A 288,358-nucleotide genomic window follows, 5' to 3' on the forward strand; every position below is an offset into this window, starting at 1 on the left:
AATGTTCAGGACTTTTAGATAAGGTGCGTGTTATTACGGAAATGCCCTAGAACATGCCAGCTAAAGAAGAAAATCTAATTGCTTCTCTTTTAATAACGATGAACTAATTAAATTCATCCATCAAAATCCATTACTGCTGGCAGTTTCTGCAAAGACAGCTTGCATGAGGACTGGGCTGTGAAAGAAGCTTCTCAGCCTTGGCCTTTGCCAAGGAGTAGCTCAGGTTTGGAGGCCTTGAAGGACTCCGTCCTTTCTGCAGTACAAATCAGGGACATGGAGCCAAACTCCCTGTAGTTTATGACTTTAGAGCAAGTGCACAGACCCCATGTCCTCGTACTGGAGGAAGGGGCATGTGGGCATCTTCCCCTGGGAAGTTTTCCCCAAAAGGCATTTCTGTTCTGATCCCATCAGCAGCTCTCCTGTGCTCCTGCTTTACACCAGCTGCATTGCTTCTGGCTGCTGTTCTTTGCCCATTCCTTGAAGAGCCTCCCAGCCCCAGCCTGCTTTCCGAGTCCATGTAGCCAAGGCAGGTGACTGGTGCTATTTCTAGGGCTTCTGAAATGCTGGAGAACTATGTATGACATTCTTTTCAGTGGAGGGGTGTTTCACATGTGTTTCTATTGTGCAGACTTGTGAGTTTATTTGGAATATGATCCAGAGCTACACAAGTCAATGAAGACTTCTGTATTCAGTGCACAGGGAAACCTTCACTTTCCAGTGGCTTTGCAGGCCTGCAGGTACAGTGGCAGAAAGGTTTTTGCCCAGAAATGGTGTCCACCTGGTGATGTTACCTTCCCTATAGATTGAAGATACTGTCTGTATTAACGCTGACCAACTCAATATTGCACTAGTGAAGTGCTGGGGATGAGTGATCTGTCCCTGAGCTTACAGGAGACATTAATTCAGCCCCAGAACTTGGTGATCTACAGGTCCTGCTAGTCTACCCTCAGCTCTCAAAACAGTAAAGCTACATGTCAGTTTCAGTGCCTTCTGTTCATCTGCTGAGTGTTGTGATGGGATTTCTGCCTTTCACAGCTATTTTCTGAAGACTACTGATATGAATACAACCATCCTAGACAGAAGAACAGGAGACTTTTTTCAAAATAAGCCCAGCTCTGACTCATGTGCTGATGAAAGGCTCCTGCAGTCACTGTGGAGAGCTGGAATAAAAGATTATGATAAAGGTAGCAGCGGGAGACAACTACAGACAACAGGCTAAGGAGAAAGATGTGTACGGGAGGGGGAGAACTGCAGTTCCTTCCCATGGATTCCTCACCGCTGTATTGAGCGGCAGCAAAAGCTGGCAGCTGCAATGGGGTCTGGTGATGCTATTTATTTTCCTGAGATTTTTTTTTTTCAGCTTGCTGTTTTAACAGCCCCAGTGGATCATTACTGGTTTCCCCCTTTGCTGGAGGAGCCAAGACACTTTGTGAGGGCTAAGTTGGGGCAGAAAGCTGAGGATCCAGGTCAGTCCTTGAACAAGGGTTGGCTGGTGGCTGGCAATGCTCTGCATGGGCAGGAGCCACACAGCAGTGATGCAGGAGACCAGCTTCAAAGATACCAGGCAGCAAGGTCTGATGCTGCAGGGACCTGTAATTCTGCCTCTGGAGGAGGTTTGAAGTGGCCAAGAGTGGGTTAAAAGTGCTGGTTCGAGGCTTGTGGTGCTCTCTTCTGCAGAGAAGGTACAGCCCTGCAGAGCTGTGTGGGGTCCATACAGGCCAGCAGTGGGTCTGACTCGCAGGGTGCTGCAGAGACTGCTCACACTGCTTTGGCCTGCGAGGGCAAGCAGGGGAGCCTGCCATGATCCAGCCTTCACCTCCAAGGCACTGAAATTGTCATGGGAATCCTGTAACAGTCCAGGATCAGGAGGGTTCAATCTTACCCTCACCTGAAGGGTGGCCCAGTTACATCTAATGCCTTCTCAGAAAGGTTTGCCCTCTGCCTTGTCCTTCTGATGGGAGCCAATGACTCCAGTTCCTTTCATTCCTCAGCTTCAGATCCATGAAGCTTTGGCACTTTTAGATGCACACACGTACCAATCTGGACATGCTGCTTTCTTGACATTCTCCTAGTCACATCCTGGGCTTCCCTGTCTGGAAGGTTTTGTTAAGCAGCTGCTCGCTGTCAAGTCAGGTGTTTATCTTTAAAGCAAGACGTTGCCTGAAGAAATGTAGGTCACTTCATCTGATTAACTTGTCTATGTGTAGCTTAGAATTGCTTAACATGGGTAAATCTAGTTTGCTCAGCTCCTATTCAGGAGAGAGATTGTAATACATTGCTGCTTGAAATCCCATTCCTTGTGTGTGTTTAGCTTGTTCTCGGGAAGGATGAGCCAACAGAAGCAATGACAGTTGCATCTGGTAAGTCATGGAGTTTTACATAAATTCCCCCCCCAATCCATACTGAAGGTTAAAAAACCTGCTGCCGTTTTAGTAATAAACACACATTAGCTGCAGTTTTTAAAGTGGCATTTAGAGCCTTTTGGATACCTACCAGACTGCATCAAACACGCAGGAAAGTGGAGTGCAGCAATGACAGAAGATGTCACTTGCTGGGACTATGGAAAATGGAAGGACTGTTTGTACATTATTCTCCGGCCTTGCCTCAGAGAGGGGCCTTGGGGAGGGGTCTGGGGTACTTTGAGGATGACAAAACCATATGCCCGAAGATGGAGTAAACTCTAAGCCAGGAGGTTTGAGATCAAGTCTGTGTGTGCCCTTCAAACCAGTTACTAGAGCCGTACCTGTGCTCCTGCCCTGTGCCTTACCCTCCTCTGCTTCCCAAAGAAAAAGACTTAAAAATTCAGGTGTGTAACCCTGGAAGGGACAGTGGTTGCAAGCAGCTTCCCACAGTCTCAGATTTTTGCTTGTGTGTGTAAGCTCTGTTATCAAGTCTCTAGTGTCTGTTTGGCCATGAAGAGACATGTAGGGAATGACATACAGCCTGGACTAGGGCCTAATTATTAATGTACAAACTCATGTCCCATCCATAGCCCTTAAACACCTGTTAGCATGAACACGTATGGCTGCTCACCGATGGTTTCAAAGGAAGGTCTGCTTCTCCCAGATACGTGTTTCTTGACTGATGCCTAACATCAGCTTTCCCAATGGATTTGTCCAGGAAGCCTGGAGCAGACTTTGCCGTCGAGGAGAGGCTGGCAAGCAGGGCATCAGTTCTGGCCTTGATTGCTTTGATGATCGTGTCTCTTCCTTCTGATCACTTTGGCCAAAGACTACCCGCAGTAAAACTGGAATAAAGGTGCAGTCAAGAGAAGGAAACAGCATTGACCAAGGGTGAGTTTAAAATTTTTTATTATTTAGCTTTGCCAAACAGATAATGGAATCTGAAGTTGATTTGCTAAAATGTTTTAAAGTGGATGCCACCCCTGCCTGAGACAAAGAGGGCCTCAGTGGCAGCAGGGACTCTTAGGCTATGGCAGCAGTTCAAAAGAACACTTTTCATTTTGTATGCAACAATGTAAACTTCAAAAATAGTAAACTATAACCTTTCCCCCCCACTTTTTACATAGCATGTGATCTATCACAGATAGAAATTTAATGGCGAACCAAAATCGCGTAAGTAAACATCCTGGTGCTTACAAGTTTCATAAAAAGTGTTACATTTGATGTAAATATCTTACATTTTTAACTCTTTAACACTCACAATTATGGAGTAAAAGCAACTGGTGATTCACCCCCTTAGTCCGTGCTCTCAGACTGTACCTCAGCAACCACGCTCTTGCCAGCCCCTTTGACCATTTTTCAGTCGGATTGTCCCACACATGACCAAGACTTCCCCTTCCTCACACTGGTGTTAGTCAAGCGCAGCTCCACACAGGGGTAAAACCTGTGCACGTGAGAAGAGAACCAGGTCTCCTGCACGCAAACTTGCAGTCCCCTGGGCCCCACATTCCCACAGAAGCCATGATGCGTATGGGGGGGGGGGCATGTCCTGATGTCGGTGGGAATTTGGGGTCCCCCGGGGCCGCAAGCCCGAGCCCTGCCATCGCAAGGGCCTTGCAGTGGGACCTGGTTCTGCGTGGATAAAGACAAGAGTTGTGTAGAAGGCACTGGATTTCTCTTGCATGATTTTAAACGTGGACTACAGTCATGTGCAGAATAAGGAGATCTGGGCTCTATACTGCTTTCTCTCTAGTGCTTTAGTGCAAGCGTTTTTAGCGCTTGAATTTTCTTCTGGTTGCAGCGCAAGGTGTGCTCATCTACGTAGAGTGATTTCCAAACCTCCTTCCTTCCACTCTTCCCCCCATCTTCCTGTCCCCAAAAAGATTCCCTTTTGGTTCCTTGAAAACTTCTAGAGTACAGCTCTGGTCAAAAATAAACGTGTGATGTAGCATAGCATTTGTTTCTTTTAAATCACAGTGTGCAATGCATCATTCGGTACCTAATGTTCAAAATGTCTGCCCTGCTTTTCATGAAAATCATTCTTTAAAATAACCTATGCAAATAATATATTTTGACTATATATTACATTCATTTAAAAAGAGAAGAGAGGTTCTTGGTTTGCAGTTTGTTTTTTTTTCAGTGTACTACTTAAGTGAAAGGTCTGATGTGAAAAAAGTACAAGCAAACTGGACATGCCAAGACTCGATGCCTTAGATGGTGATCATATCAAAACTGTACAGGTATGTACACCGTGTTGGACAGGTGTGCTTCTTCCCAAGAAAAGACCTTTGCATCATCATATATAAGGTTAACCACAAAGTTTTGGTAAAAAGAGCATTTAATGAGCAAAGGATGACATGGAGGGGCGAGTTCTCCGGCTTTTGTTAGGCAGTCCTGAAGCAATGTCTCCATTCCCTTCAGGGATTTCTTCCTTCTTCCGGACTTTGAGACGTGTGAGGAGCTTTATTACCCAGACGTCCCATTCCTCTGGCAAGAGCAACAGGAGGAAGCCCAGACCAATAATGATGATGGCGATTACTCGGACACTGTTGAAGACAATTTCACTCGTGTAGTGATCAACAACTGTGTGGGACATTGAACGGGTATTATTATGTGGGACAAAGCATTAGGGCAGTATCCCCTTCCCTCCCCCTCGCCTCCCTGGCTCTGAAGGCTGACTGGGGCAGGAGAACATGACCATGGAGGAGATGGTGGCAGGGAGACTACCCTTCCTGCTGGTTTAGCACACAGCAGGGTACGGCCCCTTCAGAGCAGGCAGAGCTGGTCTGTGGGCTCGGGGCACAAAAGGGGATGATGCCTGGAGCTGCAGTTGATGTCTCCAGCAGCATCGTCTCCTTTGCTCGCCAACAGCACAGGGACTCCCGCTGAGGTCCAGGTGTGCAGAGAAAAGGGCATTCCCCTTCCCCGGCACAGCAGCTCCTCCATGAAAATTTTTCTTCTCACCCTGACTGCCCTGCTGAGTAAGACACCCTGGACAGGCCGAGCCATGCGTGCACCCTGGTGGGGAGCACACCGTCGGGTACCGAAGTCTGCCGGGGCAGCCAGCGGAGCCCGGCTCTGCCTGCGTGTAGCCAGCACAAAGCTGGGGGCTGCCTCCTGCGCCAGGGCACCAGTTCAGCACGCTGGGTTTTAGGAGCCTGGCTGGGGAGAGGTGGCTCTGGTTTGGGCCAGGTTTGCCCCTGCGCTCCCCTGCCCAGCCCTCTCGGGCTCTGCAGGCTCTTGGCCTGCACTAAAGTTCAGAAAACTGACAATGTACCAGGCTGTGCCCACAACTGAATTGTCCAGTGTACTTGATAAACACCTGCAGTGTTATTTACCAAGGCAAGCAGAACTACCAATATATATTTGCTCTAAAATGTAAGCACTTTTATTTGTTCCAATTTAGTGTTAAGCCTGCCTTGAAGAAATCATTAAGAATTGATTTCTACTCCTCCATGAGTTTTCATCCCAGCCCAGAGAAGGATGACTTCAAATCTAGTTTGTTTTTCAGCACGCTGGCTTCTTCAGACAGTAATTTAAAAGGAAATTCTAGAGATTATGAACATTCATGTAATGTTATACAATACATATTTAACACATAAAGTATACATTTTTAATCAGTGTGATCTTCGTAAGTCTTTAAGAGAAGATGCAAAACATGTTTAATAAAGCTGTTTGCTTTTATCCCTGTTGTGTATTTGAGAGGCCACAGATTTAATGTATTCATTAAGATGCAAGGCAGAAATTCTTACCCGCATTCACTGGGACGCTCAGTACAATTCCAAGAGAAATCAAAGTGGGGTAGGTGATAGCAATCCCAAAATTTAGTAGAATATTGAATGCTGAAGAAGGAAAGAAAAACATCTTTTACCACAGTGAAACGAGGCAGAGGGAATGTCACTTGAAACATTTATACTTTATTACTCCCTCTGTATATTGTTCATATAAAAGGCATGTTAACTTCTGTTGTTACTCCTGGAAGATACCTGTGGACAGAATCTGCCTGCTGCATGTCCGTCTGCCCGAGACATTGCTGTTCCCAGGGAATTCTACATCCTGCTGGCGTCTAGTGGCAGGATCGGGTGGGTACAGCCTGTCTCAGTGTAACGTGCGGTGACTCCCACTCTCCACCGCAATCCTCTTGGCCCTGCTGAAAGACTCAACACTTTTCACCTGGGAGATTTCAGCCCAACAGTCGCTTCTGGCTGGATCCTTTTTTTTGTAGAAAAGCTGCCTCCAGCTGCAGGTGGAAGGTGCTGTAAATCTAACCCTCTTCCAGACAGGAACTTGCTAAATATAATTTCATACAATGAAATTATAATATCATTATAATATCATTACAACTGAATGATTATATCATCTCCATTGTAATACCATACACTGTTCAGGGAGTGTCTTATGACAAATTAATAATTGATTTGGACCAAATTCACCCTCGTTTTAAGGTGATTAGCTTTCACAAAGCCAGGAGAGCCTTGCCAATATTGAACTTGTCATCAGCTGGGGCTCTGACTGTTTTCTAGCAGTACCTGTACCTTGTGCACCCCAGCGATCGCTTGACAAGTTCTGCACTGCTTCCTTACAGAAAAGTTCCGTTGAGCCCACTGATAAGTACGCTGGAGGTGCTTCTAGAGCCAAGCGTTGTGACTGTTCAGGGTTAAAGGAGCTGGGACTCAAAATGGGGCTGGAGAAGGGCTATTTCCCGCAGAAATAAAAGTTTTAGGAGGTGTGATGCTGTCATCCAGCTTAGGGACCAACTGTGGCAACAGAGTCAACACATCTAGTTTAACAAGGAACAGCATCCCATTTCTGCTGACCGTGAATCACTAAAGCTTGGATTTGGCATCTCTCCCAAGCTGGGTTCCCTTGGTGGCACAGCAGCGGCAGCAGGAGAGGAGTGCCACCTACCAAAGCCCCGTCAGCGCTACGCAATGCTACATTTTCAGAAGTTTCCTGCTCTTTAGGAATAGCAATTAGCTATTACTGAAGTCAGCAGAGGTGCTGGAGGCTGGCCTTGACTGGCCCGGCCTAACCTGCTTGCTCGGGGGATGCTGATGAGCCCAAGGCAATGCCCCGCCGTCAGGGCTGCTGCCCGTCACAGCCTGGGCAAGTGCCACTTGTCTCTGTGAGGCAGAATTCACGAGTAGGAGTTAGGACAAGCTTTAGAATTTAGTCGCACAGCACCTTCTAATGAGGGCCACGATATTTTGGCTTGGCAATAACAGCAGAAGTGGGCTTTACATTGCCACCTAGGAAAGGACTCTCTGCATGGTTTCTCAAGCTAATAATTAGGTTGAAAAGAAGAGAAAACAGCTCCAGCATGGCAGAGGTCTGCAGCTTCCACCAGCAGTCAATTTCTGGCACCCTCCTCCACCCCGACCAGTGCGAGAGCCCCTGTCTACTCACTCAATAAGAGAATCGAAAATCCACAGAGGTTTCCCCAAGGAACGATGTCGAAAGAGCTCCAGTACTCCACTTTGGTAAAATAAAGGATGACGGGAATACAGGTAATGAAGAGGACGTTGAAGACAGCTAAGACGGACAGGAATAAGGCAGCTTCTCCAAATTTAGCACTGCCCAAAAGAAGTTTGAATAAAACCTACAAGAGGAAAACACGTGGGTTTAAAACTCTCTTGCACCGCTCCTCTGGATGCTGGTGTCCTGGCTCCAGTGGCTCCCGGCCCCCTGGCCCACTGGCCAGTGCCTGGGGCTGAGGGGCTGGGTGCTGAGCGGTGTCAGCCAGCACCTATGTGGTGATGCTTGCTGGACACTTGAGATGGCTGCCCGTGAAGCTGCGGAGAGCAGCTTGTGTGCCCCAGCCTTCTCTCTCCTGGCACCCCTGGGAGCACGGGCAGGGGCAGCTGCCAAATGAGCCCATGCGGGAAGGGGACTCAGCACCTTTGGCCACGCACCTCCTGAAAGGGAAGGGCGCTCACCCCAGCCTAGACCCTTCGGTCTTTGTTCTGCATGCTCCCTTCGGGAAAAGTTCTGGAATATTTGACATTAAACAAATGACTTGGTGGAGCAGGGCAGGGGGGAGGAGAGGAAGCAATGTTTGTGGTCTCCCTACGTGGGACATCGCTTGTCCAGGCCTTGAGCTGCCACCTGAGGAGCGCTGCGGTGGTGAGCAAGCACAGTCCGTGCTGCCTGGATGTCCTCCCTCCTTGTCCCCCTGTGCACCACGGCCTGCCTGCGAGCACCACTCTCCCTGCCTGACAACGTGTGCTCACAGCGCTTTCTCCCCAGGAACTCATCCCCAGAAGGCAGCACTGAGATCCCTGTCCCCCCAAGAAGCAGCGGTGCCGTGGGAGAGGGGCAGAGCTAGGCTCTAGCCTTGAATAACTCCCCCTGCCTGCAGGTGACTCCACAGCCATGGTGTTTCCTTGGGTCTGGAGAGCCACGGCTCTGGTCTGGCAAGGAAATGCTCTTTTACAGGAAAGAGCTGTATGAAACTTCATGACCTCCCTTATGTAAGAGACAGGGCGATCTGAAAAAGTGAGCACAAAGCATTGCAGCACAGCGCTGAGGGACCCAGCCAGATGCTTCTCAGTTTGGCGAGCCTCCCTGCATTGCTTGTGTTAAGGCTGCAGTGCTTGCCTGGCCAATGCGTGTTGGAGGACTGGTACGGTGCAATTAATTAGATCAGATGGAGACGTCTACACCTCATCCCAGTCTCCGCGACTGAGCCAGGGTGGGTGAACTGCACCCTACAGGTGTTTATTCCTCTCTGTGGACTGTGAATCTCAGCGCCATGAGTAGCAGAGAGGCAAATGCACATTCGTGTCTCAGGCTAAGAAGTGAAACGTCTCTCTGCCCAGCAGAGAAGCCTGCATGTCTATCTTACACGGTGCTGTGTGCCCGGCTGCTCAGGATGAGACCTTGATTCATAGGCACGTGCTTTGGAATTTAAGCACATGATTATTTCCATGATAAGCAATATTTTAAGCCCAGCATAAGCTACGTATGCCACTGAAGGAGGACTGGCAAGGGGAGGTAACACAGTGACTTGGAAAAGAAGCTAAATCTCTGCAGGGCACTTTCAGAGTGAGTAATTAAATCCAGCACCTACAGAAAAGCAGCCTAATTTTTCAAGAAAGTGGGGCATTTGTAAGTCCTGCTGCGGGCACTGGAGACTTCCCAGGAAGTAGGAGTTTTTATCCTAAGTGAGGGCAGGCATCAAAGCAAGCGAATACCCGAGTGCAGTGTTGCAGAGTCAGTGTGTTTATGGCAGAGCCCCTCAAAGAAAGGCATGTGGCACTGAACTGCATGGAGGTTTGCAATTAAGACAGGAGCAGTTAATGCCAGTGACGGGGGTAATTGGCATCTCTCTGGGGGGAAAGACCCAGGTGTGCTTACCTTGTAGAGAGCAGACATTGAGGCAGAGCCCACCACCAGGGCTATCCCAATAACGGAGTGGCTGTGAAACCCATCGGCGTACGTCATCATAACTATCCCTGCAATAGCAAATATAGCAGCCACAATCTGGTTGGAGACAAAGAAAGAAAGCAAGTATTACTGGACAACCCCCAACATGGAAAAAAAAAACCCATGTGAGCAGCTTTAAATGAGAAGGCAGTACTTCTGCATCATTGGCTTCTGTAGAAAATGAGTAGCAAGCCCAGGCCGGTAGCCGGAGAGCCGATGCTGCCTTCCCTCGCAGCTGCGGGGAAGCCCCAGGCAGAGCTGCGGGGGAGCAGCTGCCCCGGGGGGGTGTGCGGCAGCCCAGGGTCTTGGACCGAGCTGAAGGGGAGGATTTCATCTCCGTCACTGAGTCTTCCCATCAGCCTTCACCCCTGCAGCCTGTGCGTGACAATAATACACAAGTAATAACTCCCTGCCGCTTGCAGGAAAGGCTTTGAGTCCTGTGGAGGTTTTGGAGGAAAAAGGTTTTTGAAATAAACAGGAGAATTAAGCTCATGCAACTACTTTCCAGTTCAAACATGTCATTTCAGAGAGCAGAGGGAGGTTTAGTCAGCCAGCCAGGCCCACGGCACTGCCTGGAGGGGCTCGCCCAAAAGAAGGCAGGAGACGGCTGTCCCCGATTCAGCAGGGTCAGCAGGAGACCCCTGGCTTCTCTGGGATTGTCCTGCCAGATGCCTCAAGCCTGCCCGGGTGGTAATTCTGGGGTAAAAAGGGCTTTCTGCATGCTCCCTGCTTCCTGGCTCTGAAGTGCTGCGAGGGATGCCCTGCTTAGACAACATCCCCTTTGGCTGTACAGCCGTGGTGACGCTTCTAAAGTGATTGGGATAAACGAGCTTATTTTCACCCGTAGCTGGATTAGTGACAGCCAACTGTCCCCTCTCCCAGTGTCCCATCGACAGGCTGCGGCTGCCTACACATCCAAGAGCAATGGCCTCCTCTCACCTTTCCCGGTCACCACCAGAGATGCTGGGGCTGCTGTGAAGATGCAGGGGGAAAGCCTGTGTCCCCAGGCTCTGCTGCCGCCTGATGAGCAAGCTGTGGCAGGGGGACCCCTTTTCCAGCTGCAGGCCCCCATCCCGGCAGCACCAGCAGCCTCTTCCCTGGGTTGAGCTGGGGCTGGTACCGGGGCGGGGGGGTCCCCTATAAAGCTTCCACAGACAATCACCCAGCAGATCCCTCCTGCACCCTGACATCAACACCTCCAAACTCCCCTAAAAGAAAAATGCCCCGTTTTTGCAAGCAGAAGGGGATCAATTTCTCCAAAGGTGTTACTGTAGAATGACAGGGTAAAGGCAGAAAAAAGCCCAAATCAGCAGAAACTGACACTGCCTGGAAAATACAGCTGCTAATGGCATCTCAGCAAGAAGGGGCCTGAGTCTAGAAATGGCTGTACTGCTGTTCAAGACGCTGCATGAGCACAGCTTCGGCAGGCTACAGAGGGGCAGGGTTTCCCCCAGCTGCTCAGCCCCTGCACGGCCCCCGCCGGGGGGCAGCAGGTTCTGAAGATGCTGATTTATGACCTGATCAGAGCAGTGCCCGGTGCAAGCTGCAAAGGCTGGGGGTGCACGCTGCAAATTCGGAGAGGTTCAGATAGGGCATCTTGGCTTGCAGCCCCCTCAGCATCAGATCCCTCCACGCACAGCTGTGGGGCATCATTTCTAAAGCACAGCTCGGCGGCGGTGTAACTGGGCCCTACAGTCCTGGACGGGCTTCTTTTTAAGGAAAGGAGAGAAAAAATCCCGATGCATGGCTCTACAGCAACGTGGGGCTGTTTCAGATAGGCAGGACTGAAGAAGCTCAGCAGCCCTCAGCAGTTCTCTCATGTCAGCGTGCTGGTGCTTGTCAAATAAAAAGTCAGACGCTCTGTGTGGCTTCAGAGGCACAAGAAAAAAGGTCACTGAATGAGACTCGCATGGGGCAGGTGCAGAACAACGAAAAAGAGATCTGTCTTCGCACAACATATAATTCCGCCAAGGACAGCTTTGCTGTTGCACACTGTGGATGCGAAAAGTTTGCAAGGATAAACTCATGGAAGAAAAAAATCCATCAAGGACTATTAACTATAGGAACATCACTTCCATCCCAGGAAGTCCTTGAGCCTGAAATTGCTGGAGGCTGGAAAGTCTCATGAGGAAATATCATTATAGGCTTTTCCTGTTTAGACAGATTTTTCTAGGTGTCCACTACAGGCAGCTGCTGGAGCCACGCTCCTGGGGCAGAGACACCTTTGCTCTGACTCAGTATGGCTCTTCGTAGAGCTGCAAGATACATGGCTCGGGCTTATCTGAAAGATGGCAACTCCAGCCCTTCCGCAGCCCCTGTGCTACAGCCCAGGTGACAAAGAGTGGCGGATGCAGTGCTTTCTGTAGCACCTGCTCCAGGTGTGGCCGTCTCCCAGACAGGCTTGTCCAGCCCGAGACCAGGAGGTGACCACAGCCACACGCCGGCTGTAGCAACCAGCTGGTTCCTCCGTGCGTGTCAGGGAAGGGAGCCTGCCTGAGTCCCTGTTGGCGGCTGCAACTTGGAGGGCGCATCAATGAACTGCAGAATGAAAAGTATCCGGTTTTGCTTTTAATGTCAGGGCATGGCTGACTTCAGAGCACCTCCCGGGATGCTGGGTCTCTGCCCGGTTGGAAAGGAAGACTACGATTTGGGATTTGATAGTACAGTTATTTCCAAGTCCCAGTGGCAGGTGTGCTTGTCTATATGTTACGTACACAGGAGGTACTTACAAGCAATGGCTCTCTTGGATCCTGAGCTGTTTCATTTACTGGAGCATGGAGGGAAACACCAAAATCAAAGATCAAAGCAAATAAATGCTGTCTGCAAACAGTTTTGCTGGGGCAGAGGTCCTTGCCTTTCTTATCTATCTAGTGTATCAATCACGAGTGTCAGATGAGTCTTGGCCTCACCTCTCAGCCCGCCTGAGACACGCCAGGCGTGTCACATACACTTTCTCTGGAAGACTTCCAGCCTGTCTATCAAGCACATCATTAGCGGCAATGACAGGCTGCTTGCACCGCGCCGCGCCACGGCTACCGGCCCGCAGCAAATGCCTCAGCACCGCAGGGCTCGCAGAGACAGCGCTTCAGGCGCTCACAGCTTCACTACATGTGTGTCGTCTCTGAAAGCAATACGGCAGCTCGCAGCCCAGTTGGACCATTGCTCTGGGCACAGTGAAGGGAAACAGGGAGAAATGCAACTTCATCACAGGAGATGTAGGCACTTACAAGGGCCTGAGCGGTGAGGATGGGATTTTGTATCTTGCTCTTACATTTAAATTCCAGCCAAATTGTAATTTAAGTGCTTGTAGAGCTATCAGTTGCACTTCTGAAGGCCAAGTAGGATACTTGTACACCCTTAAACTCCACTGAGATGCTGCCTGTCTCACCTAGTCTCTCCTGCAGCAGGTGTGAACAAGGACAACCAAACGTGTGGTCAGGGCTTTGCTGTGGCACTATCCATCCTGCTGCACTGCCGGGGGCATGGAATGGGAGCGTGGGAGGGCTCCTGCTCGACACAGGGTGAGGCACTGTCCCCCCTGTAGCCCCATCTGCGCTGACACAGCGTGGCCCCAAGGGCCCCGAGCTTTGGGGCAGGGCTGTGTGCTGGCTCGCAGTCCCTAGGCTGCTCCTGGAGAAGCCCCAGCAGCTGTCCCTCCTCCTGGTTGCCAGCCCCAGGAAGAAGGCTTTGTTTTGGGGTTCATCCTGAGGCTATCCCCTGGAACGCCAGGCAGCGCCACCCTCCACATCTGCTGCTTTTCATACGAGCTGTACAGAAAAGGGAAGTGTGAGGGAAGAAAATGCATCTCACCAGGAGACTCCACATTACATCCCTCTGCAGACAGAAGCGTCCCCAGTGCTCCCACAGTGCCAAACGAAGCTGGGCAGCAGGAATTCTGTGCTGCCCCATGCCCTGCCAGTCTCTAGGGACAAACACCACGTCACTCACATTTTGTCACCGGTCAGGATCCATGTCTGCCTCAGAGCAAATAGCCCAGTCCTCCTGCAAGCCCCTTCCCCCTGCGTCCAGACCCCTTGCTGGCCCATCACTGGGGTGAGAGATGGCCATTTTCCTGCTTGGGATGGAGGTGGCTACTCAGGAAGCAACCCCTGCCACCTCTTCCCAGTGCCAGGTGCCACAGTGAGGGGCTGGGACGTGTGGCAGGAGCATCACACAGCCTCCATCACCCTGGCACCTGCTCTCCTTAATTGCTGCTGGGTTTTGAGGGAGTCAGTCTTTCCCAGGGCAGTGCTAATAAGAAATGAGGGACAGCTGGACATGGCTGAGACCACCACTGAGGTCTGCTTTCCTTCTCCCTCCACTCCTTCTGCACCTTTGGGAAGGTGGGGATCCAGAGCAGGATTTGTCCCCCAGCCCATGTCACCTGCCATGACACAAGACCTAGCCTGGCCAGGAAGCTACTGAAGAGCCTCTCATCACCCTGGCTCTTCACGCACGGCCATGTACCCAGGAGAGGATGAGAAGCACCTCTATTCCAGGGCGTGTGTGCCAGTGTGGGTATCCCTACACGCAGGTCGGCTTCTCTCCCCTCAGCCCACAGCCGTACCCAGTGGTGGGAGATGGCACTTGCAGATCAAGCAGCAAGCTGCACAGGCAGGAGACCAGCGGTCAGCCCTCTACACACCTCCTCTCCTGGCCTCCCACCAGCACTGCAGCCGACAGTGCCACCAGATGGCTGAAGACCACAAAAATACGGTGGTTTTTTTTACCTTTATCAAAATGGCCAGCACGTCCAGCTATGACAACAGTGACACTTCCCTGCCTCCAGGATCATTTCAAGATACCCTGACTTCTGTACTCAAAAACCCCAGTTAATTTGTTTGCAGGGTACGGCTACCTGGGCAGATGGGTGGGCAAGCGCAGACACCAGCTGGCCAGGCCGGGCTTTTGGCAGGTACATTTTGCAACGATTCCCTGATTCCCTGAGCAGCCTCTTGGCTGCCACCACTGCAAGGCTGGCCAAGCTCTCCTGCCGGAGAGGAACACTTCCCAAAAAGTTAACCCTCAGTTGCTCCATGCAGCGAGGAGTAACAACCCTCTTCTGAGCACTAAAAGCATTGCCCAGGTGGGTGAGCAGAGAGCTTCTCAAATGGTGGGTGGAAAATAGGTATTATTACCATTATTGCTGTTAGTAAGTGCCTGCTGGTGCAGCGAGGCAGGAGGGACCTTCTGGCGCTTTTTCCTTGCAGTTATTCCTGACCCTGGCAGGATGCCCTTGGCCCCAGGGTGGTGGGTTCCCACCTGCCCAGCTCTGCTGCCAGAGGACACTGCATGCTGAGGGCCACCAAAATGGCAGCAGGGTCAGCAGGAAGCTGCGGGGGTTTCTGATACCCCACCCCGCGTACAGCTCTGTTGCCACTTTGGAGAGGGTTGTTCACGTGGGGTATCGGACTAAGGGTGTAAGCAAACATTTGGGATGCCACCAGGAGAGCAGCCCTGGGGGAGCAGGCCTGCCTGCCCTGCTGCCTGGCCCCGTGCCCATGGCTGCTGGCCAGACGCAAGTCCCCATAGCTGGCATCACGCCGATCGTCCACCAGCAACGCGCGCACAGGCTTCAGCCACGAGTGGGCAAGGGCAGCCCAGCTCTCCTCTCTGCAGCTGCTGCTGACTGTCATGGGGGCAAAGGACAACCGTGCCACCCTGCAAGCCTGCCGTTGGGCATAAGAAAGGCGAGGATCCATTAAATTCACAGGTTGGGACCAGAAACGCATTGTGCGCAGCTGGGGCTTGCAGGAATGTGCAGTTGGAAACAACTAGTTCTGGTGCCACAGCCTGGGAATTGTCACTCGGAAGGGGCAGGCAAGGGCTGATGTACGTCCACGGCAACATGGAGATAGCACCTATCCTTCCTGCCATGCTCTGGAGCAAGTTACCTCTTTTCTGAAGGAAAATGCATAAAGGTAGCAGGCTGGGGGAGACCGGGGGCTCTGGGAGCTGGTGGGTGCCTGGGCAGGCTGCAGGGAAGGATGCATCCCTGCTCCACAAGGATTTCTACGCCCGCTTGGCCGCCCGTGTCGGTTGCTGCTCGACTTGGACAGCAGGAGGGAAGGGGAAAAGAAAAGACAGAAGGGTGAGGGGGAAGAAGGGAGACAGAGATAAGGAGTCACTTACCCTCACTCCCATGAACCTGTCCCTCAGAACGATCCATGAAAGCAAGAACACAAAAGCTTTGTTGCAGCAGAACAACACGGAGACATCCGTAGTGTTTATTTTCTTTATTGCATGTAAGTAAAGGTAGTTTGTGAGTGTCCAAAGAACACCAAAGGGTGCTGCCTTGGTAAAAAATACCTTCAAGGTCAAGCCATTGTCTCCAAAAAATCGGCAGCACTCCCTAAAACAAGGAGAGAAAGGCAGCATTACTACACAAACCAGTCAGAGTCTGCAGCAAATATATGCGTTTTTTTTCTTTCTTGCTCCTCTTCTTTTCCTTTGGGGAAAGAGGGGCACACACACCTTATAAAGAGGAGAAGGAAAACAAGTTTCAGCATGTTGCAACAGCCGTACAAACACGTGGGGCCTGCAAACACGGGAGCAAGGAGACAGTAAGGAAAGAGCAAGGGGGGAGGTGAAGCCAGGAGGTAAAATTTCACCCTTGCCATGAGCGCCTTCACAGTGGACATCTTGAAACAGCGTGGGGTCATCCTCCTCCTTTCACCCCTCTGGGCACTGGGATGCTGAGGGGCCAGGGCTGGCAGCGAAGCCCCTTGCTCCCTGCTCCTGCTGCAGCCATGGGACACCCTACTGCCCATCCGTCATCTGCTCCGCAGGGCTTGGAAGGAGCCTCAGAGGAGACCGATTTGGGGTTTTTCTACCTAAGGGGTGGGACCTGGCTCAAGCCCAGCCGGCAGCAACAGGGACAGGAGCAGGAGCTGGGCTGGCAGCTGCCCACTCCTGCTGGGGCCAGGACATGGGATGGTGGCACCCGGGGACACGCTGGGTCAGTTGGAGCAGCAGCTTGGAGTCAGGAGTGTACAGCAAGGGCCGGGGATGCCGCAAATCCCCAAGCGGGAGGCAGCCGCAGCCACAGCATGCATGGCCCTGGCACGGGAAGAGGAAACACCAGCGGTTTATTTGTGTCCCAGGGGCACTGGCGGGCAAAAGGGGACAGGAGGTGACAGGAGCAGCCTGGCCCTACTGGCAGGGGCTGTGGGGGGCCGGGATGGGGCTGCCGGGGGTCACCTCTCTGGAGGAGCTGCCAGGGGAAGCCTGTGTGCAACCCACTTCTGCCAGCTCTGGGAGAGCTGGGAGCTGCAGTGACGCCGCTGTAGGGGACGTGCAATAGCGCACCGAAGCGATGCAGCCGCTGCCAGGCGCAGGGCGCAGCCCGCTGAAGGGGGCAGCCAGCGGTGGTGCCGTGGCCTGGGCTGGCTTGGGTTGCTTTCAATCCTGCAAAACCCCATAGGCCCTGAAGTACTTTACTGAGGCGCTTTGACAAAAAAAATATGAGCAAAATTAATTTTTCCTCTGAAAATGAATGCCAAATAGCTTGTCACTGCTGCCTTGAATTTCAAGCTGTTTGTTTCCTGAGTCTGGGCATGTTAAGTCTCATTATTTGCAGTCTGATGAAAGTGTGATTTTGATCCACTTTCTCAGAAGATGGATCTGTATCAGATGATGACCTAAAGAAACCCAGACACGCTCTGAGCCTCTTCAGATTTCCCCCATCACTAAGTCTATGTCTGTCTACCCCCCCCTCCGCTGCAGCAGGTACAAGGCTGCAGGGCAAAGGAAACACATTTTTTATGTTTCTTGGATTTTCTCGCCTGCCAGTCTCTTGTACTGAGTCATGGCTGAGCAGACCTTGCCCACCTCTGGATGTGATGGCCCTGGGCTTTGGCTGCTGTAGACAGACACTTTCATCTGAGCCACTGGTTCTGCATCGTGTCACTCGTGTCACAGCAAGCACATCAGTGTCCCTTGTCCTTCAGTGTCCCTTGTCCTCTATGAAATTACCTGCTGGCAGCAGCCTATTCCCTGCCAAACCTGTTAACTGCCTCTCTGTGACAGTAAAAGAGCTACCCCTCTGCACCAGAAACCGCAGCTTGACTTCCCACCTGCCAGTGCCATGCAGGGCCATTCTGGGATGCGCACGGCACTGACAGACACTGCCTGTGCTCAGCACGTGGCCTGGATCCACTCTCCCCTTCCACAGACACTACACCCACTTCAAGTCTGGCCTTCAGCCCTGCGAAGCACTGCCTGTACCAGCCGCTTGCCACAGGGGATGCAGGGAGCGCAGGGGCATCCAGAGAGACATTGAAAAACCCAGTCCTGAACTTCATGAGAGGCTTAAACCTGCTTCCCGAGACACCGGGGAGGGTTTGACTTCCAGGGTGTCACAGGCAGCCAGTCCAATGCTCTGAAGACAAAAAAAATTAAATGATATTAAGTAAGATTAGTATGAGAAGGACAGGAAGGCCGTAGACAAATGGAAGGATTAAAATGGAATTTATGTTGGGATCCATTCTGGGGGGAAAAAGTTCCTCCTGCCAAAAATCTGTGCCCTGCATATAGAATTGGGTATCACTATTTCATATACCGTAGAAACATGTGCTTTTACTGTACTGTGGGCCTGATTCTTGTTCAGCAGATACCACTAGATACGTACAGCAGCACAGCCTGGCGCCTGCCCCCACCCTGAAGCACCCAGCGTAGTGCCGTGATGCCCCAAAGGGCAGCCTTGCCCTGGCGCGGATCAGGACCCTGAGCTGCATTTCTCCCTTTGGGAGTCTCACTGGCCTACACAATAAAGCTTCCTTTTAGCTCTTTTGGCTGGTTTCACCAAGTCTGAATTGCTTCTTTAGACCAGCTCTTTATGGCAGAGGTTTCCCCATCGAGCCCGGGTTGTAAGGGAGCTTCTCCCCGAGGACACGCGGGGCTGTGGAGGGTGCTACCAGATGCGCACCCACATGCACAGTGAGTGCTGTCGTCCAAACCAGGCGCACTGCTGAGCCACGGGCTATTTGTGGGGGGTAACAGATGGGTTAGTTGGCTTGCTTGGACCTGGCATCTTCAGCAAAGTCTGAGGAGCATTAGGGGAAATGTGGTATGTTTCGTGCACCAGGATGACTATATAGGGTACAATAGCCCCCTCCCAATTGTCTCCCCAGGTTTGCTACTGCTTATCAGGGAAACTGATTTTTCCCTGGTGCCATAACCCAGCTTGTGAAGCCGTACTAGGAAGCGTTCGATGAAGAGAGCTGTCAGTGAGAAACAGTAAATAAATAGTTATAGGAAGCGAGACAGGGCTGCGATATAACCTACACTGTAATCCCAAAACAGTCGGGGGACAAAATCACTTCAGAAAAAACAACCTTCAACTTTAAATATTTTGACAGAACATTTTGGACGCAGTTGCTCCTGCTGTCCAGTAATTTCAGTTTTGCCCACAAGGGTACATTGCATCCAATGAGTATCCTGATGCTTTATGGATACTTTTTGGCAAAAACAGAGCTGGTGTCCTGTGTCCCTTCAGGCACGCCTGACTGCGCCGGGAGAGCCTGCCTGTGAATATTTTAACAATCTCATCTGCTAACGAAAATGTTACTTTTTAAGACAGACAAAATCCGCCCTATGTGGAAGGCAGCCTGAAAGCATTCGGTGCCCTTTGAAGACCAACTCAGCAGTGTGGACCCTCATGTAAGGTCTGATCCCAGGTCTCCCAAAGCCACGGTACAGGCGGGGAGCTGGAGTCAGTTCCTTGAGGTTTTTATAGCACACAGACTTTTGCAGGTCTACCTGCCCAGGGCAGGCCACAGAGGGAGTCCTGTGCTTGCATCAGAGCAAGCTGGCTGCCTCTGGGTCAGCAGGGAGGTGGCGTTGGGTATCTCCTCCTGGGACAAGTGTGCAGTGGCGGTGGAAGAGCTGCTGGGGAAGCACATCTCTCTGGCAGGGACACCACCAGCCAAGGGCCAGCAGCCAAGTCCTCTCATTTCCAGGATAAAGTACAATTTCTACCTCAGTTTATTCCGGCTTCTGTGAGCCAGCCCTCCTGCACAGCTAGCTCTAGCTCATCTGGGGTGAAGAGGGAGGGTTACCAGATGCTTGGAGGCTGCAGACTCTTCTCTTTGTTGGGTTCATCTCTGGGACTAAGTCCCTGCTGTTTGCTAAGGTGGGCAGAGGTGCCAGAGGTGTGTTTGCAAAGCAAGCAAGCAGGGATTCTGTAAACAGGTGCTTCCCTTTGCTCCTGGTACTTGCCCTCTGAGTGAGTTTTCCAGCAAGTGGAGCCAAGCAGGGTTGTTGTGGTGTGCACACACAACCTGCCCCTGCTGGTCATGGTCGTCTGGAGGCTCCCTCTCCCTGCTCACACTGAGTATGCACTGTTGCCCATCATCCCTTAGACTCACTGGGCAGCTTTCAAAGACCTCCTGGGCCATACACCTACAAGAGTGAGAGCCCCTGGACTATCTTAAATAACAGCAGAGTTAACAGCAAGCAGCCTTATTTACTTTTTGAGTGTATATTTTCCATGTACCTCCAAGACATCCAGCTGGAGGAGGCCTTGAAGATGCTCTGGTAGTTCTCTGTGAGATGAATGTGGGTGTGTGTGGCTCTAACAGCTGACCACTGAGTCCCAGGAACACAGTGTGGTAGTCGGGAGCTCCTGCCCACTGACCCTTAGGTACGTACAAGCAACATTTTATATTTGAGCCAGGAGCCCAAGCTCTGTTCAGAGTCACCGGAGATGGACGTCCTGGAGCTGCCTTTGCTGCCCACCTCAGGAAGCACTGAGCCCAGGGAGACGCTGCTTCTATTTCCCTCCTTCAGCTCTAAAAGGGACGCTAGGGCGAGGAGCACAGACACGGGCACCTCCAGCGCACATCTGGAAGGAGAAACCCCACTTTCTGTGTTAAAAGAGAAATTGTCATCAAAGACTGACCAAACCTCCTCCTGCCTGCATTACCAGAGGTCCTGCGCCGGCTGGTCTCACCTACCACCTCAACACGAAGCTGCCTTGTTGCTCTCTTGCTAATACAGTTTTGTTTGCTGGGCTCACCCTGCTTTGCCCATGGAGGAGTGGGATTTTTGGTATGGACAACGGCCAGAGAGGCCATAGGGAAATGCTGATGCAGAGCTCAGGCGTGCCGTCGCCCTGTGCATCCCCAGGTCATGCTGAGCCTGGCTCTTCCTGGGCAAGGAAGCCACCCTGCAGCTGCCCTGCAGAGCCACCCTGCTGAGATGATCTCTCCTTAACTGTGTAATCCTCCATGTGAGGAGTAAATCCCTAAAACTGCTGGCTGTTTCCAGATAAGGCGGCAGCAGACAGCAAGGAGCTTTGGCATTGCAGGGCGTAATGCCGTATTTTGGAGATAATCTAGCTTCTTGCATTGTTTTCCTTGATTCTGTCGTCATGAGCTAGAGCTCCATTGCAATCACAGCAGTTGGTTTAAAATATAAATGCATGGCATTAGCCATGGCAACAGCAAAGGCCTGTGTAAGACTGGAATGGAAATGTCAAAGGAAGGATACTGGAAGGGAAACGTACCGGCTTAATTGCGGCAGCAGCAATAAAGAAAAGCTTGCTCCCACTCAGAAGTGTCATATCCATGTTCACAGACAATCTGAAGGCTCATGACTGAACTAAAAGGCAGGATTACACTGCTGGGAGGAGGTCTGCATGTGAAGTGAGAGAGCTGCAGCCTGGTGACACGTGGCCCTTGCAAAGTGTTTCCAGAGAGATGTCACACAGTGGACGTGCTGGCCGCGGGGTGTTGCCGAGGGGGCTGCCGCAGCCAGCATCTTCGCTGTATGTTGGGGTGACGGGATGATGGTGCAGGTGAAAAGGAGGAGCACGCGCTCAGCCTGGTTGCTCTCCTCCTCAGGGTGCAAACCCGGGTGGTTGGCATAAAGCCCACAGAGCCCAGGCGGGAGCAGAAGCTGCCGCCTGGCTTTCAGGTCATCCTCTGCACAGAAAGGCAGCGGTGGGGACAGATGGAAACCTGCTTGTAGGTATAAAACAAAGCAATGGGCACCACACGGCATGACTCAACCCACCTTGGTGCCGCTGGTGGGACAAGCCCCCCGCAATAACAGCCCCCGAGCAGGCGTCCATAAGTCCTGACCGGGACAAGCCCCCCGCAATAACAGCCCCCGAGCAGGGGTCCATAAGTCCTGACCGGCACCAGCCAGGCTAGATGTACCAATGGTCCCCTCTCCTAAATGGGGATTCTGGTCCCCCGCTGCTTGTCACAGGTTGTCCTGATGGAAATGTGTAATGTCACTTGGGAATGGCATGTAGCTGCTACGGCACTACAGGAACTGTGCTGGGATGAAAGATACTACAGAAAAGTCTAAGGCGTAGAGATGTTACTGTTTGTATTTTTACTCAGAATTATTTGCTGGTTTCTTAATCTTTTCGTTTTAGTGTGTATCTTCATTAACCCAGCAAATGGCAAATTAGCTCTGCCCCATTAGGCATGTCTCCATCACAAGACGACTAGCAAAAATACCTCTGACACTGGAACTGAGCAATCCCAGTGAAGTAAATCAGAAGTAGTTAGCGCCAAAATTGCATGCAAAGTAAGTGTTAATCATATTGGATGCAAGTGTTGCAGTCAAATAAAACACGACAGTAAAGCTCCATTTCTTTCCCCACTGAGCTCACAATCGTATGTTTAACACTATTCACCTTCCACTGCCTGTTTTGTCTTTAACTGTTGCTAGGTAATCGGGATGTTTCCCCACTGCTTTGAACCTCGTGCAAATGGAATGCTTTTTGCTCCCATTTTGAAAAAAAACCCCACCTACAAAGAGGAAAGGTAGACAAGAACTAGAAAAAGCACACACCGTGTGTTCCCCCAGGCTGAGGGTTTGGGCTCTTGATACTCGCTGCAGGACAAACCAATGCCAGAAAGGTTAATAAGCCATTGAAGCTACCATTACATCTTTGGGAAAGATGCAGCAAAGTAGAAAACATCTGGGAGGAATACACATCCTAAGGGAATACTTCAGACAAGCTGGTTATTTCTCCTTTCCAGACTGTTAACTTTTGTTACAATTTTCTCATTGTCGCAGTCTTCATACTAAGCCTTCTCCTCCGAAACAGGTTTGGATCTGCTGTTGCTCCTAGCGGGTGATATTTTTTCTTTGTAGACTGCGCTTCTTACTTTGACCTTGCAAGGTCTCTACCTGCAAATTGAATTTGGCTAAATTGCTCCTGATTTTCAGCAGAGTGAGCAGCGCCTCCCTGGAGCACAGCAAAGCCACCGCTGCGCCAATGAATCTGGCCTCTTGATTAGAGATTGGCAGGCAAAACATGTTTTGCTAATCCCCGCACTGGTTAGGCCTGCACAGATAAATAATCTGCAGATGCGCTGTTAACAGTAGTACATTTTCCACTCAACGTATGAAAAAAAGAGACACGGACTAAAATGTCATGCCATGTCTTCTGGGGGGACTCGCAAGCCAGCTGCAGTAAGCAAAAGCAAAGAAGAGAGACGAAGTGACCTGGCTGTTAAAAGGAGGGGAGGAAACTAAAACCAAGTTTAATTTCTCGCAATGAAAAAAAAAAATCCTAGGACATTTTTTCATAATTAATCCTGTTAGGACCACAGCATCCCTCATGCATTACGCTCACAAGTGGAGGTCGGTAGAAGACTGCTGTGCAAATAAGAGACACAAGTGAAAACAAAATATTCCTCAAAAATGCTCTGCAGGAACATACACGATGTGTTTCCCAGAAAACAGGATCATGCCTCTAGCTCCGTTTCCCTCCCCCTTGAGCCAATGCTGACCTGAAGGGCAATCATGACAAAATCAGCCTCTCAGGTGGGTGGATTTCAAAGCACGGCAAGTGAAGGGTGAGCTCACGAAACCCATTTTACAGGTGTTCACACTAGGGCATGGAGAGGCGAAGTCCCTGGGTGCTTGAAAGAGGCAGGATGAGGGCTGCCTGTAGGCTGCACCTTTGGAGAGCTGGGAATTTGCTTTTCCTGCATGTTTATTTTATAGCCAACTCCTGTTACTTATCAAGACAGCCCCCGAGCGCCTTTTTCCTGAGTCACCGCAGGTTCACATGCCAGCAGAACAGTTGCACAGAGGCTCCTGTAGCGTGCCCCAGATCATAAAATGCTGCGAATAAACCCGCTAGCCTCAGCACTTTGCAGAGAGGTGCCCAGGATTCCTGCTGTGGCTTTTATTGCCCCGCTGGTCCGAGGCTCCTACAACATAAGCCGTATACCCCTGCCTCCAGCTTTCATAGAATCATAGAATCATAGAATCATAGGGTTGGAAGGGACCTCTGGAGATCATCTAGTCCAACCCCCCTGCCAGAGCAGGGTCACCTAGAGCAGGTTACACAGGAACATGTCCAGGTGGGTTTTGAATGTCTCCAGAGTTGGAGACTCCACCACCTCTCTGGGCAGCCTGTTCCAGTGCTCTGCCACCCTCAGGGTAAAGAAGTTCCTCCTCATGTTTAGGTGGAACTTCCTATGTTCCAGTTTGTGCCCATTGCCTCTTGTCCTGTCCCCGGGCACCACTGAAAAGAGCCTCGCCCCATCGTCCTGACACCCACCCTTTAAGTATTTATAAGCGTTGATAAGGTCACCCCTCAGACGTCTTTTTTCCAGACTGAAGAGACCCAAATCCCTCAGTCTTTCCTCATAAGAGAGGTGTTCCAGTCCCCTAATCATCCTCGTAGCCCTCCGCTGCACCCTTTCCAGCAGTTCCCTGTCCCTCTTGAACCGGGGAGCCCAGAACTGGACACAGTACTCCAGGTGCGGCCTCACCAAGGCAGAGTAGAGGGGGAGGATGACCTCCCTTGACCTGCTGGCCACGCTCCTCTTGATGCACCCCAGGATGCCATTGGCCTTCTTGGCCACAAGGGCACATTGCTGGCTCATGGTCATCCTGTTGTCCACCAGGACTCCCAGGTCTCTTTCCACAGAGCTGCTCTCCAGCAGGTCAGCACCCAACCTGTACTGGTGCATGGGGTTGTTCCTCCCCAGGTGCAGCACCCTACACTTTCCCTTGTTGAACTTCATAAGGTTTCTCTCTGCCCAGATCTCCAACCTGTCCAGGTCTCTCTGTATGGTGGCACAGCCTTCCGGTGTGTCAGCCACCCCACCCAGCTTGGTGTCATCAGCAAACTTGCTGAGGGTGCACTCTATCCCCTCATCCAGGTCATTGATGAATATGTTGAACAGGACTGGACCCAGTACTGACCCCTGGGGAACACCACTCGTCACTGGTCTCCAACTAGACTCTGTGCCCCTAATCACAACCCTCTGAGCTCTATCTTTCAACCAGTTTTCTATCCACCCCACTGTCCATTCATCTAACCCACACTTCCTAAGCTTCCCTATGAGGATGCTGTGGGAGACCGTGTCAAACGCCTTGCTTAAGTCAAGGTAGACCACATCTACCGCCCTCCCCTCATCTATCCATCTAGTCATGCCATCGTAGAAGGCTATCAGGTTAGTCAGACATGATTTCCCCTTGGTGAATCCATGCTGAGTGCTTCTGATAGCTTTCCTTTCCTCCACCTGCCTTGAGATGACACCCAGAACGAGCTGTTCCATCATCTTTCCAGGGATGGAGGTGAGGCTGACCGGCCTGTAGTTCCCCGGCTCCTCCTTCTTGCCTTTCTTGAAGACTGGAGTGACATTGGCTTTCCTCCAGTCCGCAGGCACCTCGCCTGTTCTCCAGGACTTTTCAAAGATGATGGAGAGCGGCCCAGCAATGACTTCCGCCAGCTCCCTCAGCACTCTCGGGTGCATCCCATCAGGGCCCATGGACTTGTGAATATCTAGATGATCTAATTGGTCCCTCACTCGCTCCTCCTCAACCCAAGGGAAGTCGTCTTCTTTCCCTGTTACTTTATTCAATGCCTGGGACTCCTGAGGGCTGGGCCGAGCAGAAAAGACCGAAGCAAAGAAGGCATTCAGTAACTCTGCCTTCTCCACATCCTCCGTCACCATGACTCCTGCCTCATTCAGCAGTGGGCCTACAACTTCCCTGGTCTTCCTTTTGCTTCCAATATACTTGTAGAAGCTCTTTTTGTTGTGCTTGATGTCCCTAGCCAGGTCTAATTCCAAGGCGGCCTTGGCTTTCCTTGTTTCATCCCTGCACGCTCTGGTGGCATTCTTGTAATCCTCCCAAGGGAGTCTTTCCTCCTGTGCACCCGGAGCAGCTCAGGAAAGCTGATTCCCAGTGCTGGGAGGGCACAAGCTCCTTCTCAGCTTCCACGGGGCAGAGGTCTGAGACCTGCTCTGGGTGTGCTGGTGCACTTGCCCGCCCCGCTGCCTGCACTGCCTGCTGAAGGACACCTCAGTGTGGCCATTTAAGCCAGAGAACAGAGGCAGGGGACCGGCTGTGTCGCTCTGCAAAGACACCCTGTACTTATCCGGTCCAGTCTGTCCGTGCTGCGGACTGACCCAGGGCTGCAGAGCCTGGCCCTTTGGTCTCTAATTATACTATGAGCCTAATGGGAGACTGGGGCCCGGCAGGTAACATCAGCCCTGGTGATGGCACTGGTTTCTGGGCTCAGAGGCAAGGGATGCCCCTTTTTTCCTGGAAAAGCTGAGCTGTTCAACTAATACTGCCTGTGGTAATGGCTGGTGATGGGGCACCATTAAGCTGTTTAGTGAGTGATGCACCACGATCGGGCATTTTTCCTTTACTAGATCTGTGGCTGAGAAGAGCTGAAGAAAATCTCAAGTTTGGAGCATCCTATCCTTAGAAAGGACAGGCTGTGATAAAAGCACCATTTTTGCAGCTGATTTCACAGGGAAAAGGTTCTTTAACTCATTGCTCCTGTCTTCAGGGTCAGGTCAATTTGAGAGCATGTCTACAAATCTTACACAGCAGGAAATTCAAGCAGCGGGTCACTCACGGACCACGCTGTGCTGTCACGCCAGCGTGCTGCTCCCAGCCAAGGTCCATGCCAAGTGCATCTGCTCACAGCCACCACGGTAAGGATTTCACCCCTCCCCATCGTGCCCCAGCAGAGATCCCTCCTCCCGTGCTGTCCCTCCTTGGGACCCACGCTGGAGGGGGGTGGTCTCCAGATGAAAAGCGGAGTGGGTTGCAGGGCTGTGCTCTAGCCCCAAGCCCAGCTGTGGGAAGGTGGCAGAGGGGACTTGCCATGGCGTATGGGTGCTGCTCGCATGGGAGGTTTAGGGCTGGATATGGCACCATGGTCACTGGCATCGGACCACCTGCAAGGGAGCAACACTGTTGGTGGGGCTTTCCGCTGCAAGTGGTAATGGCTTTTACGTTCCCTTCCTCTAGGACATTAAGTGGCACAACACGATGCTCTGCCACAATGTATAATTCAAAACATTTATTTTCAGCCTCATTTATTTCCAGATACAGAGGTGGGAGATGGAGCAGCACTGCCCACTTCCAGCTCCAAGTAACTGGGGGCTTCCTTCAGAGGGGCTGCAGGGTGGCAGGTCCTGCCATGACCCCCAGCAGCTCTGTCCCACCCCTGCTGAGAGCTGGGAGCTGCAGCTGATGGTGCCCGCAAGGCGCTCTGTGCTTCTTCTGACCTTCCAGGTGTGGCTGGCAGCAACCCCAGGGAGGGAGTTTGGAGGCTTGGGGTGGGGGCAAGCCTGCAAATCGCACCCTCTTCCCACTGCCTGTGCCCCCCAAGAGCCCTTTGCAGACCTCCTTCCTGTCCCTTCCTGAACTTGCAGGGGGCAGATATGCAACTCCGTGCAATTCCCTAGCCAGGGACTGACAAACCTTGAAACTAAGAAAGGATGAAAAATTGAAGAATCTCCTGGTGTCAGGTACCCCACGCCTGCTTTCCTCAGCTCTGGGGGTGAATCCGTGCAGAGCCAGTACAGAGAAAAAGGCCTGAATTGAAGCTTATAGCAACAGGTAGATCTGGGGGTTGTCACCAAACCTCCCTGGTTACATGAGCTGAAAAATAACTCTCCACGGTATTAAGCAGTTTCTTAGAAATGGGCATTATCTAAAATAGTCCTATGGTTTGTTAATGCCCATCAGCCCATGCATATTTTTCTGTAAGCCTTCTGTCAAATGCAAGAAATGACCACAGAAGCCAATGCAGTGCACAGTGCCACTTTTAAACATCTTTGTCTGCTGTTGAACATTTCTTGTTTCTACACACGACTTGGGGCTGATGATCTGCCTTTAAACTTCTATCTATTCCAGGAGTTTCCAGCTCATTTGCAGAAAACTCATTCTGAAATAAGAACATTATCTTCTCTTAAATGAAACCAAAAATCTCCAGGCTGATCTTTCTTCTCTGAACTGGAGAGAGAGAAGCAATTGGTTTTGCTCAGCACTGTACACGTGCCAAACTAGGCATCTGCACAATAAATGGTCCCAGGAAATGCTTAGCTATGGATTTACATAATACACCAGAATGGCTCCAAAAGAAGCAAATAATACAAATCTTACAAACCACCTGAATACACATTTCCAAGACAAGCCTTAGCACATGCTCAGAAGCCTTAATGAGACACTGTTTAAACGAATATTAAAAAAAAAAAGCTTAAAAGAACGAGACCAAACCACAGGGAAAATTCACATACTGTAAACTGCCTTAGCAAAACTCCCCCAGGGTGGGAGTCTCGGGCTGCAGAAGCACAGGGAGAAGTCTGCAGCTTCCCCTGGGGCATGGTCCTCCATCCCTACAATTTAGCGTGCCTGGGGCACTAAACCTGTTCCATTTGCTCTGTCCCTTTCCAGTGAAAAGCAGCAGTTCTAGGATAGGCTCTACAGCTTTTACATACCTAACTGCAGCAAAGGCTGGAGTAAGTGGATAGCATTAGGATTAATATTTCATTCAATTTTTGCACCCGAACATGCAGCGGAATTTTGCATCTAGGTTGTTTTGTCATGGGAGCAGGACCACCTGCCCTCTCTGACAGGACATGAAGGAAAGCGTTAAGGAAAAGGTAAAGTTGTGCAGCAGCACTACTGCGCTGCTGATACTTTAGAGGAGGAGCGTCGGCTGTAGCAGTGTGAGCAGACATTGCAACAGATTTCCCGCAGAGTCACATCTGTCCACGAGCACCAAAGCGAGCTGAGCTCTCTCCAGCGTGTGTCATCACAGCGACAAGATGGTCCCTCTGAAGTCCCCCTTCAGCATGCTGTGTGGGGCAGGCTGGCGTCTGTGGGTATTCCATCAGGCCAGAGGGGATGTGCCATTTTGGAAAATGCAGCAAATATTGCTGGCAAGAAGCAGCTTTTAATGTGACAACATGCATTCAGCAATGAGACAGCTGAAGCTATCACATAGTGCATTGTCCAGCATTTTCTGCCTTTACACCTTTGAGGTACCCAGAGCATGCAACACTTTATACTCTTCTGGATAATCATAGGATCATAGAATGGTTAGAGTTGGAAGGAACCTTAGGAAGAAGTTCTTTACAATGTGGGTGGTGAAACACTGGAACAGGTTGCCCAAGAGAAGTGGTGGGGGCCCCATCCCTGGAGACATTCAAAGCCAGGCTTGACGAGGCTCTGAGCAACCTGATCTGGTTGAAGATGTCCCTGCTTACTGCAGGGGGGTTGGACTAGATGACCTTTAAAGGTCCCTTCCAACCCAACACGATTCTCTGATTCTATGACCTTAAAGATCATCTAGTTCCACCCCCCCTGCCATAGGCAGGGACATGTCCCACTAGACCAAGTTTCTCAAAGCCCCATCCAACTTCACCTTGAACACTTTGAGAGATGGAGCATCCACAGCTTCCCCGGGCAACCTGTTCTAGTGTCTCACCACCCTCAGAGTAAAGAATTTCTTCCTTATATCTAATCTAAATCTACCCTCTTTCTGTTTAAAACCACTACCCCTTGTCCTGCTGCTACACTTCCTGATGAAAGAGTCCCTCTCTGTTTTTGCTGTAGGCCCCCTTTAGGTACTGGAAGGCTGCTATAAGGTCTCCCTGGAGCCTTCTCTTCTCCATGCTGAACAACCCTAAATAATTGGCATTATACAAATAAAATGTAATACTCTGGCTATATGCAAGCCCCAAATACCCACAGACCAGGCAGACATCACACTGGGACACAGGGATGAGCTTTTTAGTTATGCTCAAAGACTGCTTCATGGAGCAGGTAATTATTGAGCCCATGAGGAGATGCAACCCTTGACTTAGTCTGGTGTAGCATGCAGGATCGGCCTTAAGTCTTAGTCAGAGCCCACCAGAGCAGTGGCCAGGAGGCACTCAGACCAGATATTTTCCCTCTGCAGCAGCAGTGGCCGAAGCTGGAACGGCCAGTTAGGGGAACGAAAGCTTCACAGGAGGCTGGGGATTACTGGTGTGCCTATGGTGGGAGCAGAGGGCTGGTTCCTGCTACTTTTGGGGCAAGGCTGGACGACGAACGAGAGGGGACTGGCCTATTTGCACAGCAGGGTGTGAGGGAGGGAGGTTACGTCAGGACCTGACGTCCTGCCCAAACGGAGTAAAGAGAAAGACGCACCAGCTCCAACAGCGCCAGGTAAAGCCAGGCGCGGGCAGAGTGTGCAGAGCACTGAGCGAGCTGTATCGGAGCTAACGATGATCCTTACGGAGTCATGGAACAAACTGACAAAACGAGCAGCAGCAAGTTGCCAGACAGTACTTACCCAAGAGCTCAAAAAAGCCCAACAGTGAAATGCGGAATTCCTAACAGGGATCTGTACCTTTGCCCTTAAAACTGCCTTCCTGCCCAAAGCAAATACCACATCAATTCTTTAGATCTAATAAGCGTAGCGATTGTGGCTGGCCATCCATTTTGAAGGTGACCATTGCTTGGTTAAAGACTGCACCACATCACCTCGTCCTCCTGGATTCACCAAGCAGCGATGAGGACAGGGAAGGCCCCATTCAAGGAGCACGTGGACACAGCTGGGATGTTCCTGCCCCTTGCAAGTACTTCCAGCCCAGCAGACTGTAGTGAGCCCGACTCCAGCAGGACCATTCCTGCTTAAACCACACACCTAATGGCTGCCATCTTCAAAAGCAGGACACCGACTGAGTGCTAATGAGTTCAGGCGTTCCTGAGCATTTCCCAGTGCACCAGTCAGGCAGAAGTGGCCTAGGGTGGCTGGGTCTCCAGAGGGATTGCTCCTCTGGAGGCTCTTGCTCCTCACTTTTATGGTGTGCAGACAAAATTCAAACCCCACAGGACTCGGCTCCGCAGCTGCTGCCAGGTGCCAGCACCTGAAGGAAAGCCTCTGGCCTCTGCAGGCCCAGCTCTCCCCTGGGCAGGGATCAGCACAGCGCAGCCCCGCTCCGGCATGCCCCAGCATCCCTAGCGCATCCCGGTTTTTGGGAAGGGCACCCCAGCTGTCAGAGGAGGTGCCTCAGGGCCTCTTCCCTCACACAACAGGGCTGAGGAGCAGGGGATGTGTCCGGGGTGGCCCGGGGGATCCACTGGCACCAAAGTCACACCTAACTTGTGTTCTACATGGCCCAGGCTGTCACATGAACGTGTTTTTAATGTTACCCAAGCAGATTTAGGCAATTCCCCGTAAGTGCCAGCAGTTTGGAGAGGCACTCAAGTCATGTTACAACTCCTCAGTTACTGCACAGATGAAAAGTCTCCCAGGGAAAGCGCTGGAAAGGGCCTTGGGAGGATGAATTCATGGTCCATGGTGACGGTCTATCACAATTTCCCCATGTGAGCGTGGCTGAGCCACCCAGCCAGCCTGTCCCCCCTTGTCTCGGCCGCGGGGCCAGGGGGTACAGGCTCCCTGTTATTTCCCAGGGCTGTGCTGAGGTAAATGCAGGCGAGCATTTGTGCGGCACTCAGCGTGTGGTGAGGGACAGCATATACAAACTAAGGCAGAGAAAACCTAAACATCAGGCTCTCAAGGCTTTCACTGCCGGAGTCAACATCGTCACTGTTCTCCGTCATCATCCAAAATTTCCATTGACGTCAGTGGATGTTCTGGGTGCGAAAGGCCTGCAGAGTCTGAAACTGTGCAGCGATCGCTTGCGGATACCTTAAGCTTGGCCTGATGTGATTTATATCCGGCTTGCACTCTTCAGCTGTGACCTGAACCACTTACTACTTTTTGGAATAGTCAAAATGAAACTTTCAGGAGAAGCTGGCCAGCTGGCCTCTTGTGAATTGGATTTTTGTAGCGGTTGGTATAGGCAGACAAAAAAGCATGTAAGAATAAAATGCTTTTATAATAGTTGATGTCTTGGCTTCTGGAAATAGAGGGGTTTCAGATCTGCTGATTTAGAAGCACAGTGCTGACAGGAGGGGGAACAGTGATGTTGTGTCTTAGGAGAGGGAAGGCGCAAGACAAGAGGCAACACAAGGAGAAGGAATGTCTCAGTGGTAACACTGGCTACACAAACACCCTGAGACAGCTATTACTGAAACCCATATACATGTTGGAACACACATATATATATATATGTAGAATACACATACACACATAGACTCACATGCGCATTTACTTTGGACCTTTATGCCTATGGATTCTCACAAAGGCTCCGCATGGAGATACGGTTCCAGCTGGGCAAAGCCCTGCCAGCCCTTCTCACTGGTGATGCCAGCCTTAGGATGTGTGCATAAACTATTGGCTCAGGAAATCCTCACTCTGTAGCAGCATCAAGCTGTAATACAGAAAACGAGGGAAATAAATCAACCTCACAGCCTAAATACTAATTGTTCAGCACCGTGACAGGATGCTGGGACAGCTGGGAACAGGAAGGCATGTGAGTCAGGAGATAGCGAAAGGGACACCATCAACTTGGCAGCTAGTCAACGAAAAGAAAGTAAGTTATACAAAAAAGAAAGCCAAATCTCGCTGACATAACAGAGAAGCTGATATTTACGACACACAAATTGCCCCTAGGTGCATTAAATAAACCCGGATATAGAAAGGAAATAATCTTTTCTAAATACTTGTATTTGTGGTCATTTTTAGAGTACCTTGTATCAAGAACAGGTGAATCTTTTCTGTTTGAAGCTTGTTTGCCTTTTTAATCGCTCTGCTGATGTCCATTTAACACAAAACCAGAGCACTCTGCCCCGTACTCCCTTACTCTCTGGCCTTCAGCAATGTCATCCCAAGCACGCGCGCAGCAGCACAGCAGGGAGGGGAGCGAGTCCTGAACAACCCGTGGAAGTGGAGTGAGGAGGTCTCAAGACACTGTGATGGGGGTAGATGCTACCCTCATCCCAGAGCCTGATTTAACAGCACCCTTCAGAGCGCAGCGATCTTTGAAAAGCAGCGTGTGAGAGATTGACTCGGCAGTCTTACGTCACTTGAAGCGAAGGAGTACAGCCGATGAGTTTGGTGCCAAAAGGGTGGTGTTATAAAATATCATGTACAGCACTTCTGAGATTCGTACTTCCAAACAGTTTTACTTGTTTTGACCTTTCCCCCAATAGGCTAGTCCTTCAGAAAACATGTTCTACAATATGTTGCTGTTGCCGTCTGCATTAATTTTGTGCAAGCCCTTAGTATAAATTGTAAAAACAGAGTGATATGTCACACAAATTGAATGGCTTCTCTCTGCGTTACTGCAACATTTAGGTCTCTCAAGTGGCATACAATAACTGAAAATGGCTTGGAAATCAACTACCTGTTCTCCAAGAGAAATATGTGATTTTTGGCTCCCCCTATAAGCACTTTCTTGTTTGAAAAGTAAATAGGCAAAGTCAAAAATACTGACACCCACTGTGTTTTTAGAGAGGGATTGGATAGCACAGAAATGGAGCCATAGCAGCTGAAACTACAAGAGACTGTGCTCATGAAGAGTTAGGTAGATATAGCTCCAGTGAAGAGCTGTGGGAACTCGTGTGGTTGGGATCTTTGAGGACGTGCTCTACAAATGTTGGTCAAAAAGTTGTAAATTTTTATTTTCATTCAATTTTCAGTGAAACAAAACGCTTATCCGCTGAAACAGAAGCTTCTGAAGAAGGGTACAGGTTAAAAAACCTTATAAAAATACTGAAAGAGGTTTTGAATTTGTTTCATTTGATTATTTTAAGTGAAATCTGTCTTTTTATTTAAAAATGAGCATTCCCTAAATCTATAGTGGAAAATAATGGAAGTGAACCAAATCAGCAGCAAATATTAAAATAGAATAGCCAAGAACATATTTTCGTTTCCCATGTGTGGATGGATGCTCTTGGATTTCACCTTTCATCCATTTGGAACAAGATTTCTTTTAAAATTTGAAAATGCCTCCTGGAAAAAGAAAATAATTGCCTCCCCAGTCTATTAATGACCCTTGATATTATCCCTTAACAACTCTTCAACGTGACTGCATAAAAGGCACTGCTGACCCAAGTTTCATAGCCAAGAAAGAACTATGTCTTGAGGTAAGGGAGTTTTCCCTCCATAGCCTTAAAATATAGTTTATAGTTATCTTCATAAATAAGACCCATAGGAGGAAATATTAAAAGACACCACAAACCTGACTCTGCTAGAGAGATCATGCACATGCCAGTTCAGGAGCCTTGTCTCTAAGGAATTTTCTCCTCCTTGCTTTTCAGAGTTACAAAGTCATCTGTAAAATTACAGGCAGTATTACATGAGGATCCTATGTAAAAGCAAAACTTTCTCTGAAGATTTGGAGTCTCTGAAGACATGGAGTACAGAGCATCAACTTAATTTCCCTTCTGAGCACCAGAGGCAGGTCCAGAGGATGGACGCAAGCCACATTTGTCTTTCAGTCTTGCACTCTAAGGGGTGTGCATCCTCATAGTTCTTCTCTCAACCTTTGCCTCTCCTCTGCTGAAGCCAGCAGCCTCCGTTTCCAAAGGAGCTACGGCCCCTTCTCTCCCTGAAAGCTGTCATTTGCATGGGAGAAAGTGCTGCCTATGGGCTGGATATGTGTAGGGAGTAAAAAGGTGTCTCCAGAGATCTGCCATTTGCAGCCACATATCCGTACGCATCTTCTCTGGGATGGGGGCTGTGAGAGAGGAGAGCTACAAAGCAGTCCATTAGAGAGCAACAGATGCAGATGTCCCCCAGCTGTGGCAGGAATGACAAACTCCAGCAGAGCCTTGCCTGCTGATGTGAACTTGGAATCCAGAAATGGGAGAAGCAGTGAACAAGTACCCCAAATTCAAAGAGTTGCAGTGACCCGGTATGCATATTGTTGCATGGGACAGATCAGGTCTTTAAAACCAGTGTCAGCTACCAAGGCTATTAAATCTTACGCTCATCTGAATTCCAGACTGGTGTACCTTTACTTGCCTCCCCAGTTCCTACTGGAAGTGTGGAGTGGCACATATGTGGGTCACCCTTGTGGCCCCACTGTTGGCTATTAGAGCAGCCACATTTGGTGCTGACTTTTCTTCCAGCTGCTCTCAATGTCCTACTCTGGACTTTTCAGCCAACATCCTCGTTAGAGACAAAACAAGAACACAAATACCTAATGGGATTATTAGCCCTCAATTGCTTCATTCAGAATGAAGTAAAGCAAGCGTGATATTAAAAAGAAGAGAGAAGAAATATAAGGGGGGAGAGAGAGATCAGATAGAAACCTATTCATTCTACAAGTAAACAAAGAGATTATAGCACTGAGGTGATTATGCTGCTTAGAGGTTCTGAGAAAATGAGATCTATTTGAAGTCCCTGAAAAGAGCAGAAATGAGAAGACTGGTGAGAGATACTCAGGAACTGAAGGAAGCAGAACTTAAGGAGGTTTCAGATTTGCCGAATTTAAAAAACAGAGTCAAAGTTGAGATGGTGAAGCAAAACAGTGCTTGTGACTAAAAATTGCTGGAAGCCGTGAGCGCCCCTCTGAATGGGACGCTAGCTATTATTTATGTGTTTGGGTGGGATACGTAGCTGTTCTTTGGAGACCAGAAAGAAATTTGCTTTGAATCTGAAGCATTCCACTGATACTGTGCTTCAGAGTGCTGATCTGTGGGTTTTAAATTATTTATAGGAAATATTTCATATTTTTAAGGTTTTACTCTTACATGATAAGAGATGGTGGAGCATCTAAAATCTCTGGCCAGAGTCTGGTGCCACAGAATTCAGAAAATACAAAGCAGTAGGGTCTTGTCATTACCATGCATGTGTGTGTGTGGGGGAATGTCAGTGTGGTTTGGATCATGCTGTTACAGCACACACTGCTCTCCTTCCTAGTGACATTTTTTATGTACTTGTTCTTTCTCTTTTATATTTTTATTGCCTACTAAATGGTTTCTTTTGGCTCTGCTTTGTGTGATCCTCAGTGCAAAGAAAACAGTTGTTCTGTTCAGAGAAGCATTTTGAAAACTGCCCTGATGAGGAGTGAGCCGGTGCCTCGCTAGCATCTCATGTGCCATCCCCATCTTGGCTGTGAATCCACAAATCAGGCCTTCAACCCAGTCATCACTGAAGGTACTGATCTCCTGTGAAAGACTGGCAACCAGTCACAGTTCACTTATCTGCAACAGTAATAACACAGGAACTTTTCGGAACAAGATGCATAACTCCTGAGTTAATGAACTGGAGAACCCATCTGCCGGTCCAAATGCTGTACTCCTGTCTTCAGCATCAAAACTATTGAAATAATAATACAGCATCAGCCTTCCCCTCTGCCCGGTCTGTGTCAGTGATGCATTCACTCAGAGGTGCCTGCGAAGGGATGGACCCGGACCACACAGGAATTACCAGCCTGGGTCCAGCCAAGCCCTGTCCTGTCTCCACAGCTGCCAGCGGTGGAGGCACTGGGGACATGGCACACATGAAGAAATCCTTCCCCTGGGACACCCTGCCACTTTCTTGTCTTTCTCTCCCTGCCCTTCTGCTTCACCCACCTTGGATGCATTAGCAGTGCACCCTCACTCAGCCTGTAAGACAAGTGTAGCTCCCTGCAGTTCATGAGCAGTAAGAATTAATTACCATGTCATTAATTAAAGCTCTCTGAACCACTTAGGTGTAAGTGCAGAACCAAAGTACAACTCTATTGTAATTGACAGAACGATACAAACCACTGTGATAAGCTCCTGATCAGCTGCTCAGCTCAGCTTGGTTTTTGCCAGCCTTGGGGAGCGTGCTGCTTGTGCCTGCTCTGCCAGCCGGCCCCGTCGAGTTGGGGACCTCTTCCTGTGGCAAGGAATCACCCATATGGCGTGCCATGATGGGATTCACTAGGATGACATGTTTGGAGAGAAAACAGTACCACTACTTTCTGGGAATTAGCATAGCAGACAGAGGAAGAGTCAGGATTAATCCAGAGTGGAGATACACTGTCTAGTGAGAGCACCTGGAGGACTTGCGAGATGTTTAAGTGGCAGAGACTGACTGCTGACAGTAAACTTGAGGTGACTCAGGAACACGGTATCTGGATTTGTCTCAGAAATCTGACTGTGACATTTTAAACTGCCAAATGAAAATGACAGCTTTTACCCTGGATTTCCCTTAATCGGACTAGATCATGCATTTCATGCTAGAAATGTTCTGACCATTATCTGCTTCTGTGTTTATTACATTTTGATGTGCCTCTGGTAATGGCTTTAATAAAGTGCCTGGAACAGAGCCTGCTAAAGAGTTTTCTTACATTTAGATGCTCAGATACCATGTGATTGACTGTAGCACAGATGAACATCCTTTTACGATAGAAGATTTCTAAAATAAAACATAAGAATTTCAGGAAAGACCCTCACCTGCCATAACCTGCTTTAGAGTCTTTACAAAAGTAATTTCTGTTCTTTGACTATTTTTGGCTATAGGAATCAAGCTCCTTTTAAGCTACATCAGCAAAGCGTGCGGCACATCCATTTTTACAGCACCCACTTTTGGCTGAAATCAAATAGCTCTGTGACATGCAGCTGCAGTTTACGGCATCTTCCTGGATTTAATGGGTAGAGGGAGTGTGGGACTGTGATCTTCTGAGCGAGACGGTAAGGGCTGTGCAATGAGCCTTGCTCCTGCTTTCTGGTTCTGAAATCCGAGCTGCAGTGAGGAGAGCCAAGTATTTGCCAGATACGAAATTAGCGGGTTCATTTGTCTTCCACCTTCCACTCCTGTGACATGCTTATTCCTTCCTTCATTTTGGAAAATGACCTTGTGATCCGTACTTCCAGGATCACACTCTGCTTCCAGAGCAGCTGCACCGACAGCAGTGAAAAATCTGCTCCCTGCTATTACAGGGAAAATGCGCCGTTAGGGCAAAAAGCGTGGGGTGTCCTTGCAGCAGGAGTGAGCTCCTGCTGAAACCTTGCAGTTTGCCACCTCGGACAGAAGTGGACTTTATCTAGCCATGATTAATGCCTGCCTTGCGGGCAAGCCTGCTCTGTATTTTTTTTTTTTTTTTTAATAACGGATTTATAAAGCCCGTGACTTAGACTATAATTGTAAAATGGCTTTTCTGGCCCTCTCCCAGATCTGTGGCTCCAGAGGCCAATATCAGAATGTGCTACATAATTTGGATCGGATACCCTTTGGTTGCAGTTATGGTCAGTGCAATTGCAGCCACGCACAATGGATTGCCTGGGAAATGAAAATGGTTGGGTTTATAGCAGACAGCATGCAAGGAGGAGGCACAGCGTTGCTCTGAGAATGGTTAAAAGCAGAGGAGATGAGCATAGTTAGTTGGCCTGTTTCAGTGTGCCTGTGAATCCTTACACATGCATAGCAGGGGGTGTTGAAAAATTTAACAGAATTACTGCTGGGGATGTATCACAGCCTACATATTCTGTAAGCACTTAGCTCAGTTCAGACACAGATTAATTTAACCAGATAACTTGTTGGCGTTATCTCAAAAGCAGGTTTACATCTTTCTAAGACTCTTAAGATTTCTTTCAAGCTTGGATTTCATAAATGTCTTCTGGTTAAGCCAGCCCAGCCATGCTGGGCTCAGTGCTGCAAGCCTTCTGGGGGAGCTTCTCGGTGAGACTTGTCATTTGCCTGCTTCTCACATACGGCTTCCTCTTCCACTGCCATTAATGGGCTTTGGACATCTTATGTTCTGACATGAACAGGGTGAAATTGCAGCATTATGTTGGTAGAAAGCTGATCTTAGGCAGAAGAGGAAACAGACCATTAGAAAATCCTGGGTTTATCCTCATCTATAAGGACATCTGTAGTTATTTCCCTTCCTCTTCGTCTGCCAGGTTGTGCTACTTCATCACACACTGCGTTCCTTAGGTTCATGGTGAGGTCCATGAAGGGGTGAGAAAATCATCCCCCCGATGTCCTCATGCTTCTTCCCAACTTTCCCTCGCAAGATACTGTGGGACCAGAGCCCTCCTCTACAGGGCCCAGAACAGCAGCTGCAGAAGTCAGCGCTCATCACCAGTTAAATGAAAAATAGCCGATTTTAGCAGATATGTGCCTCAAACGCAACTGCGGGCTCTGCGGCACAGGCGTTGGGTTTGTTTCCCTTTTGGAAAAGCACCTAGCACAAGCTGCTGGTGTGGATCAGGATTTGCTGGATGCTCATTTCATACAAATATTAAGCGATAATGATACTTACATGGCTGTGTGAGCTAGGCAAAGAAGACACAGGCTTAGATAATGGAGATTTAATCTAGCATGCACGCTAGGAGAGGAAGGGAATTATAAGTCAATAAATAGAGAACGAAAATACATGAATGAAAAGTTCATCAAGGAAAATGAGTATGGACTTGAGTTAAGCCAGTGCCGAGCATGGGAGAAAGAATGAGACAAAGATGATGACTGAAGTTAAGTCTTCTTAGTGCTCATGGCCTCTGAAGAATGTGTAAGATGATGGGAGCATTAATTAGTTCACTGCATCTCAGTAGCTGAAATAGTTGGTAGGTGGGCTGAGCCATAAACCAAAATATTCCCAGCATGTGAGAGAGGAGCTTCAAGCAGCTTCAAGATTATAGGGGAGAAGAGAGCAAACAATGTAAGTTGCCGAACAGGAAAACATGGAATACCACTACCCTGAAGATACATAGTGGAAAAAAATCCACCTAATCATTCTTGCCGTTTGGTTTTGATGCGAATTTTATTTTATTGCTATGCTCATCCAGTAACAATATATTTAACCTTTTCTCTTCAGGATCAATAGCACACATAGCAACAAGGATGAATATACCAAATTTAGTGTGCACGGTCAATGCATTCTTAAAAGAGAGTTTTCCCTAATTATAATGCGTGAAATCACAAATAAACTATTATTGTACTAACTCCCCATATCCATGTTTACTCATGTTCACTGCCAGAATGGAGTAATTGTGTTTTATGTGAGGCTGTTATTAAAACTTAGCGCATCCCCAGAGATCTTTGAAAACTGAGGTTTACATGCGTTAGGAAATGGCTTGCAATCACATTTAATGTATACGTAAATCATCCTAGGAAGTAAACCAACAGAAACAAATTACTTGGTGTTGATGAGATTCATTAAATTTCTCATGAAGATAATATAAAAAGAATTTGACAAATAATATATAGACGGTACAAATGAGCAAGCTGCAAGGAATTACTGCATTTCTCCACCTTCACACCGAAATCCTAGGAGGATCATATCAAATTAAAAACATAAATTCATATTCAAGTACCTAATGCACTGACTTTTCCAGTGGGCTGAAGACTGTCACCACCCACTGGTTTCAAAAGGAATTATGGGTGATCAAATTTGGATTTAAAAATAGAGGTAGGAAGGTTAAGCACGGTGTCTCTTGCACAGGGCATGAGCCACGGTGGGATTCCAGCCCAGGAGAGTTGAAAAGCCTTGCTCAAGGGGAGTTGTGCATTTTGGAAGTGAGGATAGTATCCGCACACAGCCCTAGAGGAAGGAGCATTTACCACAAGCTAAGGATTTTTTTAAATTTGTAGGTGTATGAAGAAAGAAGAGGGCTGTCAAGGGCAATTGTTTTATACCGAACATGAGTGGGATGCAAAACTGTGCAAATGGAGGCAAGAGCCGCCCGTCCTGCAGCCCGACCCCCCGGCACAGCCGGGGTCTGCCTGGGGTGAGGGCAGCCTGGGGTGGCAGTGGGGGGGCCGATGACAAGCCAGCTGGGGCAACCTGAGCTGCAGGCACCACCGCGCTTGTGGGCAGGCGAGTGATGGGGGTGCCTCAGACCCCCCCTTCCGGGGCTCCAGCTTTGTTTGTCGGGGAAGAAGGGATTTTCGGAGCAGCACCAGGCAGCGCTTGCAGACAGATGCTTGAGAATAAGCAGCCTTCCTGCTGCAGGGAGGCAGGTGTGTGCTCCCCCAGCAAACAAGCTGGGGCCTGATCCTGGAGACTGTGCTTTCCCACTGAGATCCACAGGGTCTCAGTGATACAGGTTGTGCAAGGGGCTTTTTCCACCCCAGTCGAGGGCATGACCCCACATTTACCCTAGAGCTAGCGAGCGCAAAATCTGTGGCTTCATTTTCCTTTCTTTTTCTACAGTTTGTATTTTACAGGAGAGGTCCTGATCTGCAGGACACCGTATGAAGGCTGTCAAAAGTAAACCAGCCTGTTGCCCCTCTGGGATATCCCTGCTCTTGCAGGGTAAAGGGGCTCAGCACGCGTATTCAAGTGGTGCATATATACACATATATACACATGCATACATACATGCGTATGTACACACACCTCCATAGGTACAAAACCATAAGGAGACATTTCCAACAGCTTTCACTACTGGTTCACCACTCCTTCCAACAAAGTCATTATAGTTTCACTACAGTCTTCAGTAAGACTAGAGAATCCAGCAGCAGGACCTCAAAAATGCTACCCAAAATATCCTGACACCTCACGGAGTCTTAGTAACAGAGTCATTCAGAGTCACAGTGTCCTGCGATATCCCTATCCAACCCACTCCCCGATGCACACAGCGCAAAATCTGGCCCATTTTACTGTAACTATGCACTGGGTAAACTGTGTTAAATTTGGCTCTCTCAATACCCCACCTACACAACCAGAATAAAGAGCTTCAGTGGCTGGGCTCAGCCCTTCCTCAAAACTTAAGGCTCTGTGATGAAACTGAGAGAGATGCTACTCAATAAGCTTAAACCCTTGAGAGAGAAAAAAAACTGTACTGAACAGCAGTTCATATTGTTACTAATTTTAGTGTCGCGTCTGAATTTCTTTTCAGATTGTTTCCCGGGAAGAGTGACAAGAGCAACAATGTGGTTTCAGCCTCTGACATGAAACTATTTATTCAGAAACCTGGCGAAGGTGGTGCCTGTTTCGCTACCCTACCGCCTCCTGGATCCCTAGCAGCGAGAGTGCCGCTCCTCCGGCAGGGCACTGTTAGCGCAGTGAAGGGATGCGAAGAACCTCACTGATGCAGGTGGGCAAAGCACCTCCGAGGTGCGCAGGGCTCTGGGTGGCTGGGGATGCCGGCTTAGTTATCTCCTAGGGTTGCTGGCTACTATCCAAGTGCTAGAGAGCTAGTCAGCTTTGCCATGCCCATGCTGGGGCTACCCAAGAGGTACAGCCTGCCAAAATCTCACTGAAGCACCAAGGATTTATGGGCTGAAGAGCTACAGGGTGAGCTGACCATGGGGGAGGGCGGGCGGCTCTTTTGCTGAAGGGATCCCACAGCAGGAACAGCAGCTCCTCCGTTCACGCAGAAAAACCAGTGGCCTGCAGTGGCAGAAAGCAGGTGATCCTGTCATCTAGCTGGAAACATTTTCCATCCCACTGTAAATCATTCGTGCTTGTTTATTCAGTAGTGCTGGGCTAGAATGAGCAGCGCTAGTTGCTGCTCGAGAGCATGGGAGAGGCACGAGACGCGTTGCGAGGACTGTAAGGCAGCTATTAGGAATAGTCCGGCATACTGAGGATGATGGGGACATCAGCATGACTTGTATCAAGTCTAATGGAAAAATCAATTAATTCATTCTCGGAGAAGCGTAAGATAACAAAGTTGCATCAACAAATCTTGTCTGGTCAGTGCTGTTTGCATCTTTAATTGCCAGGAAAAGGGAGTGCACCAGAACATGGGAGCGGCTACAAACCGCATCCCTGTGGACGAGGGACTGACCAGGTAAGCGTGGACTTAAACCAGGACAGGTCTTTCAGCTGTCTGCATTTTGTCAAGCATGGAGGGACCGTGTTCAAACCCTTAGGCGAGCTGAGTCCGTGCTAATGAGCTTATCTGCAGGAGCATGTTAGATCAGCCATGATAAACCTAATTAGGATGGGCTTGCATCTCACCTGCTGCTGCCAGTCCTGCAATATCCTCGGTGTTTTTGTGAGGATGGATCTGCTCATGCTTTACCTCTGAGGGAGAAGAGAGGCTCCTGAGGAGGGGAAGTGTCTGCTGGAAACCACACATAGATGCTTATGCCTGTTTGCAGGATGGGGCACGTGTCTCAGCCCTTTTGTGGATCTGACCCCGTGACAAGCCCTGCCCCTCAGGAAGAAGTGCCATTCAGCATCACTCAAAATCAGTACCGGAACGCCCAAACTCCAGTAATTTAGTTAAGTTCATTATTAAAGACACAGAAAATAACACAAGCAAGGAATCAGTGGGGTTTGCCGATTACTCTCTTTCAGCTTGGTTCATAAATGCTGCTGGGGATCTGGGAGCCAGTTTCAGGTGACTTAACGCTAGTCCAGATTCTCACCGTCACCGACCCCAGAGCTGCGCATACGTGAGGTATTTTTGGTTTGAAAACAGTGTAAATGAATTGAGAGTTTGGCTCGTGGGGTGAGGACTGGATAACATGATGACAGAAGGGCTTTATAAACATTTATTATTCAAAAATCTCTTCTGCAAATGCGAATACGCCTAGGCAATTATCTCACTTTAGCTGCAGATGGGCAATTTTGATGCAATTATTATGCACCTTCAGTACTACAAAGCTTTCAGTGCCATTCCTTTTGAAAACATCTGAATTCAACAGAATGACAAAACTAATGAACTATTGCATCTTTTTCCTGTCAGCTGCGCAACATCTAGTAGGTGCCATCAGCACGCTCCACGCAGAGGACCCGCCTGGTCACGGCTGTTAGCCCAAAGGCATGCTAACGCCCAACGCCTGCTGAAGGCAAACCCATCTGTAGCCTTCAGTAGCCAAGTTACTTGAGGAAGGATGATTTGCTATTGCACATTCGGATCATGACATTAGATTGATTCCAGGATGTTATTTGTCATCTCTCTTTCAAATTTCCCGAATGAGATGTTTCTTACATGTGCCTAAAATCCATGGTTATTTACTGTTCTGCGCTAGACAAAGGCTTTTTGCCTAATGAGACTCCAGATACCAGCAGCATAATAGTGGAAAGTGTCTGAAGCCACACTGACGAAGAGAACAGTTTGTTTTTAGCACAATTGCTATGGAGGAAACACACTTGTCTGCAGTTTCTCGAAAATACTTGTCTCTGGTTTCTTGCAGCAAACATATCCGGGAAGCCAGCTGTTATTTTTTTTTTAAATCCTTAAAACAAAACAAAGTTCGAGAAATATAAAGCAGCAGACAACATTTTGCAACTTGCCAGCCAAAAGTAAGGTCCACAATTAACTATACATATAACTGGTAAGATTTTCAAGAGGAATGTCTTCATTATGACTCCTGTTTACCTAAAAATAAAGCCAATTTGATGCTCACTTTTGAAAAGGTCCCAAGCAAGTATCTTTAGCAGTTTGGTAAATTTTATTTGTACATTCATTCATGTTAAGAAACAAATCTGTTAGCTGTTGCTGGTATGTTCAAATCTTCCCTGGATACTCCCGAGTGACTTGTCTGGACGCCTGTAGTTTGGATGGGTCTGTGGCTGCTGAGCTCTGGAACATCCCACGCTAAGAACCTGCAGCCCACCACAGCAGTCAACACATGAGCAATACTACGCTAAGCACACTGTACGTTAAAATCAAGTAGGATTTACTGATTTAGCTTAGCTCGTAGTACAGCTAAAAGAACTATCTAGTTCATGTGAGTGTTACGTTTTGGCAGAACAGCCCAGAACAGGCCACATTTTCCCCACCAACTGCCATTCCCAAGGACGCACCAACCACTCTTTCAGGCTCCTTTTGTTTTTCAGGCTCCTGACGGCTCAGCTGCACACTGTTAGAAAGCTTTTCCCGTATTTCAATCACCTCACTCACCCTGATGCCACTTAGCTCTTTCCTTACCTTCTCCAAGCCATACATGATTTAGCTGACCTTTATCATATCCCCCTACAGTTATCCTTTTTACGTAATGAAGAGTAAAAGCCACATGGAACTTGGTAAGGCAGAAAATAATGGCATTATAGGAATTACCTGGAACTACAGAAAAGCACGGGTGTGTAAGTTGTTTCCAAAATCTATGAAATCAATAGAGCTCTCTGTTAAATGTTGTAAGACTTTCAGAGGGTTGGCCTTAATTGCTAAAAATTTCATGAGCAAGTGCAGGTCTTCAGGTACGTTAATGGAAGGCACCTGATCATTTGGCCGTATGTCACTGTATCCTCTCTGGGATACTATTTTTCAACATTCAGTTTTTCTACTTCAGTTCTTCAGAATCAAAAGACACTTTCAAAAAACTAACGTGTGGAAGCAGGGTGAATTTCAGCTTGGTCAGAGCCTGAGTTCCCCTCTGAAAGAAGGAAAGATAAAACACATCTAAATAGTTATTAACTTCATACTTTTAATATTCACTAAGCCAGACCCTTCTCCGATAAAAATCAGCATGCTGTCATGGGACTCAGTGGAGCTGTGCCATCTAAGGTCAAGTGCTGACTGGACCCATCGCATTTAATATAGAGAACTTCATGAAATACTGAAAATGATAGGGGAAAACTTGTTTGATTATTAAAAATAAGCTAAGCAGAAACACTGTGTAGTGGGCTAACACAATTATTTTTTTTAAATGTCAAGCTTAATAGAAAATAAATCAAATCCTCAGAGTTTGAATCAACATGTTCTCGCCTGAGGACAGACAAATATTTAAGGTGGCTCTGGCAAAAAAGGGCAAACAGCAGCAGAATGGGTATCATTCATGCCAATGCATTCTGGTACGGGTAATTTTGGGGTATCTAGAGACAGCATAGTAAGAGATGCAATAAAGTACACATACATTTCAATAATAATAGTTATGTCTCATTCGGTGTCTGCAGATCACTAACCACTAAGAAAATAAAAAAGTAGGTATGATGTGGCTCTGCGCTGAGCAGGTTGGACTAGAGACCTCCCTCCCCAGGTCCCCAGCAGCCAGAATTACTCCATGTTTCTATGAGCTAGTGTTCAGGATATCATGGTGAGATGGTCTAACAGCAGCACCATTTGTTAGATGGTGAAAATATCAGACAGCACTAGAGAGCTGTAGTTTCATTTTTATTCTAGGTACTTTTAAGAGGTACTGAAGTAGTGGTGCAATTCTTGCTATTTTCTAGTGTGCTATTTAATAAGAGAACTTTTCACAGCTGAAGAATTATCGTTCCACACTTGGAAATCTATATGTACCCCAGCTGAAAGCATAATAAGCCAGACTAGTGAAGAAAGCTGTAGTTTCAGTGCAGAAAAAGCAAGATACGATTTTCAGCTGGCCTCTACAGTAGATACAGTGAAAGAATTAAGTTTAAAAAATACCCCATAGAATTTTGGTGAAGCAAAACATTTTTTAGATGCAATGCAAGCGCAAATGCCAGATGACATAGAGGAACAGAGTCCTCCTGTAGCGAATGGACCTGGGCTCACAGCATCCAAGGGTGCCCTGTGTTAGCAATGTATTACATGAAGGTTAATACTGCTCTGTCACGGAAGGGATGGTTAATATTTGCATCTGCTGCAAGAGATGGGAGATGCCATCCTCCATGTGAGGCTTCCAGAGGCCCATTCCTGCTGTAGGAGTCTGAACGCTTCACTGAGGCAGTGGAAAGTTTTCAAAGATATGAAGGAAACGTTGCAGCACTCTCTTAAGTGCTCATGAAATAAGCAGCTTCAGTAAATGAGTAAACAGCCCTCCAGCCCCAAAGAGAAGGAACATGATTTATAAATTAAGAAACTACGAGCAACCGACACCAGCTCCACGTGGGGAAGTGCTCAGTTGGAGATACGAGGAACAGGGACCAGATGAGGCGGCCACAGTGGACTTGTTAGTGTAGGCTTGCTGAAGACAAGAGGCCTGAATGATATGGCAATGACTGTACAGCCATAAAGCAAATGAGGTTCTTTCCTTTAAACTTGCTGAGTTTTATCCCTGACCCCAAGGACTGACAGAGACCAAGAAGAAGGTTGTTTCTTTTCTACAGCTAGGCTGAAAAGAAGTGGTCTTCACTAACTGCTACCTAAAGCAGGCAAACAAGACTAAAAAAACAGATTTTGTTTGTCTTCTCCATTTTGGATCGGATTCTCTGGAAGAAAGCTACCATTTGGAAAGGTGTTTTAGCACTGGAAAACAGAAAAATGGTTGTACGTGGGTGTGCAAGTACCTGTCTGCCCATCAGCTCATATCTTACCATTGTTTCCCTCCAAAAAACCGTATGGGTGTTCACAGACAACATTATGTAGCTACTTGACAGGGTTTTCCAATTTATGACGCCCTGCTCGTATACCTATGTTGCTGCCAACCTTCACCTTTGACTATTTCTCTTTTTACCAGCTCTATCTCCGACTAACAAGCAAGGGTGGCCAGGTCCTGGAGACCCAGACTGAAGAGGATCTTCAGCTAGGTACTCGTGCATTTACGTGAGGCTGCCTTTTCATACAAACACAAACCAACCTGGGAAATCTGGACACGGTCCATAACCACTAGGCAGCTGGACAAAAAGGTTTTTTCCACTTCTGTAGCACTGCCAGCCTCTGACACTTCTCACTGTATCATCCGTCTTTATTGAGAGCTGTTAATTATAGCTACGAAGTCTGTTACCATACAGGCACTTTCCTTTTTTAAGCAGCTTTAAAGGTAGCTGCCTTCAAGATATTTTGACACAGATCTGGGCTGAAAAAAAAAAATGCAAAATTCCTTATCACTCCCTCCTGAGGTTTGTTGCTGTTTATGTTGCTGTTGTAAACAACATGGGAGAACCTGTCTAGGATAGTCCACATTTAATGAGTTTGTGCACTGGGTGTCAAGATACGCTTCCTGCCAAAGGACCAGCTACAAACTTTGTCTTCTTTCATGTTATGATGACTGGAAAAACAGCATATCCACGCTCACCTCAGCTTTCTGCTTCTTTCCCCACAGAGTAAACATGACCACACACTCTTTTCCCAGTCCTTTTTCCTCTGCCAGCCATAAAATGCAGTTACTTTTCTGTTTGTGCATGCAGGTCGTGCCTGGAGGCAGGGAAAGGAGGAGGTGACCCCTGAGGTCCCTTCAACCTGACTTCTTCGTTTGCACAGTCTCAGCCAGCGCAGAGGGGTCAGCATAGATAGGATCAGTATAGGTGGATTTGCTCTTGAGATCTCCCGGGAAAAGCCTTTGCAGCGTGGAAGCTTGGCAGCTACTAACCAGAGGAAGAGCCAGTTAATGAAGTGCAGTTTAACTACTGACCAGAGATCGTTCAGTGCTGCAAGACATGACATTTTTCCCAAGCAAAAGCCATCCGTAAACACATTGTTCCATAGCACATGCCCTGTCTGCAGGTAACAAGAACAATTACTTCTCTCTCTAGTCCTTGCCTCAAGCAGCGTTACCTCATAGGAGGCATATAATGTAATTATTTTAGAGCATCTGTTCAAGCCACAGCAGAGAAGACAAAAGTAATGGAACAACAAGACAAAATTACAGGACACCACTTAATTCAATCATCCTTGGAATGATTTTGCAAACCAGGCTCAAGATTAAAGAACATGTCTTTCTCCTGATCAGGCAGGGTAGTGCCCAATTTTTATTCTTGATTAGCATTCCACAAAGGTCCAAAAGCCCAGAAGAGGTGATCCTCAACAGATGAAGGATCTTCAGATTAAGGGAAAGTTTTTCACCGGGCATGAATGTTAAAGCTGTTTCAGAACACCATGGTCTAAATACAAATGCAATCCCCAAGTGTAAACTGGGAGGCTAAATTAGAAAGGAGTGGTTTACTAAAGAAGGAACCACAACTGTTTTCTCACAAAAGCTAAGGCATGAGCTCTCAAAGGCAGTGTTAGCTACCTGAATTGAAAGAATTCTAGCTAGAATAGCTACTTCTATTGAAAGAATTATCAAACTAGTTGAACATAAGTTTAAAGCCATTCTTTTAAAGGTGTTTTCAGGAGATGTAAAAGCTGGGGCAGGTTTAAAAAGGGAGGTAAGCATACAATTGCCACCTTATGTGCCCAAAACCCACATGCAGCTTTGCATTGTGAGAGCTGCCTCCAGAGAAGCTGGGACTCAGGCATTAATAATAGAATCACAGAATCTTCATGGTTGGAAAGGATCTTTGAGATCATCGAGTCTAACCAAACAACCTACAATCTCAGCCACTAGAGCATGCCCTGAAGTGCCACATCTACACGTTTCTTAAACACCTCTAGGGATGGTGACTCAACCACCTCCCTGGGCAGGCTGTTCCAGTGCCTGACCACTCTTTCAGTAAAGTAATTCTTCCTAATATCCAATCTAAACCTCCCCTGCCACAACTTCAGACCATTTCCTCTGGTCCTGTCATTATTCACCTGGGAGAAGAGGCCAACACCCACCTCTCTACAACCTCCTTTCAGGTAGTTGTAGAGGGCAATGAGGTCTCCCCTCAGCCTCCTCTTCTCCAAGCTAAACATGCCCAGCTCCCTCAGCCTCTCCTCATATGACCTGGTCTCCAGCCCCCTCACCAGCCTGGTAGCTCTCCTCTGGACATGCTCCAGCTCTTCAATGTCCCTCTTGTACAGAGGGGCCCAGAACTGAACACAGTACTCGAGGTGAGGCCTCACCAGTGCCGAGTACAGAGGCACGATCACTTCCCTACTCCTGCTGGCCACGCTGTTCCTGATACAAGCCAGAATGCTGTTGGCCTTCTTGGCCACCTGGGCACACTGCTGGCTCATGCTAAGCTGGCCGGCCACTGGCATCCCCAGGTCCTTTTCTGCTGGGCAGCTTTCCAGCCACTCTTCCCCAAGCCTGTGGCATTGCTTGGGGTTGTTGTGACCAAAATGCAGGACCCGGCACTCGGCCTTATTAAACCTCACACAGCTGGCCTTGGCCCATCAATCCAGCCTGTCCAGGTCCCTCTGTAGAGCCTTCCTACCCTCAAGCAGATCAACACTCTCACCTAGTTTGGTGTTGTCTGCAAACTTACTGAGGGTGCACTCAATCCCCTCATCCAGATCATTGATAAAGATATTAAACAAAACCAGCCCCAAAACTGAGCCAAACTAATTTGGGGTCATTCTGCCAGCCACTCACATCATCAGCCCAATGTAGGAACCAAACTCCCATACCATGCTACAAAGAGGAGGAAACCATGATACTAATCTTTAATCACCTAAGAAAACAAGTCTCCCCAAGGAAGCAGCTGAAATGATAATTTATGTGATAATCTGGCAATAATGCAGCACAGCTGTATTATGTCAAGGCAGCAGCAAGAAGCCACTTCCAGAACTCCCATGGGGTAACGCACCCTTAGCCCATGTCCCACAGGGACACGCTTTCCTTTTCAAAAGGAAAGAGACAGCAGCTACCATAGGCTTCATCAGGAAGAGGTAATTATTTAACTTTGAGAAACAGAACTTAACAGCAGCATCACCCTGTGCTCTGAGGCTTGGGCTTCAGCTGAGCTAAGCCCAAATGAATGCTCCATGCCCTAGCTTGATGCTGTACACGCAGCAGGTTGGACATCGGACAGATGCTCACCAGTACTGCCCCTATCACAAACGCCATGTTGTTTCAGCAGAAGGCTTCACTATTACTGCTACATGCTAATAGTACAATTTGGCCTTGTCTTCAGCTAGAACCCCTGGAAGAAAAGCGCAGATTCAGTGAAAACAGTCTGAGAAGTGATACCATGGCCCACCAATGACACACCACCACCAACAGTTCAGACATCTGCAGGAGTGATGTAGATGACCACAAGTATGATAAAGCTCTTGCACAGTATCCACATCTTCTTTTAATTAATTGCTTTGATACCAAGCACAAAGGTAAGTCCTGAAAGACTGCTGCAGAGATCAAACTGATTTAATTTGGAGTTACTCCTGGCTTGTATCTATCTAACTCTGGTAAGAATCAGATGATGTATCTTTTAATTTCAAGGGTCCTTTTTGTTCTTTGGTTGTTGTGGTTTTTTCCCCCCAACAAGCTAATGGGAACTTGAACTGTGAAGTGACTTTATTTTGAGGAACACAAAGTAAATAGATATTATTTTAAGGCTAATGTACTGAATTAGACAAATAGTGTTTATAAACTGAAGTTTTTTGAAAGAAAACATGCTTCATTGGGTGACATTTGCTAAAAACACTTGTATTCATCATGTCCTGATGCCTTCTCGTAGCTTATTTATGACTCCATCAATGCTGTCTGCTCTGGTGGTGAAGCTCCCACCTAAGTAGTAATATAAATCAGGAGGATGCAAAAAGTCGACCACACTGCAACGTTTTAATGCTGCTGGGTAAGAGAGACTCATGAATACAAAATGCTGAAAATCAATAGTAAAAAAGCATTCAGTCATGCCAAATCAGGCTCTGACCTTCTTCCCCCTCAGAGTTCCATCGTGGCCAGGCAGCTGGTTACCAGCCCTGCGTGTCCTGGTTCTCTGCCTGCTGCAGAAGAGGAGGGCAGTGCCCATGGGGCAGGGAGTTGCACTTTCGTATGAGTCAGGATCAAACTAATGGACCAGGCTCTTGGAATTACTGGAGATGCCAGGCTAGAGCCTCGTCTCCTCCATGCTAGCAGAAAATACGTGTGAAACACATTTAGAAACTGGCCTACATTCTCCTGGACATCATGTGAAGCTATGGCACTGGTAATTTCCAGCTACTGAAAAGCTAAGTGTCAATTCTGAGCCCATATGCATATAAAGCAAAAGTGACTCTTGTGAAGTTAATATGTTGGTAAATCAGAGTAAGTGAGATCTATACATTAGTCCTCTACCATCGTTGCCCCCAGTATTTTGGTTCCATTTCAATTAGACTTTGGTGTTACCTGCAACTTTTTCTTTCTTTTCGAAGTAAAATCTTCAAATTCTGAAAGATTAGTGGCAGCTAATTTGGGGGCAGTATAGAGACAAAACTCTGATTCCGTGAAAAAGAACATGTTAAAACATGCTGAAATGTGGTTGTAGATTGGTGTAGATATATGCAACGATTCTTTCCATTCACCCAACACATCAGCTCTAGTCAAGGTTATGGAAGAGATTTAGTTTTAGCTTCTGGTGTTTTCTTTAGCCCTAATGCTTTATGAAATAAAAATCAAGATCTAAATGATAAATAAATAAACAATCACACGAACCATTCTGGAAAGTCCTGCCCTTTCCTTCTCAAAAAGTCATTAGATAAGACTTTACCATGAAAATAAGCAACCTTTCTGAGGTATTCTCCTGCTAAAATGTGAATGCAATCCTCCATTATTCCCCCAGTTGGCACACAGAAAGTAAATCTTTATAAAAGGTGTATTTTGTCCTGCGTATAGATACACAAAGCTAAGCAATATCTTACAGAGATTTTAATTTAATCTTTCATGTAGCCAGGGAGCTTTAAGCTCTAGTGCTTTTAATTTATGTTACCTCATAAATTAATAATGTAGGTATGACGAAGGGTAGCTCATCAGATTAAATGTGTCATTTTATAAAGCCGTTTGGAAGCAAAAAGTATGAAGCCAACATTAAGTAGTCTTAAATGATCCATTAGGTGCATAAATCATTACATGTGTTATTTCTGGACTGGACAGTGGTTGAAATGAATGATAATTTAGTTACAGTAATTTTATTTTAAGCTAGTGAGCACTTGCACAAGAAGTAAGAGAGCGGCGCTGACCCTGGCGTGCTCTTCAGTGGCCTGCCAGAGCTCTCTGCATCACTCCCACGCACGCAGGCCTGTGCCAAGGGTGGGGGGCACCCTCGGGACCAAGCGTGGGACAAGTTCTCCCTGAGCGGTCCACAATTGGGCACAACTCTGGCATTTGATGGAGCTACACAGCGAGCCTAGAGCAGTTTGGATGTGAATGCCTAAGTTTTGGGTTGCTTTGAAGAATGACTCTCTCCCCATGCTGAGGACACAACTGATAGTCTCCTTCAGTTTAAATAGAAAATTCCTTACCATGCAATATGGGTCAATCAGAAATACTTAATACTTTACATTATGGCCTAATACTCAGAATCTTATATAGAAACTGAATAAACCTGCTCTTAAATTTAATGTGCTACTATAAAGCTTTGGTGGCAAATTCATTACAATTATAAGCGCTATAAAACGGGGAAAAAAATCTGTGCAGCTTTAAACTGGTTAGTATCCACAACGGGTATGCTCTTCTGTGAAACTAGAAACATACAATTCATATATATACAGCATAGTGTGTGTATATATATACATACTGTATATGTGTATACATATGCTGTATATGTGCGTATATATATACACTTCTATAATACAATAGGAATTTAAACCCATACTAAACCATATAATCTGTATAGGAGAGACTATATATCTATTCACTGTTTCTACATGTTATGACCCCTCTTTTGTATATTTTTTCCTAATGGTTGCTGTTACATGCTCTCTAGCTGTATGGCGAGGTACCCCAAAGCACTCCCGCTGGCCGAGGCCCCTCGAAGCCGCCCACTGAGGAAGGGGCGGTGGGAAGGCACTGCCTGTGCCGTGGTGAGGGGACGCTGAGCTGCCCAGCCCTGCTGAGGAGGAGGCGGCTGCGCAGGTGTCCTCGGGAAGCGTTGCTGCCAAAAAAATCGTGTGCCTGTGGATTTCAGCAACCTGTGTAGGCAAGATCTGAGAATCCCTTCCTTTACTACCTCACTGCTAAGGTGACTTAGATGTCATATTTCCACCTTCTTCCACTACCACCTTTTCATTTATCTCATCGCAATGCCTGTCAGAGAGCTTACATAGTATATAAAATATAAATGAAGGTGACAGATAAAAGAAGAAGCGAATGATTAAACAAGTTGCTTTTTAGTTTCAGGTCAGAATTATCTTATTTTAACCACCCAGAAGCCTGTGCAATGCCTCCCTTATATGTCCAACTGTGCCTGGCGTGCAAGCTTTCCTGAAGGTGGTAATACCTCAGATAGAGCTGCAAAGGCTCTGTATATGTCTGTCTGTCTCTTTGTCTCTGCGTGTACACGTGATATGCAAAAAACGGGAATAATTAAGAGCCTGGAACTCAACACTTGGATTTTCAGAATCTCAGCCATAATGGAGCAGGCAGATGAACAGTAATTCTTTTTATAGTAATTCTTAGTGCAGGAGCACTGAAAGGTCTCAGTGCAGATAGTGGACATGCTGAAGCAGACACATGGTAAGGGACAGTCCCCCCTCTGAAGGACTGTCTCATCCAAACAAACAGAGAGTACAAGGAAACCAGATGTCTGTAGTGATTTGCTCAAAACCCCAAAACAAATCTGCAGCAAAGCTAGGAATCGAAGCCGTACCTCCAAATGCCCAAGTCTACCCTGACACCAGGAAAAAACTGTAAATTAACCCTATGTGACCTGCTGGTCAGACACACAAACGCATGTTCTTTACTAAGCCTGCAGCAAGCTGACTTGTAATGATGTCCCCCTGCATCCCAAACAGGCTGCAGGGCTTGCACCTGCTCTTCAGCTCAGCCATCATTTAATTAAATGGAAGACATAAAACTACCAACCATATCAATTAACTGCAGCAACAAAGAGTATAATGCTCTGGTTTTAACCCCAGGGACCTGGCGAACCACAACCGCTCACCCCAGAATTCAGCAGTATTTAAAACTATCTGAGAGCAGCTGGAAAGAAAAATACTTAAAAAACAAAGAAACGAAAAGGTAGTTGTTTTGGGCTAGCATTTGTTATTGTTTGTAGATTAAACTGTTGCTTTCTCTAACCTCCATACTTCTGTCATCCCTGAAGCAACCATGAACACTGCAGTGAACACTGAAATTTCTTTATCTGAAGCCCCTAAATGATTTAGAAGATGAAGAGACTGCAACAATGGCTAAGCAGCACAATTTCAGCATTTATAATTTTAACCCTAGTCATCTGAGGTAGAGCATTGCCAGTACCTTGGTTTCTTAGATTTTTTCCTGTAGTGAGTTTCCACCTCGCTGCTGCACAGCTGGAAGCTGAGAAATGTGTACTTCTTACTGTTTACTTTCTCAGCTACTTCATTAAAATGCTGCGAGCCCCACTGTGTAACAGAAGGGGAAAACGTTGTTCACATCCTTCCATGTATTGGGGAAGCTCTCTGACACGGGACATCTTGATGGCTGAGTCATCCCATCTGTCCCAGACACCTCTCAGGCCAAAACGAGATGAGATGAAGGAGCGCTCACCCAGAGGCAGTCCGAGCAGCCAGAGCATCCTCAGCCCCTCAGCGAGGACGGGCACTCAGGGTTTTCCATGAGCGCTTCAGGCTCCGTGGGTTTGGCTTGCCATAAAGACAAGGTGTGCTGAAGACAAAGAGCTGCCTTTGGTTATGACTGTGCTTCCTCCCGGAAATAAACACAACAGCTCGAGTTTAACTGGGATCAGAGCTTGGCCTTTGATGTCAGGGGCATAATGCCAGGAAAATACCGCAATACTTTTTACTCAGCTATTCAAGGCACTGCACTAGTCCTGAGTTTGGACAAGAAAAGCTTACTTAGCTTACTCAGGGATTGCCATAAAAGTCGACTGTGGGTAGAGGAAGAAGGTATTAGTGAAAAAATGATGTTCACTGAGATTTGAACGGAAAACTCTTGAGAAGCAATTGCAGAAAACGTGGACTTTCATTACGTGACTTGTATGTATTGGAAATAAACCCGGATTTCTTATTATTGGAGTGAAATAGTATTAAGAATAATAACATACCACCTAGCACAGGACACAGAGTGAATTCAGAACATCTTTAACAAACCTGAAGAGGAAAGCAAATGCAAGCTTAATTTAACTGGCTGATCTGAGTGAAACGTCCACTAGAAGTAGAGCCACAGGAGAAAAAACAAAAGCTCCCATACCTGTATCTTTGCTTTGGAGACTGCTTTTCAGCTGACTTAAAAACATGTCCAAGATAATACAAAGGAAAGAATAAAAAGTTCCAGTTTGTTGCAAACCACGTTAGAGTGAAGGGTGCATCGAATTTCTTAAAGGTCAGTTTTGCTAGCTGGGTTGAACCCGACCAGGAGGAGCAGACGCCCAGGACCACAGCCACACCCCAGAAAATCTTCTTGACTTGCGTCACGGAGCATTTCCAGCAACAGCGGTTCACCCTTCCACCGCCTTCCGCCCCGGCTTGCATCTGTGCTTCGGCGGGGGCTGGAGACTCCCGGGAGCGCTCATCCCCTGGGGAGAAGAAAAACACAAGGCTTACTAAGGAAATCCAGCCTGCGCTTTAGTTTTCAAATTCTAGGCCCTTCTGAAGTTACGTGGACCTTTGACAGTAAAAAAAAACAACACCCCCACCAGATCTTGCCGCAAAATGTCCTTCGTTTTTAGATCATTGCAAAACCTCTGGTTCAACTGAGGCATAATTACAATGCAAATAATAATTATCACCTCTAGATTTAGGAGCCACTGCGTAAAATGGAAATGAAAATTACATGTTGCTCTGATATATGTAGAAAGGCTTAACACACCACTTAAACTGTTAGGACGCGTAAATGAATGAAAAATATGGCATTGAGTTTAATAAAGCAGCCACGGTGATTACGACAACACTTGGAATTATTATTGTCTCGGAAAGGGCAGAATTGGGCTGCTTATGGAATATGGTGTTTCTCAAAGGAGAGAGGGGACAATGTATTTAATCCTGCAGTTAAGCACGATCACTGCAATGCAAGTAGCACAATTAATACTGAACTTGGATCACCAAGTATTTCAGTGATCCCTAGCAAAACAGCTCTCCTGAGGCTGTAGCCAGATGGCAAAAACGAGACCAACCCACAGGCACTCTGAAGAGCGTTTCAGACTTGGCAACCCTAACTTTTTTTAGCTCGAGTCCTGCACCAAATGAGACCGGACTGGAACTTTGCCCAGGCATAACTGAGCCTAGCGTGCTGCTGGAAATTCCTCTACTAAAAAACCTTGCCCCTTACGTCCTTAAATATGAACTGTTATAGCCCTGCTATCATACCACTGTCGGCAGATACTGTATGCAGCTTGCAAGGGACTGAGCAAAGCGAGGTTAGGTGGTTCAATTCCTACGGAGATCAAAACGTGCTGGCAGACCTCAGCAGCAGGCCACTGCCTTGTAGGGCTTTCACCTGCCTTTCTTAAATTCACCCCAACCAACATCCGGTAAAGCCATCAGTCACCCACATGCAACACGCAGCAGTGATTTCTGTTAACGGCTGACTTCAGTTTAGTTGGTCCATTCACTTGAAGGAGGATGTAATAGTAATACATGTTGAAAGCCAGGAACCTACAACTTCAAAAGCATCCAGAGGTCACTGCATGCATTGAAAGGTGAAAAGATAAATATAAGTACAGCCAGGACAATGAGAGACTGCATTATTTCCAAATATTTATATATGTTCAAGGCAGACTAAGCGAGATCCACACACAAAACATCCTCCCTTATTCTGGTCAGAATCAGTATTTGGAATAGAAAATCTCTTAAAACCTCTTATTTCAGGTTAACTTAAATTTGTATTTACATGAGCTAATACATTATTAACGAAAAGGTTTATTCCAAAGGAGGGAACTATTCAATTATTTCTTTACAGATAAGAAATGCATGATCTGAGATAGAAGTACCATTAGTTCGCTTAGTAAAGGTGTATTTTGTAACAGCAAAAACTGTGGCTTCTGTTTGGTATCTTGAAATCTAAAAAGAGTGTACAGCAGTGAAGGTATAAACATCTAGTCTTTTTGAGCAGCTTTAAGAGAGATGGCGATGTTGCTGATCTCTCCACTTATTTCAGTTTTCAATAGAAGATCGTGTGGGCAGCTTCCCACATAATGGGAGACGCACCAGCAGGCCAATGAATTATCCAAAGTTAATGTGGCTTTGTATTAAACAAGTAATGAAAGGTTACAAGCTACCTGCTAAATGTTAGAAGAAGCTGAAATTGAAAAAAAGGCTGCCTCCCAACCTTAGCTGATTCAAAATCGTTTTAACACATTTTCTTTGTAATACATTGTTTGTAACTAACGCTTCTTGCCTCACTCTTTGCACAGACCTGTCAGGGTTCAGTTTACTGAACAATGGAACATTCATTTCTTTTAACTTACTTACTCTTTTAATACTATTTAATACTTATTCTTACTTATTCTTTTAATACTGCCCACGTAATGGGCAGCTGCCACCACACAAGTCCCGCAACGATTACTGAACTTTTCCTTCCCTCTCAAACTTTTCTACTGGGCATTGTCACTGCAACAGCAAACACGTCACACACCTGCACAAACTCCAGCATCCTTCCCATGGACCATATGGAGAGCTGGGCACAGAAAAAACGAATCTAGGCAGTCAGGGTGCCAAGCAAGAGCTTAGGAGGGGTTTGTGCCACTGTGTCAATGCTCCACTCACAGTTTGCATCTCTGCAACTACTTGGAGAGGTAGGCAAAAATGTTCCTCCTCCTAGAGGATAGCTAGCAGGGTATCTGTCGTCCCTGTCTTCTCTGCAGTTATTCCCCCAGGAAGCAAGAAACCAGGATTTAAACCCCTCCTGCTGAAGGTATTTAACACTAGGGAACACACCGTAAGCCACTAGGGTATATGATATCCCAAGATGACTAGGTGCTCTGAATCACAACCCTGAAGCTGTGTCTTGCTGAACCACCGAGACAGCAAGATAACATGTCTGGCCCTCTGGGCCAGTAGTCTTGGCAATCACTGAAAAGAGGGAAAATCACAACTATACCATCTGATCCACCAGACACTCAACATAAAATAATGCAGTGTTTGGTGGACATCCCACAACAGACACTGGTGAGGATCTTCTCCCCCCCAAGGGCTGAAGCCGCCCACTGCACTGTGCACATACACATGAGTCAGCAGCTCATGTGGACAACTTGCATGAATATCACTGCCTTTTAACTCTATTCCATGGCAATCACTTCCTACGAAATAAAGCTAAACTTTAATGATGTTTTCTCTGCTCCATAAGCAAAATGTCCAGGTACATTTCATTTTGTATTAAATACAACAACAGAAACATTCACTTTCAGCAAAAGACAATACTGCACGTATCACTTCTAAAGTGATCTTGCAGCTCGAGGCTTACATTTCCAGGGGTGCTCATTCTTTGGATGCACTTATGTGCTGGATGGAGTAAAAACTTACCCTAGGCATGATGGGTTTGAAGATGATAGATGATTTAACTACCCATCAGTGAAACTGCATTGTGCCCTCATGATTTCCTGTGCTGCCGGAGGGCTAGATGGCAAATGGACACAGCCTTTTCCAGTGGATGCAGCAGTGTCCTGGAGGATACCTGGGACATAATCTGCCCCCAAAAGCCAGACTGTCTTTGGAAATGGCGGATGCTACAGATGATACACACCACGTAGTGCCATTTACTGCTTTGTGGACTTGCCTGCTAGTTGGCATGCCTAACACCCAGAGCTGTACCTTTCCCTACCCAGACCCTGTGTCCCCATGGGGACAGTTTTTGTCACCCGAGTCACAGGTGCACAGATGGGGTGACATCAAACCCACACATGGATGAGAAGCTCCTCCCTCTCTTTCTAACACTGCTCAGGGGCCAGCTGGCAACAGAATGCACATGAATTTAAAGATGGCAAAATGGCTTTTCAGAATGGATGAGGCAGGACATTAAAGACTTTTATTTCTGGACATCCTCCTCTGGACTTTTAATGGGTTTCTTCCTTTACCCTTTGCAGCAGACTGCTCTGTATGCTACTGTATCCCCCAAAAGAGTAAATCAAGATGCTGAGATAGAGAAAAAATGCCTATCTTGCTTTTACTAAATTTGGCTTTTCATTCTCCCATTTTTTCATTCATTTTCCTGTTTCATAAATCCCAACTGGAACCACTCCTCTTCCCTCCCTTTCAGCTTTCCTCTTTCAGTCAACCTCTCTCCCATGGCATTCAGAAGCAATGGAAGGAAATCACCTCCAGTGCTACTGCCAGTGACATTACCCACGAGGATCCTCAACCCCAGAAAACAGCTGTCCTTCTGTTTCCTCCATTACAGGTGAGACCCCTCTCAGGTGACTTCAGATACCTGTGGTAGGGACATCTCTACCTGAGCTACTCACTCCATGTGCCCAGCTGAGGCCACGGAGAAGAACAGGCACTGGAAGGTGCTGCTTACCCCACGTAAGGTAGATGCCTTAGATGATGTGCTCTTTCTCACTGACTACAGATGCTTGCACTGGGTTAGAGAAAATCCACCCCAGCAGAGGTTACACCTTGAAATAGCCTGTCCAGGCCGCTTCAAAAGTGCTTTAAGGCTTAAGACTCCTGTGCACAGCTAGCACAGGCTTACCATAGGAGCACACTGTATCTCAGTGTATATGTTAAAAATGTGATACTGATAAAAACCAAGGGTGGCATTCATCTTCTCAGTTTGAGACATCTGCTGTGCAGACTTGTGTATCTGAGACAGTCATTTACACTTTCTGCATAGTTAGTAGACAGAAAAAAGACATTTCCATAGCACAATTTATCTCCACCTAAAACAAGCCAGATGAATCACCCTCTCCAAGTGCTTATTTCTCTCTACCAGCTCTAAACAGTCTGGGACGACAGGTTCAGAAGTAGGTGTCTCTAGTGTAGGTGTCTGAAGCTGGGTGAGGTGCGTCCCACCTCTCCACCGCTGCTGTCAGAAACAGGCAGCAAAGCCGCTGCAGACAGCGCTGGTGGGCTCAGAGCTGGGCCCGGCCACACAAACATGTATAGCTGTCACCCGGGAACTGCTACAGCTGCTGCCAACCAGTCACCAAACGAGCAAAAGAAGCATTATGAAAGTGCTGGGTGCCCTCAGAGTGAGACAGTGACCCTCGCAGGCTAAGGCCCTGTCTGTTAGGGGCTGAAACACGTGCCTAATGATAATGCACAACTCCACCAGCTTCCCCAGGCTAAGAACGTGCTTCAATGTAAGTATATTCTTAAACAGCTCTGTAAGTCAGGCTTCTGGAAAAAATTATGACATAAGGAAGAATTCTCCGAGGTCTCTCTGACAATTACAAATGAGCCATCCTCAAGGCACTTCCATTTTGCCAGCCTCTCAAACGTTTTGTAGCTGCCTGGGCATTGCACAGAACAGGTTTGTAAAGCTTGCAAAAATATTATATGCTTATCATAAATAGGGGAGAAGGAGCTGAGGCAAGTCCTGTAAGACAGTACCTGACCCTCAGTGTGGTTACTCTAGAAACCTGTGACATGCAGGGGGATCCAAGCTGGACGCTACACAAGGTATATTCTCACAACCTTGAATGCTGTGTGACTTCCTCTTCACCCAATAATGACTACACTGAGAGATCACTGGGAGGCCCTTAGTTCCAACACGATTACTTACGGGTTACAAACATATCTAAGAACACACATGAGGACTTCTAGTGGTGGTTTTCTGGACACACAATACTATTTGTCTCAGTAGCAGACTCCCAAACTCCTCAAAGTGATTTTATCCCATTCCTGTCTACCATACTAGCTATGCATTATTTAGCTGTCCAGGATTTTTGATCTAAGCTGTTAAAAAACAGCTGAGGCATCATCCTGTGAAGAGAAGATGAAGTGCCACAAAGTGATTTACATCTCTAATTGCCACTGTAGCTGTCTAAATCTGAAATTATATTTATTCAGATACGTTCCCCAGGCATTTTCTTCACAGTTGGTCAGGTTAATGAGTGAGGTCTTAGGGACTCATCTGCCGCCTGGCAGATCACAGAGTAGCTAGTGCAGCTTTCTCATGCCGTCGTCCACGAAGATCTCTCCTTTCGCAGGTCATCTTGATAGCAGGTTTTAAGGAACTGTTAATATTTCCTTTTGGAAGCCAGTAATCTCCATGTATCAACCTTTACAAAGGCCTCTGTCTCTGCTGCACAGAACAGTAATGAGAGCACGCACAGCCTAACTTCTGCATCAACGGACATTCCCTCCTTCTCCAAATTAGCTTTAGCTTTGCCAAGGCTGCTTGCACCAGCTGTATCCTCCTCCCAACCTCACTAGAGCTCCTCAGACGCCAAAGAATCTGTTCCTGGGCATGCCTAAGCATCATGACTCATAAGCAGGTTTGTGCCTCTCTTACACCCAGACCCTGTCAGTATTCAAAGACACATTTGTTTCCATCTCTCATCTTAAGGATCATCTCCAATAAACATTTCTGTTCTGTATTTGTCACTGGAACAAGGCCTAGAGCCTCACTTTTTCTCCTCCAGGCAAATGACCTCCTCACTTCATGCTTTCCCAATAAATAAGCACATATTCTATTCTGAGCCGTCCAGCTTTGCTGGTATCTGTGTTCCCCTGGCCTTGGAGAGGTTGCAGATTAGGGCACCCTCTTGGGCAGATGGGATCCCTGCTCCTTCAGCACAGGGGGGTGGGAGGCAGCTCAACGTACTGAGCTACTGAAGAGAAGCACGCACTCCACCTCCACTTTTTGAAGGAAAGGGTTCAGCCCCTTAGCTGCCAATGCAACTCTGAAACAGAGTGGTAAGTGCTAGAGTGAGCAATAGTGAGCAACGGGCATCCTAGCACGGCATAAAGCACAGGTCTCTGCTTGGCATTGCCTACCGGGCAAGCCAGACAATTCATCCTGGAGCCTCACCAGTGTCCTCCGATGGGGGTCAACAGGCACATTGATAAAGGAGATGTGGTTTCCCTTTCTAGATTTTTAAGAGGCTTCTGACAAAATCCCACTCCAAAGGGCATTACAGAAAACAAGCAGCCAGGGAAGGTGCCGGAATGGATAAAAGGCTCAGTACAAGATAGGAAAACAGTGGGGAGTAAAAACAGCAATGGGGGAAGTAGCTGAAGCTCTGCAGAGATCTTCTATGGGACCTGCACTCTTCACCATAACCATAGATAACGTGAACAAGGGTGCAAGCGGTGAGGTGACAAAATTTCCTAACAACATGACATTAGGCAGGTCAGCAGGGGTAAGGGCCAGCTCGCAGGGATGACAGACTACGTGACTGGGTCATAAATCGGCAGATGGAGAAGTTTGCTGATAATGAGGTGCAGGTGGGAGTAAACAATCCATATGCTCCACACACAGCGATGGGCTCTCGCCATTGCCGCTAGAGATCCTGAGCCCTTCACAGGTTGCTCCACAAAAAGGGCAACCCAGTGTTCAGGAGCAGCCAGAAAAGCAAAATAATTGCCAAAAATTACTGGCAATAAAGCAGAAAACAGAGAAAAATGTTGTCTCCTACATCTGGGGAAACTGCAGCTGACAGCACACCCACACTACAAGAGAAGCATCTCAGGCTAGAAAATGCACCTTCCCCATCGATTCCATTGAGCTGGAGACAGGACCAGATGGACCTTTAGTCGGGCCCCTATGGTGTCTGCGCGCGTGATTTTTGAGGAAATTGCTCTTGGGTTCCTACGGAGAAGCTGTGGGTGGCTGGTGGGTGGGACTGCAACACTTAGTGCAACTTTGGGTTGGTTTGTGCACATTTCTCCAACTTTCCAGCCATGGTCAGTGCTGAAGGTCCAACAGACCAGTATTATACTTTTTTAATGAATACCAATTAATATATTGTAATGGACAAAGGACAAAAATCCCATAAACCCTTATTAAATCAGTTTTTAAATGAGAATATTTGAAAATGGCATTGCACTTATGGATATTTAGATGCTATTTGGGAAATTGTAAAAGTTTAAAGCACTTTCTTTAAATACCTTGCTTTTACAGTAACAGATAAAAATAATTTTACTTAATTTGATCATGGAGTGGCATGACTAAATTAAGAATAAATCAATACAGCAGATAGTTTTAAAATCCACAGTAGAGGTTATTTTAAAGAACAAAACCAGGGTATTAACATAATAGGTCAGAAGGTCTGAATTTACGTGAGGCTACAGAATAAGGGATGTAGGTATCTGGGAATGGAAAAACTGCATGAACACAGATTCAAAGGAAGACGAATGCAGTCTGAGTTCAGATCCTCTTTTGCTATTGTTATTCATAATATAAATTAACTAATTATACAAAATAAAGTGTTACAATAATCTATTCAGAATATTCAAACTTATCTCATCATCTCACCTTAATTTCAACAGGTCTATTGGCTTACAGGCAATGAAGATGATTCTCCTGTCCTCTTCTCTGTGGGAATCTGTCCCCCTATCACTGATACCACCAGATCATCCACAGAGGTTAACTTGTACAAAATAGGCATGCATTCCTTGTAACAGGTACTCCCAAATTTCAAAGTATTACTCAAAGATACAGCATTTTCTATCACTAATGGTTATCATATATAAATTCCCATTTTATCTTCTGCTAAATATTATACTTAAGCTTACTAAGAGTTGGAATTAAATAATCTGCACATATTTGTTGAAGGAACGCTAAATTCTCCTCCTTAGCACACATATTTCTTTCTTCCTCTGTCAAATACTCCAGCAAGGCTTCCTGCAAAACATATATTCTAATTCCTGTTCCTGATACAGAAAGAACTGAAAAATTATCAACTCCATACTGCAGCAATTTGGACTTTAATCCATTTAATTTATCTTCAGAGGCAACTGCTTAGAAATTCTGTTAAAAGTGCTGCACTTGAATAGGCCTCATTAAAATATGATATCCCATATTGTTTGGTGGGGAGTTCCCCTAAATACCGTCCTTTTTATTATTAATCAGAATGCATGACTGGAGTCCAGAGTGAAAATGGAAGATCCTGGGTTTTTATTACAATATCAGCACTGGAATACTGGTACTGGAAAGTAGCAGCCATAAAAGCATGTAAAGAACAAACCTGATTATAAGATACATATTCTTGATAGTATGGAAAAAGAGGGGTTTTTTTTCTCATTATTCTGCATTCCTTTCTTGAATAAAAATTGGACTGAAGCTTACAGTGCGCTGCCTGGCGAGGTCACTGGGAGTTTTTCCATTGACTTTGAGGAGACCAGCAACTCTGTGGAAGCAGAACTTCCACTAGAATAAAAATAAGCTATGACCAAAACTATATTCTGGGCAAATTTTAATCAGAGTCTGTGCAAATCTCACTCTGAACAAAGGTTTGAGAGACGATTGTCTGCTCTGATGAAAAAAACAAACTGGATCCTCTGCAGGCAACTACTGTATTAATTAGCCAAGCATCTGAGTGCCACGTGTCTTTTGAGTAATAGATTTATCTCCAAGGGAATTCAACTAATTATACTAACATAAACAGCACATTCATATCAGTACCTATATACAGGTATTTATATTAAGAAGTAAGTGAATTCATGCTAACTGTGGAGGCTCTGCTGTCTGCATTTTATCAAAAACAAGACAATGTTCTTTCTCCCTTATGGAGCTTTCCAAAATTTAGAGCTGCTTGGCTTTCAAGTAAACACAGTTTTAGACACAAGAATTTGCTATAGCTCAGTGGTTTCTTGCATACTGCATTCTAACTCCAGTTGATTGTTCTCTTAGAACATAAAGGGTTAACCTGCTATTGAACCTCAAATGCAAGGCTTTTTTGAGGTCCTTGGTTCAGAACAAGATAGTTGGAGCATCTATTCTCTGTCTACCAGTAACTGTATATTAGAGTGAGCTTGACGTGGACTTGAGCGTGCTCACAGTGGTTGGAGTAATGTAGATATATCCAGAGAAGTCCCCACACGATTTGCTGCTCAAGGACCTACCAGAAGAAAGAAGAGGATGCCTCCTCACCTCTCACCAGCAAGCTCAGGAAAAGCAGAGTCTCCTTTGATAGCAAAGTTAGGTTTGGCTAGACCCATGTCGGCACTAAGGCACTCAGTATAACTCCGATCAAAAATACATTACGTGCAAAAATTCTGATTTCTATTTTCTCTCTGATACTTGCCTCGTGCTCTTTTCAGTGAGAAAGGCTTTTGCAGCCTGCTACTCCTCACTTGTTTCCATCAGCTACAGAAGACAGACTCATGCCTTTTTCAGCCATAAATACAATACTATCCCTGCCGAGACTTGCATTGGGGTATTCGAGGTGATTGTGGAACTGGCAGTTCTAGATCATACTTTCTCACTTCTGTATTCTCCATGACTGAATTACAAGGCTTATGGGGCTCACAGCTTTTTGGCCAGAAGTAGTGATACTGAGCAAAATGTATACATATTACTTCAAGAAGAGTCAACATCTAACTTCTGTATAACCAAGGGGTGCTAGATCCCATGGAGAAATTAATGCCTTGAGTAGGACTCAAAATTTCCAGGCTCGGTACCCCTGTATTATGTCCAGGTAGAGTGGATCCAAGTTCCTGCAACTGGGCAGGTAACATCAGAGGTGGTACCTGGCTTCTACAATACATGGTGCCAACACATTTGGTGGGCAGCTCTGCCTAAAAGCAAGCCATCTCAGCACTGCTAAAAACGCCCTGTTTCCTGTTGCCTTTGATCTTATACTGCAGTGTCTGTCAGCAAAACTCAGTGAAGATTACAAAGTAAAGCTACTCTTTTATTGGCCAAATTCCTGCTTCTGCAGGATGCTATCCAGGTCTGCAGTGGCATCTCACGGTTTATAATTAACAAAGATTAACTGGGCTGTGGACTAAAGGTTGGCGATGGTACTCCAGCCAAGTGGAGGGAGCCGCTTCGTATTTAAGTGAATGTGCTGCGCTGAGTATAACATGCTAGGAAAGCTACAACATAAATAATGCTATACATGAGGCTTATAACTAGGAAATTGCTGGGGAATACGTGTGGAGCTATCATAGACTTTTATGTTGAACTACTAGTCTTTCCTGAACTCTGGCTCTTACACTGAACTGCTTCTATACTACAAATCCTACTGCCTACAATTGTCAGCCATTAGGAAAGAGGAACAAAATTTCTGGCAGCCAAGAGGACAAACGGCATCCTGGGGTGCATCAAACACAGCACAACCAGCCAGTCAAAAGAGGTGATTGTCCCACTGTATTCAGCATTAGGGCAGCCTCACCGTGAGTACTGTGTACAGTTCTGGGCCCCACAACTTAAGAAGGATGTGAAGGTCCTTGAATGCATGCAGAGGACGGCAACAAAGCTGGCAAAAGGGCTGGAAGGAATGTCTCTTCTCCCTGGGATCCAGTGACAGGATGGGTGGGAATGGTTCAAAGCTGTGCTGGGGAAGGTTTAGACTCAACATTAGGAAGCATTTTTTTACCAAAAGGGTGGTCAAACACTGGAACAGGCTTCCTAGACAGGTGGTCGATGCCCCAGGTCTGTCAGTGTTTAAAAGGCATTTGGACAATGCCCTTAATAGCATGCTTTAAATTTTGATCAACCCTGAATTGGTCAGGCAGTTGGACTAGATGATTGTTGCAGGTCCCTTCCAACTGAAATAGTCTATGATCTATGATGACCTACTCTTTTACAAGAATAGGAGATAATGAATGACACATTCTGGTGACTTAATATTTATTTGTTACTAGTTCTTGTTCCAACTTCTCATGGGAGAAATCTATAAATACATAGATGGATTAGTAATCTGCTTATTTTTTGAGAGCAAATGCCTAAATTGATTTAAGATGACTAGAAAATGCACCTTACTTCATTCAGGGATAAATGGGTGAAATGTAATGGCCTGTGACCTACAGAAGGTCTGAGAAGATGATCCAATGGTCGCTGTTATTCTTAATTCTGTCACTGGAAATGAAACTATTGTTTGTCCATAGTGTGTACATATTGGCTCATTTCAGCCACTAAAGTAAGGAAGCTTGGATAAATCTTTAATAACTTATCTTTCTGCTTCGTGATGCATTAAAGCTCCTGCTCTGGCATTAGTTTAGTAACATCAAAATAGTTGCATTTTATTTTTGTATCATTTGGGGAAGGGACATACAGTGCAGAAGTAATGAGTCACCTCCAAACCTATAGTTTATGGGTTTCTACAGGCGAGATGATATACGAAATATCCAGTGGGACACGATCAAAGATGAGCTGGTGGGAATCCCCAGTGAGTAAGCCTAGCACAGCTAAGAGTGGCTCATTTTGAGGCTGTTTAAAGCCTAAGAAAGCACGGTGCCATTTGGGAAGGGAGCCAGGTATTATGCAACAAGAAACTCCTCACGCCTTTGGAACAAGATCTTGGATATCTGCTCAAATACACTGGTGTGTTAACTGAAAATACTGCAAGGAATAGGGAGATTGGGCAAAAGTTGCCCTGGGGCAAAGCCAGAGTGTAATTACTGCCTATGTGCACTTAACACTCAGTACCCACAGTAAACATGGAAGAGGGTACCGCTTTTCCATCAGGGAAGTAAGTCATATTGACTTTATCCTGTAATAACAGAGCGCATGCTGGCAGGTACCATGGAGAAGCAGACACACATAAAGTTGTTGCCATTGCCTTCACCCCCAGATCATTCACTGCATCCCAGCTCCGGACCGGAGCGAGCCGAAGCGCTACCACAACTATGGAGCAAGCACAAGGTGGGTTTGATGGTCTCTGCCCTGATCATGAATGTTCACATCTAAAACCGTCTTCTGTGCAGGAAGACAGGCTGATCAAAAGAGAACATTTTGCCAATTACTTCCGGCAGAAACCAGCACGCATTCCTCATGAAGGTCACTTCAGTGGGGAAGCACACACAAAACCACAGCCCTGGCTGAGCCACCAAACCACTGGCCTTTCCTGCTCTCCAGCTGCTTCCGTTTTCTAGAATGCGCCAGTACCGCATATTTCTATAATGTACACTTCCCACACAAAAAAAAAAGACCAGTGGGCACAATGCTAACTCCTGGGTGATATTTTCACAGGGTCTGTCCTAGTGCTCAGTCAAAGTACAAACAGGCACTGCCTGACTACCAAAACCTTTAGATGCCACCAGAAGAACACTGCTAATACTTAGACAGTATTTATCCAGAGATATATTTATGCAGCATTTCAGCTGATTCCACAAAAAGGAAGTTTTAGTAGGAACCTGAAGTCATTGACTTCAGTAAAAGAAGTCCTCTCACACCTCTATTGCATCCATTCATGGCAGTGCCATCCCGTGGTCAGAAAACACGTGTGGGAAGTTTGGGGGTCCATTCCTATCTACTGCAGGCTTTTTCTTGCCTGCTCTGTGAAAGGATGTGCTGCTTGTTTTTAGACAAGTTGCTTCATTCTGCAGTTTCTCGACTGCTCCATCTGCAAAATGAGGATAATAAGAATGGCATCCCTTAAGGAAGCAGATTGCCACTCATGGAAGTTTTTGCTGTGCTCGAGATCTTCAGTTTGTGCTTGCTAAAGGAGGGAAAAAGATTTATTATTAAAGTGATTACAGTGTTGATACGCTTGTAATGAATTCCCTCCAGGCATGCAAATATATTAAAGGCCAAATTCATTTCTCATTTGGTACTTGTACAAATTCCCTGCAACTCCAGTGGTGCCGACAAGGTTACCCAGCTGAGCATGTGGCAGAATCTGGTTCCACAGCAAGTCAGTCGAGACAGTTATGTGTAATCATTGAAAGCAGAGAGGTATCATTTGCCTTATAGCAACATTGACTCTCACCAGTCACTCTTCCTGACAGAACAGCACAGAGGAAATGTGCTATATGGGGAGGCTGCAATACCATTTCCTTGGTGCTGGAAGCCTGGGAATAAGTAGCTCTAAGTAGGGGCTAATTAAGTGGAGGATGGGTTTTCTCTGGCAAAGTGACTGTCCTGCAGCTCCCCATGACACCTGATATTACCTGTCTCTGGAAGATCCCAAGATGCAGAGCAGGAACGGAAATATTTACCTTCCCAAGGGAGGGAAGTCAATCCTCAAAGTACGGTGTGTTTTCACGTACAAATAGAGTGAAACCAGTCAATTGGCTGGACAGAGAGGAATGGTCACTGTGGTATGGATGGAAACTGATGAGAAAAACAACAGAACAAGTACAAACCAGGCACCGAGCCTACATTTCACAAAATATGAAGCGTGTGCAATGGTACCAGGCACAGAAAACACATGGTATGGTTACTGCCTGCCTAACTGATGCACATAGATACAGTTGTCTTGAAAAGTGCTGGTACAGCAGGCTGAGAGCATACTGATGATTCAATCTCTGAAATAATTTCAAATGGCAGTCACGCTTCTGAAGGCGCACAAAGTCCTTATCTCCCTTTTCAAGCAAAGAAGCTACTGCACCGACAAGAAAATAGAGGGAATGCTGGAAGGCTTTACAGCAATGCATATCAATGAAAGGCTCCTCTTGGCTAACTATCCTAGAGTGAAACATATTCCTAGTGGTTCTGCCAAAGATCCTTGAAATGCTTTGATGGTGGTCGATTGGGGAGAAAATAATCATAACGAGGAAGCAGAGGAAAGTTTTTGCTGTCTTGCTCTTGCAGCATTGGCTGCACCTCAGCAAGGGATTTGTGCTACCAGAGAACTTTAGGAAGGCAGATCTTTGCTAGAGGTAAGGCAGCTGGACGAAGGGGGAAGCAAGCTGTCCACAGTATACCCACTGCTTCACTTTATTTTTGCCTATAACTACATCTTGGCTTTTTCATATGGCTCTAAACGCCAGCTGGCAAAGTTAGTCAATATTAGTCCGAAAGGAAATGTTGTCAATTGATTTGGAAAGAGAAGCTCTCAAACAAAGCCAGTCTGTTTCATTAAAAAGGAAGCAAACAGCAAACGAAACTCTTACCTGCCTCTGTACAACCTCTGCGCCCTATCACACACCATCAAGGCAATTTAGATTTTGCCACTGATGATAAGGGAAAGAAGAATCTGAAGTAAAGAAGGAAAAGTCCAACTAGGTCAGCAAAGTCCCTGGTGGGTGGCGATAGGGTATCTGAGAGCTAGTATGCACAGCAGACATGGAAATGCTTGAAAGGATTGAATTTTATGGCACAGGGAAAGATTGCACTGCCTCTCTTTCTATATAAGGTAGGTAATAAACTATATTTGAACTGGTAGAAGAGGAATGAGATGACCCACATTTCAAAGCTGAAACCTGGTGGGTTATTATTATTTATGATTCGAAAAGCATGTGCAATGCACCAAAAAGAAAGGGAGACATGTTCCCTGCCCAGAGGAGTCTCCAACAGGAACCTTGAGAGAAACACTCTACTGTGCACAGGGCTAACTCCAAGGGCTTCTATTTATTGTAATTATAGTGTAATGAAGATCAGGCTTGCTCTTCTTGCATTCAGAAAACTGAGATCCCCTTTCCTGTCTGTACAGCAGGTGTTTTTTATATCGGGGAAATGCATCAGCTCTATTCTCCATGAACTGAAATAACAAGCTTCAGGTACTCCTGATTTTCCACTTATACTTGCTGATTTTAGTTCCTTTCCACCTCTTGGGCATTTCTGCATTTTCGCACTCTCTCATCCATACAGCTGTTGCTACCATTTTTTCTTTTCCTTTCTTTGTTCCTCAGTTTTTCAATATAACTTTTTTTCTTCTTTGTGAGCTTTCTGTGGAGTCTCACATTTATATTTTACCTCTTACTGTTCAATCATTCCCTTTTTTGAGTTGTTGTTCTTTGCCTCATCATGCTCATCCCTTTCTGCCTCTCCTCCCTCCATTTCTCTCAGCCAACCTTCTTCCTCTCACCAATCCCATTCTCTCAACCAACTACCACATCCCCCAGTGGATCCCCCAAACCAGTGGCTTCTTCTTTGCCCTTCCTTCAGGAACTGAGTTCTAAATCCACCCCTCGGATGGGCTCCTCTTCCTTACTTGCACCCTCTTTCTGTTCCTCCTGCCTCCCCATCACCACCTCCAATCTCACCTGCTCTACTTCTCTAGGACATGGCCTACAGGTTTCTACCCAAGATTGCATCTCCTTGCCCCAGACCTCCCCGCTGGCTACACCCAGAGCTTCAGAGCTCTCTGGGAAACCCTCCTGAGCACATTGCTGCCCTTTTCAAGGTCCCCAGAAGCCTCCAAAGGTCTGCCAGTCCTCCACTGCTGTTGGGCTCCTAACGTCCCCCCTAGCCACAGAGCCCTGACCCCACTGCTACTGTGCAGCTGGATTAGCAACCAGAGGTGAGGACAGATGGTTGGGACGTGGGGCAGTGTCCCTCCCATCGGGGGTCAAATCTGTCCGGCATCCTCCCTCCCTCCCGCCAGGGGTACCGGCTGGCTTGTACTTGCCCAGGGGCTTGGGGGTCGCTCCTGGTCCCCGAGAGGAGCTCCTACCTCTGGAGCGTGGGGGGATGAAAGAGACAGAGCGGAGCGGGACGGGGGTGGGCGCCGGCAATGCCCGGCGGCGGGGAGCTGCGCGACCCGTGGGCGGGCAGCGGGGTCCCCCGCTGCCCGCCCACGGGTCGCGCAGCTCCCCGCCGCCGGGCATCGCCCGGGCACGGCACCCAGTTTCCCCGGAGCATCCCCCGTCGCGGTACCCCGTCTCCCTGGAGCATCCCCCGTCGCGGTACCCGGTGGCCCCGGAGCATCCCCGGTGGCGGTACCCGGTCTCCCCGGGATACCCCCGTGGCGGTACCCCCCCACGTCCCGCTCCCAGCGTCGTCTTTTACCTTCCACTTTGGTGAGGGTGAGGACGGGGCTGTTGCAGGCGCTGAGGGGGGCCACCCTGGCCGAGTGCTTCTTCATGGCGAGCCCGTCGCCGGCGGCAGCTCCCCGCCGCCCCGCGCCTACATCCTGGCGCCGCCGGAGCCCTCCCCCGGTACGGCTCCCGGCCCGCCGCCCTCTGCCGCAGCACCGGGCGGCGGCGGGGGCTGGGGCTCGGGCTCGCCCGCTGCCGCTCGGGGCTGCTGCAAACCCGACGTCACCGGCACGGCCCCCCCCCGCCCGCCCCCAAGGGCTCCCGGGGCCGCCCCCCCGGGTCGAGGAGGCGGGAGGGGGGTGGGTGGGATGGCGCCCGGACGCCGCGGCGAGGGGCGCTGCCGAGCCCCCCGGCCTCGGAGCGGCGGTCGGCGCGGCGTGCCTTGCTCCGGGGAGCCTTCCCGGGCAGAGCAGGAGGGGAGCCCGGACCGTAATGCGGCTGCGGACACCGCTCCTGCGCCCCGCTGCTCTGCCAGGGCTTCCCGGAGCGGGCTGGGCTACCGGCCCCCGCGATGTCTGCTTGCGCCCGGCTGCTGCACCGCACGGAAAGGGCTCCTGGCTTTTCGTGGTCTGCTTCGGTTCCTCCTTACTGTCTTATGGGAAAAGATAATTTACACCCTCCAAACCATTTTTTTTTATTATTATTTGCCCATATTATATCCCTTCTTTATTCTCCTTCAAGTCCAGCCACTATTCTGGGTCGGTTTTTGCCTTTAGTAATTCCTACCATTCTTTCCACAGCCTTTCTCTTCCTGCTGTGTCCTTTCTAAGAGGGAGACCAAAATTAGACACAGCATTCAAGAGGAGGATACACCATTGATTTATCAATAATATCCCAATACTCGCAGTAGCATACTCTACAGCTTTCTTAACACAGCTAACCAACTTCTTTTTGAGGCATGAAACACAATACCTCCATACCTACACACAAGTTAGGTACGACGTGGTATTTCACCACTGGATGCTGCTCATATGTAGCAACTTTTTATGGTGTTTTTTTTTCCTCCCAACAAATAATTTTAAGACCTCCGGTCACAACATACCAACAACGTGTGGTAGATTTACCCTTCTGTTGATATGCAAAAGTCTAACTGTTACTAATTAGCAAGACTTAATGCAAGTGGATCCAGGAGAGAACAGGTTCTAATGAATGAATATGAAACACATAAAAGAGATTATATCGCTATAAGCAAAGAATCATGTTGCACAAGATGTTGAGCATGGTGAGTTCCATACCCTTTACTCCTCGTGATTTCTTCCATGGATATGAAAATACTTGTCACATTTACCAGGTTCAGATACGAGATGCGTCAGCACAGATGCAAATACTCAACATTTCTTAAGATTTGGTCAAATTAAAATGAGTGTATACTTTGCAAACAAGACCGGGCAGCCATCAATACTCCACAAACATTCCAAAGTATTTGTTAATTATATAAATACTAGCTATTGAAATGCAGCGCCGGCAGACTGTTTAGCAAACCGTGGGAAAGCACCACCTTACTTGTGCTGTCTGGACAGCTCTCATATATTTAAGAGGCGAGATTTCTTAGTGGGTCAGATCCGGACTGTTAAGTTTGCACAGGTCTCATTTGGTGATCTGCAGTCTGATGAAGCTCAGGGGTGATTTGCATTTCCTATGCCTCTTCCACGTCAGCCTTTGGGATGAGCTTTATCAAAAAAGTCATTCATCTCCTTTCAAAGTGACTGTTCTAGAGAATATATTCATGTGCTCAGTGCTAAGACCGAAAAAGCTCGGCTTGGTCAAATGAAGAAAACTGGCTTTCACAGTTATTACCAAGCCTTCTTAGTAGAATTATCTGATCCTTTCAGCTTCCTGTGGCGTTACAGGTCATAGGCATGTTGGGAACTGTAGGTCCATCTTGTTTCGCTGCACTATTTCATCTTGGAGTCCAATTAGTTTCTGATCTTTGAAAGAAGCTACATAAAAAGAGGCAGATCTCACCTTGGATGGTTCTGTCCATGAAATATTTTGCAATGTTGCAGTGCCTTTTATCTGAGGATTTCAAAGCACATTATAAAATATGAATTCATTTTACACTGCCTCTGTGAAGAAACTTCAGGATCACAGGTGGGTAAAAATACAGCCACAGAATGTCAGTGACTCCCTCAGATTCAGATGACCACGTAACATCAGTGAGGAACAGGACTCAGATAACCCTGGCTGGCTTCTGCTCTGAGCTTAGCTTACAGGATCATCTGAGCCTCTGCTATGTAAGCAGGAAACTACTAAATCAGCATTTTACATCCAAATTTAACCTACTTTTCCTAAAGGTAAATGGCTGTGCAAGGCCGGACAATCAGACTTCACTGCTGGTTATACCCTGTAATTAATGGGGCATTCATAAGAAATAAAAGGATATTTATTAAAAAGTCTTTGTTGCTGGGCACTTACAGTCTTTCCTTTCTGCAAGGTTTATGCTCTCCTATTTTTTAAAGGAAAGACACAGCAAGTACATTATTTTATTTGAAGGATGGTGCTGCTCACCTAGAGAATCACATTGGAAACAAGACTTTTTTTTTGATGGCATGCTATTTTATCTCTGCATGTATTTAATATTGCAGGACTTGGAGAGTTGTTAACGTATTTCAGGCTTGCAATGTTTTATTTAAGCCTAGAATGCCAAACGTCAAAGACTTGTATGGCAGTAACTATCTCCTGTGGCCGGCTGGACCTCTGCTTGCCTAGATGAGGTGTCCAAGTGCTAGGAGGCACCTAAGCCTTCAAACCTCCTGTCCTCCTCCTTCCTCTGATGATGCCTTGCATGACCACAGCACACAAGACTCTTCGCCTCAGTGTTCAGTTTACTCACCCCAGAGAAGCTTTCGAAGGCACTGAGGACAATTAGTATCCAACTAAGACTGGTTTCAAATCGGGGATAGGACATCCAACCACTGTGGTCTTTTGGAAATCTTTTGCCTAATACTGTGTGCAGTATAGCTAATCGGGGCTGATGCAGTCTGATACGGCTCTGCCCGATCCTGATCCCGGAGCATTTTAACTCCGTCAGTCTCTGATTTCTCTTGCTGCCCTTACAGGCACACGCACTTACACCAGAGATCCACACTTAGGCCACTGTGCATAAAAATATCAGCCACGTATCACAGTAACAAAAAGTCGTGTTTATTTAATGAAGATTAGAGTTCCTGAGGACTGTATTCCAAGGGCTCTACAGTGAGAGCTGTGTTTGGCAGCAGCCTCCTTACTTTCTGTAACTTGTACCATGCTGCAGCCTCCCCACCTCCCTAAACCTTAACACCTTTGCTGCTGGATGACATTTAATTTAATTTACAGTAAGCATCTTACAGTATAAGCAATGCAAAACTGATGCACTCAGGGTAAAATTTCTAGTCAAATTTATGGCTTTTTTCCTTTACAACAACACTCCCGTGTTCAAGAGGCAACAGAGAAGCTGGCGGATGTTTGGGCTGCAGACAGTTTACAAATGTGGAGAGGAAACTCTCAAAGCTTGAAAACCGGAGAAAGCAGACTTTCATTTCCGGTCAAGAGCAAGGATGCTTCATGTGAAAAAGGCAAGGTCGGATTAAAAATCCATGATGAGATAGTTAGAATTTGCCCAGTTTGAAGAATTTGTAGAATTTGTAGTTTGATGGAACTGGTTTTGTTACAGTCAATTACCCTTCTTCATTTTAGGTTAAGAAAGTATAGTCATTGTGTTGGGGTTTTTTACACATAAAAGATATATACGAGTGGGCTAACACACAGCTTCATACTGCTTTTAAGGTCCTGTATCATCATCACTTCTCTGAAAGATTTCTTATTGACATAGAAAGGCAGATTCAAGACGAAACTAAATTCTCATAGTTATGCGTGCTACAACCCTCAACTTTTATCCTATTAGCTGGTTTGTTTAACCAACACGAAACACGCGCCCAGTTGGTAACATGCACAGTTGGTATTTTTCCAGTTCAGACATTTTCATGTTTAGTGTACTCATTAATAGGACATTTATTAATTTAAGTGCTTGCCTTACCACTGAGGGCAATAATTGCTGTGCTTAGCAACCCTAAAGGAAATGGAGTGTAGACTTTTACTTGTCTAGCCAATTTCCTAACAGGCTCCATCTCATGCCAGAATGAATTCATCTGCCAGGAGTCAGATACATGCATGAAACCTACACTGCCCACAATCTGTCAGGAACAGATCATCCTTTCTTCTAGTTTATTTGAAGTTGTTTGGTGAATATTCTCCACAAACAATTATTAGTCTGTTTGTGAGGAGCTTGTTCTACTCGAATGCTGTGTTGGTTTTGTTTGGCTACTGTCTAATGACTTTCTAATCTGTTTTTAATTCCCAACTAAAAAACCATAGATGTCAAAAGCACACTTCCAACACAAATAATAGCTATTTTGGAAGTGATGTTTGCTGTCCTGCAATCATTCTGAAATCTGCATTTAGATGCGCTGTCTGGTGACCATCCACCACTGTTCTGTTTGCATGCCTCCTACATTCACATCCTCCACTCAGAACAAATTCACATTTTCGTCAAATTTACATACAGTCTTTCTCTGCAATATTAACCTAGCTTTAAGGATGATGTCTTTCCAATCTTCCCTGTTCCAGAACAGTTCTGTTACCTCCAGTATTATGTCTTGAATTCACAGACCCAGGCAGTGAAGGGAAGAGGAAGGATTAAAATCTGTTTGGCTAGAGGTGTTCACCAGACTGCACCAAACAGAGACTGCTATAGAATTACTGCTATACCTGAATGCCTTCTCTTCAAATTTCATCAGATACACAGTGCTACAGATAATAGTCAAATCCAAGGTGTCTGTAAAGGCTGCAGATTGTATATATGACCATATATCCAACAGTTCCTAGGCACAGATGCAAAGTACCGGTGAGAATATCTTCCTCACGTTTTTTTTAACCTTCTGTTTATAACTGCTGTAAGCATTACAGGAGGAGACAGCACTGATGAATTTTATTTCCAAATCTCATAAAATATTAACTGTTTCCAATATTTTCCAAGAAGCCCTCCTGGTTTTGTGCATAAAGAACAGCTGCATTTCAAATAGTACTGGTGAATTCCACAAAATGTAGGAAAAAAGCTAGTTTAAGTCTCAGAGTTTCACCACTGGGCTATATAACTTTAATTTTCAGACTTGTGCTTTAGGATTTCGACAAGAAACATTCATGTTTAACAATGTTTTGGAAGGGAAACAATTTGTCAATTTTTGTGCTACTTTGAATTTTAATGAAAAGTGAATTCAGTGCCCATGGGCACGTATGGGATTGTGAAGTTCTGTCAACGAAGCCTTACACTTACAAGGGACTCAGATATTTGCTGAGCTGCTTCAAACCTGTCTGACACTGCCAGGGGTCAAGGGCATCCCAAAGCCCCTCAGCCTCAGTCTTCATTGTCTTTGGCAACACAGGGGAAATGTGCGCTGGTATTAGCCCAGGGCAATGCTTCCTCACAAATGGACACGCAGAAAAAATATGACAGAGACTATTAAATTTCTGAAGACCATTTGGTCTCCTACGACTGACAGCAGACTCAGAACGGGTGTTTAAAGGTGAACAGCCCGTGAATACAATGCGAATTTCCATGGCTCTTGTCACAATTACATGATGCCCACATAGCTCCTTCAGTGGACTGGCTCTACACCTTTGCCTCTCTACAGGTGCAGTTTAAGGGAACTGCCCAATTTTAGACCAGGTGGCTCAGGAACCACCTATCATCTGTCGACTGTGATTGTTCAGTGAGGCCACCTGCAAGGTTTGCTTTTAGGAGCTGTGACCTATCACAAAATGCAGCAATCAGACTACCTAAATATATAGCATTTCTTGATATTAGTGGTGGGAACACAGGAGAAACGGAAAATGAATAAACCAGTATAACACTTCAGATGCCCATTTGTCTTCCTGCAGTTTGTCATTCCCTGGGAACCCCAGCCAGCTCAACAGTTTTGCCTGATGGAAGCTGCTCTTCGCTAGCTGCTCCTGACAACTCCACCAACCCTCCTTCTGTCTCTTGTCACTTTTTAGCCATTTCAAATGTCAACTCCCAAAGCTAGCAGACTCCCTGTGCAGTTGTGGCTGGAGATGAGAAAGTAGTGTTCTCAGATCCTAACAGCCTGGCATTTTTTGTAATGACCCTCCTGGCTTTATCGGGCAATTGCTTTTCCTTGCATATTTGCATATGGGATGCTGTCTAACTACAAGACCTTAATGACCCCAAATCATACAAAATACATCATTATGCCATCAATATCAACAGTTCAGTAACAACTACTTCGTAACCCTCTCATTATCTAGGATACATACAGCATTAAAAATAACTGGGCATCACCTCCATATTCCTCACCACTAGTCCACTCCTGGCCAGATGTCTTTGTAAAGCACTGGCTGTGAACTGCATCTAAATGTAGTTGCACATGTTTTCCACCATCAGAAACAGGATGTAAACTGCATTAAACTTCTACTGCTGTAATGTCCCAGCTTAGGAGGACCTGACTCTTCTAGTAAAGTCGCAAAGCTCAGGAGACCATGTACGGTAGTAGCTCACACTTCTAGCACTGTAAAACAATAGGTGAACAAAATCTGAAGTTGGAACATACGAAAACAGAATTAAAAAATCGAAAACCTAAAAACAGGATTAAAAAAATCTATTGTTCAGACTCTGGATCAGGAAGAAAAGAAATAAGTTCAATCTGTGAGACAAGCTTTTGTCCTCAAAGAAAAGGTTCTTTCAGAATTGACTGAGCAAATAAGCATACGCTCCCGGCCTCAAGAACACAATCAGAGACCACGAGAACCGAAGACAGAAACACTTTTTTTTTTTTTTCTCCTTCTCACCTGAGTATTTACAGAACCCTGCACTGCCCTCCCAAGTAGTATCAGGCAGGAAAAGAACAAAAAATGAGACAAAAAAGGGACAGCCAAAGATCTTTCAGAAAATAACAGTAGAGACACTTCCAAGCAAATACATTCTGTATTTCAAGTCACCCTTTTTATGGACAGTGCTCTGGGATGAAAATCACGATGTTTATTGAATTTAAGTTTTACTGCCCGCTGCTTGAACCAAAGATTAGGTAGGATGTAAGCACTCCCAGTGGCCTGAAGGACTGGAGACCGTTTCAACCCACATAAATAACTTGCCAGATATTTACCAGGAAGAAAATTTCTGCCTATCTAAAATGCAAAGACGCATAAGAGCCAGCAGGTCCAGACTGATTCCTGTGTTGCCCTTTTACCAGGAAGACTGATTTTAAACACTTTAAATAATTACATTTTTCCTGTTCTCCTCTGTATACTCTGCACTTTGTCTTTCTTCTTACTTTTTATGTCAGTATTTCTTTTGTTCTTTTTTCTTTGTGTTGTCTTTTCCTTTCCTCTTTCATGTCTCTCCTTTGTCAAATTTTTCCCAGTGCTAATACTAAAACGCTTGCAATAGGAACTCAATGCCACATTCACTTACAAAGTTACACAGACAAACAGAAAAAAACATTCAACTGTGGGTTCTTTTTTTTATTGTTCATGCCCATCACAACCCTTAATAGCTAGTACTGGGACTTTTGGAGGTGTCGTAGACATCATAATTTGCAGCTTCAAAGTAAATTTGCTGTAGGTGTCCAGAAGCTGTGCACCTCTCAAGCTCTCTTACCCTTTGCTCTGTGATTTTAAGTTTCTGCCTGTGCACACTATCGGTGCTGTGTCCAGAAGAATTCAAGATGAGGATGAAAAATAATGCCCTAGGCGCAGCCTCTCCCTATATTTTCCAAGCCTGCCTTGCTTCCTTACAGGAGCTCCAAGCGAGGTCCTGCAGAGCAGGCTTCTGGGTTAATTCTCAGGAAGCAGCAAGTCAGATTTCTGGAAGTAACAGGTTAATTTTCCTGGGACCTCTCACTGAAATGCTTAAAGTAAGTAGCTGTGCTGATTGCCCCCAGAGAGACCATTCGGTTTGGCACACTGAGTTCCACCTTCAAGCGTAGATTTTATTTAAAAGGAATTATACAGGATGAACCTTTTAGCACCAAGTGCTTTGTAATTATATCCTCTCTACCCTGCAATCCTAATCACTCCAGTCTCCTAGTCTGGGAGAGGCTAATTGCTTCTTCTTGAGCCCACTGGCTACTTCACGCTCTTTTGGGTGCTTCTCTTGCTTCTTTCGACTGCTATTAAGGGAGATACCAATACAGTTGGGCCCCAGCTATTTTATTATTATATGAGACAGCAATGTAAGCCTGCTTCCTAGAAGAATATCTGCCTTTAGATACTGGGAAAAGGGAGAGAATGCTGGGGTGGGAATGCCTATTATAAAATTTAAAAGTACCTACTGGTGTGTGCTAGGAGCAGTGGCAGTGCAATCCTCCCACTCCATTTCAGGCTCTGCCATTACCGTGACACAGGGCGTGAGTTAAGTTTCTGCCACAAGTTACTCATGAGTACCCTGGAACTAACTTAGCTATTCCCTTAATGTGCTTTTGAGTTCCTATGCTGAAAAGCCGTGAAAACAGCCAAGCGTTACTGTTATTAAACACTCGGAGTATATCTAACAAGCTTACTATTTATAATTTATCACCCTTTCTTAATAAAGAGGATGGATTTATTACTAGTGCAGAGGGTGAACATATTGTTACTGCCGTTTGTCACTACTGCAAGAATAATTAAAATCTTTCGGTCATATGCTAAATCTGAGTTTTTGAAATGACAGCAAAACAGCATTTTGTAGACCAAGAAGTACCTCTCTTAATATTATACATGTTCATAACTTGATTCATAATCTTATATGTCTTTATAGAATGAAAGATTTTAACCTCACAAGTGCATTGCTGAAGAATACAATGTCAGATGAAAACCTACATCAGAGGTATATTGCCTTGTAGTCATGGGAAACACCATGGAGAAAGTCTGAAGTCCTCTCAGCTGCTTCAAGGCCGTGGGAGTTTTGATTAGAGAGCAGGGTTAAAGATGCGAAACAAGCCTGAGGCTGTGGCTGAAAAGTTAGGAGGGCTGCTCTGTCCCCTTGGAAAGGAGGTGCTTTATATGAAGGACCATGGATACAGTCAGGACATTCATAACAACGTAAAACTAGAATAATTCCGCAGATTTTAGTGCAACCACGTCAGATGAACACACAGGCAGCAAAGAGTATAATCTACCCCAAATATCTTGCATGGAATTCAGTCTTGTACATAAACTGTAACATTATGTTTGTAGTAGCCCTCAAAAAACAGTCCTGAGACTAAGGAAAACTGGATTTTTTTTCCAACGGAATACTTTGAATAAACAAGGCAGGATTGCAATATTAGGTTCTCTATTTTATGAATTTATTTAATCTAAAATAAGCAATAACCTTGTGGCACATTTTAATTCTTCAGATTGGAAATTAATTTAATATCAGCTGAGCTCTAAAATATTTCATACATACTGACCAGATATTGATGAGATGGTCTAAAAGATTGCCTTTGATTTCAGAAGATATAGGGGAACCACAGCCTGAGGGTCTGCGAAGGAGGTCAGGAAAGGGCCAGGGAGAAAGCGATGGTTTCTCCTAGTCACTCTCGTGCTTCTCTCTATACTATGGCACACAAATTTACTACAGATATCTTCTTTTCCCCCTACCCACTCCAGCAGAAGGTATGTCTGCTTTTTGTGGAGGTTCTGTATGATACACAACTTTTATCTTTGTCAGCTTGATTCCTGCCAACTTTTATGAGTTTTCAGTTTACGTATTGTTGCAAAAAGCAGAGATTTCTACAATCTTTCTTGGAAAGTGAATGTCTATTGGTGGATCTTGTCTGTTTTTCTCTTGCAGTACGAGAAGAAAACAGGTATAGTGGGTTCTTGTTGTCTCTTGCTAGCCAGTAGTTGCTAAATCTGTACAGATTTTGTTAAAATAGGCATGACGATCTTTTTAAACGCTGGAGTAGAAATTTCAAGTTTCATGCTTATGTGACAATGACTGTGAGCATTGAAAAATGTGTCATTCTATGCTATAAGCCCTGTACTTTACACAATAACAAGACAGCTCTTTATAAAGACCTTCTGCTGCTTATCATTAATCCCTCAACTTCTAGACTGGATTTGGTTAATGCTTTTGGGGAATAAATCTGGATCATTAATTAACAGTACCAGGGATATCTGTAATAAGATTACTCACATGGTTTTACATTCCCATGACTCAGTCGATTTTCTTTGCCATTGCACTCAATGCACTCAACACTGGAACTGTTGTTGCTGATAAAACAGTAATAATAAAGCAGCTAAAAAGGAAACTAAATTTTAAAAGTAGACAAATTAAAAATATTAGCTTTTAGAGTAGAAGGATGGAGGGTCACGATATGCTATGAATCCACAGGAAAGCTAAAAGAGGGCAAAGCGTTAGGCAAAAATATCCAAGACAGAGAAGGAAACAGAGGAACACCAGACAGGATAAGCCAAAGACAGATGGACAACAGATCAGGCACGCGTCAGAACACAAATGCAAAACAGACCTGGAATCAGAAATAAGAAGAATATTGGGTTAATTCAGAAAAACTGAAGCACCTGCCTATTGTGAGGTAAGTCCATGTTTGCTTTGGATAGAGTGTGGGAATTCAGCAGATCCTGTTCCTTTCAGCTGGAGTTAAAAATAGGTTACTAAAAGCAGTCTTCTACTACAAGAAGGCTCCTTGTCCTATAATGTGTTGTTCGGAGTTAACATGTATCCTTGCGCAAAGAGACTTTCAACTTGTTCTTTAGCTACAGTTTGATCCTTTCACCATGGCCACCAGGACAAATTCTGTGGAGAATCCAGCCAATTTGTATCCCTCCCATCATGCAAAGTAAACCTGTCAGATACAGGAGTGTGCATGGGATGGCATGTGGATATGAAGCAGGAGTAGTGGGGAGAAGACTGGCACTTCATCCGAGGCTCCCGTTGCTGGTACCCCATGGTCTTAGCACGACCCTGGGGCAACATCAGCTTCTGGTGTCACTTACAGCAGGATGAGGCATGCTCTGATCTTTGCTAGGAGCTGGACAGATGCCTGGATGATGGTAGGGTAAGGGACCTGAGGGCAAGAGACGGCCTATCCAGCTCCCTCCCGACTGTACTGAACCTCCATTCGGCAGGCTCCAGCCTCTGCACTGATGGCAGAATGCTCGTCACAAGATCCGGAACAATGAAACTTCCCCCATGGGGTGACTGTTTGTGCTTCTCTTCCTTCTCCTACTCCCAGCAGATGCAGGTCTGGATCTCAGGTTAAATTTCCACTGAACTGTGAAGCAGCGGGAAGGCAGATTTATATCGTGCATATTATTTCCACCAGTGTTCCCCCAAGTGTATATAAAACATTACTATAATTCTGTCCTAGGGTTCTGTTGATATTAACAAATCACTTGAATTTTGCTCTAAGTAATTAAAATTACAAGTACCTTTTATTGCAGTTACAGGCAGGAGGCAAATGTGGCTGGGGCCTTGCTATTCAGGTATGTGTAATAATTCAGGCAGCAGCACATATTTCTTCAACTGCTTTTCTTTCATAGAACAGTCTAAAGCCTTCAGCAATGCAACATGCAGTTCTTCAAAGCTTCAAAACATAAATCTAAGTCCCATACCACCTAATGCAAATAAATAGCACAAACACCAAGCAATTTTTTTCTGATTAACTACGTCTAAAACACCTTGCAAATAACTTACAGCTTTTTCATATAGTAATTCACTGAAAAGAAATAACTCTTCAGTGTCAATTTAGACCTGGCTCGGATATTAGCATTTCCAGTGCAAAATGTAAAACAAACTGAGTATTGCTCATGGAGACTTAAAAAATAAAGCTTTAAACTGAGTCCAGGCTCTCTGGCTCTTTCAGACATCTCTAGGAATAAACCAGCACTTCATCAGAAATAAATATAAGACTTGCTGTTTGCTCAGTCTTTCCCCCACTAATGGCATTTCTCCAGGATTAACTTTCTAGAGAGGATTAAAACAAAAAGAACAACAACAGATGCACAAAGAAAAGAAGGGCAAATCAGTAAGCAAATACATTTATAGGAGACTGGAAGGTTATTAGGCCTCTCAGGCCCCATTCGCTGAAGCCTTTAATCACTCTATAGGACATAGCTAGTACATTTAAAGGAACTTTAGAAACTCTAATGGAAATGACTTATATACTCCTCAGGGCACAAGATTGTATATGGGAATTGACAAGCTTTTTCTTGGTTTCTTTTTCCCAGCAAAAAGCTTATCTTGTGCTCTTTTCCAGATTGTTTGGATGAACAAGGAAGGTTGCGAGTAGAGAGGCAGCACCATGCCTGCAAGGCTTGCATGAGATGGATGAAAGAATCAAAACACAGCTTTTAATCTACAAGGAGCTAAGGCCACTGCATGACTAAGCCTGAGATAAATTCTTGCCAGTCAAACAGGAGGAAAGACGCCTGGTTATGTTAACCAGGAACTCAGAATAGTTTTTGTGATCCCAACATTTAAAAGCTACTCATATAATCACTGTGTAAAATGAGGTCATTGAAGGCGTATCTGTGGGAGACATTTTTTTGAATGATACTTTTGTGTCTGACAAAGCAAAGAGGGCATCAGCAGAAGATAACAATCCAAAGGCAGAAGACAGGCAGAAGCATACTGAACTTATTAGTGCAATTAAGGCTACAGAAAGGGAGGACATGAAATACTAACATGGCAAAAGTTGGGACTGCAAGTTGGCTGTTGGCTTTGCTAAGATAAATGAAACAGAGCACAGTCCAAAACAGCATCCAAACAGATATTCACAGATAGCCTGCATCCATTTCATTATTTTATGAGTGTAAAGATTTACTTGAAAACTACTTTAAAAAATAAGAATGTTTTTGCTGTCTGGACAGGATCCAGACGTGGATCCCTTAGGCCAGTCTGCTCCCATTAACTGCAGAAGCACTACAGAGAAATCCCCGGATCTACAAGTCTAGCTCTTAGAAGGACACATTTAGATGAAAGGGGACCCTTAATTTCTATGTTTCAGTATATGTAAACCAATAATAATAAGAGTACTTACTGCTTCAACTAAGTTAATGCTATGCATTTTAAAGAGTTCTGACCCTACTCTCCCTCCTCTGGCAGGGTATAATATACATAAAAATACGAAAATATGCCATTCGCACTTTAGTCAATCTATACCACCCACGTTAAGCTTCACCCAATTTACCTGCCAGTTAATGTCTTACTGCTGTCTAAATCCCTTAGCGGCAAGATTGGTTTAAGTCATTTTGCTTAAAAAGCAGTCGTCTTTATCTTGTAAAAGTATCTTATCATACAATCTTTATATTATACAACCTCTCCACCAGATACTATGTCTCAGTGAAGTCAACACCTAGATAATGACATTCTATCTGATCATTGTATGTACGTTAGCATTGAGCCAAGCTATATGTTTTTATCTCACTACTTATCTCCCCTATACCATATCAAACATAACTTTGTCATATTTTATTGCTAATCAGGGAGAATCTTAAACTATTCACCCTTTAACAGTAGTATCTGTTCATCACATACTCTAATCATTGAATACCACCAGAATTAGTGTTCAGCAGCTTGCATTCATTGAAAAGCCTATACCTGTGGTGTGGATATTCTATTTCCACCTGTCACTCCCTTCTTGGGTCATTGCATGCAAAGTAAAAAACCCTGTATATTTTACTTCACAGCGATTGTTACCCCTCCTACTATTTACTGGGGGTTTTTTTGGTTGTTTTTGTATTCATTTTGGACAGAATATCCTGAAAAGAGTCTTTAACTGAAAAGATACCACGTCCTATTGCATTATCAGCAAAATGACTGCAATTCAGTGTGCAGAGCTGCATAATAAGCTCAGGCAGTCTCGTCTCACTTCCAGATAGTTTGTAGTTTCGAAATTGTTTTCTCTGCTTCAGGGGAAGTCACTCAAAGTCACCGAAGACCTCATTGTAAATGTTCATGTGGATGTCACTATATACTGTCAACAACCAGGGTCATTATGTTCTGCCTTTCCTATCCGTCTGCCATTCTTTTCATCCCATTCAGCAGGAGGTTTAGGAAAGTATTTAAATCTCCTGTGTTTTTTGTGTTTCAACTGGAGAAATTATGCTTTCTTTTTTATTTCCAACCCAAAGTAAGTACAATGCATGTGGTGTGATGAAATCGCTACCCAAAATGACTACCAATGACTGCCTGATCAGTGCTGAGGGACTGGTTTTCTGGGTTGGTTGTTTTGTTTTTTTTAATATTTGGAAAACTTTGAGGTGAAAGGCACTGAAGAACAAATAGAAATCATTACTGCTTGTCTTGCCACTTAGATACTAACATTCTGATATTTTCCTGCCTGCTTGTATACTGTACACAAGCGTGAACAAACTACATTTTAAAAAGAGATTAATAGAAAAGTGGTACCCATGAATGTACCAAAATGGGGGAAGGGAGGTTCTTTGCAACTCCACTGGGTGCAGAATGCCAAAAACTTAACAATTTGCCAGTAATAGGGGGAACCATGAGACTATCTGCTGCTACAATAGGACCATCTCAAGAAGAAACAAGATCATTTATAAAATGTTAATGACTACAGAAATTCCATAATTAGAATCATTGCTACTTCTGCTGCATATAATACAGATGGATGAAAGGGAACAGAGAAGATCCTCCAGGCTTACAGGAATTCTTTTTGTTGTTTAGCTCTAAGGAAAATTATAAGAATCCAAAGCCTAAGTAACAGAGAAGCTGAATAAGAGGGAGTAAAAATACACCTGGATGTGAAAAGCAAAACAACCATGGATAATACATAAGACTGTGTCAGAATTGTTTATTATTAATCTCAACCAAGGGCCTATTTTATTGTGGTTTTCATTTTTCTTTTCAGACTTTCCCTCCTCAGCAACATGAAGGAGGCTTAGGGAATGTCTTGAACTGAGCCTCAGATTCACAAGAAAGAAGTAAAGTGACCATGGAACAAAATTGTTTATATTATGATCACATAAATTAGCATGTTGTAAGTCATGCATTTTTATCTCCCATGTCAGTAACGTGCCCTGATTGCTGATGATAACTGTATATATTAGCAAGCTAAACATTTTACCAGCTGAAGCCAGGGCAATGGCAATGGAAGGATTGCTTTCAAATGTTATGTCTTTTGATGTATATGCTTAATGTGTTTTTCTGCTGTGTTTTATGGTTTATAATTTCATGGATCATAATATGCTTGCTACTGACACTACCCCTCGGCATGTTTCATTTCCAGGCCTGCATCAAAAGAACCATGGCCAGCAGATGGAGAGAGGTGATTCTGCCCCTCTACTCTGCTCTCGTGAGACCCCACCTGGAGTACTGTGTCCAGCTCTGGAGCCCTCAGCTCAAGAAGGACATGGACCTGTTCGAGAGGGTCCAGAGGAGGGCCACAAAGATGATCAGAGGGCTGGAGCACCTCTCCTACGAAGACAGGCTGAGAGAGTTGGGGTTGTTCAGCCTGGAGAAGAGAAGGCTCCAAGGAGACCTTATAGCGGCCTTCCAGTACCTGAAGGGGGCCTACAGGAAAGCTGGGGAGGGGCTGTTTGCAAGGGCATGTAGCGATAGGACGAGGGGCAATGGTTTTAAGCTAGAGCAGGGCAGGTTTAGATTAGACATTAGGAAGAAGTTCTTTACAATGAGGGTGGTGAGACACTGGAACAGGTTGCCCAGAGAGGTGGTGGAGGGCCCACCCCTGGAGACACTCAAGGCCAGGCTGGATGAGGCTCTGAGCAACCTGATCTAGTTGAAGATGTTCCTGCTTACTGCAGGGGGGTTGGACTAGATGACCTTTAAAGGCCCCTTCCAACCCAACACATTCTATACTAAGGAGAATCGCCCAGGCACATAATCAAAACGCCAAATAATGAAGCTTCAACTTCAACTGATTTGAACATACCTTCAGAGCTCTATATCTTCTTACAAAGTGATTTCCTGAGTGGGGTTAAGTAGATATTTGAAAGTGAAAATGTGCATTGGTGCTTTACTGATGCCGATTAGCCTCACTCTCTCCACATCACCTATTTGATTTAATCCTAGAGCACACACGTTTCCCATTCTTTCAGCTGATATTGTTAGGAGTACGGTGTAACTCCAGCCATAAAGTTCCATCCTCTCCTGAGTCCTACTGCACTCATGGTCTCAGGATATTTTTTATCACAGGAGTCGCAGAGGCTAGTTTTGCCCCATGTGAAAAATACTCCTCTCGGTTTCACAGCAGCCGCCTATCTGTTTTCCCTCGGTAAGTAATCAAGAACAATTCCCTTTTTTCTTGTTTTATGATGAAATTCAAAGAGGAGAAGTCTGAAACATGGTCACTAAACCATTTTTTATTTTGCCTGCACCCACCTTGCTCTCTCCTATTTAACACTTCTCTAAATGAAACAACTCTGACTTTCCATCCTCTCTTTGTTCTGAAACATCTTTATGACTCTAGTCTTTTCTCCATCTCATGTTTCTCTTATTCCTGCTGAAGTTGGTCTGTGAAAGGTTGGCTAAAACTGGACACAACAGCTAAATTTGAGGTAATAAATTATGGATTTATAGTTATGGGGAATTATGCTACTTCAGTGTGGAACCCAGAAAGACCCTGTGAGAAGAGTGTTTCTTTAAATTTCGTGGTCTGATTTAATGTGATTAGTCCTGCCAATAACTCTGACAAAAATCAGAGAAAGAAAAGAAGGAACTCAAAATACTAAGTCATATTTTAATGTTTTTAATGTTAAGGGAGACAGAGAGCTGGCTATGTGTCTTTCTTGTAAACGTATTTGTGAGACCAAAATGCTGTGCAGGTATTGCCTTTCATAATATGTAAAATCCGATTTTCCTACAAAAAGGAGGAAATGTTCACATTACAAATCGTTCTGTCTAGGACAGAAAGTGACTGCAATGTAATTAGCAGGAGGATATAGCTGTTGTAAAAAGTCATATCTCCTATGAAGAGAGGCTTTGCAGAGTCCAACCTAGACAGGCTTGAACAATATTACAAGCACATTGATTACATCCATTCTAATGTCTCAAGCACATTTGCAGCCAATCCAGGCTGCAAATAAAATACATTTCCCTAAATGGATTAATAAGGAAGTGGAGGTCCTAGAATTGCTCTGACATATCATTTGTACACATTGTCACCCTGACAACTCTTAAGTATTAGAGAAACTCCAACAAAGAGACTGTGTGCGGAGAGCCCACAATTTATTATAATCTACAATGCAGCATCCTGGATCTGTTGATTAGCCCTGGGCTATAACAGCTAAGAGATATCTCAGAAAAAGTTTAGAAGACAGCTTAGTTAAGAGAATATTTCACATCTATCTTTAGTTTTATCTCATGTCTTACTTTTTTAACATTCTTATTTATAACTATGCTTTCAGGTCTACGATGAAGAATGTAGCCTATTGCTTTGCTAGACGACACTTGTTTTAATTTACTTTACGCCTGCCCACCCTTTAAATTTCTTGAGACAGATGCATTACTTTCTCAGAAGCAAAAGATTCAAATAAAGCAGTACTACAGTCAGAATCTGGATGCCTGCAAACTGAGACATGGCTTGGGCTTCTAAACAACAGCAGGTGAGGAAAGTGTGCACTGCTCTGGATGAACTGCTATATGTGGAAAACCACATGGAAATAAATTACAAAAAATCTGCATGGGCAACTTGCACTCTTTAGAAACCCCATTTGTGACAGAGCACAGGAGTCCCTCGGCTCCCCAGGCCAAGCAGGGGTACCTGGCACAGGCGCAAGCCTCTCGCAGGCATTTGGGGAGTGAGGAGAAGGAGACGTGTGTGCTTGGGCACCTGGGAGCTCTGTAAGCTCTGTAACAATGCCTTGCTCAGCCATCCTGGATGAAGACCTCAAGACTCCTACAGCATTTGACAGCGATTTTAGGCAGAATTTGTGAGCGAGTACTTTTATCTCTGTTGCTTCTGTGGATGTGTTCAAAGAATATCAGCGAAGCAGAAAGGCTCCGTTCTCCTCTTTGGAAGCTCAGTTTGTTACTTGCACGAGGAGATGTCCCACCTTCCCTGAGCATACCTGCACAAGCCTACTGCGTGAACTATATCCGCTGACCCACAGGGGTAAGGTATCTGCAGTCTGGTCTTAAGGGTGAGATCCAGATTCCACAGCAGCCATCAGAAAGGCTATTGCTGATATCTGTGGAAATACCACTCCTGGCTTAGGCGACTTTGGGTAACTCACCAAATGCTGAGTTGTTCCATTCCCACTGAAGTCCATGGAATTGTAGCAGAAGAGAAAATGTCCCAGAGCAGGAAGCAATTGATAAAGTCACTATTTTTTTCAGCAGTGAAATGGAACATTGGGAGTGTTGGAAAGTGCAGGAGGTTTTTAGTAGAGGTTGAACGAACCAGAGCAAGGGATTAAAGAGCCCAAGCTAGTCTCATCTGTGAACAGCTACCTGACACCTTGATCTTCAGATAAAATAATGATATAGGAACTTTATGAAAAATGTGTAGGTATTCAGAACACCATATTTATAACCTGTATATATGACATCTTAAAATGTATTGTAAAAAAATATTCACATAGGCCCATTATTGCCAATGACATACTATATAGTGACTTATTTTGCACTTAAGATATGGCCTATCTCAAATACTTTGATTTGATCCTTACCATAGGATCTAAAGGCAATAGAAAATGCTGCTCTGCCTTTTGTAAAATGTCTTTGTCAAAGCACTAGAATTGTACTCTAAGTCACCAAAATGTGTTCGACTTTCACAAAAAGCATGATAGGGCTTTTGCTCCCCACTCAGCTATTTTGGCTGGTTGTTCCTTTGAGATTGTTCTGATTTGTCTCTCTCAGTTAAGCCTTTTAGAGCTCAGACAAGACATTGTACTCGCAGTATTACTAGGTGTATTTGTCATTTGTTACAGTCAAGCAGGGCTGTTGTTAGCGCGGAGCCACATAAGCAGAGACTTATCATAGAAAGAGCTACGATGCTGTGATGGGAGAAAGTCCCTGACCAAAAGTGGAAGGAAGATGGTGCAGAGAAAGAGTACCGGTAAGAGCATCATCTGTATTGCTGTACACTGTGCATGCTATCTTTGAATAATCCAAAACAAACAGAAAGCTGTGTTGTTAGGATATGCATAGTGAATACTTCAGATATTTATAAATATGATACAGTCACCGTCAGTAACTAGCACAGTTCTTATTTCACAAAACGCAATAACCATTCAAACTTGAAGGAATGTGCTAATTAAGAAACAGAGCAGAATTATAAAATAGAGAAGCCTGGGGAGAAAGGAAGGTCCCACTAGCTATATTTGCATTTTTTAATTTTAATTTCAGAGCTTTGTGCCAGAGAAGAAGGTAAAAGGCTGTCTCACCACAGCCATTTGCTCAAAAGCACAAAATTTCCCTGCTGGTGGGTGGCAGGACTGAGATGACAGATCAGAAGAGGAGAATCCATCCTAAAAAGAGGAACAGGGTAACTCAAACTGTAGGACATCTCCCAAAGCAAATCAGAGTGGCAAAATAAGTTGCCTGTTCTGCTAGGTAGTTCTGGAGACCCACTCCATGGGCAGGGGATTGCTGCCAAAAGGGCACCTTGGCTATCACTGCCAAGTGCACACTCAGAGCCCCAGCACCATGCTACTCTGACACTGCAGGCTGCTGTTTTCTGCTTCTCTTGTTGGTTTTGTTTTCCATTAACCAAACACGTTGTTTGTATTTTAGGCTAATATTTGGAACGGGTCTGGGACAACCTAATGCCCCTTGGTTTTCCTACTTCCTGCGTAGTCAGGAACCCAAACCAAGAGGGGCGCGCAGAAGCCTCCCCATGCCTGCAGCCTGCTATCCATGAAGGGACCTGCAGGCACTGGAGGTGCTTATTGCCAAGTGTCAGGGAGAAATCAGCCCTGCCATTTATTATCTGCTGCCTCACAGGCAAAGTATGAAAGGAAGAGATCATTTAGCACCTTGGGTGACCCTCAGGTTAACAAAAATATCTTTGCATAGAAAGATATGTGTATTCCAGAAACGTAGAAAAAGGGACAAACCTGTAAGGATGGAATACAAATGAGTAATCTCTCCTTACAAAAGTAGAGAGAAGCAGAGTTTTGTTACCATGAGCTGTTACAGAGTACATCAATTAGTTTGCAAGTAGTGTACATGGCAGCAAAGGGTAGAAACACTTCCGCTGCTGACAGTATTAGAAACAGATCAAAAGATCATACTACAAACACTGTAAAGTGGGATTTGAGTTTTAGCTGTTCTGAAGAGCTGTTAGCAGAGGAAATTACCTCTCTGCTGTCTCCCAAGACAATTTTTTCATGCAGTGAGTATGATCCAAAGCTAATTAGCATCAGGGGAAGAAACTCTTGGGTGACATTTGTGTCTGCACTGAAGTGAAGATTAAATGCTTTAGTCGTGGGGGAAAGGATTTCATCCAATGAGCATCCAGTGAAAGGATTATAACCAGTAAGAAATTCAGACAGGAATAACACATCTCCCTTCTCCTCCCCACTGCTTCCTTAGTTGTCTCTCAGACACCATCAGGAGCTTTTCCTGAAGATCTTGGGAATAAAGAATTTTCTTAAGAGCGATAGTAGGTGGACACCTGCAGTATGCTTCTGGGAAGCTTTCTCTTACAGGTACAATCAATCCATGCTTGCGTGAGCTATAGAACTGATAACGTTTACATTAAGAAAACTATCTGAGGAAATGGTCTGAAAAGTGTAATACTGATCATGCTGCTCATCCTTCCACACCTTAAACTAAGGACTAGTCATCCTTCTTCATATTTTTTTAAAATAAGGTATTTTTAGAAGCGATATGAAGCAGAAGTAATTTTTAGCAGCACCATTCATGAGTTTGACAGTTTTTATAGGAAAAATAAGTAATGTGAAACAAATGCATAGGATAGAAATGAAACTCCAGAAATGCCTAATGACCAGCTAAAAATATATTTTGACTCATACTTTTCAGGGCCTAAGAAAATGAGAAAGATTTCAAGAAGAAGGTATTTCAACTGGGCTATGAACTCTGTAAGATAAAAGTTAGCAACTAGTGCACTGGATTATGTTTGTGATATTTTGAATACACTGTGGTATCCTCTTCTGTCATCATTTGATTAATTCTATAGTCAGCCCCAAAAATACATGTGTTCATAAACCAAGTTCTGCTTTTAGGAATGAGTACACTTGACTTTTAATCTTTGTCCTCTGTCTTGCACATCAACAACAATCCTTTCCAGGTAAGTTCCACTTAAAAATATCTTTATAATGTGTAACTGTATTACAGGTAATTGTGTCAAAATATTTACAGCATAAGATCCCCAGTGACTTTATATTTGAGAAAGAAAACAACAACATATTTTTCTTGTAAACTTACTAAGTATGAACTTATTAAGGAGTTTATCTCTCCTATGTGTTTTGGGTAGGTTAAAGGTTGGACTCGATGATCTTAAAGGTCCCTTCCAACCTCAGCAATTCTATGATTCTATGACCTTGCAGGGAAGACACATGGACTGATTACCAAAAGCTGGTTCCCTTTTAGGCTTTCTATACTTTCGGGAGGAGGGAGAAGGGGAAACTTTCACTGGGAAAGTGAATCATTTGTCCTGACACATTAAAATTCATTAACGAACAAAAAGTTATCCTAAGTTAAAGCTTTGCCCAACAGCATCAATCTTGCTCTTATTTTAAAATGTCCTTAAACAATTAACCTACATCGACCTGGATTTTTAAAGATTGCCAATGAATCCTTGTGCAGAATCAATGGCGTGTCTCTTGGACATGCTGTATGATGTTACCATGTACAGGATCTGAGTCAGTAGGTCTCTCTCTCTCATCCTGTAAGGATGATGCAAAAGTTGCCTTACTACCCAAGGAAGGAGTTTCTTTTCCAGATGAAGCAGCTCACACATGAGAAATGCTGCTACACGTATCAGTCCTTCTGCTGCATCCAACTTACTGAAATGTCACAAGACTCCCTGTCAAAAATACAAAGCTTATTTGCCAGTGATACCCTCCTACTCTGCTGCAGCCCACAAAATGCTTAAAATAACCAACCAAAGGTAAGCTTCGAAGCCTTCTGCCTTGACCTTCAGTTTCAAACAAAGCAACTGAAATTTAAACAGAGGAAGTAAATGTTGTTCTTTTCATGATTTCACCCTTCAACCAGAAATAAATATAAATCCCCTTATTCCTTAACCGTTTCATGAAACTGTGAATCAGGTGAGTGTTCATAAAAGTGTGAAGTATTATTAAAAGTTACTATGCTGGTATAATCTTCAGCATGAAAACAGAGCACTTGGATGATCCTGCCACCTTCGGTCACCTTGTGAATATGGGAAAGGTGTCAGAAAGTTCTCCAGTGCATCTCTGTATTTTCTCTGTAATACTGCTAGGCGAGTACTTAAAAGTGGAGGTGGTGAATTCCTGAACAATCTTCTACCATAAGCTGCTGCCTTCAGTTATAGTTGGCCGAGCAGGCTTTACCTTCAGATCCCTAGACTGAGTAAAGAGAGAGACAAAGAAGAGCCTAGGTGGCTGTCCGTAACATTTAACTGTACCACACCTGCAGATTTATGTGTTGTGGTTCCCTGTGTCCTTTCATTGCCTGCCCTTTCTAGCTTTTATCCCTGCTTTTTGATCCACATGTAGTGGAAACGGAGCTCCTGCTTAACTTTCCTCTGGACTGTCCCATAGCGGCTCATGGTTTGTGCTACGTTCCTGCTGGGTGACCTCTTTGTGCCTCAGCCTATGACAAACGTGATTCTCCTTCATTTCTGTCCCATTCTTCTATCACATCACTGTCCTTTAATTTCAAGTCAATGATTTTGCAGCTTGACCCTCTCCTCCTCCAATCCTTCCCAGGTGACAAGGGCTAAAAAGCTGCGTTTCCTTATACCTGAGCTGTAATGTGCTGGGAAGCACCCTGGGGTAGCAGATGTTAAAACTGAGATTATTAAATGTTCTGGATATGGAGCAGCATGAATGAATTTGAAGAGATGAGCTTCTAGCTGTTCTGTTAGTGACATGAGAAGAGTTAACTGCACTTTGGGTAGCACAGAGGACAAATTCAAAGCAAGAAAGCCTGAAATGTCAAAGAACAGAGTTATCAAAACAGATCATTGTTAACAAATGGCTGTTTATTGCTAACACAAAGCAAGTGTATGATTTGAAGCTGGATTCTTTCCGTAAGTGTTTACTAGAGGAAGAGACAAAAAAAGACATTTGTATCCTATCAGTTGTTCAGAAAACTCACAACTGTTTCCACATGGCCCACTACTATACTGTTTTACTTCAGGATATAGGACTTCCAATTCTCGGTCTTTAACAACCAAGTGAAACACTCTCTCAGTATTAGTGAAGGTACCTCTTATTCGCAAGATGAATTTTTTAGAGAAAAATGCATTTGAGAGAGTGACTGGAATAAACCTCATGCACTTGAAGTTCTCAGACTATCATGCCTGGACAAAATTTGCCATACCAGAGTTGACAGACAAACACAATAGATTTGCACATCTATCAGTGATAGCTTAGTCTGGGTTTGCCCCCTCAATTTTCCTGTCTAAATTCATCTGAGTATGCGTGTGTCTTTCGAAACTCCTTGGCAACTCTTTTGTGCTAGGAATTAATCAGTAGTACAGATGTAGCACAGTAGCAAAACCAGACTGCAGAACATGATCTTGTGAAAACACCGCAGAGAAGAGGGATTGAAGTTATTCATTCAGTTCAAGGAAAATACCTGGAGACTGTTTTCAGGAAACACTCTCCAGGACAAGTTTCACCATAACTAATTTCTGTTACTCTGGCATTTTTTCTGCATGTTTTCAAGCCGCTAAAAAATGGGCAACAAGCACACACGCCAGCTGAAAGCCTCATTCCTTTGCTTCTATGCAGTACAAAGGGTGATCGCTTTAGTATTCCTGAGCGCTAGGCTGTCTGCTCCCCTCCGCCGAACAGCGGGAGAGTCAAAGGTAGGAAGAAACCTCACCTCGGCTTTCACTGGCGGTCATGCAGATACATTATGAAGCCACATATGCCAACATCCATTAAGCGTCTTTATTGTAAATAACGTTTTTTTTTCCTCTGGCAAGCAATCTCACCCCACTGCAAGTGCCACTAACGCATTAGTGTGTAATTGAAATAACATTTGCAATGCCATCTGAGAAGAGGCTTCATCTTGAAACTTATTAACAACCTAAGGATGAAACAAAACACTTAAACTATAATTTGAGGAGTGGGTAAATATCTAGCAGACTTTGATGGCAAAAGAGGCGTGAAGGAGCTTATCACCATTTGGCCCGCTTTGTGAGAAAAGAGAAAGCAAACTAGAGCAACCTGCCCGGCTACGGTGAAATGCATAAGGAAAAAATCAGCTACCCAGGGGGACAGTGGGAGCTTGCAAATCTTTAAAACGCACGGACTCAGAAGTTACAAATGGTGGCATTGCACAGGAGGAGCAGAAGGCTGTTTGTCCCTCCTGGCAGGGTCCCAAGGGCTTACCAGCACCTCGGAGCAAGGGCAGGCTCGGCTGGTGCCGGGGACAGGTCAGCTGGGCTACCCCGGGTAATGGTGGCAAGGAAGGGACAGAGGCTGTGGTATCAGAAATATCTGGAGCTTGTTCCTTCCCTTGCCTTCCAAAAGGAACGGGAGGCATCGCCTGCCTCTCCTCCTTCAAGGCCCAGTGGAGCAGGGAGGCTGCTGCTACGCGGTACTGCCCCGGCGTCAGTGAGACCCGACCTACACGCCAGAGGCTCCACTGGAACAATTGCACCAGTCAGGACTGTGGAAAAATATCTTGTCCACAAAGTATGCAACTGTACCAGAAACAGGCGCAGTACAGCTGTCATACTGGCAGGAAACCTTTTTGCTACCTTATTTTGTAGGATTAAGCTGTACAGGCAAAAACCCCCTTCTGGTAAGAAGTAAATTTAGGAGGGTTGCACTCTGCCAGTGCAGCCACATCTGCAAAACCTTCTTTAGTAGAGACTAAGGCTGAGTTTGTCAACACTTGCAAAAGCAAGACAGATCAAGACCTGGTTTTAAATTCCAACCAAAAGAAGTCCATTCAACCCACTGGTCACAGAATTGTGAACTGCCAAAGATGTAAATCTCCTAAAGCAGAGACAGTGGCAGGCATGACTGCTTGGGGACAGGATTTAGTCTCTGGATTATATAAACAACTGAGGACTCCAGGTAAAATCAGTCTGACATGACAGTGGGGTGGGGGCAAATATATTGAGGCTGGTGTCAAGACAACCAGACAAAAGCTTTCTGAGGTGAAATGTTTTCTGTATCTCAATATTCCAGGTGTCTCATGTAACCACAAACTAAATGCACTCAAAATTTGCAACTCATACAGCAGTTTCAGAATTTGCTTCAAGCTGAAAAAACAGTTTGCCATGATCTCAGGCATTAGAGCCTCTTCTCAGCTGTTCTTTGAAAACTATGAGCACCAGTGAAATTACACAGCATGTGACATCAAATGTTTGAGATCTTACACAGTTTTCCACATTATTAATTTTCTACCTGATGGCAGCGTGCTCCTATTATTTTTGCCTCCCACTCATGTTCTGTGATGAAAACCCTGCAGTAAAAAATCAGGTTAATTCCTTTTATTTTTCTACCTCCTGCTGCTGTTCTATCTGTCAGAGCTGCTGCAGGAAAGAAAAACTGTAGCAGAACAGCCTAATAAAAACATTGCTCTATCCCTTGTGAAATTAATATTGACAGAATTTCACAGCTCTCTGTCTCAGACAGTAAAGAAAACAGCTCTTAATTTTCATGTTCCAACTATTATTTTCCCATCATCACGGGGCAGCAGAAAATCAAAACCACCCACCACCTCCTGCACAAAAGCCACCCCTGGAGCTGCACAAAGAACACTGCCGTCTTCCAGTGGCTTCAGTGATCCAGTTTTTCTGACTTGGTGGGGTTTGGTTTTTTTTTTGCTTTCTACATAGCTATTACTATCCAGCGCATGGCTAGAGACAAAGCAAAATACCAGCTTCCAGAAGGTAGGGCCTTCTGTGGCCGGAAGGGAAAGGTGCAGTCGCCTCTGTGCAAATTCTCCTCCACCGCCTGATCTGGAAGCACAGTGCAGAAGGGGATGGGGCCAGAACCAGCCGCAACGTGAAAAGAACAAACAAATCTGTGATCCCTTCTTTTTGCCTTGTCCAAACACAATAATGTTACTTAGTCATGTATTTTATAACATAGAGCCAAGAGTGAGCGTCCTTTGTAGCTAACACCTGAGATTTGTATGATTAGCAATGGATGGATTGATAACAATTCAGTTAGGCACCTAAAAATGTCAATCCCTATTACAACCTTCGAGCTGCAAGTGCTACTGTTGAGATTTAGGGGACTACATTACGACATTGCCCTCTAGAGTCCACAAACATGAGAGGAGAATATCTTACTATTGCTTCATCTCAGCACTTCTCTTTCAGCAGGGAAGTTCACAAGCAGGTTTGCTGCCGAAGAGTATGCAGGGGTTCACAGTACTATGTACTAGACATGCCCTGCTCAGCCATCACAAGCGCACAGCCTCTGCAACTGCCGCATCACGGCTTCACTTTCATTAGATCGAATAAAAACTAACAGAAACACAGTTGGTTTAGACCAGGCTGGCAGACCCAGCTTATTCCCATCGTTCCCCTGCATGGGGAGAACAGCCAAGGCCCCTCCGAAGCTGGCCAGGGTCATGCAGGTTGCTGAGACCTGAGGCTTTGCAGCAAAGTCCCTTAGGAGTCTAGGCGTGCCTGGACATCTGCATGGGGACCTACAAGTGGATGTGAGAGCATCAACATCTGCCTCGGAGCAGCTAGACCATGAGGAATGTCCAATATAAAATCACCCAGCCCCATAAGCAGCATTGCTTGTGCAACCTGTTGAGATCAGAAACAGGTTTACAAGCCACCCCTCCACATCCTCCTCCTGCACAGAGATGCCTTGGGGAAACATTAGGCTCAAGCAGGAGCCTTTGGTGATGTGTCCTGGCTGATGGGTCTGGATGAAGGACCAAAAAGATGCTACATGAAGGGGGAGGAGTGGTATTTTGTCACAGACCCTAAGCTTTGGGGTGATGTGGTGGGAAGGGGGTCTTGATCCGTCTGCATGCAGAGTGATACTCCTTGGAGGAAAGACATATATAACACTAAACTTGAGCACATGTGAACTTGGAGAGTTTACTAACACTGACTTCACACAAAAAAACCCCTAAACTTTCTCCTGCTCATCCTCCTAGCATTCCCATTGCCTTCAAAGCAAAGATGCCCTCAAAAAAGAAGTGTAGTGACTACAATAGTAACACTTTGCAAGGCTTTTATCTAAGCATAGATATAAGACCAGATGTACAGAAGCCCAGAGAGGTTAACCTGACTTGTTCAAGGTCACAGCACATGGCCACAAATAGATCCAGACCTCCTGGCTCCCAGGCCTGTGGTTAAACCACAACAGAGAGCCTTCCCTTCAGCAAATGTGCTGAGAAGTTGCACAACCTGAACCTACTGGTTAAATTTCTTTCTGAAGTTCATGACAGCAATCCATAACTGGATACTTCAAACTCAGCATTACAACTGCAATCTGCTGGTAGCGACACATGCACTGTCTTTGAATTTTGTAAGTAAGTCTGATGCTGTATCAGGTCTCTTTTAGACAAAAATCCAATGCATGATTAACAGCTGAGGTGCACTATATCCTCAGAAATCTTTAAGGATACACAGTGACTTTCAGTATTACCCATGAGACTTAAAATGTATTACTTCAAGATCATTTTATTGCCACGAACAGTTTAGGTTAGGTACTACTATTTATTGTAACTTCTGAGTTGACAGAATTCTGTTCGCTTAACTACTTTTGGTTTTCATCTTAAAAGATGACAGCCAAAATCTCATGGCTTTTGTTGTTGTTTTTTTAATGGGGTCCTCCCTTTGACACAGGCTGCTGAAGGAACGATTCTCCCTCCCTTTACTGCTTTTTCATTCACTCCAATTACACAGAGACACCCAAGAACTGAGCTGCAGCAGCATCACCTCTTAGTTGTCATGAGAAGACTGTTTTGAACCTTGAAATCTATTATTTCAAATGGCCTCTTACTCCGAGTTTTTTTTTCTGATTCCACAGAACTGTGTGAAAGGAATAATTCAAATCCCCTCCCTTTTCCTTTTCTGTATGGAGCTGGGGAAGACCACATATAACGTGGGTTATCATCTACTGAACTGCTGAAAGTGGCTTGCTGTTAAGTTAGTAATAGGAAATGACCAAACCCCAGCAGAGAAACGAAAGAAAGCAGACTATAGATGGGAAGGTCTAACCAAAGCATCACTAGACTTGGCTTCCAAACTGGTACCAGGGCCAGAATTTTGGGGATAATTCAAAAGAAATGAGTCACTGACTGAAATTCAGTTTTACAGTAGAAAACATAAAAATCTGTTTTACTTCTTGGCATACGAGTGTGCCAACAATATAAGCAGAAATGCTCTGCAGCTGCAGTGAAGAGAGATGGATGGCTACTAAAATTGCCTCTGCACGGTAGGCACTGGGCTGAGGCATGCCAGTACGTGCTCTGTATAGAATACAAATGGTCTTTAGAAGGAAAACGTATTTCACCTTTTTTTATTAATTTCTCCACCACTTATGCTGTCTTCTTTTCCTCTCACTTCAGGGATTCTAACCCGTGAACCCCAATCACCCCCCCAAGACAGGGGCAGATGGCCTCCCAAGGACAGGAGCTGCTTAGACTGCAGTATGAACGTTGCTTCTGCAGGACCTTCACACCCAAGAGCTGCTTGTTCCGGGCACAGCATCCTTGTGGAACAGAAATCAGCGCTGTAGCATGCGGGACCGAGAAGGGCATGCAGAGGAAAATCTTAGTATTGGTGTCTTAGTATTACACCTTCCTGTTGGAAAATGCTGTAAGATCAAGTAATTGCAACCCTAATGCTGATCTTGCCAAAAAGAATTTAGAATGGCTAAGTTCAAGGAACAAATTACAAAGGTTAGTTAACTAAACACAAAGTACTTAGAGGGTCAGACACTTAAAAGTCAGAAACCTGAAGGTACTGGTATGCATAGATTAGGAACTTCAGAAGCTGGTAATATGCCCGATTTCTACTGAAATTAATGGAAATCAAGAGTCTTAAAACCCCAAAACTCTATCAATAAGTCTCTCTGCACTTTCAGGTGCTTCACTATCTTTAAATGTCTGGCCTAAAATCCTGCTTTCAGCAGTTAGTTCCATGTATTAGATGGATCAGGCACACAAAAGCTTTTCAAAATATTTTTACAAAAATCATTCAAAAAGTTACAAAGAAACACATTGTCAAATGTTCCTTGAATAATTCAGGAGCCAAAGATTCTTTTAAAGTAGTAATAACTGAAGGGCAAGGTTTTCAAGGGTACATAGATACAAGGGATAGACAAATTATCAAATTAATAGAATTGTATTTAATCCTATTAAAAAGGAAAATATCAACACAATTTGATTAATTTCTTATAAGCACACACACTCCTCAAGCAGAAGGGACCATCGTAGGGCTAGTTATTCTAATAATATTTGCCAGCAATATTCCTCTTTAAAGTGCTTTGTAGGCAAATAGCCCATTGCCTCAATACACTTGATATACCTGCTAAATGTATTCTAGAATCAGCTTTATTAGACACTGGTAATAGTCTAAATATTGACTTTTGTAATCCTCTTTAACAGTTGCTGCTTTCTGCACTTGAATTGGCATTCATCTTAGAACAGAGTATACCAATGACTACCCTATTTAGAAATGATTGGGTTGTTTAAATCCTAGGATGTGTTGCAAAAGATATAAAAACTGAAATGAAATGTAAAAGAGGGAACACTAGGCTTACTGGCAACATTTAATGTGAAACAACCATAATTTATAAATGTCTACATAGCTTCTCAGCTTCTTTCCCAATAAACATTTCAAATCAATAGTTTTACGCTTCGTATGTATCATCTTAACTGAGTTGCTATAGATCTGATGCACATTTCCATAGACTTAAAATGCTTACTGCAAAATCATACTTAACTCGTGGAAAAAGCTCCAAACACAGAAAACTTAAAACAAAAGAAATATAGAATTATTGAAGTAAAAGACATGCTGGATTTTGCCTTGTAAGTGGATTAAAAGTTAAATACTTTTTACCCGAAAGCAACATGAAATTGCAATGTGGATGACATTCTCTGCTCTTCAGCAAAGCAGGAATAGTAAAAGCAGTGTAAGTTCCCTGCAGTGTTCTCTACAAGACTGTGGTCTATATGCTCATGCATTTGTCATCCTTGCCACTTCTCGCCAACATGGATGCCCCTGCCAGCCTGGGGAAGAGGCAAGCAGGGAAAGGAGCAAACTGGGCTGGGAGGGGATGTTCTTGCTCCCTCATCTCTGAACTGGAAGGCTTCTGGACAGACATGAGACAGCAATACATTTCTGGCCCATATCAACCTCTGCTATATGTAACTCAGTCAAGTACTTTTTCATTTCAAACTGAAGGCACAAAGAGAAAGACAGAAACAAGCTCTGCAGTGCCAAAGAAAGCAATTCCTACGCTCTTCCCAAGCTGCTACCAAAGTAGTTCAGACAGTTTATAGTGCCAAGCAGCCAGCTGGCCGTGGCCCAAGGGGGCTTGGCCGCCCTTAACACTGGGCTCTGCCCATGTAGGACTGGTCATGGCACAGTCTTTCATCTTCTGTTTTGGTCGTGGACTTCATTATGACAGCAATCTTTTTTTAAAATTAAGAACTACTGTAGAAAAATTGTATATCAAAACCTGTTCAAAGTAACAGGAACGTATCAGTCTAATTGTGGGTATTCTTTTATTATTAATTTTAAAACTCAAGTTTGTTCTTTGGACTCAAGCTTTTTCAGACCCATGAAGTTGAAAATGTTAACCCATGTCAAGTGAAGTCTATGCAAAATAATTGGCTTAGAGAGCGATGTTATCCATCACCTTTGGAAAAACAGATTTGCCTCATACCACCAAAATGCGAATTTCTATTAAGATTTACATTTTTATTTTAAAAGTTCATCTATTTTTTGCTTGTCAGTTGTTGAGCATGGACTCGCATATCTCTAACTGAAACTATTGCTGAAAAGTTAATTTTAAATTACCAAGATCATAACACCAACAAGAGCCTTACATCTTCTTTCTGTCAATCAGAAACTATTGTACAAATGGAGCTTTGATTGCTGACAGTGTTCCCTTTGGACCACTATAAAAAACCTCCACATCTTTAAGGTGAAGGTCACATGCACAGGTATTGCCGCTGAACTAGCATAAAAACCATAATTCATTTGTTATAAATAATACTTTAAAAAATATACCTACCCTTTAAAGTGAGGCAGGTGTGTTTTCTAAGGAGAAATTCTCTCAGCTTATCTGGTTTCCAGGTAAAGCAAGTTTTCTCAAATAACGATTTTTGAACTGCCTATGCCAGTAATGGCATAGGATAAAACATCCTTGATAACGTTTCTAGGTGGAATTATGGACAGATCACATCCTAACTTCTCTTCTACACATGCCAGTAATGTGACTGCTACATAAGTAGATATTTATTTGCTCATTTCTTTTTTGCACCCGGTGAGAGATTACCTATTCAATTACTAAAGTAAAATTTACCTTTTGAATTCAAGCACTGAGCTGAGGGATAAATACCTACTTAGATGTTTGAATTCAAGCAGACAGGATTCCCCTCTGGAGGACTTTAGAGATTTCCATTCATTTGACAGGGAATGCAAGTGCTTACTTTAGGAGGTTGTCTTCACTAGACATCTAAAATTCAGATCGAAGCCAGATAGTCAGATGCAGAGTTGCAATACCTAGATGCAAGCTGGTTAGGCAGACTGGATCTTATCCCATGTGATTAACATTTTATGAAAGCAGGATAGCCTTAAAGTAAAATCTCTTTCCCAGTGGTCTTTCTGCCTTCAAATACGGCCATTAAAATCCTGAACTGTTTTTAGCCTTTCTACATGATTTATTAAATAATAAAAATTTAAGTAGGTAAGGAAAATTACTGTGCATTGCTGTCAATGTGAAAAATAGCTTGATACAAAAAGTTTTGGAGTCTGGAATTCAGAGCTCTATTTGGATCATCACAAGCAAAGTAACGAGGCAACCTCATCCTGGAACTACAGACAGTAAAAGGAGGTCAAGAAATATGAATGCCCAAGTGAATGAAGGAGAAGACACTCTGAAGCTCAGGAAAAGTGAATGAAACAATTGCAAAACAAGAATTTTAAGCTGAAATTTTGGATCACTCAAGCATAAAATACCATGACTGCAGTAAAAGATATACTACACTTAAAGGCTAAAATGGCTAAATCAAAGGAAACTCTTCACAATTAGTAAAAACGATCTTTTCACTCAAGATAAAAGCACATATATTCAGCATGTTGCACGATGCGTTTTGGTTTTGCAACAAGAAATTATTGTATCAGAGGTTTGCAGTTGACTAGCTAGTATTAAGATGGTAGCAGATGAGCAGCTTGCTGTCCAGACCCCTGCCCTACCCCAGGTAGCCCTTGTTCTGCAGAGGGTCCTCACAGCATTGTTCTAACATGCTCCACAATCACAAGAGGTTGCACTTCCCGTGCGTTCCCATTTCTTTTAGATGTTACACTGAATACTTATGCTGAACTTATGCTCATGGGGTCACAGAGAGAAGGGCCATGCATCTTTAAAATGGGCAATTAAATGGTAGCATTGGTATCTGTATCTTATATCGTTACAAAGTCCTTAAGATTTCAAATAAAATGAAGCTATGGAGTGCTGAAACATCCTCCAAAGCAATGGAAACAAGTATCTGAAAGTCTCATTAATAACAATTGATTAGAGTCAATCAGAGGTGTACAATGCAGATAGTTTTGTCAAGCAAAAGCTGCTATGCTATGAATACATCTGAATATGCTTGGCATTTGGTGATGAGTTTAATCATGATGAATTGTGGAAGATGTAAAAATAAGACTAATCACTCTGCGAGTATGAAACATTACTCTCCAGAAATTAATGCATATTCTGGGAAGTAAATTAATTCGTGATGTCCTTTCTGAAATACATATTATTAGATTTACTAATTTTGAAAGTGACCTTTCCAAGGTACACTATTCAAACACATAAAGTATTTTGGTAGTTCTCTCATAAAAACAGATTAAATATTTAAATATATGACACAAATTGTATCACTGAAATAATCTCCTATTGATGGTAAAATTTTAAAACTTAAACTACACGGGAAGGGCTTTATAGAAAGGAATTAGTTTTGTGGAAATAAGTAATCAAAATCTAAATTCCAAAGAGTAATTCTACATTTGTATGTAATTTTATTTTTACATTAGTCATCCTTTGGTTTGAGTGAAGTTCCCCTCTCCCAGCTGTGCTTTTCAAGGACAGCACTTGCTCTGGAAGCTCCATTGGCTGTCGGCTGCCTAACACTTCATGCATGTCCGGCAGCCCTTCACGTGTCTGCAGTGGAGACCACAGAACAAGAGCACAGATGTTGCCTCGGTTTTTGAGATGCTTCAGAGGTCCTCCACTTCTGCATCTCCTAGTGCCCTGACACAGCTGAAGCCCCACCAGCAAAACGCTGAGTAGTCCACAGCACTTAAGCTGTTAACAACACAAACTCATCGCTAGGTATGCAACAGGGTATAAAACCTGTCTTTGCACATGTGAACACACAAACACACACGGCCGAGGGCAGAACAGAGCGGGTGCACAAGATGCCCACACTCGGCGGGTAAAACTGGCTAGCGTAGCGGTTACCTGAGTCTGCTTTGTGAATACACCCAGCTGGTTTATCCTTCGGAGATCCTGATCCCTGGAGAATGAGCTCTTTAAGAGCTGTGAAAGACAGCTCCACTGGTGCCAGAAGTAAAGGAATAATGAGAACAGTTCGACCTAAGGCAAGCCTTCTAAATTTGATGTGATGTGGGGAAGGAAGTGTCTATATATTTGGGGGAATCAGTATTAACAAAAATATTGAAACTGTGAAAATTAAGTTATTCAGAAAGGTTAATGACTCATAAGAGCAAGAGTAGTACTGTGCTAAAAAGGTCAACGACTTACCTAATTAACGAAATGGCTTCTAAAGAAGACTGTGAAAGAAAAGAAACAAATCCAAGAAACTCAAAGAAAGAATTCTAGGGTACAGAAATTCAAATATATCTTGTAAACCTCTTCAAAAGACGTCTTAAGAGCTGCTAATTCACATTCTTTTACTCTGCCACACCTCAATATTTTGAAGATTAAAGCAAATATACTGGAACAAGCACCAACAGGATCCTGCTCTTTAAAATGAGCAACCAAAAAGCATAAGTTGCACTCAGCTGCTGAAGCTGCAGACTTTTTAGCCACTCTAATATTTTTCCCTTTCTCTCTTTTCTTTACTATTTTACCCTCTCAGTTGCCTATTATGGGCAAATTCCTCAAAACAAGTCTTCGGCTCCATGTCAATAACAGTAAAGACATCGTAGTATTGCTCTCTGCGTACTTTGGAAAACCTGAATGGACTTCTATGACAAGCACATTTTGAGAACTATTCCCTGCCAACTGAGATGGAAAAATCAGATCCATGTACTTGCTCCTCTTTCATTACAATTCAGTTGAGCCCAGACAACTAGTATACAAACACAACAATTTGTGTGCTTATACCGGCGGGAATGGTGAAAAAACATTTATACTTGAAAGTGAAAATAAAGTAGGATGTCAATGTCTTGGGAGCAAAAAAGAGTTGGATGGTTACAATATAATCTTATAACACAGGGATGCTGAAATGCTCTAAGTCTGCAAAATCTAACTCATTAATAATAAAACATTCTTGCATGTAAGCCACTATATCAATATCAAGAAAATTAAAAAGTTTCTACCTGTATCCATAGGGATTTCTTTGGGTGACTAGAAAAAGGAGACATTGCTAGCAGGAACAAATAGCTGTCACACCTTCACGAAGAGCTCTTTACTGTAGTTACTAAACAAAAATAGATGTTTCTAATATAATTTTGCCTGGCTCTGGTTGATCCTTGCTCATTCACTTTACCCATCTGTGGGTGATCTTCCTGTGATAAGATGTCATATTTTGTAGGTTTTACTAGCCAGATACAATAGATACCTATCTGATACACATACTTTAGTTGCCACCAAGAGGGAAGAATTTTCCTTTTGTAAACAGAGCTTGCTTAAAACGTTGCTTCTGTTGTTGCTCATAAGATATGCACAACGTGACAGTTGCTACTGAAGCGGTTTCCTAACTCTATCAACACCTTCTATGCTCTTCCAGCTCTTAAGAAAGAAGTTGAACAGGCATTGATAAATGCTGACACTGTCAGAGCAGCAAAGTCAAAGGCTACTTACTACCAAAAAATTATTAGTAAAGCAGAAAACTAAGTTTCTAAGACCTTAGAAGGGAAAGGAAGTGGCGTGCAGTGTTCTAAGGAACGCAAGGCACTGAATGGGAGCATTATTGTCTTTTTTTAGAAGTGATCTACCCTCACTTTCCTGAGAGGTGAGTGACTAGGAAGGAAATAGGAAGAGATGATTCTCCTCACTGTTCAGAACCTGATGAGTGTCTGACTAGTTCAAAATCAAATCAGCTGTAACATTATTATAGCTTGTCAAATGCGAGCATTTTTTATACTATTAATTTTTATGGATGACAAATTTGCTGTAAAGGCCTACAGACTGCCCAAACACTGCAGCTCCAATTACTTTCTATGATTCAAAGCCTCCCCAAATTGATTGTGGATTCAAGATATACAGTTCAGTAGACATCTCAGCAAAAATGGGCTAACGGTTATTGCTCTAGGAGTTAGGTCTGAATACTCCCTTGCTTTGCTAAATAGTTCCCACTTCTGTCGTGAGATTCCTTCAGATAATTTAGCTTAGTCTGCTCTCCCAGGGATAAAAACACAGCCCTGTCTCACTCATTCTGCTCTGTTCCCCTCTTAAAGACCAATAAGCATTTGCTACGTTCATTCAAGAAATGACCCCATTTTGCAGTGCAGATGCTGTGCTTCACTGTGCTGACAGGCAACATGAGACCTGGATACTGAGCCTCACTGACAATAAAGCAAGGCAGAGTCCTTACTCTGTACTGTCACTCCTAAATAAGTGGTCTCCTTTTCAGCAGTGCTTGCTGTAACAAGTTCTTGGCTGGAATTCTGTTACTCTCTTCCTGAATTTTTGACCAAAAAGTCCGTAAGGAGTTGAGATGACTGAATGCAGCTCTAAGATGCCAGCTATAGCCAACAGGGTTTGAAATATTTTGTTTCAATACAGGGAAAGAGTGATACACTGGCTGCAAATTATCATAGAATCATGGAATACCAGGCTGGAAGGGACCTCAAGGGTCATCTGATCCAACATTCCTTGTCAAAAGGTTGGACCATATGATTCTTGAGGTCCCTTCCAAAAAAAAATTGTATTGCTTTGGAGCTAGTCTCATGCTTTGAAATTGGCACTGTCCAAAAATACATTTAGATTTTATTAACACAAAACTTTCAAAGTCTCTGACAGTAATTTACCTGAAAGTGTGAGCTCAGGCCCCAAGAACCACCTCCTTCATTTGCCTAAACTGAGATTAACTTGGAGGTGGATGGGAGAGCTGGTTTAGAAGAGCTGACTTTGCACCTTCCCTCTTCTCAAGTTGTCTGAGTGCATTTGTGGGCTCTTTTAACTGGGTTAGCCATTGTGGGACATTTGACAACTGTGTAAAGATGCATGATGTAGTTTGAATCTACAGGGCAGGATGCTTGGAAAAAAAGGTCTGTGTGGCCACAAGGGTACATCTATCTCCTGTGTCCCAATGCATGTGTGGTGTCCAGCTGATGCTGATGAGGTGAAAAGTTTAGAGCCTTTAGCCTCTTCCCTCTGTAAATTCACATTTGCTCTCTCTTTGGCTTGCAAGGGGCAAAAGTTATAAAAACACTGATGGAAGTCGACAGCATCAGTGATGATAATCAGAAGAGCTCCTACTAACATAAATCAGTTTTTCAGGATTGCAAGTTCTGTCAATGTCTGCTTATGTCAAATTGCTCGCAAAATGGCTCTGTATTAGCTTCTTGGAAGATAACTTCCTATGAGACTTTTTAGAAATATCTTTATTCCTCAGTCCCTTTTCTTTACCGTAAGACTGTAAATGCCCAGAGACTTTACTAATAAGAAGTTCAACAAATGATGGGAATACATTAGCAGGTTGTGATCCTGTGTGTCACTCCAGTGAAAACAATTCCTTCAGTATGAAAATCAACCCGTAGTCTTGTCTTTATTAAGAAGTACGAAGTATTCAGACCTTCTGTCTCATGTTAGAAGAGTGAAGCATCATCACTGTATATTACTCATCGGAGGCAAGGTGCTAATTAGAAATCACAACTGCAATGCTATTACTGAGAAATGACTCGTGTTTTTTACCATAACAGAAATAAAACACCTTGAGCAAATTTTGCAATAATTTAACCATTTAAAGTTGGAATCTCATTTGTTTTTTTTTAAATTCCATTTAAAGGCTTTCCACTTCGAACTTAAAATAAGAATGTGCCATGACTTTAGGAAGCTGCTTGGCAAAACATGGTTTAAAAACTGTTACACGTATTACTATTTGTACAATTCAAAAAACCCCACCACGCAACAACCCCCAAAACTCCATCTGATTTTTTTTTTCCCAGTGCAACAGAGAATAAATTATATTCTGGCTCCATAAGAACATACACTTTTTTTTTTCTGAGATCCAGAGGCAGGGCCCCAGGATATGGGGTTGAGTTGGGAAGGCTCAAGTCACACGACTGGCTCTGGGCCTCAGTACTGTTCCCTGCACACTGGTGAGATTCCCAGCTGTGTGCCCGGTGGGAAACAGCACCACGCACAGCAAAGTAGTAAAGACTGTGGGGGCTAAGGCTCCTGGCAAGACCGCCAGTGGATGAGTGAGATCAGAGTCACATGCTCCCTGCTCCTCGCAGGACTACCTAAAACTAAGCTGTATGACTAAGAGCATCTTCCAGACGATGGGGCTTCTTATATAACGTATTTACATCATCTCAAGATAGGTGTCTTGACTTCTATTGTCACAACAAGAAGTACTTTCTAAGGGAAAGTACTATTACCCTGACATAAACTTTACAGTCTTTCTGGACAAAATTTCACATGTTTTAAGAAAGGTCTAATTTTGGTAATTTATTTTGTAATTTTACCACTCTTGCCCTGCCTTCGCTTTGTTCTTTTTGTAACTGCAGTGTGCCCAAATGTTATGGGAAGAGTGTTATGAGAAGCAAACCTTGCTCCATTCTTCTAGGATACAGAAACCTGGGGCAGAGGGGTGGAGGTATCTCTATGCCAGAATACAGGAATGCCTAAAAGAAAGAGTGCAGGAAACAGCATCCTTGAAACACAGGGATGGAGCTGCTACTCTTCAATTTAAATATTGATGTCTAGATCCTGAAAAGCATCAACTGCTGTAGTTAAGCACAGTATAGAAGCATATGTTCAGGTTTAGGCAGGACTTGGGAAAAGTCAGGCCATGAGTCCAACTCCAAGTCCTTTGGTTGGGAGGACTCTATAGTGGCTGTCATTCAGGCTGGCACCTGCCCCCAGGAAGAAGCCCAGGCACTTTATAGCAGCATTATAAAAGGCTTCAGAGGGAAGCCTCGCCAGGCTCTCTAAGGACATCTGCAGAGGATCCTGACTACAAGAGAAATTTTGTTTCCTCTCATCAAAAAGTGACTGACTTATTTCTTGAAACATGGAGCTGCTTCTACCTTACGCTTCAGTTTTCATCTTTTGCAGTAATGTACCATGAGCAGATAACTATCACAGATCAATTGAAATTACTATTTATAGGCTGGAGATCTACTTCCAAATCAGTTCAAACCTTCCTGCTTTCAAATGTCTTTTTATTTGCCATGAACAAAGCAGAGGAAATCTATCATTCAGGAATGAGATTTGGGCTTATATTTGATCATTTTCCTTTCACACAGATAGACCTTTATAGCATCAAGCATTTTAGATAAGAGCTGACAGCACCTTCTTGTATAAATCAACGGAGGGATCAGTGGACTTTATTCAAACTACAAAAAAATCGGACTGATCCAAAGTATGTTCTACATAATGAACAAATAAAATCCTTCTCCCTCAGCTGCTCAATAAGAGCATTTGCAAGGCTTGCAAGAGGCAACTGCAAACGTTTATTTTTAAAGGCCTTCGTTACCGTGAAATGCATTAATGCTATTCATGCTATTGTTCTGTACCTGTATGAAAAAAGCTGAGATACACTGAATTATCATAGGCAAACTTCATACATTTTTAATTTTCATTATTACATTTTTCTGTTACTGATAACTAGGAATGCTCCAGGTAAGAATCACCCCAGTGCAATCACAGGTACAAGGCTTGGGTATTGCCTAAGCAGAAGGGCTATTTGAGACCAACAGTCGCACAGTTGTGCCCAGGGGCGGTGCTGCACCTCCCCACCAGCCCAGTCACTGCACCTGGCCTTGTGTGTCTTCACCACCCTCTCCACTTGGAAAACAAAATATGTTAGCTTAGTCCTCAGTGAAACTGCTTTAGTGTGCAATTGTGCACATTAAATTGTGGGTAGTTATTGCAGCTTAGTTGATTGACACCGATTCATTAAGCCACAGTAATAAGCTTCTCTTGTTGCCTACCCCCTAACATACCTGCTAGCCCAAAGCAGGAAAGACAGGAATTCACCCCTTTGTAGACAATCTTTTCTGTTGTTTTCCAAGCTCCCTCATTTTTTGAGAAGTTCTGATTGATGGTATTTTACCTATGATTTTAAAAAAACCTGTAAATTAAGTCTACCAATACCACCTTTTGAGTTTTATCACTTAATAACCAGGTGTCTCCTTGTAAAGCAGAGAGGCTGCAGATTGAAATGGATGCCATGTGAAACTCGTAGCTGCTCAAAGAGTAAACTGAACCTAGTATCTCCAAATTGTCTTAATGATTGCTGTAATTAGCATGTACAACATATTAATTTAGGTTACTATGACCAATAGGAAAATCAGACAGTTGCCAAGAGCGTAAAGACCAAATAACTGGAATACATCCCTAATTTGTTCAGTAAGTAAGAAAAATAACTTAGTAGTAAATATGTATTTTTGTTCCATTCTCAACATGATAATGTCAAAGACGCTGTCAACTCCTGATACTATAAGGGGCAAGATGAATCATTTCACTAGGGATTTCCTAGTTAAATATTTTAATAAATAGACATAAATTTCTCTAGGCTTCACTTTCACATATTTGGAAAATCCAAAAAGATAAAATTACAGTTTTTGTATTTATTTTTAGTTCTGCTGCTGTCACATTTCAAAGTAGTTTGAGGAAAAAAAGCCTGCAACTATTCAGTTATGAATCACTCCCAAACCCATATCCTCCTTATAAAGCAGAGTTCATCCAAGACTTCCCAGCATGTGTCACTGAGCTAACATCTGCTGGACAAATGATTTCCTAGGCACTGAGGCCCAGATCATGAAAATAAAAAGAACAGAGAAAGTGCTTATATGCCAATTTGGTACCACCACCTTCAAAACTACTGCTTCGCTATCACAGGATCTTGGGCTGAGTACAAAGTGTCCTCAGGACCAGTGCCACCTGAGAGCAAATTAGCTGCTTAAAGATCCAGCATGAGCTACAACCCCAAAGCAAGACTTGTCCTGTGAAGTGGTCCATCTCCAGCCTTGCCAGTAAGCCTGAATTTTGTGGGTCCCTATACAAGATGCAGAAATTACACAGGAGTTAGGAATCAGAAAACTCACTGGACATATGGAGTATCACATTAAAGCCCTTGCACCAAAGCAGCTATCCACATTCAGACCTCCCATGCCCATCTAAATCCAAGGGAAAACCTCTCTCAGTTTCTCCACTTTACACAAATACTGAAGTGCTTATTGTAAGAGGGATTTGACCGTGCTTCTGAAAAAAGTGCCCAAAAAACTAAAAAATCAGAGTCCTTTTTTCTGACTGAATAGTCTAGTTATTTATATAACATGATATAGCTTCAATGAGAAAGATGGTTTTCTCCCATATGCCAGAAGAAATACAAGCATTTCTAGATAACATCTCTCTTTCCAATAAATGTGGACATATCAAGAGGGTCAGTGTTGTCTCGCAGTTTGAGTCAGGAAAATGCCTAGTGTGAGGACACAGCTTCCCAGCACCCAAGATTATTCCTTGAGACAAGTGTCTCCACTGCCTTCGAGCTGTGAGACATTCTCAGCATGCTGGTGGCTCTGCACATGGACTTGGAGAGACACGTAGACACCTACAAGTCTACAAGCTGAGAGATGGCTTTGAGGGTCTCAGAGATTGCCTATACAGTGGGCTCTGACAGAGGCTTGGTAAGCAGTGCACGAGGTATGAGTTGGGAGGTCTCAGCAGCTCCATATATAATGTCTCTCTCTCCAGATTACGAAACATTGTTCAAACTAGAGATGTTTTAAAAGACAGCAGTGAAACCCAGATGACCCCAAGCCTTCTGGATCAATGGTCTGCCTTCAAACTTCCTCGTGGAGTACCATGGGTCATTTTTATCAAGCTGTATTTGAAAATAATATAAAACATGACTGATAAGATTATCTGACATGGACTCATCAACACGTTTTGGAACCACTGACTAAAAAAAAGAGAAAAGTCTTCAGCTCAGATTAGCAGCTGGACTCTGATCTTTCTTCGTACTAACTGGAATGTGTTATTCCCTGGCAGGTATTTGCACCACATGACAAGGGGCATTGCTTTTAGCCATTCTGCCTGTATCAGCATTGTGAGATACCATGATTGGCAGGCAGTGCAGAAAGTGGTGGGACTAAAGAACTACGGAGAATCATAGTACTCCCTAATTGAAGGCAATCACTCATAGCTAAAGCATCTTATTAAAAAGATACAGAGAAACTCAGAGGTCTACGCTTCAGTGCTATGGAAATTCTGTGAATAAAATCTTAAACATCTGTTTCCAACAGTTATTATCTTATTACATATTTTCCTTCTGCTAAAGTTCCAGCTTTTGGATCAATTGATCGCATAAGCATTTCAGATTTTGCAACAAAAAATGTTTATAGACTGTAACACTGGGGGAAAAAAGGCTTGAAGCCACCACCTAAGCACAACTTTATGTCCTTAGAAGCCATGTTCAAAAAAATACAGTCACGACATTTAGGCTCAGGACTGTAAGAAGAAATAAGCATATTGTATTTGGTGAGATAATGCCTTGACCATGAAGCGCAATTCCTGGCATCTGAGTGCTTGTGGCTGGTGATAGGATTCCAAGCTCTATCAATCAGAGCGATATTCATGAAAACCTTGAGAAAAAATACTGGACACCCTCACCCTAAATCCTGCATGGGCGTGGTATGCCATCCAACAAGGAAAACAGTGACCAGATGTAAGTGTTTTCATAAGCATCACATGGCACAGCAATGAAGGAATGAGCAGCTCTTCAGAAAATCAGCTGCAAAGTCAATAGAACATCTTGTTCCACTACATTTGTAACCAAAGAGATCTGAAATCACCAGATCTGAGTTGGCAATAAAACAAGTTATGAATTTTCAACTGGCTATCACAGACTTGCATGTATATTGTCCTTAGGATAAACTTGTTGAGACTGGCAATAGCTAAAAGCATGGGTTTTTTTTACTTGCAACTGACCTCTATTTTAATAGCTGCTAGAAGTCCTATCACATACTGGATAGCCCTGTGAGGGGCTACAAAAAGTAGAATGAAAATAATCCTACTGGCCCAGTTATCTTACAATTTATGTGTAGGGCAAAGCAGAACAGAGAGGAACAAGAGATGGATGATGAAGAGCATGAAAACAGGTCCACTAAGTCAACACCCTGGATGCTCCTCAGTCTCTCTATTTTCAAATTTTTGTAAACATCAAAGAAAGAGAGAGCTCTCAGTGTGGAGAAGGGGTTACTATTTGCATTGTGTTTGTTCAGATTTTTCAGAGCAAAAGTTCCAGAGCCTGTGATCAGCAAAGCCATGCTGCTGTGGTTGATTCCTATTCATTTTACAGTAAATATGTCCATACCAATTCCTGAAAACATAGATGTGAAAGCAAAAATACTCTCTGTGGCCTATTAAGAGAACCGCAAAGAGCATTAACTCAGAAAATGAATTAAACCGTAAAAAATTAATTCCTGCAGTGCCACCTTGTGTTCAGATACAATTCCTAATCCTAACAACCTCTCAACCTTTATTTGTGCCAATGAAGCCTTCCAGCCCTGGAAAATGATTAGTCTAACAACTGAGCATCTCCTTGGACATTGGAGAAGCTGCTCCTCACATATTTTAGCATTAATGTTCTTCCTGGAACTTCCTGGAACACCAGGGATCTCAATTCAGACGCCAGATTCTTCCACAGCTGGGAAACACGTAAAGCCACAGTAGTACCTGGTGGTCAGGACACTCAACGATAAACTGGGAAATGTGAAAGGTCCCTGGAGAATGGATTAACTTGCTGGATTTTGAAACTTTCAAGAAAAGGATATTGCAAAAAACATTCAAGCACATTACACTAATCTGATTGCAATAGGTCACAAAGATCTATATACAAGATAGATCCGGATTTCTTCTCTCTCTACACATAGGAGTGTTGGAATTTATAAGCAGCTCATTTCTAACTGCAAAAGCTCTGGTGAGAAAAGGCAAGCAGTCACTTTCTATGCAGTACGACACTAAAGTAGGTCACACTTACTCTGTAACTGAAAACTTACAGAATTCCAGAGCATGCCAGAGAGGAAAGCATAGGAAATAATTACCAAAAAAAGACCCTGAAAATTATCCTGAAACTTGCAGCACAAGTGAGAAAATTGCACTGAAGTTGAGCATATTATGGTCATTTCATCGATCTTACAAAGAACTAGATTCCCTTCTCAAACCCAGAAAGCAGCATATTTATTTATTTATAAAATTTATGTTATTTACATTTAGACATATTTTTAAGGAAGTCTAATAACCACTGCTCAGGGACTTCCTGACCACATGTGGTTTCCACAGACAGCACAAATACCAACGGTGCACCTAAACTGGAGCTTATAGGTGGGTGATGCATCTACAATGTGCTATGCAGCCTTGGGAAGCTGAGGGTGCACACGGAGGCTTAGTTAGACACAGGGCTCCATTTCATTCCTTGTAGTACGAACATCAAACATGTAGCACTGCTTGCTACTAACCTAGCACTGGAGAAGTTTAAATGGTTCAGTTAACTGCTCTGCCATACTCTTCCTAATGAGCGCCACTGGCCAGTGCTCATTCCTGCAGGGTTTTGTGAGGCTGCTTCAGAGAAAGGACCTAAGAGGATCCCTTCCCAAGTCATATGGGCATTGTCCTGAGGAACAATGTGTGCAACATGAGGCAGAGATTTCTAAAACTCATATTTTACCCAACGCATGAGCACCTTCCCTGCCACTGACCTTCCAAAACAGCACATACAGGAACACCTGACATGGCCTGTGAGCATCCTCACTGGCATTACTGTGACTTGCTGTGATTTAGTGAGGATGAAGAAGGACAGAATACTAAGCAGGAGGCTCCAGGCAGCTTGAGGAAGGAGAAGTCATGGAGTTGTCATCCCAGGAGATGGCAGCGAGATGCAAGATCATAAGCAGCACCAACATCAGCCCTACCTCGGCTGTTACCAGGCTCATGAACCAACAATGTTGCTGGACACTGCTAACTGCTGACCTGCTGTGTCTCAGCACTTCTGGGCCCACAAAATGTCCTCATTCCAGTGACAGTCTGTTGGATGAAATTTCCAGCCAGGAAGACTTGAGTTAGGTCGCTAATTCCACCATGTGAAAGGCAACTTTCATCAAAAACTGACAGAAAGGCTGAGGTGGGATGGGACCTCTGCAGATCATCTAGTCCAACCCCTGCTCAAGCAGGGGCAGTTAGAGCCAGTTGCCCAAGACCATATCCAGATGTCTTTTAAATATATCCAAGGATGGAGGCTCCATAACTTCTCTGGGCAACTTGTGCCAGCGTTCAACCACCCTCACCCTAAAGCCTGTGTGGCTCTTCCAGGGCCTTTGTCCCCTCTGCTAGATGGGTGGGAGCATTCCCAGCCCAAGCAGCTGAGACAACACATGGTACTTGGCAGTCCTTGTTCCCCTCCACTCTAGAGCGCAACTTACTTTCTTATGTTTTAAGAGGACTTCAAGTATTTGAAGTGTGAATGTGTGAGCCCTTCCTTCATCAAACAAAACAGTAATTTTAATGAACTGTGAGATTAAAAAAAAAATGCAGTTCAAAAAGCAAGATGGGAAGAAGACCAGAGGCAAGATAAAAAATTTAGAGCCTTCAGCTACTTTGAGTTTGTGTTCTGTGGAATCCTGTTGCAACTGGTGGAATTCCATTAATATTTGCCCACCTGGATATGTTGAACAAAATATCCATACACACATACTTCCAATCCAATTTCTAGAAAACTCTTTGCAAGAAAGCTGCCACCTTCTCTCTCCCTAACTTCGGACTGTGGCTTAAAAAAAACAGCTTTATTCCTGAAGTATGAAAAGTCTCTTGACATGTGGACCGTCTCGACATTCAGTCATGCCAAAGATTTTGCTGTCCCGGGCGTCGGAGTAATTTTTTGACCGGTCATTGACTGGCCATGGCCAGAAGAGGGAGCACAAACCCCTCTGCTTTTATTCTCGGGACTCCATCACCAGTAGAGATGCTCTGTTATTTGCTTTTATTTTTTTTAACGTGACATGTTCGGTTCTAAATAATTTATGGGAGCCTTTTGGAAACTCAGAACATTCCTCATCACACAATGCATGAAACCTGAACATAAATGGACGATGATTTAGGGCCTGAGAAATAAGAGATTAAAATCAGGCAGGATTTATGGTTGCTTCAAAAACAGTAAAAAAAATCCCAAACAAAACTAGAGTTACGACTTTCAATCCTTGAGCAAAATAAATACTGGGGCACTAGACACTTAGTGTGTAAATGTATGTATGTGTACGTATTGCATATATATGTATGTATGCGTGCATATGTATGTTTTCCTCCATCTAAAAGGAGAGTGAACATTTCTACTCCTTTAAAAAGAAGGATGAAAGTCTCCCTTTTTGCAGGTGGGGACACTCAGACACCAAAGACGCAGCAGTGATCTCGGGCCAGACAGCACCAGTGACAGTGCTGGCAGGAGAATCTCAGGGCTTACGCTCAAGGCTGGGTAGAGACCGCTGTGCATTCGCTGAAGGGCTCCGCTCAGCTGAACGCGGTTACAGTTTACAGACAGCACCATCTTCCATTTGCTAGGCTCTGAGCCCAGGCAGAGCAGCTACATGGCTGTTTGAACTGCTCCGGGCTGCTATAATCTGGAAGGCTTGACTCCCACTCTGTTGTCATAGCCCCAAAACCATATTGTCACAGCGACGAGAAGGCGTTAAACTGTCTTATCTGATTAGAAAGAAGACATGCAGGGTATATTACGAACACTCTATGGGGACGCTCTCGCTTACAATATATGGGGGCCTGTGAGGCATACCTTTGGAAATCTCAGATTTTTAAGATAAAATTAAAAGAAAACATCTACCCACTAGCTAGTTCACAAAGGAGAGGGAAGTACTGATGCATCTATGGGCATTGTGACACAGTGCCAAAAAAGAAGGATGTGCTTTTGGCTGCAAAAAATCCTACTGCAGTGATAAACACAAAGAAATCTTTGTGCGAAGAATCGTATCGTTTTCATTATGCTCAGACTTTGAGGGAAATCTATAGCATTATCAATTTTCCCAATTTCACAGAGATTCTCAGGATAGCTGCTATTCTGCTTCCACGACAATTGTGGATGTGTCCCTGTGAGAATCTGAAATACCTTTAAAAACACTCTTAGTGCTGTCAATTAGGGGGAAAGGTTTAAAACTTGATGCACACGCACTCTGGGATTCAGCCATAAGATGACAAAATGAATAGATAAAATATGGAGCAATAAAATGTTATTTTATTATTATATCTACTGATTTTCAAGCCCTCTCTCTCATAGGATTTATGACTGTCAGTTCTGGAAAACTTAGTGATTAAAACACTGAACATCCAAGGAAGTAGCAGGTGCAGGTACTGAATTTACTAGCGCAGCATAAAGTGAAATAGAGGCCTAGGTGTATATAGTCCCAAAAATCTGGGCCTGGAAAATCAGCTGACCAGAAGGGCTTCTGCCCTCCAACAAAGAGAAGGAGTAAAGGAAACAAAAATCTACATCTACTCTTTCACCACAAGCCAAAAGGTATGAGAGCTTCAAGTTCCTCAGAGAACCAGTTAGCCAGAAATGGAAATAAAAGACAGATCCTCCAAGAAGGAGGAGCAGCAGGACTTCCCATTAGTGGCATTCCCAGCATCCAAGCTAGTAAGTACCAAGAAATGGCAACGGTAGGATAGCAAGGTTTCTCTCTAAGTCTCAGACTTCAAGATCATGCTAACAAATCCCACTCCTCCTCACTCCCCCATTAATTTTTCGTCTCTCATCCTAGCCAGCTCATTCAGTTACACAGCTAGAAGTTACCTGGAAAATAATTGCAAATCCTACATCACCATGTGGATAAGTCTCACAGTAAAAAACATACTAGCCCATTTTTTCACTTACTTTGACTGGGAAGGTAATTATTAACAGAAACCATGCAACAATTCCACCACAAGGAATTTTGGGACTTAGTGAGCATGAGGATTTGGGGTTTGGAAGGGCATAATTTTTTGCTCCTGTATTGCACAGTCATGTTCGCCAGTATTCAGTGCTGCTGTCCTCAGAATAAAGGAAAAGTCTCTTTTTCCCCCAGCTGGTGTCCAGAATAAAAACAGGCAACTCCACAGTCAGTGTTAGGTTACACATTTTGCTGCCAACTTTAGGTATGGAGAAACATACTTGATCCTGAGTCAAACTGAGTTCATTTCCAAGTGCTCGTAGGGTCAAAAAGTATAACAATGAACAGGAACAATGTTTCCATCCATTTTAAGGAGTTCTTGAAACTGCTAGGATGCTGTAAAGTCATTTCAACATAAATGTCAAGGGGCTGTATCAAACTACTTTTCCTGGGTACTGCTGAGTCTCAGGTTTACCCACCTTTCAGCGTTAAAGTAACAAACCCAATATTGAGTAACATAAATGGTCTAAAAAATTTATTGTTATTTCCTCTTAAGTACAGCCCTCAAGCCTCTTCTTGCTGGCTTCTCCCACCTGTCCCCTCCTCACTGCTGCAACTTCTTTGTCCTTCCTGCCATCGCCTCTCACAGCTTCGCCCCAGCAGTTTGGCACGCTGCTCTGCAGCAGTGGCTTCCTTCCAGCCCCTGCAGCTGCCTTACCAACTTCCAAAGTCCTTACAGGAAACATGCAAGTAGAAGGCTTGAAAACAGAAGAAAGTTTTTCCTCAGCACTGCTGCTGCCACCTCTTTGAAGCACACAGCTTGAGCTCCCAACTTCTCTGTAGGATGGGAGAACCTAGTAAGTTGGTACTAGTGCTCTACATGGGTCTATAAAGCCTTCTGCTCACAAGAGCCTGAACCATTTCTCCACTGAAAGTCTTAATTACATTCATGCCAGCTCCCTTCACCGCTTTATATTTCTCTGGCTATAAAATATGTGCAAAAATATCTTCTAACGTTTTTTCACGTTGCTAGAATTACAGAAAGAAGTTTTAATGCAAATGAGAACAACACTCAGGCTGCCTAAAATATGTTATGTATGCCTTTTGATAGGACATAATACACTTTGTCAGAATTCTTATCTTTCATACCACCATCACATACCAGCAGCACCACTCATTTTGAGAATGCTACTGTGAGATTACGTAGTAAAACGGAAATTAAAGATCAAAGAGATATAAGACAAAGCCTATGAATTTCAGCATAGTCTTCCAAGTGTTATAACCCTGTACTCTTGTCACCTGCCCCCTGCTCATCTTCCAAGTTACCTACTAATAGATTGTGTGTGTTACTTCCCTGCCAACACTGCATGGAAAGTCAAAGGAAGGTCTTCAGTGAACTTAATGTGGAACTTATCAGCTCCATGCCTTCATGGGGTCACAAAGCCTGAGCCTGGCACTGTGCTGAAGTTATTTCAGAGCTCCTGACCCTGGAGCAGACTCATTCAGGGCTACTGTTCAGCCCCTCTTGCTGACCAAGCGTATGTTATCAAGACCAAGATACATTAAAGCTGTTTTATTTTCAGACTGGATTTACTATTCCTAAACTTAAGACCAGGCCCAGTTACTTCAGTAAGTGTGAAATGGCAAAAGAAAAAGGGAAGAAAATTGAAAACAGACTTCTAGGAAAGCTCCCAATGTCACAGGTTTATGTGAAGGCAACAGGAAAAGCAATTCAGAAGTGGGTCATGGTGGAAAAATTTTTACCGTTAGCTGATATCAAAATGCAGGTTTGAGACATTTTAATACAGCATGAAAACCCCAGAACAAATGTCATTAATAGAACTGCTAGGAGAGAAAGTAATGCTTCTCACCTGTGAAACAGTTGCACTAGTAGGAAAGTCTCTACTATCAATTTAGATGGTGACAATGTTTCTTGGGAGTCCTCAGGAAGTACACAATATTCATCTCCAGATAAAGGATAAAAGCACCATCCTTGCGAGAGAACATTATTTCTTTTCAGGTCCATCAAATGTATTACCTCCCATGCGTTGTGGCTAGGAACATGTGCTTAAAAGGAGAATGCAAGACTCCACAGTGGGCGAACAGTTCATAATCATTGACCCTGATAGTCTGTATCTGTAATTAAAATCTCCAGCCAGGCAGGGGCAGTGGTAATTAAACATAACACAGAACCTGCTGGCCTCAGAAGGCAGCAGTTATTAACAAATCTGAACAACTTCCTTCTCACGCAAGTGCCATTACTGAATCCATTCACTGCCAGGAAGGAACACAAAAGTCAAAACCATCTAATACTCTTGAGGGAAAGGAAAAATATGAACAAAACACATTACTTAGCAACTCATGTGATACTTCATCATGACAGAAAACTTGCAACTCAGAAGTACTCATTGATTTGCAGACGTATGTCTGCATCAAGCAGCAAGAAGAAAAGAAAAATCATAAAATCATCTAAATAAAAAATAGTAAATATACAGTTCTGCCTCACAAAACCTATACAAGAGTCAAGGGAATTTCTACTCCACATGATGGAGTTTAGTGGAGACATAAGAACTAATTCTTAATTAGCTAAAACTGGGTCCTGGGCATTGTATTGGCACTTGAATATGGCAGCTAAGCCAAACAGCCTGTCTGAGAGGCGGGGTAAATTAGCCTAGATAGAGCACTCTGTAAACATCGCTGTAGGGCTTCCAGAGGCTACACTAAACTGAACACACATACACAATTTGTTTAAAGATGAGCAGGTATAATCTAACCCATGGACACCAGGAAATCTGACGTGCGTGCCAGCGTGACTACAGCAGAGACCTGAGACCCTGGAAAACAAATACGTCACCTGATGACAGGGTAAAATCTATGTCAGATAATCCCTCTGCTTGAAACTAAGAAGTGAAGAAAGCGCAGTTAAAAGTTGTAATTGCTGTAGTTCACCGACTATTCCCTGGGGCACTGTATTCTGAAGCCTGGCATAAAAGCTATCAGCATCCTGAATGGAGCTGTCAAGCCACACTTGTTAGCAAAATTGGTTGAGAAGATGAAAAATTCCTTTTCACTTGCAATTGGTAGAGCCAATAATTCAGGCTTGCCAGAAGAAGCCTCTAACAGCGATGACATCTGAAGCAATTTGAAACCATCCTTGACGGGTTTCTGTGAATTTAGCTCCCAAGGGAGGCTCAGAGATAAGCACATCCTTGTATAAAAATCCTTCCATGGATGAATGGAAAAATACCACAGTATTTCCTCGATGACAGTATGCTGTAGAAATGCAAAGAAGTTGGATACAGAAGACCTTGATGGTCAACACTCACCTGTTTGCCCAAGTTTATATTGTCCCAAGTTTATATAGGGTTTTTTTAACGTGTGTTGGGATGATTATCCAAAAAATATTTGAGAGGCCCCCCCCAACAGCTTGGACAAAACCAGGAAATTCAGGGCATACACCACTGCAGAAAGCTTCTTGCCACCCAGTGCAAGGCAGCAAAGATTAAAAAAACTAAGGCTTTACTCTGCTAGGAAGAGGTCTGCTGTTGTTTCTGACTAGATATTAAAAGGTCCCCACAGAGGCATCTACATCCACTGTAATGGATACATGAATACAAATGTATTCCTGCAGACAGAGAAATGTATTTTTACTTGTACATGTCACGAATGTGAAAGTTCCTAAGAAACCTCATAAAAGAGCTTGGGGAACTTTAGTGGTTTTTCAGTAAGCCACAAATAAGTAAGCTCTCATCTGATCTCTAAATCATGAAGAATCTCTCTTCTTGATGACAGGCTACTCACAGTATGTATCACCATCACAGGTTGCAGATGCCACTTGCAAAGATTTACACTTTTTCTAATGGTGTTGCTGCTTTTCTTGTGGAAGTTGATAGTTCTGCTTGTGAGCTGTCACTGCTGCAGAACCCAGTTCCACACCTTTTAGTCTACAAACAAGACTTGAAGAGCAGGAAACATTCAAAGCACATAAATATTGTTCTCAGTGGAACAATTTATAGCTTTTTTCAAAGGATGGAGATTCAAGTTATTCTTAAGAGAAGCCAAAGTACCTGAAATACTCAAGGGCAGAAGAATTGCAGGACATTTCATGTTATGCATTTTTTTTTGTCAAAGGTTGTTGATCCATGCATTGGAGACAACCTATTTGTCTCAAGGCTATTAGCGGCTGTAAGGCTTATTCACACATATTCCTCCCGCAACACAAGCACAGAGACAATTTTTGTTAGAATTGTTTAAAGAAACACAGAAACACGATGAATCATACTAAGAAAGTGAATGCACCCTCTGCTTGTCATGAGAACAACCACAAACAGCATTGCTGGAAATGTCTCCTGAAGTCAGCCCAAAAAGAGTTCACAGAATCCAAAGTTGATCTGAATCTCCGCTTATCAGTAATGCATCGAGCCAACAGTTACCTTGAGTCCCTAGGAATAACAAAAGCTTTGTTGGCTTCAGTCCAGATAAAGTCCAGGTATGAGGCAAGAAGTAAGAGAAGGTTATGGACAAAGCCGGCAGCGTGCACACTGTAACTTGCTCTTGGTCAGCAAGACAGGCAGTAGTTAACAAACTAGGCACCAATGACTTTTGCAGACGTGACAAAAAAAGAAAGTATAAAGGATGATGAGAATGAAAATAATGAGGCACTTTGTACCTCTCAAGCACGGGAAGAACAATGTTCTTGTCTGAAAGATGTAAGCAGTGGGTGGATGGCTGGCGTCTACAGCTGACTGGGGGCAGAAACAGCCACTCAATACCGAGAGGCACTTGGGAGTCTGTTTCACCATCATCACCATTCTTCCTTAATATATAACCTTATAGAGATGCCCCATTGTCAAGAGAGTCCCACCAATGTTTTGACTATGGATATTACATTACATACATTTGTATTTTTACTTGCATTCATTAACAGTGGGGTTTTTTCATTACTTCACAATAAAAAACTACGCTGAGCTAATAAATAGCTCATACCTCTGCTCAAGTGCTAAGCAAATCTCCCACAAGCCTGGGGCTGAAACTGGGCAGCTCTGCAGTAAGTGGTTTTGCAGGAATTCTGGGAAGAGGTGTTTGCTAAACATATCCAGTTGAGATACCAGCCTTTTTTTCCTTTAAGGAAAACTGTCATCTGGAAGAGTCTTATTTTAAGGAAGGCAGCCTAAGGCAATTCATTTTCTTAACAGAAGACCAATCCAACACACGAAGCATCTGTGTTTCAGTGCAAAATTAGATCTCAAACGTCACAACTGAGCCCTTCAGAGTCATAAGAAGAGATGTACTCAACTTGGAGAATTCCTCTGTCTAGAGAGGCCCTTGACCTTGCTGAGACCCTTGAAATCTGCTAAGCTGAGAGATAATAAATCTTTTTAAGCCTTCTCCTCTTGAGTGAGCCTTAGCACCACAGGGTCATCAATGAGGTTTCTAAGCCCTGATGCAGGTTTTTCTTCACTGACTGACATAATCTGAGGTATGGTTTCTAGAAAAATATCCATTACTTCACCTCTAGAGAAGCTCTTCTGAAATCTGGCTGATAAACTTGCAGCTATTATGACCAAACTTTTACTATGAAACGAAGACACAAATTTATTTTCTCAACAGACATTTCATATTATCAGATTCAGCACAGATTCTCCTTTCTAATGATGAGAAACTGATCTCCATTTTTCAGAAAGATCAACTCTTTAGTTGAGATCAAGAATTTACACAAACCTGTCCATTTTCTCCAGCAGCAGCTCCACCTGGGAGTTGAGTGCAATGTGTGAAAAGTGCAGCCTAGTAAGTAAATTCTGAGGGTAAAATCTACCCATTCTCACTGGCCTGAAGCACCAAATGTACTTCTTAATGTTTTTTGCCTTAGCAAGGCTCCTTGGGTCTCAGAAGCATCTCCACGTAATCTGAAAAGACAGATTCTAGCAAGTCAAACCAGCCTAATTTTAAGTTTCCAGCAGCATGTTTTCTCAGTGGAATCCTGCTAAAATCAAGACCATGTACAATTAGTTTCCTCCTTGCAATTTAGGTTATTGCATTAAAAAGTAAACACGTGTTTAGTGCAGCCTTGAAGTTTATACCTCCTGCATTGAAAACCTGCAGCCATTTGACTTCTGTTGGTCTACTGTGATGGCAGTTTACCAGCTTTCGCTACCTCATTAATTGCCTGATGTGAAACCTAGCATATGATTTATAAGATGTAAAATATCATTTCTGTACTCAAGAAATGAACACAAGTTAACAAGACACCTCATTTTAGCAGGTATTTGGTTTGCTTAGGTGATTGTAACATGTAACACAAATAAGGAATAAGTGCTCCCTTAAGGCAATTCTCGTCATTTCTTCTTGAATGCTTCCTCTTCAGGCTATTCATAACCCAGTTCTAAGACGTCATTCAGCTGTCTGGAACAACCTCCCCAGGGACATGGTGAGAGGAGTCCCAATCACTGGAAGTTTTCAAGAAGCGACTGCACAGGGTGATAGATAATCTCATCCAGGCTCTCTTTCCCATGAAAGGCTGGACCAGATGATCTTTTGAGGTCCCTTCCAGTCTGGGCTGTCCTATGATTCTGCCTCACATCCAGTGGTTTCATGAATCTGAAGAGTGTGAAGTTTTTCAAATTTAACTGCCCACATCCTTTCTGTACCTTTTAGTCCCTTTATTCTGGAGAATTTGGTACACGTGATGGATTATGCATAAGGTGTGAGTGCAGAAGTGCAAAAGCACCACTAAAGTTCTTCAGCTAAGTATGCACAAACTACATTCATTTTTCACTGCTTGAGCACTCTGAAGCTCAAATAACAAAATAATTTTTCTGTTTTCTGAGTTATTCACATTGGAGGTTCCAGATGAAGACTGATAGTTCTGCACGCTGTATAACTGCAATTTTCCAAGTAGGGGCCTGCAAGTGATGAGACCCGCTGTTTTTACTACTCCCACAGTAGACTCAAGCTCTCAGCGAGTGCAGGAGACCTTGTGAAGGACTGTGATTTACAGATGCATTGCCTTCTAAGGAGAGCAGAAGATGAGATATACAGAAGGAGCAGACGCATGAAAAAAAGCAAATATAAATGCAGGGCAATTTACAAAAGGACCTGGCTACAAACAGAGGTGGTTCTTTCTTTGCTTAAGTGTTTTCAAATCCCAGTGGTGCTTCTCTGGCCCTAAGTGGGTTTCAGTTCCTTTTGCAAAGACAGCCTAACTTTCACAAAAAATTGAAAATATGTAGCCCTCATGGTTAGCTGAAAAATGCTTTTGGCATTATCTGACATAAGTAACCAGTATCCTTTTATCTAGCAAACAGTTTTAGCTAACTACATGATGTAAAAGCCCAGCGCATATCATACAAAACACCTGCATGGAGGTGTTACAGACCACATACTTGGGTTTGTGTCCACATCTTTGTTGTCTGCCCTCCTGCTTGTATGCAACCTGCAATTCTGCTTTAGCTGTGGAGCTGCCCAATGCAGGGTATTTCATACCGCCAAAGAGTTTGTTTCTTGCTCACATCCAGGATAAAATATATATGTGATAAAAAAATATTGCACTTTATGGAACATTTATCCTCATTATTTGAGACAGTTTTATACAGATAGATGAAAAGAAATAGATAAATAAGATATAGCCATAAAAGCAGATAAAATAAACCCACAAATCAGGGTAATGCCAGGAAGGAATCAAGCTATCATTACACCTTTTCTTTTAAAAAAACCACAAACCAAACCAAACAGCCCCCCAGACCTAATATTTTTGAATGTATGACTTTGGACACCATTCTTTAAAAATTCATTTACCAGTCCCATTTCACATTTTAGTTTTTCCTGATTCAAGCCTGTATGAAAAATCCAATAACTCTGTGAGTAATTACTACTTGTGCCAGCTCTCCTATTAACTGGGTTTTTTTTGTTTCCTCATGTGAGCAATGGCTGCTTTTCTGCTTCCTTCCCTCCCCTTTCCCCTTTCTGTTTTTCCTCCAGAATGCCCTTGATCATGCCACCAGATCTGCTTATTTTCTTTTAAAATTGCTGCCAGAACAACCCTGTATGAAATATTGCCTTAAAGGTTTCCTGTCAATGTATGAAGCTGCTATGCTTCAGATACCGCAGAGCTAAGCATCAAAAAATACAAGGAAAAAAAAAATCAATAAAATAATGTAATTTATAGATGTGACATCATGAGCTTGATATGGTTGAGCAATAAGTCACAGCATGCCAGACCTTTCAATCAAAAGAATGTGAGAAGAATTGTCTCTGAAATGGTGACAACCAATGACTTGCAAGATCCCGATTAACAAGAAATGAATGCACAGTGTAAGGGTTAGAATTTGAGGAATCCCTGAAGATAAAGACATGTCACATACAGTTAAGTGAATGTTGCATGGTCACATTTAGAAAAGACTTTCTGTTTTTAAAGATATTTCTGGCTCCAGCATTACTCCCAAGAGGGAGCTTTTTTCAACACCCTAATCTAAGTGCATACTTGGCTAATAGTCTCCACTGTAGTTTTCAGATTTCTAAATTCTGATTCTTGATGCCTTTGTGCTTATACCACTGAAAGCAGTTTATAACCACCTTGAAAAGCGAATGTAATATTCATGTCCTATTCTCCATCCCCTTACACTCTTTTTGCACGGATGTGTAAAGTACATAAGGTGCAGTTTCTTTCTGTTCTGTGTGTGCACACAGTATCCTTTAAGTTTAAGAGAGAAGGTAGCAAGAGAAGAAAACCAGGGTAGGATCTTCCTGTTCACATTCCTTACTAGACTCAAGATATGTCCTCCCACCAATTAAGGCAGGACAAAATGGACTTGAGACATGCAGTTGAAAAAAGTAAAGCAAGATCAGTAGCTCCCAAGTATCTCACAGAATCAATAAAGTATTGTTGTTGCTTACATTAAAAAGACCGTAACAAATCCTCTCCCTCTCACATCCTCCCTGCTAGGGAAGGAGAAAGCCAGCTACAAACTGGTCTACCCAGGTGGGTCATCTTTGCAGTCAGTGCAGATGTGGTAGCTAATGTGAATTAGACAATAAGCTGCAGCCATTTCTAACCAGCCAGCTGGCTCTTACCCTGGTGTGACTCAGCTTCCACAGGGCTTTCTTTCCACTAAGTTTGCTGCAAATTATGGGGGCAAGTGTGCCACATGATCTGTCCCACCGCTGGGTCTTATATTGTGAACTAAAGAGGGGGAGACATCTGGACGCACTTGAAGTTCAAGTGACCAGAATCTAATAAAATATGCAAGGTCCAGGATTCCCATCCTGAAAACAAGAGTGTGACACATACGCATACAATTATTTTTAAAAAAACTCCAACTTTTTCTTAAAATCTTGGAAAATGCAACATGAGCATGAATCTTCCATGAATGTCAACAAACACAGCAACATTTGGGCACGCAGACCATGCCTCACAGTGATTGACTAGGTTCAGTGACCTGCTGTCTCCTAACCCACATACATATGCATGTTTCCTTGTAGGGCACACTAGGTTCAGTGACCAGCTGTGTCCTAATACAAGTGCAAGCTTTCTTGTAGGGCAGATGCCCAGGCAGGACTGTGTGACATATTTACAATGCCTATCAAAGGCAGCCAAACGCAAGGATACACTATGTCTCAGAAAGTCCCTGAGCCACAAACCACGGGAGCCGGGGAGAATACTCTGGGGAGAGACAGCTCATGCCTGCCCTGTCTGCGCCTCTGCCCTCGCAGGCTGCTGTAGCACTGTTTGAGATAAAACACCAGGCTGGACAGACCTCTGGTCTGAACAGGCACGGCCATTCTTGTGTCCTAATGCCATGTTGACGGCTTCGTATGTTCCATGCTCACTAATCTATTTTGACAAGGACTTGTTCTAACGCTCCAAACCAGGCATTTTTTTAAAAGATGTTTTAAGCCAGGGAAATAATTCCTCTTCCCAGTTCTGTCTGGTTTTAGCACTGCAACTGTTGGAAAAGAGACTACATTTTAAAATTTTATTTCCATCCGCTGACCACCGACCCAGTTTGATGCAGTGGATGACAAGTTAAAAACCAAAAACAGGTAGAAAAAGGCAGAAACGGAGGTTTGGAAGTTTAGCCCTAACAATGAACATTTACGAAAGTTACACAGAAGAGTTTAGAGGGGCCCTGCCTAGGTAAGGCAAACCATAGGTGTCAGTAACGCTCCATCCGCAGCTGGGCAGATCAAGATTAACTCAGCCTTCGCCTTCCCCGACCTGACTTCAAAACAGCACACACTCATACAGGCACACACCACTCCCAAAGCAAAGAAATATAGCGCTGAAGCTGGAACAACAGTCACAGATTTGCACACCGCAAACCACTATACTGTTACTGCAAAGGCCAGATGCCCCTGTGCCACATAGCAACTAAAGAAACCGTGTTTTTGAGTTCATAGAGATTAAGAAACCTACTGAATCATCAGTCTGAGAAAAAAAAAATTACTTCAGTTTTTCATTCAGAAGGTACAGCTTAATTTCTACTGCTTTTGCTTGTTACCCACAGCCTAGAGGTAGCACCTCAGTACCTTTCAGGTCAGGATGTAGCGAGCTCCTCCTCACCTAAACTCTGGTTGAAAAACTACCCAAACAGCAAGGTTAAGCAAGATGTAGTTGTTCTATTCATCAGAAAGATGTCTTCCTTGTTTTCATAAATAACAACTGGATAAAGGTTGGGACATACATGGAAACACGTATCTAGGTTTATCAGAATCCCAACCCCCTAATATTGCAAAATGTACATTTGTTACAAAATACATGGACATATTTTGGCCAGCTTATGAATTAAAAACTGGTACAATATATGAAAAAGAAGACTGATTTGGAAGAACAGAGAAAAATGTTTAAATATAGACTAGTTTTGAAGGAAAGGTGCATTTTAAATCTTACTGATATTTTCAGAAAAAAATAAATTAACTACAACTTAAGTCTAATACCTCCAGGTAGTATCTGCAGTTGTACTATTTATTTTATTTTCTCCCTCTTCCTCATTTCTTTTGTCAAAATCTCCTATAAATCAGAACAGAAAATTATTGAATGCACAGGATGTATTATAAACCATACATACAAAGTGAGCATATTCTGAATAAAAGATAAGTTTATTTTCTCCTTTACTGCCTTTGATTACAAGTGACCTTCTTTGTTAGTTGAACTTGTAATACTAGCAGATTAAAAAAAAAAAAAGACAAACTGGGACTTCTAAGTTGTATATCTACTTCTAGGTCTCACTTTTATTTAAACAAGTGTAAGAAATCATTACATATAGGAAAATATTTTAGCCAGAAATACAGTTTTGACGCTAACATAATTTCTCCGAAATAGGGACAGATGAAAGTAAAATTAATCAGGAGAGGTCTTGTTTTGTTTTGGTTGTGTTTTTTTTAAATTTCATCTAGAACAGGTCATTTTTATAGAAAGGCTTATAAAGTACACAGAGTCTCTAAAAACCTGAATTATTTTTTTTTTTATTCACTATCACTTGAAATAAATTAACTTATATTCTACAGTTCAGTAGAAATCCTTGCTTTATGTACTCCCGACATCTCAATGGGTTATTTTCTAAGCATCAGGAAGTAAAGTCTAAGCTAAAGCAAGATCAAAAATTAACTTTTACCAATAAAAAGTTGGCTTGCAATGCAAATTGGAATAAAGACTTTAACTTCCAAGTAAAATTACAAATCAACATAGTAGCAACTATCATTAACAATTCTGTAACCTCCAGCAAAACATTTCAGTATTTTCAAGCTAGTTTTCAAACATTCTGTATTAACAGGCAATAAAGTGAGTGTGCAAAGAAAATATTTTAAGAAAACTTTTAAAACGCAGTAAAGTATTTAGCATTCTCTTACAGCTCTGAGCAGCTGAACACTCTGATATCACATTTTCATGAAGAATACCTTTTCTGAGGGTCCAAGAACAATTCAAATGATCAAAATGAGGAGCATTTCCTGCAACTGCTGGTGTTTCATTTTCCAATAAAAATTAAAAACCCACTTATACAACTGCTTATTCTAAGACATATGATTTATGCACACACACAGTTCCAAGAGGCTCAAAGTGAGTAACTGTACGTACATTTGTTTGGATGCTGACAGCTTAACTATTCATACAGCTTAGAAATATTATTCTGTTTGATACTAAGCCAACTCACTTGCAGGTTGTAAGTCTTGGACTCACATTTCAGACCACCAGACCACTAATTTCACTAATAAATTCATTTTAATGTAACCTTGAAATGAATGTCTGTTGAATAACATTATAAATCAAGAGATGGCTCTTTGCTACTTCAGCGTGTTATGAAATAAGGCTTTTGGAGGCTGTTTCACACAGACGTTAATGAAATAGACCCTCAGCTACTACACATTGTCGCAAATGTATCAAGGAAAAGAGTACAGGAGAGACAGGGTCCTTATTTCTCCACACCTCCATTTTGAACTTCATTTTTGCGCTATGATCTTCAGCTATTAACCTTTTTGGGGTACTTGGGTGCAGCTCAGATGGAGTCTCCTAACATGGATGGCACTCACAGGTAAACCGGGCATCAATATCTTAAGTAAGCTTATACAGACAATCATAGATTTGAACTACCATCAATTAAAGTTTCATGAGACTGGTGATAAAATAGCCATCGGGGTAAGTTTAAGGAATTTGAAATCGTTAATAAATTGAGAAAACTACTTTGTTATAAGATCATTTGTGTTAAAAAAGAGTTGGGTATTTTTTCCTGTCAAAAGACTGGTAAAAGCTACACCATAACGCAGAACGGGTAAAGAATTGTTCACGGATGTCATTTCGCTTATGTGTGGAATGGCTTTGGCCACCTGGCTGAATATGAAATTCTGAGACCAAATTAACTTTGGTAAGAAACTTCCCATGACATGTTTCAGATATGAAATGGACAGAGGATAAGTCTCCTAGTCCCACCCAATCCATTAACGAAGATCTCCCTTTTCTGTAATCTCAAGGTTGAAATCTAGTGACCAATAGCTGAAGCAAGCTTTTCCTCACCTCAAGAATCCACTCCTGAGTAGGAAATTAAAGGGGACTTCCTCTTGTGCTGAGGGCACTTGGCCACTTCGGCACACATAAAAGCTACTGATTCCTTCCAAGGGAAGAAAGGGAGCATGTAGATTTTTTTTGTTAACGGTCACGCCGTGAAGAGTCAGCTCACCAAATGCCAGCTCTATCCCCCATCAGTATATTTAAATGAATATTTAAAATGCCAAAATACAGGACAAAGGCCAAAAAATCTTCCCCTGATGTGTTTATAATAATAAAAGACTATAAAATAAAACCAAGATCTGGCACTTAGATCAGCAGAGAATTACAAACTTCTACCTTCTCCCTCTGATAAGAAACAGGTTAGTATCCATATCAGTGTATCCTCAGACAAAGACACTGTTGACACACAGAAAGCTGGCAGAGCGGGCAAGGAGATTACCTTGAGACATACAACAGAAATTAAGAGAAAAAAGAAACATCCCTGATCACTAATAAGAAACTATGACAACTCAAGGAAAAGATGGACGTCACTGAGAGGTAGAGTGACAGTGCTAGAACTCCAGCAAATTCTAGCTTGGCCTTTGTGGTTTTTTTTAATCTCTATACTACTTTTTAAATTTACTAAAAATTCCAGCAATAGCATGAAGATCAATACTGAGAGATATACAGGGCCTACATCAAGCATTATGTAGCTATTGTCTTAACTGCTGCAATTTAAAAGATGATCACGCTTAAGAGGAAGCCCATCGGATGTTTTCTATGCTTCTCTGAACCATTGCAGGGAAAACACACAGACGATAATCCAGTAAAGAAGTTTCTCTACAAAAATGATTCTGATATAGCAAATCGCAAACTATTAGGAGCATGCTGAGGAATAGCTTTATAAACAGCACAGAGGTAGGATCTTCTGAATTATAATGCCATGAGTGACTTTCTGTAAAAAAGGGAATGAGTCCACTGGAGTAAGGTGTGCGCTGTGATTTAAGTTATGTCGTTAAGGAGAGACAGTTATCTCTTTGTTATAAATCATAATTATCAAGGCAACTCTAATGAAACGTGTGGGGTTTTTTTAAATTAGTTTTAGTGATTAAAATCCAGCTGTCTGTAGAAGATAGCTCTCCATAATAAAATGACATTGAAACTTTCAGTAATATACCATTATATCATTTTGAATGTAGTTAAAACGACACTATTGTGGATGAAACCTCTGTTTTCATAGTGTTCGTGGCATTCAGAATTGAGAGCACTACGCAGGTACCTGACTGCAGACAATACGGTCTTTGCTGTACTTTCATAAAATATCTAAAATAAATTGATCTATGAATAATATTTGGAAGCAAATTATAGAGGATCCTGAGTTGTGAATCTAAAAACGTGAAGTAAATCAGATAGCCTCTGTGTCTATAGAACAGTTTTTTCAGCTTTATGGCCCTGGCAGAAGTGAATCACGTTTCACTGTCTTCTTTCACTGAGGATAACTGCCCAGGGAGGTATAAGACAGACGGTTCTGTAGACGTAAATGGAGGAAGCAATGAACCCAGGCTCAGTAAGAGCTTTACTGTATTGACTAGGAAGGAATACAGTTATAAGATATAGATAAAGTTACACATGGAACAGGTTCTTGCTGTTACTAGTCTGATGTAATCGTGTATTTTGTGTGGAAATTACACTACAAATATTTTGTATAGAAAGCGAAGCAGCATCTCCCAGGGCCTTTACTTCCTTGGGAGGGAATTCTGTGGCTAGGGTGGGACCTAAGAGATCTGTAACTGCACACAACAGGGTTTTTCCTGTTTTAACTAAACTCTCTAATCACCTGTCTAAATACAAATTTTCCAAATTTTTTTTTTTTTTTAAACGATGCCGCCTAGGATATGTAAAGCTACTTAGTCATAATCACGTCTGTATTTTCATTGTTTTCACTTGTACTGGAACACTCTTAAGTGCACTGCTGAGCATGCCTCATACAAAATAGCTCATAAGGGTACCCTTTGGTGCTACGCTTCCAGAGGCACAGGACAGCATGCAACCCAGAAACTGGGGACTTAGTGGCTTAAGGACCCTTTGGGGCCTTTTTGATGCTTCTAAGGGGCTACAAAGAATCACTGAAATAGGCGTGGAAGCCTAGAATTTGAGCCAGGGGTGCAATCACCAGAATCTCTGTAATACGTCCCAGAAATCCCAACAAGGCTCCACGCTGCCCTCTGCCCTGGGGAAGATGTCCTCAATAGCCTCCGTTTCATTCATCTTACCAGATACAAGCATGCTAGAGATGAGAAACTCAGCTCACATTGGTATGCAACACCATAATCCAGCCATTAGTTCGCTCTCTTCCTCGACCACACTGTACTCCCACCCCAACTGGGAATACCTTGGTGCAAACAAGTATTTGTCCACTTTGCTGCCTGTGCAGCTGACACAGTGCTTATGATTTGGAGGTCCACGTTACATATTGTTTCAAATGATAAACACATCCACTTCACCCCTAGAGCAGCAGCACTCCCTCAAGAAAAACAGTATGACAGAGAAGACAGTCAAGTGGGTGAGAAATGGATGCTTACTAAATTTTATTCATGCATAATGAAAAGGTTTCACCTTATTTTTGATTCCTGGAAATTTGAATTAATGAGTTGTCTGAAGCTTTTTTAGCTCCTTTATTGTCTACAATGATGAGACACATTCTGTACCAATAGAGTTCACGTCCCATCCCTAAGAATTACAAAAAAAATAAATGGGATCAATCTACAGAATACAGATTGTCCATTATTAGCTATTTGAATGATTCATGAGATACCAAAGGTTGGCACAAATAGTTTTGCTTAACAACAACCACATAAGTCTGAAATTACAGGGAGGCTTTAAAATGTCTTTAACCTGTGTTTCTCTGCTTTCAGAGTTTAAAATGTAGTTAGGGTTCTCTTCACAGAAGGATGCTCAATATGATCATGATGATGGGTTTTCAGAGTAGAATCCAGCCCATGTCCGTAGAGTGGGGGAGGAGTGACAGAATGGGGTACACAGATTAGCACCAGCTCTGAAATTAGGTAGTTAAGCAACTGAAAAGGGAGGAGAGGACACAGCAGGAGCTGGTGTTGGAATCCAGTGTCTCAATTGTTACTGCACTCAACACAGCCAGAGTGACAGCTTCCCAGTGCACAGCCCAGAAGAGTGTCCTGACCTTGGGTTACAGACAGTTCTGGAATTAAGGTGAGGATTTTCCATTCCTACTTGGTAAAAAGTTAACATTTTGTGGAAAACAGCCATGTATCCTTGAGACACAGAAAAAAATAAATAGCATAGGCTAGAGAAGAGAACAGAAGGACAGATACGTGGATTCCAGAGACTATTCAGATTTACTTTTCTGTTCTTCTTTCCAAATATATCAAAAATTCCACCTGAAGCTGGACTATTTACTATAAAAAAATGTAAGCCGTCCTGGAAGCACATACTAATGTGCCTAGACACATGAGCAAAAGGGGAGTAATACTCTATAGTCTCTTGTTTGTTTCTTTTCAGCAGGAAGAGTTAATATATTTTCTTCATCCTTTTTTTGTTTGTTTGTTTTAAGGCAAATTTCATTATAAAAGACAACCCAGCTGTTCATCAAATAACACCAACAAATAACATCAACAAATAACAGGGTTTTTTTGTCTGAATGGATGTCACGCACAAATACAACAAAAATAAAATCAGCATGGCAAATCTGGATGCAACTAATAAATGAAAAGATCTGGGAGAGTTCAAAAGCTTGAAAATAACTTGCGGATGTGGCCAAGTACTTCACAGTAATGGACGCTTGTACCTGTAGATACATCAAAACAAAGAGTGGGAAAATGAAACAGTCTGTACTAAAATGTATTCAAAGGGAAAAAGATTTTTATGCTCAGTTCATGTAATTTCTCATGAGACATCCAACAAAAGTATACACTAGTCAAATGAACAGCAGTACTTTTATGGTAATGCAAACTTCTTTTTGGGCTCAGATTGTGCTTAAGAACACAATTATACTTTGTGCTTTTTGTTTTTCAGACATGGAGAAAATAATATCCTGTATTTTTATGTTCAAAATCAGGACTCTGATTATCACTTATAACAAAAGCATTTTAAACAATAGTGGTAGAAAAATGAGCTTCAAGTTAGATTTATGCTTATTTTAAGCCTTCATTGCACTAGCTGGTGCAACATGGATTTTGAATAAATGAGAATTAAGGTCAAAGTCTGTTTAAAAAAAACAAAAAAACAAAACATAAAAACCAAGAGCTAGTGCTTTTTCTCAATTGAATCTGAAATTATTGCAATGAAATACCTAATCCATGGTACTCCACAGCAACCAATGGAGACTTACAAAAGACACTCAGACAAAAGACCTGTTGAGATGCAGACAAGGGGTTCAGAACAGGTCAGTGTTGGCTAACTTGTTATCCCCACTAGCAATGACCTGAGCTTGATCTTCTTCTCAAAATGCAGATACAGGGTAGTACCTTTTTCCTAGACAGCTGAGGCATGTATTTTGGAGGAACTCCAGTGGTTTCTAACTACTTAGTTACAAGTATTCATTTTTCACTATTCTAAGGTGATGGGTAAGAAAAGAGATAAAACGTACCAGCCAACTCCGAATTCATCTTGACCTATTTGAGTAGTCTGGACAAATCCACAGGATATCTACAGGGGACTCCACTTTCAACAGCTCATGTATATTCACGTACGTAAGTGATCCATATGTCAAAAAACAATCCTAGGTTCACACATAAATGGAAGTCTCTGTGCTGATCATTATCAGCCAGAAGTGAGAGTCTGAGGTCATGATAACTCATGAGAACAGCTCAATGCTCACCAACAGGCAAAAAGGCAATCCAATATTTGGATTAGCAAGGGAACAGATGTGCCATCACGATGCAAATCTGTGGTTGCTGCACCTTGAATACTGCATGCAGTTTTTGTCCCTTCATCTTAGAAAGGAAATGGTAGAGCTGGAAAAGGTTCAGAGAAAGGCAAAAGGGATATCAAAGCTATGGAATAGCATCTATATAAGGAATAAAGGTCTAAGCTACACCTTTTCAGCCAGGAATAGAAATTACTTTGGAGAATGTGAAATCACACAAATCATAAGCGTCATGAAAAGACTGTATAAGGATTGGTGCCCACTGTCTCCTCCTGTGCAAGAACTAGCAGGAATCAAATGAAGCTGTTAGGAACCAGGTTCACAACAAACAAAAGGAAGTGATTTGTCACACACTATGTAGTAGATTTGTGGAAATCTTTGTCAAAGGATATTGTGGGATGGGCAAAGCTTGAGAGAATTCAAGGGGAAACTGAGCAAGTTCATAGAAAATCTTCCACTGAAGATTATCATGTATAATAAACAACATGTTGCCCAGGAAGTCACTGAGATGCAGATACCGGATTATGGCAGAGTATTAGAAAGACGTGTCAGTGTGGACTTGTCCTGATCTTACATCTCCTTAGGAAATTGTTTACAGTTATTGGTGGAGTGAGGGTATGGAAGCACATGGACCTCTGATATGACCTAGCATATTTCTTCTTGTACACATACTACACATTGCATGACATGCTTTCACTTCCTCAGATCTGGGCAGAAAAAGGACCACTGAATATTTAAAAAAAAAAAAAAAAAAAAAAAAAAGAGGAACTACAAGGCAACATTTAAAGAAGTGGAGTCTTTTGCCAAGTACTGTACATTCAGACATATCCTATACAATGGAATAGTGAATGTTTTATGGTTTTCCCTGAAGCTAAGTTTTGGGTTACGCTGGTTTATACCTTTGTATACATTTAAAATCCAGCAGCGTTTACATTTAATATCTACCAGCATTTGCGAGACTATTTCCTGATGAGATGTTACTAATCCTGTACAGCTACAATACATAGAGCAGCAATTATTTATTTTCAAGGCATCAGTTGGGCTTTTCCCTTCAGCTAAAGATGCAGAAGCTATAGCACACAAGAAGTACTCAAGATGAGAAGTTATGCAAGAAAGAGAAGAAATTAATTTAATAATATAATGTTCTAAAAAGAATGCATAGGCATTTTTTGTCCTAAATTTGACCTATTTAATGATCACTGCCTGGTCGGTAATGTATTCCCAAGACTAAGTACGTACTAAAGAAATATGAAGGCAAGAAATATTGACCACTCTGTTGCCAGGAAACAGTAAAATAAAATCTAAAGCAAACCGATGCCCTTTAAGTTATAGCTACAATATGTGGACTTCCATTTCTGAAAATCTTTGCAGTCAGAGAAGGAAACATAAGTTAAACCATACTCTCAAAGCAGTGTGGACATTGTTAGCTGCATCAATTATTATGTCGAGGCTTTAGGAACAAAAGAACTACAAAATTGGCTGAAGTTTTGGCTCTGCCGGAACACGGGAACAAATCAATGGCAAGACAACTATGACGGTGTGAAGAATGCCATTGGGAAGTTTCTAAGGAATCATTTCAAGCAATGGGAAAAAAAACCCCACAAGGTGTTACATATCAAAAAATACTATCTATGTCATGTAGGTAGGGCACTGCCTATTGTTACAGAAAAGTAATTGCGTTTTATGTGTGGATAGGTCTACGAAGAAAATGCAGCTGTGATTGTAAAACGTACTAGTACACTTACAGTATCTTGCATGGGCAGCAATGGGGGCCTGCTACTGTGTGCTCAAGTTGTGCCCTGCCATTACCTGTGCCAGCAAAGGTGTTGAGCCTCACCTATGAACCACCTCAAGCACGGGAGGTCTCCGAGCAGGGAAGAGCCACAGCACTCAACAGTCTGTGGGGCTCACCTGTACTCAAACAGGTTCTGCTATCATGATGGTTTTTGTACATTCCTCTGTCAATGTTACTGTTGTTTTGTTGCTCCCTTTGCCGTTCTGTTAAACTGCCTTTGTCTCAACCCACGAGTTTGGCCTTTTTCTTCCGATTCTCCCCAAGGCAGTGGGAGGGTTGAGAGAGCAGCTGCGTGGTTCTTTGTTGCCGTCTGAGGCTAAACCACAACAGCCCTTTTACCTAGCAGCTGCTGTTCACAGCAATTTCTCCCTTTTCACACCGTCAGGCTGCTTCCCTTCCTCCCACTTATGTGACATGAGGTACTGGTATGCTCTTCTTCACTGCAAAACCCCAAGACCATAAGCAAATGCCTTCCAAGAGCAGGGAAGTCATTCCCTGTCAGGAAATCTCTATTTTATGTGTCCTGTTCTTAACTTGTTCTCAAAATATCTGATAATGGCTACTCTGAGAAACAACACACTTGGTTAGATGGATCTGTGATCTGGTATTTCCTACAATGTTCATACATTGGGTCAGAAAAAATTTGACAGGTTTGCACAGACTACAACATTCCCCTCTGTATTGCTCTAGAGACATAATTTCAGAGTTACGGCAAATGGTTGAACAAAAATTGCCAAAGCATCCTGACGGGTCAGTTTTCAAAAGAAAGTTCTCAAAAGGCATCGCATATACATGATGATTACAAAGCTTAGGGAATTTTATATAGGTACCTGAGAAACACTATCAGGAAGAAGCCAGACTTCTATTGAAAAATACAGTTTGTTCTTGACAAATTTATCATTCATCTATGCTCACATTTACACGTATCTATCACTGTCAGGTCTATCAGAAAACTGAAAATTATATACAGGAGCATGCAAAAAAGACTGAAACCATCCATGAAGCCATGCTAGAATTCATCAGTTATTCAAACAAGTAGTATTTAATTCCAAAATCTTAAGATTTCAGTGAAATGTTAAAATCAACTATCATACTAAAAATGAAAATATACACTGAAAAAACATAATTTTTTAATACATTTTCTCCTGTTAAGCAAAACAGAGTAAATTTACCTGCATAGAGAAGGCTGTTTTCCCTCGCAGAAGAATTCACTACAAACACATTAAAACAAATTCAGAGATTTCTGGCCCTTTTAAACTTACATTAGGAGACCACTGAAACATCAGTAAATTAACGGCCATCATTACAGTAGCTATCATAAGTCAGTCTAATTGTAGTCATAAATATAATATCAAAAACTTGGGGGTTTCCCCACAATTTGATTGGGGTATCACAAAATGCTTTTTAGAATGCATGCAACCACCACTCATAAACACAGAAAGATGCCTGAAGTAAAGAATGTCTTCTTTCATTTAATATTTTACACAGAGTTGGTGTTTATTGATCCCTGCGCTTTGCATAAAAGCTTTACTTCTAAAATGGGGGGCAAGTTGGGAGAACAGACACCTCATCAAGCTCAGTAGTGACTACCAGTTAAGAATCATACTAACGTATTCTTCCTGACAGAAACGTGTTACCTAGACCACCGCTTTACAGACACATTACTCACTGAGAAATGCCTATGGCACTTAATGGAGATGGAGGAGAAAGAAATGTTTAGAGAAGTATCGAGCTTAAAGATAACATAAACATCAATCCAAGAGATAAAACATCATTTTCCCTGATTAATAAATCACATTCAAAAGAATCTTATTAAATTTATAATCTGAATTAATCTCAGACATTTTACCCATCTATCAGGGAATCCAGAGCTCATTAAGACCCTTGGGGTCATTCATGCAGGAGATTTTGCCTCCCTGCCGCTGTCTGTCTCTGCTCTCCATCACTGGGAGATCACACATACTTGGCCACTATGGCGTGATGCTCCTTAGCGGGGACGCTTTTACTGCGTGATGTGCCGCTGCCGCTGAGCCAAACTGCAAGACGGCAACTGCTGACTCCAGGCTGTCTTTACACCATGCTGTTTGCCTCAGCCAGGATGTCTGGTCCCTGTGACACTGGCAGGCTCTGAGGCGCAAGCAAGAGACTCTCGGGCATGTTTGTCCTGCGCTCAGGTTCCCCTGGAGTGTAACAACTGCTGCACCACGACCTGTGCACCTACCTCACCTCCCACTGCTGACAAGTCAACACTGTCAGAGCTGCTCTGTTTGGGGATGCATGGATAAAGAGAGATGGTAAACCTACCTTACACTGGTATTCATCACTGCAGCACCCACCAAAACTAGGATTACTAACCTGCTGTCTGCCAAATGCAGCTGGTTGAACTATAATGCTTAAAATCACTGATCTAATCTTATTCTTTGAATAAGCTTTGATGTGCCTACCTTGTCCACAAACTCCCCTGAGATCTGCGATTCAGCCCTTAATCTGCAAGTCTACCTACTTTAGGTTAACAATTCACAAAGCTTTGCATTTCTGTTGCTATCTAAACCAAGGTCTTACTTTGAAGACCAGACCATCTCACTGCTGTTCCCTCAGGGATTTCAAACTATCATCCAAAACTAATGTGTGGCTAGATTAAGGTCACAACCTGAATTCAAATAATTTCTCCTGCACTCTTCTCCTTTCTTAATTTCCTCTTAATTCCTCCACTGATTCTACAGCTTCCGCTGAATTGAACAAATGTTTTTTTTCTATTCTCAAAGCTCTCTAGAAATTATCACTAGGTGGTTGGGTTCCTACTTTTCCAATATATTTTCTGGTCTCAGTTCCTGCCATAATTTCATCAAGGATAAAGGCTCTGTTGGTATCACAGAGACTGAGAGCAAGCAAAGATAACATGTAGTAGAAAGAAGAATACCTAGAAAAAAAAAAAATCTCCATTTCCAGCATCCTCTGCCATCCAATTGAAATTTAAGTAAACAAGATGTCTTTACTGCATTTTTAACTCAACAAGTTTTCTGTTGCACTGCCATGTATCCATATAGTTCTTATCCTCCAATTTCCCTTAGTGTTCACTTCTAACCACAAGTTTCCATCCTTATATACTTTCACCCATTGTACCTCTCACTAAAATGCCCTGCTTTCATTCAATTCCTTTCACTACCCCACAAGTTCAACCTGTCACAAGCACAGTAAACACAAATGGAAATCCAACGTGTATATTTTTCACTAATTTTGACAGTAAGTCTTGGCATGGCTGGTAGTTTAGTGGACTGATTGGAAAGAGGAGGAGATGGGGAGATTTGGAAATAAAGCATCTAAGGCAGAAAGTGTGTTTCAGGTAAGGGCAATGTTACGGCAAGTACTGCCAAGGTCTCTCTAAGGTCACTTCCTCTCAAGATCCCCTAAAATCCCCTTTTTTCCATAGTCAGTTTAGAAAAAAAAAAAGGATTCTTTCTTCTATCTACAACATTTCAACATCCTAAACATCATTTGCTGACATATTCTTCCTCCCTTAACTGATGTCTGCTCTCTTCAGTCTTTCTAGGAGAGGTCACAATGATGTCCACAATTTAAATAATGCTTTTGTATATGCTCTGATTGCTGGAAAAATCAGGTTATAAACACTTCATACATGTCAGAGGCAAACAGACAACACCAAGATGGGACAAAGTTTTGGATTTTGTGAGGTTTTTGGTTTTGTTTTGTTTTTTCAAGTTGTGCTTCCAAATTGTGGATGCTAATTTGAGAAAAACGTCATTCTCTCAGGTTGCAAGTCAAAACCTACAACACTGAAGCCAAGCAGGATTAAATGGGAAGTTCATCATTTATTTTTAAATTTGGTTTGTATAAAGTATTTGTCTTGCTGAACTTGTAACAAAACACATCCTTTGAAGGAAAAATCTTAATTTCTTCCTACATATATCCAAGTAGTCAGAACAAAATGGATTCTTTGCAAACATCTCTAATGGCATTGAAGGATGGCAGTCCAGTCAGCCACATAACACATTCCTGCATAGGCTCCTATTCAAACTTCTTATGAAAAAAAAATTAGCAAACATATCAAAAATGTTTAAGAGTTTCTTTTAAAGTTAAAGCTAAGAAGTTCCTGTCCTGAACAGATAGAATGAAGGCTACTTGGTTTGCTAAGGGAAAGTAACTTCGAGCTGCTGGCATCCAAAGCTCAACCTGAACCAAAAGAATCTGGCCTCTCATCCATAAGGCATGTTTAGTGTCCTAGTTTCTGAACTCCTGGGATAAAACTGAAATCTCCAATTCTCCTTTGAAATTATGTTTCTAGCCTGACTAGATGCATGGCCTCATTTGCTCTGAGCCACGTATGCCTACATACAGTTGCACAGTGCGAGAAACAAGAGCTCCAAGGCGTGTACACGACCTCTTCTTGTCCTAGCTCAGACAGATGCACTCTTGCAGACTGGAAAAGAGGAGAGTGGTGGCAGGGAGCATCCCACGTCTCTGCCTCCCTTCAAGGTTCTGCTGGCAAAGTCTGAGCCACACTGAAATTGTACAATCTCCTTGTCATTACTTCATGCGGTTTAAAGGGGTTTGTGAGCCATCAGCTGGAGTTCAGGGGGAGGTTTTAGAAAACAAAAGGAAAAGGAAAGACTTGTTGATGACAACGATGGACAGAATGCATACCTGCTGTATTGTGTGTAGACTCTGCACTGCAAGCAGGAGTAATAAAAATTAAGAACATGCTTTAACTTCTAAAATGAACACCCATGGCTGTATCTATCTGAGCCACATACTGATTTTTCAGTGTAGGACTACACTGAAAGCCTTGGGTTTTTCCAAGCTTGAACGTGGCAGTAATTCAAGTCCCTTGGCTGAAAAAACAAAAACACCAATGGCTTTAAGGAGCTGACAGAAAGTTATCTGATGAACAAATGCAAAGTATAAACACATGGATTTCCAGGCTTTATTCTGTCTTTAGGTAGTTAGAGATGAGATGAACACCAAAGGCCAAATCCTAGTTCCGCTCAAGTCAGTTGGAGTTTTGCCATTGACTATATTTCAGCTGTTTACCCCTGAAGTCAGAATTCATCCTCCACTTCGCAGGAAGAAGGCTGTCATACTCGCCTGATGTTTACACTAAATGGAAGTTTCACTGGAGGGTGAGGTGAGATGAGATGCACAATATATGTCTCTTACTCTTTTAAAAAATATTTTGTTGGAGAATCTCGTAAGGAGGGATGTTTATGAAAGCAAGTACAAGAGAAGAGTTAGACCCAGTGTGGGTGGGGTGCTGCGTAAACAGAGGTTCCACACTGGAACCAGAACCCCCAGCTCCTTCACAGCACTGTTTGTGACAGTCAAACAGGGCATCTAAAGTCCGGTTTTGTTTTTGAAGCTTTCCAGAGGATGGCTGCAGCCAGAGCATAAATATATTGCAGTCTGTACCAGCTTTGCAACATGCGGAGAGGTTTAGGGAATGCTAATATGAGAGCACCAAACTCTCTTCAGTTGTGATTTACTCCATACTGAATCCCAGCAAAGAGTATGCGGAGCATAAACTCTGCTATTCACAGTAAGCCAGTGTGTCTGCATTCTTATTATCTCTCACACATCCTTAAAAAAAATGGTGGTAATAATTTCCTCATAAAACATCAAAATACCTGTAATCTAGAAAAATATTCTTAATACTTGCGTTGTCTAAAGAGGTCATAAAAGCTTCAGGCATGTTCTGATTAATGCAACATATTTGCAGATGTGCTCATGAGAATACTCCTTAAGCTCTTGTGATAAATACAGCGTCCACCTCATTCATTTTCAAATTCCTCATTGTATTAGCCTGCATTTTTCAAACAGGATTTTGTTTTTCCACTCCTACCCACTTGTCTCTCCTCGTAATAACTCATAGCTCTATCACCTATAATCTCCACAGACACAGTATTTACTCTCTTCTTATTCAGCAAGATATTAAAGTTTTACCTCTTAAAAAAGTCCTCAATTTTTGTATTATCTCTGTTTGACATTTATTCTGTTACAAGAAAACCTAAGAAATTTTGTCTGCAAAGGAAAATAAGTAAGTTGCCAAACAGGGGCATGTTTCTTGGAATTTTTTTGTTCTCATTTCTTCTATATCCCTGAAAAGGTAATTATTCAGCATATGGTAAGTTAAGAAATGCATCAAGTTTTTTCTTTAAATACAAAAACATATGCCGTTGCGAATTCAGTTACTTTTTCAGTGACAGCCTCAGACTTCAGAAGTGGAAAGTTGTTCCAAATATTACCCAACTATTACATTTCTAGAATAATTACTACTTTGACAATCATATGGCAGGAAGAAACCTCAGTTTAAAAAGTCTTCTGAAGAACTGCACCTTCAAGTCTGCCAATATGACTTTTCACATATATTTCTTGACTTCTACACAATGGCTTATTATGTTTCTATTCTTAACAGGGTCAGATGGAGCATCAAAAGGATTTTTGAATTCCAACTGTGGTTTTAAACAAACAAGTTGCATTTAAAAATCATCTCTAACCACAAAATTACTTCCTACCGCTTGTATCAAACCTAGTCAGATTTAGAAAACCTCTAGTTTGACTGTGCAAAAGACAACAAAGCAACACAGAAAGTTCTAAAATTGCCTGCCAAAAGAGAATTAAAAATCTGAATGATCAACATTTGGTTCATATGCAAGATACCAATATTATTATGAACACTTAGATTAGTTAAAGCTGCAAAGTGGCTTTACACACAAAGTTATATAAATAAGAAAGCATGTTTTTCTGTATGACTATTTATAAAGAAAGCATGTAATCATGGATTAAAAAAATAAAAATAAAAATAACACAGTGCTCAGTACAGGGATGTAAGCAGGCTGCAAGGCATGCCACATAAGAAGAGCTGAGATGTGGCTTTTTTCTTTTTCATTGCTTTCACGCTGCTGCAGTCAGGCCCACACTTCTCTAGCAGTGCTTGCTTAGCTTTCCATCAGATCTGATGGTCAGGACTCTGTAATACCCGGCCCAGCAAGTGCCTTTTAAACAAATTGTCCATATAGTTTACCAGCCTAAAACTCCATTTGGCTACAGTGATTATCCAGCAATAGCTCTATCTGTACCATATAAAGAGGAGAAGTACATAAAGCAGAAGGTAGAGGGTGCTCCTGGAAGCCTGCAGTATCAGCTCCTCCCAGAGCTCGCTGTTGTAGTAGCACCTTGGGACAAAGGTATGACTCTGCATCCATTGATGTATACATGCCCTGAGCCACATTCTTCTGAATGCAGACATGTGGGCTCCACAGAGCTGCTCAGCTTGCTTTCCTGCAGGTAGCTGAGTGGGTGGTGAGAAAATCTAGCACCTCTTCAATAAGTATAATGACATTGTTGTACTTGCTTCCTGGAGCATATGCAATGGTGGCTGCAGTTTATTGCTGTCCTGGAGCAAAGGACAGATGTAGCAAACAACTGTGTGGTAGATGCAGACAGAGCTCTGTTTTCAACAAGGGCAAGTGTAGGGTCCTGCACCTAGGGAGGAATAACCCCATATACTGGTACAGGTTAGGGGCTGACCTGCTGGAAAGCAGCTCTGTAGAGAGAGACCTGGGACTCCTGGTGGACAACAAGTTGACCATGAAGCAGCAATGTGCCCTTGTGGCCAAGAAGGCCAGTGGTCTCCTGGGGTGCATTAAAAAGAGCGTGGCCAGCAGGTTGAGGGAAGTCATCCTCCACCTCTACTCTGCCCTGGAGTACTGTATCCTGTTCTGGGCCCCCCAATTCAGAAGGACAGGGAACTGCTGGAGAGAGTCCAGCTGAGGGCTACAATGATCAAGGGAATGGAGCACCTCTCTTATGAGGAAAGGCTGAGAAACCTGGGTCTGTTTAGCCTGGAGAAGACTGAGAAGGGATCTCATTAGTGCTTATAAATATCTAAAGGGCAGGTGTCAAGAGGATGGGACCAGAATCTTCTTTGTGGTGCCTGGTTACAGAAGAAGGGGCAACAGGCATAAGCTGGAACATAGGAAGTTCCATCTCTATATGAGGAAAATCTTCTTCACTTTCAGGGTGACAGAGCACTGGAACAGGCAGCCCAGAGAGGTGGTGGAGTCTCCTTCTCTGGAGATATTCCAAAGCCGCCTGGACGTGTTCCTGTCCAACCTGCTCTAGGCGAATCTGCTCTGGCAGGGGGGTTGGACTAGATGATCTCCAGAGGTCCCTTCCAACCCCTACCATTCTGTGAGTCTCCCTCCTCTGTGGTATGCTCTAGGGGAAGTTTAACTAACAAATTTTCAGCAACTGCAGGACCTAAAACACGAGCAGTGTCCTCCACCTCTTGTTTTGTGTTCTCCTGGCACATTTTTTGGTCCTTTTTAATAGTTTATTGGAGGATAATTACAGGATCAGAAGTATTTTATGGCCAGTGATGAGTAAAAGCACATGGAGGTGGTGTAAGGTGTACTGTTATGATCTAACCAGCTATGACTGCCTACCTGAGGCTGCAGGGGTCCGCATTCATGGCCCTGATGACTCCACCTACACACACTGGGTCATATCCAGATTGTACAGGCAACTTGAATTCTGGCATTTGCAAATTACTTCACTTTACTATCTTAATGATTTCTATTTAAATGAACATTTTTTTTTGTATTTTGCTACTTCTAAAGTGAAAGCAAAGTGAGAAAAAAAATAAATCTCACAACATCCTACTGAAATCTTACTTATCAAGCCAGGTGAAATATTTCTGGATGCACTATCTTTCTGTTACTTGAACTTGTGGAAGAACTGACACCAGATACATGATTAGCATGGGCGAATTAGCATGAGGCACACACAGGTTTTCATAGTTATTTGCTAATTTTGAGGAATGCCGAGATTCATAAATCCTGGACCACATTTGCAGCTCTAAAAGGGAAAATTTTAGCAGGACCAGACTTTTCTGCCCTTTTTTTTTTTTCCCCTTGAGGACTGCCTACATGTCTGACTTTCCATAGTCTGGGCCATTCATAATTGTCTCCAGATCCCAGACTCATTCTTGACTGTGCTATCTCAGTCACAGTTCTGCTAGCTCATTTTCTGAATCCTAGTCTTGCTTTTTCCTCCTAAAAGCAATAAGTGAAATTATTAGAAAGTAAGTTCCTAAGTCTATCTCCCATCAAAATCAACAGAATTAGTATGAAGCAAGGGATGTTTTTCCTGCCAGATCATTTAAAAGAGAAATTCAGCTGGTAAATAGAAGCAAACATTTAACAGCACATCTAATTTTAAATATTTAGGTTCCTGAGAATAGCCAAGATCTTTAACAATAAAAAGATAAAGGTGACTAGTACAATCAGAGAAAATGGAATAACACAGTACTGAGGTAATAATTCTGGGCTGATCATCTGAGTTTCTGTAATAATTGATGATAAGAAAGTGTTAAGAACAAATGCAAAACATTTCAGAAAACTTTCTCAAAACTGATGTAGATCATGTCAATTACTCGGAGGGTAAACACAGAGTCTGTATCACTGATCCATCCTAACAAATCCAGCAGCAATCACAAGAAAGACCAGAAGATCAATTTGACCCAGCTAAATATAAATGTTATTTGTCAGAATCCATATGGACAGTTGTCCTTGGGTTGTTCCAATTGCGTTGCTAAGAATTTTTCTTTAGAAAAGTTTACAACACATCACAGAGATCCAGTGTTCCTGAGATTTTTTTTTCCAATAGACTTGGTTATTAAAGGCTACTATTAACCCGATATTGTTATTGCTATTAATATCAATCATACTTTTGCTGTGTCTAAAGAGGAATAAAACAGTGAATAGAAGTAGTGTCCTTGCCCATAGGTGATGCCTCCAATACCCATTACTGATTAAAACACCTTTGGTTGTTTGCATTAGCAACTTCCCCCATCACCTACTGAAAATAATTAGGATCATTAATTGAAAAGCTGAAGCACCTGGTTGTATCCCTTTTCTAGTTCTATATATTCAGGAGCAGCACGATAATGCATTCTACAGAGGTACAGCCTATATACCAACAAATTGTTCCTTTAAATGCTACAAAATATTTTGTGGCTCCTAGTGTTTCCTCCTTGAACAAGAAGAGGAAAAAAGAAGGATCCTTCAAGGTGCTGGGATTATGAATTCTCAGCTCACAAATCCACTTCTCCCCCCACAAATGGTATCAGAAACTGTTTCTAAACAAACACACATTAACAAGACTTAGATTTATAACCATTTGTGAGCATAGCAAGCAAATTACAACAGAAGAATTTGTTTTTAAAGCAAAAATATTCAGTATCATCCTTGAACTTGGCATTATGCCACTACCTAAAGACTAGGATTACTTATTTTTGCTGTTTGGTCACATGCAGTTTCCTGTGTATTTCCCCATTATCTGCCCCACCTCAGCTTTTCCTTTCCTAATGAGTGTAGTCAATTCAGACTATAAACAGAAACAATTTAAACTGACAGAGTTCACTTTGAATAAAAGAATTAGCTATTGCAAACTGTTGCTAATTTTCTGCCTTGGCATATGTTCTGTAAGCTTTCATGGAGGCTTTAAGCTTAAATCTTTTCTATAAGCTCTGTAAGGCTTTAATTGGCTTTTTGACCATAAAACCCCCACCATTTTTTTTTTCCTTCTGGCTTTCTGGATTTGCTTGCTTTTAAGTATAATTCAGGCTTCATTCTGCATTTTGTATGATTGCTGCTTTTATGCACATGGAGCTAGTCCACAATTACCTTTGTATTCAAATATATAAAATCAGTACAGCTTTTCTGTACCAACCAAAGAATTGCTAAAACTTCCTTGTATTAGCTCTTGCAGGGTGGCTACCTCTGTAGAGCACCCCTGAAACCCTCTGGAAAAATGGCCATTTCTCAGTATTTCCTGCGGCACAGCTCAGGTGTGCAGGAATCATCAAGCCACATTGGCTGTAGACAAATCGGATGGCAATCCTGCTTGAACTACCTTGCCAATAGCACTGCCTACCAATTTCGTTGAATCAAAATATTTTAAGTCACCGAGACTGTGTGCATGCCCTGTTGTAGACAGCTTCAATATTACTGTCATTATTAATACTAAATCTGAAAGCAGAGGCACAGCAAAAGGGAGATAACCTGAATAAATATCTGTCTTTAGGATGCTAGAAAAATGTTTTCACTTCATCTCACAGTCTCTCCTGATGGCTCATCTCCTGGGGAGAGGCCCTCGAACTGCTTGGTGGAGAGACAGTAGACACCACACCACGACTAACCCAGGAGAGGAGCACATCACATGGCCCCTTGTGCCCTTGCAGCTGCATGGCTTTGCCTGGTCTTCCTCTTCCTCACACATCCACAGAACCACTCTGGCCTGGTGGGGAGCAACAGGTCTTGGGCAACATCTGGTCTACGACAGGTAACGGATTACCCTGAATTATGTCACCTGCTTTCTCCTGGAGCCAAGGCAAAGGGGCTGCGCTGGGAGATGACGCAGCTTCTGCTCTGTGCAGGTCTGCTGGTTCACCTTGAATTCCCTGTGAGCTTTCTGGCAAACGCATTAAAATTGCCAGGGAAACTGCTCTGACTGAAAATTAGCAGCAGCACCCCAGGTATGTCTGCACCAGTGTGGATGTGAACTGATCATCGATGTGCTTTTCCCATTGTTGGGAATAGCACAATTAATTACATCTGCTACTCAACACAAAAGATCACCTATTAAAAACCACCTATGAATAATCTCATTAAACAACATGGCTTTTGCTTATCCCTGATTCACCTTCCTGAGAGCAGATGCCAGACACTTTATAAAAGAGTTTATGAACCTACAGATTGAAGTCTAGAGGGAAAATCTTGCTGATCAGTCACAAGAGGTAACACACCACAGCTGCTGAGCAGCCTGTCCTTAAAATATTCGCCAGCCCTCAATGCTGAAGGACAATGGGACCTCTGACAGTCCCATATTTTCAAATCAAAGCTGCAGCAGTCAGGTACTGCTTTTGCAGTGCATTTTGTTTAAGCAAATCAAAGGAATTGGCAATGCTGCATCAGTCAGCAACAGAACAGTAAAATGAAGATAAGAAAAGAATACAGCAAGTGGGGAACAGGTGGACAAGGAAAAAGATGGCCAGCAGGGAAGCGAACAGCAAACGAAGCAAAGGCGACAGCAGCGGGAAATGACTGAAAAAAACAGAGCAGCGATTGCACCTACTTAGCTCCAATTTTTTGAAATTACTTCACTTTTAAAAAATAATTTATCTAATTTTTTTTCAAACCCTTAACTTATCTGAACAATCACACGGCTCCAATTCTAGATAAACTTCTACAATGAAGGAAATTAGAAAGGCTGTGTTTCTCAAATGTTGCTATTGCTGGATAATGTTAGCTCAGTATACAAAAAAAAGCAAACCGAAAACCTGTGGGAAAAACAGACACTACCGAAATGTTGCTCACACAGTTACTCCCAAAGTCCTCCACAAACTGCTTCTGTACTTAAAATCAAGCATGTGTATAATTACTGCAGCATCAGGAGATAAGTTTTTTTATTTTTTAATTTCACAAGATTTAGTTCCATTGCAACAAAACAGCACAGCCTTAAGAAAGGAAAGTGATCTTGATTTTCAGCCTTTTAGCAGAGTTATGGTGAACTTCTGAAATACAGACAGAACAGATTTGTTTAAGAGCCTTTGAGAGGTTCCTGAATTCATACTCAGACACGTCAATGAAAATTTCCAAAAGCACTTAAGTGACATGGAAGCACAAGCCCCAGAGCTCTCTCCTGCAGATCTTGCTGGAGAGCTGTAAACCATCAGCTTCCCTGACATGCAGAAGTGCAGGATACTGCACAGCAATAGTGGCTACAAATACTGCTCACGCTATTTACTTCTCATCTTTGTCTGTACTGTTTGTGTGATACGGATACTAATGAAGCCCTGGAACTGTATTTTGTAGCTTAGACAAGCATTTGAAACCAAAAGTTAGTAGGAAAAAGCCCTATACATGATCTGAAGCTTTAGAAAGTTCTATACAATCTGAGGCTCTCACAATTAGAAAAGTTAACATATAGACATCACACATCTCTGTTTATAAAACTGAAACAGAAAATAATAGAAACACACAAAAAAAACCCAGAAAATAATAAGCCTGCAAGATTCTTTTTTTTTAATCATAGTTTTATCCAGGCTGTGAAAGCGTGTGGAGGGAATTTACTGGGAAAATATAAAGACCGATTATGAAGCACAGACTTATGAGAATGACTGCATTGTGGGGTCACGGACAAGTACCCATCTGAGAAACTGGTTGTTAAGTACCAGTCAGAATATTAGCAAAGTTACACTGCCCCTGTATATTTCTCCTTTTTACCAGGAAATGAACTCTCCCAAGATAAAAACCCAATGGTATTGTTTTTATTCTTACTCTACCATGAAAACGGTATGGTTTTTGTCTTACTCTACCATGAAAAAAAGTAAAAATAAACTCAATAGATTTTTAAAAGCAAAGAAGGAAGGGTTGATGGCAGCATCAAATAGCAAGTACATTAGTCGACCAAAGCCTTTCTCCACACATTACAGACCTACAGAAAACTACAGCAAGATGCATGGGGCATTAAGCAGGCAAAAACCATATTTTCAACACTGAATTTCCCTACATACTGAAAATTTCATTTTCATTTCTTTAGTATGAGAACAATTTTTTATATCTCCATTATTTTTCACCATTTCAGTACTCAAACTGCTCCTTGGGATTAAAGCCAGATCAGAGGAATCTAGCATTACTCCTCTGAATCACTAGGCACCTGGTACAGTTCACTCTCTCCTCTTCCCTATGCAGTGGCATAATTTCCCTGGGTGATTAGGTACTTCTCTTTCCTGGTTCACTTGGTACCCAATATACAATTTCTATGATAGGGAAGGCAGAAACAGCTGTCCAAACACCAACTTAATTGGTGCCGTCTCAACAACACCTTGATGAGAAGTGTGGATGATGTTCAACAAGCTTGAGTGCAAGGTCCTGAGTGCTGGTGAGAAAACCCAGTAACACAAATATGGAATAAGTAGTTTTTCTGCAGAAATGTGGGCTGCTGTGGATCATAACATGAACAGAAGTCATCGAGACCATGCTGTTGTCTGGGACGTATAAAGAGAAGGATAATGATGGAACAGAGACTTGGAGACATACTGGGTACCTCTAGCACTGGTATGCTCAGAGTGCTTTCCCCCACCATGAGGCTATGGCCAGGTAGGTGCTCCCAGGCACACAGAGTGACCCACCTGCACCAGCAACTAGAGGTGTACACATGAGGTGTGAGCCTAGGCACAGCAACCAGCACGCACTCGCAGCTGCTTGAAGTGCCACGTGGGCATGCAGTCCTGCATCTTGAGCCAACTGCAGCAGGTCCCTTTTTGCACTGCAGCAGTTGGAAAGGAGCTGCACACATTCATCACAGGTAAGGTCGTAGCTGGAGTAGCTGTCAACAACGGTGCAGACCATCTGGACAGAATCCAGAAGAAAACAGTGAGAACGATCAGAAGTCTAGCATTGGTGAGATACAAAGAGATGTCAAAGGGATGTAAAAGATATGGAGAGGACACAGAAGTGAAGATGTTACCACTCTAACAAAATATGAAAAGCTGCTGCAAGGAAGAAGGGAATAATGCTCTGCAGTCCATGGGGAGAAGGAGAAAAAGAAGCGAGCTTCAGTTACATCCAGATAGATCCGGGTTTGATATTTGTGATGAACTACTCATCACCCTCAGAGGTGGCTATGTGACAACAGTGAGCATGGGTGTAGCCCAGTTAAATGCTTAGAGGCACTGACAGTCCACAAAGTCCAATGAACTTTCTACAGACATGACTCCCCTTCCATGCATTCTCCCTAGGAAGCCTGGCTACACAACTAGCAATTTGCACAAGTGCTTCTATGGCCAATTCATCTTTTAGCTAATGATTCCCGCCTTCTGCAAAGGTTAACAAGTCCAGAAGGAGGTGGATGTGTTCGTCTGAGCAGAAACCTAGATTAGCAGAGGTGGTCTTCCATTTGGACTACTGCCCATGACGACAAAGCACCGGTGCTCCCCACTACTAGTGAAGAGCAGCATTCACTGTTTGCTTTCTCTCCCCTGGTTGCTGGGCAACCACAGAATCTTTTACATCTGTAAATGCAGCAAATATCTTATTTTGAGCCATTTTAATATTCAGTATTCAGCCTGGTAAAGAGCTGATTCATCGGCACTTTTCTTCAGATGGGTATAATTAAGCTTTGCGCTGTAGTATAAGCCTCTGGTGTTGGTAGTAGTTTCAAATTACAGCAGATGAAACAACAGTAGGAAAAAACACAGGTTGAGCATCATTAGAAAGGGGACTGACACATTGCTCATTCTTCATCCTCACGTGGACCCGGCCTGTATCACAACGGCACTTCACAGAATGGGATTCCTTAGATATATACATGAAATTTTTTTGCATGCTTAAGTTATTCTATCTGGAAGTCATGTACAAGAGATGAAAAAACATAAAACGTACATGACTGATGTAACAGTCATGACTAAATTTACTGGCAGTGTAGGGCACGCGTAATTTCAATCCTGTTTAGTATCTCCCAACATCTCTTGAAAAAAACAAGAGACAAGCCCAATTAATAACCACGTGGATGTATCCTTCTACCACTATATGATCAATTGCAGTGTTATGCACTATCAGTAATCTCACCTACAATACAGGAAATAATCCAGCTCCTCCACAGCTCATCCTAAAAGCACTAGCAGATGTTTTGTGTAAGTGCTGTAAGATTTCACTATTTCCAGTTCCTTTTTCCACTGTGCTGCCTGCCCTACCACACAGCAGCAGAAAAGAATGCTCACTTACAGCTCACTCCCTCCTATGCAAAGCTTTGGTTTTAAGCATCTGAGATGAAACTGCTGGTGACACTGGGTTTCAGCAAAGAAAATGCCCTGCAAATGGGACTGTGCTTACATACTAACAACTCTTGCCAAGTCTGCCATAGGGTAGGAAGATATGAGTTGACAACATCTAAAACGTCTGCACAAAATATGACTAAGATACCCACTAAACCTCTCACAACTGCTCAGGAAAGTTAAAACAGTCACTGGTTTGAAACGGTGAATGGAAGATACTCTGGGAAATACTGGTTTTGTTTGTTTGTTTGAAAAAAATCTTTAAGCCACCACCACTTCCCTCAGGGGTACTGTGCACTTAGCTGATCGATTTGTGCATATTTAGTGCTTTCGAAAAAACCCTTTGTTTGGTGTTGGCTGCTCTGCAAACTACGGGAATTCTACCACTGACATTTATGGGAACGAAACTAGGCTGTAGTTTTGTCAAGAAGCTGTAAGAAATATTATTTTCCCTTTTATTTTTAAGTCTCACAAGATGATGCAGGACACCAAAGCTTCTTGATATTTTGCCTGTGATGTTGTGTAGTATATGTCAGGCCTTCCTCATGCAAGCCCATTTTAATGCACGATTAAGTCAGATTCAGACAATCCAAAGAAAAATCAAGAAAAAGCAAATGTTTCAAAGCATCTCATATAAGAAAAAAAAAAAAAAAGATAAAAAAGGTATTTATTTATGATTTCATGTTGTCACTTCATTAGCCTACATGAAACATTAGTACACCAAAACCTTACCAAAGGAAGATTTATGCTGCTGATCTTAAGATAAACAAATGGAGTAAGATTCAAGCAAAATATTCCTTTAAATGATTTCCAAATAGATTTTAAAAATAGAAAATTTAACTTCCACAACAAATAGAAAGATATAAAATAGGCACATAAAATGATTGTACTAAAAAGTAGGAGTTTTATAAGTGATCTCAGTTGTTTGATCTAAGAACTTTCCAGTACCGTATTTCATTCTAATGACAACCAGCCAGAACAGATTCTCCTTTAAAACAAAATTGGTATTTTAAAACTTAACTACAAGTTCAGATTTGAAATTGCATTAAAAACTAAAGCCATTGATTAGAAATACATTTCAGCTAAAAACGGAGCATTTTTTAAAAGTATTCTTCTTCAGAAAGGGAAGAGTCCACTAGAAGCAGAGATTGCCCCAAAAAAACCAAACACAAATATTTTTGACCACATTCTTAATTTTTCTAAGTGATGATTTCTGATGAAACTCACAAGCTCAGAGGTTATACCTTTTCCATAGAAAACATTAATATCGTAGAGTAACTGGAATGCCTAGTAAATACAGCAATATCCTTCATCAAATCAGTTTCTAAATTAAAATATCAATAATATTATAGAGTGATGATAGAAGCAACCCATGTTGATAGTGGTGAGAAGAAAAAAAACCACACTAAAATCTACGATAAGCATTCAGGCACACAAGCGCTTTAGATCTCAAATAAAAGCAACAACGTCAAGCTCAATGCAGATTAACTGTTATGAGTTACTAGTCTAGGTTAACTGGATATATATATTGGTTGGTGCCAGTGGAGCAGAGCACAATGGTCACAGATGAGGCTACTGTAGAAATCAATCCTTCTAGAGGACACAGGAGACAGGGACTGTCCCTAGAGTCTGGTGTACTAAGACTAGTTGGGGCAGTTTGAGCTGAAGCCCAGTGAAGAGCCAAGGATTTGTTTGAGCCCAGTGAAGAGACAAAGATTTACGTCCCAGACTTGTCTTCTCCAGTCCACTCTCCTCCTGTCTTTCACAGGAATCCTTTGTATCATTCTGTAAATGGCAAAGAGGCAGATCTAAAATACAAGCAACATCAAACAAAAACTGACGACTCAGAGCTTTTGTCTTTCATGCCCCTAGCTGCAGAAAGAGGTGAAAGCCACAGAAAGAAGAGCTCCTACTCCTGGAATAGGATCATATTTTTCAGGTCCTCATGACAACACCATGCTTTTCCAAGCTCTTGCTGTGCTAGATGATAGGAAACAGCCTTTTGGCACGTGGGGCCCAATTCTCAGACACAACTAGCAGAAGGGAGGTCTCCTGGTTTTCATAAGGGTAGCTATACAGGTCCTGCACCACATGGCAGAAATCAGGGAATATACTATGTCACTCTTCTTACTTGATCCTTGAAAGAAGGGTCACTGAAATGAAACACCAAAGTCAGTTATGCCATCTCTAGGTTTACCAGAGTTCCTTTTACATATTTTCCATGGTATTGAAACCGGGTCTTTGCACAGCAGAGGCTCTAGCGTATTATATTGCAATATTTACAGGCCTCATTTACTGCAAAAATGACTATTAGTTAGGAAGTGAACTAAAGTAATAGGGAACCTCTGCGAGGTTGCAATAAGAATAACATCTTCTGGTCTCAACCTCAGGACAAAAAGGTATGGCATCAGTCATGATTATGGGTAAAAAGTCATTATTCATTAAATTAAATGGCCTGGAAAACAAAGCAAGCTCGGCTATTTGCAGCAAATGTCTAGGGAGGCTCCCTCTTTCCTTAAGTCACTCAGGCTTTCAGTGTCCTTGATCCATTTGCTTTGTGTCAGCCCATGCCACCTGGATATAAATCTTTTGTAGCTTCTACTCCTTACGCTGCCTCTTAATAACTTATAAGACCCTGCAGAAAGAAAGGCACAACTTATGTATATGCCTGCAAACTGTGCCAGTTCTATTTTTTGAACATGTCATTGGCAGTACGGATCAACTCCTCTTCAAGGTAGTTTCCTGCACAATGCAGGGCTCAGTAGCTGTGTTACAAATTATGTGGTGACTGCCAGCAGAACAAAAGATGTACAGCCCCAGCAAGACCTCCTCAAGCGTTTCCTTCTAATAGTTGTGATGCTTCCCAGGCAGAAAAGCACATCAAATGTGCTCCTGAATGTGTTTCTCTCAGGCAACACTGATTCTGATAATCTATGTGGAAAACAGCAGAATCACAGTCCCTTTACTATTTCCACAGACACAAACGCTAAACTAAGAGAGCACCAGTGTTGTACTTCTGTCCTTTCTTTTATTTCTTAATCAAGCTAAATAATCACAGAATCACAGAATCTTAGTGGTTGGAAGGGACCTCTGAGATCATCGAGCCCAACCACATAAAAAAAAAAAACAGGTTTAAGCAAACACTCATTTCTACTACTCTTCACTTAAAAGCTGGTCCCATCTTGCCAACTAAACACAAATCTGTTTTCTCCCTTGGGCTCACTCAAGTTTGACAATATACCAAAGAAACGGTGTCCAGAACCGAACTAAGTATATATCCAGTTCAATTCCATCATTGCATCAATTGCCTATTTCCCAGGATGGGCTTATGACACATGAACAGTCACGTTTTTCCCCATCAGTATATCCCATTGTAAATTCACATCTACAGTATTTTTCCTACTCTCAGACCACCCTCAGTACTGCTGTGTCTCAGGCTTTTCCCCTTTCTAACAAATATCTGTGTCGAAAATCACTTTTCTGAAGCTGTATCAAGTAAAACTCTCCCAGGTGTGGATGTAACCTAGCACTTTTCCAAATTCAGCTTTTTTTCCTGCCCACATTTCTAAATGATTTTGGTTCTTTTATATTACTTCACTGTTCCTACTGTTCTGTAGAACTAGTGTTAAATGTGTAACTATATCAGCAATATATTACTTGCTTCAATGATTCATCTGCCCATTTAATCAGGGTACTAAATTTCAGTTTGATGAAAAGATACCATTCCTTTTAAGTTAGGATTTCCTATCTTTTGACAACATGTCAACCAGAAAACAACTAAAGCACTTTTGCAGACAGTGCTGTTTTAAAATCTTGGCTGTTACAGAATTGTTTTCTGTTACCTAATTAGGAGATCACTTTCACAAGTACCAATGACTGTGTAATAAGATTTTAAAAAAAAAAAAACACCAAACAAACAAACAACAAAACACCAAACAAACAAAAACCCACCACATACATTCCAGCAAAACCCAATTCAGCAACAACGTAATCTGACTGCACCACAGAACTACATTCTCCACATCCCCTTGACTTGTTCATAATAAAAAATATGTTGTTATGAAAAATAAAAAATTCCTTTGCACTATTTGCAAGTAGATAATTTCATCAGTTCCAAAAATTGATTACAGAAGTTCTACATGATAGTTTGGGCTGGCATCTGAGAAATATTCAAATAAGCAATGATATTAAAACCTGAAATGACTTGTAAAAAATAGCAGTGCTCAGAAAGCATAATGGTACCCAACACTCATATGTAGCAAAGTAGTAATTTAGAATCCAGCACTTGACATGCAGGTCAGACCTTCTGATTGCATTAACAGCACAGATGTATTGAGACTAAAGATTAGCAACAACATCCCCAAGTCAGATGCAGTTTCTGAAGAAAAGCCTGTAAGAGAGAAGCATTCTTCCACAGATGAGTGGCAATAAAGCATAAGGTCCACTAGGATCATGAGGACAAGTATGTATGTGCTTTTCTGAAAATGGACAGATTTAGGTTCATTAGTAACTGCTTCTACAAGAAAATTGCTCTATGTATATAACATTACCTGCAGAATAAAAAAAAGCCAAACAAACAAAAAACCCCACTATGCAGTAAACCCTAGGTTTTAAGACATTAAAGGAAACAAAGGAGGAAGAACCAAGGTTAGTCTAAGGGAAAAAGAAGGAAAGCAATAGATAGGAACTTTCAGGTGAAATTCTAAATGAAAGCTTATTTGATTTTTGTTTCAGTAATTCAATAGATTCCCTAAAATGTCTGTTAGAATTAGAGACCATCCTGTCTTTCCCTGTTAATTTAGAAGAGACCTTACATCCTAGGTCCCCCACGTGCCTAATAAAAATGAAATTACCGATGCTTTACGTAAGACGGAAACATGCAGAGGCAGACAAACAGAAGGTGCTAGGAAAAATACAAAATATAGCAACAGAGCAGAAATATTAAAAAAGGAAAAAGGAACAAAACCAATGTCAGATAAACATATACTCACAGTCAATTTATTGTAGTAACCAAGGGAACAAAAGGCAAAGAATTTAATGAGAAACTATAGCAGCTAACCCGATACACTGTTCTATTGCCTGCTAAATCAAATAATGTCAGAGTTTATATTTAAGCAGTATGGAAAAACTGAAGATGAGCCACATGGTTAAATTTATTTAAGCAATCAGCAGAAATGTTGATAATTTTATCCAAACTGTAGCGCTCCTTTCAACAGAAACCAAACTTTCCTTACTGTTCACAAAGCATTGCAGTGATGTGACCAAATAATGGTCATCTCCAAGTTTGCTGCTTTACCCAACAAACAAAATGAGTAGGGTCCTAAAATTCCAAACAAAGCCAGAATGAAATAAGGTATTTGACCTGCAAATCAGCATTGAAATCTATCTGCACTTACCTACAGAACTATTCTTACCAAAGGGGAAAAAAAACCCAACACACGCACAACTTAGCCTGAAAGGGAAACATTTTCAGGTATTGACAAAAAGAACCTGGTAAAGAGGTGACTAACGTGGCAGAAAGCAAGCAAAAAAGATTCTAGTGTCTTTTCTTCCTTCTTTACAAAGAATGATGTTCAGAAGGAGGTGTTACATAAAAAATCATGAAGGGTGTTTCTCCTCACTTACATTAAATATAGCTCTAGATTCCTCACGTTTTGCTGGATAACTGAAAAATAATGACAGCATGAAATGATGATAGAATAAAGCACAGTGGCTTCTGACTTGTGCAGCCTCTCATTAAAAAGAAAGAATGTTAAATCAGGTTATTTAAAATTCCTTGTTTACTTTTAATTTCTGCTTAAACCTGTTTAATATAAACTCGTGACAACAGATGGGATAACGTCTAACTGTGAACAAACTCTTGCAGTATTTCAGAGGGTCCTTCAACCAAAGAAAATGGTCTTCCTGACCATTCTTATGCAGAGAGCAAGACAAAAACAAACAACAGAAAGAAGGAGAAGATAAAAGAAATCCTGAACCGATTTCTTTTTGAGATGGAGAGGTTATAAAGCTTGGAAGGTAATACAAGCAAAACCTGTTTTTCCTTGGACTTCACTGTTAACTCTCAAATCCAGTAATTTTCACGCATGGACGATTAGGCATGACCATATATAAGGATCAATAATCAAGAGAAGGGAAATGACTTTAAGTCATTTGACTCCAGTTTAACCAGGAGACAGAAGACTATGGTTTAAATGATCAAGGCTGACACGGTGGGTGAGCCCAGAGGCTGACAGGGCAACCTACCCACAGCATTCATCACACTGCTGGCTCCAGGAGATGAGTGGTGCTCTGGATCTGGCAACCATTTTCTCCATCTCAAGAACCCAGCAGACAGGGAAAGTCTTCTCAACCATTGCCATGCCTAGCCCTAGTAGAAACATCTACCTCTGCCCTTTGAGTCTGCCTGGACATCACCCGTACCATAACAAAAGGAAGACTCAGGAGAATCTCCATCCTTTATCGGATGAAGGCGGTAACATAGTGACAAAGGATGAGGAGAAGGCAAAGGTACTTAATGCCTTCTTTGCTTCAGTCTTTAGTAGCAGAGTCAGTTGTTCCCTAAGTACCCAGACCCCTGAGCTAGTAGATAGGGGTGGAGAGCAAAATGAAACCCCCATAATCCAAAGGGAGATGGCGAGGGACCTGCTCCAACACCTGGACATACACAAATCTATGGGGACAGATGGGATCCACCCGAGGGTACTGAGGGAGCTGGCGGAAGTGCTCACCAAGCCACTTTCCATCATTTACCAGGAGTCCTGGCTAACCAGGGAGGTCCCAGATGACTGGGGAATAGCAAATGTGATGCCCATCCACAAGAAGGGCCAGAAGGATGATCCAGGGAACTACAGGCCTGTCAGTCTGACCTCAGTGCCTGGGAAGGTCATGGAACAGATTATCCTGAGTGCCATTATGCGGCATATGAAGGACAACCAGGCCCAGTCAGCATGGTTTCATGAAAGGCAGGTCCTGCTTGACAAACCTGATCTCTTTTTATGACAAAGTGACCCGCTTCGTGGATGAGGGAAAGGCTGTGAATGTTGTTTACCTGGACTTTAGTAAGGCCTTTGATACAGTTTCTCACAGCATCCTCCTGGAGAAACTGGCTGCCCATGATTTGGACGGGCAGCCGTCCAAGTATTTAAAAGACATATAGATGTGGTACTTAGGGACATGGTTTATTGGTGGACTTGGCAGTGTTAGGTTTACAGTTGGACTCAATGATCTTAAAGCTCTTTTCCAACCTAAACGATTCTATGATTTTATAATTTTATGGTTTTGTCACGTCCATGGGCAGACCATTACAGGACAATGTTCACCCAGATCCTCTGATGCCTCCAGGGAGCAGTGGGGGTGCTCTGTCCAATTATCTGTCCATTCTTCCCATACACACACTTTCTCATTTTTTAATTTATCCTCGAGCTTCCTCTTTTCATTTTTGTTAATAAAACAGAAAGAGGGAGAAGAAGGGGACTTGTTTGCTAAGGCACAGCTGGCATCTGTCCCCACAGGGAAAACCAGTATGATCAGTGCACAACAACAGATGCCTGTTGAAAAGTACAGAAAACAGCAGGAGCAAGCACAGTGTGCCTACTCTCCTCACATATGTTTCAGGCAGCAGACATCTATAGACTCAACCAGTTAGAGGCTGCATCTAGACTCACACCAGCAACGCAACTGTTCCTCGTAAATGTCTTGTTCCTTCTCCAACACGTCCTGTTCCTTTTTGGCTTCCATATTATCCTGGGTGAGTGAGGTCCATAATCTTATGACAAGGGTGCAGAAAAGAAACAAACTAAAAAACACAATCAATCTTTACACGGATGCTTGAAAATTGCTGCCCGATCATTTCATTGAATATCTAATGAATAATTCTTTCTCTCTGACAAAGATCAGAAAACTTCTTTATAGGATTCTAAAATTGCTCCATTTTTCTCATGTTATATATATTATCTTAATCTAGTTAGCGTTTCCTCAGACAAAAGCTGCATTATAGTTCTGACCACAGGTGGTTTTTCTTAAATTACTTTAAAAAAACCACAAAAAACCCCAAGGTATAGTAGATAAGGATAAACAGTGATTTAAATAGTGAAATAATTTATTTAGATTCTTAATTAGTAATAGAGTTGCTGCTTAATGTTAATGATGCCTCACACGACTGGAGTGCCACAACTGATGGCTACAAGCTCTTCAGGAGGGACAGACAGGAAAGGAGAGGTGGTGGAGTGGCCCTATATGTTAGAGAATGCTATGAGAGCTCGGAAATCAAGTATACTGATGATGGGGTGGAGAGTGTTTGGATTAGGTTAAGGGCCGATAAAGCTGATATCGCTGTGGGAGTCTGCTATAGACCTCCCAACCAAAGCAGTGAGGCAGATGAAGCTTTCTATAAGCGGCTGGGGGAAATCTCACGGTCACTTGCCGTTCTTGTGGGGGACTTTAACCTCCTGGATATCTGCTGGGAATACAACACAGCAGAGAGGGAACAATCCAGGAGGTTCCTGGAATGTGCGGAGGATAACTTGCTCACACAGCTGGTAAGCGAGCCGACGAGGGAAGGTGCCCTCCTGGACCTGCTTCTTGTGAACAGGGAAGAACTTGTGGGGAAAGGTTGGTGGCCGTCCAGGGCACAGTGATCATGAGATGATCGAATTTCCGATTCTTGGGGAAACAAGCAGAGGGGTTAGTAAAACTGCCACCTTAGACTTCCGAGAGCAAATTTGACCTGTTCAGAAGACTGCTTGACAAAATCCCTTGGGAGGCTGCCCTGAAGGATATAAGAGCCCAGGAAGGCTGGACATATTTCAAGAGAGAAGTCTTAAAGGCACAGGAGGAGGCTGTCCCTGTGTGCCGAAAAACAAGTAGGCGGGCAAGGAGACTGGCCTGGCTAAATAGGGACCTTTGGCTGGACCTCAAGAACAAAAGGAGAGTCTATGACCTCTGGAAGAGGGGGCAGGTCTCTCATGAAGACTATAAGGATATAGCAAAGCTATACAGGGAGAAAATTAGGAGAGCCAAAGCACAGCTGAGCTCAACCTAGCTACAGCTGTTAAGGATAACAAAAAATGTTTCTATACATTCATTAACAACAAAAGGAGGATTAGGGAAAATCTCCCTCCCTTATTGGATGCAGAGAGAAACATAGTCACAAAGGATGAGGAAAAGGTTGAGGTGCCTCTTTGCCTCACTCTTTAGCAGTGGAACTAGCTGTTCCCCGGGCACCCAGCCTCGTGAGCTAGGAGACAGGGAGGGGAAGCTGAACGAGGTCATCACAATTAAAGAGGAAGTGATCAGTGACCTGCTACACCGCTTGGATGCGCACAAGTCTATGGGACCGGATGGGTTACATCCAAGAGTGCTGAAAGAGTTGGCAGACGTGCTTGCCAAGCCACTTTCCATTATCTACCTGAAGTCATGGCTAACTGGGGAGGTCCCAGTGGACTGGAGGGTAGCAAATGTAGCGCCCATGTACAAAAAAGGCAGAAAGGAGGATCCGGGAAACTATAGGTCTGTCAGTCTGACCTCGGTAGCAGGGAAGGTCATGGAGCAGATCATCTTGAGTGCCATTACAAGTCATATAATAGACAACCAGGGGATCAGGCCTAGTTAGCATGGGTTTATGAAAGGCAGGTCCTGCCTGACAAACCTGATCTCCTTCTATGACAAGATGACCCGATTATTGGATGAGGGAAAGGCTGTGGACATTCGAAAAGCGTTTGACACTGTCCCCCATAGAATTCTCATGGAAAAACTGGCGGCTCACGGCCTGGATGAGCATACGATCTGCTGGATCAAGCACTTGCTGGATAGGCGGTCCCAAAGAGTGGTGGTCAATGGAGTTAAATCCAGCTGGCAGACGGTCACAAGTGGTGTCCCTCAGGGCTCTGCGTTGGGACCATTTCTGTTTAACACCTTTATTGATGACCTTGATAAGGACATAGAGTGTGTCATCAGCAAGTTTGCAGATGACACCAAGTTAAGCAGGAGTGTTGATCTGCATGAGGATAGGGAGGCTCTACAGAGAGACTTGGATAGATTGGACCGATGGGCCAATGCTAATGGAATGTGCTTCAACAAGGCCAAGCGCCGGGTCCTGCACTTGGGCCACAACAACCCCATGCATCGCTACAGGCTTGGGGAAGTGTGGCTGGAGAGCTGCCTGGCAGAAAAGGACCTGGGGGTTCTAATTGACAAGCGGCTGAACGTGAGACAGCAGTGTGCCCAGGTGGCCAAGAGGGCCAATGCCATCCTGGCTTGTATTAGAAATAGCATGACCAGCAGAAGGAGGGAGGTGATTGTCCCCCTGTACTCAGCACTGGTGAGCCCACACCTTGAGTATTGTGTCCCGTTTTGGGCACCTCAATAGGAGAGAGATATCGAGGTGCTGGAGCGAGTGCAGAGGAGGGCAACAAAGCTGGTGAAGGGCCTAGAGAATAAATCTTATGAGGAGCGACTGAAGGAGCTGGGACTGTTTAGTTTGAGGAAGAGGAGGCTGAGGGGAGACCTCATCACTCTCTACAACTACTTGAAAGGACACTGTAGAGAGGTTGGTGCTGGTCTCTTCTCACAGGTAATTAGTGATAGAACAAGAGGGAATGCATTCAAGCTGCAGCAGGGTAGGTTTAGGCTGGACATTAGGAAAATTATTCACAGAAAGAGTGGTCAGACACTGGAATAGGCTGCCCAGGGAGGTGGTGGAGTCACCATCCCTGAATGTGTTTAAGAGTCATTTAGATGTGGTGTTAAGGGATATGGTGTAAGGGAGAACTTTGCAGAGTGGAGTTGATGGTTGGACTCGATGATCCCAGGGGTCTTTTCCAACCTAAATGATTCTATGATTCTATGATTAACCTTGTATATGTTATGGTTTCATCATGCTGGTTTTGGATGAAAACAGCAACTTGATATAGGCACTGCAAAACCAGCATAAAAATTTTTTGTTACTTTTAATTAAACTACCCTAAGTGAAGTGGATACTTTGGGGCAAAAACCTAGTTTACCATAACATATCTTGAATTTAAAAATAGTTCACTCTACACAGAAATTAATTTATTGTAATAAACTGAACTATGACAATGGTCTGTGTCCAGTCACTGTCTCATTCAAGAGCCTAGAGCTAGTGCCACCTTTAAAAAACACATTAAAAAATAAAAATAAAAAAATCACACACTTCATGTGCAAATGCATCTTCATTTACAGACCAGAAAATAAATTTGGTTTTGTAATTTGATCTTCAGCTTCTAAGCTTACTCATTTGATTTATTCAATCAAGGGAAAATTCTTTCCACTCCCCCAGAAAAGACTACAAATACCAAAAGTGGGCTCAGCCATTCAAAAAAAACGCAGTCCTGGTTAAACAGCCAGGGACCTCCACCTCTTTCATGATTGACATTTCTTAAAACTTCAGCAGCAAACAAAGCTGTTATACTGATATTTTTTAAAAACTCACTTGGAATTATCTGAATAGATTACAGTGTATTTACTTAGGCATCATTAAAGTCCCATAAATTTTCATAATGAGACTTCATTTGTACTTAAGAGATTTTTTCATGGCATTTTAAATGATGAAAGTTATTTATCAATATAAAGTAAAGAAAATTTACTGAAGTTTACCATCACTAACAATCCTAAGATTCAGGCAAGAACGGACAAACAATTCAATTTTGTTTAAGAAAGTCAGGCAAGATGTGTAGCACCCAGTCCCCTAAAAAACAATGGGAAATGCCAAGACTGTTTCAGGCTTTTGCAAATCTCATCCTTCTTGTAAAAGGAGGAAAGTGGAATGCAGTGCTGCTAATCAAACAAGTCTGTTTGCCTTGTCCAAAACACCAGAATCTCCCCCCCTCAGTTACATCAAAACACTTCTGAATTGAAGCACAATTTCATCACTGCAATGCTATTTATAAATTGCTTCGACAGACATATTGCTACCCTAAAAAGAACAAAATCTTGGAATGTGCAGAGAGAAATATCTGTTTCAACTGTATCATACATGCAGTGGATAGTTAAGCCTGACGCAGAACAAGAGAGACACCTTCCTTGCAGGTGCCATCATATTGCAGAAGCATGAACACCAAGAAAAGACATCTTCCCACAAGTTCATTCCTGGTGCAATGTGCTCCCTTCCCCATGCAATGCATAAAAGAATTGAATCGTGGGAAAAATCATACAGGAGGGAGACATCATCAGCAATAACCAGAGATGGAAGAGGCCATCACTCAAGCTGTTTACTTCCCTCGCTGGGTTGCCGCTGTTTCCTGCGCATACCTGTTCACAGGCCAACTGACCAGGTGTTAAGAACAAACACTGCCAAGAACAGCGCTGAACGTAGTTCTCTTCCTCTTGAACTTACATTCATGGAGAATGCAGAGATGATTTTAGTTTGCTTATATAAAAATAAGACTCTTGTCTGTCCCATCACTAGTCACTTCATATCTCAGAGTCCGTACATCACAAGGCTTGATGCTATTGATTTACGTTCTTGCACTTCACATTTCCACCCTGGGAAGGGACACAGCTTGTCAAATACTCCTTTGTAATTAACATGGTATAATCTTTCTGAATGCACTAACCACCTTGGAATCAGTGAAACAAAATAAAAAAAAAAAAAAATCTGTAAAAGATCCAAGTTTCAGAGCAGTGTGCACGTGAAAGATCCAGGCTGCTCCCTGGATTGAGATTTATCATGTCACAATGCAATCATCACACCTCCCCACAGCTGGCACGTAAACGTCCAAAACTACCCCACAGGACACAGATGAAAAGAGAACAGCGTTCTTCTGCTAGTCATTATCTAACAAACTTCTACAGCAGATCCAAACACCTCATCTCATATTTATAGATGTTATAAACAGGAAAGCGCTCTCGATTACCTTTCTCTGTTAAAGAGAAACATTTATGCAACTACTACAGATGTCTTTTTTTCCAGCAAAATCAGGAGAACCCAAATGCTTTGACTGACTCTGTGAGCCAATGCCCTTTAAATATTAAACCGCACACAGTCCCCCCTTCCCAGCTGTGTCACAACGTATGTCACTTGACTGGTTTGCAGGTGTGCAGCCTCCCCGTGTCAGACAAGAGCCATGCTGACCCTTGGCAGTACAATCAGTGGACATAACTTATTAATACTTATATTGTGGTAACACTCAGAAAACAGCTAAATTGGGATTGTCAGTATTACATACAGTAAAAGCATTATTTTTTAGAGCACTTTACCCCGACAGCATACAAGCTAAGCAGGATAAAAGGAAGGTATAACAGAGGACAGACAGAACAGGACTGGGGAGGAAACACAGTGTCAAAAATCACATAAAGTACTCAATTCATGGCCCACATGGGAGCAATGTTCAAAACTCATTCTTCTTCTTATAGATAGCATGGAAGAGAAATTTTGAAGAGGTGCTTCCAGTATGTGAAAAAACCTAGCATGGGAGAAAGGGTTTAGGCATAACATGCTGCAAATACATTTGGAAACATAACAAGAACAAGAGTTTAAGCTACACATTTTCATTTGAAATGAAAATTCAGCAGTGCACAAATACATTTAAAACCAATGCAATTCTAGGTTGCCTTAGCAAAACCCTAAATAAGAGAAACGCTAGAGAACTCTGCGGATGCTAGAATAATTAGACCCTTCTTGTCCTTTCATCACACAACTCTTCAACTCTTCCCATAGTGGGAAATTTATTGAGGTAAAGGCTTTTATTTAGACTCCCTCGTTTAATCTGCTTTAAGAAATCTTTACAACACATGCCCAACACATGTCTGACCTGGTAACGTTCCTTGTAGTTTATGGTCAACTTACCTCTGTCTTCAATAGGCACTAAATCGCTGTATATTAGAATCAGTAAGGTTGAAACCTTTTTTCCATTTTTTTTTCATTTTCCTATGACACATTCAGTGGCTATTACTTATTTTTGAAGGATTATTTTTATGTCAATAAAATTAATAATATTAATATGCAACAAAAAGTATCTACACGTCTAAATATACTATCACACTTCAAATTTCCTTGCACTACCCCAAAGCAATTTTTTTTCCAAGACAAAGGAATTCCTGGCCCATGCACACTGCTAAATCTTTGGATAGGAAGGCATGGCTGGGAACACGTGTGTCAGGACAAGCCAAACCCCACCTTATGGCTCACGGCTGGGTGATTAATGTTGTGTTACAGACTACTCACAAAGATGCAGATGATTAGCATAGCCTGGGTCATTCAAAACAGTACGCTATCAAGTGGGCCTTGTGGGTACTCTAACATTGGGGGAAAAGTGTTTCCAGTTAACAGTAATAATGTTATTTTATCCCTGCTTCCTTCTTAATTGTTTTTGATCTTGTCTTTAAAAAAAATAATTCAATTTTATTGGAATTAGATACTTCAGCAAAGAATTTTGAACTGTTAACATATTACAGGCATTATAAATATAACTGTCCTTGCTTTACTAACCACACTTGCCATTTACATGTGATTTTCTATTGATACTTTTTTTCCATCAACACGTGCATATGGCTTCATGTGAGTCCCAATTAATAGTCTGCCAGAAGTTAGTTCTTATTTATTTCCTTGTTCAGTTGCTACAGTCTTGAAGCATGTCCTAAGTCTATTAAACTCATTAAATCTGTCTAAACAATTTATTCAGTTCCTGCATTGAAAATACCAGTAAGACTAAAGTGAAACAACTCACTTTTGACGTCATCATCAGATGTGGAAACTTTGTTTTTAAGCAGCTGACACATTTCACTTTTTCAAAACCCTAAAACACCATGTGTCACTGGTTAGGAACAATCCTATAAGACAATGGAGTTCAGCACACTTACAGATAATTGAAAATCTGAACTCCATTAAAGGTAAAGTCAAACTTGTAAGGGGATGATATTGTGAAACAGAGCAAGTAAATTTTTACTTACATTTTACATTCAAAGATCTATCTACATGTTTCAACAGTTTAAGTATGTGATCAGTTTGGTTTTTACTTAATGGGGATGAATACCCACACAATTGGACTATATACTTTTGTACAGGCCTCCCAGTTTCAGAAAAACACATGCATAATTTAATTTGATACATAGACCAAGACCAAAATAAGTCTATCTTCTGTTGATACTTTTGAAAATTCAAAATTACCTTCTTCATCTTCCTGTCCTTCATCAAAACTATATGGGATGTCTAGGTATCAGTACAGTTACTTTTTACATTTCCAAGATAGAGAAATACTTTAGCTTAACCTCCTTTACCTGGATCACCTGTTTGTGTTCCTACTTCAGACACATTTCTTTCCTAAGATATAAGGCATAAGGGGGGATGACATCACATTCTGATATTTATTCATTGTTACTTCGGTAGCTAAGCTTTGCTCACAGCTTAGCAAAACATCATTTCATGACCAGCTTGCTGTTATCATCTAATCCTGTTCTATCTTTTCAGTTATTCGAGAATTCTGAGATAAATCAATGACAATCTTATCAATGAAGTCCATTGTTATTTGCATGGCCAAAAAGAATTATTCCATGTCATTTATCATAACTGTCACAATATTTTCTGTCTTGCAGTTTAAATACACATAGGCAAGCTGATGGATTTATTTTAAGACTATCTCTGAACCTATAAGACACCAGCTGCGAAAACATTCAAAAACAGCATTTAAATATGTTAACTCCTATTTTTACCAGCTAACTCTTAATGATCAGGAAAAAAAAAATTTCTGGAGAGGTTCATCTCATAACATCTCTTTTGGCGACATGGACAGTGGGATCGAGGGCACCCTCAGCAAGTTTGCCAACGACACCAAGCTGTGTGGAGCAGTCGACATGCTGGAGGGAAGGCATGCCATCCAGAGGGACCTTGACAGGCTTAAGAGGTGAGCCTGTGCAAACCTCAAAGTTCAACAAGGCCAAGTGCAAGGTCCTGTACCTGGGTTGGGGCAACCCCATGCACAAACACAGGCTGGGTGGAGAACGGATTGAGAGCAGCCCTGAGGAGAAGGACGTGGGGGCTTTGGTTGATGAGAAGCTCAACATGAGCCAGCAATGTGCACTCGCAGCCTAGAAAGCCAACTGTATCCTGGGCCGCCTCAAAAGCAGCATGGCCAGCAGGACGAGGGAGGCAATTCTGCCCCTCTACTCCGCTCTCGTGAGACCCCACCTGGAGTACTGCGTCCAACTCTGGGGCCCCCAACATAAGAAGGACATGGACCTGTTGGAAAGGGTCTTGCAGAGGGCCACAAAGATCATCAGAGGACTGGAGCACCTCTCCTATGAGGACAGGATGAGAGAGTTGAGTTTGTTCAGCCTGGAGAAGAGAAGGCTCCGGGGAGACGTTATAGTGGCCTTACAATACCTAAAGGGGCCTACAGGATAGATGGGAAGGGACTCTTTATCAGGCAGTCTATTGATAGGACAAGGGGTAACAGTTTTAAACTGAAAAAGGGTAGCTTTAGATTAGATATTAGGAAGACATTCTCTACTATGAGGGTGGTGAGACACTGGAACAGGTTGCCCAGGGAAGCTGTGGATGCCCCATCCCTGGAAGTGTTCAAGGCCAGGCTGGATGGGGCTTTGAGCCACCTGGTCTAGTGGAAGGTGCCCCTCCCCATGGCAGGGGGTTGGAACTAGGTGATCTTTAAGGTCCCTTCCAACTTTAACCATTCTGTGATTCTATGATAACACCTTCTCAGAGTTGCCTAACCCTGCATTCTCTTGAAGGCTGAATAACAATTAGATGGATCACAACTCATAGCAATCATGGCAATTCCTATGTTTTTATCCACAAGTAACACCACTGCAAGGAGTGCTGTAAGTGGTAATGGGCTATGGCTTTGTGTTAGAAAGTCTGAATTAGCAGGAGTACCGGCACGTCTCATTTGGGGTTTGGCAAATGTACTAGTTGAAGTGGTGCCTTTCAGTTACAGCATCCCGTCTGCGGATCCCGGATCTTACTGAATAAGTAGTCATTTAAAAAACTCCAACTTTCTCATTCTAAGTGTATTGTCTGATTCTAAGTGTATTGTATTCTCATTCTAAGTGTATTTCAGCTTGCACTTTTATCTATCACCTGCTCAACATTATGCATTATGAATGTCACAAAAAATTCCGCAGTGTTTTGAAATAATTTTTCAATGCACGTTCCAATTTCTGCATTAAAAAAACCTGCTTCTGAATTCTACCGAGTACCCAAGCCAATGATCTTAATACATTCTGGGTGCTTACAGAGTTCTTAGCACAGCAGCTAAAACAGACTAGGTTTAGTCATAGGAAAATAGCACTAATTTCTTTTCTGATGCATTCCCTCTGTTTTTCCCTAGACAGGTTTACCTTATTTCTTCTGCCCAGGTAAAAAGCATAGTACATACACTTTTCTTTCAAACTCCCCTACTCATTTTTCCATTTCTCTACAAACACCACTCAAGGAGTGCTGTATGCAGTCTGAAATAACTGGTTGTCAAACTACGATATTCATTGCTGCAACTGTAGAAAAGGCTAAATTAAGACTTCTGTAAAATGCTACAGATGAACAAAATCCTAGCTGCAATACAGACAATAAATTCAGTGCAAAACTAATGGGCTTTATACAAGTGAATGGATTAAATTATTGGAAAGAGACGGGGAAAATGAGCTGTAAGAACAATCAGTCAACATAAAGAAACCATCCAAACATGTCAGTGCAGATCATTACATAATGTGCTCTCAGGGTACTTGTTATGGGAAAACGCAACTGTTTCTGTTCAGGGACACAGTTTTCACCAAGGTAACAGTTAAATCGCAACAGCATTGGCTAACGCTGCATACAACACTGCACACACATGCATTTGGTTTGCACATGTTCGAATCATGTGTTTATATTTAAGACAATGAAAAAGTACAGAGCACTGTACCATCAGGGTTACAATCTTGATTCGGATATGTGTGATTTTGCGCACGTATAGGCTCAGCCACGAAAGGACTGTGGATGCCAGTGTTACCTTGTCAAGAACAGTTTATCTGGAAAGGAGGGGGTGGGAAAAAAAGGGCACCTTTCTCAGCCAAATTCCCAGTATGTAGCACATCTGGAGCTGGCACGGATCACATTAATAATTTACTCCATCCTCTCCATTGCTGTGGTCCTGGACTGATACAGGACTAGGCAAGTCCAAACAATGTCAGTAGAAAATAACATGTAGGGACTCGCTGCTTGTACAAAGATCATCCGATTGTATCTCATTTTCCTGCCCCCAAAATCTACTTTCCTTGGAAGAGCTGTCTCTTCTCTGTCCCTTATCAGGAACAGCTGGCCAAAGAATCTCCAAGTCAGGGAAATACTCAAACAACAATTTAAAGCCCATTACTATTAGGTAAGCAAAAAGCATAACCAAGATCCAGCCACTATTTTTCTTTAATTATAGGTGCTTAGGATATTGCATAGAAAGAAGGAAATGTTTAATTTGAAGGAATCATCTTGACATTCTTCTTTAGCATTTATATGGCTATAAGCAAAGGCAATTTCTGATTGATACTAGGCTGTGTGGTTTTTTAGTTTGGTTATTTCAAATAAGTTGCTTTCTCCTCTCTGCATACCTACAAAACAAAACAATACAATAACTGCAAGGTAGCCCAGCTAGCACTCACCTCTTAGCAAAACATGCTGGGGGTACAGTCAGTTCATGTGTTAATGTTTGAGCTCATAATCTATTTAAATAAGAGTACGAGAAATGTATAAAGATAACATAAAACCTGACACTTCTTAGATTTTTTTAGAGAAGAGAAACCCAGTTTTCTTCCTAGTTCTAGCTCTTCAGACCTGTTTGAAGTTTTCATGACCTGTCCTATGCCTTTGCTATTCTTCAATGTCTTTCTTATACTATTTATTTCCTTACAAGTTTTCGCAGAGCTCACATCAGACGTGAATTTGGCCGCCTGCAATCCAATGCTCCATATGGCATTCTCACCCACGTACTCTTACACTTCCATAACAATCTCTTACTTTGTGTTTTATTGTTTTATTTTGATTTGTATTTTTTTTATTTACTAAATTTATTCAGAATGTTTTCCTTATATTTCTGTATTTTATCCCTGTTGTTCTGTTACTGCCAAAATCTTTTTTGTTAGATACTCCAGCACAACATAACTATCAAAACCAGAACTCAGGTGAGTTATGTGACATTCGCTTTGTGAACTGACATTTCTCATTACACCTGCAGAAGCTGAGGAAAGGCCAAACAGCTTGCCCAGGCTCTTCAGAAAAGGCTGGCTTAAAGGAGGCAGAGAGCTTCAATATAATTTACCACATTTCATTCTTAGAGATTACTGACTGCATGCAAACAGATTGGGAAATATATTCCTCTGCAGGACAGATACTACTTTGCACAGATCCTGTCCTAAAGCATAAAAACAAATCTGACTTGCAGTTTGATACCAACTTGAAACCCCCTTTTGTCATTTACAAACCTATTATCTTCACTCATTTTAAGTGTTAAAATTAACTGGTAGAACTCATGATTTCCCAGCCTCCCCCCTTGACATTTTCCCCAAACCGCTTTGAGAATTGTCTTTCTGGCACTGGCCACCTTGTCTCTCTGGGTTTCCTATAGAAAATTCAGTTTTCTTTTTAGGATATCAGTGCCCAGCATGTTGTTAGCCTTTCTAAGTGTCTTTTTCTTTTAGGTCTGATCTTTTCCTATCCATGACTAGTACCGAAGCTAGTAGTGCAGCTGGCTGTCAGAAGAAAGAAAGAGACCTAACAGTGACAGATCAGAAACCTAAATAGATGAGGAAAAAAATTCATCATCAGTTAAGAGTGAACTGCTTAAGGTGCAGTGACAGGTGAAGTGGTTAATAGGATAGAGACAGCAGAAATGAAGAAGTTGAGTGCCCAGGGTGAAAGAATGACCTACAAGCATGGTCATTCCATGACCATGGATCCATGAACCATGGATCAAACATGGTGCCAAATCAGGCAACAAAGTCCCTCTCAAAGAAGAATGACATGCAGGTAGTCACAGATCCCAGGCTACGCCCTAGAGAAACTCCACTACCATGAGAATGAAGACCAAGGCAGCAGGATTAATCTAAGGCACAGATCCTTATATTTGAGCTTCTAAATCTCACTGAAGTTAATTGAACTTGGATTTGCCAAAACTTTGGGGGGGTTCAGTCTTCTGGCCAACCACGCAGAACCTGAAAATTAGTCTGGGTAATTCAAGCTTAATTATTTCTGGCTTTCCAGGCTGCTGCTGGCTGGCACTTAGCTGAAACACTGATAAACTGGTGTGTTTGATCTAAGAATAAAAGCTGGTACCCTTCCTTTTCTTGTCTTTGTCAATTTCTTCTCCTTGAAAAAGTCTATACCAGGAAGGGCATTAGATGGCTACCCAAGCCACACTGCAGCGCAATTCAATTAGGAAGACTGATTCTTACTTGCTTACTTGCCTGCAGTTGTACATTACAATCGGCTAACATATCCACAGAGGACTTGCAACTGTACATCACATCAATGAAGTTACTTGTCTTTTAGGAAGGAAAAAGAAAAAAGAAAACCGTATGGAGTGTTTTGTCCTGATGTTCATGGGAGTCTTTGTCCAAACTTTTGCATCATTTTCATCACAGAACCCTCCGTTGCTCTTCACTTCCCATGCAAAGTGGATAAATCTAGCAGCCAAGAACAGAAAGCGACAGTACAAATTCCCACATAGAATGCGTTGGGTTGGAAGGGACTTTAAAGAACATCTAGTTACAACCCCCCTGCCATGGGCAGGGACACCTCCCACTAGACCAGGTGGCTCAAAGCCCCATCCAACCTGGCCTTGAACACTTCCACAGCTTCCCTGGGCAACCTGTTCCAGTGCCTCACCACCCTCATAGTAGAGAATTCCTTCCTAATATCTAATCTAAATCTACCCCCTTTCAGTTTAAAACCTCGTCCTATCACTAGACACCCTGACAAAGAGTCCCTTCCCATCTATCCTGTAGGCCCCAGGACTCACCTCCCAGTAGCTAAGATGCATTTCTCTCCCTCTCCCCCCATTTCACTTGTTCAAATCACAGATAATCATGTGCAAATAAAGTGGATCCTTAAAGATAACAGTCCCTTAGGTGAGGATTATATAGAACATGAAGACTTGTGTTCTGTATAAGAGACTATAAGTCTCTTACAGTCTACAAGTCTGTATGTGCGTGACAAAATTTTTCTTTTTCCAAAAACCTGACCCAGAGTTAAATTTGATCACAAAAAGTTTCATAACTGTATTTTCTTGTCATATGCCGCACTTGGGATCCAGGATATCTGAATTATTACTTTTCTCAGCTAGATATTTGAAAATTTAATGCTGTTTTCCCCAAACTCTACAACTGATAATTGTCTTTATTAGTCTTTTTCAGGCTACTTATTTTAAGCTGGATTCTACAACCTTGTGCTGCTTAAGTAGTACTTTACTCCACTGAAATCAACAGAGAACCAGTTTAAATAAAATGAATGACGTACTTGGTTTGAAAAGGGTTTTATGCTTAAGGAACCAGTGCTTCTTGCAAACAAGCTATCAAAGACCTAATTTCACAACATGGTACTATAATGTTTAATTGCTCACTCAGAAATATTACCAGGACAAATAGATTTTTCTCACATAGTTCAAACATCCATCAAAACACTAATTTATGCAGTTTTTAATTTGCATTAAATAAACTGCGAAGAAACACTGTCACAAGGATTTTTCCTTATAGACAGACCATTGTGTCAAACTTAATTGCTCAGCACACGTGAATTACTTTGGATTATATTACAATCTGGAAAAACTACAAGATCAGATTGATGAAAAAAATTAAAAGATAAATAAATTATTATGTTGGAAAGGAAAAAAGGATTAAGAGAACTGAAGTATTTTAACACTGAATGGAATTATTTCTGTTTGCACAGAAAAATTATTTAGTTTATTCACAAACAAATTCACTTACATCGTATATATGATGAAAACTTCTAGATCACTATAATTAGCATATACATGCAAAAAGTATATTTTATGTTGTGAAGAAAATTAAATTGCTATTTTCAATAAAGTTTTACATTCACAGTCAGTAGAAAACAGCTATTTGGGGCAATACAAATAATTAACATCCTAAAAGTCAATATATACAAACAAATAATTTTAGTCACATAGCTGCTGAACAGCTTAAGGTACTCATATATAATTTTGCAGGCTTGAAAATTGTGTATCAAATAGTTGCAGGGACATTACAGTACCTTGGAACTCAGTAGCTCCAAGGAAATAAAACTCCCTCGTTATTTAACTGAATAAAAAACACTGAAGACCTATTTTTCTAAATATAAAGCAGATGCATGACCCTGTACTTACACCCATGGGTATTTTCAGCTATTATTTTGGTTACTGGATAAAGTCCTTAATATTTTAATGGTGTAGTATTAACACAACAAAAATATGAGAGAGATGAAGAGTAGAATAAAATAGAATAGTTTCAGTTGGAAAGGACCTACAGTCATCATCTAGTCCAACTGCCTGACCACTTCAGGGCTGACCAAAAGTTAAAGAATATTATTAAGCGCATTGTCCAAATGCCTCTTTAACACTGACAGGCTTGGGGCATTACCTTATAGTAACTACTATAAGGTTTAAACTTCATTCATTAGTTAGTCCCAAAAGCTTATAAATGCTAAACTATTGGAGAAATACAATTTAAAGTGAGTAATGGTTGAGAATTGCTCTAATTTTAACCCTAAAAAAACGCAAATATAATGAAATCATCCTTATGAGATGACAGAAGAATTCAGACTATTAGAAATAAATCAACAGCAACAAAAAAGCAAGAAAGATCAGGACTTGCAAGGTTGGTTATTGTCAGAGAAATCATCCAGCTTCAACACTAAATCCAGATTTATATAATGAATTTTATTTTAGTAAAATTAGCTGCTGTTGCACAAAGCAGATTACAGTGCAGCTGGTTTAACCTTGTACTAGCTGAGATCTATGCATCTCAAGTGAAAGAAGCTTTTCTGCAATGTGTTGATGTTCTTGTACCTTCCAGTTTTTCTCCAGTGCACAGTAATTCAGCTAGAGCAGTCAATATCCAAGGTATATTAAATCTCTTGATCTAGATCTCTCTTATTCCTCCAGAACAATTTCTACAACTGGACATGCAACTTTGGCTAAGGTTCTACAATCCTCTCTCCAAATAACTCTTTCAAGATCCAAATTGTCTCAACGTTTGAGATTGTTTTACCTCTTCCTGTTTTGAACTACTCCAGGTAGAAAGGCAGTTTCATTGCTCTCATGCTGTCCTCACCTAGCATAAATAAGAAGAATCATTTTCTTATAAATAATTGGAGGATCACAAATACCTGCGGTCTAATTGCCTTCTGCATGGAAACAAAGTGAAGAAAACAAATGAATTCACTACACATTTACAAGGGGAATGCTCTTAGCTGGAAGTGAATTTACTATACATGTTTACCTCAACAGATAGCTACAACAGGAATGCGCTCAGCTGGAAGCTGGGACAAGATCCAGCCACTCTGCACTTCCATCTGAAAAATGCAGAAGGCATTAGAATAGGAAAAGAGACTCTGGCTTTGTTATAGCATGTTGTGTCTGTAAAAATACTTTGGCTAGTTTACTCCTGGGACTTACTGGAGGTTTATGAGTGTCCAAGCCTGCCAAACAGCACAGCCTTCACAGACTTATTACAACCACAGTTAGACCAGAACCATCATTTCCCTTCAGGACCACACTATTCCTTCACACCATTAGTTGCTGGTTTTAGTCAGGCAAAATTCCTCTTAGCTTCTATTGGAGTTTTACCAACGTGAAGGCTGAATGATTTTGGTCTGGGAAAATAAAGAGATAGGAGGCTAACGCACTAACCCAATCAACTAGCTTCATTAGATGGATTTTAAACTTTACCTAGGAGTTTCTCCAAGCTACATCCTGAACATCACTCCTATAGCTTTGTGGTCGGATAGTTTAACCAAAAAAACTAAGCTGCATGTACAACATTTTGTTATCTTTAGCATTTCAAATTTCTCCAGGAACACTGTAATTCCATCCCACTGCACACTGTCCTTTGTCTACATTTGCAAAGAGTTATGCTTTTATATGTTCTCACGGATCAGCTGACCAAGTCAGGTGAAACAAAGCCTAACTGGCTTCCAAGTTATAGCTTATACAAGCGCTGAACTAGAATGCCTTCTGTTACTGTTTTAAAAGGCTCCTGCCTCAGACCCGTTCAGTGTCCCCCACGCTAGTACAGGTGGATTCTTTGTCCTCATCTGAAGTGGAAAGACATGAACAACAATCTAGCATTTAGCAAAAATGAGGGAGTTTGCGCTTGGGGAAATATGAATTTTATATATATCATATATATATTATATATGAAATACCAGTAACAGACCTGTTTTAGGACCTTCTTCTCCTATCCCAGTGTTTCCATAGCATGCCCTGTTAGAGGTCTCAATCCTTAACTCCTAACCTAAAAGCGCAAATGACTATATATGTTCTTTCTCTTTTCAGCACTTGGGCTCTGGGTAGTCAGCTTTCTAGGCAATGGGAGGAAAGAGTGGTCTCTTCTTAATTGCTGTACATGCTTTCTACCCATGTTGGGACAAGCTATTAAGTACTAATTAAATACCAATTTCAAGATTAAAGGAAATTAAAACTGCACATCTATTAAAAGAAATAATTATTCTATAATTTAAATAGAGCTCCTCAATTGTGCTCTGGAACATATAATAAAGACCATGTATGGGTAGGTGTAATTGGATGCAGTTGCCTTAGGAACAGATGTTCAGCATATAAAGCAGGAACCCTGCTTAAAAGGCAAACGCAAAGACTTAAGCCTGGTGGGTGAAACCTGTCTTGACTGAATTTACTGACAAAAGTGCCATGAGCTTGATTGGATTGAGGGATTCATCCCAATAGCTTTTCTAATTCTCTCATATTTGCAATATCATTACACTTGCAGAGCTGAATAACATATTACTTTGAGCCAGAAGTGCTTTACTGGAGGTGAATTTCACAGTTTCCTTTGTGCAATAAGTTCATCAATAAATGAAAAGTACCTAGGGAGTCATAAGAGAGTCTAGGTTTACACTCTAGAGATTCTGATAACATTACCACTTCCAATGTATTTTTATTATGTAGAAAAGAGATACTGTGCTTTTAGAGAAGAGTTATTGTAGGATGTAAAAGAATTTGACATGCAGAAAGAAAACACTGTCTGGTATACGAGTATCATTTTAAAGTAATATTAACAGCAAAGATTCCTATAAAGATGCCATGCAAAAATCTTTTCATTTTCTGAGTTTTCTAGAAAAAAAATACAGAACGCCTAATATGGTGTGCCAGAATGACTTCCAGTGAGACTCAACTTCTACTATGCACATGCCAGAAACAGAAAGTCCAAGGTACTGCTCCCAGTACAAGATTCAAGACGTGTTTCTTGTCCATGCATTTCTCTACAGAGAATGTACTTGTTCATGTTTCTATGACTTACTGCCCATTTCTGTTTCCATTTGGAGAAATACTATAAAACACAACACAACGTCTCACCCTGGATGAAGTCAGAATGCATATGCAGCCCTCTACCTCTTGACATCACCATTTGCAAAAGACAACGATTTTCCCACAGATATTGAACTACACATTACTAAGATGTAAAGTTTGAAATAGCAAAGGATACTATATTTACTTTCTGTCTTTGAAACAAGAAAAGCAAATAAAGAAGTTTCTTATTAAACAAATCATTTATTAAATAATTCTTCCCAAAGACTGTGAAGTAATTTTATGAGCAGGAACCAGAGGTGAGATTCTACGTGGCACCCTCTAGAGGTAAGCCTTACAAGGCAACTGCAGGAATGCAGTGACTTAAGATGTCTTTGTGTACTCATATTCTCCCAGGATAACCTGGCAAGCTGGAGAAACCACCCAGGAGTCAGATAACCACCTGAAACCCCTGAAGTCATGCATACAGCAGCTCTATTCCTCCATGTTAATCTAGTTTTCATTCCAACTCGTGTATTTTCCCAGACTGAAAAAGAGAATCTTTTGAAAAAGGGCTTCACTCCCTATATATTGGGAGAAAGTTCGTGTGGCTGGATGCAGGAGTCCCATGACATACCCACAATAATAATTAAATGTGGGCTTACATTCATTTTCAAGTCAAGACCCACCTGTCATTCCCATGACTACACAGACAGCTTAAATTGATTTTGAACTCCTGGATGCACCATAATTTGCCTTGTCGGGGCAAATCTCTGGCTTGTATGAAACATGAGCTCCCAAATTCAGGACCACAGAATACATTTGTAATGAATGTAAGAAATAGCTGAAATATAACAGAGGCCTCTAGTCACAACATGTGATGTAGAAGTGTCAGGATGATGAATCTGTAAGAAAAAAAAAGCCTTTTCTGCTCTTTTCTCACGCTCTTCCTCAACTTGAAAGTGATCCAAACTCCTAACTTTCATTACAGACATTTTCTATGGCTCTACTGACCTTTAGGGGTTTCTTTCTTGCCTGCCTTTTTTGACTTTTACATTATTTTGTAATTTCTTCTCTTTAACTATTCTCTGAAAATCAAACCTAAACATATTTCTTTACATTATAAATGTCTTGTTTCTGAAAGGAAGAAAGATCCGCAACTAAGAAGTTACCAGCCAGTGGGACGCTGTAAAACTAAATGCTAAACAGAAAAAAATAATTTCAGCAAAAGTACAAGAAACAATATGTTTTCTGTTATTCATTTCTGTTCCATGGAAAGTACTACCCAAAAACATACATAGTAGCTAGTGTCTAAACTGAAAAAGTAAATATGATTACCATAAGACTATTACCATGCTAGTTTGCCTGAACAAATACTAGTACAAATGGCTACATATGTTATTAAATCAGTCTCAAAGCTTTCAAAAGACAGTGCGTAAAGCAACCAGGAGAGCCAACAGAATCTCAAAGCCATGAAGAGGTATTTCCTGTTTCGCGGTGCAAACACCGCTTGGTTGATGTTAATCCTGGCACTAAGTATTTCAGCTAGGGCAAAAATTTTAAGCAGATAATCCCTACTGAACCCCTGATAAACAGCATTGTCTGGATACAGGTTACTGTTTGAAAAAGGAAAGCCAACTCCAGGCTTTCAGGACATAACCATGAAGACACCATCATCATCCTCATGAAAGCATGACATCTCTCAAGGGGCAGGTCCTCAGTTCACGTCTCACCTGAGCACAAGCTTGTGCTCTGTTCACACAGCTTCATGGATCTGGCAAAGCCAAAGCAAGATGCCCTGGATAAGGCGGAGTCCCCAGACTGCCACAGGGCTCACAAACAGCACAACTGCCAGCAAGTTTGAGTCAAATGACTTGTCCACTGTCTATGTATGGACAGCAGGCCAACAAGCTCAACTTCCATGCTACTTTGGTATCTTAGCCGGTGTGAAGAAGAGATAGTGAAGAAAAGCATCAAATCTGTGCTATTTCCAATGTAAAAGTCAAAAAAGAACCTCGTGAGGCCCTCAAGTTCAAGAGAAAAATAGAGGTGCCTGAAACCACTTAAATGCACTTTTTTTATAAGGGGAGCTAGCTGAATGCAGCAGAGGCTTGCCAAAGTTTAAAGAAAATGAAATCAGGGAATACCATCCCTGCATCCCTTCTATCTATGGCATTTTTCATGAAGTGGTTCATAAAGCAAATAGTTCTCTATGGCCTTCCATGCAATCACAGCATCTTTCTTCTTCCATAGATGTGCTGAGGAATGAAGTAACACGTGTCGAGTGAAGATAATCAGAGAATCAAAAATGCTCAGGGAAGCAGGTACTACAACAAGATATATTGCACGAAGGCTTGCTATTCCCTAGATAAGAACCATGACCTGCAGATAAATTTCTTTCTCCAAACATAAATGATGGTTGTATTACTGTTCTCAGAGTAGCCATCGTTCACTAGCAATAGTGGAAAGTCTACAGCATCAGCTTCCAAAACAGAGAGGGACAGAACTATGCCCTCAAATGCTCCAGGCAGGGCACTTTGCCAGAGGGCCAAAGTTGCCTTTATATAACTTTTCCAACCCTCTCTTTATCCTGAGGCTTATTTGACCTCTAGTAAATGGCAGCAATTACCAGCAGCTTCTGATTTACACTAGGAATATGAAACACAAACACCTCATTACATTAAAGAGAGATTAAGGCACAAAAAGTCACCTTGAAGACAGCCCTGACATGAGCCAGAATCTGGTAAAATTAGCTATTAGGCTAATGAGCATCACTGGTGATGCACTAAGCAATTTCAAGAGGGACAAACATCTGGGACCAAGGGCCTTTGTCCTTTTGTGGCTTTGTGTTTCCAGTTACACAATGGTACCTAATATTATGGTAGATCATCACAGACTTTGCAGCCAGATTCCAATGCCATTATCTTACGCAACTAATTGCTTTTATTAAACAAATCATTGATTTAAGTTGCAAATATATACCACACAGTACACTGCAGAACTCTTACAGAAATTTACCTTGATAAAGACAGTTCCAAAAAGAAGCATTTGTTCATAATTCTTGATAGCTTCCAAACTCTTTTTTAACACATTAGCTTGCTCCCTCACTATTACATATCAATACAGAGTAGTTTGTGTTTTTAGCAACGATCCATTGTTATGGATTCAACACATTCACATTTCTATTTGAAAAAAATACAGTTCACCAATGAAAGGACTCTCAAATGCCAGATAACACTCTTCAAAACTGCTAACATGTAACTGACTTTACAAAGACACATAACTAGCTTTAGTAGTAGGTTTTCATGATGGAGACTTCAGTGGTATATTCTATCGAAATAACAGCATTCAATGATAACATTCGTTAAGGGTATAAAATGAATGCTGGAAGCCAACAGACCTCTAATTGCTGTCCCATGGACTGTTTTGCATAAATGGCATACTGTAGATGACATGTAATTAAAGCTGCACTGAAAAAAAAAGTTGAAAGCAACCAATTAGTTTGTTTAAACAGCAAACAAACAAAAAAAAGAGGGGCCATTTTGTAGGTGGTAATTTTTAGTTTCTTCACTGTGAAAACTAGATACAAAATATAAAATATTTATCCAGCTGACTAGATAAAAATGATGGTTACTTAACACTATACAATTAAAATTGTTTAGTAAACAAGTTGCTAAATGTTCACTAAACATTTTCAATTTACTAAATATTTACTAAACAATTCAAAATGTTTAGTAAAACATTTCAAATTACCATTTGCTTGGCTTGTCAGCAAGCAATTTCAAACTTAAAATCTTGATTAATGAAGCTCTATACTGTAACAGGAACCAGTTTTCTGCTCAGCATTGGCCAAAAAACCACTTTTCTTACCACCTGTCAAAAGCCAAAGAACCCTCATGTCTCTTCTCCATCGGAATCGTCTTGAAAAGGAAACTTTTGAAAGGCTGGCTCTATTTCGATCCCCTTTTTTCATGAGGTATCTCTGCAGCTGCCGAGTATTCATCACCTGTACTCCTGTGCTATTCCATACTCATTCTCAGTTGCAAGACCACACAAAGAGTTAAAGTCCACAGGGGCCAATGGGTTCCCCTTCCAACATGGAACATGTCTTGTAATATTCTGGGATATCCATTGCAGGCTTATGATTAGGTCTCGGAAATATTTTAAGAGGCTGTCTCTGGAGACAGTTATTCTCAGTTACAATGTGTACAATACGCATGGGAAAATGGCTTTAGGAGGTTTTGTGTGAGCTGTCATGTGGATATAAATGAGGAATATCCCTGGTTTGTGTACAACCACATGTAGGTTTAGCTTGCAGCAGACAACTACTGCTGACATTTGAAACAACAATGCTACAATACTTTTAAATCTGCAATGCAATTCATTATCATTGCTTTCTTTCACCTGTAGGAGTTACCATGTGTTCTTAGCTTTTCTTGCTAGCATAACAATTAGTTGTGTTAGTATTGCCAACAAAGAGCATTAGAAAAAAAAATGAATCAGGCCTCAGAGACCATAGCCTGGCTTAGAGCAAGGAGATAAAGCACATATTTTCACTTGTCTTCTAAGCTTGGGGCGGGGGGGGGGAGACTTGACCTATAGATTGACCCTGGGGCTGCTATCCAAGTTTCTCTCCCAGAGCAAGACATCTAGAGGTTACTCTACATGTTTTCACCTGAAAAGCGCCATTCTCACATAATCATTTGACGTCAGGAACAGCGACACGAATGATACCACCAAGTCTTGCATTAGTTGAAAGAGCACTGCATTCAATATTTATGTATTGGAAAGCAAGTAATCAGTTTGAAATGAATCACTTACAGCTGGCCTAAAAATGGCTTTCCCCAGAGCAAACAAAACTCTTCAACTTCTGTCTTTGAACTTCTGGACATTCCTGTATATCACCTCAAAAAAACAGTTAAACTCTCGCTCAGATGCAAATATGTGAAAACAGTATTTGCACAAATTTCAAGCATTAATATTTTTATCCTGATTCCCTGATTCATATCCCCACTGGATTTGCTTTTAGCAAGTGTGATAGTTACAGCACTCAATGGCACATGAAAAGCAGATCAGAAGGAGGAATGTTGGGGATATGCTGGAAACACTGGTCTTTATCTGTACAACTCATGCTCAAATATTTATAAGGGTACAATGCTCATACTTTTAATTAGCTGAAACCAACACTAAACTACTACCTTGAAAGGCTATCAAAGTTCAGTAACTGAGGCATTTTCATACACAGACAATTATGCTTTTTGAGCAATGTTCAGGACATTTGTAAGCCAATGTGTTCCAATATGCTACTTACATTAGTGATAGCATTTAAATTCAATATCCAGGTCAAGACCTACTGTGCTACATGCTGGATGAGTACTACATTGAAATTCTGGGCATTAAAACTGTATGGTTTATTTTGTTATTGTTGAAATAACTATGAAGAAACATTAAAAATAGGAAGCTAAAGTAGCAGAGAGGAGTAAAGCCAGAGAACTTCAGTTACTGGACACAATCTTTCCCTTACACCTGAACAGCAGCATACCACTTAAATGTTGTCACTGGAACAACCTGGAATCATTCACAAGGTCGAAGTCTCATAGAAATATATGTTCATAAGCAATGAACCACAGACTGCAGTCAATTACCACTAAATAGAACTGAGAGGAGTTAAAAATACATACTATTCTCTTTAATATTCTTTCTGTGGGTAGAGTAACATCTGTAAGCACATAAAGAAGGTAAGTGAATAAAAGTGGGAGGCCAGGTGGTCTCTTGGGCATCTAAAAGGAGGGAGCAACCCATATAATCCTGATTTGTCCATAACAAGTCTGTATTTAGGAACACATGTTAGGGATACTTGAAAGCCCCTGCTTTAGAAGAACCTAATCTTAAACAAGGAATAGAAGCGGGTGCTCTGTAGGAAGAGGCAAAGACTGCAAAATAGGGATAGCTGGCTCAAGCCCACATGAATGTATTTAAAATACTAATCACATAATGACAGACTGTGATATTGAATTGCCACAAAATAGACCTAGTTAATGTAGAGAAAAATGAATGTTTGGCAAAGGTGCTAACTGTGCACATTTCAGGTGGAAACAAGCACCCTGCCAATTGCTACAATAATTAAAATAGACATACAGACATAGTCTTCCATACAGATCAGCAAGACAGTTCGAGAGTTCAGTGACACCTGTATTTCTCAAATTCCTACTGATAATGGCATGAAATGGAAACTCAAAATATGCCTGTTCACCTCCAAACTTGTCTCTGCTATTAAACTGAAGTCACAGGCTTTTAGAGGCAGAAATCATGGTAACTTACTTAACCTTCATGGAAGAGAACAGCACTGCTAACACAGCCCTAACAATGGTTTGATCGCCATACAACAAAAACGCAGTCACTGGGATCTATACGTGTTGTGGTGTTTTGTTGGTTTTGGTTTTTTTAAAATAAATTCTTTGATCCCTATGTGTTAATTAGAGACATTTAAAAGTCAATTAACATAACCTTGTTGCTAACTAGGATTCCACAAATATCAAGCTCTGTTATTGATGTAGCTGCATCAGAGTATGATTCTACAATCTGCCTGCATCTTACGTGTGTTTCTTCCCCTCTGCCTTTGCATTTAAGGAATCAAATCAGATGCTCCAAAATAGTCCCCATGGGACAAATTTGAATACTTGGTTTAAACTGGAGAGCAGTTATTCACATAATTAGTTACCCTGAAAATCAATAGTGAGAATTTCAGAAAAATAAGAACTGCCAGATTGGATCAGGACACACTCCTATCCTCTTTCTGAAGGTGGGCAGACACTACGGAGGGAAGTGCAAGAAAACCTCAAGAAGCAGCCCCCCTCCCAGCCTACAAGGGGCTAATTTGAATTCTGAATAATGCAGTTTGATATTCTCTCTGATATTTTCCCCAACTTATTACAATTCTACATCTTGTCACTGCTATCAATAACAAGACCCTGAATTCATGATCTCAAAAACAAATTATGTTTTTTCTTAAAAATTATTTCTTTTTCTATCAGTTTTTAGTTGATGGCTTTTCAGCTTCATTGAGTGTCCACCTGCTTCTCTCTTATCACACAATAAGAAGAAAAATTCTCTATCTGCCTGAGCAACATGTGCCGATACTTTCCATGCTTTTGTTTCGACCTCTTCAAGGTAAACAGCCAAAACTCTTGAGACATTTTATAGATTGTCTGTGCTCCTTCTCCTTACTCAGCTCAGAGCCTTCTGTAATCTTTTTTGAGAGGAGATAGCCAATATTACACTGTATTTCACTAGTTCACTGGGCTGAACCACTAAATTCTCTGAAGGCATCATAACACAGAAGTACATTACATTATTCCAGTTCCTAAAATCAAGTTTGCAAGTGCAGTCAAACAGCAGAGGTCTTCCCTGAGCCATGTACAGGCTAGAGCTATTCCCTCTCACCAGCTGATGTAATGATGTAAAATTTTGCAAGTAATTTTAGCATTTTCAGGAAACATGAGTCTTATGTTTGTTATAACTGAATGTCATTAGTTGACGTTTGGCTATTCACACGGCTGGGTCAGGTCTCCCTAGAGTAATGACGAGTCCTTTCTCATTCTGTCCAATCCATATCAGTTTGTGTCTTCACCAGATTTTCACTTCTTCCTCCCCTCTTTCCATCTAATTTATAAGTATATTAAAAACTGAAGTTGGTACATAACCTTGAGGTATCCCAGTATGTTTTAAACGCTCAGTTTTTCACTACAACAAAACTACTCTCCAAGGAAGTTCTGGGGTCGTGGCAACACTATCTCTGATTATCTCTGGTAGTTTTCCCTTGTGGAGTTTTGTTAAAAAAAAAAACTAGGAAAAGCTTTCTGAACATCTCAAACGATTTTATACATAAATATATGTATCTACACACAAACAGTCTAAATAAAGTATGAGAGGAATACACTCCAGTGCAAAAAAAAACCCAGATCTGTCCCTGCAGGTGATTCAGTTACAATAAAAAAGAATGTTACTAAGAAAGATAGACCAAATCTAGATCAGACTAGATTATAGACTTATTTTCCAGAAAGCAGGTCCATTCTTAATGTACTCCATAATTATACACATAGAGCCAACAGCACCTAAATGTCTACAAGCATGCAGAATGAGATGACAAAAAGTACACAGGATGCAATGTGAACTTAATAAAAATCACTCGTTCACAGTTCTTGGGCCAGTTAAACTTTCTAACTGAAAAGTCACAAGGAAAGTCCATATCCCAAAACTGGGCATAAGCCCAGCTTGAAGGAGTATTCAAAGAGGTGTCAAAGTAGTTGTTACAAGGTCAACTTTCCACTTTTGATGATCAACCCCATTTACACACATTCAGTCAGCTATTCAGCTGATGCAGATCAACACAGCTCTGCTTCAGCCATGCCACATTATACCAGCTAGAGAGATGGGTCTTTTCTTCTGCGTGTTCTCCTACATCCCTAGCAACTCAGATTTTAAATTGGCAGTGACTTCACGTAACCTATTATTTTTAGACATACTTTTATGAAACTCAGACACACTCCGTATATTTATCCCCCACCACTGCAACTCAAGTATGTCATTTTGTTATTCAGAACAAGTTACGAGAGAAAATATAACTAGAATAGCAGGCTTAGGCTTGCCATTAACTTTTTCAGTTATAAATTTCAACAAATACATTATAATTGAGGAGCCAGCATGACTTTTATTATATCAGAAGGTTCAGCCATAGCAGCTCAGTGCGACTTCAGCTGGACTATTAGTCACTAGAAGCACAAACATCCAACTCAGTCTGGCATCAGCATATGATCTGATCCTGAAAACTGACCTGAATAAGCTTTTACTCTCAAGTGGTCCTGATCCAGGCAATGGAATTGCTCTCAGAGAAATCTCATACTCCCTGTGAGTAAAGTAGCAAATATCAGATATTTCTGTCATAATCACAACCAAGAAAAGGGCTCTTACAGAAGAAGTCTTAGAATATTTATTAGTAAAGTCCTATTACCAGGCAATCAGGAGTGGCTCTTCCTTGGAAAAACTGAACTAGTACTGCGTACCACACTTTCTTGTATCATTCTCTTCCATTATTAAGCACGCTGCCACACAGATAATCCCCGAGTAAACATTTCAGAACGTTTACACTTAATACTTAGGAAAGGACAACATGTAAACAATCACTTTATCAGAGCCAGTCCTCCAAGCAAAGCAATGATTTCTGTTACAACAGAATCCTTTTTACAACAAAAACCCCTATGATGTTACAAACGACATTAAGATAACCAAAATATTTTTGTGACTTCAGGTAAATTATTCTTAGAACTTGTTAATTCATGCAATTGCCACCGTGGTGATGAAAGATGGACAGGAAATAGGGTGTTACATGCAAAAAATACTAGCTGATAGACTACAACCACTCAAGGTAATCTCTTTCTTTGTAAATACATATGTGGAGGAATACAGCTATGTCACTCTTCATATTGATATCATAGGAACTTTCATTCTCAAGTGCAGGCGTATGGAAGAAACAGTTCCACTTGACATAGGAAAAGGCTTTACATTCAGATCAAGGGCTGTGAAAATCTGACAGACCCCTAAAACAATGGAAAGACACACTGATAACGTATTACTTGTGAAAACAGTATGTGCATGAATGCGCCGGGCCTTTTACACAGCTGCCACAAACACGGTAATCAGCATCACTAAGTGCGTCTGCAACATTAAGACAAATATTTGACCTATTTTCTTAGCAGAATGTAGCTGTCGTGATTCTTAGCACCACGCTCCTGCGAGCCAGCAACTGCCTAAGGACTAACACGGGCACAGAATTCTTCGCACGGAGTGAGAGCGCTTCCACGGGGCGAGTTTTTCCCACGGGTAAAGCGCTCGGGCCCCCCGCCCCCGCACTCTGGGTGGTCCCCCACACAAAGCCCCGGCGCTTGCCCCCCCCTTCCTCCTCGCAGCCCCCCACGCCCGGCCGCCACCGGGGGACTCACGTTTGTAGCTGGCGGCCCAGGGCTGGTAGCCGTAGTAGCCGGTGATGCGGAGGATCCGCTCCTCGATGGAGGTGAGCCCCACGGAAGCGCTGGTGAGGTCCTCCACGGAGCGCGACCACTTCAAGTCCTCTTTGATGGCCTCGTCCACCACCAGGTACTTCAGCTGCCGCAGCTGGGGGCTGATGTCGGACAGCCGCCGGGGGCTGACATCGGGGGAGCGCCGCATGCCGCTGGGGGCCGGGAGAGGGGCGTCAGCGGGGGATGGAGGGCCGGGGAGGGGGGCGGCTGGCAGCGCCGCCGCGGGGGCCGCCGCCCTCCGCCGGCCCGAGGCGAAGTTGGCGGCGGGACCTCCGCCGGCAGGTGAAGCGGGACCGCCGCCGCCGCAAACTTTCCTCGCCGCCCTCCGCCGGAGCGACTCGACCCCCAACGGGGGGCGGGCGGCGCCGCCGGCTGAGGTGAGGTGAGGTGTCCCCGTCCCTCCCCGCCCGCCCGCCCGGCGCCCGCCGCAGCAGTACTCACAGGGTGGCGGCTTTGCCCCGCGCGGAGCCGTTGGGGAACTCGCGGATCCCCATGGGGAGCAGCAGCAGTGGCTGGGGGGCGCCCAGACTTCACGGCGGGGCGAGCCGGCGGCGCTCACCGGCCGGGCGAGAGGCGGGAAGGAAGGAGGGTAGGGAGCCGGGCAGGCGGCGGAGGGTCCACCGGGCTGGCGCTGTCCGCCGGTGGGAGAGGCAGGCAGGCGGGGAAGCCGGGCGGACCGCCGCTGCCGCCTGCGAGGCGCTGCCAATTGCGGAGCGCCGGCGGCGGGGGCCGGGCAGGGCAGGGCGCGCTCCGCGCCCCCAACCCGGCGCGCTGCCGCCGGCCGCCAGCGGGGGGAGCCCCGCCGCCCCGCCGCCGCCGACAACCGCCCGCCCCGCTCGCCCCCTGGCGGAGGCCTGGCGGCCTCGCCTCCCTCGGGCAGGCCCAGCCGAGGAGCGAGGCGGGTGGCGGCAGGGGCGAGCACCGTGCTCGTTCCCCAGCTCCTCCCGCATCGCCGGCCGGAGCGCGGCCGCGGCGCTGAGGGAGCCGAGCAGTAGCAAAGGGCGGTGTCGGTGCCGGTGCCTCCTCATCCGGCGCCCGTTAGGAGGGAGCGACGGAGAGCGCGATGCGAGGGAGCCGCGGCCCGCGGCGGGCGGAGCGGGCCTCCCGCGAGGCGGCTGCTGGGTTCCCCGGCAGAAAGGGCGCCCCTGCGTGAGGCCGTGGGCCGCGGGCCGCAGCGCTGGGGCCGAGGGTGGCCCTGTGCTCCTCGGTGAGGCCGAGCTAGGGACAGCGCGGGCGGGCTGGGACAGCCACGGTCCTGAGGCCACAGGAGCACCCGCCTGATTTCCCCAGGGCGCTGGTGGAGCACTACCATCGACACACGAGCTTTTAGCAAGCAACTTTTTTTTTTAACACATACAGTTAAGCTTAAGTAAATACCTGAGCATACATGCGTACCTAAGCCAGAATGGCAGGGGCTGGAAGGGGCCTTTGGAGATCATCTAGTCCAAAGCAGGGTCACCTAGAGCAGGTTGGACAGGAACACATCCAGGAGCATTTTGAATGTCTCCAGAGAAGGAGACTCCACCACCTCTCTGGGCCGCCTGTTCCAGTGCTCTGCCACCCTCAAAGGGGTTTTTCCTTGTATTCAGACAGAATTTCCTGTGTTCCAATTTGTGTCTGTTGACCCTTGTCCTGTCACCAGGCACCACCGAGAAGACTCTGGTCCTGTCCTCTTGATACCCTTTAGATATTTGTAAGGATTAATGAGGTACCCCTCAGTCTTCTGTTCTCCGGGCTAAACAGATACAGGTCTCTCAGCCTTTCCTCATAAGAGAGATGTTCCGGTCCCTTGATCATCTTCATAGCCCTCCACTGGAGTCTCTCCAGTAGATCCCCATCCTTCTTGAACTGGGGAGCCCAGAACTGGACACAGTTCTCCAGCTGTGACTCACCAGGGCCGAGTAAAGGGGAAAGACAACACTTTATTCACAAACAAAAGCTTAAAATCCAATAATAGATACTCAGACAAAACTTGATCACCTACAAGTAGAGACACTTGAAGAATTTTTTGCGTATGTGTCTCATGAAAAATAATGAAGTCCAAGGAGAAAAGATTGCTCCCTTTCACCACTGCACAAGCTCAGTTTACTTGTAACATTAAAACACCAAGGTACTGAATGTGTAAGCGAGCTGGTATCAGTTAAATGCAACCTTTCATTATCAAAGGATCACTGCACCATTATCAGAAAGTAAAAAGATCTCCAGCAGATGAAAGCCAAGCTAATTACCATCTTAAATACACATGTACTAAATAATGTGCTAAGTTTATTTTATTTCCTATGCAACCCTTATTTTGAGCCTGTGAAAGTGAAAATACTTGTTGCTGTGGAGGCCAGTTCCAAAATCCAATACGGGTGAACATCAGTGACCCAGCAGTGCCAGCAACTGTGCAGGCGTTTGATGCTGCCATCCTGCAGTGTGGCAGACCTCCTCGCAAGGTACACAAACAAATGCAGAAGTTTGACTAAGGTTAAGATGAGAGGATGAAAACACAGTGCTCACTAAATCTACAGATACCCATAACTGGCTTGGTTTAAGTCTCTTCAGGGCATTCAGAGCAGGAGCAGTGATAACAGGCATGAATGGGATTAAGCATTTCAATCAGGCCTCCTAAATCCGGCATCATTCCGTATGCAGAGCCTATGCTCTCTCTGGCTTTACGCGATGGACAAGGATAGGATTTCATCTGAGAGCTGCCTCTAATGCTGCATGTGTCTAGGGTAAAATTCCTCCATCATTGTAGGCACGAGATTCTCAACGTGTACTAAAAATATCATAACAGAGGTCCAGAAATGTAAGTCTGGACTGGCTGCGCTCAGTACAGGGCTAGTTCACATTGGCATGAGAAAACAGTTATTGTGAACCTCAGAGTCCCAGAGCAAGCAAAAGTTCCAACAACCAAGCAAGCGACACTGTTGACCAGCCAAGTAGTGACACCTGCCGAGCACTCACTCGCCTGCCTCTCGCCATGGGCTGGTGCAGAGGAGCAGAGGCTTGGTCAGCCCTGCTGGGCATTTTGCCTCCGTCACTGAAGTATTTAGCTGCCCATTTTCTGTAGATCCAGAGAGGAGCCACGTAAGTCGGAGACCCTATTACACACATCTCCACTTTAGTATGCCAGAACCCTCTCATTCCTCTGCCCAGTAAAGATTGTTTTTCTGCCATTTTTTTCTTTTCCCAGCTGCTGTCACTTCAAGGGGTAGATTAAATGATGGATGGCTGTTAATACTTTTTTCTGTCATGCAGGCAAGTGACTTCGGACAGCTTGGGTGGCAGTGCTGACAAACTTGAAGTGAGCGTGCATCTTGTGAGAGAAAAAGCATGCACAGGAGTGAAAATTTTAAAGTTCACTGAAATGCTTAATAAAGATGACACTTCAAAATTATATTAAGAGGCAACATCAACACAGCTAGCTCTTAGGATCTTATCAAACCTTTCTGTAAGCGATGCTTCCTCTTGAAAAGTAGCAGCTGCTGGAGACACGCAGGCAAAAATTGTGTATATTATTTATGTTTAAGCATTGTAGCTAAACTGAAACATGACAATATGGCATTGGACATTAAAAGATCCCACATGATTTGGAATTTGTAGATTTATGTAGCTACTTAAGATTTTTAATATTAGGAGAGAAAAAGTATTGTAGTATACTGGCAATGCTACCAAGAGTTAACATAAACCAGTTAAAAAGAGAAATTTGCTAAACAGTATATACCTGTTTAAGTAACAATGGGCAAAATGGAGCGGGATTTGACTTGGAGTTTAGGTTGGAGCCACCTAGCACGGTATGCAACACCGAGCTGGAGCCACTGTAAACTGCTTTTCTGAACCTCTTACTAGTGCATTACTTCAATAAAACACCAACAATCATCCAAACACAGATTAGTTAGGAAATACTGTAATTTTTAAAATGGCAGAGCACTATATCAAGGGAACAATTAGTACATATTCCAGAGTGTGGTGACTTACTTTGTCCTCCTAGGTACACCTTTTTATTTTTTTCCAGACAACATGAAATTATATGCTTGACTGATAGTCAGCTCTTAAAAGGCACAGCCATTAAGATATATTAGCATTATGTGGTCTACAATGTGATGCCAGATCAGAGGAAAATATAATTTAAACTGTATTTATTTTCACCTCCCATCAATACTAGCTTGGCAAATGTTTCTCTGGGATGGAAGTTTACACTTATCAAAAATATTACTGATTTCATGAGAAAGGTAAGTGAGTTTTTGTATTCCCCCCCAAGATAGAGTTTTACATTTAAAGGATACAGTTACAGGATACAGTGACAGCAGAGATATTTCATTGGGCAACAAAATCACAACTGCAGAAACTACCGCGTGAAGTTGACGTGCTCCCTCTCTAGTTCAAAAAAATCACCCCTGGGAACTGAGTCGTTAGAAAACAACCCAACTCCCTCCTTAAGCAAGTACTTTTCTAACTGAATCTTCTGTAGCTGATGTACATTCCTCCTTCTTAGTATTTTTATGCTTACCACTGAGGGTATGTACCCAAGCCATTAATCAGATGTTCCCACCCCAAGGGGTTTTGGGTGTTAGACAGAAATACCATATACATTATAAAAGTCCTATATGATATATGTAAATGCTTGTACAGCAAAACTATTAATTTTCTCTAGCTGGGGTCAAATTTGACATCCACAGGAATATAATGTATATCCAAAGTGGCTCCAGCTGAATCAGTGGGACTAATTTTACTGTGTTATTCAGGCTGGACAGGAGTGCAATTTTGAACATAATCTATTTCACACACAAAGTATTTTGAATAAGCAACAAAAAATATACATAGCTGGAAGCTTTCTAGTCTATCCTGCATAATCTTGCTTGCATTCATGTTTTAAAATATTTAGTACCACCTTTAAATGGTTTAAATAAACATAGGGAACCAAGGAAAACTGATAGAGCAGACAGAGAATGGCCAAATTCAGTCCTATTATTCAATAAGCAAAATCAGCCCGACCACTTTCAACAGACTCACACTTGCTCTCTCAAGTAGAGAGAGGGAGACTGTTTGAGAGAGCAGCCAGATGAATTCAAGGCATGTTACAACACATTTTTCATGGGAGCTCCCACATTGTTCCAAGACCCCTGCAATGCACAGGCAAAACTAAACAAGCATCAGAATTTCCAATGTGACTCCTTGCTGAAAGCAACCGGAAAGTTCTAAAAAATTATGATGTAGCTGCCTGTTGTAGTCAGGAAGGGACATAGAGAGTCAGTGTCCCGTTTCCTGGGAGATATGCGGCTTTATAGAAAGCTGATTTTAATCTGCTACCTGGAAGCTACGGAATATAAACAGTTCAGTTTCTTCTTTGCCAGATGCAGTGGAAAACAGAAGTCCTTTGTATTTGTAATAGAAAATAGTCCTGTTGGTTGTTTTACTGTTCATTGCTGGGTGCGGAAAAAATTATTTTAGGACATCTCATCGTGTCTTGGTGGTATATGAGCCCTGCCATTGCCTCTCTTCCTACTTCAAATCAAAAATTGAAATGCAAAGAGCAGAAAAATAGTAACATTTCCTTCCTTGAGCAAGAGGCCCCAAAGGGACTCTAAGTGTCAATGACAGAAAATACAGAACAGCAGACCTCTTCAATATCTCATTTTGAGAAACACCAGAGGCTCAAATCTCAAAGTCTATCTGCATTCTACATAGCCTTGGTATCCCTTCATGTTCTGCCATTTCAAGTAATTTGTATCAGAAATAATGGGCTACAAAACAGAGGTTAAGGAAAGACTAGATATTGTCATTTAAGTTTTCTATCTTTATCTGTGTATCATTCCTAGTTTGTTCTTTTCACATCGTTGACCACAGTAAGAGTTTGGCTGAGGTGTGAAGCAAACAATCAGGGCATAAGGAAAAGAGGAAAGACGGGGAGGGACTCTCTCAGGGAGGGGAGTGATAGGACGAGGGGTAATGGTTTCAAACTGAAAGAGGGGAGATTTAGATTAGACATTAGGAAGAAATTCTTTACCGTCAGGGTGGTGAGGCACTGGAACAGGTTGCCCAGGGAAGCTGTGGATGCCCCGTCCCTGGAAGTGTTCAAGGCCAGGCTGGATGAGGCTTTGACCAGCCTGGTCTAGTGGGAGGTGTCCCTGCCCATGGCAGGGGGGTTGGAACTAGATGATCTTTAAGGTCCCTTCCAACCCAAACCATTCTATGAAAACCCACAGGGTGGGGTGTGGGGGCAGGGCGGGAAACAGGCACAACAGCCACGAAGGTATAGGGGAGAAAATGAAGGACTCTGGAGAGAACTTCAAAGAAAACTTCTAATGGATTTGTGCTCAGGGAAGGCAGTTGCTTCAGTGAATCAGAGCACGGCATTCATATTATGTTTAAAGTTGCTTATCTGGAAGGTGTGCTAGCCCCAAGAAAAATCTGATAATTCTCACCCTTCAGATAAACTTTTGTTTTTCTAGTTTTGAAGGTGGTTTTTAAAGTTGACATTTTTTTGATGAAGAAAATGTGTCATTAGCCTTGGACTGTGCAGCTTTCTCAGCAGGAGAAATTTCTGAAGAGAAAGGAACACTTGGAGAGCAATTTGACAGGCAATTTTTACTGTATAAAATTAATGGCAGCTGTTTGAAGCTGGTCACGTGTTCAAAACATTAAAAATCCCACAGCTGAATTTTTGATCTGGGAGCAGAGAAAATCAAGGAGCATTACACTGTTGCCATATGGTTCTATCAAGTGGGGCATAGCCACTTGCTTCCATGTATGCATTTTGAACCCTATTTGTAAGTTAGTCATACTTACTTTTCCAGATCTTCTGTAAATAATTTTGCGAGCTACTGTAAATATCCTGCTACACCAACCCAGACTCCAATTCTCCCCACAATATACAAAAAGGTGTCTTCTCTTCACCTTTTGTCACCTACAATAGATATATTTCATCATATCATAAAGACAGCATCTCACTGCACTTTTCTCCTGCTGTTTTTTGAAGTTAAAAGACTTCATTAAAAAAAAAATCCATTAACAGTATAAATTTTTAGTGAGTAACAGTAAGAACCATGAGCAGAGAATATGCAGAAGTGCTATGCAGGTCCCTCCTGTAGACAGCAACACTTCTGTTAGGGGCAGATGTTAGCACTACTGTGAGTCTCAAGGCTGCACTGCTTCTTAGTATGAGATGATATAGCATTAAAAAACGAGTTCTTTCATCTTGTATTTCTTTAGTAGATTCTTTTATTGTGGTCATAAATTTGGAACAATGAGATTATTTGATTAAACTTTCTCAGTCACTGCTGAATGGACTACCCTGCTTGTAGAATTAATAAAAAGGCCAAGACACCTCATTAACATGCTTGGTATTGAGCTGGATTGGCAGCGGTGCAGTTTAATCCTGCCAAAGGGCATTTGTTGAGGAGAGTCAGAAAGCTTTTAAATCATATTCTTAAAGGTTGAGTCAGGAGAAGATGACCTTGCAAAAGCTGCAGTCCTGAACTGTCCAGATTCCCTCCCCCCCAGCCCATTCATGAGAGCGCTGCTTACTGCACAGAACAATATGTTAAGTAATATGGCTTCTCCTTGTGTAATTCAATGCATCAAGCTTGATTTTGCTCTGCATGCTGATTGGGAAGCTAGATACAAAAGCTGAGTTTGAAAAAAAGCTGTGTGCGCTAGCATCCTCTAGCATTTTTTTTTGGTAGCCGAAAGGACAGTAGCATCACCTGATGGTCTAAAGGTAAACTTTCATTTACAGCAATTGACATAGACCCCCCATACCACTTTCACCAATGCCTCACATTCTGTATAAGCCATTGCAGCTCAGAATGGCATGGAGGAAGTGGATGAAAAGCACCAGTTGTGCATAATTATGCCTATCAAAACAAAGATCAAGATTAATGTCATCATTGCTGTTTAAAATCATGCATCTATGGCAGACATAACTACAGAAAATTATATTGTTGAGTAAATTGTATTATAATTCTCATACACAACAGCCTATAAGATAGATCTCAAACTTCTCTTTTGGAAACACCGTTTAGATTTACTTAGAGGTGTAGGGTGAACGTCCCAGGTAATTAAGACATTCTTTACAACTGGCTGTCCAGATGGAAACAGTTTTTTGTATATAGACACAAGCAGCTGCATTTCTCAACAGAAATGAGAAGTGCTCAAGCAAACTAGTTTCAAGTCATTAAAATTTAAGGGAAAGTTACCCACCAGGATCAATTAATCTAATTTATTTCATGCTGGTGAAACTTCACCAGTGTAATGGAGTTGTCTGCAGTGTATAGCTTCTGAATTCACAGGTAGGCTCTCGTTTTGAGGAGTGGCATGATTTTTGTGATCAATCACTTTATCATATTTAAAAAAAAAAATGACTGCAAGAAAATTTTATTGCAAGTATCTTTACTTCTAATTTTGCTTAAGCTAAGCACATAAAAACTTCTTTAAAATCAGTAGGTTCTTGTGTGCTTTTGTTGGTAACATTTCTTCTAAAGTGCATTTTTATATTCCTTTTCTTGGCTACCTTTATTGAGCTAAAGGTTTTCCTTTACATATAAGTTTTCCTTTGTTGACCCATGCAAAATTCCTATTCAAGTTAAAACAGGGGAATGTGAGAGAAAGAGAAATTAAGCCATATTAGCAACCTGATAAACATGAGGCAGTACATGGAAGGCAAACTAAAACCATGTATGAAGGTAAGGAAGAGATCTCATTAGGCTTAGATACCTTAACTAGGAAAGGGACACTCACCTTGAGTGTCTTGAAATACAAGTACTGTCCTTGAAATAGTAATCCAGAGATAAAAACGACAAAAAGTTTTCCTAGGCCGTAGGACTCCATGGCAGTTCAGGAAATGACACTGCTGTTTGAGGACTTGTGAGAAAGACTGCAGGAGAGAAACATTCTTCAGGCCAACATGGGTTTTTTAATTGAGTATTTGGCTATAAAGACAAGGAAAAATGCTAGCCTTGATATTCTTTTGTTAGAATCTGTAGTAAATAGAAAAAAAAAGATATTGCACACTTTCCTAATAAGATTTTTTTTTTAATGCCTGCCAGAAATATGGATTTTAGTTGAATCAAATAGCTAAAGAAAGAAAAATGAGAATAATTCATTTAATTTTATTTTTTTTTTCTCCTGCTACACAATGTATGAGTGAAACAGTTGAGATTTCACACATTTAAAAGTTGAAAAATAGCAACATTTCATGCTTTCCTGTGCAGTGAAGAGGTAATTTGAACCCTTTGTATCTCACATGGGATTTTATATTGCCTTCAGTGTATTTTTGTAAACATTGAAAGGGAATTTAAATAGCCCCTATAAAAAACAGTCATTATTACTGCCTGAACACTGAGCTGCAGGTAGTGTTTTGACATCCTCCAGTACTCACATACATATACACCAGGAGTTTTAGCTCTGAACCGCTACTAAAATTAATGTCTCATAGCCTTAAATGTGGTGATTCTCTACTAAAATAAAATAAATCCTCATCACAACAGGTTTTAGCCTGTCTTTTGGCACCAATTGTAGATCAGAAATTGTATTTATTCCTTTTGAAAAGGGCCTTTTTGGTGGCTACTCCTCGCACCTGCCCTATTGTCGATTACTGCGATAGCATTTGAGCCAAAAGCCCACTCGCACCATGCAGTTACTGAGGTGGTCATGTTGCTCACCACCCCACCCACGAAGTTCACTTCATGCTGCATTAGTCCATAAAACACTACCTTGTCCTTGCAGAGCCAAGCAAGAGCTCCCTTCTCTCTCTCCTCCAGTAGCTGTGGATGTTCTCTGCTTTATCAGGTATAAGCCTCCTTAATATTATGCACAAGCAGAGATATTGTAAAGTACAGGCACTTTTTTTTAAGCCCAATCTTAACAGTCAGATTAAAACACCTCAACAGAAATATACAGCTCTGCTCATGAAGTTGAGGAGGTATACGATAAACATGCAAGTTATTAACAGCAATTTTTCTGACATTGTAATAATTTGTGGGCTATTGGGCTAATTCTAGGCTCTGGTTTGTCTCCCACTAAAGATTAAAAATTCATCTTTCTTCTGTGATTAGTAGGTTTTCTAGCACATGGTTTTTTTTAGCATTAAGGTATTTTGTGACAGCAGGACAAGTAAAAAAATTCTACAAAACAACTGATTAGAAGTTTCCATTGACTGAAACAGGATCTTCAGATTAAGCTGATGAGCAATGTTTGTGCTTATCTAACAGCTTCACCAGTTAGTAAATGCAAGTGGTAACTTTATTAGACCGTTCTACAGGTAGTGACTAGACCTTGCAAAACAGAAAACGACAGAAACAAGAACATCTGCCGTAGGAGACAATATGCACAAATTCTATCTGCCTCCTAATTCTTCCCAAGTGCACTTACGCTCCAAAGAGAAAATCTCCTTGGCATTAAGGGAACCTGCATCTATCATGACAGCACACCACCAGATCATATGCAGAGGTTTGTGGGGGAAAAAAAACCCCACACACTCCCCCATGAGGTAGCCTGGGGAGGAAAGCTACTTTTCAGGCTTGTGCATCAGCAGCACGAACAAAGGTTCACCATTTAGGAGATACTTACCACTTCAAGGAAGGAGAAAAAGGGGATTTTTTTTTTTTTTTCCACTTTCTCACCTATTTTATTCCCTCAGGGGCAATAGGACTGCACAAGGTAACACGTACTATACTTAGGTTAGCAGGTCGGATTATAAACAGATAGGATACAGCAAGAAGACACCATATTTACACAGTCTCACTGTCCTATAGTTGAAAGACTGGGCAGGGGAAAAAAAAAGATACTAATACAAATCCTTTAAAGTGATTTGTTGTGAGAAAGACAATGCATTGTGTTTCCTGTCTGCCTGGGACAGGAGAAGTAAGGGGCTTACATCTCAGCAAAAAACTTACAGTTTAGATACTTTAAATACAGTTTAGATATATTGTTTTGGTAAGGAGGGTTACCAGTAGAGAAGGGTCTCACTTGGGAACTTTGCTGGAGCCTCCATCTCCAGTGTGTAAGCAGCTAGACACACATCTGTCAAGGGAGGAATCCTGCCTTGTCCTTTTCCGTTCTCCATTGCTCACTGGCAGCAGCCATTTCATGTGCCAGGCCAAAATCATGCCAGAAAAAAACACAGACTCAATATTAGATTTCTAGAGAAGTGTTGCTGCAGTTGCTCCTATTATTCCGTTTAATGTTTTGTATTGCATTAGTCAATAGCTACCTCATTATTTGCAGCCTCCTTGTTTTTTTCATTTTATCACATTTCAGTTGTCAAACAAGATTGAAAAGAAATACATCCTGGAGTTTAGGATAATGACTTGTTTTCCCTATTCTCAATGCTCATTCTCTGGTTAAGAATTAACACTTTTTCTACCCCCCTCCAGAGCTAAGCTATCTTTTCACCTGATAAAATTAAGTTACTCCTGATTCTCATGCCTTACCCATGGACGGTCATCACCTCTGCCATGTAAGAGCCAGCTCAGAGCTCCATAGAGTATTATCTGTGTTGTGCCTTTCATAAAGGCAGTTTGCAGCACTAACTTTTGAAGGGATTCTTTGGTGACATTTTGTAAAGATACAAGCGAAGCACGACAGAGCTTTCCCCGCAGCCTGCAACTCAGGGGGCGGCGGGGGGAGCGCTGCTTGCCCACTTCCCTGGCTCCCATTTCACCCCATGCAAGAGGCAGTCATCAAAATGACAGAAGCAGCCAAGTGGCAAAGGAACAGTACCTGGATAAAGGATGAAGGGTGGCCATGATTTCTTCATCAGCCCCTAATGTAAGTAGAAATAACCAAGACAGACACCGGATCTTCTCCCACCACTCAGAAGCAGGACAGGAAGCTTTGTGAGAAAGAAAACCCCAACCAACGCTGAACGTTTGTAAGAAGTTGGAGTACCATGGAACCTAAATTGCTGAGTATCTGACAAGAAGGGCTATAGTTACCTACCAGCAGTAACAGCACACCATTTTCTTCCATAGTTCAGCCTGGCCTCTGTTACCTTGCTGTGGAATAGGTAGGGTGACTGCAGACCACCCTCTTGTTACCTTGAGGTCCATCTGGCTGCAAACGTACCCAGGGGTTTTCATCTGGCACCACCTGTGTTGTGGCATTGCATGATATAAACCAAAAAGACAAGCACATATACAGCAGAGAATTCCACAAGACACCAGCTAAACTGATTTACAGAAAATGTACCCCCACCAGAGCGGAGAAGCGAGATCTCTCCTATGGCTGTGACCATTTTTTTTTTTTTACTGAGGAAAGAAGAGCTAATATGCAATTACATTCACCTACACTAAGCATACCAACTATATTTTAACTAGAGTTTAAAAAAGTACACACCCCTCTTTACTTCTGTACTTTTCCTAGGCAGCAGTTACTTTTGTTTATTTTTAAGGTATTTATCTACACAGACACAATTGCTGCCAATGTTAAGTGAAGGGCAGTAAGACCTGAAGGGCGGGATGGGAAAATACCCCTGAGTGAACTGTGCAATTCCGGGGTGTGAAACTGCCTAGCGCCAGCATATATGTGTCCTTACCCTCTGGTAGTGGGTAAGAAATCGTCTAGTGCCTTCCCAACAGGGCGCGTGTCTCTGCGCACACACACACCCCTCAAGACCACGGCATTGATCCACTCATTCTGCAAGCTGCTGTACCAGCTGTGGGCCCCGCTGGAGGCTGCTCGCTTGGGGCTAGGGCATTTTTGCTATCTTCTGCAGAAACATGACCAGGCTCCAAATAGGCAAAGAATCTATCTGTAGAGATGTATAGAGAGACTTGTCTTCCCTCCCTTCCTTTACCTGGGATCAAACTTGAGCATTAAATTTTTAATAGAGGGGTAGTTTTGTAGTCTCTCTGCTCTTTGATCATTGAGGAGGTTTTAAAAAACAACCCATTGGCTCCATTCCTTTTGAAGTTGCACACAGCAGGATCATTAGTGGTAGGTAAGCAGACAGATGTAGTGCTCAGTGTTAGATTTCCACTGTCACCATAACAACATTTAGTAGGGATGCTGAGCTACCATCATTTGAAATGAGACCAACAAATGCTGCAGAGTTGTGGGTAGGTGACACAGCTTTCATTTTGAGGCTGTTCTCTCCAGCAGTGAGCTGAGAACCTGGAGAAGGACCTGTTCCTTCTGGACAAGAGGCTGAGGAGTCTCCGTGCTTCATGAAACAATTGGGACTTTAAGCTCTGCTTATCTCATGAGAAAAGATGAAGCTTTGCAATCTTTGGTAATTCATTGTGCAACTTCTAGTTCTGGCTAGTTTTCAGTTCCTGCTCTAATTGTCAACCTGTAGAGATGCTTCTGAAAAAGGTGCCCTTCTCCCACTTCTCCCCTCCAGCCCTCAAACTCTGTGGACCATCATTAGATGCAAGGGTAGTGAGCTCTGTTCAAAATTCGAGAGTCTTTTATGCATAAACACTTGTGTTAGATTTTCCTTTTATAAACATAGTATCCGTGGAAGGTGGTGGCTGAGAAGTAATACATGAAGCGTTTCCTTTTTCTCTAGAAACCAGGTGTTTAAACTATGTTTAAATGTTTTCTAGGCAACTACAAGCGTCATCCACGTGAATTAACAGTCCTAGATTATCTGCAACAAGATAACACCTCATGAGACTCATTAAAGTCCTAAATCCATCCTAGGCGCAACTCCTTCACTGTGAAGTACAACAATCTCCTTTCATATTGATTGCTTAGTTCTAGACTGGCAGGCAACATACATGGGTAATTAAGGACCTGGTTAAAACTGCAAAAGAGAGTGGCTTGGAATATGTGTTCAGGTGATTCCTAAATTTCTATCCCATTTGAAGAAAAACAATAAGAGAACTCTGAAGTGGGATACTGGATGCTTCATGTCAGAAGGTGGTGAGAATTGGCAGTGACCTGCACATCACTGGTACTTCTATGATACTTTCTATCCCATAATTGCCTCTATGAAAACAGCATTTCTTCTGTGCTGTAGGTAGCTTCAACTCTATCTTTTATATGGTGACAGCACAGCATGTGGTGGACATAGAAGCGAAAGACCAGTTCCTAGTGCTGGCACCTAAACCATGACACCCGATGAATGATAGTGAAGCTCCAAACACGCACTTTTCACTGGAGCCAACACTAATCCTGTCCACTTTGCTATAGGATCACCTTGTGTAACTTGTCCAAACAAAAAAACCACACTCAAAATTCATAAGTAACAGTCTTCTCAGAGGAGCTCACCTAACGTTGAGGACTAGCAGGTAAGAATAGTTTGACATTCAAACAATAACACAAGAGTTTGCTGTCAGAAACAACAGAGGGGAAAATAGAAGAGGACCTTAACTTAGGACTTGCTCACCATAATAGAGGGCAACATTATGCTGAGTTTCTTTAAAACATCATTTCTAGTGAGAGTGGGTACAGGTGGCAAACAGAATCCCAGTGGAATGAGTTTTGGTGCTAAATGGCACCAACTCACTAGCTGTCTCAACAGACATAAGTGAAAAACCCCATTTCATTCAGTTTGGAGAGGTTCATTTCAAAGAAGCCTACAGCCTCCAGGTGGTGCAAAAGCAAGGCTTTGAACAGGTGAATTTAGCACCGAGCTCCATGCAGAACGTTATGCTGCTGCCACACTTTGCCACACTAAATTACTGGCACTTTCAGCTACTTCCCCTGGTGGCTCTACTATTTGTCCTCTTTTTCCTTCCTCATAACATTTTTTTATTGTTTATACAAGCTTAAAGATAGGATAAATTACTATGTTTTTGTGCAAATATGTTTCTTATTGTCTGTATAATGAATTAAATTCATTTGTTCATAATGTTATTGGCTTAGCTAAACGTATCTGTAAGTTTTGGTGTTAGAATGAATACCACTCTCACACAAACCTCTTCACTCCATCAGGTACAAGTTTGTTAGAAAAATACCTACTTTAGGTTTTCCATTGTACGTGCATCTATGGTTTTTCACTGCTTTGCAGATTATAATGAGTGTATCCATCTTCTCATGTGCATGCATACAAAACTCTGCAAAAGAGCTCTGCAGTAGCAAAACACACATACTAATATCCTAGCTGGAATATCAAGGGGGTGCTTGTGGGCACTAGTCTCTACTTAGAGCTAAAAGAAACGGATCCTTCATTTTAAAGTAAATTAGAAAGATGACAGAGGCTGTTAGACCAAATAGAGATTTAGATCAAGTAACTCAATCAACTGTAAAAGCCAGCAGTGCGTGCTTACACCAAAGCAAACTCTGAGCTCGCTAATTCTTTGTCTGCAATTTCTACCTCCCTCTACTGCTGTGAAAAACTTAGAATCATAAAATCATTTACATTGGAGGAGACCATTAAGATCATTGAGCCCAACTATTTACCTAACACTGCCAAGTCCACCACTAAACCATGTCCCTAAGTGCTGCATCTATACATCTTTTAAATACCTCCAGGGATGGTGACTCAACCACTGCCCTGGGGAGCCTGTTCCAGTGCTTGACAACCCTTTCAGTGAAGAAGTTTTTCCTAATCTCCAATCTAATTTGTAGGAATCATGAGCCTCAGAGCAAGAACGTTGGAGTAAGATGACAAAACAGTGTACTTGGGCATCCCAGTAGACAGCCTTTCATCAGAATAATTTCCTCAACCAGCAAAAATCCTTTGGCCTGACATAGTAGGCCCTTTGGCCTACGTAGTGCAGTAGGTGTAACTTTTGTACTTCATGGAATATGAACTCTGTACTTCGGGGCTTTCGATCACTGATTGCAGAGAGTTCATTGCAGGCATTATCATCTGAGGGCAAAATAGTTCAAAGAGGACAGAGAAAAGTAAATTCTAAGCATACAAACAAAGAACCAGAACAAAGATGACGGATAAAAGCCCTAAGAAAGGAAGGCAAGGATTGCAGAAGACAGACAAGTCTCTGGAAGTGCCAGGCTGGCTGGGACTATCATGCGTTGTTCATCATGCTGTCTGGTTCATGTCATACCTCCAGCACTACTAGGAAAAAATCTCACTGGAGCCTTCTTATGGATGTGATGAAACATTAGATCTTCTGTTTCTTGAGTGCTTGTGACAGAGACAGTTTTATGTTAACGCTCTATACTCAAAGCAATAAAAAAACCCAACGTAATAGAGCAGAATACTTCACACTTCCATTCTGGCATGAAGGCAGTGCTTTTAAGGTGTGCTGAATATGCCTTTAATCAGTGCTTTGCATTTATGTATCAGAGCAGTGAGCTATATTTAGCCCCTTTTCTCGTGTTCCTGTCTGTACCTTTGACTTTTTCAACATTTCACATTTTAAAATAACAGGACACAGGTGTCCACCTGTCCATTCACTGGAGAGTAGCCTAATCACTAATGAGACAGTTTAGAGTTTCATGATTATGTGTTCTCCTTTCACTTCTTGCCCCTAACAGCTCACTGACTGTTCCTGAATAAAAGAACCTAACCTTGCTTGGATGAGCTTTGCTCTTCCTAAACATCTTAGACTGATGGCTATAGCACTGTCCTAGGGAAAAAATGAGATTGAACATCTTCCAGCAGACATTGGATATAAAGATAGATCTCCCACTTGGGCTGCTTTTATCACAACAGCTCAGTCCTCACATTTAAAAAAATTAGTGGCCAGACCCGCATTTTCTGGAGGGACTGGGGTCTGCTACCCAGGTGCTGAAAATTGGCTACTGCCCCCCTTGGAAGACCAAGATTTCTTCTGGATTCCAAGGAGACTTTGATGTGAGCTAGAGGCAGAGTTACACAGATGAGATTTCTGACCAAAGGAACATGCACCAGCTCAATAAAGGCTGTTTCTAGAATATTACAGTTCAGCATCTGTTTTTCTGGCATATTCAACACTTTAATCATCATCTTTATCCATCACAGAAATTCAATAAGAGCTTCAGAACCGATCCTTGATCGGATTATAGAGCTAAAGTCAATGTGAGCAGTAATCCATTTTCTGTGGCGAGTGAACTTGCACTTGTTTATCTCAAGGCCTACTATGGACAGACATGTGAAAACACTGTAGTATTATTTTCCCCAGCACTTGCAGTCCTACTTTAAGCACTTTAATCAACATCTGATCCGAAGTTTTCAACACTATGAAGCAATGTTTAAGGATCATCCGGTTGAAAAACATTATATTAAAGATAAACTCTAGATATCTCTAAATACATTAAATGAAAGTCCTTGAACCTATAATAAACAAGTACCGAAGGATTTTACATGAAGGAGAACATGAAGAAGATGCTCTTATCTTTGCATACTTAACTGTATGATTCTGAGTTCATACATTTGTAGCATCTTTTTTAGGACACTTTACAGTTGGCTTAAGAAATAAAAGCAGCACCATGAGTAGCGAAGATGTGAGTCTTGTTCTATCATGACTGCTTTCTCTCTGAAGTTAGCATACCCTCACTCAGAGCACAAAACAGTCTTGTGAGAAGTGCTTGCACAAACCCTTCCAGTCCTTCAGTGACTTTTGAAGTCTGCTCTCTCTCTCTGACGTTTCACTTCCATTTCTCCTAGTTGACTGGCTCAGTGAAGCCAGAAACAAGTCTTAAGGATGAGTCTTCATCAGAGAGAGCATAGAGTAGGAAAAACACGTCACTGGTGTGACCTGCTGCTCCACCATAGAGAAGGTGCAAGCACAGAGGTTCCCCAGCTCTTGGTTCATTCGCATCATGCACTCTGAGTCATCTTCTGTTGGTATCTGTGTTCTGCACTTACAGACAGCACTACACACACTGCTTCCACTAACAAATAAGTCAATCGCACAACTCATCTGACCTTACGTGTCCTGTTAGAAGCCAAACATCCAATTCCAAAGTTTCTTGCAATTAACTCAAACTTTATCTTTGAGAGAAATGTAAGCGTATGCTCATCTACTCGGCCATCAACACAAAATAATTTCAGTATTGAAAAGTATTGAGCTACCTGAATGCTTAGAATTTCTTTACTTGACACAATGTCAAGGCTGACATTGGCACAGGCATGGTTTCATTGATAGGGAGAAGATTCATTCAAACAGCAGGGAAAGCAGATCTGACTTTGCAATACTTCCCAAAATACCACAGGCTTGCCTAAGCTAAATGAGGTTTTATCAAGATCTTTAAAAGAGGGCAGAATTTCTCTCTTCTTGCATGTTTTGATCAGCTGTGAGAAAATTAAAAAGGCTGTTGCTGTTTGGCTTTAGCCCTAAAATCCTATTGAGATGAATGGTGCAATTAACACCTCTGAAAGCATTTACTTGGCCGTTCATAGAGTCCACAATATCTTTCTCAGAGTAAGGGTGTTTTTATAGTTGGAATTTATAAATATCAATGTCAGAGACATTAAGTAGAAAAATTTTTTCTCATGTACAAAATGCAGCCTACAGAGAATTGTTTTTCTTGGCAGGACCACATAGCTTTTCACTGGACTGAAAACTCAAATATCATCACTCTGGAGCTAAAAAGATTGCATCCAAGTTTTGATTTCCAAAGCATTTTAGCTTAAAAATAGATTTAAAAGGCAAAACTTTGTTTTACTAATTCTTAGCTGCTCAGTTGTTAATTTTAATTAAAAAGCTCTATTACAGTGCAGTACAATCAAACTATTCTTGTATTAAAGTGTTTATCTACTCTTTATATTAAACAGAAGGTGCACAAATATGGAGAAGAATTTAGGCAGTACTGCAGTTACATAAAAGTTAATATTTGAGCTTGTTTAGGTCTTAAGTAGTTTTTGGAAAAGTTCAATCAGTTACAACAAGGGGTGTTTGCCCAAATCTTTCAGAAATAATGTATTTATAGATACCCTAATATATCTTTTCCCAAGATAGGAAGTTCAGAAAATATAAAGTCAGCTGCTTTTTTTTGTGTGTAAATCTACTACTGCCAATTTAGGCCTACTTTGAAAGATGAATTACTATATTCAGCAGTTCACCTTACTGCAGTTCATCATTCAGAAAGGGACATAGGGAAGAGCTCCATGCTCCATCATCATGCTTTGGATGCTACCTGGAGTCCTGAGCTGGCTGAGGGTGTTGCAGCCCCCAGTAAGCATACCCAGTGACAGAGAGAAAGAATTGCTGGGATTTGAAGTCAGGCATATCCTCTGAGATCCTCGAGAAGATAATTCAGCCCTGACTCACTCAACAGGCTTCGCAGGGCTTTCAGAATACTTTTCTATAGATTATCTGTCCTCATGAGTGAGGAAAAAAAAAAAAACAAAAAAGAAAACATTAAAGTGACATCGAAGGAGTCTGGCAATTTTATCTCCTACTTTTCTTTTCTTGAAGCACAAGAAGAGAGGACAATCAGAGAAACCAGCATGTACAGGAAAATAAAGGCAGACTGCTTAGAGAGGTTCCCTTTTTTAAAGCTTTCTTAGCTCCACAAGAGAGATCTCATAATACTGCAGTTCCATCAGGTCAGCATTTACTGCAGCAATCTCACTGACTTCATCCTGCAGCTTGTAAGATGCAGCACAACTCTTAAGTTTCCAACCAAAGGATCAAACGCCGCTTACCCAAACAGACAGCTTTAAGTAGAATGGGTTACAGCTCAAATGGTTCCCTCAACAATGATGACGGCAACCTAGAGCATCTGCAGCCAATGTTGAACACGCAGACAGCATGCCCAAGCAAGCCTTATGTTACTCCTCCTTCTCACTCCAGGTAGGAGTAAAAGCTTCAACAATCAGCTGCCGGTGTTAGTGAGATATACATCACTCTCTCAGTCCCACTTTTCCTCTTTGAATATCAAGTTCTCTCACGCAAAGAGGAAAGAAGGACTTTGGGGTAGGCAAGAGCTTGGGACCTGCAGTCTGTTCTCTTTTGCAATAGAGTTTGAGACATCTGGAAGGTTCCTCATTACTAACACAGATTATGCAATTTCTGTTTTCCACATTAAACATCTGTACTTCAATATTCTGTATTATAAAGATACATATCCTACGTCTTGCTAATACAATGAATATTTGTATTCCAGTAGCAACTAGTTATAGGTTCTATGAAAAGAAAAAATAAGATATTTATATTTCTTGTTAAGACAGTTAAAGAATTTGTTAATATATTCCTCCTATTAAACCAGATAGACCATAACACTAGCAGCAGTGTTACACGGAATATACCTGTTAGAGATCACCAATTCAAAAGCTTTTATAGCTCAGTTATGCATTATGAATGTGATAAGTGACTTCCACTTCCATCTTAATCAAGATTAAGTGTTTGGACCACAAATACCCTCTATTCTCATATTACTGAAAACAATTATACAAGTACAAAGAAATTTCATATAAAAATTATGTAACTGAAAATAGGAATCAGGATTAATCTACCTAATGATTAAGTACTGCAGTAGAAAGAGTAGAAACCAGTTAATACCCAGAGGTTACGTAAAACATCTTCCAGAGAGCTAGAAGTGTGCCCAAAGTGTGTCAGCTTCTGAGGGGAGAGGTCAGTAGAAGTTTCTTTTCACAAGGGCTGCTTTAAAATGAGGACTTGGGGGTTGTGGTTTTGCTGGCAATTAACTGTGTTTCTGTACTTTCCACGAGAAATCCCTGTCCGAGATTCATTATCAGTATTTCTCAGCGTACCCCTAAGAGAGCTTTGGCACAAGATCCCCAGCCAAAGCCCAATGCAGACATTTTCAGGGAATAGTGCCTCTGTCAAACTGGCCTTTCCTCCAGCAACCCCTTTGCAGCCCCGTGCAGGCTGGAGCTCCAGCATCACCGGCAAAGACATTTTTCCATTTGTTTCCTTTATCTTCCAATCTCTGTGCACAGTTAGATGATCGTAAAAGTAGCCATGGATTACTTCAGCTGAAGCAGAACTCCTAGTGAGAGTATCCAGGCACAGCTCTTCCTACTCTGAAGGCCATACCCTTTGATAGGAAGTGTTCATACAGATGCAATAAATCCAGAGCATATTCTGTGGAAACATGAAGCTAACCATTATTCTTTAAAAGAAACTATACTTCAGAATGACAAGCACATTATACCAAATTATACAATTCTTATTAAATGTATTTTCTGCAGAATAAGAATTGCTGCATTACTAATTAAGTATAAATTTGATTTTCTTTAAACCTTATTTTTCTATAAATTATTTCATCAAAAAGCTTTATAAGAAACTGGTATCATCATGTCCCCTTGGTATCAGTACTGTATTTTGTAAACCACACTTTCATAATAATTAAGCAGCGTAAAAGGTTCAACACATTCAGCCTCTCTAGGTTACAATTTGAAGTCTTGAGATAATGGCTGGTATGGGAGAGGGAGGGTTGTGGAGTTTGTCCTTTCCCCTCTCACGGGTATATCTTATGGCACAATGGCACCTCAGAAGAGGCCAGATTCCAAGGCTAGCTTAAAATGGTCTATCTATGTTGAGGGGTGTTTTACTGTGATTAAAATATGTGCTTGTGTCCTAGGAGACCATACGTTTGCCTGAGGGAGCTGAGGTACCGTCAGGCATTGCCCTGTTGTTCACCAGCACTGTAGCCAGATATCTCTGCGCACACTCTGGGCTATGATGCACGGAATCACGGAGTTGGAAGGGACCTCTAGAGATCATCTAGTCCAACTCCCCTACTAGAGCAGGATTGCCTAAAGCACATCCCTCGGGGCTGCATCCAGGCGGGTCTTGAAAATCTCCAGAGAAGGGGACTCCACAACCTCCCTGGGCAGCCTGTTCCAGTGCTCTGTCACCCTCACCGTAAAGAAGTTTTTCCATGTATTTGAATGGAACTTCCTATGTTCTAGCTTGTGCCCATTGCCCCTTGTCCTGTCACTGGGAACCATTGAAAAGAGCCTGGCTCCGTCCTCCTTAAACCTACCCTTTAGATACTTGTAAACATTAATCAGGTCCCCCCTCAACCTTCTCTTCTCCAGGCTAAAGAGTCCCAGCTCTTTCAGCCTTTCCTCATAAGGGAGGTGCTCCAGTCCCATAATCATCTTGGTTGCCCTTCGCTGGACTCGCTCCAGTAGTTCCCTGTCCCTCTTGAACTGGGGAGCCCAAAACTGGACACAGTACTCCAGTTGTGGCCTCACCAGTGCAGAGTAGAGGGGGAGAATGACCTCCCTCGACCTACTGGCCACAGTCTTCCCCATGCAGCCCAGGATGCCATTGGCCTTCTTGGCGACAAGGGCACACTGCTGGCTCATGGATAATTTGCTGTCTACCAGGACCCCCAGGTCCTTCTCCTCAGAGCTGCTTCCCAGCATGTCCGCCCCTAACATATGCTGGTGTTTGGCATTCTTCCTTCCCAGGTGCAGGACCCTACTCTTGCTTTTGTTGAACCTCATTAGGTTCTTCTCTGCCCAGCTCTCCAGCCTGTCCAGGTCACACTGGATGGCAGCACGGCCCTCTGGAGTGTCGGCCACTCCTCCCAGCTTGGTATCATCAGCAAACTTGCTGAGGATACACTCTGTCCCCTCGTCTAGGTCATTAATGAATATATTGAACAAAATTGGTCCAAGTATTGACCCCTGAGGGACACCACTCGTTACAGGCCTCCAACTGGACTCTGTGTCGCACTTTACAGAAGTCTCTAAATTACCAGTTTCTCACCAGAAATCTTTTAATAGCTACATGGAAGAGCTAATGGGCCACGATCATGTTTACTGACATTAGACCCAGCAAAAGAAAGGACTAAATTCCAATTTCACTGCTCTGATTTTATGTTGTCCCATAATTGCAGAGCTTCATTTCCTGCCTATAAATTGAAAAGCTCATTGCAATACATTTTTGCAAGCATAATCGCATACCCATGTAATTCAATCCTTACTGTATTTTACAGTGTGCATTAAATGAGTTGCATTAGGAAACAAACTCAATGGTTGTTAGCTGTTAACACATTTAGGGAATTAAAAAAAATCAAGCTTAAGACCATTGCGGAAGCATTTGACACAAATCTCAAAGGCAAATCTTAATACAAATCTCTATTATATACCCAAAGAGATAATAAGGAACTACAGAATAGGGTAGGACAGGAAGTGCATGCCAATTTACTTACACTGACAAGAGCTTCTAAGAGTTGTGGACTCCTCGTAAATAATGTTTTGTGTGCACCTCAGTAAACAGAGCGGGGAAAGCAGGGCATACAGATAAAAGCCTCTTCTCCAGGGAGTCAGTTGGGTGCAATTCCAAGGATGGCTTTCTCTTCATTTCACCCCGGAACAGCAGGGACCAACTGTGGTGCTCTGCACATCCAGAATCCCCATCTGCACGTGTCCTGGGTCTACAGACTGTTCAACATAAGGCCATGAAGTTCTAGCCACCTCTAGTCTAACTTTCAGAAGAAGAACACGCTGCCTGTGGTCTGACAGACTATTCAGAAAACGCCTGACTAGCAAACCAGTTTAACAGAAGCAGAGGACTGTGGAGATCATACACACAGAATGCAGGCAAAGCCTTGAATACACACTCAGCTTCAACACATGATTAGCCATGCATCCTACCCACATCCCTCCACCAGCAGCATCTGCCTCAGATATGACCTTTGCCTCTCCTGAAACATACACCCAGGCAACAATATTTATTCTTTACTGCCCCAGTACACGCAGTTGTCTCCCTCAAACCCCATCAGATCAATTCTTTTATTCACAGTATTTCAAAATTTCACTCCATTTGTTCCTGCTATGCAAGGGAGGTGTAACTGTTTAACATCTTTGTCAGTGACATGGCCAGTAGGATTGAGTGCACCGTCAGCAAGTTTGCCAACAACACCAAGCTGTGTGGCACAGTCAGCACACTGGAGGGAAGGGATGCCATCCAGAGGGACCTTAACAGGCTTGAGAGGTGGGCCTGTGCAAACCTCATGAAGTTCAACCGGGCCACGTGCAAGGTCCTGCACCTGGGTCATGGCAACCCCAAGCACAAATACAGGTTGAGCAGAGTATGGCTTGAGAGCAGCCCTGAGGAGAAGGACTTGAGGGTGCTGGTAGACAAGAAGCTCAACATGAGCAGGCAATGTGCACTTGCAGCCCAGAAAGCCAACTGCATCCTGGACTGCCTCAAAAGAAATGTAGCTAGCAGGTCGAGGGAGGTGATTCTCCCCCTCTATTCTGCTCTGGTGAGACCCCACCTGGAGTACTGTGTCCAGCTCTGGAGTCCTCAACACAAGAAGGACATGGACCTGTTGGAAAGGGTCCAGCGGAGGGCCACGAAGATCATCAGAGGGCTGGAGCACCTCTCCTATGAGGACAGGATGAGAGAATTGGGGTTGTTCAGCCTGGAGAAAAAAAGGCTCCAAGGAGACCTTATAGCGGCCTTCCAGTACCTAAAAGGGGGCCTACAGGAGAGATGGGGAGGGACTCTGTATCGGGGAGTGTAGTGATAGGACATGGGGTAATGGCCTCAAACTGAAAGAGGGTAGATTTAGATTGGATATCAGGAAGAAATTCTTTGCTGTGAGGGTGGTGAGGCACTGGAACAGGTTGCCCAGGGAAGCTGTGGATGCCCCATCCCTGGAAGTGTTCAAGGCCAGGCTGGATGGGGCTTTGAGCAACCTGGTCTAGTGGGAGGTGTCCTTGCCCATGGCCGGGGGGTTGGAACTAGATGATCTTTAAGGTCCCTTTCAACCCAAACCATTATGTGATTCTGTGAACCACTAGAAGGCAGAGCCTGAAACTCTGGGTCTTATACAGTCCAGACAGGCACAACTTAGTTATTCCCTTTCCAGTTCCCTCACAACTTTCGGCTTACTGTCTTCTCTTAGTCTAAGTGAGTTTATAGACACGTTCTTCACTGGCAGATACATCTCTTTTTTTTTTTTTACCTCTGGTATGACTAACAGAGTGATAGAGCATTAAGACACTTAGCAAGAGTGGTTGGCGTTCTCCAAGCTAGCCAATGGGAATATACTTTACTCAAAACAATTTGAGCAATACTCAAGAGAATGTTAGGTGGAGGGTAGGGAAATAAGAAGGATGTGAGATATCTTGATACAATTTGCTGCTTCATCATGAGAGAATCAATTATGTCTTTGTTCCTACATCTGTGCAGTTCTTTGTAACCTGGACCGTTATTAGAGCTTTATGAAAGACACAAGAAAAAAGCAAAGCATAACACTTTACACAACATAAGCCATGACCCAACAAGTGAATTCAGGTCTCTGGGATCCATGCAAGCACTTTCTACAAATTTCACAGCCTAAAACTGCCAGAAGCACAATTGTCTCTGACAAAAGACAGCCTCCTGGGTGAAAACAAGGCTTCACTCAATGATTTTTTTTTTTTTTACATCTCCTTATTAGAAAAAAGAAATCTATAAAACAAATAATGTAATATTTCTTTAAAAGGCAGTTTGAGAAATTGTTTAGCCTGATTATTTAAAAATCTTTATGTTGCAATTACAATTAGTGCAGGAACGTTGCAATACTAAGATTGCATAGGAAGCAGGGATTCATAACAAAGCATTAGCTTCAACTGATAATTGTTGCGAGTCAATTCAGCCAACCTTTCACCATTTCACCTAATATCCAAAAACCCAAGAAACAAAGTTTATTTTGTACATTTTAATGAGGCAAACTAGAGCAAGGAAACAACAGTCCCCCACATAATGAACAACAATGTGCCAACTACCAAGTTTTGTGAGGAGATGGGGTAGGGAGTTGCTGTGGACTACTAGACTAAACCAGAGGAGATCACATGAAAGGGTAGGCTGAAGGACCCACAGAAGCAATTACGTATTCTATTCCCATCAGTTATCAGTAGGTTAGCATCTGGCATCTTCCCAAAACACAATTCTGCTGATTATGCTGCTTCTGAGGAGGGACTCAGAGCCGAAATCTCCCACCAGTGGTCACACTGCACCTCCTCCAGGAGCCTCCACCCGCTGTGCTACCGAGCATGAGCGTAAGCAACTCACTTTTCCCATAGCCACTTGCAGAAGCCCCAAACAAGAGCTATTTGGGGTTCAGTCTCCCACAGCTTTTCTGGGGCACAGATACACACCATCCCACCACCTAGTCCTAAATAAGAGGCCACAAGTTAGCACCACAAGACACTGGCAGGTACCAGAGCAAGAGTGCATGGGAGTTTCACACCAGCGGTTGGACTTCTGGAAGCTGCAGCCCTTAGCTCTGTTAAGTTTGGCAGCCCTGTAGCTCCCATGAGCCCCACAGCTCCATCCCAAAATGTTTACACGGATCAAAAACTTGCTCACTACCCCTCAAACAACCAAAACGCGAGTTTAGGCAGGCAGACCACTGCTGCAAAAGAACAGCAGTCTCTGCCATCTCCATGCCGCTTGGCTAAAGCTCTGAACCTCCTTTTTGTTGGTATGCGGTACACAGGGAGTAGGTTTTATAAGCTCCAGCTTTGAGACTCCAACTCCCAATACCAGATATGCACATCAACGTCCTTGAGAACAAAAAAAAAGTACTTTGCCGTAGCTCAGGCCTGTTGATCTCCCAAGTATGGGTGGGAGACAAGAAAGACAAAAGACTGGATGGCCTGCATCCCTTGTCCTCCATACTGCACACCATTACTTCTGGCCACCAATTACTTGTGCAACCTTCTCTCTGCTTACAGTACATGGGTGTGAAAACATAGGCAATACATACATGTATGTGAGACCATGGGTGAGCAAGACCAGTTTTGCTTAAAATAAGATCACTTGCCTCTCCCATGAAAGCCTGCAACAGGTCATGTTACACCTTATAGCAGCCTTCCAGTACCTAAAAGGGGGCCTACAGGAAAGATGGGGAGGGACTCTTTGTCAGGGAGTGGAACAATAGGACAAGGGGTAACAGTTTTAAACTGAAAAAGGTGAGATTTAGATTAGATATTAGGAAGAAATTCTTTATTGTGAGGATGGTGAGGCACTAGAACAGGTTGCCCAGGGAAGTTGTCAATGTCCCATCCCCGGAAGTGTCCAAGGCCAGGCTGGATGGGGCTTTGAGCAGCCTGGTCTAGTGGGAGGCATTTCTTCCCATGGCAGGGGGGTTGGAACTAGATGATCTTTAAGGTCCCTTCCAACCCAAACCATTCTATGAATCATTTCCTACATGCAGATCTCATATGAAGCCTTCTCGTTTCCCACCCTTCTCCAAGGCTGCTTTCCTACCTTCCATATCCAACAGCCTTCCCCCAAGCACAATCCCAGCTGCCTCTCACTGCTGGCTCTTCAGAGAAACCTCCATCTCTTCCACCTACTGCTCACCTGTGCCTTGAGGGCTCCCTTTTAGAGCAGTTGTGCCTAATTGGCAATTTGGGTAAGAGGAGAAGGCAGACTCCTTTTAACCCTTTCCAGTCTGCTACAGGGTGAAGAAAGGGGTGTTTTTACCTCTACATGGGTTGTTATGTGCCAAACTGAAACTGTTGTTGTAATTGTATTGCAAAGTGGGCTGGTCTGACTGCTGGGGTAAAGCAAACAAAAGGCAGGAGAACTTCTCCGTGGGCTGGTGAGGCTGACATGGCAATACAGTATTCAGCTCTGCTACTCTCATTTTTTTAAAGAATGTTGCAAAAAATGCAAAGAACCACTGTGAAGTGATTCAAGGGCTGGAGGAAATTCCCCACAATGAAAGACTTTAGGAGGTAGTTTATTTATTTTGTCAACAAAGAGCCTGAGAGGAACATTGACTACAGTAAGTAACTGTCTGCATGGAAACAAAAAAAAAAAATTGGTATTAATGATCTCTGTAATCCAGAAGCATAAAAAAAATCAAATGAGAAGGCTTATGTATTAGCTTCGTATGAAATGTAATTTTCAAGGAACCACCCATGAAGAAAATTAATGTATTCCTTTTTTCAGTTTTCATCTTCATTATTTCAGGTATTATAACTTGGTAGCACTTTTTTTTTTTTTATTCATATAAAAATCAATATACCTCTGTGGCATCAATAAAAATTATTATCTAAAATTACAAATATTAGGATATTTATACGGTAAAATTTTATTAAACACAGAAAAATGAGGCAAATATGTGACTCCTGGTTACTTGACTATTAATTACGACTTTGGCAGAAACCTAATTTTTAATATATTTTCTAGAAAGGACCATAAGTTTCAAAAGAGATTTTAGGACTAAGAGGTGGGCTAAGGCTACAACTAAGCTGCTTCTCAGAGGAAATAAAGCAATGTACTTTCTGTTTTGGATGTTAATCAATTTATGGGAGATTTCTAGAGAGTCCGATAAAAAAGTTAATGGATTTTCTCCTTGGCAGATCTCCTTAGAAAATCTACTGAATATCCATGGGGAACTTAAATCATCCTTCCAACTGTATTTTTAAATTCATGTTCTTGAAACAGCTCAATAGAGAGGGTATTCTGTATTAACTTCTGTAGTTATGACAATGGTTTCTCCAGCAGTCTACTGGTTTAATCGTTATTTAACCCTGTAAAGATTTTTTTCAAGAGAGCTTAACTATGGTTGAAATCGTGTCAGCTTCTGCATGATTTTATGTAATTTTACCTTCTTTATGATGTGGTATGAGAGGAGTCTGCAGCTCAATTTGCCTCCGTCTGGAACAGCGCACTGTATGTCGATGCACAGGTGACACCAGGGAAGGTGATGTGTCTTGACGGAGCAGATCCATGGTGAGCCCTGGCCTCCTGCACAGCCAGGTAGAGGAACGGCGGCATGGAGCACAGTGCAGATATCTTCCAGGCAACATGCTGGTGTGTTTTTGTCTTTGAGTGTGGCGTGAGTGAAGACATGAGTGTGAGGATATGGCTGGGTGGTAGGCCTGGGTACTTGGAAAAGCTGAGAGATCCCCAGGTTAGAAACAGCCATTGCAAGTGCCTTCTCCTTTCTAACTTAGCCCCAAGGAGCTGGACCAAAAGGTCCTTTCCTGCCTTCACACAAGATTTTCTGTGTTACGTTGCAGGGAGCATGTAAAAAGTTTAATGGGGAGTTCAACGGACATGTTTTTGGGTGCTCCTAGCTCCTCCATGACTTCTAAATCCAACAAACTCTGGCCAAGTGAATGCACTTGCCAGAGAGCATGACTGTCACCTCAGCAAGCCAGCCTTGGCTCCCTGCAAGGGATGCCATGGCTGCCAACACTATCAACGTTCATCTTGGCATGACCCTGCTTCTGGAAGCTGCCATGGAGAGATAGAAGCAAAAATGCTGCAGGTCTCCATGCCACCCCAGGCACATCCTTGATCTGACTTTCTGTGCTGTTTGACCAACAGCCTGGCTCATAACCTGTTGTTTTGTAATAAAAACACTGAAATGCTATGTAAGGAAGACAAGAGACGAGCTCTGGCTCCTGGAGGTGTTTTGTCTATGTAGAGGACCACCTTTGATGGATTTTGGGAAAATGACAACGGGCAAGGTGGAAGCATATGTGCAATGCTGTTAAAAACCTAAAAGACAGCAGGGGTGGAGTGGCAGAGGAAAGCATCCATACTCTCTGAAGCCTGGGATTTAGTTACAGCTTTGCCTGTGCTCCCATATTAAATAAAACTTTAGTAATAATATTGTCCGTCCACTTTTAAAATTTGTACTGCAGTGCTTGCCCCAGTGACCTGCTGCAGCAGCACAACACACCAATTAATGAAAAACTGCATAAAGAAACAGCAAATTAAAAAAAATGCCTCTTTTGGACTGAGAATGCAAGAAGACAGGGCTGTGACAGTGTTGCAGGTTCACAAGAGGTTCAGGACATTTTTAATCTTGAAGCAACAACCACAAAGTTTTGGTGTTTGGTTTCTGTAACACACAACATGGTGGCTGAAGGACAGGCCCTCTCAACCCCAGCTCTGAAGAATATCTTGCGTCTCTGTGGGTCTCTATTTCTCTGGAGACGGCAGGAGACACCACTCTACGACTCTCTACACTGTGGTTACCAGGGTCCCCATCAACCGAGTAGCAACAGGAGAGTGGAAGTGATTAATGAAGCAAATTTTCCCTTTTTTTACCTCACAATGACGTTCTGGATTTAGGCATGTTTCTATAGTAACAATAATGTCTTCAGAAGAATTTGTTGGTTTATCTCCTGGATTAATTCTATGGAGTCTTACAATATTTGGAATTTAAAGCATCTTTCTGCTCCACTGAAAGCAGGTCATTGTTTCCCTCATAAAGAACATTTTGACTGACATTTAATATTACTAAAATAGGCATTTTTACAATTTTGTAATGCCAACAAACACCCCAAACCAGACCGCTCCACCCCAAAATAAGCAAGCATGAGAGAAATACCTCTGTAATATGCCTATAAAAATGGGGGAAGGGTATGACAAGAAAAAAAGTGGTTTTTCTAAAAAGCAGTTGGTTTAGTTCATAATTAAACCATTCTGTACATTCCAGAATACCATATAATATTTCTTTTACAGGATGCATATTTTGACACTCTTCTCGTTTGCAGGTGCATTTGTACGGACGTTTAGGAGCATGTTTTTTTATGTCAATGTGATATAGAGACTGCTTGGATTTCCAGAAACACTTTGACATTCTTTGGCATTGCCCTGACAACAGAAAAATCACCCAATGCAGTTCCTTCACACTGGCTGTTTTCAAGGGGTCCTCCACGCTTTCAGAAAGGATCGATGTGTTTCAGAGTCAGTATCTGCATTGTGCTAAAATTATTTTGTGCAGCAGAGGGTTAATTCTTTCAGTCTCTTTTGTTATATTTTAAAAGACTAAAGATTTATTTTTCTAAATATGAGCTCCACGGCTTTTCTCCCTGTTTTAAGACATCTTTAGGGCAGAAAGTGCATTAAACCATCCTATTTTCAGGTGAGTTGTATGCTAAGGCTCCCTCCAGTACTTTGGCTATGAATATCAAGGGTCAGTGCGGTTTACCTACCCGGAATGTATGAGTTCGATCTATGCGACACCCTGTGCCCTTGCAAGGCAAGGTCAGTGCACGCCTGGGGCCTCTGGCCTGGCCCTGAGAATACAAGTAGGAGAGGCTCCCTAAAACCTGCAGAATTTTGAAGTGGTTTAGCCATGAAAATAATAATAATAATAGAAAAGCTATTCTGAAAGTTGTTGGAGGCTATTCTGACCTTTGTTTTAAAAGCTTTACCAACTCTGGACATGGTCCTGTGCATGACCTAGCTGGCCCTGATTGAGCAGGGTGGTTGGATGAGGTGATCTTCAGAGGTGCCTTCCCACCTCAACTATTCTGTTTTATTTTCTGCCTTGCCAGCTGCTCAAGGCTGTAAGACCAGGCCCAAGACCTCTTCTAACACATGCTCATTTTGTGCTACGCTGGCCACAGGGGACAGAAGCTTGTCAGCTAGCGAGAAGCAAGGAGAGACGCATAAAGACACTACAGAGGATGTGCAGAAGTCACCAGGGAAAACACAACCCTTCTCATTACCTGGAGGAGGTAACACGCAGCAGGCTGCAAGGTGAGCAGCGGAGCTCTGGCAGATGTGCTGTGTGCTGCCATGGGACCTCACGCCTGCTCTCCAGGTGGCCCTGGGGCTCTCGTGCCATCTTCTGCTCCTGCAGGGATCAGAAACAGAGAGAGGATAGGCTGAGGTGGCTCAGCGGGTGGGTTTAGGAGGTCTGCCGGTAAGGTGCAGAATCCTCTGATATCCTAGATCCCCCCAAAACCCTATTGAGCTCTTCTCCATCTCCAGTTTTCAGTATCGCATAGCTGCTGGTTGATACACCTAAACAGATACATACACAGAGAAACATACTCATTTTACCAACTTGAAAAAAATACAGTCACACTGTTGCATAAAACCTAGGAATAAGCGTTACTAAATGACCTAATGGAACAGTAACACCCACACCCTTTTCGTTATTACTAATCAAGTGTATTAAGCTTGCAAAGAGACACAAAGCAGTCAGAAAGGTGACGTTTCTGAACACAGACAGCAAGCAGTAGTGCCTGAACGCGGAGAGATCCTGAACCATGGGAAAGGAGCCACTACAAACGCAATGTACTCTATGATCTTCTGCATTTTGTACTCTGCAAATACTTTCACTTACGCTCTGACAACAGTGTCAATCAGGGCAAGCAAATACTGTCACAATGAGCGTTAAGAAACTAGTAACCTGGGAAAGCGAAAAAAAAAAAAAAAGTAATTCTCCGCATGGGAGCACCTGTGGATATGACAGATGTCAATGTCGTGGCTCAAACACAAGGAGCCAAATATCTGCAGGGGTGGTTTTGCAGCCATATAAACTTGGAAATAACTCTGTGTAAGAGAACTTGGAACTATTTGTTTGTACTAAATTGGTCCTGGGTTTAAGTGTTTTTCTCTGTAGAGTTTTCAGGATAACATTCAGAGACTGCCAATCACACATATCACCTCACAGAAAACAGGATTTCTGCCATGATTTTGATTATTACTTGCAAATATGCCCAATAGTCTATGTACTACTTGTTTCTAAGCTGGCAGTGTGCAAGATTTCAGCCTAATAAACTATTTTCTTCCTTTCAGATCCATGCTTTTGGCATTTGAACCCAGGTATGTACCAGTTGAAAACTGTGGTGAAGACTGAAGATCAGTTGACAACTGTTATAAAGACTGAAGCCTACAGCTTCCATCTGTTTCTTTACAGAATTTGAGCTGTATGTCCTAAGGCTTTGGATTTTCCCGCTTCCGCGTCTTTTGTGTCCATAAAATAGGTTGAAGAATTACATTTCATCTCAGCATTTTCACTGAATTGGAATACAAGTGAAATTTTCTCATCTCCTAAAAGAAAGGCGCTGTCGAAGATGTGTGTTATTTTTCCATATGTAAGAAACACCACTCTAGCTATATTTTATTTTGGGTAATAAAAGTAAGTTGGAGAAGTGGAGGGACAACTTTGCAATGACTGTGCATAATATGGTATTCATACTGCTATGAATAAAAACCTCAAGTATCAGTGAAATCCTGGGAAGAAGGCAGAGATCAGATTTCTTCCTAAGGAAATAGTCTATTTTTATTTAAAGACTGCAATTTGCTTTTACTAGTGTTCGTAAGAGTATTTAAGCATTCGCTGATCAATATGCATGTTCTCTATCTTTTCTGTCGAGTTCCTCTTACTGCCTGAAATAAAACCAGTGCTCTCCAAATGGATGGGTTGTGATTAGGCGTGCAAACCGAGACAAAGTGTTGATAATACCTGTTAAAATATCGCTACGCATTTCTATGGGACGAATCAGAATTGATGTGGGCAGTAAAAATCTTTTTATGCAGCGTCCCCACTTCTGCTTAGACCAAATTCTGGCTGCTTCAGCCAGGAGAGTCCTGCTGTTCAGCGCTTCTCTTCTACAGGTCCATTTGCAACTTTGTGAAAAGTCATGTTTTTTCCCCTCAAGACTATCCCGCCCGAGTGCTGGGTCAAGCAAGGGCTTTGGAAAGATATCCTGACTGCTCTCCAAATAGAGAACGCCCCAAGCCACTTTCTCCTGAAATCTTTTGGGATCTAGCTGAATTCTCACCAGCCTCCGAGGGAGCAGGAAGTTAAGCTATCCTGTTTATTTTAAAGCATTAGAAAGCAAAACGCTGGGAGTTTTAAGCCATGAAGCAAAACAGTTCCAAAGAATATGACCGGCTCCAGGGTTTTGAACTGCCAACATCACATGCAAAATAAAGGACTATGCTGCCTTTCTGTTACCTGTGTCATTTTAATATAACTCTTCCTTGTCACAAGACTTTTCATGAAAACAACCCTTTATTCAAATAGCAGTATCCGAGGGAGGATGAAGTTAAAGAGCTGTGACAGAGTGAAGGAAAAAAAAAAAAAAGTCATATTATCAAAAGGAGTCCTGTGTGACTCATTCAGTTATTTCATGCCTGTATAAGCCCATACTTGCATCACATGCTTTCACTAATTTTCATCATATAAAAATAATACTTAATTTTGAGTGTAATGTGTTCTGTATAAAGATGTTTAAAAGCATAATTGTAATCATATGCCTATCGCACAGAATAGTATACCTGGATGCATGGTATTCTGAAGCAGCAAGAAGAATTTGGAGACACAGTAAGTCCTCCAGGCAAGAAATAGAATAGATGAAGCAGTTGACTTGCATATCCTGGACAGTGCAGGTTTCATTTTTTTTTTGTCTAAGCACAATTTAATTCATTTTTGGACTACTTATGCAGCAGTGACTGTTTAGCATGGGAACGTGAGACATTGCGCTTAAGATAATTATACACCAGAGAGTATACAACAATAGAGGTTTGGAAAGAAAAGTGTTTGGAAATCAAGAAGTGGGAGAACTAATATTGCCCTTGCAGCCTTACCGTGGTGTGCTTATATACACACTTTATCGTGGGCTGTGACATGTGTTCATAGGCAGCGCTCTGCACAGGACCTTCCTCCTTCAGAGCACAGGATGGAGCTGCTCCCGGAGTGAATCAAGGCTGTGCAAGGAAAAGAACTAAAAACAACCCCTGTGCCTGCTGTAGGAACTGGAAAGCAGGCAGGGGATGAGTCAGAAAGGGTGAGCTCATGGTTGAGGCAGATTAATGCTGCCCAGGGTACAATTTTTCTATCGCTGCCTCAGCCACAGGCGACTCTGTGAAGTGCCCCAAGTCACTCAGTGTAACTCTTTGCATGCGCTAATAAGTCGCGCTTGATGTTATCCAGGGGTCGATTTGTCCAAATGCTGAGCTGCAAATGGAGTTAGCACCCATGGCGCCAAGTGTTCTCAAAAAGCCAGGCTAGTCATACTAGCTAGGCACCCCTTAAAACCAGAAAAACCCTGTAGTAATGTGCAGAGGTCCCTCTATAGTCAGGATTGCCCTTCCACATGTTTCATCGGGCTAATATTATGAACATGAAGAACACAGAGCTTGTGAATCAGAGCTCTCTAATGCCACAAAAATATGAATTTCCATTTTGAAGGCACTGATGTGAGCAGTATGGGAGCTTCTATAGCTGCCAGCTATTTTGTTTTGCTCAAGCAACACTTTCTAATCTAGCCTGGGACCAGCAGTGTACCGAAAATTACCCTTACGGTAGCTCTTCGTTCATTTCCTTCAGGTGTTTTCCAGCATCAGTAGCTTCTGCGCTGCTAGAAAAATCCATTGGGATAGCGTTACTTTTGCAAGCCAAACACCAACAATATAGGAAGGCTTGGCATGGTGACAGACTGTGAAATTGTGATACTGTTGTGTTGCCTGCGGACACCTTTATGTAGGCTTTATTTAAATGATACTTTGGGGGGAAAATGGGGGGGCTGTGCAATAACAAATTACACCCACATTTTCAAGTGAGGAGATCTGTACTGTTCACCTGGCAAACTCATGCCAGACACTGCTTTTTCTTCCACGATCCCCTGATCCATGCTAGCTCTGTTCCAACCTCCGCCGACCTCAGTGAGACTTCAGAGACACTTCCCTTCAGAGTGACTTCAGAGACGGAGCTTTAAAACCCATGTATGTTGCAGCCTACAACTTGTGAAAGATGTACCAATAATATTTGTTCATGGGAAGAGCAGAAATCTAAGCTGCATCATTGGTTTCACTCCAGTATGTGCAGGAAAGCTAGAAATTCTATTCTGACTTTAAAGTTATTTTCAATTGCAAACACTTTCATGTGATAAATGTTTTGAAAAATACTATTTATCCTATAGCTACGTAATTCTTGCAGAATATTATACGTATAACATTAATAGAAACCTTCACAGACATTTGGCTAACTTTCAGTAGGCTTTTGTTTTGGAAGGTGCGGATTTACCAGGCAACCTGGTCCTGTGCGTTGCAAACAATTAACGCTCCTGGTAAATTCAAGTACGAGGTAAGCTGTTTCTTCTTTAAGCTCATGCAGTACCTCGGTTGTCCGCTCAGTGTATGTTTGATAATCCTGCAGTATAACAAAAAAGCAACAGCAAAGCTCCTTCAGATTCTTAAAATAAATACAGTAGTACAGGGTATTTTAACGTGAGTTTTATTCCAAAATTTTTTTCTCCTCCTGTGTAGATCCTAAGATGATAAATCTTTAGTGTTTTCCTTGAACCTACCAACCACTCAAGGCTATGGCCAGTGCAGTCTCTTTGTTGTTTCTCAAGTCACAAAAGGGATAGAAAATGCTGGTCAGAGTGCGTTGTCTGGCACACAGAGCTGAGACCGGAGCCTGGTGGTCTCAGAGCACTACGTCTGGTAGCAGGAGACAAGACAGTCTCTGGCGAATTAGAAGCTCTTTACACCCAGGTGTCAGAAGAGCCCTTCTGTGTTGAACTCGGCCTTTTTGCCTGGTCGAGATTCTGAAAGGCAAGCAGAGATTAAGACAAGTTTCCTTGACCAAATGCAGTGCAAAAGTTCTCATTGCAGCAATCGTTTTGCTTCTCTGGATGTCCTGGTATCACCTGCCTATCTGGATCACCCCACATTTCTATGGGGCGACCTCCCATGTTACCTACATTGCAGGAAGGGAGTTACCTGTTGTCATTTGGTCCCATCAATATATTGTTTGGAGCCTGCTGCAGCAAATTAGCATACGAGACTGTACAGTGCAGCTGTAATTATGATTAAAGGGGACAGATCTTTCCAGATACATCCATTACAAGCATACCTGGAATTTGATCTAGCAAACACCAAATGCCCATTGCCAACAGTTTGCATCTAATCTGGGCTGTCAAGCAAAGGATCATTCACTGCAAAGAGAGCGTTGATGTAGATGGCTGTTGCAACAGTGCCATAGCAAGCTCTGCAGGGAGTGTGAAAAAAGCAATTTGGACCTTCATGAAAGGGCTGGCCAAAAAAACCCTCAAACCATCCCAGAAGACATAGAACCAGCAAGAAGACAGCAACCAGCATGACACTGCACGTTTGAACACCGCATCAAAATATCAGTGCAAGTCACTAGAGGAGAAATACCTCAGCTATAGCAGAACAGCAATGTATTTGCAACTCAGGCAACAACGGCAGCACAACGTTTACCAGAGACACACTAAGCCTGAGGCAAAGCTAAAGTACAGAGACGTCATGTTGCCATGCATTGATAGGGGGAAAAATACAGCAAAGCTGGGCTTGCCGGGGGGTTTTGATCAAGTGAATCAGCGTCTGTGTTGACTGAGCAATGAGCCCAGTTGCTAGGTTTTTAATTACTCCCTGGCCCCCAGTTTGGGGTCCAAAAGCGCAGGATCTAACATGACGAGAAGACTTCACAGGGCTTCCTGGCAGGTGGATTTCACTCAGCTGGTAAGGTTTTTCTACAAGGCATCCCAGAGCCATGTTGAGTTACTGCATGTGTGGCCTGAGCTCTTCTGCAAAACTGTTCGAGAGTCACACATCCAGGTGGGCTTAGATTAACACATTTTACTCGCTCACAGCTGTTTATAGCTGCTGAGCCTAGGGAGAACGGACAAAATAGGAGAAAGGAGACTGAAGATCTGAAATACGGTAGGCAACCACGTCTGCCTCTGGTGCAGGTTAGCGACAATTTGTACAGAAACACTCTATCTGAACAGTATTTATTTGTGCACTGTGGGTGTTAATACCACTCACAAGCTGCATTAATGTCTTTGCATACAGGTACTCTTAGGAAGCCATTACTCTCTCGAAGCAGCTCCCATTAGTTTCAGTAGGAGATCCAAGCTGATATCACAGGAGGTCACAGACCCATTAGAATTTGCAAATGAAAACCATAGCTTCCCGCGAATGAATACTTCTACAGAGATGCCCAGCAAATTTAGACAAAGTTTAGTGTATTCAAGCCACCTCCAAGATCACGGGAAGTGAGAATAGGCACCGTTTTAAAATGAATTGTAGCTTTCATGAGCTAGGTGCAATTTTCAGAGCAATCGTGTCAGTTCTGCAGATAACCATTGTGCAAGTTAAGAACATAAATTGTATGATATAAAAGAAAGAGAAAAAAAAAACATTTCCTTTTGAGCTCACATAACTGCAAATGAAAGACAGCAAGAAACATCAGGGAGTCGCTTTTCACAGAAGCACAGGTAGCAGGGGCTTAATTAGCATTGGATCATATGTATCAGACTGAAAATGTGTAATGAATAGCTGGCAGTTTCACAGGAGACAAGGCTGATAATCTGCTCTGTTCTCTCTGAAAACATTTATCTATGGAGAGAAATGATCCCGGCCACAAATAATCACACTGACTGCTGTAGACCTGCTAAAAGGATAAATCTGAGCCTAAAACACCTGAAAATGAACCTTAAAAAGTATATTCAATGACCCTGTAGTTTATATGGCCGAAAACAAAACTTTCTGCCAGGTCAAGCCGCATCAGAGATGTACAGTTTACCTTTATCGAAAACAACCCACAGTAATCTTTCGTGTTGCTTGGATTTATTTTCTTTGCATCTGACTTAGACGAAGTATGTGTCATGTTTAGAATCTATACTTGTACATTTTTTGGACAATTTTGTAGAGCTGCATTAACTGCTATAGGTTTTAAAGTTACTTTAAGATGACTAAAAAGAGAGTGAAGGGGTCGAACACTGCACAGGGAAGCTGGCGGTGTCAGGGAGAGATAAATGTAAAAGTAATCCCATTTCCAGACAAATTGAGTCACCGGTTGGGTTTGCATTACTTCTTCATCCAGATGTTACAGAATTTACCAGCAGGTCTCTAGGGACCTCTCTTCAGCCTCCAGCCTGCAGGCCTGGCCACGCAGACCCACCTTTAATAACCATTCCCTCTCGACTTAATAACTTGTTTCAAGTTTCTCCCCCTTTTCCTTGGAAAAGTCTTCTACTTGCAGAGTCCTGCTAATTGCTGCTCTGGTGATAATACTATATGACAATCTGGCTGTCCCCTGCTTCTCCAAGCTGCCTCTGCAGACCCACTCTGGGCGAGTATATGTTTACAGTAAAAAAAAAATTTGAGGGCTTCCTTAACTCTCAGGCGCTTGGTCTTTCAGAGCACTGCGGAGTTACCTGTCTTGCTCTGTCGTGGTTTCAGTATCTGCCAGAAGAGTATTTCCTGCAATGCCTCCCCTTTCCTTGCTTTCCCCATGTTGCTGTGGTTCCTGCTGCACAGCCAGGACAACCAGGGCTCAGCCAAACCTGTCACTGGTCCCCCAGTTTGCTCACAGATCACTCTGCTATTTTTTCCCTACCACCATCGGAAATAATCCTTCATCTACCAGTCCGTCGTGGGAAATAATCCTGCGTTTACCAGTATGGTTCTTCACACAGCACAGCAGAGTGTAGCTCTGAACACTACTCCTTCCTTCCGTGGCCCTGCAATCAGACAGAAAATAGTACCGGAGTGTTTAAAAATAATGTTTCCTATTATTATGCTTCTTTTACTTTACCCCAATTTCTGTCTTTGTTCCACACTGCAAACACTGATTCTACAGGGAGCAAGATTCAGTAGTTCGCCATAAGAGGACAACAAAAAAATTCAGATTTTCATCTGTATGTTGTTCATTTACCTGTAGAACTCCAAAACAGACTTGAAACCAGAGCTCTTAGTGACCCAAAGAGATTTCTGAAAATCCTACTTGTTGATGGAGCTGACAAATTTACTTGCGCCTTTTCTACACCAGTATTTCCCCCTGCCTCAGATATTTCTCATCGATTCCTGAAACAGAGCTTTTAAGAGTACAGGGAAACACTTCAGCCAGGGGGATCACAGCTTAGCTTTGGCCAGAACTGAACCTGATTTATGATGCCTGAACAAGACCAAGAATTAAAGCATGGTCTTTGGAGACCATGCTCTAAACCGAGCGGATAAATTATTTTTATATTTGGATGCTTCTGTTTACTTAACTCATGATGTCTTTAGTTTAACAGCTTAATATTTCTTTGAACAATCATGAGATAAGAAGAGGATTTCAGAATCGCTTCTCATCTGTATTAGTAGATTACAGGCTAGTTGCAGAAGTGCTCTGAATTCAAACCCATCAGGGAATAGAGAGATGTGACAGTTTGTCATTAAACCAACGAAGATTTCTTCTGTGTGGTTTTCTCCCTAAACATCAAATCCCTCTCTTATTCGCATACATGTGGATCATGGTCAAATCACCTCTTAACCTTCAACTGCAATAAGCAGAGAGATCGATTTTTTTATATCCTTTTCCTCCCGTTTTAAAATTTTTCTTGAATCCTTTTGCACAAGGCGTGCTAAGAAAGACCCTAGGGCGGGTTGTTATATTCCTGCAGTGGTGGTACCATTATCCTGTACAGAAACAACGCGCTGTTTCTGCCCATGGGATATTCCCTTGCTTATCTACCCTTTGACGCAGCGCCAGGCAGATTCTTCGTTGTCACAAGTAGGTATTTGGGTAGTGCTACAGTGCACAACAGAGCAGCGTACTGCGTGATCTCCTTTTGCTCGGGAGGCAAAATACAAATCTACTAATTAATCAGATTTCAGTCCCACTTCTTGTCTTTAATATTGATTGACCATAGACTTTTGTTGTTGGGGTTTTTTTTTTCAATAAATACTGTTTACAGAATGCAAGAGAGGTCCATAGCTGTACCTGTCAGTTTAATATGTTGAATCAATACTCCCTCTGTTCATACTTCCATTATGCAAATGTCTTTAAGATGGAAGTGAAAAATAGCGATGACGTATATATTCATACACATATATAAAAATATGTATGTTAATAGGTACATAGATATATGCTAAATATGTACTTGTAGTCATAAGATCAATCCAAATTAATTACACTTTTTACATAACAAAAGAATAATTAAAAAAATCTTTATCAACATAGATATTTTGTGGCATAATCCTCTCCCACCCAGTTTCCCTGAAGCGCGTTTGCCTTTTGAGCATTAGCGCTAAGCTTTTCTTATTTGTTCCACAACCACATTCTTTTCCTCCACGAAGCTGTATTGTGATCATGCCTTGCTCATAGGTAGCTGCAGGAATTAATCGTTAAACTAGAAACATTTTTTAGAGATAATGCTATCTAGCAGACCCAGAATAAGCCTGAGCCGATGGCAATACCTCGTTTGGAAAAACCATATTTAGAAACTTGACAGGTATTTTGCCATTGGCAGGGCTAGCCCTATGGTATAGGTTTTTTAGACTTTAAATTACCCATTATAATGCAGATCCTTTCTTACATATGAAGGAGCTGCTTATCTAGGTCCTGCCTCTGATTTGGGAACCCTTGCAGACTCCCTGGCAGCGAGTCTCATCTCTGAACCAAGGGTGCTCTACCCTCCCCTTTCAATTTGTCAATAATTACAGCAGATAACATCACACCCTGTGCAAGGTGCCAGTCCCTGCCGCCTTTCACCAGTCAGTGGTTCACTGGAAGCCCATTTTTTTCCTTTTTTGCTTGGAGAGTGTATATTAGAAAAAAAAGACATTCCAACACTTTAATAGATCCATATTTAAGTCAAACTGAAGATGATATCCCAGCATGCTATGACTTTATGGAAACTATTTGCATGCAATTTTTCCTGGATTTCTTTTTCAATATCAGTGGAAGGGAGGCTTATGAAAGAGTTTCCTCTTATAATTATACAGAGCAACTTGTTTATTGGAGTTTGTTATTCAAAATCTTCATTAGGCACTCAACAGCTAATTTAGAGTTCTGAAAACCACAAGTGTTGTGCAGCTTTTGAACCCCAGGCTACTTTCTCACTTGAGGCACTTGAAAACTTGTATATGTGATATATATAATGAAGTTAGCAATGGAAACTGCAATCCCAGAAGATCTTCCTTTCAAGAGCTAATGGGATTTATAAATCCTATTTTCACATTATCACTAGATACACATGAGCGCAGTTTCTGACTATTTATTTACAGCTTTTTACATCAGCTGTATGTTTTCATCTCCTTTTTTTTCCCCCAGTAGAAGAACTCCTCCATGCCGATTAAGTAGATGCAGCTCATCTATGAGTATAACATAAGGCAGAAAACAAGTAGAGATAATATTTGACTTCCACTGGTCTCCATCAAATCTAGTGCCTTATACTGCTTCCATATTCCACAGACTTTGAGCCACGCTCTTCTGCAAAAAGAAAATGAAGGCGGCCACTCAGCCTGTCTATAAGCAACAGGTAGTGGTGGGGGATTTTGTTTGTGTACCAGAAAACCTCAACCAGAGAAGGAGAGTCTCTTAGCTGCGACTAAAGGATAGAAATATCTGCTAGCAGGTCAAACTGAATGCAAAATCCTGTTAAAACTGACAAGGAGCACTGAGATACATGATCTGAGCAGCAGAACGGGGGGCCTATGATGGTGAAACCAGGACAGTGATCTTCCAGTGATTTTTAGGGCAAACAGTGAGCCGACAGCCATAATTTTGACAAGAATCATCCTTCTGAAGTTTAAACTAAAAGGAAACACACTTGACTGGTGAAGAGCAACAGGATAAGAGCATCTGAAAACTTCAGCCTATCGATTACGTGAAGACACGTGCAAAACACACCACTCGGACTAAGTGAAGGTGGACAGACATCTTCCCTCCAAAGTGATGAGGACAGCATAGCTATTTTTTTCATAAATAAGTAAAAACATCTGCCTGGGAAGGAAGTTATGGCATCGTATATGCTCAACTAAATGAGAGAAGTCAAGGTGTGAAGGCACTGGTTCCAGACTAGTACTGAGGACCTGCTGGAGAAAAAAAGCATTCAGGTAAGATGCAGAAACGAGTCTCTACCCGCTGCATGTGTCACATTTTGAGGACAAGGGCAGGGAACAGCAAAGTGCCCAAAGTGATCAAGTGAGACATGGGTGATATCTGCTGACATTGGTGCAGTGAAAAGCTGGAAGAAGAAATGAGAATGGTGACACCACCCTCCCTCAAGAGTGTGGCGGTGCCCAATTAATGCGCTTCCTTGCTCTTACTGCAAAGATGGAAAAAGAAGTCTCTGTATCCGTGCAAGAGGCGTTCATAATGATTTTTTGAGTCAGGTGGGCTAATATCATAGCAATGGAGGTTGCAACTGCTTTTTGATATCTCCTATATCCCTCCCAGTGTTCAAAGAAGCTCCAGGAGAATTTCATCTATTAATTTTGGTCAAATCAAGTGGCTGTGTTTGAACGCATTAAAAAAATATAAATAGGATTAAGAACATGATTTGTTTCAGAAATGGTTACTTTTTTAAAGTATATATTTTTTAAAAAACCTTCAATTCATTTTAAAAGATCAAATTTATAACTGTCTTAATATGTGCTTATACTCGATAAAGAAAAGAGCGATTAAGAGCTCCCCCTCACAACAGGATTACTTTTCATACCAGTCTTTCCAAGAACCCACAACCCTGAACTTTTCCTTTAGATTCAAGTACTTTTTTCTTTTTTTTTTTGTTCAGTCATCAAACCAGGAGGAAGAACCCCAATCCTTTATCAATTCCACCCAGATGGTAGGCAGCAGATGATGACGCCTTGTATGAGAACGTCTGCCTTGGGTGATGCTGACTGCAAAGAGGAGGCGAGCGATGAATAGACAAACCAGACCCACACCCAACTCTTCCTTGCCTCTTCCCCTATCCTTTCGGTCGATCAGGTGCTGCTGCTCAAATGACACGCTTTCTCACACCAAAAGCGGTTTCCAAAATGCTGTTTAGCTGTTGCTTCAGCAGTACCACTTTTATTTACAGCCTTTCTTTTAACCATCATGCCGAATATGTAGCATACTGCACAGCATTGGCAGTGCAGACACTATTTGGTCCTACAGGCCTAGGGCGAGCGCCGTAAATTTAAGAGGGGCCATCTCCTGGCCCGCCAGACTTTTACCTTTGTAGAGAATTTGTACCGAACACACCTGTGACAAATCTCTTTTCTCCTTCCCTTTCTTGGATTATGAGTATAATAAAACACAGCCTATGACGGTAATGGTCTGGTAATATTGGTTGAACTCTTTGGATGCTAGGAGACACCGCAACTGAGGTCATTTGTTCAAATAATGTTTTGGATTACAGGATTCTTTTTGCTTTTTGTTTTGCTTTTCTCTGCAGGACCCATTTATATACTGAAGGAAGTAGGAGCTTGCTTAATACAGCTCTTCAGTGTTTTATCTCACCTTCATTGTCTTGTCTAACCGCACAGTATTTCTGTTCTTTCGTGACAGAAGAATTGTTGTTTCTCCTGCACTTTTCTGTGCGCTCTGAACTGTCTGAATACATAATAAATAGGTGTACATTTACTGCCACAGCACTCTGGTGTTGGGGGACTTTCACTTTCTCTCTCCCTTTTTACAGGTGGAGCATCAAGAGAAATTAAACCGTCAGACCACCCATTCATTGTATGGTCAGCTTCAGAGAGGTAGGATTTCACCTTTTATAGCACTTACATTGTACAAACTTGTAATACGTGATAATCATGGAGTTCTATAACAACAGATGTGCCAGGGACATGGTGACACTTGAACTAATTTTCCAGATATTCCAGGCAAGCTAGTAGCACTGGGAGAGCCACAAAGGATTGCACTATTTGTGTTATGCAAGTGAGCGCCATCCTTTTCACAGTCCAGTGCCACATCATCTAGGCATGACCACTAACTTTGAAGCCCGGTTTCCAGCTCTTTAAAAGTGATGTGTTTGAGTGTTAAGTGCTTTTGTAAGTCTTACATCAGAAAACAGGGGGTATAAATTAAAGGATTTGTCTGCACGGCAAAATGAGGTGTGTCAGCTTTCGCACAGACAAGGTAGTACAGCTAATGCCATGGGTGAAGAAGGCGCAAGCAGGCTCTGCGATATGTCACCTGGGGAAGGACCCAGGTGACGGTGGATGCTTGCTAGTTGTGGCCCACGCGCGCAGGCAAAGCTTTTTATTTATGGCTCTGTTTATGGCTTGCAGGAGCAAATACACCACAATTGCTAAGCTGTTATGTATGGTAATTCTAAAATGAGGCCCCTCTTCGTCAGTTCCTCCGGGCCGTCACAGTCTCCAAGCAGTGATTCAGGTGGGAGCTCAGTGTGTGGAGGCAGCTGCTTGCCTGACGTCAGCCTTTCATTGCCAGAGAGCTCCCTCTCACAGAGGCTCAGGTTTTGCAAGATTTCCCCCTCAAAACTGCGTCTTCCCACTAAGAAAAGCAACAAAATTTATGGACTTTTCTTCCAGAAGCTGTCACTGGCAACAGTGAATTCTAGAGGATAAAAGTCTCTCTTTCCATGTCAGTTACAAAAGGTCAAAACAATGCCCCTTGTCTACGTGTCTTACTTCTCTTCTGTGGCCCATTTTGGCATAGTCCCCGTCTCCAGTCATTCCTCCCTTGGTGACCCACCCTGTCCTATCCTTCTCCTCTCCTGCTTCCCTCGGACACATGCTCAGCATTTGAAGGCTCCTGCTCCGCTGTGTGCTCCCGCAGGACCTCACCCCAGCTCTGCCAACACTTGGCGCAACACTCGTGCCCAAACACATTAGAAAGTAAATTAACACTTCGCGTTGCTACAGGCTTGGGCAGAGAGCCTAGAGAGAGTGATTTCTCTCCTACCATCTCCAAGGTCAAAACTCAAAACGATTGATTCTGCTGCGAATGGCATCTCGGAGCCCAGGTGATCTCTCTGATAAGGCAAGGTACAATTAGTCCCACAGCAAACACAGGGCACGGAGAGCAAGTGAAGCCACACAGGGCACAAAAAGCTAATAGGCCAACCACTGACGTGATGAAAGCTTACAGTTGATAGTACCTGAAAAGGCCTTACTTCTTCCAATGAACACCGGATTATTTATTATGAAGCCCGGTCTGGGTTTGAAGGCAAGTATTTTTTAGCCAAGAAAATTACAAATGTGTGGAACCTTGAAGCCGGGTGTACTGTTCATGCCAGCTGAACAGCTTGCAAGGGACTGGAATAATACGTCTGAAATTCAGAGGATTCAGAATTTCTTTGCCTTTTTTCCTTTCACTCAGCCTTACTTTTTGGGAGAAGAGAGGATACACCATTCTTGAAAGCATCAAACCTGAATACAGCCATGAAGGGTTTATATTCTTCAGTCTTTAGAAGGAAGTATTGGATGTTAAGGTCTGCATACAGGTGGCCATCCCCAAGGCTGATCTACTAGGAAAACAATGTGGAAAAGAGCCAAACATCACAGAGGATGGAAGTGGGAAAGCAGCTGGCCGGCCACACCTGGGATTGCACTAATCAAACTGGAACTGGAAAAAACTACCAGGCATTTCAGAGAGTGAAACAGGAGGATTGGGAACTCCCTTTAGGTGAAACCTCAAGAGATAGGGAGATGCTCATTTATTGGCTGTCACTGAGGCCATATCAGCAAAGCTGGGGCCCATGGGGAAAGATTAAATACAGGCAGGTCGGTTATTTGGGAAAGGAAAAGGTGTGAAAGGGGATTGCTAGGTAAAACGACTCCTGCGACTGGGGCTCTGTGGGTTACTGTCAGCAGGTGACCAACACAGCCTGGAGCAGGACAATAAACCTGTTTTTGTAACCATACCGTGTGCATCTGGCCTGCCTCCCTTCTCAGAGGGGTCCAGAGGGTGTCCTTGAATGCCAAGCTGGAAGGGGTTGGAGGATGGACTGAATGCCACTTTAACATCAGTGGTCCTAATTAGTCTTCCTACTACACACCCAACTTTATTTTGTTTATTTATTTTCATTTTAATTAAGATTTGGTATAAGAAGAAGTGTTTAGAAGTAGTTCATGTTATTGCAGACTATTGGCCTAAGCCTGTTCACGCTCTTCTGCCGCATTGCCTTTGTAGCAGCCCTTTGCTGACTGTAGCCATGGGGACGATGGCTGTGCTCCAGAAACACCTTGGTGTTCTGTACCTTGTCCCACTTGTTTTTCTTCATTAATCTACTGCTCAGGGAAGGTTGAGGGACTTGCTAAAACCGGGCACTTTCTGGAGGCGTTTCCCTCAGTAAAGCGGTACACAGGAGCTTGCGTCAGTCTGTCTTGTGCCTGTGCCCTTGTCCTCTGTCCACATGCGTGTGCTCCTCTCCACAGTATTCCCTGTCAAATACTTTCCCTGGTTAGCAGCCCAGAAAGGAAACTTCAGCAATACAGAGAGCTCCTGGGGGTGCACGCAACGATCAGTCTCTACTTGAGCCGGTGCATCACTCTGCTAATTCACCCACAAAGAAAGTTTGGGAGAAAAAAAAAAAAAATCTATTAGATGGGGAAAAAAAAAATAAAAATGATGCATTTGTAGCTGACAGCCAGCTAAGGATAAACTCAGAAGCAAAAGCTCTGTCAGGCTGCAGCCACGCAGTGCGATCCGTTCCCAATCCCGTCACGCGAAGGGTGGTTTGAGAAATCAAACACACAAAAGCTGCAATTCTGCATGTCTCAGGCGATTCCCTCAGTGAAGTTTGGTGTGAAAGTAAAAAAAAAAGAAACTAACTCCCTGACTCCTCTGCCATGTAAAAATCTCTTCCAAATAAGCCTAGTAGGGTCATAGCAGACTTCCAGTCTCTGACAACCTACGTTTTACTGCAGGTTGCTTCAGTTTTTGGAACTTTATCAGCATTCATCCCTAACCTCTGACCCTCCTGCAGCAGTCAGCTGTCTGGCATTTGCTTGGCATCACAATGGGGTGATTCCTTCCCTTGAGCTAAAGGTGCCAGGGAAGAGACTTTCTCATGCCAATGGGTTTTAAAGCAGCCGAACATTTGGCGAACTGAGCAGGGAGAGAGGAAACAAGAGCTTGGGGTCCCCAAAGGGGATGGTGCGGCAGGAGTGGTTGGAGGAGAGGGAGAACAAGGGTGAAGGAAAGACTGGGAGGAGAAAGGAGTGGGCAATCAAGTGGAAATTAGGGAAGCCTCATGGCAGTTATGGACTTGCGACAGAGATATGGGTGGCAGCTGGGATTTTATGAAGCATATGAAAGCGTGACACGCTTTTTAGGCATTTTGAGCCTTTACCGCTGCTGTGTGATAAGGGAAATGCAGCTGCAAGAAGGCATATGGCTCAGATAAGAGGAGGCTAATAAACATATGGATGAGGTTTAAACCCAGCTAGATCAAAGGAATATATTTGGCTATTCTCATAACAAGGGCTTTATCCTTGCCTTGCTATTTCCCCTCAGATAGGAAACTCATCCTCAAGTCCCAGGGCAGTTCAGCCTTTTTCTCTAGGTCTCCAAACAGCATTTATGAGAGTCTAAAAGGAAAACTGATCTCCCAGCTTACACTTGCTCCCAGCACGGCTCCCTGATTTCTCTCCAGTCTCAGCTTCTCGCTCCCCAGCACCACCCTCAGTCCTTTACAGCTGCACCCACCCCAAGCAGCAGTTACATCCCCCCCACCAGCCCCTGCACCCCCAGAACAGGCCAGGATGCTCCACAGCTCTGTCCCTGGGCTAGAGAAAGGAGACGCACGCTTGGGTCTTACCCTTCTCCAGGAGCGAGTCCAGAGCCATCGCACATAGATGGATGCACTGACCTAGATAGGCTGCCTGCGAGGCTGCCAACACCTCCTGCACCCGCCAGCACTGATAAAAGCCACCATCACTCCCTGCTGCAAGTCCTCACCCCATAGCTAAAGCTGCCAGGGCTCATTTTACCAGGTGTTTTGCCTCTGCACGTTGCTTAGATTGTTGTGATATTCCTTTTTAGCTAGCCTGACCCTCTGCAGAGGGGAAGCTCCTGCCCTTCAAAGCACAGACCTTTCCCCACCCAGCCACTGATTGCCATCACCTACACCAGCTGCCTGGCCTCGGTTAAAGGGAGAGCTGCCTGAATCCCAGAGAATACGCTTTTTTTCTTTAAGGAGCTCAGCAGATCACTCTGTGCCTCTTCGATCCCATTTAATGCAGTAAAGGTAGCAAACGTGTTTAGCTAAAAGAAAATGACAACATTTTAAAGACAGCATTGAGTGTGATTTGGGGGCAGGATTTGGTCCATTGGGGAATAACGACTCCCCCTTTAAGGTAATATCTACTTTATCTGTTGGAAAAAAATACAGCTATGTTTACTCTTCATTGGTATTTGCCCAACAGACAATATTGTCTAGTTTTGAAAACACATCAGGCCACACAAAAGAGCTGCCAGATTCTTACTGAGCTGATGATGATTCCTTTTGTATCCTTGTTTTCCTTATCTTGGGATCCAGGCTGTCATCTTTAATTATTTTTAAATGAACTGCCGCATCTTATCTCTTTTAGAATATTTTATCCTCTGTTCACTCTTGTATCTCTTCCTTATTCACAACATTAAAAGGCAAGAATTGTGATTCTTCTTCTTTGATTATTAGTGTTTTAGCTCATTGCTTCTTAAATTGGGAAAACTTTTAAAAAACCAATTTATACCCAGCTCTCCTATTCTGGTTCTCTCCTTCCTGGCTGCTCAGCTCATTCCAGCAGACTTTTCTCGTGTGCTGGATGATGAAACACCATGTCCTCCAGCTTGCCTGGCGTGTATCAGCTACGTGATGTTGGAGCAGAAGGACTCCTAGAGACTAGAAGAGGTGATACACAAACCCGCTTGCTTTATCTGCATTACTCCACTTCTCCTGCCGCATTAACTGCAGGTCTAACATCGTGACCACTACGCCCCTCCCTGCCAGCGCTAACGCCATGGCCCTTTCCACCCTGCTTGACACAGCTTTTGTTAATAACTACTATCTGTTTAGGCACTATGCATTTCTGCACGGAGTTTGCAGTCTCCAGGCTGAACTTCATACCAAAGAAATATAGTATTTCACAATTGTACCCTGCTCTGCAGGAAGGAGTGAATATAGAATCATAGAATCACTGAACAGTTTGGGTTGGAAGGGACCTTAAAGATCACCTAGTTCCAACCCCCCTGCCCTGGGCAGGGACACCTCCCACTAGACCAGGCTGCTCAAAGCCCCATCCAGCCTGGCCTTGAACACTTCCAGGGATGGGGCATCCACAGCTTCCCTGGGCAACCTGTTCCAGTGCCTCACCACCTTCACAGTAAAGATTTCTTCCTAAGAAGAATATGCCTATCAGTGTACATGAATATACCCATCAGTGAACGTCCCTGTCACGAGCCTTGGATATGGTCTGGAGGGTCGGGACAAACACCAAAGGGACTGCCATTTAGTATAAAATTTTAAGAACTCTTGCTGTGAGTGGCATGAAGAGACTGCAAACCTTTTTTCGACGTTTCAAGTGTTTGTGAGATGTCCATATGAGCCTTCCTAACCCTTTGGTATCTAAATATTCTTAGATCTCCAGGGTTTTCACCTGCTATCCCCATCTGTGACATGGTGGGCCCCGTGTGGTCGCTGTGTTAGGGCCAGCCAGCAGCAGCCACTCGCTGGTCACTATTGTGGCCTGGGAGAGGAGAAACCTGCACCACCTGGTGGAGCTGTCTGGGGGGGCTGAGGGCTATTTTCAAAGGTGACTTTGGCGTGTAGGTGCTTCTTTAGAAAACAGGCAGGTGGTCTAGACTGATAGAGCTCTGGGTGGGAGAGGTGGAATTGTGACACTTAGAAGCCAGCTTTTCTTTAAGATTATTTTGATTGTGGGCTCTTATTCACAAAAATCAAAGCCTGATCTATACAATCTAGTCCCACTATAGCAGGGACAAAATGTAGATAAACCTAGGTAGCTACAGTTCTATTTGTTCAGCACAACACATGCTTCTAGTGATCAATAACATACAAATTTGGAAAAGCGGGGACTGAGTGAAATAGGTTTTTAGCATTTTGATTATCACAGGCAGAATGTAATGAAGTAGCTCTGTGCCTTACCACTCAAATTGGCATCTTATAACGTAGGAGTGTGCCTCTCGGGAGACATTTATTTAATATTTTATCATATTAGTCTCAAAATTAAGAAATATTCTGTACAGAATTACAATCACATGAACCTGCAAATACAAGAGGGCAGGTAAAAGCTTAGACTCGCAGATGCAGGGTAGAAGAGGACCAAGTACACAGATTAGTGAGAAGAGAGAATGTGACACTGGGCAACAAGCTGCGCTGACACGGACATGGAAATAATTAGAAGTGTCCCAAAGAGTGGTGTACAGCACCCAGCAACGCAATTGGAGCTGCACACCGGAGAGAGAACAGTAACTGGCATCAGAGCAGAAGCCGAAATGAAAGCTGACAGTGGAACAAATGTTGGTCGGTAAAACACGGGCTGATTATATACCAGTTAGCATTGATTTGGATGCCAAGAATAACAGCAGGCACTGGAACAGAGTGGGGGAGTGCGAGGCACTGAGAAAGAGCTCGGCACAACAGAGCAGGAGATGATTAAACAAACAAACAAACAACCCCCTACCCCAAGGAGGAAATAATTAAAGCGGCACAAGCAGGGAGCCGCAGCTGCCTTCTGTGGGGAGCAAATTCTGCGGCGAGCTGGCAGACCTGGAAAGCCAGCAAATGGCAACGTTAAATTACTGGGGGGAAAACGAATCGGTGTTACCCGTTAGCCAGCATATGTTTGACCTTGCTGAGAAAAGGGGCATAAGCGCTTTTATTAATGACCATGGCGAGGAGATGGGCCGGCGTGGAAGGAGCTTTGATTTCCAGACCATCTGCCGTCCTGCCTGCCAAGCGACGGTAAGGCTGGCGGCCACCGGCCAGCCCTGGCCAAGGACAGCGTCCCTTCTCACAGGCAAGGGGAGGCCTGCTCATCTGCAGTTGTCCCATGCAGGAGGGTCTCATTTAACTTTTGAGCACCGGCATTTGGATTTGGGGACCTGTTGGAAGTTGTCGTGCCAACAAAAGGCACTGTTCACCCGGCGAGCAGCATGTCCGGGCTCTGTGTGGCCAGGAGGCGGCCTTATCAGGCCTCTCTCTTACTAGGAGAAAGGGGAGGATAACAGGGAGAAACAGCCAATAGGTTAAACTATGCCAGATCTTGTATTTCATGATATATAGAGCCTGTGTTTCTGCATCCATCAAGCCATTTCCTATTTCTTTCAAGCACACGTAGCAAGTATTTTTCGTCTCCTTTGTTACCTTTTGTCGATGAGCAGGGGTAAAGTTAAGCAGATAACAAACCCCATCATGTTCACTGAAGAGAATTAGAAAATGTGATCATAGAAATGGCTGGCTATTATGTACAAATGCATACAGATGGAGAGTGCTAAAAAAAAGGTTATTCCAGTCGATAGCACAGATTGGCTCTACAGAAGATTTTAGCACAGCGACTCACAAGGATTTGTTTGTAAAGCTGGGATGTACCACAAGAATTATAAACAGCGTAAGGACCTGGGTGAAGGGGACAGTATAAGAAGATCCATTGGTAGGGGTGTTACCAGCACATATCTCCAATTGCAAATTAGCCCATTTCCCTTCAAGCCTATGGTGCAAGACAAGGCCTGTGTTTACAATGGATGACTGGGTTATTTCATAGGAAGAGTTGGGTAGGAGTGTGAAATGCGGTGGGGAAAAAAGTGTAGGATAATTCACCTGGGGTCAAAGAAGAAGGTCTGCTGCTGCGGGCTGAGGTGGTGTGAAGGGATGCTGGGGTGGAGGGTGATGTGCGTGCACTGCAAAACCATCCACTGCTGCTGCTTCGCCTCCTGCTCCAACAGCCGGGGAGGACGCGGCAGCAGATCCCGGAGGGGGCAGGTGAAACGTTTTCCACCATGGCAGGGAAGGCTCCGGCGCTGGCTAAGGCACCGCAACAGCCGCATTGAGCTGTTGGCGTGCCCTTCTCATCGCCTGCCTTTCAAAAAGATGATTTTTTTTACACAGACAAATGGGAAAAGAGGTACTCAGAAAGAAGAGATGATTGGCTCTGTTTCCTAAGGGTAGATTAAATAGCCTGTCTTGTGTAGCTGTGTTAACAGAAGACTGGGAGAGGGTTGGATTACATTTAAGAAATACATACGGGAAGGGAGGGGAATTATTTCCATTCAGATATAAGCTGCTACAGGATCAACCAGTTGTACACTGACCCTGAAAGAATTTGAGTAGGAAAGAAGAAGAGATTTAACATTCAGAAATAAAGTGCTGGAGCAGCCTTTGAACAGGGATGCTGGGAGAAGGTATCTGGCTGTTACAAGATAACGTTGGATTAGGTTACGGAAGAGATTGTGTGAACACAGGGATGGTTCTCGGTTTTTGGAAATGATGGTGTAAGAGATGGGGTTTCCTTTAGTGTTATTCAGAGTTCCAGTTGACAGGAGACAGTCACGTGTGTTTGTGACACTAGGTCTAACCATTCGATCCCATGCTAGGCCAGTTTCCTGGTTATCCTCAGGCTCCAGGATAGATTTTCTCCTTCTTGCTTGATGTTGTTCATTTTGATTTTGATTTTTACTCTTCCTTAGGGCACTACAGCTGTTGCGGGCAGCAACAGGGTGTTGGTCCAGGTGTGTGGATGCCTCAGTGGCACAGAGACCATTTTGAGGCACCCCACCAGCTGGTGTCCCCCCTGGCCCCAGAGTGGTCCAGGTCAGCTGAGACAATTTTGCTTGGTTTTTTTCCATGAAATTTTGACTTGCATTAGAAACGATGGGGGAAGACTCTCATGTTTGGCAGCTGACAGAGTATGAAACTGAAGGAAAGAATATAATCAAGAAAGGCATTGCCATCTGCAACTGAGAAATCCTTGCAACTGATAGAATTTTTCCTCTGACCTGGGCTCAGTCCAGTCCTGCAAACATTTCCACACATGAGTACATCTGGCTTGGGAGAGGCCCTCTGATTTTGGGGGAAATTTACCTATGGAAACCACGAGTATTTGTAAAGTAGGGCTTTCAACCTGTACCCTTCCCAGGCTGAACGCTCATCCAGGCTTTCTTATTTTATTAGAACACCTATGAAGTGACACCAAATAGAAAACATTGCATATAAATTCCCTAAGAGGTAACAACCCATTTAAACACAGCCAAAGGAGCTGTTATTTAAAGTGCATATTTTTCACCCAGGAATATTTCCCAGCCGCTAATCAGCAGCGTAAATGGGCACGAAGCCTTTTTAGCTCAGCAGGAGTACTGTTCACCCCAAACCTCCTTCAGAACCAGTGCCATCAAATACACCACACTGGATGTATTTAGACTAAACCATTTGACAGCAGCATCTCTCAGAGGCCCAATAACTGAGTAAGACTTAAACCTGTTAAAAACATATGCAGCTCTGCCGTGGCTTTCATACATGCCTACAGCCGATATGAAGCCTAAGTCTCTATTTGTTTTGAGTTTGTCCCCCTCTAGATGATAAATATTTATCCAGCACCTCCCAGCCTGTCACAAATATTTTCCTGTAATCCATTTAGCTGAGCTTCAGATTAAACAGTTTCATATAGAAGAAGAGCTATTAATGCTACGCCTCGTGCGCAGCATTAAAGTTTGGATGCGAAACAGGCAAAATTTACATTAAAACTGCTAAGCTCCCATGGGAGCGTGTACCGTGGCTGCTGCGTGGGGCCGAGAATACGAATTGAATTTAAGCAAGAGAGGAGCAGAAATTCACATCCCAGCTGAATGCCCATTCCTGCTTCCTCACAGTCCTTCAGAGACCTGTTAAGGAGCTGAATTTGGGCTCTTGGGATTGAGGGAAAAGTCCCAGGTCTCACACACATTTCTGATTCTCGGATAAACTCTGTGTGTCGATACATTAATCTCTGGTAAAATAGTAGCACAAATGTGAAGGGGACAGAATCTGCCTGCATTTCTGGGGCAAGATAGAGCCATGATCTATCAGCAGCCTGGTTTATAAAATCAATAAATGAGATAAACTTCGTTCCTTTTGAGAGAGGTGCAAAACTACTGGCTGAAATTGGAGCGATAATTCCTTGTATTATTCCACACATGGGTTTTCTACTGATTTTGTATCTCACAAGATGTGAGGGGCTATTAAAATGCTAGATTGACCACGTGGCCTCAGGGAATGCCTCATGGAGCCACCAGCATGCCGGCTTTGGGACGCCACCATGTTGCTGATGCAATGCCTCTAGAAATAATTTCAAAATAAACTTGGACTGCGTTCAAGAAGGGTGGTACCCCCTGGATTACAGGATGACTGCAAAGCGTAACAGCGATAACAAGGTAGAAAAATAGCAGAAGCAAATGGCTGTGTTATCTATCCCACTTGGTCAGTTTGGTGCACATGCATCCCCTGCTTTCTTGGGATGCGGCAAAGGGACCTTCCCGGGGTCTTGCTGAACTGGCGTTGTGTGCTTTCTACTTATTCCTGCTTCTCTGCTCCGGCTGTCATCTCTGGGAGTTTCCCACAGGCTTAGATTTTGCAGCTGGGGAAGAAAGTCCTGGGTAACCGTTTGCCCAGCGGATCTATTTTTGGTCAAGCATTCAGCGTCAGTCTCCTGTCTGTGTGCAGATCAATACATCATTCTGTTTAGTCACCAAATCCACGTTTACGGGCATTCAGGACTAAAACCATTGGAAAAACTATTGACGTTTTGAGATTAGCTTTCGTTTCAATGCATAACATGCAAAGAAAAAAACGTGAACCTTATTTAGCCTCCTTTGTGAGAAGATGAAATAGCAATACTTGCAACATCACAATAACCAGTAACTTGGCAGATACTCACAAGTTTTTGGATTGTTTGGAGGTGGGTTCTCGGTGTCTGACTCGGGACATTGCCTTACCCACCTCGGTATCCCAGAATTAGGGCTCTTGCCTCATCTCTAAAGGAAATTGCAGCCTCAGCTGCACTTTAATCAAAGCCAGCCCTCACTAGGGGGGTCGCAGCACGAGCGTCTCCAGCGCGCATCACAGGGGCACGGTACAGCCCTAGAGCAGCTCCAGCGAACGCAAGAGACTATTTTTTTGAGCTGTACCCTGAAGTTAATAAAAACACATCTCCCCTGTCTCTGCAGTGCCCTGCCGGCAAGGTGCTGCACTGCCTACCAAGGGAGCGTGTATACTCTCGGATGCGCCTGCTCAGCACCTTGTTGATGCCCGAGGTGCTGCCAGGAGGGCAGGAGCCTTGACGAGTTACCCCTATTGCCTGAAACTAGTGCTCTGAGACTGCCTGAAACAAATGTGTAATTCCCCCTTCCGGCAGGTCAGCCGATATTTCTCTGAGCTCCGGCAACCTCTGGCATCCTGAGGTTCAACACAAGACACAAACAGCTCCTGCCCAGCAGGCTGGGCAGATGGGCTGGGAGGGGGTTACCAAGCTCCTGGCTCTCATAGGGTGCAGCAAATAGTGTTTAAAATCAATGTCTCTGTTTCAGACACTTAGGAGCATCTGGGCCAGAGAGGACTTGATCCTGCCATAGCCTCTCTCCTATCCCCATGCATCTCCCCCAGGATTAGCAGGGGTAGGGACAAGTATCTCCTGAACCGCAGCCCCAGCTGTGCCAGCTGAGGGGGGATGACGGGAAACCTGGGGTCAACAGGGAGATGGAAAGCAGGGTGGTGGGGGCATGGTGGCTAATGCCATCTCCCCCTTTCTGCTCCATGGCCACAGCCATGGCCATCTCCCCTTTCTGCTCCATGGCCACAGCCCAGCCCCTCTGCAGAGGGACCACCCTGGGTACTGGCAGGAGCGTGGCACCCTGCTTTCAGAGCCTGCGCCGAAAAAATGCATGTTGAAAAACTGAACCAGGAATGAGCCGAGCTTTTGAGAAGATGCTGGTGTTCAGCACCCAGAGGAGCTCAGCCTGCTTCGCCTATTAAAGAGGACACTGAGGGATGTTCATCCTTCTCAGGGCAAGCTGATAGCTAATGTGATGTGGTCTGTCACCTAGCAGACAAAAACATAACAAAGCCCTATATAAATGCTGCTTTTGGAACGATTCATCAGAAATCGTGCAGCCAGACAAAGGAAGCAGGAAATTTTTAACAGAGAAGGTAATTAGCTTCTGGGACAGGGGATGAGAGCTGGGCAGAGTCTCTATCAGACTTGGACATCTGATCTGTCCTAACACAGCTACTGCTGATGTGTCTAGGTCCTGTAAGGGGTCAGGGAAGGGCATCACAAGGGTCATTTCTGCCTTTAAAAGGCAGAAGTGCATCTTTTTTCTCAACACCTCCTAATTTTTACGGGTTCACTAGTTTCTACTTCTCTGTTTCTTTGCAGTACACTTCAAAGCCGCCCACAACTCAAAGTGGACGATTAGAAGTTAAGTAACTTCAAAAAGCAACACCGCCCCCTTTGATAATCCTGATATATCAAATTATTTCCTCCTTTCTTTGCGTTGCAGCAGGCGCAGGTCCTTCCCCAGGGGCTTGGGCAGGCTTCTGCCCCTGCCCCCTCCAAGTCCCGCTGTGTCCCCTCCTTTACTGTCCGTCTTTGCTATTTACCTTCAGCCTCGGAGCAGCTGCGGTCTCTCCTCTTGCATCCCAGGGATGCTGCTCTCCCCTCACCACTATCCTGGACTGCCCCATCGTCTCAAGGCTGGGGATGTTGCCTGCAAGCCTTCCTGGAGCGAAGGTTGCCTGCACGGGCCTGGGAGCCAGGGGACTGTCACGGTTCAGCAGCACCAGGTCAAGCTTCCTGGGAGGCGGCGTATGAAATAAGGCCATCTTCTTCTTCTGCATTGATTTTTTTTTCTTTTCTCTGAACATGCAGTAGGAAGCTTGAGTCAAATGGAGTGTGGATTTTAATTTTTGCACAATAAATTTCAAACAAGGCCTTATTACCCCATGCAAATAGGATTAATCTGCAAAAGCAGCTAACTAAACATTTGGGAGACTTAATCCCAAAGGTGATATTGTACTTTATTACTGGACATCAATGTTTTTTGCATCTCCGTTCAGAAAGCATGCCTCAAATCACAGCTGCCAATTCCTAAACAAATTTAACAGATCTTTGCCCATAATCAGGAAACCAGCCCACGAATGCAGAATTAGGATTTGCTAATTTCCATTTAAACTGATACTACAGTTTGCTGTTTTCTGTTTATGCGAGCATGCCAATTAATTTTTGCCCATGTGTGACTGAGACAGGAGCTTTACAGTTGTAGGATAATGCGGCATTGCAGGCCAGAATAAAATTAGAGTCTAAATAACGCCCAGAAGCACAGCCATGATGCACTTAAAAAGAAAAATAAAATAATTTAATTCTTCTAGATGAGCTATTAGTTTTTACAGTCATTACGTTACCAGCAGCATGAACTTTGGCTGAGGTACAGAGAGTGCAGCCGAGTGAATCGTACAGTCCTTATATGCCAGACGGTGGAACACGGTTTAGATATAAAGAACTGGTGCACGTAGTGGTGGCGGCAGCTGAAGCCCACGTATCCTCATGGGCAGGGATGGGGCTCTCCCAGTGACCAGCTGTCCCCTCGCCTATTCCCATCACCGCTCCTCCTTAGGGCAGGTGGTATTTGAGTCCCTTTTGGTCTCACCTCACCCCCTGCTGGAGCGGCCCAGCAAGGTATCAGTGAATATTGAGAGCCACATTCTTAAATGGGGAAGATAAATTCAGAAGGTTGAGCGGGTTGATCAGTCTCAAAAAATTAGGCATAGAGAAACTTAAGTCCCAATTCTATGTGCTACGCTGGATGCTTGCAGATATATACTCTATGTGCAAAACTACAAGACCTCTGGGATTAGCACAAAATGGGTCTGAGGAGCTTTGAGCCTCCCAGCAGAGTGGGTTTCTCACTTTTTAAGATAGAGGTTTCACTTTTCGCTTTCCAGACAGCCTGGCCTTTAAAAAAGGGAGGTAACCCCAGGGCCAGGCAGTGCCCTGAGCCACATTTGCCCCTGGAAAGTGTCAGCGGTGATGCTGATTTACACTCCTGCTCATGGGCCTGAACACTTAGTGACCTTAATACAGAAAAACTTGTTATGATGACAAGTATAACTTGCTTCAGGGAGCACAGGGACCATCTACGCTAGGGAAATGCCAAACTGCTTTCCTGATTCATGGTACGTACAGTGCAACTGAAGTAATTGAGAGCCACAGATTATAGACAAATTGTGAAAAAGCATAATTCCACTGAACTTCATTTCAGATGACTTTTGGCAATGTCCTTCCTTCCTTCCTCTGGAAGCATTTTCCTTTTACTCCCAGCAACAGGCAGCAAATCCTGGTGAAAACTATGTTGTCACTTAGCAGTCTGCCAGGATGATTTTGTCCTGACGTTGGCTGTCAGCCCGTGCACCTGCTCCCAGCCACACTGTCCCTCCTCGTTACCTAAATCTGTCATTTGGCCCCAACTGCCACACGTGAGGTAGTCCTGTTGTCAGCTAAGGCAATGGCTCTGAGAAACCGGCATCACCACCAGCAAAGTAACTGCATCACAGCACCCACGATCAGTGGCAACACGATGACCTTTGAAGGTGATTGGGACAAGAAATCCATGGTAAAAAGCAAGTAGAATGGTGACTTAGGAAGCGATGTGACTAACACTGTAGGCATTAAAGCACACATCAAGTGCTTAATACGCATTAACGAGCATGTGAATTTGCAGAGCTAGTCACGGTGATTTCAAAAATTACTGTTTCTCTTTGAAAGAAACAATACGAAGATGCACACTTTTTTGGCTATCTAGGAGCTTCACGATACCTATTATGATAATAGCGGTTACTAGTGGAACTCTCTGCAGAGAACAGAAACCCTGTTCGTTTGTACCAGTGCGCACCTGGAATAACACTGCTTCCAGCTATAGTAACTTTCTTTTGCTTCAGCAGAAAGCAGAATCTAGAAGAATGAATAAAACAGAATAGCATTAGGGCAGTAATGTTTTTAGCAATTTATGGTTCATCTCAGTATACTTCTGACTACTATTTACAAAGCAAACGGTAACGTGGAGTTGCAAGATTTAGCATCAGCAAACAGGTTTGGTCCACCCAGAGGACAACCATCTCCAAGTAACAGCACATAAAAGGACTTCCCCTTCTTTTCTTCCCTTTTTCAGGAGACCATCCCATGCAGTGACAGTGTTAGTGCTACCCGGCCTGCTTACTGCAAAGCACTTAACTTGAAACTGCTTTGTGGGAAAGGAAGAGGCCATCTTCATTTGATCCGGTGCAGGACAGGACTGACCACGACAGAGCACGCACATCCGTGTACCACACCTTCTACGCAGCGCAGCTACACCGACCTTCCATACCTCCTAGATACACCCAACTAGGCAACTTTTGTAGGACTGGCATTAAAGCTGCAAACCACCCAAGTCTCTGAAGCTACCTACTTAGTGTGATTGGTGAACCTTCGGAAGAAACTCTTAGGGAAGAGGACATGTTCTCAAAGGGACAAACGTGGCTGTTGCTCAGCTCCAAGATCAAAACTCAAGCGGGTTCCTTCCCCCAACACAACTGAATGGCCTGCCAGTTCTTTCCCTTGAAATAATAATAAAACACATTTATATTTAATGACTGAAAGACAAAGAGAAGACAGCAAATGTCAGACGTAGCACAGGAATAAAGCTATTAATGGGATATATGCCTGGATCAATCGAAGACAGGAGAGCGAGGACAGGACCCAGGCACTTCTCTTCTGCGTACAAATCATTTGCTCACATTTCTAACTCTCTCTTGCCCCTTCTGTTGCAGCACTGTTGTTTTACGATCCATGCTCTCCATTTGGGTTTATGTGCACCCACTTCACAGTTCATCTCTGGGAAAGATACACACTTTATACTAAGGTTCTTGGACGACAATCTTTCTCCTAATCTGGATTCCAGTTTTAACTATTTGATCTTGTGTGTTAGCTTCACGTGAAGATGTAAAAGCTGTAGGAAATGACGGCCATTATTTTCATCAGTGGTTCTGATAACCTGCAATGACAGTTTTTCAGATTTCCTCAAGTATTGGTTATAAAGACCAGATAAATGTCATGCCACTATTTTTTATTTGCTACAATCAGTCAGCATCTGAAACAAACACACGTCGGAATGCTTTTTTCTATAGGAATCATCAATGCAACACTAAGCTACAATTAACAGAAAAATTAGGTAACACAATCTGGCAATAATTGCCCCTCTTCGAGTTGAGGAAGGCTAACTAAAGGATGCACAATCTTGACAAAGGCAGGCAGGATTTTTGCACAGTATGTGCGCACACACGCACCACTAAAGAAAATACTCCCCATTTCATAGTGCAGGCAAGCAAAAGCCAGACTTTTTATTTAAGTCTAAAATAACAAATACTCACCTACATCACAGTACACTGCTTAGTTTATCGCTTCTGCTTTTAATTCTGTGCTTTCATTTAACGTGTCTACATTTTGCAATTGTGTACACGCTGCAAAATTAACTTTGTAAATCATTTAGCATCTGTGCATATTCTTTAGAGCTCAATGTTACACTGAAATTAAAAGAAATCTTGAATTTTAAGGTACTGAAAACAATCAATAAAATTCCACTGAAAAAAAGCCAGTATAAATGTTTCTTGTAGTACAGTACTCTTAATTTTATGTCAGTGTCATTTTAATGCCATAGTTTTCAATTATTGACTGTATAAAGAGAAGCCTAGGGAAAAAAATTATCTAAAATGCCATTCCTAAGTCTGTTAAACTCTGGTGATTTATGATATATGTACAGTATATAAATATATTTATGTATATATGTACATATACATTGGTTAACATTCATTATAAATAGAACTGTGTTAAGTTAAGCAGTATAAAAATAGCCACTTTCCTGGGAACATGCAAACACAGTATGCTCTCACCTAATCTATAAAATCTGAAACAACCTCTGGTTTTCTATAAATATAAATTTTAATTGAAGACTTTCAGCTGATTTAACCATAAAGTCAGTTTTTCCAGTAAAGATATAAAATCTGTTTGATGCTAGCTGTAATTAAGCTCAAACACAGTATATTTTGGGTTATTTACTTTCAAGTATTTTTCCCATGTGCGCTAAATCTAGACACACTGCTTTTTTTTCTGTTACAGTAAAATATTATTCAGCTCTAAACACTAAAAGCCAAATTACAGGCAATCTGGCATGCTTGCGCTGCAGGGAAAAGGCTCTCCTCTACACTATTCCTATGTGGGAGGCTGTCCTAATATGGCTATTTGTGCTCCAGATCTTTTGTTCATTGCAAAGCATTATCAAAATTCCCATATCGTAGATTCTTAAGGCCAGAAGAGAGAGTACTGCAACCACTTAAGCCTCATCTCCTGCTCACTGAAATTCACTCCGAGGTCCCTGCATTCAGCACAGTGACTGGTAGCTGGACTAAAACACCTCTCCTGTTACAGCCAAAGAGGTTCCAGCTTCAGAAGTTGAGCGAGATCTCCACTTTTTAGTGACTTTTCCCAAGGGGAAAAAATTTCGGTTCCATCCGAACCAAATGTGACATTTTTCCTTTTTTCTTGCCATATGAAAAACTGAAAAATTGTTTTGCCCTGAAACATTTCTTTCTCCTCCAAAATGCTCTGACTACTAGTTAGAAAAGCAAAAGAAAAAGGGGCTACCTTCAAAGGTGACACTACTTCTGTTCCTCCGCTTACCTATCAGCTCAGCAGAGAGCACACATTGGGTTGGACTGTGGAAGAAACAGCACTGAATCCTTCTGCTGAACAGATTTCAACCATCTACTAGAAGAATGCCATAAGCACATGACTATATCAATCATGGCATCTGCCGAATTTCAGTTCTCTTTTTCATTCCGCTCCACGCCATAGCTAAAAACCCACTCCTACCCATTTTGGAGGACAGAAATGCAGCTGTCTCCCTTCCCTATAGCCCCATCTCACCCAGCACTTTAAATTGGTCTCGCTACCTCTCAGAGTTTACAAAAGTATCTCATGCAAAGACAAACAGCATGGAAGACTCAAGGCACACTCTCTTCAGGACAACATTTTTCTTGTGATTGAGGGACATTTTAAGGAAGTAGGGAATTTGAGTGTAAACGGCACGGGCAAAGGAGGGACTGGAGCCTTGTTTTTTCATTCCTAGAATTATTACTTGCACCTGCAAATCACTGGGATGATCTAGATACCCCCTGCTCCAGCAGATCTATAGGTGTTTTCCAGATCAAGATGTTTGGTGTGTTTGGATTAAACCTGTGACTACGCTTCTGACAATCAAAAGTGCACATCCCAAAATTTGCTCTGTCACCCAGTCGCAAGATGGGGCGTGCAACTAAATGAGATGGACGCCAGTGAAGGCCTGCTCTCCTACAATATCTGTTGCTTGTGCAAGCCTTTCTCTCTGGCACATCTGAAAGTGGAACACCTAACTCCTTATCCCTCAAGCAAAATGGCCTAATATTCCCAGCCACACCCTACGTTTTTTCCCTTTTCCCAGGGTGGCTCCCACATTTTTCCCAGAAGTCTTTTCTATGTCAAAAGTGATGAATCCTTGTTAAAGTAGCACAGTCTTCCAGGTTTTATATTTTCAGAAAAAAAATATGAGGCGTTCTATTTCTTATGGTAAGTAGCATAAATGCACCAAAACAACGGTATGGATACCCCTGTATTAATTGTTTAAAGAGCTGTCATTGGAAGTTGGGGACTGGGAAGTCACAAAAGGCTCGTTTGCCTTCTGATCGTCCTTCATGGAGGCTGCTTGGTCTGAGATGGAAGAGAAGGAGAGCTGGTCATGTTCCATTATATGCACTTGGTCGTCTTCCTTGTCCTTCTTCACATAAAACAACTTCCTAAACTTTTTGAGCTCATGGAGTTCACAAAAAGTCTCGAGAACTACCAACATTGCGATAAGGCCCAGCAACAGATAACCTGGGTACAAAAAAAAAAAAAAAAAGTGTTTAATTATTAGCAATTTAAGTGGGCCTAGCACAGTTTTAACCCTGTAACTTTTCCCACCTGTCATCAGAAAAAACAGTTTTTTCTTTATGACCCAGTTTCAGAGCTCTGTAACCCACTTCGGACTGTCAAATCCTTTTTTATTCTACAGTCAACAAGATCCCACATAATCAAAAACGTAACCCTAGCGGCTCTAATTCTCTTACAACTGTACAAAAGAAAAATATGTAAAGGCATTAAATGAAACAGAACACTAAAATTTACCACATGCGCACTCCCCCACTTACTTATGACCTTCAAGATTAAGTGCTCTTCAAAAGATTTTTTCCCTTAATGTTCCTATATGTTACAAATAGAGGTGAAAATATGGCAGCTAATTATGGTTATTTGTTGTTTGTAACAGTTTAGCAGGAGAAATCACTTATGTTTCCTGAAAACTTTTGAAGTATTTTTCCTTTAAAATTACAAGATGACATCCAACACCCTGAAGTAAGTAGAAAAAAAAAGCAGCTAGAAATCTGTACAAAAATGATAAAATCAAAGTGAAAATTTACTGCAAAATTATTGCTGATACTTTAAAAACACGACAAAGTTGCTATATCTGATGACACCTTAAAGATTATTTGGAGTGTTTTACTAATATACATAAAGTATCCAAACTTGAAGTGTTACGTAAACGATATTACTGATGACTTTGGTGGTGTACTGACTCTGATTATTAAAGGTAATAGTCAACTGTCACAGACTAAGACTTTTGGAAATGGAGCTTTGTATGGTTAACAGCTCACTGTACCCTTTTTTTTTTTTTCCTCTTCATATGCATTTGAGGGAAGGTATTAAAATGAGCGTTTCTTAATCTCAATGTTTCATTAGATCCCTGGTACTGCTACAATTTAATGAGGAGCATTGACTACTTGCATATTATATCATTTCAACGAGTAAATCAAGCAGAAGCTAAGTGTATAATTATCAGTATAACATATTCATCCAAAGGCTGAACATTAAATGTGCTGAAAGATCAACACAGATTAATTATTATAATCTACCTGTGGTCACTGTTCTGTTACCTAAAGGCATAAATATTTCACTTGTAGTTACAGATTATTCACTGGCAATAACACTCTCCTTTTCCTTCCAGGAGCAGCATGAAATCAATATTGCAACACCAGGTACAGATCTAAATCAGCACGACAGCTAAAATTTATGGATTGTTTTTAAGCTTTATCTCATGACATCAAATGGGAGCTATGCCTCAACACAAAGTGGAAGTGGCAAAGCTATGCCAATTAAAAGGCATCTATAAATCTGCACTAAGAATTTTGTAATTACCTCTGAAACTCAGCCCAGCTGATCACCACTTGATTTAGAACAGGACTTGTGTTCTCCTAAAAATTCTCGACAAGCCTGTAGCACTCATGAAGCATGTTCTGATGTAGAACTCTAAAACTTCTCTTGAAGAAAATTTAGGTTCAGCAAGAGAAAACATTTTATAATTCCTGTTTGGTTCCTTGAATTGTTCACGTGAAAGGAAAAAGAACAATTTAAAAGTTATGACCTTAAAAACTGTTGAAACTAAATATTCTAAGATCATAACTTTGTTTAAAAGCTACTTTTTCCTTTTAGTATTTTCTGCAATTTATTTCCTAAGCATTCTAAAGTTTGAAAAAGGATAATTTGAGCCATAATGCTTTCTTCTGCTTTTGAGTTTTTAGACCAGCTAGAATTTTTACAAGACCTTTACTATGCGTGACTTTTTCCATTCACTTCATCATTTAGCATCCCCTGCAGATCAGCGGGGTAATAATTAAAAGCTACTGCTGGTAACATAAACACGATGGGGTAGAGGGGGAAATCTTCTGCAGTGACAACAGGCCTGACAGGAGAATAAAATGAAGTGTATTGTTGGCTAGTTCAAGGCTCTGCTTCAAGGAATGAACATTCAAGGCCCAAGCTTTCTTTAGGTAAAATACAGAACCAAGTTAACGGACACTTAATGAAGGTAAAGATTGCTGGATCACGCACAGGAGCACAGACAAATGCATACCAGCTGAAGAAATGGACCTGATGGGAAGTTTGGTTTGGCCGTTCAGATCTTTTAACCGGTGCATCTGATGACCCAGCGTGAAGCTCTATCAGAAACCAGGATGCTTTAAAACACTGCCATTGGAGAATACTGCCCTCAGCATACATTTATTAAGAATGCCAAGACAAGGATAATTTTCCCATCTCTTCTTTGGTCGAATCACTGATCACTGGGCCTCTCTTCTGTGTCAAACATAATTAAACCATTTAAATTTAACATTCGTGGTCTTACTTTGCTATCATCTCAGTCTACTTGCCTCTCTTTGACAGTCCCAGAGCCAGCTTCAGCTACCTTCTGCTACGACTGGAGTCAGAAACTTTCCTGTTCTGCCCCATTTCCTGTTGCTCCTTGATTCATCTCTGTCCACCTGTCATCTCACCTTACCGGATGACCTTAGGTTATAAGGATCATCTTCCTGGATCTGTGATACACTGAAATCTTAGCCAAAAATGCTCATAACCATTTTCATAATAGTAATGTGAGCAATTTTTTCCACTATTACTAAGAGAGTGCGTAGCTATGGTTTAGCACAATGGAATTCTGGTTTTAGCCTTTTCTTTCTTAACTAAGAAAGGTTTCCTCCTCTTTGCACAACTACCTACAATGCCCAGTTTGCTAGCTGACAGCTCACAAAGCAATCAATATCCACAGAATGGAGAGGGAAAGTTGATTTTTTTTTTTTTTAATAAAATGCATTTTATTTAGCTGGTTAGTTTGACACTTACATGTAATTCCAATTTTATACAGCTCTCGGAATTTTTGATTGTAGCCTTCTCCTGGCACGTAGTCTCCGAGGCCAATGGTGCTCAGGGAAATGAAACAAAAGTAAAAAGATTCCAAAAAATTCCAGTCATCTTCCAGAACAGAAAATATTGCTGCTGGGATTAAGAAGAAGAATGAGATAGTGATGAACCCAAGGACTATAGCGTGGATGATTGCAACAATCTGCTTGGAGAAGCCCCAGCGAATGTGGAAATAAAGTACAGGCCGCCTGGTGACATATACAATGATGCGCTGTACCACCGCTGTCAGGAAAAGCAGTGTAAATGGGATCCCGATGACTGAGTAGATGACGCAGAAGGCCTTTCCTCCATCAGATAAAGGCACTGTGTGTCCATAACCTGCAACAAAGCAGAGGAGGCATGGATTGAGCTAAAGCTGGGAGCTCACGATATTGGATGTATTGTGGGAGATAAAGAACTGCTTCACTATTGCTAATTCTTAATTCTGCTATTCTTGACAAATGTTTTTCAAAGGTCTGTTTCAAGGAGGCAAACAAAGCCTACGTACTAGCAATAAGCAAGTAAAAAGAAATAAATAGTTTTATATTTCAAAATTGTGAATGTAATTGTATAAATGCTTATTTTGAAGAAGGAAGTAATGCCTAGTCAGGAGGGGGAACCTATGCCCACTGTGTTTTATTCTGTGTTTTCCTGCTGACCTTTTTCCTTTAGTTTTACAAAGTGATGTAACTACTTCTACCCACCTTGTCAAGTGGAATAATCCATACTTCAGAAAAATGTTCCTAGATCTACTTTGTAGTAAAATACTCTAAGACCTTTAGTGAAAATCATTTAAATTATATAGAAGTATTATAATCACATTTCCACGCAATATACCTCTATGCTTCCGCAAGGTGTTTAGATGATAATCCATCCAAGATATCTAAAAGCAGAACAAACAGTTTCACAGCAAAACTCCTGGGATCTAACCACCGCGGCTGGATTTTTGCCTAGCCATTTATGTATTAGAATTATCAGTAGTGATCTGTTTAGAGTGCAGGAATGTATCCACCGTTGTACAGGCTGACCATGGCCAGCAATCTCAATTCCACAAATGTGTGCAATTACACTTGTACCTAGTGCAGGCAGCTATGCTGCCAAAGCACACTCTGCCAGACAGGCTGGTTCTAAATGTAAATGAGAGGCACAGAAAAGAACAGTAAATCCAGCATAAACCAGGAATGCTTTCTTCTGTTTGCCAACCAAAAAAAAAAAAAAAAAAAAAAAAAAAAGAAATAAAAAAGAAAAAAAAAAGTATTTTGTTTTCATTGCAGCAGAGAAGAGGAAATCTCTTGAAATCTAGTTTGGGCAGTCTTTACACTGATATCAAACCAAGCAAGCGCAGACAGGCGCTAGTAATTCTCCAGCCCCAAATCTGCCAACTCGCTCAGGTTATGTTAGTGCTGTACAACGAGGCGTTTTCCAGAGCTATCGATCTTATCTATCAACTAGCTATCTTGAGGAGCCCAGGCAGAGCTCAGTGTGTACAGGGCAACGCTGCTTCTCATCTCTGAATTGGGCTCACTCTGCAGCACTGCACCAGGCAGACGTTCCCCAACACTCCACCTGCTCCCCTGTGAAACCTGCTGCTTTGCAAGCCCCTTCGGGTTTTACACGGACACGAGAGATTTCCCCTCTACATTAATGAATTTGATAGTAGAAGCACTGCTCTTCTAAGTTTTCCAGTGAAGTAAGAAAAGGAAATGTTCTTTTTATTTAAGATGCATAGAGACACTTCCAGAAAATGAAAGAGGGGCAAAATGTCTTATCATTACAATGTACAAAGTCTTAAAGAAGAAATGCCTAAGGTATAGTTTTCCATGTTAGTTAACCTGACAGGAAACTTCAGTTGTATTTGAATTTTAATGACCTTATGCATAATTTACCCAAGCTCAGTCTTTTGAGCCCCAGAAAATCATATTAATTAATGGCTTTTTTCCTTGCTCACCTTCTGTTAATCCGTTTTGAGAGAAGAGAACAAGAACTGCACAGAGCACACCAGATGCAGCTGGATCAGATTTATGAAGCTGCAGAGAAGGTTTCTCACCCTGTGTTCTACTCCATCCCTAGTAACACTGGACATTTGACCAGCATTTCTGACTACCACTGAGCTGACGCTTTCTTGGCTCTGACTACCAGAACCCCAGGATCTTGCCCCTCAGAGGTATCTGGGAATCCACTAGTGCAGATCCCATCACTTCATATGAGAAACTATGACTGGTTTCGCTGTGTGTATCACCTAACATTTTATCTGCACTCATTTTCAAGTGCCATTTTATTGCCTAGTTGCCCTGCAGATCTTCCATCACCTTTACTGCCTTAAGTAAGTTTGTATCCATTACCTCCCTCTTTCGGGTCATTTATTAATTAGGTTGAACAACACAAGCCCCATCACAGGCCTCCAAGGAACAACCCTTGTGACACATCACTACTTCAAAAACTAACCGTTTTCTCCTACTCTGTTTTTCTATCTTCCGCAATCTCACATCCATATGAGGACCAACCCCAGTTGCTTAGTTTTCCTGAAAGCATTTTATGACAGAAAATCAACTCCAAGTTTGGAAGAGAAGAAAGATGTGTGTTTTGAGTAAATTATAGGGTGTCTAAAACTGACCCACATGACACAAACAAAAAAAAAGCAACTGCAACACTGCGTCACATCAAGGTGTCTTCAGTAAAGCAGAACTAGAGGTGTGTTATTTGAGTAAGATGCAGATCAGACCTCTTCTGGACTGATCTACCTCATTCTGTATATCCACACTTACAGAACAAATTCACACTGGAAAAAGAGCAGAGAAAGTTACAAAACCATCAGGGGAACAGAGACTATTTTATGAGGGGAAGATAAAAGTGCTTGGCTTCTTCAGCACAGCTGAATGGAGGCTGAAAAGTGATATAGTATCATCTCCATGTTAATGCATCAGCATATGAGTACTACCAAGGGAGAAGAAATGCTTTAGATGAAGAATAATACTGCCACACAAACAAATAGCTTTGATGTAGCACGAATAAGTTTAGCCTAAGAATTAGAAAGAGGTTTCTAAGCTTCAGAGAAGAGTTTTGGAGCAGCCATCCACTGTCATCACTGGGAAAAGAACCCAGCTTTTTATGTTTTAAATAGAGCCTGACGAAGCTTGGTAACTTTATGGATGGTGCAATATCACAAGGCCATACACAACAAGCAGAAATTGAGCTTGCAGATGTAGAAACCCCCTTGCAAGCTCCAGGTTCCTAAATTTAACATATGCTTGCATTGTACAGTTAATCCATGCTTTCACTAATTTGGACCCAAACATACGTATCATGTGTACAAAAAAAAAAAAAAAAAAAATCTGACACACTTGTCAGTTTAGGCACAGAGCAGGTTGATAGTGATTTAATTCCAGCCTCTGCACTGACCCAGGCAGCAATCAGCTCATTCCTTGGTGAGGAGGGGTTCTGTGTTACCTCCCCAATACTTCTCTCATAATTCCTTCTGAAGGACAGACATTATCCCTAGAGGTGCTACACAGTATGTACCCAGACACAGAGGAAAGTATAGAATGAGAAAGACTTTACTACAGGAACATTTGCAACAAGGTTATTATTAAACTGGGTGCTCAGCCTAGCTTGCCTGGTTAACCCTTACAGAAATTGTCCTAATTCGCAGAATTATAGCTGAGGTGCCTGACGCAGATGCTACCTTTAAGGTCTGCTCTGCCGTTCTAGTGAGGTTATCACATCACTAAGGGGTAGATGAGCGGACTGTGTATCTGCTCCTCAGCTGCTTACAATTACAGGAACTATAATGCTAGAGAGTGTTGACAGTTTCAGACCGAGGAGAGAATATATGCTCCACTCAACCACCAGCAGTAAGATGGTGACATCTTCCAAAAGCAATGGATAAGCACTCAATGTTTGCTTGCTACTCAGGATACAGAGTCACTGCTTGGGAATAGTTATATTGAGAAGCTTGAGCTAGAGCAGTGACATTAAAAGAGAGGAAATTATAGATCTGAGGCAGGAGATACTCATGCCTCCTTTCAGATCCTTACGCTCTATTGCCTCCTATCTCTGCACCTTGTTCATGGCTTCTTTGCACTGTAACCTCTTCAGGGAAATGCCCTTCTATAATCCTCCATAAAGTGCCTAGCACATGCTAGTTCTACATAAATAATAGATAATAAAACGTATGCCGATTTGCCCTTTCCAGTGGAAACTACCGTGTCCAGAAGCAATCCCTGCCATCCTAAGAAATTCTTTTTGTTATGAGACAAGGATCCTCACAAGAAAGGGACTATTTATGAAGACATTTCTTTATTCTATCAAGGAGACTTGTTATGGATGACTAGAATTAAATTACCCATGTAGCATATCCGATAACTGTATTACTGATTATGAAGACAGACAAGATTTACTGAATGCTGTATTTTCATATCTATAACGCAAATATCAGATAACAATCACCCGTTTAAGAGCAGTGACCTTTGAAAAACCAAACCCTCAGATAACCTGCCCACAACTCAGAAACAAAGTGACACCAGAGATCAAAGGATATTACTCACATATAATCCCTTCCATTGTCTACTCATAGCTTAGAGGTGCTATTCCTTCAAAAAAGTTCACAGAAAGAGACGCATAGGATTTGCCAAATTAAATAAGATGAATACTCCATCTAGCTTTCTTTTTGTAAAAGTTTTTACAGTTCTGTTCACATATGGGGATTTTTTCCTTAAAGGTCATTTACTCTCTTATAACTTGGAGGACTTCTACTGTTATAAGTTTACATAAATATACAAAATGTCTTTATCTGTTCTGATGTAATTTTGAGTGTCATCATAGTCTACTAAAGTGCTTATTTTTGAAATCATTTAAAACTCTTAAATCTTTCTACATTGATCTTGGTGCTGTGAGTTATACAGGTCAATTATGTGTTCTATAAAATATTTACTCTTCCATTTGCTGTCTTTCAATTTAGTCTTTTGCTCTTAAGTCCTTCGAAAAAGGCTTGGTCATGACTTTTCTATACTTTTCAGTGGTTTGTATCCCTCTTGTGCAAGTTATTATTATTTACTCTTCTGTCTTACCTGTGTCTAATTGTTTCTGTTAGATCATTTTGTACAGACATGCAGAATTGATCATTGTATTCCAGGTAAGATATATTTTCTCCCTCCATTTTTATATACCATCACACTTTGTTTTCTAGAGTCTCTAGGTAGCTTACAACAATGACCAGCTCAAAACAGCCCTTGCGAAACCCAGCATTGCGCACGCTACTCCACCCTGTGTTAGCTTGGCACTGGGTGTTTGCTCCTTTCATCCTTCTCAGATACTGCTTTGAGCAATCTAAGCAGTTCTGTATCATCACTGCTTTGTCTCTTTATAGTTCAGTCCCTCCTGCAGCTCATTAATTGGTCTTCCCTCTTAGGAAAGAGTGGCCTTCTTACAGGTCTTTTGGGACCCTGAATCCAGCATTTAATGCCAGAGTGCAGAGGTGCTGCAATTCTGTGTTGTGATAACCCAGCCCGGTTCCACACGGAAGTCCCCAGAGCAGATGTCTGAATGTCATAAATGGATCTGACATCAGGTGAGACAAGCAACAGGCAAACAGAGGTGCCACAGCCCTGGGAAAGTTTCCCCACAGACAGCTTCTCCCAAGCTATGGTGATGAAGCCTGGGAGGTGTATATGCAGGCTGCAGAACTGGCTGCCCCTCTTACCCCTCTGTTACGCTCCCAGGGCATCGGCTGTCCGTGATTGCTCTCATGGGCTGGTCCCCTGAAGGGGAACCATTATCCATATGTCAAGCCACTGTTCCCTCAGGTACCCGTAGCCCCAGGTGACCTGTTGCAACACCACCAGCCCTATGTGGCAACACGGAGCTTCTCAGGGCAGGGAGGGGGTTATCTTTGGCATATCCAGTGTCCTCCCCGACCCACCCCTTCAGATGGCAGAGTCATAACACACAATCAATGTGGCAGCACAACTTGATAAGCGTGCTTATCCCTTTGCTGGTTTGACTCAGCGTCTCTGAGGAGAAGCCAGCCCTTTAAGTCTGCTCATAGTCTCAAAATGTCCCAACAGATGAAATGAAGCATGTGCTATATATTAAAGTTATGCAAAAATCTTTCATTCATCCCAGGCGTAACATGAGTCACTGGAATATGATGATGATGAAGGTCAATGATATTATTTACATAATTTCTACACTGTTATTTTTATAAACCTTTGACATTTTCCACTGGGTTTAACAGTGAAATGCATTCTTCTTCATAACCAGTCTATTATCTTCACACATAGAATGGTAGGGGTTAGAAGGGACCTATGCAGATCATCTAGTCCAAATCCCCTGCCAGAGCAGGTTCACCTACAGCAGGTTGCACAGGAACACGTCCAGGTGGGTTTTGAATGTCTCAAGAGCTGGAGACATTTTATCTTCTAAAAATAAAATGTCGGGTGATGGTGGATCCATGTGGCAAGAAAGATTACAAGTCTCAAGTATTTTTTCTATTGCAAGGAAGAGCACAGCAGTAACCAAAGTGATCAGAAACTTACCCTACAGAGTTCAAACCAACATAATCATGATTGAAGTAGCTGATTAGGAAGTTTATGTAAAGTACAGCAGCTGATGGGGCCATAAATTTGCAGGCAAAGGTCACCTACCATACAGAATGAAAGGAATTAGAATAAGATGTGCTATATTATGCAGCCTATCTACAAGTGCCAAAGGATCTGCTCAGAATCAAATTCTTTCAGAAAAAGTATTTTGCTTTTTCTATTCCTGCAGGGTGTGCACTGGGGAGGACGAGGTTTAAAGATGGCTGATAGGCAGGTAGTTAAGCAGCCTTTTAGCACATCATTGCACACAAGTCTTTCTTTCCTGCAATATAGATAGAAAAAAGAATATAAAGGACTGTAAACAGGCATGACAACTGGTCCATAGCTAAAAACGTGCACACTGTGCTGCTAGAAAAGACTTTTCAGAGCTCTTACTCAGAGGTTTGAGACACAGCAATACCATTAAAACCAGACATTAAACCAGAGTTATGTGTTAAAAAGGGGTAAAAATTAAAAGTTTACCAACATGGTTCTGTTAAACAAACCTGAGGACTTTGATTTCCAACCAGGCTGAGATAAGCTACCCTGTATGGCAGAAAAGAGGAGGAAAAATTCCACTTTTAAGCAGAAGAAATCTATTCAGATGTTATGGTTTGCTGCCTCCTCAGCTGAGCTAATGGAACCGGTTTTGTGTGCATCGGAGGAAGATAAGGAGGTGCTGTAAACTGAACTGATGAAGTTATCTGGATTTAAAAGAAAAAAAAAGAAGGAGGGAAAGTGAGGAGGAGATTTGTTTGAAACTTAGTTCCTTTCACTAATTAAAGGTTACAGCGCAGTCCTCAAAGAGTTGCATGGGGATAATTAGGGAGGCGACAAAGGGTGTGGCAGAAACCTCTTAAACCAGCTTTGCCGCTGAAGAAAACATTCATTAGGTCCATCCTCACACAGCACCAGTAAGGGTGACTTAAACTTCCAGCTGAGGTGATTTAGTATGGTACTATTCCAGCTCCCTTCAATAACAATATATCCCTCAAACCTCACTAGAATAAAAGTGCTAAAAGCACAATTAAACAATTAAATTAACCATGGGGATTAGATCTTCCCCGTAACAATCTCTCACCTAATCACTTCTCAAAATAGAATTGTTTTGGTTTACCAATTTCTAATGTCAAGGGACTTCCAAAGAAAAAGAAAAAAAAGACGACGTATTCCCAACACATTGATTTGTGCGTAGCTACTAATGGTACATGGTTTCAGTTCCTTCTGAGACTGTCCTTTGCTGCCAGTAGTTATCAAAGACTGCCAATTCCTCAGACTATGTCCTGCTAGCTAGGTTTTGAGTTGCCTTGGAAAGGAACAGGTTCATATAATCAGCTCACAAGTGTCACCTGCTGCACCAAGAAAGACTGAAATGGCTTTGAACACAGTCAGTTTAGCAATAAGGTTGTATGAGTAATTTGGCTGGCTGTCAGCAACATCTGAACCCAAGAAACAAGCCAATGGCATGGATATATTGGCTTCTGCATTCAAAGCCAATTTCAAAACCAGTTTCACCAGAACAGCTGTACATTGGAACATTTATATCTTGCAAAGCATATAAAGTCTGCTACATCCATTCCCGCATAGGAAGCAATATTTTACCTGCCCAAAGGAACCAAGCTAGAAACTGCATCCACAGACACTGGGAAAAGGGGACGCTGATAAAGGAAACTGTGGAAAATGTTTGTATGAGTACAAGGGATACTTACACACTATTTACGTGAATACATTGAGATAAACAGCTTGCTTTATGGTCTTATATTTGGTATTGTTTAAACTTGCCAGCACTGGTACAAATCCTTGGGCAAACACTGATGTTCAGTTCCTGTTCTGACTAATGTGACCTGGGTCAGCCTAAACTACCAGTGTGACAGTGGATACAGCTACATATTGACATGCAACACATCCACTTTCAGAAAGCATAGCAACTGTTAATCAAAACTAACTAACTATATAAATAAACCAAACATCTCATGCTGGGAGCAGTAGTAGTAATGATTCCAGTTTCCTAGTGAGTATGTTCTTAGGCCTCTGAGAAGTTATCTCCCCTTTCCAGCAATAAACCCAATCCCAACTCCATGCCTTCTTGTGAGTCCCACATGAAGAGAGAGCAAAAGCTCTTACTGATCTGGACCTATGCATGGGGTGGCACTGCTGGTGGAAAAATCACTTCTATAGAAATAAAATAAATAATTACCCATATAAAAATACATTAAAATTCAGTATTTAACAAATGTTTTGTGTATATAATACTGTTTAAAAACAAATGTAATAAAGATTTAGAACTTAATACATGAATATGTAAAACTAAATTAAAACTCGTATGGAAGTATTTCATATATCCCACAATAAATATCACTACTGTTTATATTCTTTTAAGTTATTGTACACTTATTGTGCTACCAAAACAGAATAAAATTATTTCCTTGCCCTCAAAACATGTAACTTCAATATAAAATATAAGGCAACCAGTGAACACGAATGGAAAGATGGAAAAGAACGAGATGACACCAGGCAGCGTGTGACACAACAGCAGCCATATGCCACCTGCATCATCAATACTTAACCTACCCTTTCAGATATTTATAGAAATTGATGAGTTCCCCCCGAGCCTTCTCTTCTCCAGGCTCAACAGTCCCAGTGTCTCCCACTCCTCATAGGAGAGACACTCCAGTCCATCACCTCAGTGGCCCTTCGCTGGACTCTCTCCAGTAGCTCCATATCTTTTTTTGTACTGGGGAGCCCTGAACTGGACCCAGCACTCCAGGTGTGGCCTCACCAGTACTAAGTAGGGGGGGAGGATCACCTCCTTTGACCTGCTGGCAGCGCTCCTAATACAGCCCAGGATGCCATTAGCCCTCTTTGCCACCAGGTCATGTTGCTGGCTCTCCTTTGGCCATCAATTATGCAAGGAAAATGGAAAGTGCATTAGGTCTTTTCAGATGAGTTTAACAATCAGGACCAGAATAAAACCATATATTGTGTATCTATTTATTTTCTTAACTATAGACAGATTACAGTGCCATTTGTTTATAACAAGAACTCCTGTATCCTTTTTGCTATTATAAGTCCACTTACAATTTTCTAGAGTAATACATGCCATCCCCTTCTGCAGCGCAGTAGTTCTGGGAGCTCCCAAGTTCCAAAAAACATTTTTTAATTCAAAAATTATGACACAGAAATCCTTACATTATTCATGTTTACCATTAACCCATTTCTAAGATCTCCATGGAATATTCTTTTTCTTTCCAGCTAGGAAATGTGTTAAGATGGTTGTTGCCTTTGCTCCAACCTAGCTGCCGATACTGGAGAATTGTCTGTTCAAGGAGAAATTTGTGTATCCTGGTACTATACTAAGATTGCTATGCATCTTTATATATAAACGTGAGATATAGGACGTGAGAATATTAATGTTGTGGCTGGACATGTCTTTATAATTCCTTTTTTTTTTTTTTTAATGTACCAATTATGCATCAGGAGGAACTGTTGTCACTTTAAATATTCGGGACAAATGACAATAAAGCACAAATAACCTTTTATTTCTGTCTTCAAATTCTGACAGATTTTCATGTGAATTATTATATTTTCTCTCATGTAGAGATGAAAATATAGGCAGGTCTTTTCAAACTAGGAAAAAACCCAACCCACGTTCATGAAGACTTATGAAGAATAGCTTTGTTTTGTTTCCCCCTATTTCCACCTATGAGTTTGCTGCTCTTGTGATACAAAAGCACTAATATAAAAATGCATGTTAAAAACACTTTTCAATACAATTGGAGTGACAAAACATAAAGCAGTACAAGTACCCTGTTGTCATTTCAATCAGCAAGAGAAAAAAAATGCAGTCAGTGAAGGGGGACCCCTGGAAATTATATATTTATAGATGGTAATTTTCCATTTAAGAAACACGATCATTTTCAATAATCTTCACGTCCCACAGAGGCAGTAGGAGATATTACAAGATGTCATTAAAAAAAAAGAAAAGGTTTTGTGTTGTTGGACTTGTCAGCAAAACTAGTCCTTTAAAACATGAAAATAGTTTGGTTGCAACAGGAACTGAGATCTCATTCTGAAAACCTCATCTGAATGTAATGAAAAAAAGCAACATTTGATCATATGACTTAAAGGATCAAGTATCTTCCAATTCCTGCCCAGAAACAATTATTTTGACTATTGGAATATAAAGTATAGCAACAGAAAAAAATAAATGAAAATTTAAGAAAAAAAAAAAGGATTGCATAGTCACCTTGTTTACAGTAGTATTACAGCATAGTAAATGTGGATCCATAAAATAGAATACTTGGCAGCACGGACCTAAATTCATTGTTATATTTAGGGAAGCCAGGGTTTACTTCAGATTTGCTCCACTCTGTTCTCAAAGACTGGATGCCCAGCCATAGCTGAGGTGTGCTTCACTGCTCTCCAAGAAAAGAAGTCCAGTCGGCACACTCCAAATATGCTCGAAAAGTGTGAGCCAGAATTGGGAATGATATGGAGATCTGTTTCAGCAGTGCACTTTTGATCTGAACCAAAACACTACTGCAGGACCAAGAAATCTGGCAGCCTTCAGAGTCCGAAATAGAAGTCAACAACATTTCTCTAGCATCAGCTCCTGCACTCACGTTCAAGCAGGGCCATGCCAGAGTGCCTTAAAACTGCAGGTCCCCATACATGAAGTGTTTCCTCTTCCTGACAGGCTCCAGATTTTTTGTAGGAAAGACTTTCACTTGTAGTTTCTGAATTGCCATCATGACTCAGTAAGATGAGTGATGACAGTATTAACAGTCTGTGAGGCTACCTGAACCACAGGTAACGCAAGAACATACAAAGATGCTTCATGAAGGGAAAGGAAACTAGACATAACTCAGGGCCAAACCAAAAAAATGCTAATATTTTCTAATTCTGACCCAGATATTATACTCTTCCTTTCATCAGAAAGTTCATCCATGTCTCGCTCACACCACCATGCAAGGCAATGCACGCCAGATGCAAAGACTATCGTCTGACGGGCATATTGAATGGCTAGCAAGCAGTAACATTTTGACCATTTATAGTGACTGCTGTTTTAGCCAGTATTTACCCATAGTTACTAGTTAACGAAGGAAGTGAAAAACATTACAACCGTATAGCAGTGATGCTAATGATGAAGTCATACCATACCATACCAGCATTTAAGATCCATGTCTTGGAGGGGGGGAAGGAGGCAAGTAGGAATACTCAGTACAGATTCTGCATAGTAGAAGGATGTGTTGTACTAGAGCAGCACAACGGTAGATGGAATCCACTGCACAGGAATCAAACACAGATAAAGAAGTACGGAAATTGGTATGTCCCTCCCACATCCGAGATGATTATTAGCAAGTGTTTGGTAAAATACTATCTTTTCTGTATCAGAGAGAAATACAACTGAAGAAAGAATCGCGTTTAGTGGAAAACGAGAGTGTTCTTCCATGCCACTGCCTGACACTGAATCTTGCTAATGCTGCCTGGATACGTTACATATGAGTAAAGCAGATATTATCAACCCAACAGAACTGTTAGACCCTTCCAGCACAGTCTACACGAAAGCACGCATTGCTCGCCACCAAAAAGGGACCTACCATGTGCAAGACAAGGGTGGCAGGACTTCAGGTGAGGCACATACTCCATTCCAGGGCTAGTAAACGTGTCTTTAGAAAAGGCATGCTCTCTGCAGGAAGAGCTTGGGTTCTCCAGGCACTCAGCTGGCAAAGATTTCCCACTTACCCTGCAAGAGCAGACTTTTCAAACCCTAGCTGTAAGCTACACAGCTCCTACCAAACTGTCCATTGAGAAACTCCTTTTTGTTGTGACACGCTAAACCTCCAGCCTGACATGAGGTTCATGTGGGCTGGACCTCTGCTCCCACAGAGCCATGACAACTTCAGTCATGTTTTTTTTGAAGCGTTGTGCCATTAAAGACTTCGTGCCCTGCGTTTGCATGGCTTCACACTGTGCTCGAGGCGGGAGCAAAGACTGAACATGACAGCGCATTCAGCAGACACAGGTCTGCTAAACCTCTGTGGCAAAGCATTCAGGTTTTACTTCTATCACAGATGATAGTCAAGAGATATGCATGCATTTCTGAGTTTGCTGTTTGGGTTTCTTGTTGTTTTTCAAAATTAACAGCACTATATATATTTTTTTTAAACCTGAAGTCTTTATATTAGAACTTGATTCCTTTTAGTGTTATCCTGGATTTAAGGGTTAAACTGCAATCAAAACAGGACTGGGTATTGCGTTTTTTTTTTTCCTCCCCCCCACAAACCTCTCAATAACAGCACATCTCTAGAAATACCTATCCAAAACTCCAAAACAAAAACATCACATCTTTAGATCTGCCTCTAGCAAAGATTTAGCGTAAGTAAACACGTATCTTGTTTCAACAGTTATTTTCCCTGCTATCTCAGATTCATTTTTCAATGGAAAAAATGAAAATGAAGAAGTCTGCTGAATAAAATCCACCCAACAGGTCAAAAGCAAGGTGAGACCTCCTGAGGGCTCCTCTGAGAATTCAGCCAGGAACATTCCAATTATTCCTTTATTGGTTTAACTGCCCGCTAGGCAACAGATGGTCAAAAATCTGTATCAAAGTAGGGGCTGCAGCATCGGACTATTTTATTATGAATGTTTCCTGATAGAACAAACTCTGTAAGTCTCAAAAACTTAGATTTGATAAAAGAGAAATATGAATGAGCTTTATTAGGAAAGCTTTACTTGTAGTCCTCTGAAGCATTAGAAAACAATACAAGGTTTTGTGCTGGTCTTTTGTTATGGGTTTTTGCACCGTTATGTTTAGCAACATTCACACTATAACAGATTTTTAAAGCCACTGATCACAAAGATGAACATGCAATCAATAAAACAGGTTCATTAAAAACCTTTTTATGAAACTCAAAACCAACTTCAAGGTATTGAAAGGGGTAAAAGCCCTTCTGCAGTTTTTCCCGGGATTCACATCCTTAAATATTCAATGTAGGAAAAAAAATCTTAACCTGAAAGGTATTTTGGCAGAGAGATCAGGAAAGAGAAAAATAACATTATCAACTAAATTCAGCCAGTAGATTCTCCATGATAGTGATCTTCTCATTTCTTTTGTTAATTTGCTAAAGCTTGATGAGACTTTCATATTGACCGCAGAATAAAGGTGATATGTCTTACAAAACAGCAATAACTTTCAGATTTTGTCTTTAGATATGACAGTCTGCACCCATGGAAAAATTCATTTAGCAGGTAAATTGCATTTAGCACCTAACTGGCAGTGAAGCTGAGAGGACACACACGTTCTGAAGAGACTGGATGGAGCTTTTTCCTCCCAGAAAAAGCCCGGAACCATGGTTTCATGTCATGCTGCAACTTTCTCTCTCCCCGCCTCCCCTAACATTCCTGCAACAGATTTTGAAGTTCTATCAATTACTTCGGCTTCCACCACTTGAAAGACCTTGTTTATGCATGGTGTACCACAGGGATGTGCCAGCTGCCTCTGCTGAGCCCAGCACCTGTGCAGTATGGTACTCCACTTGAAGTCTGGTGTGGGTTTATTGCAAAGAGGTTTCTAAAAAATTGATAATTTGCACCTGTTACCATCCCAAATGCACCTTGGGATGTGTCAAAAGCTTTGAATGTGTTGCAGTGGCACTTACCGCAATGCTTTAATCACGTATCCAATTAGGGAAGAATACCTATCTAGTCTTGCTAAGTTATCATTTCTTGCACTGAAATGAGCCACAGTTGTTCTTCCTACCATCTGGGAATAAAAAGAAACAGCCAGCTGCAAATTAGTACGCTCCCCACCTCCAGTTCTGAAATAAAAGTTGCTTTATTTCACCATCAGAAAGAACAGAGCATGAAAACAGTGAATGAACTGGTATTGTGGGCAGTAAGGAATCATCACACGACATTAAGAAATTAGGCCATTTCATGGTGTGGAGTTAAAATCAAATCTGTAAGCAGCATCTTTGCACTAAAATGCAACCTCACATAGAAGGAAGTGTTATCTACTAGATACAGCAGGGGAATAGGAATTTATACTTCTAATCTTGTTATTGATTTAACATGTGGAACTCAGGGAAATTACTAGCATCAGCTCCCTTGTTTGGCAGAGGAAGACACATAGTCCTTACCTATCTTTGTAAGATACTTCAATATTTCATATGTAAATCAAACAAACATCATAATGCATTTGCATACAAATAAATCCTAGTTCTGTCTTCTAACAGCTATTTCTCAGAAACATGAAGAATTCAACAGCGTAAAGGCAAAATAGGAGCAAATCAATTTAACACAATTAACAAAAATAACTAAAGCAACTAACAAAAACACACAGAATTGAAGTGCATTAGTCTCCACTTTTACACGCGACACATTCCATCTGGAATATTCATTTCTAACTTAAAAATAATAATTAAGCAAAATTAAGAGACAATATTTACACAAGGGCCAAAGTGAGACACTTTTTCTGATGCGATGACTTATTCTAAACTCTAAATCACAGTCCTAAATATGATGCTTGATGGTACTCCGCCATCTAAATACACTCACAGTTTCATGCTCAAAATAGAACATTAATTTGCAAGGCCCAACGGGGAAATACTTCAACTGTTGTTACTGAACCATAAGCAAATTTTATAGATACACTAGTCCTATGGAATCATTCACATGTTTAGGACATCCACATAGCGAACACTAATAGTGGGAACCATAAATTTGATTAGTTACACTGGAATCAGGATGCCCAGGATAATCACAACTATATGTCCTGCCAATAAATAAAGGGAAAGGAAAAGAAAAGAAAGGAACAGCTCTGTAGTTGGACATACTATTTCTGTTCATAAGAGGATGAACCGTAGATGGTTTTGCTTATCTAGGAATTATTTAGAAATAGCAATGTAGCATTTAGAAAGGCAAACTACAGATACAAGATATTTAGCCAGCAATGTAAAGATACAGGGCAACTTAAATGATGTGTGGTTTTCAAACACTATTATCTGTTTAGATGAATGATAATTTATTTTAAAATGGTGAACCTCTCTTCAGTTTGTTAGAGAAATATCTCTTGGTGGGGTATTTGATGTTTCCACAAATTCTTACAGCTATAGGATGATTTTCCTAGTGAAAATATATAATTCTAACCTCTTAGGGACAGAGTAAGATAGCCCTGCATATAATGAAAGCAGGCAGCATTAAATCAGTAGGACGATTCACCAAAAACACACCAACTGCTCAGTCACAATTCCGGACCCAACATATCAGTCAAGCACCGTCAACACTCACCAATGATTTTGAGTCCATTTCCTTAAATCCCATTATGTTAAGGTAGCACACATATCAGAAACGCTTAGCAATCATTCAGGCTGAAGACTGAATCATACTAAGGTTTCTCACGTTCAGCACCCTCCTGTCATCAGTGCTTGCGTTTGAGAACTGTGACCAACGTGAAAAAGTCTGGATGGATGCAACCTGTGACTCTCCAGGGAAAGTGGGATGCTGTAAGTGGCACCTCTTAGACCTCAATATAAAAGGAAGGGGAATGTAAAATGGTTGGTAATTCCAAAATAAAGGCTTAGCACTGAATAGCCTGGAGCAGCAATGTGTAAATTGATAATTAACACATCTTTGCAAGTATCTGTCCCTATGAACGCATCCAATTTCTTGTAATTGTCAATGATCAGAATCTGTAAGCTAGTTACAGTAACTAAACACAACAACATGACTGCGTTAATTCCTTACTAGCTTCAAAGATGATGTAATTTATCATATAACACTAGTTACCTAGTGGGAAAAAATAAAGTTCTCCTTGAGATGTGTTTACCTGAGGTATACTGGACAGATTAGTGGTGGCATCTGTATTAACGAAGAGAAGACCTGTTATGTTTTCAGCTTTGCTAGCTGTCATTTTATTCCTACTTGTAACAATGCTCCTTTACAAGGGGCAACGAGCAATTGTCGGATACATTATCATTACAGGAAACATGTTCTTACGTTGCCAGCTCCTTTCTTACATTTGTTGTTAATTTGGCCATGCATTTTTGATTCTTTCCATGCTTTCACCAAGTTGTTACATGAAATGTCTAACCTAATCCTGGAGTTACTGCTGGGAAAGAAGATCCTTTTCTCGGTCTGGGTCTACCCTCTCTCGCACTGATTGTTTTTCTGGCTGCAATAATTCAGACCAAACCAATCCAGCAGCAACACTTTTCTTCTAGTCTGATAAATTGACTTGGCTTACTGTTGTGGTCCAGCAGGTAACAGTCCTAGCACAGCGAGTAAGACTGGACCATAGGGTGGCAATCAGGAGTCGGAGACATCTTCCTTTCACTAACAGAGCTGTTGGGTAGGCTCAGCCCATTTTGTTTAACATCACCCTGAGCAAACGTTTCACTAGGTATAAGGAGAGGCAACCAGCACGCTAAAGCAGAGCAAACACTGCCTTCCCACAAAGGCTACTCACGCATTTGGTAAATTATGGGGCCTGTATTAACGGATGTTTAGTTTGTTTTCTACACAGAATACACAATGAAACAATACCTTAAGAAGGGAGTGGCAATATTTCTGGAGTCTCCATTGAAGGAAAGATACAGAAGTGTGTATTGCACACTTTGATAAGGCTTCTGCAAGTACCTATTCAAGCAGCTCCAATTTCCTCTAATATTGCTGAGCCAAAAAACTACTACTAAAGGAAAAGAAAAAAGAATATTCAATGAAAGAAAATGAAAGCCTGCTGAAGCACACCCACAGGATGGGAAATCAGCTTACTGCATGGGAACGCAGCCTAGCAGCGTGAGCAGCGAACTGCAAGACAAAATTCACAGGCTCCTGTTCTTAACCATTCTAATGATTCTTACATGATCTTTCACAACTGTTTTTTCTCTTTGTCTTAGTTCATCCTTTTGCAAAAATACATATGGAAATATCACTCTAATCTCACAACATGCAGGAGATAATAAAAGCGCTGTAATCAGTAAAGCAGTTCCTGGTATGCGCCTGCTTCAGGATCTACTGATATGTGGTGTTACAGAAATGGGAAAGATTATCACCTTCTCCCTCATGGCATCTCAGGACACGGTATAATGCAAGGAAACTTCTGTTTGAGATATTGAGAGAGTTTCTGTCTTTTGCTTTGGTTGAGATTCATGGATAATAATAACTTCTAGTGTAAAGCACACTTTCCTCGAAGCAGTGTCCAAAATTCTGTCAGGTGGCAATTACCCCCTGAAAGCATGATCTGAACATTCAGCTGGCTTCCTTTAGCACAAATAGCTGCACTAAAAGACATGACTGAAAGATAAATCTTTATCTTTGCACTATAGATAGGCAGAATGTAAATGCATAATAACTCCAATAATGAACTAAGGCAGAAGTTTGCCCTTAGATTTACTCTTTTCTTATCGACAGGAATTGTTAATTCACACAATGTAACATCATGTACTGTTCACAGTTCTTTGCTTGCCCAACTGGACTTGCAGCAGTGGACCAGAAGCCAGGCTGGGGGCCTGGACTTCTCTACAGACGTGTAAATGCACATAGGTAAATTAAACAATCTCTTACCCTCACATGAGAGCGCTTCGTTGCCAACTATTAACCATTCAAATGATTTACAGCATTTTACATTCATTTCTGTGCATCACTCCTACAGTTTACAGTAGCTAGGACTTTCAAAGAGTAACACAATGATGGGTCTTTGAGCCTTAGTCATTTTTGCTATACTGCTGAGTCAGCATTCCAGTACTAAATAAAAATACAGCCATGAAAATAAGTAACAAGACATGCTATGAAGTGTTTAAAAATTAATTGCCCATTAGTAAATCATACAGCCTAGGGATTCCAAAACTATACAAGAGATGGAAGTTCTCCGGTTTGCTTTAGGGTTTTCTCATTTCCTGTAGGCTATAGGCTTCAAAGGGAAAGATCTATGCCATTCTTGTACAGCACGCAGTTGGGAAAATAGCAACTTAAATAATATACAGAGTAGAGATTTCATGGCCTTCTCACATTAATCTGAAATACAACAAGCAGTTTTTAGGGCTTTTTTTTTTGTCCTCCTTTTATGAAGTGAGATGTATAAGATTGTACAATGAAGTCCCCAAGAGTTAAACATCCAAGCTACTTAATTTTTTAGCAGATCTCTGAACACATTGCTACTTTCTGAACACAAGGGTGTTTTTCACTACAGCCTTCTTTAGTATGATCACAGCCTATGGGAGAAGAGGTGAAATCAGGATGTTTGCTTTGCTTTTGATGACTCTGAAGTAACAAATCCCTTTTCAAACTATATTGTAAACAAAGGAGGATGGATACCTACTCTAGCTTGCCTCTGGACTTTGGCACTACTACTGCATGTTGCAATGTCTAAGCCTGCCAATCACATTTTAAAAGCATGACCAAGCGAAATATGTGTTCATACTGTGCCACGTAGGTTTAAAATAACAATGAAAGTAAAAGACCAAGCGTCACATAAGAGACAATTCAGTATGGGCTTTAAAATAAAAACATGCATAAGCCCCATTCCGTGTTCTAGTGCTGCCATCACTTGAGGTCTTCTGAAGGATTACCGTTGCATCGTAATGCTGAGAAATCTTCTCACTTTTTGAAATAATTGTAGTTTTAGTATGTATTTAACTCGTGTGTGTAACAAAAAGGGAGAAGTTTCTGAAACAACAGTAAATTTTACAGTCCTTGTTGAGTTGGCTGCCTCCTTTTCTCTTGATGCAGGAGACCTTTTCCCTGCAGTTCTGTGTTTAGTTTAGCTTCAGGATACTCGTGTCACCTTTTACAGACAAGAAGATGCAAAAGCAGATGTGCACTTGTGACAGAATTCCCAGCAGGCTTTAGAGTTATATATTTTTCTGTAGGGCAGACTATTTTTCTGTTTCCCAACAGATCATGTGCTCAGACTTTTACTCTCACTGCATGTTTCTATATGAAAAGCCTGGTATACAGCTTTTATCAACATTGCGGGAAACACGCTGAAACAAATGTGTAACTTATTTGCTATTTTAATCACTTATAGTTGTATCAACTAAATGCAGTGCCTTTACTGTAAACACTGAATGAAGAATATTTAACCTCTAAATAAAATACTTTCAGTAAAGTGGGAAAAAGGATTTCTTTTACAGTCGTTTCAGCATACTACAACTAGCAATATCATACAGCCAGTACAACAAAGAAACTAAGTCCCAAAAATCTAAGTGCTGCCTGGAATGAATTTTCTTTTGCAAAAGCCAGAATTCTGAAGCTAGATTCATCTATCATTAGAATTAAGCTTCTGCTTATAAAAAAATTAAAGGGTAAAGAACAGTACAGTGTATGTCTTAACCCTAGCATTTCAATATTTAATTCTGGTTGGTCCCCCCCACCCTTCAACCAACTCATGTTTCTACTCTTAGAAACCATCTGTGAAGTAGCTACTGCTAAATACTTTAAGGTTATTTAGCTGATTTGATTTAAAAAGTCTTTAACTAATTGAAAGACACAGAAGGAGGTACTCGGATACTACATATAGCATGAAATTCGGAGGTAGGTTTTAACCTTTCATTTTGGATTCTGGAGTTATTTTTAACACCTTCAGAAAATACATTCAGTGTGTGGAACATGAAATGCTCAAGGAGCAAGAGAGATGACAAAACCCCATTTCTCATGGTACTAGTTCTCTCAAAAGCCGCATTTGAGGCAATATTAAATTATGCTTGAAAACATTCTGTAAAGTTCTGGTTACTCCAGAAGTTTTCACTTTTTACTTCAGAAGTAAAAAGACACAGAAAGCCTTTGCTCCCTGTTAGTGTAACAAGAGTCTGGACTCACAATTTTCAGAAGAAAGATGGAAAAATGATGTTAAAGTTTCTACTGGTAAATAGTATGTAACTTTGTCAGAGGGCACAGCCTCACTTTCTCACACACAAGCACAGCAGTACTCAGAAGACTACTGGGTTGGCTTGTTCAGCTGGCAAAACCTGTTTCCCAGACCAACCTCCTCCCCTCCCCCCCCCCCCCCCCCCCCCCCCCCCCCCGCGCTGCTGGGGAATATTGCCTAAGCGACATGGTTGCTTCTGCATCTGCATGCCCCCAGTTCCTCACAGATGCTGTGATACCTTCTGAAGCTGCTTTAGCTACTGGCACAGAATCAGTTTAGAGTACAGACTATGGTAATACCTAGGAAGAAGCATCAGTTATTAAATGTTTGGGGTCTGGTGACAGCTGGTGTACCATTTCGATTCATATGTGCTTTTCCTGCAAGGAAGTTTTCATACTCTGTTTTCAGAGATGAATGTGTATCTTTTTCTTTCCAGGGGAGAGAAAATCCATCTGTTCTTGCAAAAGCCACCCTGATATTTTTCTGAAGCACAGCCACTTGAAAAGCTTTGCTTCATTCATTCCTTTCAGTCCTGGTCTTAACCAGGACCGCTTCACTGTTTTGTCCTCATAAGAAACACAATCTATGTAAGGTTTCAGCTAGGTTCTTAACTGAAAAACAAACTGACACATTTCTCCTCAGGTCTTCTGGGTCATCATCAGTGACTACTCTAGGACTTTGGTTGAATTTTGTACAAATATCATAACCATCAAGCAGCTGACATCAGATCCAGAGAAACACAGAGGAATTTAGATAGCCAATTCCCAAGAAACTTTTTATTGCTATTCTTTAATCCTGAAGGCATCAAAACGCTCACAGGTATCCCAATTTTTCGCAAATTGCTAAAATTCCACTTCTGCACATGGCGAGAAATAGCCTGGTCTTCATATAGTTTAGCAGTCTGTAGCCTACTTTATAATTAACCTGGAGTAGTGGCTAAAGTAGACTTTTCTCCATTATGACGTTCTTCCACCCAAAAACCCCACAGATTATTAAAATGATGATGCAGTGGGCCAAAGTAAAACAAAGAAAGAACAAAAAACAGCTAACAAATAAATGAAAACAGGAGAAACTATGGATTTGAAAGAAGACTTATTTTAAATTACATTCACATAAAAGTGAAAATCCTACTTAGCAATGGTCAGTAACTGCAGGATTTAATTGTTAAGTTTTAGAAGTCCTGCTCTGAAAGCGCATATAACTTTTAGCTTAGGATTTGACTTGGAGATGTCAGTAGAATGGTAATAAAAAATCCAGCTTTGCAAAAGGATTACAAATAGAAACTTTTTAATGAAAGGCAACTTTTTGAGACTACTCTCTTCCTTTCAATAAAGATGTAAACATCACAGAACAAAATAAAGCCAGAGTAATAATTAAAAATAATAACAGAGTAACAGGAGGCCATGGAATCCACCTGTGACAAACAGCAAATAATTTCAACACAGCTAAATTAGAAAAAAAACGCAGAGAAACAGCAAAGTTAACACTTACAAAAAGCGAGTCAATAAGCCTAGGGCAAAACACCAGTAAGTCAGTCCTGACCCCACTTACACTCTGTGTATCACACAGAGTTCAATGGACTGGGTTTGTGATTTTTTTTTTTTTAATTTTTTTTGCATGTGTATTTCAGCAGAGGAACAATGACCCTAGATCTGACATAGAAGGACTACACAGGCAGCGGCTGCAGGCCTTCACCTGTGGAGAGCTGCTGCACTGGCTCCTCGTCACTGGGGATTTTGCAAGGCAGGTGGAACAGCGAGACAGGAGTGAGGGCAGAGCTTGTAAGAGAGACACTCCATCCATCAGCAGCCAGCACCTCTCCAAACAATAATACGGTCATGCTACTGTATGGCTTCTCCAATTTCTGCCAGGAGATGGTTTTTACTACTCATTGGCCTGTTAATCATAAACATTGGATCAGAGCTACTCTTGCCACCCTTTGTTTCAGCAAGCACAAGCAGGAGTTTGGCACAGCTAATTGCTGTACTCACATAAGAAACCAGCAACTGCCACCCTGCCTGGAACACATGACAGGACAGACACAGATTCCCCTTCTGCTACCACCTACTTCAGCAGGGAAAACAAGAACTTCGTCCCTTTGTCCTGGACACACAAGAGATAATGTGACCGACTGGTCTGCTGGCTGTAACTGTCATCTCTGGTAACTAAAGAGTGACTTGCATCCTGAAGCACAGAGCCTAATATACTTCCCCAAAAGTTTACTGTCATTAATTTTGACAAGTACAGGTATTTTGGAGATATTCATACAAGAGATTTTTGGTTTGTGTTTTTGGTGGGTGTGTTTGTGGTTTGGTTTTTTTTAAAAAACTTGTTAAGTCCCTTCTCTTCTGGTTTTAAATTTTATTTTTTCTTTTAATTTCATTTAATATTCCCATGTTTTTGTGTTCTAAGACAGGGAGACCAGAAGCATCCAACCTACTCTCTCAGTACTTGCCTACAGATTTTCATCTTGCCTCCTCTTACAGGCTTCCTTGTAACATGGTAGTCTTTTTATCTCCTCTTCCTAAAGACAGCTAGAAAACCTTAGTTCAAATCCTCATCCTGAGAATGGCATTAAGCCGAACTCAACTGAAACCTCCCTCATCCCAGGAGACAGCATATTAACCCTGGGGCCAGACTAGAATATGACAGCAGCAAGTCTGGAGCTGTTCTACAGTGTATAAAATATAGGAATTTCCCTGAGAGGAAAGCAGACACACAGGCAGACAGAATGACTCTTTCACTTTGTGTTTATATTGCTTAATCTGAGAGGTGGGACGCCCAGTTCCAGGACAGTCTACTGATCTATATGGAAGGGGACAGCCTCAGGGACAGTCGCTATGACTACCCTGTAGCATTCAACCACTCTACTGGGGCACAGGTTCAAATCCCTCCAAGCAAGGGAGGGAGAAGAATGTGGTTTCTCACATACTAAGTCAGTGCCCAAACAGTTGGCCTATTGAATGTAATCCTTCTCCTCTGGCATCTTTCTAAACTTACCTCTTCATTTCCTTTGCTTTTCTTAGGAGCACTCCAGTATAAAAACCACTCTGTTGCAGAGCTCGGCACAGTCTCGCTTTGTCTCCTAGATCATCCCCAGCAAATCACCTTTTCCTGTCGATGTCGTTGCTAAGTAACAAACAACTCTGGAAAGAGAAACAAAGCCCCTTCCCAAAGTTTGGCATCCCCACCCTGGTGAATAGCTGCGATTTGTCACTCCTATTTAAATGATCCATGAGTGCTACAGGCAGAGCAGTAGTACAATGAAGTTTAGTTTTCTGCTGGAGTCAGAGGTGACAACTAGCGAGACTGATGCGAGTTTAAACCATCACAAAGCTTGTATGTTTTCATACAAGAGGCAACAGAGAATCTTACGACAGGTCTCTAGACATACATTTGGTATGAATTATGAAATGTGTATTTCATAATACACTTCAGTGTGTATTAATGAGCTAACACAGGCAACCTCAGGGACGCAGGCCACATATTCTGGTGCCAGCAAAATAAAATATGCTTTTTACATTAAATTCAAGTATGGGACAAAAAATTCTGCTTTCCTTAAAGCCTCTGTGAACTATCCTCTTTCTAATTAAGTTAAATTCACATTCTTCCGTGAGGTATGAAAGACCCAAGTAGCCTCTTCCACCAGAAGGGCTCTATTGTAAGAGCATATGAATCTTACAAGGGAGCATTACAAAGACATCGCGATGCTTTCACGGCATTTCTTAATCTTCCACGGATATGTTAGGATCTGTACTGCACGCTAAATATGCACTGGATGGGGAGTCTGTTCCCCTGAGGGGGAAGAAAAGCTAAAAAGACCACTTCTTGACAGAAGAACATGGAGAAAGTGATGGAGACTGGCAGGTTTCTCTCTCCCCAGTCTCTCCATACAGGCTGCACCTTCTTTTGCAGTCCATCCACTGACTCCAGCACAATCTCCCAGCCTGCTGTCTTTCATAAAGACATAGTTTAGTTTCTCTTGCAAATCATCAGTAACAATGCTCATGAGAATCAGACCTAACAGAGAATGCCCTTACAAATCAATTTGTATATGCATTAACGTTAACTCCTCATACTGCTTGCCAGGGAGACTCACATAAGCTATTTAACTTGAATGCAAAACTTTCCTGAAAGCCATATTGTTTCTTTACTAGTCCTTCAACCAAACAGTTCCAAGGTAACATCCACTGTCAGCATTTAGCTACAACTACTGCATAGATGTTCGTTACTCTCTTCAGAATCCATCAAGCAGAACTCGGAATTCCGTACATCATGGATCTTGGGCATCATTCCTTGTAACGCAGCAAAATATACCCATTCTCAGCACCAACACTGAAACTGGTACAGGCTAAGTTCTGGAGAAGATGCTGATATTCACTAACCACGTTGCAGATAACCACATTACGGGCTTCAGAAGCAGTGGCATACTAACAGCCCTCTCCTCCCTTCTCTTACTGTCTTGACTCCTGTGGCTCAGTTGAGAGTCCAGCCTATTCTTAACCAAAAAATGAAAAACATGCATTGCCATCATAGAAGATGCAAACTCTCCTCACTCTTCCTCTGTAAATCCCTAATCGGGACAAGTCTATCCTAGCTTCCTTGTAACGTGTGTCTTGCCAACTCTATCACAACAGAGAAGGATCCAAGCTCTTTCTCAGCATCCCTCTGGTATCCAAGTGTTAAATAAAACCAACAGTCATGTTTGTGATGGAGGCAAAAATACTCAAAGCTGGACAGTCAGAATTCGACTTACGGTCCTTTTGCATAAAAGGCCGTGGGATATCCTTACAGTGAGACGACCCTTTCCAAAAACAAGTGTAAAAATACAGGCCCTAAGTTCATAAACTGGCATCTCCTTTCCTTCAACAAATGGAAGCCCCTTTACTCTTCCTTCATATCTTGCAACACAACCAATATAAATTCCTTTTTTTACTCCATTCTGCTTACAATTCCTGTAGTGCAGTATTGCCATATTGCACCATTATGGGATAAGACCTTTGAGCCTAACAGCACACCAAGAACAGTGAAAACACTACCTGGGAAAGCTAGCACAAGAATTACTTAATTTTTATTGTTAGAAACAAAACACATATTTGTACAGATGGCCCCACAACAAAGCCGACCAGAAATGATTGCTTCAGCAAGCTCATTCATGACATCTAGCACTGAGACAAGCTATGACCACAGATGTGCATAAGGTCATAATTACAGAGTTTCCAAGGCAGATGCTATTTAAATGCACACAACTGTACATTCTTACTGTTTACGTTGTCAATGATTAATGACCAAATTGCTTCCTCTTGCACACTGCTCATATGGCAACCTGCTCATATGGCACAACTGCTTAAGTTGCACAGGGAGGAATAAAGTTAGAAGAGAAACCTGCTGTTAGCCACTGCTATTATCTGCTGAAGCCTCAGCCCCAGTCCATTTCACTGCCCTTTGTTTGCCTGTCCTCCAAGCAGCTTGTGACTGTCCTGTGACAGTCCATGTGTGCAGCAATATAAATTGCTTTCAATTAACAGTGCCTTACTATGTTTATTCAGCCAGATCCCTCCATTTAAGAATTTTTTCCAAATTCTTAACTGGCTTTATCATTTTCTTCGAGGATTTTCTCTAGTTAGTAAGAAGCCAAAGAATATAATAAGGATTGGGGGGGGGGGGGAGGGGAAGAAGTGGAGTTGGGGATGCTAAAATTAAACACTTTCCTTATATAGAAAACTAAAAGGCTGTGAAATAAGCCTTGTCCTCTGTGCAAAGGGTAGGTGTGCGTTTATTTAGATGATGAATGACAAATTCAGTCAGCTGAACACAAGGAACATCCCAGTGCTCCCTGCAATTTCATTGCACTTATCCTAGCAGAGAAGCAAGCCTCAGCCGGTACCATCAGCACCAGGGTTCTCTTTTCTGCATTTGTCCTTACTGTACTTGGCAGAGAGAGCGTGTTTCAGGTGTACAGTTTGGAATAATCCAGCATTGTTTGAATGTTCAAACACTTCCAGACAGCTGTTTGAGATGACGAGGCAGGTTCTGTTTCTTGCTTGTCTTTCACTTTAATGATCATGTCAAAAGATTTGAAAAATTTCTTGCACAGGTGCAGAGTAAATTGGGGGGCAAAAAAACACACCTCAAGAAATCTGTGCTCTCTGGGAAGAGTTTGAACAAGTGTTGGACATACTATATTGGTCTGGATTTACACTTGTCTACTTGCACAAGTTATTATTTATATTAAATAGGAAACAAGTAAAGCTAAAGGCCACTGCACAAACCAAGAAACTGATGGATTTTTATTTTTTTTTTCTTTGAAAGAAGCCCAACCCAAAGGACTATCAGACATAGAAGGAAGTACCATCATTCAATGCATGGTCTATTACGTCAGTGATGACTAGATGAACTTCAGTTTCTGAAATTCACAGAAATAATGATATCACGTGCATTTCAGACCTCTGTGTTTTCTAAGCATATGCCTTTTAAGTGGAGTTTTCTAAAAGGTTTTCAATTTGACAATGGTATTTTGTCTTTTCAGTACTTTCCTTGTAGGGCCTCTATGATCAAATCAGCTATGCATGCAGGGCCAGGTTATGCCTTGCCCTTTAGCAGATGTGCAGTGGGAAAGAGATGTTTGTGCCTGAACTGTACCACCAAATACAAATATCCTGTACCTATGCTTTAACAGGCAGTACTAAAGTGTTACCAACTCAGTCCCATTCCCATTTTTTGATTGATTCATCTCTAAATGCATATTGCCAAATTTTAAAATAATAAACTACAGGGATTGTGAATTAGATTTTTGTCTGATGAAAAAAATGAGGAATTACATACACCATGCTGTATAAGACCAAATAGAAAAGCAGGACCTTTTTTAATATCCTTTTTTTTTAAAGTGCAGGTTATTACTGTATAGAAAAAGTAATTTGAATACAAAAATAGCTCTTGGACAAAATAATTTACATCTTATAGTACAAGTATAACTGATAAGGAATGGAAACAGACATCATAAGGTCAAATGGAAACAGGCATCATAAGGTCAATTCAGCACCTTAAGGTCCATTACAGTTTTACTGAAGGGAAAAATAAAAAAATTAAAAAAGATTTAAACGCCGAATTTAAATTTCACGCTTTTCTCACCAACATTATTACTATACATTGACTAAAGCTTAGGTATTTATTCACTACAAGCATTTAATTGTCACAAGCATGTCACTTTCTCTCTTCTTACAAATCCTAGTTATTAAAACAAGAGGGGAGGTATTACAGGGACACCCATAACCCTATTTCACTTCTTAAAAAAAACCCACAACTCCTTATAACAAGCAGACAACCTGATCTCTAAACTCAGTGACAACTATTTTTAGGACAGGCGCTGCCTGTTTGAAATCAGTCAGGAAGCACCAAAATAAGATCAAGTAAGTAAATTATTCAATGTCATTATTGATATCAGCTGATTATATTTCCCACAATAGAAAGAATGCTTACGGGGGGGGAAGCACTGCATCTTTCATAGTTGCATCAATGTACTGCCAAGACTCGCAGCCCTCTGATTGGACTAATTTTAAGGCGATTTTTTTTTTTTTTTTAAAGCTTTTCGTATTCGAGAAGCCTTTGTTATGTATCGCAGTGAGCCACATTCAAATCACCACAGCCCAGCGCAAATGCCCGCACTCATCCTTTGCAAGAGGGCTGTCCGCCACAATCTTATGGGAAACCGCGGCTGTGGGAAAAATAAGTGCTTATAAAAAACTACGGCCAAGGGGATGTGTCCTCCAGCTTTTCAAAACGCCAATGACAATTGCTACGGGGGAAGCAAATTGGACTTATCTTTCAGTCTTTCACGTGCCAAGTACTAAGCAGAAATTGAAGGTGAAATACAAAACTGAAAAACCGAAATTTGACTATTATACCCAGGTTATACCCATTATATTATATGGACTATTATACCCATTTAAAAAAAAAAAAAACAAAAAAAACTTCACAGAAAGAGGCGGGCACCCACGGGCTTTTCAAAAGCACCCACATTTTCAAGGGCGGTGGGGAGGGGGAAGTTGGCAACCCGGCTCTTAATGATGAACAGGGTGGGCTTAAAACCCACGGGTGCTGCCTCTTGCATCAAATATTCCCTTCACACCAGAGAGTTTGGAAAGTAAGGATTACTCTGGAGGCCAACTGCCACCGCCGCCCCCCCCCCCCTCACGCCCAGGGCCGCGGGGCTGGTGCGGGGCCGCCGGCCCCGCACCAGCCCCGCGGCCCTGGGCGTGAGGGGGGGGGGGGGGCGGCGGGCAGAAGGTACACACACACACACAGGCCCTTCTGCCCCCACGCTCCGTGGAAGCCAGCCCCACACCAACCCCTCCACCTCCCCAGCGCGGCCCTGAGAGAGAAGTGGGGTCCGGGCCTCCCCGGAAGGCCTCCGGGCCGCCTCCCCCCCCCCCCCCCGCCCCTCCTTTCCTTACCCGTGGTGGAGAGGACGGTGCTGGCGAAGAAGAGGGAGGAGGTGAAGTCCCAGTTCCAGTTGCCCGAGGCGTTGCTGAGCACCGAGACGCCGTAGTTGCTGGCCTCCAGCACCCGCATGAGGAACTCCTCCAGCTGCCGCTCCGAGAGGCAGGCGTGCTCCTCCAGGAAGCGCTGCTTCAGCTTGCTCAGCTCCTGGCGCAGCAGGTCCTCGTAAGGCAGCTCCACCGAGGAGAAGACCACGGCGCCGAACACCAGGTAGAGCAGGTAACCCAGCGCCAGCAAGGCGAAGCACCAAGCGGAGCGGTGCTGCTCCACCAGCCGCACGCAGGAACTGCCCGCCAGCGACTGCAGCATCTTCCCGAGACGGCGCCCGGGCCGGGCCGCCGAAGGGGGTTGAGGAAGGGGAAAGGGGACGGGGACGGGGAGGTAACGGGGGTGGGGGGGGCCGGTACGGCCGCCGCCTGCCCTCTGTCTCCTGTCTCTCTCTGCGGGCACTGACTTTGAAGGCGCGGAGCGGCGGTGATGTGGCGCTCACGTGGGCGGGCGGCGCAGGTAGCGCGGCTGAGGGGCGGCCTGCTGCCGCCGGCGCAGCGCCCCCACGGCCCGGCCCGGCCGCCTCACGCCTCTGCCGCCGGGCCAAACGGCGCTTTGTCTCTTTCTTTCTCCTCACCGAGTCACGCGTGGGGGCCCCCGGCTGACGCTGGGTGAAGCCGACCGAGCGCCAGCCCCGCGCTCCCTCCTCGGCGGCCCGGCCTCCCGCCGGGGTTTCTTCCCCTTGTCAGGCAAAAGTGCCTGGAGATTTCCTCCCCTCGCTGCCCCCTCCCCCGTCCCCCTCGGTGAGAAACCCCCCCAAACTGCAATTCTTTCCGCTGCTTTTGGTGGTTTTAGGGGCTTTTTTTTGGTTTTTTTTTTTTCCGGTGGTTTTGTTTGTTGTGTTTTTTCCACGTTTGAAAGGGCGCTGGCCAAAGCAGAGGAAGGCAATAACGCGGGAGACGGAGCAGCGCGAAGCAGGGGGCTGAATTTTGGGGTTCGGGGGTGGGATGTGTTCTGGGAGGAACCCTGACGGCAGGCGTTTGCATCCCCTCTCAGCTCCACTGGGACATAACTTCAAAATCGGTCCTGCGGGTAACCTCCAGAAGCCCCATCCAAGCGGAATGAGTCTTTACTCGTTACTTAGTTATCTTTACTTATTTAGTTTTACTCATTTCAGGCCTGCGCTCCTGGAGATACTTACATTTTAATGGTACAAAGTGGCCGGCTAATGCTCAGAGCAGTGCCCACGGTGAATACAAATGCCCCCTGCGTGGTCCCAACCACCAGCCTTCTCAACGTTTTGCTTCAAACACTTCATTCATCATCCGTCTCAAACTCCAGCCAGCAGTCGTACAGCTAACCCGCAAAGAAGTTCCCCACCCCACGAAAGGGAGCAGTGAAAATTGTGGTTTCTCAGAGTGTCCCTTAAGGTGACTAAAGGCAGCTTCTGGAAAACGAGAGAGAGGAGATTCCCTGGTCACATCCTGTGGGGCTCTGCCGCTTCCCTTTCACGTCTCGGCTGATGGCGACTTGTACAGTCACAGAAACACAGTGGTAGCTTGTAAATTAGAAACTTCCTGGGGCTGAGCCAATGAGTTCGGACAGAGTTTATCAAATCCGGCAATGTATCTTAAGTTGTGAGGTACCCCTCTAAGCTGTAAGGACTAAAATGGGAAAAAAGTACAGAAATGAAAGGCACGAAGAAAGTTTTCATGCTGGAAACTTAAAATGATGTGTCAACATTTCCTTTTATACAAAAGCTACACTGGGCTGTGGAATGAATCTGGCCTGGCAGAACGCGCATCCAGTTCCTGGCCCCATTCCTCACTGCCAGCTACAGCTGAGTTGTTCCAGAGGCTTAAGGCCCTCCCCACTCCCCTCCTCTTGTTGGGTGGTCAAAATGCAAATGTGTTCACGCATGCAAAAAGCAGGTGCCTGAAGGCATGGTCTAATAGCACACTGGGGGGTTGTGGTAGGTACACGCCTGACAGGCCCAGCAAGCAGCCCCTTGATGCCATGCCAGGCGTGCAGCACACGTGTTCTGGCCTACGAACGTGTGTGTCTGTGGTGTGCGTGTGTGTGCACCTCTTGCATACACATTCGACCATACAACTGGGGAGGGGGGGCACCGTGGGCACTGGGGTGTTTTGGTAGGAAGATAAACTTTTCCCCCACAGCTGAACTCCTGAAATGTTGCAAGGTAAATGCTTCCAAAGTGCCTTTTTCATATATATAAATTGTAGCACCGTACAGAGGTGCAGCATAATTAAATTAGGGGAAGGGTTTGAAATGAACAACTGAAGAAAATCTATGCTGTATACCCAGAAGTTAATTGACAGAAGGACAAAGACAGAGCTGTCACATCCCTACACCACCACTTCAGCACCTTTCATCAGCATCAGTGTATCTTTAAAATGTATGGTTTTGCTGTAAACCAGTGATGTGTAGGAAAAAGGCGGTCTAAATCAATAGCAATGACAATTAATAACGGATACTGTCTG

At 42.8% G+C, this 288,358-nt stretch overlaps 2 protein-coding genes across 3 annotated transcripts; both read right to left on the reverse strand.

Moving 5' to 3' along the window:
• Window positions 1-3,143: 3,143 nt before the first annotated feature.
• SLC35F3 (solute carrier family 35 member F3) lies at window positions 3,144-191,595 on the reverse strand. Of its 2 annotated transcripts, XM_063329024.1 has the most exons (8): window positions 191,299-191,595; window positions 190,780-191,009; window positions 55,663-55,987; window positions 15,960-16,179; window positions 9,759-9,884; window positions 7,809-8,001; window positions 6,155-6,244; window positions 3,144-4,985 (listed from the first exon to the last, which is right to left on the reverse strand). In XM_063329024.1, the coding sequence occupies exons 1-8, from the start codon at window positions 191,349-191,351 to the stop codon at window positions 4,741-4,743; spliced, it is 1,482 nt and encodes a 493-aa protein (XP_063185094.1). In that variant the 5' UTR covers window positions 191,352-191,595; the 3' UTR covers window positions 3,144-4,740. The 2 variants fall into 2 exon arrangements, with proteins under 2 accessions (XP_063185094.1, XP_063185095.1); XM_063329025.1 differs by lacking the exons at window positions 190,780-191,009; window positions 191,299-191,595 and adding an exon at window positions 72,193-72,715 and having other exon boundaries at window positions 3,147-4,985.
• Window positions 191,596-251,853: 60,258 nt separating this feature from the next.
• Window positions 251,854-286,559, reverse strand: KCNK1 (potassium two pore domain channel subfamily K member 1). The gene is made up of 3 exons (XM_063329026.1): window positions 285,824-286,559; window positions 256,872-257,267; window positions 251,854-254,036 (listed from the first exon to the last, which is right to left on the reverse strand). Exons 1-3 carry the CDS (start codon window positions 286,176-286,178, stop codon window positions 253,777-253,779), a joined length of 1,011 nt encoding a protein of 336 aa, XP_063185096.1. The 5' UTR covers window positions 286,179-286,559; the 3' UTR covers window positions 251,854-253,776.
• Between the last annotated feature and the right edge of the window lie 1,799 nt (window positions 286,560-288,358).

The sequence above is a fragment of the Chroicocephalus ridibundus genome, chromosome 3 (genome assembly GCF_963924245.1).
Source record: "Chroicocephalus ridibundus chromosome 3, bChrRid1.1, whole genome shotgun sequence".
Lineage (NCBI taxonomy): Eukaryota > Metazoa > Chordata > Aves > Charadriiformes > Laridae > Chroicocephalus > Chroicocephalus ridibundus.

Coding starts and splice junctions, on each gene's coding strand:
- SLC35F3 (XM_063329024.1), bottom strand. CDS start 191,351: ATGGGGATCCGCGAGTTCCCCAACGGCTCCGCGCGGGGCAAAGCCGCC. Junction 8,002..9,758: donor CAATGTCTGCTCTCTACAAG/GTAAGCACACCT, acceptor TTCCTCTTGTAG/GTTTTATTCAAACTTCTTTT. Junction 6,245..7,808: donor ATTTTCGATTCTCTTATTGA/GTGAGTAGACAG, acceptor TTCCTTCTTCAG/CATTCAATATTCTACTAAAT.
- KCNK1 (XM_063329026.1), bottom strand. CDS start 286,178: ATGCTGCAGTCGCTGGCGGGCAGTTCCTGCGTGCGGCTGGTGGAGCAG. Junction 257,268..285,823: donor CACCGTCCTCTCCACCACGG/GTAAGGAAAGGA, acceptor GCTTTGTTGCAG/GTTATGGACACACAGTGCCT. Junction 254,037..256,871: donor GTATAAAATTGGAATTACAT/GTAAGTGTCAAA, acceptor TTTTGTACCCAG/GTTATCTGTTGCTGGGCCTT.